The sequence below is a fragment of the Eleutherodactylus coqui genome, chromosome 11 (assembly GCF_035609145.1).
Source record: "Eleutherodactylus coqui strain aEleCoq1 chromosome 11, aEleCoq1.hap1, whole genome shotgun sequence".
NCBI classification, from domain to species: Eukaryota; Metazoa; Chordata; class Amphibia; order Anura; family Eleutherodactylidae; genus Eleutherodactylus; species Eleutherodactylus coqui.
The window spans coordinates 20673657-20962014 of NC_089847.1; the positions used below are offsets into that span (position 1 = coordinate 20673657).

General features: G+C 45.8%; 9 protein-coding genes, 1 long non-coding RNA gene and 1 pseudogene across 14 annotated transcripts; 6 read left to right on the forward strand and 5 right to left on the reverse strand.

Annotated features, from left to right (window-relative positions):
- Positions 1 to 2023: 2023 nt before the first annotated feature.
- TUBB3 (tubulin beta 3 class III) lies at positions 2024 to 17585 on the forward strand. The gene is made up of 4 exons (XM_066584010.1): positions 2024 to 2176; positions 9409 to 9517; positions 12287 to 12397; positions 15878 to 17585. The coding sequence occupies exons 1-4, from the start codon at positions 2120 to 2122 to the stop codon at positions 16948 to 16950; spliced, it is 1350 nt and encodes a 449-aa protein (XP_066440107.1). The 5' UTR covers positions 2024 to 2119; the 3' UTR covers positions 16951 to 17585.
- An 11501-nt stretch (positions 17586 to 29086) lies between these two features.
- On the forward strand, positions 29087 to 31026 carry LOC136581941 (E3 ubiquitin/ISG15 ligase TRIM25-like; annotated as a pseudogene).
- Positions 31027 to 38924: 7898 nt separating this feature from the next.
- Positions 38925 to 53733, forward strand: DEF8 (differentially expressed in FDCP 8 homolog). 2 transcript variants are annotated; one of them, XM_066582467.1, is made up of 12 exons: positions 38925 to 39074; positions 41737 to 41859; positions 43014 to 43111; positions 43431 to 43580; positions 44568 to 44709; positions 45599 to 45763; positions 46695 to 46822; positions 48963 to 49076; positions 49197 to 49306; positions 49408 to 49497; positions 50292 to 50401; positions 52915 to 53733. In XM_066582467.1, exons 2-12 carry the CDS (start codon positions 41748 to 41750, stop codon positions 52962 to 52964), a joined length of 1269 nt encoding a protein of 422 aa, XP_066438564.1. In that variant the 5' UTR covers positions 38925 to 39074; positions 41737 to 41747; the 3' UTR covers positions 52965 to 53733. The 2 variants fall into 2 exon arrangements, with proteins under 2 accessions (XP_066438564.1, XP_066438563.1); XM_066582466.1 differs by having other exon boundaries at positions 38927 to 39074; positions 49197 to 49277; positions 49357 to 49497.
- Positions 53734 to 60029: 6296 nt separating this feature from the next.
- On the reverse strand, positions 60030 to 63972 carry LOC136581875 (uncharacterized). Its single transcript, XR_010787095.1, has 3 exons — positions 63898 to 63972; positions 61089 to 61907; positions 60030 to 60626 (listed from the first exon to the last, which is right to left on the reverse strand). It is a non-coding gene; the product is annotated as an uncharacterized lncRNA (long non-coding RNA).
- A 325-nt stretch (positions 63973 to 64297) lies between these two features.
- On the forward strand, positions 64298 to 83244 carry LOC136582841 (mitochondrial inner membrane m-AAA protease component AFG3L1-like). Its single transcript, XM_066584106.1, has 16 exons — positions 64298 to 64437; positions 67900 to 67984; positions 68788 to 68885; positions 69613 to 69762; positions 71772 to 71840; positions 71954 to 72078; positions 73945 to 74215; positions 74834 to 74971; positions 75053 to 75206; positions 76412 to 76519; positions 76812 to 76937; positions 77023 to 77133; positions 77942 to 78057; positions 78380 to 78580; positions 78713 to 78907; positions 81270 to 83244. The coding sequence occupies exons 1-16, from the start codon at positions 64339 to 64341 to the stop codon at positions 81471 to 81473; spliced, it is 2250 nt and encodes a 749-aa protein (XP_066440203.1). The 5' UTR covers positions 64298 to 64338; the 3' UTR covers positions 81474 to 83244.
- A 21323-nt stretch (positions 83245 to 104567) lies between these two features.
- On the reverse strand, positions 104568 to 117818 carry DBNDD1 (dysbindin domain containing 1). 4 transcript variants are annotated; one of them, XM_066582924.1, is made up of 4 exons: positions 117554 to 117818; positions 108588 to 108735; positions 107556 to 107696; positions 104568 to 105738 (listed from the first exon to the last, which is right to left on the reverse strand). In XM_066582924.1, exons 1-4 carry the CDS (start codon positions 117650 to 117652, stop codon positions 105581 to 105583), a joined length of 546 nt encoding a protein of 181 aa, XP_066439021.1. In that variant the 5' UTR covers positions 117653 to 117818; the 3' UTR covers positions 104568 to 105580. The 4 variants fall into 4 exon arrangements, with proteins under 4 accessions (XP_066439021.1, XP_066439024.1, XP_066439022.1 ...); XM_066582927.1 differs by having other exon boundaries at positions 108588 to 108740; XM_066582925.1 differs by having other exon boundaries at positions 108588 to 108767.
- A 13514-nt stretch (positions 117819 to 131332) lies between these two features.
- Positions 131333 to 150521, forward strand: GAS8 (growth arrest specific 8). The gene is made up of 11 exons (XM_066582749.1): positions 131333 to 131436; positions 133061 to 133162; positions 133611 to 133808; positions 136834 to 137040; positions 139282 to 139336; positions 140533 to 140738; positions 144733 to 144900; positions 147217 to 147303; positions 147506 to 147715; positions 147804 to 147869; positions 150243 to 150521. The coding sequence occupies exons 1-11, from the start codon at positions 131434 to 131436 to the stop codon at positions 150390 to 150392; spliced, it is 1452 nt and encodes a 483-aa protein (XP_066438846.1). The 5' UTR covers positions 131333 to 131433; the 3' UTR covers positions 150393 to 150521.
- A 743-nt stretch (positions 150522 to 151264) lies between these two features.
- LOC136582138 (EP-cadherin-like) lies at positions 151265 to 165209 on the reverse strand. The gene is made up of 7 exons (XM_066582957.1): positions 165063 to 165209; positions 160090 to 160234; positions 159829 to 160001; positions 159624 to 159752; positions 153061 to 153197; positions 152508 to 152643; positions 151265 to 151416 (listed from the first exon to the last, which is right to left on the reverse strand). The coding sequence occupies exons 2-7, from the start codon at positions 160196 to 160198 to the stop codon at positions 151327 to 151329; spliced, it is 774 nt and encodes a 257-aa protein (XP_066439054.1). The 5' UTR covers positions 160199 to 160234; positions 165063 to 165209; the 3' UTR covers positions 151265 to 151326.
- Positions 164542 to 187972, reverse strand: LOC136581689 (EP-cadherin-like). The gene is made up of 6 exons (XM_066582313.1): positions 187836 to 187972; positions 186101 to 186206; positions 169324 to 169529; positions 169097 to 169240; positions 165063 to 165212; positions 164542 to 164607 (listed from the first exon to the last, which is right to left on the reverse strand). The coding sequence occupies exons 1-6, from the start codon at positions 187896 to 187898 to the stop codon at positions 164542 to 164544; spliced, it is 735 nt and encodes a 244-aa protein (XP_066438410.1). The 5' UTR covers positions 187899 to 187972.
- Positions 187973 to 192394: 4422 nt separating this feature from the next.
- LOC136581959 (blastomere cadherin-like) lies at positions 192395 to 199332 on the reverse strand. Its single transcript, XM_066582672.1, has 4 exons — positions 199195 to 199332; positions 198374 to 198488; positions 194162 to 194367; positions 192395 to 192501 (listed from the first exon to the last, which is right to left on the reverse strand). Exons 1-4 carry the CDS (start codon positions 199315 to 199317, stop codon positions 192472 to 192474), a joined length of 474 nt encoding a protein of 157 aa, XP_066438769.1. The 5' UTR covers positions 199318 to 199332; the 3' UTR covers positions 192395 to 192471.
- A 25141-nt stretch (positions 199333 to 224473) lies between these two features.
- LOC136582742 (blastomere cadherin-like) lies at positions 224474 to 254874 on the forward strand. The gene is made up of 16 exons (XM_066583974.1): positions 224474 to 224605; positions 225125 to 225230; positions 243449 to 243648; positions 243732 to 243875; positions 244374 to 244523; positions 245729 to 245873; positions 245962 to 246134; positions 246211 to 246339; positions 247785 to 247967; positions 250622 to 250866; positions 251364 to 251506; positions 252129 to 252353; positions 252543 to 252758; positions 253046 to 253176; positions 253259 to 253402; positions 253770 to 254874. The coding sequence occupies exons 1-16, from the start codon at positions 224543 to 224545 to the stop codon at positions 253974 to 253976; spliced, it is 2604 nt and encodes an 867-aa protein (XP_066440071.1). The 5' UTR covers positions 224474 to 224542; the 3' UTR covers positions 253977 to 254874.
- Positions 254875 to 288358: the final 33484 nt, after the last annotated feature.

Genomic DNA, 288358 nt, shown 5'->3' on the forward strand with positions numbered 1-288358 from the left:
GTATTAGGGAGCCCTAATGCGGGGGTCTTGGATCCATGTATAGCGTGTAGACGGAGATGATCCTCGCACAAAGCTCCAGTGTCCTATCAGACCCTTCAGGCTCTTTCCCTCTATGTCTGTCAGCACTGGCACCCACCACACTGCTCAGCTTTTATCGCCCTCTGGGCATATATATTACATACCATCTGTCTGCGTTGCAGTGACTTGAATCTATTGTAAGGATCTGCGATTAGACCCGCAGCCTTACATTCGCTGGCACCCTGCGCTGAATTTTTCGGCGCCCCTCTTCATAAGAAAAAAACAATTTATATTTGACTGCTTGTGTAGAAAACACCGAGATAGCTGCATACCCACACCAGAACTGCTCAGTGAAGAGATCTAGCACCAGAACCAAGCTCATCATATAAATACAGTACCAGAACTAAGCTCAGTACATAGATACAGCACCTGAACCAAGCTTATAACAAAATATAGAACCATAACACATCTCAGTACATGGATATAGCACCTGAACCAAGCTCATAATATACAGTACCAGAACAAAGCTCAGTACATACATACAGCAACAGAACCAAGCCTATAACAAAGTATAGAATCACAACATATCTCAGTACATGGATACAGCACATGAACCAAGCTCGCTACATTGATACAGCACCTAAACAAAGCTCAGTACATACATGCAGCAACAGAACCAAGCTGAGTACATACAGAACCAGAACTAAGCTCAGTACATAAATACAGCACCAGAAGCAAGCTCCGTATATACAAATAATACTAAAACCTAGCTCAGTACATAGATACAGCAACAGAACCAAGCTATGTACATACATACAGAACCAGAACCAAGCTCAGTACATAAACACAGCACCAAAACCAAGCTTATAACATAAATACAGTAGCAAAAATAAGTGATTGTGTTGCAGGAGTGCCGATGGCCGCAGTGTCACCTCGGAATATCAGAGGGGAGGAAACACAGCAAGGAGGAGGACGGAGGAATCCAACAGATGGAAGACCTAAGGTGCAATTGGCCCCAGCTTATATCCACCTGGTGCCCCCCTACAAGCCCATGGTTGGCATCCTATGCAACCCCACAGGTCCCACAATCTACAGCCGGTCATGGGCACAACCACACCAGGTCGGCAGATGGTTACGATAAAATGTGGCCCAATGACATTATGGCCACAGGACACTGCGCCACTTTATTTAACTCAGTCGATCCTTTGGTTGCTGGACAAGCAGCGCCCAGCGCCACTTATCCCAATGTAAATAAACCATAAACACTCAGGTACACCTTATAGAGGGGGTGCTTATATATGTTATATTTATATATGGGATATTTATATACGGGATACTGATAAAGACACCAACAGCGGGCGAGCGGCCGATAGTTCCATATCCCTCCCTGATGGCGAATGACCAATGTGCCACCTTGACCTGGCACAGGGAAGCGGGTGACCTTGTTCCCGACGGACGAGACATCTAGTCACACGGGCATAAAAAGTATAAAAATACGGCCGGAACCGACGAATCGTTGGCGAACAAATGACAGATCGAAATGTACCCAATCAAAAATGGCGCCAAACGCGAGGCAATTCTTCACCGCAACAAAACAATGTAGGTCATTTTATCGCCACCGACGCACCTGGAATCAACTTTACGCTACTTTTTGTGCTCATACTGCTATTATTATTCATTTCCACCTAAAAAAGGAGGCACTTTCTACACATTTCCTTCACATCAGCCCAGCAGCCATCCCTTATCGGGCTTAATCTGCAGAAATCCATTAGGTGAAGGCTGCTTGTTAGAGGAGACTATCAGAAGCACTATAAGTCCCAGCATGCTTCCCCCCTCCCTCCAGCCCTCTCAGGCACGTCCCGTCTCCAGTCATTATTACGGCGCGTTCCCGCATGAAGCGCGTTCCCGCCGCTGAGGAAGAGCTGGGCGTGTCCTGCGCGCTCCCGGCGCCGGTGCTGATGTTGCAGAGATGTTGCGGCGTGTCGCAGGCGGCTTGTGATTGGCTTCGGGGAAGGATGACGTCACGCAGCTGCGTTTATAAGCTGTCGTCTGCACGACCTCCGCCTCCAGTGCCCGCATCCCGAGCCAGACCCGAGCCACAATGAGGGAGATCGTGCACATCCAGGCCGGCCAGTGCGGCAATCAGATCGGGGCCAAGGTAGGTGCCCCATTAATGCCCTGCTGGCAGCAACATATATATATATAATCATTAGTATAGAACTGATATAATATATCTCCAATTATCTCTACCTGCATCTATTGCTCTGACTACCTGCTGATTGTTTCCTGCAAGCCATGCCAATATCACTGTGATATGCCCAGCTCTATGGCTTACTTGGCACACTACCCATAGACATGCCATGTGTCCTTGACCTATGGAATAACCTTGACCTTTGCCAGCAATCATTGATCTGGGACACCTTTATAATGTGTGTGTGTGTATATATAAAGCATCAGGGGGGGGGGTATCAGGGTTTAGAAATGTGGCGCAGTTGGCAGTAGCCTATTCCAGGTGTCAGTGCCATGTCACCAGATGGTGGGTGGGTGCAGCGGTTGAAGCAGCCCATTGCTGCAGGACCACACCCATCACTGCAGCACGGGAACAAAGGGTGAAGTGGGAATTGCAGCAGGATAGGGGGCACTACATGCAGCCTAGGAGGTACGAGCAGTGCACGCTGCAATTAGTGGCTCTAAATGTCAAATCCAATCATGCCATCCTTTATACCTACAGCATGGCTATGTCCTCCGTTGGCATCCCTGTCCGTAATGCAATGATGGTTGTATTCCATATGGCCGCCTGGAATCCCATTTCCTTCCCAGCAAAACCTAATAAAGCCCCCATTGTTCTGGGCGCCGCTGAGTCATTCATCACAGGCCTTGGCATTGATGGCAGTGCCAGCTTTGCCCACTTAATGTGCGAGAGAATAGGATATTTTAGATGTCTGGCAGGCATTTAAAGAGTTAACGCCGCTGCTGACTTCATTCCGGAGCATGTAAATCCTGTTTAATTAAAGGGATCTACGAACGAGGGAGGTGTGGGCAGGATGGGAGGGGATGGGATGCCGGCGATTAGGATGATGACTGGGCAGCAGGGATCATGCCAAAGCTGCAGCAATTTTCCATATGTTCCTGGCACTAAGCTCCTCCATCAGATCTGTCATTTAACATGTGCAGTGCTGGATGCTATTGTCCAGCTGGATGCTGCCACTCCCTCCTTGCAGCAGCTGCACCATTGCTGGTGTAGGGAGGTGATGTCATTGATGGGCCTTCATTGTAATGACATACGAGCAGACTGGGTACCGGCTGCCAGGAAGCCGAAGAGAAGAGAAAAAAATCTATGAAGTCGCCTGACAACTTTTTTTAAACTTTTGTCATTGCTCTTTACAATAGAGGTTTAGGATTGTGTGATGTCACCTGCAGTGATGTCATTCATGTCTCTGGTGCAGATACCTCCTGGTGTGGAGATGGACAGATGCTTTGATCGTCCCATAGATGACACCTGCAGACATCAAGCAGGAGTTACCTAGGTTATACCAGCATGCTCCATATCACTATATACAGGAGATGTATAACTTATACCAGCTGTACATATATAACTATATACAGGAAATACCCATGTTATACCAGCATGCTCCATATCACTATATACAGGAGATGTATAACTTATACCAGCTGTACGTATATAATTATATACAGGAAATGCCCAGGTTATACCAGCATGCTCCATATCACTATATACAGGAGATGTATAACTTATACCAGCTGTACGTATATAATTATATACAGGAAATACCCATGTTATACCAGCATGCTCCATATCACTATATACAGGAGATGTATAACTTATACCCCGTGTACATATATAATTATATACAGGAAATGCCCAGGTTATACCAGCATGGTCCATATCACTATATATAGCAGATGCACTATGTATATAGTGATATGGACCATGCTGGTATAACCTGGGCATCTCCTGTATATGATTGCACACTTTACACACAATGTCCTGGTGTATGTACAGTGTTTTCATAGGCACCCATAGAGAACAATAGATCTCTATCGCGCATAATAGGCGGTAAAATGGAACATACAGCGTTCTTTTTTACTTCAATTTACTTTAATTGACTCCATTCACTGTGTATTATGCGCACGTGGTCCAGGAAATTGATCAAGTTTGGAACGCTTATGCCAAGGGGCTAGGTCATACAGGTAAATTTGTATTACAGCTGTATGCAGTGCGGTTTAGGTACAGGTACAGGTGTGTGTGTGTGTGTGGGGGGGGGGTTACCTCTGCACGCGTGTCCCTGAGCCTTTAGTTGCACCCCTGAATTGAATTGTCCTCTTCTGACTCCTGGGACCTGCAAGATGTCTGTGGGGTGATCACATCTGCCCATCTCCACACCAGGAGGCGTCTGCCACCAGAGACGTGAATGACATCACTGCATCAGATGACTTTCCAGATGTTTTTTCTGCTTTTCAGCTTCCTGGCAGCCTGTACCCGGTCTGCTCGTATGTCATTATAATGAAGGCCCATTAATGACATCACCTCCCTACTCCAGCAATGGTGCAAGGAGGGAGTGGCAGCATATAGGGATATGGACCATTACAGTCCTTGGTATATACATCTTATGTATAAAGTGATATGGACCATACTGGTATATATATGTATATACACAGTCCTGGGTCTATAGATCTCCTGTATATAGTGATATGGAGCATTGCAGTATAACCTGGGTATCTCCTGCATATAATTATATATGTACAGTTGATATAACTTTTACCAGCTGTACATATATGATTACATATAGCATATAGCTCGGACATACTGCATGGCCGCCGCTCCCCAACTCCACTATCAGACACCACCAGCCTGACACTGCATGGCCGCCGCTCCCCAACTCCACTATCAGACACCACCAGCCTGACACTGCATGGCCGCCGCTCCCCAACTCCACTATCAGACACCACCAGCCTGACACTGCATGGCCGCCGCTCCCCAACTCCACTATCAGACACCACCAGCCTGACACTGCATGGCCGCCGCTCCCCAACTCCACTATCAGACACCGCCAGCCTGACCAATCACGAGGCAGCAGTGACGAATCACAACTGCAGTCTCTCAGAACCACGGGGTAGTCTGCAGCGTGGAATTGGCTGAAGGTTGCTCCAGGTAATGGCCCTCCCCTTCCTGAGCGTCACCTGGAGCCGGGCCACGGTGGTAAGACAGAATGTGGGGGGGCCCCGTGGGCCCCCTAGACAAGGGTCCAGGTTGCAATTGCGACCCCCTAGCAGTACGCCAGTGATTTAATTCCTCCAGCAGGTCTCTTATTGTCACAAGGGATTCAAGAAGGAGGATGGAGCAGCTGTCGGGAGACATCAGGGTTATTAGATTAATTAGACGGCGCAACAGTTAGTGCCGAGCATTACAATAGGCTGGCAACACAATGGCTGCACTACGGAGAACGTAATGGACGGTCGCCCAGCCGGCTGACTTCTGAGGTGTCAGAACGTATAGTGGGCACTGCAGGATTTAAATCTACCCAGTATGTATGAATGGGAATAGTATATTATACTGACCCAGTAGTATCACAAAGACTTAAAGGGCCAGTACACCCAAAGCCTGCAGCCGATAAAAGTGTAAATGGAGATGCGAAACAATAATGGGAGGAAACAGGATTTTGGTTGTTCTAGGCTTTCTATTAGTCGTTTCATTAAAAACACTTCAGTCAGCCACTCCCTGATTTGAAATGGCTGATAACAGGGAACAATAGTCAGCATGCAGCCCCACAGGAAAAAGATTGGATGGATAGAAAAGCAAAAAGATGGATTTTAAGTACGCGGTCCCTTTAAATTAGCTGACATAATATCTATTGCATTCTATATCATTTGTTGCTATTTCTGATGAAAAGAATGGTGTCCCTTTAAATTTGACCTTTAAATGTCATTGGGTAGAATTGATCAAAAATCCTAAAAAAGATTACATTTACCAAATCATAAGGCTCAGCGGGACCCTCAGCTTTGTGGTGGGATCTCTTTTTTTTTGCCGCACCGCCATCAGTATGATCACCCTTGTAGGTTGTATCCTCCACCTTCCCTTTTAATGTGAAGACATATTGTTGGTGGGGAGCCGGACCAGCAGTGGGTTTACACGTACCGTGGACAATTTCTGCATGTCATACAATAAGATTACGCCGCGTGGGAATCCACCGTGACGGCGCCGTTTGTCTCGCTGCAGCGTACCAACCCATCGGTGGATGCAGCCTTGTAGAGTTGGCCTCCTTTGTAGTTTATAATGACATATGATGGATTATTACGGCTTCCTGTAAGATAATTGGTGGGTATTTCTCTGCATTCCATAAACCTAATAGATTCAGTTCCGACTCCCCTCTCCTCATTGTCATCTCAGTTCCTTTCATCCTTCCTCTTTGTCATGGTTTAACCTCCTCCGCTGCCCGAGTGCCCCACCCTCTCCTCCTCGGCCCAGGGATGGATTGTGCCTGCTGGGTGTTGCCCGCTCACAGGCCCGGCTTATGGCTTTGTTGCTTTTTACCAGTGATTTCCCGGCAGACAAAGAACGCTGTCTGGTTTAGATGGTCACTTACCGCAGGGTCTGATGGGTCACTCTGGGTTAGGTGGCACATTCTGTATCTCAGGACTATAATGACTTTGTGTGCCATGCTTGCAAAATTGGTCTGAAAACTTAACGAGGTGTTCATCCAACATTAAAGAGACATTAAGCCCTTTTCCCCCTAACTTTACTGTGCAGTCTGTTGTTCGCTTCTGTTGGCTACGTCTGGGTGGGTAGAGGATGACCAATGTTCGGCAATAGGAGGACTGTCTAGAAAAATGCCACCAAAACCATTGTGACCCACTGACTAATGTCTGTGGGGAAGTTGAGTGCCCGCTGCAGTCTTAGTGGTGAGATCAGTACCTAGGACAGCTCCACCCGTGTCTACTGTCTGGAGAGCAATGGTCCAGTTTCCTATAAGATCAAAGATAACTATCCAGAGGTGGCTCCCGTCATGTATGATAGCTGGGGGACTACAAATCCCATTATTCTTTGTAGCTGTAGAACTACAAATCTCATCATGTTATGCAGTTGTGGATATACTATTGATATCTTTATTATCTATGATGGTTGATAGTATAGGACCTATTTTGGACCTACCCGTCCCGCCATGTCCGGTAGGTTTGAACATACCCGTCCCACCATGTCCGGTAGGTGTGGACCTGCCCGTCCCGCCATGTCCGGTAGGTGGGGACCTGCCCGTCCCGCCATGTCCGGTAGGTGTGGACCTGCCCGTCCCGCCATGTCCGGTAGGTGCGGACCTGCCCGTCCCGCCATGTCCGGTAGGTGCGGACCTGCCCGTCCCGCCATGTCCGGTAGGTGCGGACCTGCCCGTCCCGCCATGTCCGGTAGGTGCGGACCTGCCCGTCCCGCCATGTCCGGTAGGTGCGGACCTGCCCGTCCCGCCATGTCCGGTAGGTGCGGACCTGCCCGTCCCGCCATGTCCGGTAGGTGCGGACCTGCCCGTCCCGCCATGTCCAGTAGGTGCGGACCTGCCCGTCCCGCCATGTCCGGTAGGTGCGGACCTGCCCGTCCCGCCATGTCCGGTAGGTGCGGACCTGCCCGTCCCGCCATGTCCGGTAGGTGCGGACCTGCCCGTCCCGCCATGTCCGCTAGGTGCGGACCTGCCCGTCCCGCCATGTCCGGTAGGTGCGGACCTGCCCGTCCCGCCATGTCCGGTAGGTGCGGACCTGCCCGTCCCGCCATGTCCGGTAGGTGCGGACCTGCCCGTCCCGCCATGTCCGCTAGGTGCGGACCTGCCCGTCCCGCCATGTCCGCTAGGTGCGGACCTGCCCGTCCCGCCATGTCCGCTAGGTGCGGACCTGCCCGTCCCGCCATGTCCGCTAGGTGCGGACCTGCCCGTCCCGCCATGTCCGCTAGGTGCGGACCTGCCCGTCCCGCCATGTCCGCTAGGTGCGGACCTGCCCGTCCCGCCATGTCCGCTAGGTGCGGACCTGCCCGTCCCGCCATGTCCGCTAGGTGCGGACCTGCCCGTCCCGCCATGTCCGCTAGGTGCGGACCTGCCCGTCCCGCCATGTCCGCTAGGTGCGGACCTGCCCGTCCCGCCATGTCCGCTAGGTGCGGACCTGCCCGTCCCGCCATGTCCGCTAGGTGCGGACCTGCCCGTCCCGCCATGTCCGCTAGGTGCGGACCTGCCCGTCCCGCCATGTCCGGTAGGTGCGGACCTGCCCGTCCCGCCATGTCCGGTAGGTGCGGACCTGCCCGTTCCGCCATGTCCGGTAGGTGTGGACCTACCCGTCCCGCCATGTCCGGTATATTGGCTGTAGACCTACAAGTTCCATCATGTATGGTGGATGTGGGCCTGCCAGTCCCATCACACCTAGGAGCTGTGGACCAGCCAGTCCCATCATCACTCCATAGGTATCAGTATATGACTATCTGGTGTGGTTGTGACCAGTTGCAGTCGGTGCTGTCGGCCTATAGGCCATATGACACCACCCTGTTATAGATGAAGGATGTCTATCTTGACATATGGTCAAGGCTGGGACTGAACCATGAAGCACACATAGGACCATTTGCCTCACAGAAGGGGTCCCTGAGCTTCTTAGTCCTGATCATCTGTGAATTCACTACTGCCTGAGGCAGCAATTAACCCATTGTGCCCCTTGTCAAATCTCCCCTGCTGTCATGTGAATACCGGAATGGTGCAGATTGTAGAGATTAATGTAGCAGCTTGTTACTGGTGATATTGAAAGGAAAGTACAGGTTTGTTTTACGTTTATACAGGGAAATACACGGGCAATCTCCTTAAATGCCAGTTTCTTAATACAGCGGATTACCAGGATCACAGTAATTATCTGCAGGAACCAGTGAGGATCTAACATAATGCTGGATAATGCTTATTTCCCCTGTTATTGATCCTAGTCTACACATTGATTTAGTGCAATCTATCCCCTATAGATCTGCAGCAGGTTCAGACTTCCTCTACAGGTGAAGGAATCCGTTCCTATAATATATTAAGGAGTTGCTATTTGATCATTTCCCTGATCTAACCTGCAGAACATCTTCACGCTGCAGAGCTGTGAGGGTTGTGTATAACTTTCCGTTGGTTCTGGAAACTCTTTATATTCTTGTTCTCCCTATATAATGCATATGGGTACGTTCATATGAAGCAGATTTGGTGCAGTTTTTCCAAGCTGCATCAAAATCTGCACCATTGAGCAAATTTCACGCCTTCCGTTGAGAGTGAAATCTGCTGCGGATTGTAGTGCAGATCTGTGCAATCTGGCACGTGGGAATGCACCAACATACAGCTGTGACTTTTCTGAACTTTCTCCTTTGTTCTCTTTTCATCCCAGTTCTGGGAAGTGATCAGCGATGAACATGGAATCGACCCCTCTGGGAACTACGTTGGAGACTCCGACCTGCAGCTGGAGAGGATTAGTGTCTATTACAATGAGGCTTCATGTAAGTATTATGCATATCACTTTGTATTTCCCGTCATTCGTTCAAAATGCTATTCTCTAGGGCCGCTCCGGCCCTGGAAGTGAATAGGAATCTTAAAGGGGTTGTCCCGCGAAAGCAAGTGGGGGTATACACTTCTGTATGGCCATATTAATGCACTTTGTAATGTACATTGTGCATTAATTATGAGCCATACAGAAGTTATTCACTTACCTGCTCCGTTGCTAGCGTCCCCGTCTCCATGGTGCCGTCTAATTTCAGCGTCTAATCGCCCGATTAGACGCGCTTGCGCAGTCCGGTCTTCTCCCTGGTGAATGGGGCCGCTCGTGCCGGAGAGCTGGTCCTCGTAGCTCCGCCCCGTCGCTCCGCCCCGTCACGTGTGCCGATTCCAGCCAATCAGGAGGCTGGAATCGGCAATGGACCGCACCGAGCCCACGGTGCACCATGGGAGAAGACCCGCGGTGCATCGTGGGTGAAGATCCCGGCGGCCATCTTGCTAAGGTAAGGAAGAAGTCGCCGCAGCGCGGGGATTCGGGTAAGTACTAAACGGTTTTCTTTTTTTTAACACATGCATTGGGTTTGTCTCGCGCCGAACGGGGGGGCTATTGAATAAAAAAAAAAAACGTTTCGGCGCGGGACAACCCCTTTAAGTGGCGAATTTCCCACAGCGCCAAAATTTGCAACACATGTATTAATGCACATTTGCAACTGATTTTGCAGATTTATAATGCGCACCTCATGTCAATTTAAGCTGTGGGGTTTTTTGCACAGGTGGATGAGATGTGTGGAAGGGGTTTCCACATAAAATGCTATGGATTGCCTATGCTCAGGATAAGTTATAAATAGTTGATTGGTTGCGGTCTACCAATAAAGATCAGCAGATAGGGTGCTCACTGTCAGCACCACCTTACGTGAGGGTCAGAGTGGAAGTTGCTGCTCTGCTGCTCCGCCTTTTGTGTAGTGGCCGCCACTTGTAACTGCAGGCGCAGCTCCCATTGATTTTAATGAGAGCTGCGCTTGCAGTTACAAGCACCAGCCACTACACAGGGGATGGAACAGCGACTGCTCCTGAGGATAGGTTATTACTGTGTTTCCCTGAAAAAAAAAGCCCTACCTTGTTTTTTCAGGATTTTTGGAAAGGCTTGAAATATAAGCCCTGCCCCCACAATAAGCCCTAGCTGCATTGCATTAAAAAAAGGAATACATTACCTAGTGAGCTCGGTCTAGGTCCCTCCTGCTGCTCTCCAGAGCTCCTGCATAGTTCCCACACCCCTCGGCCACCCATACAAGATCACTTCCTGGTTACAAGATTCATAAATTGCACCTCCAGGAAGCGATGGCTCTGATTGGCTGAGCAGCACTCGAAGAACCAATCAATGCAGCGCTTGATGAACCAGTCACAGGCATTGCATTGGTTCATCGAGTGCTGCATTGATTGGTTGAGCAGCCAATCGGAACCATCGCTTCCTGGAGGCGGGATTTAGGAATCCTGTAACCAGGAAGTGATCTTGTATGGGCGGCCGAGGACTGCAGGAACTGTGCCAGAGCTCTGGAGAGCAGAAGGAGGTACCTGGACCGAGCCTGATAGGTAAGTATAATAAGACATCCCTGAAAATAAGACCTAGTGCCTCTTTTGGGGCAAAAATTAGTAAGCCAGGGTCTTATTTTCATGGAAACACAGTAGCACTTTGTGTGGAAAACTCCTTAAACGCCTCATCTACTTTGCTGTTACTTTAAAATGCTGCAGATTTTTCACATTGAAATCCATGGTGGAAAATCTGCAGCACCTCTGCCCTGTGTGAACATTCCGTAATGGAGGGAGGTGCAGTTCTAGCTACCAGAATTCATGTGGACTGTCATAGGCAATGCAAGTCTGCTTATCCTTTAATACAAATCCAAGTGACATACATAAGACACTGAAGGAACACCAAGAAAGAGTCTGCTCATGTATGCGTTTCGAGTGACAATAGGAAGAGCCGCAAATGCAAATTCTCTGCAGAACATGACCCTTTGTGGCCGCACATGCAAAGTTTTACTGTTTGGCTGAAGGGGGCTGGAAATTGGGCAGTGCACACAGTGATGTCATTGTGTCACTCCCCCTAGTGGAAGGAGCTAGCAATACATTAACATTTTTATTTCTCTCCAGTGTCAGACTAGAAAACTAATACAAAGTAAATGTTACAGAATACTAAACTCTAAAAAGTATTGCAAAAGTAACATTTTGCAATATTTCTGCTTTTCAAAGGTGATACCTTTTTAATGGCTAATACAGATGAGCGAGTATACTCACTAAGGCACATTACTCGAGCAAGTAGTGCCTTAGCCGAGTATCTGCCCGCTCGTCTCTAAAGATCGGGGGCCCGCGGGGGGCGGGGAGCGGCGGGGAGGAACGGAGGGGAGATCTCTGTCCCCCCCCCCCCCAGCTCCCCGCCGCAACTCACCTGTCACCCGCGCCGGCCCCCGCATCTTTAGAGACGAGCGGGGAGATACTCGGCTAAGGCACTACTCGCTCGAGTAATGTGCTTTAGCGAGTATACTCGCTCATCTCTAATGGCTAACAAAAAAGAAGTGATGTTACAACAAGCTTTCAAAACGTCTATATCCTGTTATAAGCAACCTAAGTGGTTGGGAAAGCTTGCTGTCACATGATTTCTTTTTGTTAGACATTAGAAGGTATCATATCTACAAGATACTTTGTTTCTCTTACCGAGAACAATCACATTTTGTTCTACTGGCTAACGTTGCCAAACTTTTCCTTTTTCTGCCTTTCAGCACACAAATACGTGCCTAGAGCCATCCTAGTAGATTTGGAACCAGGAACCATGGACAGCGTCCGCTCTGGAGCTTTTGGACACCTTTTCCGACCAGATAACTTCATTTTTGGTATACAACAATTCTTAATGACCTGCAGCGCTGCCTTAGAGCTTCTACATTTCACTGACACTTGTCATACGAGAATATATTTACAATCACTTCTATATAAAATAGAGATTTTATCATGTTTAACCCTTTCCAATCCACTGTCTGACGTCTGAAGACATTCTGATTGAAGGCTGTAGTGCTCCGATGTTGGAAGACGTCCGGCAGGGTATTCTTACTGTATATTACTGGCCGCTCTGTAGTCGGGGTCCTCTCCAGCACGTCCCATACCGCAGTACTGGCTCTAGCCAGCAGATGGCGACATTATATAATGGCAGAAAGAGAAAGCCCCCTAGGAAACCCTGAATCCAAAATTGGATTGCAAAGGGTTAAGATAGTCAATGCAGCCAACCAGATCATCCCTCATTGCCTCCTGGTGTCAACTATGCATCAAAAGCTGTTGGCATGTAGCACAGATGCAGTATGTAAAGTGCTGACTACATATCGTAGAACTCGGGAGCCAGTTGCATCACTCCAAAAACTTTCTTGGCTTTTCAAATGTGGTGGGAGAGGTCTGAGGAGGAACAGGGGACAAGGGGGGTCCTGTTCTACACATTGATGGGAGTCCCTCATTTATGGCATATCCTCTTTAAATACTGTAGAAACATTTTAACAATCTTCTAATGTGTGTAGATGCAGAAAATCTCCTTTTGGGTTAGGGCTGCATGAGGGCTCTGGCTATACAAGATGATCACAAGGTCACACTGGATCTAACAATTGCCAGTGTGGTCCCATTGCAGCACATGACATAACACAACTATGACAACACCGACACCAAGAATTAAAAACTTGCTAGATTTTTTTTTTGTTGCAAGGCACATGCAACTTTATCATCATTAGGCTGCTTTCACACAGGCGACAAAAATCGTGCAATTTTCTCGCAATGCGACAGTGCTACAAATCGCATGTATGTGAAGCCAATGCTTTCCAATGGGTTCTTTCACATGAGCGATGTTTTGTAGGCTGCTACATTGCAAGAATATAAAATCATGGCATGCTGTATGCAACTGTGATTTACTAGGCCTTCCTTTCTGTTGCATTGCACCAAAATGTGATTTTCGTGGGTGCGATGCAACTTTTACAGTTAAAAATCCTACTGTAAAGCCTTAAAATAAGCCCTACCTGCATGAAAAAACCCAAACAAACACAATACATCACCTAACAGACGCTGTCCTCTCCACTGCACTTCTCCTCGCAGGTCCCCTGGATTTGTTTGCAGTCTTCTGTCAGCGCTTCCTAGATTGGATGTTCAAAAGCCCCGCCTCTAGGAAGCGCTGGCTGTAATTGGTTCTCAAGTGCCACGGCTCAGTCAATCAGAGCCAGCACGCGATGATCCGATCGCAGCCATTCAATGCATTGAATGGCTGTGATTGGTTCACCGCGTGCTGGCTCTGATTGGCTGAGCCGCGGCGCTCGAGAACCAATCAGGCAGCGCTTCCTGGAGGTGTTTTTTTTAAAACTCCTGACCAGAAAGCGCTGAGGGAAAACTACAAGCAAGTGTGTCAGATCTGCGAGGGGAAGTGCGGAGGAGCAAACAGCGGCTGTTAGGTGATGTATTGTGGGGTTTTTTTGAGTGGGGGGGGGTTTATGCAGCCAGGGCTTATTTTCGGGGTAGGGCTTATATTTCAAGCACAACACACGACTTTGTATCAACACCAAATCGTATTATTGCTGCGAGAAAACGCAGTGATATCGTACAGAATATCAGGGCGATATTGCTGTCGCCCGTGTGATAGCGGCCTAAATTGTAACTTGCAACCTGACTGCTCAATAGTCCCGGAACTTCGAGTCACAGACAAGCCGCCCAGATTTTTTTACTGTGTGACCTGTCTAAGATTTGATACGGTGCACCCAAAGTCACAATGTAGCCCTGGCGTAACCCAGCTTTCAGTTGCCTAGCTGAGAGTTGTAGTTTTACAGCAGCTGGAGCTGCAGGCAGGGGCGTAACTATAGCGGATGCAGGGGATGCGGTTGCACCCGGGCCCAGGAGCCTTGGGGGGCCCATAAGGCCTCTCTTCTCCATATAGGGAGCCCAGTACTATGAATAAAGCATTATAGTTGGGGGCCCCGTTCCAGGTTTTGCATTGGGGCCCAGAAGCTTCAACTTACGCCTCTGGCTGCAGGTCAGACTACTGAGCGAGATATCATTACAGTCTGGCACTTGTCTCTGGCACCTGCGATTGTAGAATCTCGGGCCAAATCCTTTTGGCATCAGATGAAAGGAATTTTACAGCAGTTGGACATTTGCGTAGGTGTAATTTACATGTCATTTCACTTCGCATTCAAATTATGTAAATTCTGGGTATACATACAGTAGCTGGTGTCAGTGCAGAGGATAGACGTTTGATCATCAATCTCTAGCATCTCTCCGAGCTGCATCATTGCTAGCTTGGATTAAAGGTGCTTTGTACAGAGAGTTTCTGCCAGGAACGGAGCCTGATGAGCATTTTTGCAAGTTATTTGGTGCTCGTCCAGCTCCATTTGTCTGGAGCGATTATTTATTTTACATAGCGCATACTTATTCTGCAGCGTTGTACATAGATTATCATCCCTTCCATTGGCCCCTGTCCTCAAAGGGGGCTCACAATCTGTATTAAGCTGTTAATAGGCGGGAGGAAACCTAAACAAGAGCATGCAAACTCCATGCAGATATTGCCCTTGGTCAATATGAACCCAGACATCAGTGCTAACCACTGAGCCACCGTGCTGTCCACTGTATTTGGCCAAATTATCATTGGCACCATTGTTTGGAGACTCATGCAGTTTCACTTTTGGCAACACATCAGCCTTTACACAAAGGGATGTGCTGCTAACAGCCAATGACTTTTGGCGCCATATAGAAGATTTGATCAGCTGACAAACCGGTGATTACCGGTACCTACGGACGGGCGGATCATCAAGTGAATGAATGCGCATTCACGATCATCTGCTTATGTAAAAGGGGTTTGAAGGGGTTTTCCAAGAAGTTTTCTTTAAAATCAGGTCCCCATGTGAAAAAATAAAAATCCAGCTGATACTCACCTCTTCTAGCTCCCCGCAAGTCCCTTGTTCATGGCTTCATGTCTCAGCTGTGACATATTGTTTATAGGCTACAGCAGCCTGTTTATGGGATGTCACAGGCTGCAGCAGCCAATGACAGACCTCAGCGATCAATCACTGAGTTGTCATTGGCTTCTACAGCCTGTAAACAATACGCCAGCGAAGAGACCTAGAGCCGCCGGCAGGGAATATTGGGGAGCCCAGAGAGGTGAGTGTAAGCTATTCTGTTTCTTTTTTCACATGGGGGACCTCATCTTAAAGGGAATATTTATCTCAGAAAACCCCTTTTAAGTATAAACTGTCATGATGTTCTTGAAAGTAAATGGCCTCAAGTCTTGTATGTCCCCTTATATTATTATATTGGAAGACTTCTCATGCCTTTGTTATTCTCTTTTTTGTTTGCAGGACAAAGTGGTGCTGGTAACAACTGGGCAAAGGGTCACTACACAGAAGGGGCTGAGCTGGTGGACTCTGTGCTAGATGTGGTGAGGAAGGAATGTGAAAACTGTGATTGTCTGCAAGGCTTCCAGCTCACACACTCCTTGGGTGGGGGTACCGGCTCTGGCATGGGCACCCTCCTCATCAGTAAAGTCAGGGAGGAGTACCCTGATCGTATCATGAACACTTTTAGCGTCGTTCCCTCTCCAAAGGTGTCTGACACAGTGGTTGAACCATACAATGCAACATTGTCCATCCATCAACTGGTGGAGAACACCGACGAGACCTACTGTATTGACAATGAGGCTTTATATGACATCTGCTTCCGCACCCTTAAACTAGCCACTCCAACCTACGGAGACCTCAACCACCTTGTCAGTGCCACAATGAGTGGGGTAACCACTTCCCTGAGGTTCCCTGGACAGCTTAACGCTGATCTTCGCAAACTGGCGGTCAACATGGTCCCCTTCCCTCGTCTTCACTTCTTCATGCCAGGCTTTGCTCCTCTCACTGCCCGTGGTAGCCAACAATACCGGGCACTGACAGTACCTGAACTCACTCAACAGATGTTTGATGCCAAGAACATGATGGCAGCCTGCGATCCACGCCACGGGCGGTACCTTACAGTGGCTACCGTCTTCCGTGGCCGTATGTCAATGAAGGAAGTAGATGAGCAGATGCTGGCCATCCAGAGCAAGAACAGCAGCTACTTTGTAGAATGGATCCCCAACAATGTCAAAGTTGCCGTCTGCGACATCCCACCACGTGGCCTCAAGATGTCTTCCACCTTCATTGGCAACAGCACAGCCATCCAAGAGCTCTTTAAACGCATCTCCGAGCAATTCACTGCCATGTTCCGGCGTAAGGCTTTCTTGCACTGGTACACAGGAGAGGGTATGGACGAAATGGAGTTTACAGAGGCCGAGAGCAACATGAATGACCTGGTATCTGAGTACCAGCAGTACCAGGACGCCACGGCAGAGGAGGAGGGTGAGATGTACGAAGATGAAGAAGAAGAATCCGAAGCTCATGGAAAGTAAGAAGCTCATCCTAGAGATGTTGATTAGTGCCCCCCCAAGGTTTAGAAATCCCACTCATACTGCATCATGTGTCGCTTCTGAGTTAGGATTATAGTTCCAATCAGGATCCGAACCTGTACCCTCCATCTCCCTTATTTACGTAGCTCTCCGCTGCCAAAGTAACCTGCAGAATTGAATGCAACAGTATGTTATTTGCTGACGCAAACATGGAGCTTTCTGCTGGCAGAGTCCTGTAATATATTGTGCATGATGTACATCACCTTGCAGGCTTCTGCAGCAGGGAACAATGGGTTAAGGGTGTCGTAGCGCAGGAAGGAACAAATTGAATAAAGTTAAAAAAATAAATAAAAAAGTGACGGATTATGAAGTCTAGATAGTCGGGCAGTGGAATACGAGCGGCTGAAAGAAGTGAACGTGTCTCGATGAAGTGCATCTACAGTGGTAGGGAATTCCATCCACGGAGAGAGAATAGAAGTGTTGTGAGACTCTAGCAGCCGAGACGCGGGTTTTACTCTGTCTTTTCATCTTTCTCTTGTACCGTCTGATTTTATTAATATTATTTTTTAACGTGGTCTTTTATGTCCGTTTTACCGAATTTATTTTTAAATAACGAATAAACTTCCTGCTGTCCAACATGTGAGCGTGAGACTCCCACTTATTTACAGAACACGATGGCGTGCGTTCGCCTGTAATCGCCTGGCTTCTGTAAAATATCAGATGATCTGCCTCCAGGATCATTTATCCGGTCTGTGATCAGAGGCCAATGTCAGACCAGCAGGAATTAGAATCTGTGAAGAACCTTTGAGGAGCCGTCTGATGTGCGAGCGAGACAAAGGCGTCCTTGTAGGACGTGCATGATCCTGTGTGTATGCATAGAAATAGCTTTTCTTTTCCACGTGGCCTAAAACAACTGGATCTGAGTTGATTCTCTTTTATGGGTTTATGAAAAATGCAGTTTCTGTTAAAAAAAAAAAAAATATCTGCTTGCCCGAGGCCATTATATAGGCTAGCTGGTTCATAGTGTCTCTTTGTATAATCTAGCAGCTTTGGATATAGGGACAGGGAAATACATGTCACCATTACACACTAAATGGGGAGCACTAGGTAACACTGACATGGAAAAGGACTTGGGGGTTTTAGTTAATGAGCTACCAGTGTCAGGCAGCTGCTGCCAAGGCAAATAGGACTGTTTGGTGCATCAAAAGAGGTCTAGGGGTACATGATGAGAACATTGTTCTTCCTCTTTACAAGTCACTGGTCAGACCACACATGGAATATTGTGGACAGTTTTGGGCACCGGTACTCAGGAAGGACATATCGGAGCTTGAGCGGGTACAAAGGCGGGCAACTAAAGTAATAAATGGAATGGGCGGACTACAATAGAGAGGTTATCAAAATTGGGATTATTAGAAGGATAGTGTGTATCATATTATTTTCCTTCTGGTTTGTGAGGGAATGAAGCACATAAAATTGAGGAGTTAACAGTATGGATAGACCGCTAATTTTGTGCACCAACGATTGGACTTCTGTCCAAAGTGTTTTGATTTTGGGGCAGTGCCAGAAAATCGTTTTTCGGTTGGGAACATCTGGGCACGCCTGCAGTCTAGTTGGCTTTCCAGGATGCAGGGAGAATGCTGAAGCCACAGATCGCTCCATGTGTTATTTTCTCTCCATCTTTCGTTCGTTATAGCCTTTTCTCGGAAATCCACCCATCAGCCAATTTTTGGGATAGTTCCGGGTCTTGTAGATTACGTTCTCATTTTTTAAGCAGAGGTGTAATGACTGATGCAGCCCACCAGTCTCTAAAACGGCAATATAAATGGGATATAAAGTGTCTCTGGGATGATGATCGCGTAAGTGTGTCAATTGGGTTAGCTACCGTGTTTCCCCCCAAATAAGACAATCTCTTATATTAATTTTTGCCCCAAAAGAGGCACAGTATCTTATTTTCAGTGGGTGTATAATACTCACCTAGCAGCTGCATTTGGGTTCCTCGCTCTGGTCTCCGGCGCTGCTGCATGCTTCCATGTACTCCTGAACACCAACAGAGCATTTCTTCCTGGTAGCAGGGCTAGAATACCCCGCCTCCAGCAAGGGGTCGCTCTGATTGGTTCCTTGAGTACCGCGTCAGCCAACCAGAGCCGGAGCTCAATAACCAATCACAGCCATTCATTGAATGGCTGTGATTGCTTAATCGAGCCCCGTCTCTGATTGTCTGATGCCACGTTCGATGAACCAATCAGAGCAATCGCTTGCTGGAGGCGGGGTATTCAAGCCCAGCTACCAGGAAGGAATGCTCTGTCGGCGTTCAGAAGTACATGGAAGCCTGCACCAGCGCCGGAGACCAGCGCGAGTAACCTGAATGCCATCTATTAGGTGAGTTGTTTGGTTTTTTATGTAGTGTAGCAAGGGCTTATTTTCTGGGGAGGGCTTTGTGTAAGATCAGCCTATCAGAGTGAGGGGAAAAATGGTATTGTGGCCAATCGGCATACGTAACTGTTGCGAAAAAAGTGAAGTGTGGAATCTGATGGTCACCATGATCAAAAATATGCTATTTTTCCATGAGCCTAGGTAGAAATAATCATCCAGACAGAATATGGAGTCCGATTCCAGCGTACATTTTTCTATTACAGGTAATATGGCACTTTGCTCCACAAGGCTGAACATGCAAATCTGAATTAAGCACCAAAGTTGTTACCAGGAGACATATTGGCTTTCCTGTACGGATTGACTAATACCGCCCTCACTTACAGTCTATTTGAGGCTCAGTAATTGCCGAATCCAATTTGGTATAATTCCTTCAAATTGTTTCAGACTGCCTGACTTGTGGCGCTGCCAAAGCCGGTAATTGACACAAGATATGCGCCGAGGTTCACACATACTAAATCAGGTACCCGCTATGAAAACCGCATGTGCACAAATAGATTAAAATGTGGAACTCGTACGGAGTTCTATAAAGTGAGACAAAAGTAATTTATTGAGCTCTATGTGAAAACCAGAATCACAAGCCCGTCTATCCTTGGTTTATCCATCAATGCAATGGCGAGTATACAGTTATCCCCTTACAATCTATGCTGAGAGAAGAGCTTGAGATCCCCTTCACACGGGTGTATTTGTGCATGCAAACCCATTGGGATTTCACTGGGGTCGCTCACATGCCCTGATTTTCCTGTGCATTTTGGGCGCACAAAGTCCTAATAGAAGTCAATGGGGATGCGCAAATGTGCACGCAATATGCTAGATGTGTGAAACACAGCATAATTACAGGAAGAGGAACACATCTGGAACTCATTAAACTAATTACCCATTTAAATCGGTGTGTCTTTGATGGAATGTGCCTTGCGGGTTCAGGGCTTATTTAGACGACCGTATATCGGCTCGGTTTTCACGCCGAGCTGATATACGGTGTCCTTGTCTGCAGGGGGGGGGGGAGGATGAAAGTGCCAGGAGCAGGAACTGAGCTCCCGACCCCCTCTCCGCCCCTTGTCACTATTTGCAATAGGAGGGGGTGAGACGGGGGCGGAGCTATGTACTGCCGCTTAGCTCCGCCCCCACCCCTCCCATTGCAAATAGTGGCGGGGAAGCGGCGGGAGCTCAGTTTCTGCTCCTGGCTCTTTCATCCCCCCCCCCCCCCCCCGTGCAGACAAGGACACCGTATATCGGTGAAATCTGCTGTTCAGCCCAACATTTTCTAGGTAAAGTGGTTGACTTCTAGCAGCTTTCTGCAGGAAGCAGACAGCTCCGTACAGTGGCATCGGCCACACTGAAAATCTGCAGCATAAATTGGCAAACTGGGACACTTCAGCAATAAGGTATGGGCTGGCCAAAAAAAGGGGGTCATTAGCCCCTTTATTTTGTACGGCCAAATGCACACAGCCGGGTCGGATTCCGCATGCAGGATCCTGCAGTTGAATCAAACCTTGTGCCGGCTGGTGACTTCCCCAAATATCTCTCTCCGTATTCTTCCTCTCTGTGCTGCGGATGTGTTGGCGCACATGCACAGTGCAGAGAATGCCGCGTGGCGATGGCGCGGATCCGTGGCACTTTCGAAATTGACATTTCGGAATCGCCGCATGTTTGATGAATGGCAAGTGATTTCTGCTCGTGTGCATAGAAGAATCATTTTACATTGCACGCTATGGACGGGCATTGCCGCTGATTCTGCAGCAAAAAGCGGCAGGTGTGCATTGGGTGTAACCCAGATTTTGCTCATGCTATGGATGCTTCCAACTTCCTTGGTTGGTCAATAACAAATGACATTAGAATGTATCAGATTTTGAGAAATACGGGAGTACCAACATACGAGGTGTCATGGTTCTCATATATGCAATTAGTGCATTTCCTTAAAGCCAATTACTCAAATTTCACGACTCCGTTACTCCCTTGGAAACATTGTTTACCCCCGCCTAGATGTCTGTCTAACATCCAGGGCGCTTTCACACGGCCGTAGGCGTTTTTACATGCGCCTGCCAGCACCATAAAAATGCGTGTACGGGTACACAAATCTACCATTTGTGTGCCCATTCAGACAGCACAGCTCGGCGCATAAACGCTGAGGCCGCATTGCCGTTAGGTGTAGGAAGACAGCTTAGCTGTGTCGCCCTTCCCTCCCCCTCCCCAGCTCACCTCCTGTCTCCTCCCCCCCAGCTGTTTGCAATGGAAGGGGACGGGACAGAGCTAAGCTCACACCCCCTCTGCGCCCCTTGTCTGCAGCCAGGAATGAGATGGGCCGGGCAGAGGCGGAGCTTAGCCTTCCCCCATCCAGCCCCCTCCCATCGCAAACGACTGGAAGGGAGGAGAGAAGGGGGAGGGAGTTTAGCAGTCACGCTGCTAAACTTCTCCCACCTCCCTTCTCCGGCCGCTGTCATTGGCTACTATAGGAGTCTATGCAGTGGCCGACGTATTCCGCCCGGACTACCTTTCCGGTCCGGTGTAAAAGTACCCGGTCCTATATTAGCCCGGCCGGGCACTTTTACGCCTCAGGAATACGTCCATGTGATCTGATGCATTGGAATCCAATGCATCAGAATTGTAGCGTTTATCGGCCGGCCGTGAAAATGGCAGAAAAATAGGAAAAAAGGAACCATGCTGTGTATTTGGTGGAATCATCCTAATATTGCACCCTTTTGGGGAATGGTGTTCTCCACTTACAAGGGGATTACAAGATGCTCTATTACTCCCTCTCAGTAGATAGCGCTCTTGCCTATGCTACCTGGCTCAGGGTCTAGCATCAAAAAACATCTGCTGCATTTCTTTCTAACAGCCGGTCATACCTAGATATTGGAAAACACAAAAGATCCCGAGAATGGTTGCATGGACGCAGGAGGTAAACGAGGTCATAGCTATGGAGGAGTTGGTGGCGGAGGAGAGGGACGGTCGGGAGAAGTTTATACGCATTTGAAATCCATAGATACATTTCCAGAGATCCCCCGCATGTAGGAGATTAATTGGAAACTCGCAGGCAGTCGTTTAGGATTGGAACATTGTTGATTGAGTAGGGATAACTCTTCATGATCGTAGACTCATATCTTCTTCTCTGTTTATCTTCATATTATGTATCCTCCCTATCCCACTGACGTGTGTAAGGTGTATCATTGGGGTCTTTTTTTTTTCCTCACTGTTAGGATATTTTAATTTGAGTAGTTATACCGTGTTTCCCCAAAAATAAGACCCTGTCTTATATTCATTTTTGCCCCAAAAGAGGCAGTAGGTCTTATTTTACTTACCTACCAGGCTCGGTCTGCATCCTCCCGCTGCTTCCAGGGCCTTCAGCATGCGTCCTGCAGTCCTCGTTCGAACCCAAAAGATCACTTCCTGGTTATGGGATTAATAAATTCCGCCTCCAGGAAGCGATAGCTCTGATTGGCTGAGCAGGACTTTAGAACCGATCAATGCAGCGCTTAATGAACCAATGCGATGGCTGTGATTAGTTCATCCAGCACTGCACTGATTGGCTGAGCAGTGGTCGAAGAACAAATCACAGCTGTTGCGTTCTGGAGATGGGGAAATGAATTGGCTGAGCCATGGCATTGATTGGCCAATTCATAAATTACGCCTTCAATGCGATGGCTGTGATTGGCTGAGAAGCAGACGAAGAATCAATCACAGCCATCTCATTGGTTTATCGAGCACTGCACTGATTGTTTCTCGGGCGCTACTCAGGCAATCAGAGCGATTGCTTCCTGGAGGCAGGATTTATGAATCCTGTAACCAGGAAGTGATCTTCTGTGGGTGAACGAGAACTGCAGGACGCACAGCAAAGCTTCGGAAAGCAACGTGAGGATACAGACCGAGCATGCTAGGTTAATGTATTCCTTTTTTTTTAATGTAATGCAGCTAGGGTTTATTTTTGGGGTAGGGCTTATATTTCAAGCCTCCATAAAATCCCCCAAAATCAGGGTATGGCTTATTTTTGGGGAAACAGGGTACTAAGAGCCGTGATATATATGAAAGCTCAGAGTTAGGCCGTTTTCACGGCCAGCTGATATGCGCTGAGATCTGATGCATTGGATTCCAATGCATCAGATCACATGACCGTATTCCTGAGACGTAAAAGTGCCCAGCTAAGCCAATATAGCGCCGGACGGTTTAATGTCAGGCCCAAAAGATAGTTCTGGAACTATCTTTTGGGCCGGAATACGTCGGCCACTGTATGGGCTCCTATGGGAGCCCATGGCAGTGGTCGGAGGTGGGAGGGAGTTTAGCAGTGTGGCTGTTAAACTCCCTCCCTCTCCTCTCCCCCCCCCACTGGCTCTCTGCAATGGGAGGGGGTGGGATGGGGGTCGAGCTAAGCACCGTCCCATCCCTCCCCCTCTCATTGCTGACTGCAGACAAAGGGCGGGACGTGGACGGAGCTAAGCTCCCATCCTCTCCCTGCCCCTTGTCCATAGCAATCAATGGGAGGAGGCGGGACGTGACGGCACTTAGCTCCGACCCCGCCCTCTTTCATTGCAAACACCGAGCGGGGAGGAGAGCAGAGGTGAGCCTGCAATGGGGAGGGTGGGGAAATGGGCGACATCATGGTAGTTTCGGCGTATATGAGCCGGGACCCATGCCGTTTAAACGGGCGCACAAACGTTTGATTTGTGCGCCCGTTTACCAGTTTTATCTTTCCCGACATAGCGTATATCGGACGGCTGTGAAAATGGCGGCCGATATACGCTCATGGGAAAGAATAGATAAGTACAATTTTTGGGCTATTTAACACAGGTTGACTAAATCAGCAGTCTAATTAGGAATTCATTACTTCTGGTAGCTAATCACTAGTTCGGGTTGTGATGCAATACGTGATTGTTAGATGCTAGATATGTGAAATAACGATTGTCAGAAAAATTGTTTATTTCTGGTTTTGTTAAGAAAAATGTTTCCAATAAAAATTGATTAAGCATTAATTGGCAAACTGCAGATTTAAAACCCACATCACAGATCGCTTTACGCTGTCTGCCTTTTTTCCAGATGGTATGAATGGGATTTCTTGAAAGGTCACCCGCACTTCTGGTACTGGAAAATGATTTTTTGTAGTCAGCTGACTTTCATAATTTCCGTTGTTTCCTGCAGAAAGAGCCGCATACCTGCACAGCCAGGTGCCCTATACGAGGCGGCTGAAGGGGCCCCCACTACATTTTTTTTTTTGCTTATGGACCTCCCTAAACTGTAACCCAGCCAAGCTCCTGCATCAAGATCAGTGAAGCCGAGCTCCACTGTAATGACCTCAAACTGAGTGCATTGACTTCAGTGGTAGCGAGGCACTAGAGTAAAACCACACGTACAAACCACGTGTCTCAGATGTCTCTCAATCGTTAGTAGTTTTCTAGAAATGTCGCTTGTGATTTTCTTGCGGGATTTTCTCGGGGAAAAGAGAGACAAATGGATTTTCTAATGTTAAAAACGCATCGCATCGCACAAAAATTGCAAGTTCGTGCGTCGCGATCCAATAAAATGAAGGCTCTATAGGGAAGCATGGGCGATAAAAAACAACAAAACGCAGGAAGATACGACATGTAGCGATTTTTTTTCACGCAACATCGCACGAGTGCGTTTTCACGAGCTCTCGCGTTGCACATTTTTAATGCTTGGGGTGCCTTCCCACTTGCGAGAAAATTGCACTTTTTTGAGCAATGCGAGAGTGAGTGAAAACGCAGAATTATAAAACCAAGCATTTTTGATGGTTTCCTTCCTATTAGCGATGTTTTCACTCATGTGATGTGGAGTGGGAAAAAAATGCATCATGTCTAGAACCTACTCGGCCACGCCCCTTTTTCGCCCGAGCGCCGCGATTTTCGAGTACTTCTGTACTCGGGTGAAAAGATTCAGGGGGCGCCGTGAGTGAGTGGGGGGTTGCAGCGGGGAGTGGGGGGGAGAGGGAGAGGGCTCCCCTCTGTTCCCCGCTGCTACCCCCCGCCTCCCCTAGGCGCCCCCAGAATCTTTCACCCGAGTACAGAAGTACTCAAAAATCGCGGCGCTCGGGCAAGTAATTACTCGAAACGAGTATATTCGCTCATCTCTAAATCATGTCCTATCTTTCTGAGTTTTGCGATTCTTTAGTTCCCTATGGAGGCCTCCTTTTTATCTCAATACATGAACTTGCAATTTACGTGCGATGCGTTTTTAACATTAGAAACTTCTATTGACTGTCGCACGATTTTATTGCTCGTGAAAATGGCGGGCGATGGCGATGTGATGTGAGAACATTCTTAGGAAAAAAGCATCGCTGACGCTCAAAATTCTTTTAAATTCAATTGACAGAATGAAATCCGCACAAAATCAGCTACATCAGAACGCATCCTCAGGACTTATTCAGACGTCCATATATTGGACAGGTTTTCACCTGATATACGGTGTCCCTCTCTGCAGGGGGGGGAGGCGGGCCGGGTCGGGAGCAGTGCACTGAGCTCCTGCCCCCTCTCTACTGTTTGCAATGGGAGGGGTGGGATGGGGCGGAGCTAAATTCTGACCCGCCCCCTTCTATTGCAAATAGTGGCGAGGGGCGGAGAGATTTAAATTATATTATGCTGAAGCGACAGCAATCAGTGATCGCTATAAAATGTTAGGAATCTCAATTATTGATTAATTAGGGCAAGCTGTGTTCTTCTCCCAGCGTTGTACGCAGGGTTACTCCCTCTCCGTCCATTTTTTCCAGTTTCCATAAAAGTCTATGGGAGCTTGCTGCGTATTTCAGCAAAAGATAGGGCCAAGACCCATCTTTTCAAACGGCGTATAAAAAACGCAACCGAAGGCTGGATTTAGACGAACGTATATCGGCTGGGTTTTCACGCCCGGCCGATATACATCGTCTCTCTCTGCAGGGGGGGAGCCTGGAAGAGCCAGGAGCAGTGCCCTGAGCTCCCGCCCCCTCTCTGCCTCCTCTCCGCCCCTCTGCATTTTTTGCAATGGGGAGAGGCAGGATGGGGGGGGGGCTAATTTGCAAAACTTAGCCCCGCCCTGTCCCACCTCCTTTCATTGCAAATAGTGCAGAGGGGTGGAGAGGAGGCAGAGAGGGTGCGGGAGCTCAGTTCCTGCTCCTGGCTCTTCCATCCTCCACCTCCTGCAGATGAGGACACCGTATATTGGCTCGGCGTGAAAACCGAGCCGATATACGGTCGTCTGAGTCCACCCGAAAACTGTCACGAATGTCCTATTTCTCGAGGTGTTTTTTTTTTTCCGTGGCCAAAAAGCGGGTGTCTGAATGAACCCATTGGAATCTAATGCTGCGCATGGTCACGTTTTTTTTTTTACACAACGAAATACCTGTGTAAATACAGTCGTGTGAATAAGCCCTTACTGGGGGCAAATCAGAGACGGTGCTTTGAGATCAGGTAGAACTGACTTCTGAGTGCAAGAGTTTGTAAGGACTACATTTCCCATGGACCCTCAGTGTGTGTCAGGTGATTATAATTGAGTGTTCAGTGCTTGATGGTAGAGGCACAACTTACTGGCTAAACTGCTCCAGGTATCAATCCGTCATATGGGATTCTATCTGTCTAAAATACTGTATCTAATCCAATTGTATGCTGTATCTAATACTGCCATGTATGGTACTATCTGCTGAGCTACTACCAGTTTATCTACTCTTGCTGTGTGTGTCACTGTCTGCTCAGACCCACAGAAGCCAATCTACCCCTTATTTTTCATTCATTCCTAACTCCATAATGGCAGTCAGAATAATCCCTGGATCAGCATTTGAAAAGTTCCTACCTGACTCCAAGACTGTCAGAAGATACATGGGTCATCAACCTTTCTAGTTATTTAATGTCTATATACTGTAATGTCATAGTGCTCTAGAAAGGCGTCCAGCCCCCTCTTAAACGCCTCTATGGATTTTGCCATCACCACGTCCTCAGGCAGAGAGTTCCACAGTCTCACTGCTCTTACAGTAAAGAACCCCCTTTTATGTTGTTGTAGAAACCTTCTTTCCTCTAGACATAGAGGATGGCCTCTTGTTACCGTTGTGAGTTAATAATTCCAATTTTGATAGCTTCTCTGGGTATTCTGATCCTCCCATTCCACTTATTAATTTAGCTGCCCTTCTTTGAACCCCCTTAAAGCACTGCAATGTTTTTCCTGAGCACTGGTGTCCAGAACTGTACACAGTATTCCACGTGAGGTCGGACAAGTGTCTTATATAGTGGGAGGATAATGTTCCCGTCCTTCGCCCCTATACCTCTTTTAATGCACCCCAAATTTTATTTGCCTTTGCAGCAGCTGACTGGCATTGATTGCTCCAGTTGAGTCTAACGTCAACTAGTACCCGAAGGTCATATTCCACCTCACTTTTCCCTAGCAGTACTCCATTTAAAGTATATTGGTGACATCTGTTTCTCCTGCCCATGTGCAGAACCTTACATTTATCAACATTGAACTTCATTTGCCATTTTTCTGCCCAAGCCCCCAGCTTATCCAGGTCTGTTTGTAGCCGCACATTGTCCTCCGTTGTATTAATTATCTTGTATAATTTCGTATCATCTACAAATATCGATATATTTTACTGTGCAGCCCCTCTATCAGGTCATTGATTAAATATATTGAACAGAATGGGGCCTAATACTGAACCCTGTGGCACCCCGCTAGCGACTGTGGTCCAATCAGAGTACGAACCCTTTATTACCACCCTCTGTTTTTTATCTCTGAGCCAGTTCTTTACCCAGATACACGTTTTTGCCGAGACTGAGTTGTCTCATATTATATATCAACCTATTAACCGGCACAGTGTCAAGTGCTTTAGAAAAATACCAGATATATGAGATCAATAGACTCAGATCAAGCCTAAGGCCTCCTTCACACGGGCAACAAAGTCGCACGATTTTGTAGCGTTGCTACAATGCTTCAAATCTCATGTATGTGAAGCCCATGCTTTCCTATGGGTTACTTCACACATGTGATGTCTTGTAGCATGCAACAACCCGACACAAAAACCTCGCGGGTCCGGCGATATGCCCGCGACTCACGAGGTTTTGTAGCCCATGTTTCCCTTTGGAGCCTTCCTCTCTGTTGCATCGCATCGCACAAAAACGCGGTTTTCGTGTGATGCAATGCAACTTTGACAGTAGCAAATGTAGCAAAAATACAAATGCTACTGTCAAAGCTATAATCTAAGCCTTAACTGCAGAAAAAAAAGTACCAATCACAGCCATTCATCGAGCACTGGCTGTGATTGGCTAAGCATCAACCAATCACAGACAGCGCTTCCAGCAGTCAGGGATTTTTCAATCGCCGGCCAGAAGATGAAGAAGATGATCGGTGCCAGGACCCAGGGAGAAGCTGCATCGCAGCCCTGGACAGCACGGGAGAGGTGATGTATACTTTTTTTTCTCTTCAGATACAGCTTATTTTCGGGGTAGGGCTTATAATTAAAGCCGGCTCCATTGTAAACAATGGGCGATGTGAGGCATTCCCAAAACACACAGATATCACAGAATTTTTCTCGGCCATGTAAAAACGACCTAAGGTTGTCAGTCAGCTGTGATGGTATTTTGCATGTAGAATTGGCTTGGGGAGGGCTGCACTGTCTAATTAATCTAAGGCACAAATTACATGGTTACTGAATGCTTTAATTGTATTTTTACATCATATGTGTTGGCTTATTAGCGATTTGTTTTGTACTTTTATTTTGTTTCAATTCCGGCTCTTTCATACTAGGATGGCGTCTGCTGACCTGAGGGACGAGCTGAACTGCTCCATCTGCCTGAGCCTCTATACAGATCCCGTATCCCTGAGATGTGGACACAACTTCTGCCGCTCGTGTATTGTGAGTGCGCTGGATGCGGTTGGAGTGTATTCCTGCCCTGACTGCAAAGAAGAATACCTGCAGTGTCCAGCCCTGGAGAAGACAAGGCGTCTGGTTGATATAGTGGAGTGTTTCTTATCTAGTCAGCCTAATATGAAGAGCAGAATCTTCTGTACTTACTGCATAAAGTCTCCCGTACCGGCTGTGAGGACATGTCTGCAGTGTGAGAACTCTCTATGTGACGACCACCTGACAGCCCACAACAAGGCGGTGGATCATATAGTAACTGATCCCACCAGCTCCTTTGGAAACAAAAAGGTTCTGGAGTATTACTGCCTGCAGGACGGCAAGCACAGGGGCCACCAGGTGGAGCTTCAAGATGAGGCTTCTGAGAAGAAGAAGGAGAAACTGAGGAAGTATCTGGGTGAATTAAACCCTCAAAAAGCAGAACTTCAGACAAAAGTCAAGAATCTTCACGATCATCCAGGAAAAAGCCTCAGAGAAGAGGAAGAACCTCAAGAAGTTGTTTATGGATATTAACCCTTTCCAATCCACCGTCTGACATCTTAAGACATTATGATTTAAGGCTGTATATCTCCGATGTTGGAAGACATCTGTCAGGGGTTCTCTTACTGTATATTGCCAGCCTATCTGCTGTTGGAGCTTATCCAACATGCCACCTCACTCAGTACTGGCTTTAGCCAGCATATAGCACCGTTGTATAATGGCAGAAAAAGAGTCAGACCCCTAGGAAAACCAGGATACAAATTGGACTGGAAAGGGTTAATGAGCAACTGGAAATGGCAGAAAGGAAAGTGCAGAATGAGATTTCCAGACTGGAGGACAAGATTGTATCACAGATATCTCATCTGATCAAGGAGCTGGAAAAAGAGAACGAGCTGTCTGATAAGATGCTTCACGTGGATCAGATGTGTCATGTCACCAACCCAATAAGACTCTTACAGGAAATTGACATTCCATTTAGTAGTAATGGAGATGATGAGGACCTAGCGAGAGGTGGTGGAAATATCCATTCTGATGATAATCTGCATACAGGGTTGGTCTCAGGACAAGCTGATGTCCCCGTATCTGATACCAAAATGCAGGATAACAGGACTGACCCAATAAGTGTTTTACAAGAATTAGACCAAGGAACAGCCTGTAGTGGTAAGAGTGTGGCTGCGGAGAAAGGAGCTCCAGTCCATGAAGCAAGAAGGAACAGAAAGGGGAGAAGTTAAGGAAAGATCTGGATGAGGATCTGATCTGACTGACCTTACACCAATCTATGCAGGATATTGTCACCAGTGTGACATTGGAGCTCGGGTTCCAGGTTCCAGACATCTGGCTGGATAAGGAGACTGCAAATAAAGAAGTGGAGTTATCAGACGATCTAAAAACAGCAAAAGATGCAGAGGAAGAACAGCCAAGACCAGAATCACTGAGGTTTCTGAGTTACCGCCAGGTGTTAGGCAGATATGGCCTCCCTTCAGGGAGACATTATTGGGAGGTAGCATGGAACCAGATTGGAGGATGTAACATCGGGGTGTTCTATCCCAATATAGAGAGGGAAGAAAAGCAGTCTGGTATTGGAGACAATGATAATTCTTGGTGTTTGGATCTGTATAATGGAAGTTGCACAGCAGTAACATGACAACTCGGTCATGTTACACCTCTCTGTAAAGCCAACGTGTCCAACACTTGGAGTCTTTTTAGACTATGAGGCTGGGCGTCTGTCCTTCTATGAGCTGTGTGACCCCATCAGATACTTGCACACTTTCACCGTCTTCTTCACCAACCCCCTACATGTTGCCTTCTATGTGGAGGAAGGAGCCTCTGTTACAATCACAAGCTGAGTTTGATGTAGTCCACATAATTAATCTGATTTCTTGTAACATAATTGCCAAGACCCAAGCCCGTTTTGGCCACTAGGCAATGGAAATGTTATTGCCCTGTGACTAATAAATGTTGATCCCATCTGATATAGTGATGGTATAAAGCTATTGTAACATATCCCTTTCCCGACTTCTGGAACCTCCATTGATACTGATAATAAAGGGGCTGCAGCCCGAATTTAGGGCCCTTTTACATGGAACGATCATTGTTCAAAACATCGTTGTATCAGTGTAAACACAGCGAACGATTGAATGACGAACGAGAATTTGATTGTGTGCAAATGCGCAGGAAAATGCCTGCACAAAAAAGCTTGTGTACAAACCCATTCAATCCATGGGCTCTGTCCATTGTGTGTGGCGCACGTAATAGCTTTTGTGTGAATAGGCCCTTAAGATTCACACAAATGTATTTGCACATGCAAAATTTGCGCGCAAGACAGGGAAAAGAACCCATTGATTTTGCAAACAAATGCGCAGCATGCAAACAAATGCGCAGCATGCCCTATTCTTCTGCACGTGTGTGTATGAAAACACGCAATAAAAAGCGATCAAAAAGTCATATGTATTCCGAATTAGTACTAACGGAAACTACAGGACATCCCGCAAAAAATGAGCCATCGCTGAACTGTGGCGACGGAAAAATAAAAAAGCTATTGCGCGCAGAAGATAGCGGCAGAAAATGATTAAAAAAATTAAATGTCTGTGAAAAAAAAAAGTAGTAAAGTAAAAAAAAAAACTATACAAGTTTGGTATCGTAGTAATCGTACCGACCCATAGAATAAAGTTATTGTGTCGTTTTTGTTGCAGTTTGCGCGCCGTAGAAACAAGACGCACAGAAAGATGGATTTACGTCCTGGAGCGTCGGGGTATGTATGCAGAGAGGTCGCGGGGCAAAAAATTTTTTTTAAAAAGTTTTTTTAGTACATCATGTGGTACATTAAATAGCATCATTGAAAAATAAAACCGCAAAAACCAAGCCCTCATACAGCGACGTCGATGGATAAATAAAGGAGTTACGATTTTTTTAAGGGGGGGGGAGGAAAAAACGAAAATGGAAAAAAAAGGGCCGTGTCATGAAGGGGTAAAAAAGGTCTTCCAAGGGGAATACTATTGATGACCTATCCTTGATCTAGTGTCCGCTTGCGACCCCGAAAGATCAGCTCAGTGGGCGCGTGCTGTCAGCGGGGCAAATACACAGAGGTTGGAGCGGAAACAGCAAAAATCTCCCCGCCGACTTCTATGTGGTACCTGGCACTTGTAAGTACAAGCACAGCTCTCATTGAAATCACTTCTGTATTTGCAGTGCTGACAGCATGCTCCCGCTGAGCTGATCGGTCAGGGTCCCAAGCGACAGACCCCAGACAATCAACTATTGATGACCTATCCTAAGGAGCGATCTTCAATAGTATTCCCCCTGGAAAACCCCTTTAACTATATACCACCACTTTGTGAGATGGGAATAAACCTTTGAACGGAGTCCCCAGATGTCTATGGCAGCTTTGGGGGGCCTTATGTAGTGTGAATCAGCTGGTTTGTTACTATTGATTGGCGTTGGTAACGCTACAGGAGATGTTACCAGGTTGTGGCGCATGAGACGGTGCAGGACGGCCCTTGCAGTGATGTCTACACAGGGCAGGTGGGATATTTGGGGCCGTTCTCTGTAGTTCCTCCTGGATATAATCTGTTTTCAGATATACAAAGCAGAGCTGAGCTCTGCCATACAGAGGTGGGGGCTGATGATAGGGTCCCACGTCCTAAGGGACCTTACACATGGGACGGAATTACACTGCGAGACGCACCGCAAGCCACGGTAAACTCTGCACCAGAAGACACAGGATAGCGGCAGGTTTTGATGCAGAAATGAAAATGGCTTAAAACCTGCCTGCGTTTCCGCATCAAAATTCACAGTTAGATCTGCAGATTTTGGGTTGGAATTCTGCAGCTGCGGATTTGGCTGCGTCCGTGTGAAAGGTCCCTTTAAGAGCGCCAGGACTGTGTGGGATGATGGGACTTGTAGTCTCTGTTGTGTATTTTCCATTAGATCTTGTTGGAATAAATGCAATAAAGATATAACTTGCAGTAATTGATTTGGCGCCGTATTTCCTGCTACGTGTTGTGTATAGTGTTTATTCTCCCGTAGATGAAATGCGTGTAACGTTCAGAACACGGACAGATTTTTGCGTGCGTACTGGCGCATTTTACTGCACTTTTTCTGCGCAAAAAGTTAGAGCGTGTTCTATAGAGATGAGCGAACGTACTCGTTTAGGGCGATTTCGCACTCGATCACCGCTTTTTTCGAGTAACTGACTACTCAGGCGAAAAGATTCGGGGGGGGGCGGCATGGTGGAGCGGGGGGTAGCAGTGGGGAACAGGGGGGAGCTCTTGCTCACCTCCGGCGCCCCACGAATCTTTTTCGCCCGAGTAGTCAGTTACTCGAAAAAAGCGGTGCTCGAGTGCGAAATCGCCCTAAACGAGTACGTCCGCTCATCTCTAGTGTTTTATTTTTGTTTGCGAGGCCAAAAATGTGCACGCAAAACATGCTTATGTGATCGGATCCATTGAGATTAATAGGTTCTATTCACTGCGCCTTGCATGCACACATTTTGCTTGCGCAAATACATTCGTGTAAAGGAGCCCTTAAATACAAGTACCATGTGCTGTCTGAATGCGACCTGAAAGCACCACATTGTTGGGACGTACAAGGGGCTCCAGGGATGGTTTTCTACCTCCGAGTGTAAATGCTGAAGAGGGATTTGTTAGAACTAATGATAAATATGTCGGTCTTAATAGAATTCCCCCCTGAAGTAAGAGGTGTATAATGTACAGGGCGGCCATGGAAAGGTAGGCTGGCACCACACTTTGTTGCCCATGACAACCAATCACAGCGCAGCTTTCGTTTTACCTCAGCAGTATAAGAAATGAAAGCTGCGCTGTGATTGGTTGCTATGGCAACAAGGACAGATTTCCTTTTAGACTGCTTTCATAAGAGTGTGGTGTTAGGCTAATTTTCCAGGGCCCCCCCAGTATAAGCCGTCTGTGAGCCAAAACAGAAATTACACCGTTATAAGGGGGCACCTCCAGTAGAAAGGGAGGATGCAGGCACGCAGGAAATAGGGGGTGGGGGGATTGGGTCTTGCCTTAGGGTCCAGGGTCGGTGCTCCAGATTAGTTGCCCGCTTCCCACCTGAGTCAAATCCCACACCCGTAGGTCCTCATGTAATGGTGGTCACCGGCCTGTAATGGTGCTGCCATGGGCTTCAGACCAAACGGATGAGTAAGGCTGCTTTCACGTCTGTGGCGGGGGTTCCAGTTTGTTGCTCCGTTGGGGAGCAGCCAAACAGCGCTGAATGTACCCCATTGACTATAGTGGAGTGCGTTTGGTTTTCGCTCAGCTGCACTGCATACTGCAGTACTTTGTTCCGGATTTGTGACGGAACCTCTGAACGGAGGTTCCAGTAAAGATGTGAATGTAGTCTAAGACTGTTTTCAAATGGCCATGAAAATCGCGCCAAATTTGTGCGTTATGAAATCTTGCACGAAAATGAACCCTATTCCTTTGAAAGAGGTCATACACATGCGCAGGGTTTGTTTTGTTTTCTTTCCTCTCTCCCTCCCTCTCTCCCTCCCTCTCTCCCTCCCTCCCTCTCTCCCTCCCTCTCTCTTCTCCCTCCCTCTCTCTTCTCCCTCCCTCTCTCTTCTCCCTCCCTCTCTCTTCTCCCTCCCTCTCTCTTCTCCTCCCCTCTCTCTTCTCCTCCCCTCTCTCTTCTCCCTCCCTCTCTCTTCTCCTCCCCTCTCTCTTCTCCTCCCCTCTCTCTTCTCCCTCCCTCTCTCTTCTCCCTCCCTCTCTCTTCTCCCTCCCTCTCTCTTCTCCCTCTCTCCTCTCCCTCCCTCTCTCCTCTCCCTCCCTCTCTCCTCTCCCTCCCTCTCTCTTCTCCCTCCCTCTCTCTTCTCCCTCCCTCTCTCTTCTCCCTCCCTCTCTCTTCTCCCTCCCTCTCTCTTCTCCCTCCCTCTCTCTTCTCCCCCCCTCTCTCTTCTCCCCCCCTCTCTCTTCTCCCCCCCTCTCTCTTCTCCCCCCCTCTCTCTTCTCCCCCCCTCTCTCTTCTCCCTCCCTCTCTCTTCTCCCTCCCTCTCTCTTCTCCCTCCCTCTCTCTTCTCCCTCCCTCTCTCTTCTCCCTCCCTCTCTCTTCTCCCTCCCTCTCTCTTCTCCCTCCCTCTCTCTTCTCCCTCCCTCTCTCTTCTCCCTCCCTCTCTCTCTTTCTCCCTCCCTCGGCAGAGTATGTTCGCTCAACTCTAGACAACAACAACAAAATGACGTAAAATGCTGCTATATATACACAGCCTCGAAAGGGCTGTCCCGTCTAACTCCTACCCCACCCCCCTTCCCTCCCAGCACCCCTCGTTCTAGCGTGTAACACAAACACCATGTGGCGTTACAACATCAACACTAAACACATTACGGTATCATAATATATTACTAAGCAAAACATACAGAACAGTTACATGAAGCACGTGTCCCCCTCTTCACCTGTGGAGTGGCCCAGAGTTTGGGGTCCTCTCCAGCACCTCGGAATACATGTCTTATGTTTGTCTTGCATTACTGTCTTAAATGTGGTATGAATCAGGTTTGTCTGTATTGGATGTTTGCTGGCATGAAAGGGTTAAAGGGGAAAAGTATCATTTTGTCTAGTTGTCTATTGGTCTGTGTCCACATGATGTGATGTGTAGATGGACAGGTGTCTAAAGCTAGTGAGTCAGTCAATGTGAGTCTAAGGCCTCATGTCCACTAGGAAAATTTATTTAGCAAATCCGTGCCGGTGTCCCACACGTGTGATCTGTGCCCGTAGGGATGCATTGGACACCCACAGGTAAGTAAATACCCACAGCATCCGGACAGGTGAGTATTATCAATTTATAGACCTCATGTCTGCGGGAAAGGAGGGACCCGCTGCGGGATTCTACATGGAGAATCCACGCGGGCCCGAATTTCCTAGTGGACATGAGGCCTAAGGCTGCCTGTCCAAGGGCGGGCTTTCATTGCATTCCCCGCAGCGATAATCCCGGGGAACACAGTGAGAGCTTACCATAGCGTTGCTCTGGAGAGCGCTTCCCACCTGTCCACGAGCAGAGAATCATTGCGATTCTCCACTCGCGGGCAGCAAATCGCAGCATGCTGCGATTCTCCATGGTCAGCCTATCTGCCAAAGAATCGCGATCCTAACCTGAACGTTCCCGGTTCCCAAGAAAAGACTCTGTGTGTGTGTGTGGACTACTTTATTCGTCTCAAAATCCGCCGCAGAGGAAGGAACGTGACGTCACGAGTGACAAACAGGACTTTAAAGTAACCCCAGTTACTATCTATTGAGCCCCCTGCAGTAATGAAGGCGGGTTCTTACTTGGCCATCTTGATGGGATAGTACAGTGGTACTGGTGCAATATGTCGCCACTGGAAGCTAGGGGATGACCGGCCTTAGCTGGAGGTAACGCCCCAGTCATGCCCCTAGCTGTTGATTGGCTCCTGGTGTCTGCTGTCCCGTCTCAACTGTTACATGCCGGCCGACGTGGCTGAAGACTTCAGCTGACTTCCCCATGGACCCATCTACAAGAGGGAAAATGGGAGCGGAGACGGGACACTGACAGCGGGTTCCAGAGTGGAGATGGGAGCCTAACGGGGAAAGTGACAGCGTGCATCAGCCAATCGGCACCTGTGGGCTTCACCTGTACATCCCCTGTATCTCAACCTGGCTAAACCCATGTCTCCACCCATACTTCCAGTGGAGACATAATGCACCAGTACCCAGTAGAGTCACCCATCAGAAGGCTTATTGCTCGACCCCGCTGTCTCCTCTGCTGAGGGCCTGCTCCTCAGATGCTGCACCTGCCATAAGCAGGAGCAGATTTCTTGTGTAATTAAGCCAGTTTCAGGTTTAAATATAAAGGGATCTGTCGAGCCCAGGTGGCCATGCCCACAGCAAGCAAGACACACCCCTTTTTAAGGGCGCTTTTGTTTGTTTCGTTTTTTTTTGTTTTTTTTTTATGTGAAGATTTCTTTCCAGCGATAGACATGATTTGCCCTATCTCTTGATGTCACAATCTTGGCGGCTCCATAGATTCCTATGGGAGACTATGCAAGTTGGCCGGCAAAGGGACGCGGAGGGAGCTTAACACTGCGAAAATGAAGAGAATCCACGAGGACATGCGGGCACTCGCTTTATCCCAACAGTGTTAAGTCTCCTCCCTTTGCAGGACGGCTATTGGAGCGCTAAAATGGCCTAATAGTTACTGCCCAGATCCAGAGTTTCAGCTGGTAAGAACCAACCAGTTTTTTTTAAGGCCTCATGAACACGGGGCAAATGAAGCAGTGGATCCTGTGCTTGCCAGCGGGCGATCCGCTGCTCAATGTGCCCATTGATGTGTGTGGAGATTCCTCTCTCCACGCACACAAGTGCATTTTATTTGCTGCCATTACATGCCAACAATAAGGCTGGGTTCACATGGGACGGATTTGCCACGGAAATTCCGTCCGGAATTTTGCCGCGGCGAATCCGCCTGCGGCCGCTAATCATGGGATTGGCTGGCCATGTGGATGAGATTTCTCAGAAATCTCGTCCACACGGGACGGCGAATCCGCCGCGGCAAAGCCAGCAGAAGCCGGCACTGCTGCGGCGGCTTCGCCGGGCACAGCTTGTTCATTTTTTTACTTTTTCCGCTGCAGCCACGCTCTCCTCTATAGGAGCGCCGGTAGCAGTGGAAGAGCAAGCGGCCAGGCCACAGGTTTTGAAGCAGCGCTTCTCCCGGCGGAAATCTCGCGGTTTTTCGCTGCGGCCAACCCGCTAGATTTCCGCCGGGAATCCGGCATGTGAGAACCCTGGCTAAAATTGCAGCATGCTCTATCTTAGAGCAGATATGCAGTTACGTCTTCCGTTGAAGTTAACGGAAGCCGTCCCTGCGGCGGCACTTCTGCAATGAGCATTGCGGCTGTGTCGCAGATCCGCGTGATCGCCTAGGCGACAGCGCAGGGCAATCTGTACTGCGCATGTGAACCAGTGGCACATCCACAGTACAGAAGAATTCATCTGACAGGTACGCAGCGGGCACGAGAGGATTCCGTGCGTGCCCGTGTGCATGAGGCCTAAGGGCTCCTTCACACAAACGTCATTTTAGCACTCCAATAGCCGCCAAGAGATCACCAGGTTACAGCGGGGTCGGAACAGAAGAACCGCTCCGACTCGTGCAGCGGCCGGCGCTCATAATTGTGAGTCTCATTAAAATCAGAGGGAGCTTCCCCTGCAATTACAACCGCCGACAGCTACACGAGTCGGAGCAGTGCTTGCCTTCCAACCCTGCTGAGGTAAAGCTGTGCTGTGATTGGTTGCTATGGGCACTACACAATCTGTGTTGCCCATAGCAACCAATCAGAGCGTAGCTTTCAGTTTACTTCAACAGTATAAGAAATGAAAGCTGCGCTGTGATTGGTTGCTTGGGGCAACAGCTTTCCCTTCACACAGCTCTCAGTGCAGTCCGGCCTAGTGTTCCATGCCCACCCTGTAGGATTAAAAATTCAGTCTTCTGTGAACCCCCAAAATTGCCATTCACTATGACCCAGCTACCATTACTCGTGTTTTATAGACCGTGATAGGAGCAAAGAGGACTTCATATGCGTCCCAGCAGCCAGAATATGGCGGGAACGCCTGATAGCAGAAACTGCAGAGAAATGTTATTTCATGTCCCGCAGTACAGGGAGCGGCCTGCAGTAACCGGACCCTGCCGCCAGAGGGCAGCATGGCGCTCACAAAGAAAGAGCTATGAGCAGCCTGCAGTAATGGCATCCTGTCGGCAGAGGGCAGTGCGGACCTCAAGCAGGAGGAGCTCTGATCGTGTGATCCCGGGAGCCGGTGACAGCGGCGCCCCGCCCCGTCTGAGGACCGGAGAGACCAGGAAAGGGAGAGGGGACACCAGAGGAGGGCCGCTCCTGGACGGGGAGGCCTCAGAGGGACGGCCGGACATGCCGAGGTGAGCCATGGTGGTGCAGAGGGGGGTAGTATGTGGGCACCTGAGTGACCGGGCATCAGTGTGCCCGCTCTTACAGTGATGCCCCCCTACACCCTGCTGTGTATTCCGTGTGAGCAGAGCTGTACTACTCTCTGCTGGAAGGGGGTCTGTGTCATATTGTTACAATGTAGCACCTACTATTAACCCCTTCCTCCCTGCAGACCTTTATTGTCATTTTTATTTTTTTCTACCTACTATAAAAAATAAAAAAAAATCATAACTTTTTTCTATTTTTTCCAGTGCCACGAGGGCTTGTTTCCTGCGGGATGAGATGTATTTTATATTCGCACCATTTAACGTATAATATAATGTAGTGGAAAACTTTTAAAGTGAGGAGAAATGCGCCATTTTTGGGGGGTTTTGCTTTTGTGATGTTCAGAGTGCTGTTTAAAAAAAAAAAATTAATTAATATTAAACTTTATATGTGTGTGTGTTAATTTATATCTAGCACTACTTAAATAAAATACTTACATTTTGCTTTAAATCGCCATATTTTGACCCCGATTATTTTTTTTCTTTTCCCCCGTTAATATTATTTGAGAGTTCTTTTTTTTTTTTTTTTTTTTTTTTTTCTGCTGGTTTTTCGCTGTGCGGATGGTTTTACATTTGCGTTGGAACCTCCGCTCCGAGTTTCTGTCTCCGATCCGGCACAAGCTATCGGAATAAAAAGCGCACTGCGAGCAGCAGAGCGGAAAGCGAACGGTCCCCATTATAGTCAATGGGGTCCATCCGGCGCTGTTTGGATCCGTCATAAGACAGATCCGTTCGGCCAGGAGATTCCCCTTACCTGCTCCCCGAACAGAACAGGAAACCGGATCCCCCGAGCTCAGAGTGAAAACATCCTAAAAATATGATATTTCACTAAATTGAATATTTATGGACACAGCGACACCAATTTTAGATCTTTTTTCTTTTTATGTGATGACGGGGTTAATCTTTATTTTCTCTAACAATTACATAGTTTTTTTTACATTTTTCTTAGTCCCCACAACTTGCAATCATCTGATCGCTCGTACAGTAGAATGCAATCCCATAGTATTGCATTATACTGCATTCTGATAGCGGTCTATTAAGAAGAGCCACTGGCATGTCTTAATAGGCACTCGGGTCAGCCCAGTCTGCCATGACATCCAGGCGGCACCTTGTAATCTTATTGCAGTGTGTGTGACCCCCGAACACCGATTGGGGCATCTAAAGGGTTAATAGTCGTAATCTCTCCAGTCACGGCTGTTGTAGGCGGGTATCAGCTGATCAAGTCACCGCTATGTATGTGGCAGACTGGGCTCCCTCCATATACAGTTACTTGGCATGTGCCGTAGGTGTACCATGCCCTATAGATTCCACTGATCCAGCAGTGTTCTGGATTATTGGAAATTCCAAGCTGTAAAATTTCTACGGAGTCGGAAGGCCCAAATAATAAACCTTCGCTTATACTTAACCCTTTCCAATCCACTGCCTGACGTCTTCAGACATTCTGATTGAAGGCTGTACATCTTCGATGTCGGAAGACATCCGGCAGGGTATTCTTACTGTATATTACTGACCGCCCTGTTGTCGGGGGGCCTCTGAAGTATGTCCCATACCGCAGTACTGGCTCTAGCCAGCAGATGGCACCATTGTATAATGGCAGAAAGAGAAAGCCCCCTAGGAAAGTCTGAATCCAAAATTGGATTGCAAAGGGTTAAGGCCCTTTACTATCGAGTGATTGTAAACATTGATCTGCTCTTCTGTTGGTTTGTTACAATGTATCCGTGGAAGTAACCTGTATCAATTTTGAGTCCACACTGGATAGAACTCTCAGCTGTGAGGTGTTTGAGGTCTGTGTGGTTATTCAGTCACTAGAGGTAAACATGAATGTTTCTATTCAGTGACAGGAAACGCATCTGGATACCAGCGAGGGATTCCACAGAGAATCAGGAAGTTGCAGAACTTTTCATTTTAGGGTGATTCAATTTTTTTACGTAATCCTGGAAAACCTCTTCAAAGAGTTACTGCACTTTAAAAAACTTTTGACATTTCAAAGAAACATGTCAAAAGTTTGGATCAGTGGGGTCTCGGTCCTGAGACCTGAAAATGAAGGGGCTGCAGCACTCATATGAGCGCTGTGCCTTTGCAGCTGTCATCATTGCCTGTCAGCCCCCCTCAGCAGCTAAAGACAGTCGTATGGATGTCTATAGGAGTCTATGCTGCTGAGAAGAGCTGACAAGCAACGATGACAGCACCAGGACCCCTACTGATGAAAACTGTTGGCAAGCCGCTCCACAGTTGCTCTTTAAAGGGGTTTTCCAGGGAAATCCTATTGATTACTTCTCCTCAGGATAGGCCGTCAATAGTTGCAGAGGTCTGTTGAGGGATTATTATGCTGGGGGCTCAGGGGCAAGCAGCTATATGCAGTGGAGAATAATCTGCCGGGTTTAGCTGCTGACTCTGTATAATGATGTCCCACAACCTGCGGATACGTTATCGGATATCCTCTATTTATACGCGTTCTGCATAATATATTACTTGGGTTGATGTGCTTCGTAGTGATGCTGACTTTGTAGATCCCGGTCTCGCCCATTATGGGGGCTGTGGTCCATAATGTATACATGTCTATATGTCAGGCTTTGCTGCTGTCTTGCAGTGTGACTGGATATGGAATACAATGACAAGCTGGCCCGCTTCCGTCAGGGTCATCTCAACCCTTTCAATAAACCAAAAGAGGAGGAAAGTCCCCGGGAAGACGGCGAGCAGGAGCCTTCCAAGGGTTCGTATTTCAAGAATGACATGGTGTTGTTTTTAATTAGAGCCCAACCTTCCCAGAAGTAAACGAGCATCATCAGTCCTTGATTCTCCCCCTTGTTGCAGTTCAGCTGTTTCCTTGGCCTCATGTCCACGGGCATGCATGGTTTCCACCCGTGCCCGCAGCCATGGGGCCTAAAAAACATTTTCTTACCTGTCCGGGACTCCTCCGTCCACGGCCAGATCTCCTTTCTTCTGCGCTGTGGATGCACGCTGCACGCTTGCGCAGCACTTTTTTTTTTAACTCCTGCTTTTCCGTGGATCCACGGCACGTCCACAGTGTCCGCTGTGGGTGTGCTGCTGATTGGACGGCTCCCATTGAAGCCGTCCATGCGGGAATCCGCAGAAAATGGAGCATGCTGCAAAAAATCACATCCACATGCTTTTAATTGGTTTGCAGACACTAATGCATTGCTATGGGCGGCTTGATTTGCGGATCTTCCGCAAATTAAATACGCCCATGGACTTCGGGCCTTAGTCATATCTGTGTCGGGGAAAGTTGTGTTACAGCAGACTTGGCCACCATGATGACTCACAGAGTTTGTCAGCCAAACTTCCTACTAGAGTTCAGCGACGTGCTCGTTTAGGGCAATTACTCGAACGAGCATCGCTTTTTCGAGTAACTGCCTTCCCGGGCGAAAAGATTCGGGGGGCACTGGGGTGCAGGGCGGAACAGGGGGGAGCTCGCCAGTGCTCCACTCCATTTATGTAAGGTCTGTTGGGACCCCCGTTCTCGGGATCACTAGGGGTCGCTTCTGTTGGTCTCTTACCGATCATAAAGTTATCTCATCCTGTGGATAACTTTAGATTTTGGTACAACCTTTTCTTAAAGGGACATTGCAATCTACCAAGTTATTCCCTATTCATAGGAGAGGGGATAACTTGCTGATCAGAGGGGGTCCGACCGCTGGGGGCCCCCACCTATCCAGAGAAATCGCCGCTGGCTGTGGTGGTTGCATATATTCAACACCGCACCATTCACTTCAGTGGGACTTCCAGAGATTGCTGAGTTTGGGGCATTGCAGTGAATTGAACCACCAAAGATTGCTGATGTAGACTCTATAAAAGCTGGGTTACCAAATTTGTACCCCCAGAGATCTAACCCTTTTCTTTTTCCAGAATCCCCGCCAGGATCTCCTCTTCGTGTACCAGAATTCCAGTGTCTGGAGCGAGTGATGGATCTGGGCGTGTCAGAAGATCACTTCTCCCGGCCGGTGGTGAGCAGCGTTCTAGTAATACGTTCTGCAGGCGACGGTCTAGTAAATTGTTCCCGGGCGATGAGCCCCTTTACATTCTTACCAAAGCGTCATTGACACGAATGATCCTTTGCTCAGAATGTTGGGCCAGATTTTCAGTAACTGTAATCTCTCAGGTTATGAATTCTCCCCCCAAATCTGGTGGTTACCCCACAATCTATAATAGGAGTAGTAGTTCCATGCTGTGATATCGTGATGCGTTGCCTGGAATTACTGGGCTGTATGGGGTTGTATGGCCGACACACGGCAGGTAATATCCATCTCCTTGTTCTTATTTAAGGGCCTCTTTCTGGCGTCTGACATCCAGCAGCTGAGACAGGCGATCGAGGAGTGTAAGCAGGTGATCCTCGACCTGCCCGAACAGTCGGACAAGCAGAAGGACGCAGTGGTCAGACTCATTCATCTCCGGCTCAAGCTGCAGGAGCTGAAGGTAAGGCACATGAAAGATTCTTGCTTGCGTATCATTTCTTAAAGGGATTTTCTGGGACATGAATATTGGTGCTCTATCCTTAGGATAGGTCATCAGTATAAGATTGTGGGGTCTGACTCTGTTTGAAGGGGATGCAGCATTCAAGTGAGCTCTGTAGCCATTTCTTAACTTGTGACACAACTTTTATGGGTCTTTTGACTTTTCTGTAGCTCAGTCCCATTTAAGTGAGGGACTAAGTTGCTAGAAAAATGCACAGCCACCCCTAAATGTACAGCGCTGTGCCTGGTATACAACGAAGAAGCTTGAGTGTCGCAGCCCCTTCAAACAGCTGATCAGCGGTGGTGCCGTGAGTCAGACCCCCAATGATCTGATGGTAATAACTTATCCTTAGGGTAGGTCATCAATATTTAAAGGGGTTAGACTCGCTGTGGTGGACTCGCTGCATCCCTTGCAGTGAGGAGTTTGAATGGAGCGGTCACACATGCGCAGCAAACACTCCATTCATCTCACTGGTGCTGAAGGAAATGGTCAAGTACAAGTACTCAGCTATCTCTGGCAGCCCCAGTGAAGATGAATGAAGTGGCACCACACATGCATGACCGTAGTTCCGTTCAAATTCCTCCTCATTGCGCGGGGGTGGAGGGGTGCAATGAGCCCAAAGAGAAGAGGGGGGACACAAGACCCCTGTTCTTGGGATCAGTGGGGGTCTCTTCTGTGAGACCCTCACTGATCAGACTCTTATCACATATCCAATGGAAGAAGTTGATTTTGGAAATGCCCCTTTCAGTCCGGAATAACTTGTATAAGGAGAGGATTATATTATAAGACCTCCCTTGTACAACCCAGCGTGCCACATGAGCTGTAATGTGTGAATCAGCTGAGCCATCCCATGATTAGATACAGAGGTTGTCCTGATGGGTCTTCCCTGTTATGGCTGATCTCTGTACTCTGTGCTTAGAATCCTCACCCCTTTCTTTCATTCTGCAGGACCCACATGAGGATGAGCCTAATATGCGGATTATATTAGAACATCGATTCTACAAAGAGAAGAGTAAAAGTGTCAAACAAATGTGTGATAAGTGCAGCACATTTATTTGGGGCTTGATCCAGACTTGGTACACGTGTACAGGTGAGACCTTACATTATAAGGCTGCAGTCACTTGAGGCCGTCTTGCCTCCATTCAGACCAGTCTTGTGATCGCTTCTGGGACTCCTGGTTTTCAAACGTGCTCAAATTGAAATGATGGGTCTGGAAAAGCTCAGCATTCCCATTTGTGCAGAGCTTTTAATATAGAATGTCCTCCTTTATACAGCAGTCTGGCTTCCTTGAGATCATGAACTGACACTTACTGCTAAGTACACCTCTTAGCCTTAATGGCGCACTGGCAGTATTCATAAGAAGGTACTTCATCAACTAAAGCATAGACTCTAGCAACAAGGCAAGATGTTTCCTACCAGCCCCCAACAGTACATCTAAGCTGCCATGTCTGTAACATTAACCCCTTTCTAAACCCCTTCCTTTTTTATATACGGCAGGTGTCGGCTGTCTTTGACCTCCTCCCGCAACAGCCCTGATCAATTTTCTCACTGATCCCAGTTATTCAGTAGAAGGGGTGAATCCACACCAAACTCCACAAAAATGTTGCAAATTTTTAGTGTGAAAATCACATGGATTTTGATGCATTTTTTTTTCTGCTGTGGAAAATTTGCATAATTTCTGCTACATGTGAACATATACCGGGAAGTTGTATCTTGGGGTATCCGTTTCCTGATAACGGCCAACATACTTCTTTACTTCCCAGCTAACAGGGAGACTAAAATCACATTTCCAAATGGGGAATGATTCCTATCTGGTACTTTCTGGGGTGTTCCATTATACCTGGGAGTTTAGGCCATTGGTGCAGTAGTAGGCAATGACGTAACACAGAGCCTGCAGTATATTAGTACATGGTGAACTGATCCAATATCGTATCTTCTAGCCTACGTATCCTGACTGCATTTCACCCTTTTTCTTTCAGGTTGTTACTACCGTTGCCATAGCAAATGTCTGAATCTCATTACCAAACCCTGCGTGAGGTCGAAAGTTAGCCATCAGTCCGAGTACGAGTTAACCATATGTCCAGAGGCTGGACTGGACAGCCAGGACTACCGCTGTGCGGAGTGCAGGGCGCCAATCTCATTACGTAAGTAGAGAAAGAAAACGTATACAGGGCCAGAATTGTTTCTATGCTTCATACGTTCCATCAGTGACTGCGTTGCTTGGCACCTGATTGTAGTTCTAGTAGCTGGGGACCTCCTACTACTATCAGGAGGCTGAATGATTTAAATGGCCAGACCCTACAAAATGATGCAAATGCTTTTAATATGGTGTATGCATGTATTTCTGCACATGTACAGTACTGTGCAAAACTACCAGGCAGATATGCAAATTTCGAATGCTTTTAGAAATAAGTGTAAATAGTTAATTTTTGGGGGTCAATTAACAAAATGCAAAGTGAATGAACAAAAGAGAAATGTCAAGCAAATTAAAATTTGGCATGACCGCTAGAGATGAGCGAGCATACTCGGTAAGGCGATATACTCGAGAAAGCATAGCCTTTTTCGAGTATCTGCTGGCTCGTCCCTGAAGATTCGGGAGGGGGGGGGCAGCGAGGGGAAGCGGGGAGGAGAGTGAGAGAGATGTTGACAGCACTAACTACTCTCTGCACTGACAGCGGCCGTAGGATCCCGAATGGCGGACCTCCGCCAATGAACTATCCTGAAGACGGGTCTTCAATATTTAAAGTCCCAGAGAACCTCTTTAAGTGGAAATAAGTGGTACCACATGTATCTGGCATCTCCTGGAGTTTCCTAGAGAAGCTCCTAGCTATGTAAGTACGAGGAGTTTATTCTCCAATGGTCCCTTATGCCTACTTTGGGGTGTCACCATACATCTGTACACCATAAAAGGCAATGGGTAACTCCATTTAGGATAGCATTTAGTGCCTTTACACCTTCTCAGTGCAGTAGGGTGGTGATATTTCCATTATCTGTAGTAATATACATTAGGGCCCACAGCAGGTATCAATAGTCTTGCTTTCCATGTATTTTCCACTGATGATGGTCCTTTTACAGGTGCTGTTCCTGGCGAGGCCCGGCAGTGCGATTACACTGGCCAATACTACTGCAGCAATTGCCATTGGAATGATCTGGCTGTCGTTCCAGCCCGTGTTATTCACAACTGGGACTTTGAACCCCGCAAGGTAGGTGCAGAATGTAAATAAAGCTGCCTTAATCTGTGTTTATCTCTGTTATTGAGATGTGATGGAAGATAGACCATAGTATGCCAGCTGGGAACTCTTAAGGCGACCCTCCGGCCCTGGACAAGCAAAGACGGCCAACCTTTTGGTTGAACTTCCTGATGCACACTGTACATTAGTTCGCATCATTAGTCTGAAATCCCATGGGAAGGCAGTTGGCTAAACGTCTGCACAATCGGGTGATGTCATCGCTAGGTTGTTTGCGCCCGTGCAGAGCGTTTAGATGGGCAGATCACCGCTGGATTGTGGGCTTCTCGCTCAGCGCTTCACATTCAATGTGGAGCGGAAAGCGTTTACACGCAGTGAGAAGCCCGCGATCCAGCGATGATTTTTATGCTGGCTGAAAGTCAGTGATAACAGAAAGCAAACGATGGTAAACAATTTTTCTGCATTTACACGGAATGATTATCTCATTTTTGTTCTTTTGAACAACTTTTGAGTGACAATCGCCCTGTGTAAATGGCCCTGAAGACGCTGCGTTGATTGGCCCGCGCGGCTGACAACGGTCAGTTTACTTTCACAGAATTTGCTAAGCTTTCAGTCCTCCAGTCTGCAGTGCCTTGGAGAACCGTACAAGCATAGAAATCAGACCAATCAGAAATGTTTAATAGAAACCAATTAAGATAAAGGTTCACATCCAACAACACATAGATTAAAAAAGCGCAAAAGTGTAAATGGCTTTCATGGTAGTCCTATACACAACAGATAGCTGTCAAGCAAACAATGCACATTCAATGGTTGGCTTCTCCTACCAAAATTGGTGAGTGTTGCCAACCTTCATCTAAGCTGTATGGCCACCATTATTGTCCTGGGACGCACAAGTGACCTGCTCCTTTAGCTTTATCTCTATATGCATTTTCTGTGGTCATCAACAGAATGTGAAGATGAGCAAATACTGTACTGCTGACCCCATCTTTTTAGTGGGGAGGTTCCTTCTCATAGACCTCCATGGACTTGGTCTTCTGTCACGTCTCAATGGTGTGTGAGAGGATAGATAAAAGTAGGGGACACTTTACATAATCTTGTTTATTCATAAACTTGGCTCATCCCACTGATGACAAATGGCCTCTAATCTTATATGTATGAGGGACTTCCCAATTTTCCCCCTACGCCAGATGTCTTGGTAAAGAGGGGTTGGGCATGTTGGATTTCCACATACCAAATCCTTTGCTCCTGCATGAATTGAGCTGCTACGATAAATGCCTGGTAGCTGCTTATCCCCCATCCTTATAGTGATAAACCCACACAGACAGCCGAGCTGTATATGCATGCTTCCGATGGAGTCAGAAAAATAAAGGCCAATTTAAGGCTCATTTACATGCAACGATTATCGCTCAAAATTTGGTTGCATATAAACGCTGCCATGGCTTGCTTTTCGGCTGAACGATGATTTTAAGGTGAGCTTTAAAATCCATTGTTCAGCCGGAGAGAAGATAACGAGGACCGCACGCTGTGTTCTCCATGGAAGTCGGAGATTACATTGTATTCTGCCAACAGCCCATACAAGAATAAAGGAACTATGTGCAGAGCTGAGATCACATGCTGTGCTCTGCAAACAGCTCCCGGAGGCCATTTTACATGCAAATGAAGCTAATAAAGTGTTAATGGACATTAGTGTTCGTTAACACTTCATGCGAAACAATCGCTAAAACTGTCAATCTTTCAATCATTTGAAATATTGCTTTGCGTGTGAAAGGGCTTCCCGGAGCTGTTTACAGAGCACAGCATGTGGTCTGAGCTCTGCACGCAGCTCCTTTATTTTCGCATGGGCTGTCGTCAGGATATAATGTGATCTCCGACACCCGTGCAGAACACAGCGTGCTGTCCCTGTTATCTTCTCTCTGGCTGAACAGTGGATTTTAAGCTCACCTTAAAATCCTTGTTCAGCCGAAAAGTTAGTGATGGCAGCTTTTACATGTAACGATAACTGCTCGTCTTCAGTCGATAAATGGGCGTTTGGCTGGCCGCTATCGCCTGTTTGGCCGACTTAAAATTACTATACATGGATGTGGATTTATAAATGGGCCAATTTTTGTGTTCGAGATGAGTGAATTTAGGCCTAAAGTGTGATCTCCACCTCCAGGTGTCTCGCTGCAGTATGCGGTATCTCGCCCTGATGTTGGGACGTCCAGTGCTGAAGCTGCGGGAAATTAACCCCTTGCTCTTTAACTATGTGGAAGAGCTGGTAGAGATTCGGGTAAGAGCTGATCAGATCCTGATCACTGACTGAGAGTATCCAGATGTACAATGTATATCCGTGGAATTTATAGATCTCATTGGTCTTTTGGTCTTTTTTGCCGCCTTGTCTTTTCCATAGAAGTTACGTCAGGATATCCTCCTCATGAAACCGTACTTCATCACTTGTAAAGAGGCAATGGAGGCCCGATTGCTGCTGCAGGTCAGGATTGGATGTACCCTGCAAGTAACGTAAGACAAGTTGTGATTTCGTTCTGTTTAACGGTCTGTTCTGTGTACAGCTCCAGGATCGTCAGCATTTTGTGGAGAATGATGACATGTATTCCCTGCAGGATCTCTTGGACGTCAGCATCGGACGGCTGGGGGCCTCCCTCACAGACATACACACCATGTTCGCCAAGCACATTAAGTTGGACTGTGAGGTTGGTAGGCCAAGAAAGTGGGAGAGCAGCAGAAAATCTACTGGTGGGCTGCACATCTGCCTGGTTAGTTGACGAACGAGCGATTGCTTATTCTTCAGCTGATTGTGGGCAGATTTACACTGGACAGCAATCTGGCAAAAAGCCAAACCAGCCAGAGACCGCAGCAGCGCGAGTGTTCTTTTAAAGACCAGCAGGGACTGTTCATTCGTGAATCACTTGCAAGTATTTGGTTCTCGGGAACCAATGAGCATTAAGTGGGAGGGCAAAATGTTCAAAAATAGGCGGGAGCCAATCAGTATTTGGTGGGAGAGGGACGCCAAAGAAACGCACTCCTCCCTGCAAAGGGGGTTGGCTAGTTGTTGAAAGACATCAATTACCTGTTTACACCAGATGATGGTTACTCAACCAGGGACTATTTGTAGGTGAGTTGCAATGAAATGACTAGTGAACGAATTCTCGCTGGTTACCCGGTTGGTGGCCGGATTTACACAGAGCTGTCACTTACATTCTCTTTTTGCAAGCCACTAACCAGATGATAGTTGTCCCATGTAAAGCCACCATAAGCCATGTAATGTTAAGACCAAAATCTAATATTAACCCCTTAATACCAGTGCTTCAGCGGAGCTCTGTAAGCGTGCGAGTTCATATTAGTTTCTAAGTCCCTCATAGCCCTGTCTGCTGTTGGCAACACTGGTACAAAGCACAGGAAACCAATTTTTTAGTACAGGTGTAGATCTTCGAAAATGACCGGAGAGGCGGCCGTTGTGCTCATGATGTAATCTTTCTGTTTGCAGCGCTGCCAGGCTAAGGGCTTTGTGTGTGAACTCTGCAAGGAAGGAGACATATTATTCCCTTTCGATAGCCACACATCTGTGTGCCAGGACTGTGCCGCCGTGTTCCACAGGTGAGACCCTACCCAATACCACATGGGCACGGGAGGCGAAGCTGCTCCGTATTATTCTGTCATGTCACTTACAAAAAGAAGCCGGCAAATAGCAGGGAGATCAGCGCTGCGGACCAATGGAAAACCGCAGGTCCAAGCTTTGATAGAAGACAAGGCCTTATTACTGACGCCTTTCCAAATCACACCGACTCTTTCCTCAGGCTTAGGGCCCTTCTATATGGGCCGGTAATTGTTGGGATTCCTGCAATCCAGTGAGATAGATAGTGAAGTGCTGAGCGAGAAGCCAACGATCCAGCGGTGTTTACTGCCTGTCCAAAAGCTCTGCATGAGCGTCAACAACCTTAGCGGTGACGTCACGCTCGTACAGTCGTTTAGATGGCACTCGTTTCGTCTAAATGGGACTTTAAAGCACAAGAACAATTATCACTGAGATGTCCCGTGTAAAAGGGAACTAATAGAAATGCTCAATTTAAAGGTAACAAAGCCCTGGGCGGCATCTGACGTTGCCAGGGCGGGTTGTCAGGCACTTGTCATACCAGTAGACCATGGGGAGGAGCAACACATCAGTACGTTTTTTTTTGTTTTGTTTTGTTTTTTTTTTTTGCTCTTTAAAAGGAAACAAGTCCTTTTATTCATATTTTGTGCTAATTAATATTTTTAGAATTCATTAATTGATACTTTTTTTAATTTTTTTGCTTATATGTTGATAAGCTCCTCCCCATGGACTGCTGATATGAGAACCCCCTGGTGACCTCAGATGCTCCCCGGTGTCACCGGCTTTGTTACCTATAGGCTGCTTTCAGACAAGTGTGTTTTAACTCTGTTATACGGTCCATGTCCCGCAGACAGAGATACGGAACAAATGTAGATCTAGGTATATTGTGTTTAAAACGCAACATGACCTATTTTGTCCTTCTATCAAGCTTGGACCTGCGATTCCCTATTTGCCGCTTTCACACAAGTAAAATATTTCCGTAATATGCACCACGAGATGCAGCTTAAAGGAGATGTCCCGCGCCGAAACGGGTTTTTTTTTTTTTAAACCCCCCCCCCCCCGTTCGGCGCGAGACAACCCCGATGCAGGGGTTAAAAAAACCACCCGCACAGCGCTTACCTGAATCCCGGCGCTCCGGCGTCTTCATACTCACCTGCTGAAGATGGCCGCCGGGATCCTCTGTCTTCATGGACCGCAGGGCTTCTGTGCGGTCCATTGCCGATTCCAGCCTCCTGATTGGCTGGAATCGGCACGTGACGGGGCGGAGCTACACGGAGCCCCATAGAGAAGAGGAGAAGACCCGGACTGCGCAAGCGCGGCTAATTTGGCCATCGGAGGGCGAAAATTAGTCGGCACCATGGAGACGAGGACGCCAGCAACGGAGCAGGTAAGTATAAAACTTTTTATAACTTCTGTATGGCTCATAATTAATGCACAATGTACATTACAAAGTGCATTATTATGGCCATACAGAAGTGTATAGACCCACTTGCTGCCTCGGGACATCTCCTTTAACCCCTTCACCTCACACACACAGCTATAGACGTCTATAGCCATCCTCAGCATATCTGATCACAGCTGTTAACACTTTAAATGCTGCTGGCAGTTGTGGCACTAGAATATAAATGTTCTGATCGATCAGGATTTAAATGTCCCGCGCAGCCCTTGTCGGGGTGCCGTCCAGGTGTCATGGCAGCCTAGGCCCTCTAAAGGCCACCAGGACTGCCATGATCTTTTGCCTATTGGGGACATGCCTGTGTCACGTCTTTAATTGGCAGCCTGTTAAAATGAAACATAATGTAATAACTTAGTATTGTATTATACCATATAAGCGATCACAGCCTCGCAAGTTCAAGTCCCCTATGGGGACTAATTATTTAAAAAAAAAAAAAGGATAAAGATTTTCTTTTTCTTTTATTTATTAAATGTCTTAAATTTATATCCATAAAGGTCCAATTTATTGACCCAGCGTGCTTTATTCCTTTAAGAGGAAAAAAAAAAACCCCTATGCCGGAATTGCACTTTTTTGATCACTCTGCCTCCAAGAAAAAAATGTAATAAAAAGCGATCAAAAAGTCATATGTTCCCCAAATTGGAATTTCCCACATCTTGTGTGTGTATTACGGAGATATTCTGCTTGTGTGAAAGCGGCATAGTGCTGCATTACACAGCTGTCCTCCATCGCTCCGTCTGAAGAAGGCTGCAGCTGATTCCTCCCCTAGAATGTTGTTGTGCCACATGCAGACGAGCGGACACTGCGCTAATCATCCAGTTTTCCTACGCATGGAGTGCTGTCTTTAGGTTTTTCCCGTCTGTGTTAACAGAAAAACTAAGAAACTTTTCCATTAGCATCCCCATCGATTCAGCTTTTAGGATACCAAGTGCCATCCGTTGGCTTCATCTATCTTCTGCTCTGACATCCCATTTTGGCATCCACCTTGTATGTAGAGATGACCTATAAGAGAAGCCATGAAAACTAATGCCGAACTCCTTTTAATGATTGTGTTCTCTATACCAGGGACTGCTATTATGACAACTCAACAAGCTGCCCACGTTGTACCAGGCTGAATCTCCGGAAACAGGCACAGGAGCCTGGAGAAGAGAAATGGTAGCAGCGAGGAGGAGACCGCACATGTGGGCCAACTACGTGCTGGGAGCGAGACCCTTGTATAATGTGGGGCGGACGGAGTGGGCTGCTGCTGTGCCCCGGCGCAGAACCTTGGAATGAACCATCTAAAGACTGTGGATAAGAATATGTTAAGATGTTCAATTATATCTGAGTCTTGGAGACATTCCAGTATAATAGACACCGACCGTTCCTGCAGAGACCTTACATCTTGATGAGACTATGGTGACTCCTGTATGTAGATCTGACCGGTGACTTACTATTCTGCAGACCTTCCTGTATATGTAATGTACAGTCTCTGGCCTTTCTAATAGTACGTGCCTGCAGGAATACTCGGCGCCTCACTACGTCTCGACCCTCTAAGGCGCCGAGGTATTTCTACACCCTGGCGTTGGCTAATTCGTGGACTACCGATGCGAGAAGACAAGATTTTCTACTATGTGCAATTAGTGGTCAGATATGCCGATAGTCTAAGACTTCAGTCATACTGCCATATTGTTGCCATAGGTCCATGTGGTGCTCTCAGGCCGGTTCGGTAGAAGGACCGGATGTGACCTTGTTCGGAAACCACTCAATCATTGTAAATAATGGACACCCAGCGGGATACATAATGGGGGTGCCAGGGCGATTATTATTTATTGAGAGGACTATTGCTGTTATTTATCCCCTTGTACATTGTCACTTTGTCAATAAAATCAATGCTATTCAATACGATCGGTGGTTTTATTAAGAGAACCTCATTCAGACTGTAGCTGCGATGATCCGACCGTGAGCGAATAGATACATTGTTTCCAATGTATCTACAATAAAAAAGGAAGTAACTTCTGTAGCAATAGTTTTGATTGAAAATCTCCTCCTTGGCAGAGCTGTGTGTGCCCATGGTTAGAAACCACAAATGAACCTCCCGTAGTCTTATCTTGCACTCATGTTTTACGCCTACTTCATACAGGTGAGCGCGTTATGGGGCTGTGAATCCCGCCACCATATCTTGCTCACCAGCCATGTAAAACAGCCTTGCATTACTTGGGGATGCAGGGATCCTACGGCGCGGCTGTCAGCTGTGGCAGAGGATCGCGGGGTTCTCCTATTGCTTTCAATGGGGCCGGTGGCAACAGTGCTGACCCCGTTGAAAACTATGGGGCTGTGATGCAAGATCACGCAGCTAGATAGGACATGCAATTTGTATGACCCCATTCAAAGGAATTAGGTTCTTATATGTGTGATATTTGTGCATCACGCAACACACAAATCTCAATTTTCTCGGCCGTGTGGAGCCGGCCTTAGGGCGGCGTGTTGTTGGTGTACAGATGACTTTGTGCCTTTTACACAGAGTGACTTTTGTACACTTATTGAAGCGCACGCCTCCCTGTAAAGTTGTTGGTAAGTCACTGAAAGACAATAATTAGCAGTTTACACCAGAGGATAACTAATCAAGCAGTGACTACTTTTAGGTGAGCTCAAACAAGGCGACTAGCAAATAAAATCTGACTTGTCACCCAGTGGTTGGCCATTTTTATATAGAACAGCTACCACTCGTACATTAGCTGGAAATCCCCAGTGGCCTACCCCCACAATGATGCGGTTTTATAGTTGTTTTGTTGCCTATTTCCTTTTAATAGTCAGGGCAAAGATTCACTCCAGTGTAATATTACATTGAGGTAAATGTCTGGCAGCTTCCGCCGGCTGGTTGATGGGCTTCTTGCGGGGGGAGGCTTGAAAAATAACGACTTCCGAAGCTCCTCGGGACTTGTTTGAAGTTCTTTGGCATTGCTTCCTGGTCAGGAGTTTGAAAAAAAAAAAAACTCCACCTCCAGGAGGTGCTGCCTCGGATTCGCTGAGTGGCTCAGCCAATCGGCGGCCACAGTGCCTCTTAGGTGATATTTCTTTCCTTTTTTTTATGCAGCTAGGACTTATTTTAGGGCTTTTACAGTAGGATTTCCTACTGTAAAAGTTGCACCGCACTAGAATTGCGATGCATCAGAAAGGAAGGCTCCATAGGGAAACATGGGCTACAAAACCTCGCAAATCGCAGCAATATCTTTAGCAACCTGAAATCTCACAATGTCGCAGGCTACAAAACATCGCTAATGTGAAGGAACCCATTGGAGAGCATGGGCCTCACATACATGCGATTTGTAGCGCTGTCGCATCCCGAGAAAATCACGACTTCCATTTATAGAAATCTCTGTGGTGCAAAAAAAGAATTTCCAAATAATTTTACTCTTTAACTGAAGTTCCAAAATTAGAAAGTTCTATCATAGCTGTGGTTTTAGGAAGAAGGAAGTAATGCGTTACGGTCAGGAACTTGGAGGAGCTCTTGATATATAGTGCAGATGTTTTCAAAGGGGATCTCCAACATTAGTGATTTACTGGCCAGCAGCCTGAACTGTTGACACCTGACAGGAAGGGGTCAGCGATTCATGCTGCTTGCACCAAATTCTGACCTCCCATCAGCACGGAGCAACAGGAATCTGTTTTTTCCCCCAGTTTATATATAATATATATATATATATATATATATATATATATATATATATATATATATGACACAATAGCACTAGAACTGTTCGTCTGCTGGTACAGCCCATCTGTGCCAAGGAACAATGAGTTGTGTGTCGGAGCGCCAGTGTTGTATATGGCTACAATTTGCTTGACACTGCAGATTCCTTACATCCTCCTCTGACCCCTTTCGGTGATGAGCCGTTTACATCCACAGGATTTCCTTTTCCATCCTCTGTATACTCTCCACAGCGTTATATGAGAAAACACCTCGCAGTTGGCAGTGAGGCCGCGGCTGGTCTAGTACATGAATAATATCGCAGCATGTCCTGTTTTGGACCGAAATAACCCATTAAAGTCAATAGGATTGTGTAAATACGCAGTGATTATGCATGATACATGTGTTTTCAATGTATATTATTTACACATGAAATCAATGGACCTGCTTGTGTTTTTGCGACGCCCAGAGGTTATTGTATTTCATGAAAATAGTTCAAAGGAACTTATCCCCAGGATGGGACGCCTTTATGGAATTTTGCCGTTGACCTATCAACACTGAACTTATTTATGCTACGCACTTTACGAGGATGCCAGAAGATTACATTGAAACGGGACTTATTGTTGCTTTCTTTATAGGGCCGGGTAATTAATGGAATTACATTGAAAAGTTGTGACTTTTGTCACAATTGTGAAATTGATATTAGCCCTGCCCCTGTGGATGGGAAAGTGGGATGACTAAGGAATGTTGAATGGGGGGCAGGATATGGGGGAGTTATCATAAATAGCAAGTGCTCATATAGGGCTCCTACTTTCTAATTTACACTACTATCAGCAACACTTGAGAGAGGAGGCTGAAGAAAGAGGAAGGGAGACTTTACAGCCAAGGTCTTACTTGTGGCTATGAGAATAAAGATACTCAACCACTTCCTGTAGACGTATGGTGAATAATGGGTGTCATCATATCGAGTGGACGCCGGCGCAGAGCCTGCATCATGCACAATGGGTGTCAGTTGTCTTTAACAACCAACACCTGGCCGCAACTGCCGGGATCAGCGATAACCCCAATTGTGTCAGTAAGGCCCAATGGCCACGGGCGGATTTGAATTGCATAATCTGCGCGATGAAGATCCACAATTCAAGCCGCCCATAGGGAGGCATGGGCGTCCACACTGTAATTAAAGCTTGCAGATTTGTTTTGCAGACCCATAGAAGTCTATGGGAGCCGTCGCCATATTCCGGCCAGAAGATAGTTCCTGAACTGTCTTTTCTGGCCAGCGTAAAAACGTCAGACCGGAATGCGTACCATATGCACTATTTTGGCCGGCCAGGCGGGAATACGCCCATCTGAACTGATGCATTGTAAACCAATGCAACAGATGGGCAGCGTATATCGGCCGTCCGTGAAGGAGCAGCATATACGCTCATGTGAAAGAACCCTAAAGCTGTTGATCCAGATGATGGCAAAATCCGCAGTGTCACATTCAGCCAATTTGTGATGAAAGGGCAGCATAGTTGGTGCAAACAGACATCCACAGATGTAATTTATTCCTACAAGCCATACGAAAAAGCAGCGGCACAGCAACGTTTCAACTTCTCACAACTGTTTGTCAAGCTGATAACGCATACATATACATATATATATATATATATTCCGCGACTCCGGCTGTTTGATGTGTCGGCTGCCAGGCAGCCGGCGCATGTGCAGACCGGAGCCGGTGGCCGGGGAGTGAGATTTCTGTGCGGGGCTCCGCAAGATTTGTTTGCTGCGCGAGATTTCGCGCGGGCAAATCGCGGCCGTCTGCCTAGGATTGCGTTTGCTAGGATTGCGTCTGCCTAGGATTTGCGTTTCCTGGCTTCAAAAAGACCCTTTAAGATAAACTCTACAGGCTAAGGCTTCATTCCCACAAGCGTATATTGGCCCACCGTTTTCACAGCTGGCCGATATACGCTGTAATCTGATGCATTGGATTCCAATGCATCAGATCACATGGCCGTATTCTCGTGACATAAAAGTCCCCGCCCGACCAATATGGCGCCGGGCCCAAAAGATAGTCCTGGAACTATCTTTTGGGCCTGAATATGTCGGCCGCTGCATGGGCTCCTATGGGAGCCCATGACAGCGGCTGGAGGTGGGAGGGAGTTTAGCTGCGTGGCTGCTAAACTCCCTCCCTCTGCTATCCTCCCTGCTCGCTCTTTGTAATGGGAGGGGGCGGGATGGGGAGGAGCTAGGCTCCGCTCCCATTTCCGCCCTTGTCTACAGCCCCAATGGAAGGAGGCGGAATGGGCGGTGTTTAGCTCCTCCCCTGACCCACCCCCTACCATTACAAATAGCGAGCGGGGAGGATAGCAGAGGTGAGCCTGCGACGGGAAGGGAGGGAAAAAAGGCAACAGCATGGTAGCCTCTGCGTATATGTGCCGGGGCCCAATGCTGTGTGAACAGGCGCACAAACGTTAGATTTGTGTGCCCATTCACAAGCTTTTCGACCCAGATGGTAGTGTATATCAGCCGGCTGATAGAGGCCTAACTCTGTAATCAGATGTCTTGGATACCCCCCAGCTACAAATACTTCACACATTTGCACTAATTGAATGATTAACCGACTGCTCATTCACTATACGACAGACTCTCAAAAACTGATTCCATGGGAGGGAGTCTATCCTACTACGGGGGTGACAACTTCGATACAAGAAAAGATTATTTTTGTCCATATTCTTGACAAATAGGTCCCTATCTAAACGTCGTTGCATTCATGACGCAGGGAGAAAAAAATCCTTCTTGACACCGGAGAAAAGGCAAACTTTTCCTGTTACCTAATTAATATTATAGAGTCTATTTAGTTTCAACGGTTTTTATTGAAGGTTTTTTTTCTTCAAGAGTGAGACAGTAACATACATGCTCTTGTCCCCATGCAGGGGGCTTAAGTTAAGCTGTCTGGTATTATTTAGCTTATAATACAATCTTTTACTCTTGGCATATAATATTGGGAGTCTATTTAATTATTACTAGAATTATTTTAATCTAGTTTTTTTTGTTTCTGATCTTATTATGACTATTCTAACCCTAATATGATACTATTACTATACAACTGTTCCTTCTATACTATCACTATTACTACTATACCAGGCCTGCTGTGTTGATCCAGAAGGAGGCAAGAAACCCCGAGTCACTTTTAACCAGTTGGAGACGCAGGAAAAATTCCTTCTTGATCTCGGGAAAAAGCGGTCAGTCCTGGAACTCTGGATCAAAGTGGACTAGTAATACTATTATTATCACCCTTAGGGCTCACACTCAATAGCGTTTTTGCAAGGAAAAAAAAAAATCGCAGCGATATCGCAGGTGTGAACTTGCGTTTTTTGAACGATTGCGATGAGTTTTTGTTTTTTGAAAACTCGCATCGCTTGGTAGGAGTTTTTTTGGTCTTGCTTTTGTCCGAACTTCCTCCGCACTGCTGACGTACTGCTGTTTCCTAGTAAAAGCCTGCCCTTCCCATTAGTCACTATTCCACACAGAAAACATAGCAGCATCGCCTTCTCGCACGCGTCATGTGTTTTGCGATGTAATATTCCAGCACTCCATTGACTTATATGGGCGGGAAGAAAATAGCACATCGCAAAGAAATAGGACCATAGCACTCAAGAAAAAAAACTGCAACCTCGCGTACGTGAAAACATCGCAAATGAGCGCAGCTACATTAGACTCAATGCATTTCAATGTCATACAAAAAAAAGCAGCCTCGCAACATTGCAAAACGTGTGAGCCCTAAGTGCTATTATCCTCATTACTACATCTGTTACTAATTATAGCTTACCCTATAATTATTAGTGGTACTTCAGTAATCAGAGTTTTTTTGCTGGTGTTTTTATTACTATTATTACTTCTTATTACTATTATTATTCTTACCACTGTCCTGCTATCCTTATTATCCTACTCTTGGTATAAAGATCCCCACACCTAAAGTTGTTGATCCAGAAGAAGGCAAAAACCCCAATTCATGACACAGGGTGAAAAATTCCTTCTTGACCCCAGGGAAACGCCGATCAGTGCTAGAACCCTGAATCAAATCGAATCAAATCTCATGTTCATACTTTTATTACTATATTATTAGCACCTTATGATAATATTAGTATATCTATACCTACTAATTTGAGTATACTCGCTAAGGCACATTACTCGAGCGAGTAGTGCCTTAGCCGAGTATCTCCCCGCTCGTCTGTAAAGATGCGGGGGCCGGCGGGGGAGAGCGGTAAGGAACGGAGGGGAGATCTCTCTCTCCCTCTCTCCCCCCCGCAGCTCACCTGTCACCCACGCCGGCCCCCGAATCTTTAGAGACGAGCGGGGAGATACTCGGCTAAGGCACTACTCGCTCGAGTAATGTGCCTTAGCAAGTATACTCGCTCATCTCTACTACTAATACCATTCTGGTATATTATATTTACACCTCCTAATATTATTACACTACTACTATATTACTATTATTCTATCTATACCTACTAATATAATACTACGATATTGCTATTATTACACCTATACCTACTAATATATTACTATATGACAATTATGCTGCTAATATTACTAGCTGTGTTTTATGTCTTAACACTTGTCTTCCGGTATGGCGGTAGGATCTTATTGGCCGAGAGGATGGAGCCGGATTGTTCAGCTGATGTTCCGCTTCTCAAATACCGACTGACATAGCGACGGATGTAATGCCGCTGGTTCCTGCTTCTTCTGGCAGTGATCTTGGCTCTTCTCTTCACTTCTCCCTTCTTGCTCACCCCTTCTTCCAGGTCCTTGCACATCTCTTCCATCACCATTCTTCTTTCTCGCTGTATATAGTCTTCCATGGATGGTGGAGGCTGTGCTTTATAGGTTTTCAAAAAAGCCCTCTGGGTTCCAGATCAGTTGGCATGAGGCTCTATGAAGACGTTCAGTTAGTTGTGTAGTCCAAAATTCCTATAAATCCTTCTATGGACGGATGTTTAAAAAAAGATTTCAAAAACGCAGAAGAATCGGCAGTCTTATCACTGACCTCCATCCTAGAGGGGTGAACAGAGAAGTTTCATGCAGTAATTCAGTCTTCTTAGCGTTTTCTTTGGCATGATGCAAGCTGAAGTGAACAGATAATGGAATCATTCACACATATAATCACTCCCCTATCACAGAAATCATCCCTGCTATATTCAGCCCTATTTACGGAGCAGTCGTCCTGAAAAGGGCGACCCCGTGCAGCAGCCTCCTATAGAGAAATAATAAGCCCTTAAAGGCTGTATCACAATGTATCATATTAACTGGGTCTCAGATATATCAGAACCAACATACTCAGACTCCATAGCCTCAAATAAAGACTGCGGGAAAAGTTCAGCAGAGGTTTTAAAAATACGGCCATGTGAATAGATACATAAGTTTATGTTAGCTCCGTACTACGGACCGCAAAACACGGATCAATTACAGAGTTAAAATACGCTCGTCTGACAGCAACTTAAATCTTATGATTTGTCATTAAGATTCCCCGCAGAATGCCTTCTATGACCATGTGTGATGTCACGTGTATCCTATTACTGGATCTTACCTAAAATGTCGCAGTCCGCGCAGTTTTCTGTCTTCACTCTCGCTGAGATCCAACAGAAACAAAAGAACCCAACTTTTTTTTTTTATATATACCTTTTTCAAGTTCATATCCAGCAATTTAATCCTATTGGCTGTTGGGAAATGCTGTTACCATGGTGACAGATGTAACGGTAGATTTAAAGGGACAGTACGGTCATATTGGACGTCAGTGTAGGCTACTATATATTTCATATCATTCTGCATAATCCATGAGGCTGCAGATGTAATAGATGGGGAAGGATTAGATTTCTCTTGATTCTACATGGAGTCATTTGAAGGAGCGGCAGAGCTATTTCTGTGTACAGACAACGGCTGTTATTATATGTAAAGGCGCTAATATGGCGGTTTTATTTTCTGTACGGATGTAATATTATGCAGATGTCATTTTTTTCTATGTATCAGCGTTACAATGTAAGGTGTATTCCCATCATAGAAGGGTATTGCATATTACTAGGATGCGGTGTAGCATTGTGATCGGTGGTGGTCTGCTCTCTGGGACTGGATGGAGGTCACTTTAGTTTTTGTGCACAGTGGATAGTGGGCAGTGTGGTTGTGAAGGAAAGGTGGCCCCGTGTGCTAAGGATCGGTGCGGGTCCTGGCAGGTGGTCCTAGCAATATTCTATCACTTGCCATGTTGAGAAAACCGTTTCCACTATACAAGGTATTTGCTGTTAGTGGACTCTTTGTTTTCTTTATTCATGCAGGTTTCTGTCTATGTTGCAGAACAGAAGAGATGTTCTTCATCCGTACACTGCCAACACTTGGAGAAAGCTGGAGACTTCTGCAAAAAGAGGACATTGATGTTTTGTATGATTTGTGGTTCCTCTAAAAATTGGCTTCATATAAAAGGGGAAATGATATAGGTCTTATGGGCAGTTTCACAGTGAGAATAAAAGGGTTCACACTAGAGATGAGCGAGCGTCCTCGCTAAGGCAAACTACTTGAGCGAGTAGTGCCTTATGCGAGTACCTGCCCGCTCGTCCCTAAAGATTCGGGTGCTGGCGGGGGGCGAGGAGTGGCGGTGGAGAGCGGGGAGGAACGGGGGGGGGGGGGGGGGGAGATCTCTCTCTCACTTTCTCCCCCCCGCTCCTCCCTGTTCACTCCCGCAACTCACCGCTCTTCCCCGCCGGCACACGAATCTTTAGAGATGAGCGGGCAGGTACTCGCATAAGGCACTACTCGCTCGAGTAGTTTGCCTTAGCGAGGACGCTCGTTCATCTCTAGTTCACATACATACAGGCCAAATAATAATCAAATTTACTTAGGCCTCCTTCACAGGGACAGCATGGCATCGCCGCAAGAAAATCGTAGTGATATCGCATCGCTAGTACGTGCAATATCACTGCGTCATCTCGCGGCAATATTGCAATTTTGTAGCGCTACAAAGTCACATGTGGTGCTACAAATTCGCATAACTTTGTAGCATCATATGCGAGGATTTTCGGGAAGGAAGGGGGGTGGGCTTGACATATTAGCCCTACCCCGAAAATAAGCTGTAGCTGAAGAAAAAATAAAAAAAATAGTAAACATCACCTCTTCCGCGCTGTCCAGGGCGCCACTGCAGCTTCTTCCCGGTCCCCGGCACGGTTTTTCTTTATCATCTGGCCGGGGAAGCGCTAGCTGTGATTGGCTGACACTTAGCTAATCACAGCCAGCACTCGAAAGAAACATTGCTAGGATGCGGGGAGAAGCTGGGGCGGTGGCGGAGAGCACTTCAAAGGTGATGTATACAGTTTTTTCCCCCTGCAGCCGGGCCTTACATTATAGCTTTGATAGTAGTTTTTCCTACTGTCAAAGTTGCATCGCACCGCACAAAAAACGCGTTTTCGTGTGATGCGATAGAGAGAAAAGCTCCAAAGGGAAACATGGGCTACAAAACCTCACGAGTCGCGGGCATATCGCCGGACCTGTGAGGTTTTTGTGTCGGGTTGTCCCATGCTATAAAACATCACATGTGTGAAGGAACCCAGAGGAAAGCATGGGCTTCACATACATGAGATTTGTAGCAACGCGACAAAATCATGCGACTTTGTCGCCCGTGTGAGGAGGGGGATGTAACCAATGAGGGGAGGGGGAAGCATGGGGGGGGTGCAAGCAGTGAGAGGAGGGGGATGTAACCAATGAGGGGAGGGGGAAGCATGGGGGGGGTGCAAGCAGTGAGAGGAGGGGGATGTAACCAATGAGGGGAGGGGGAAGCATGGGGGGGGGTGCAAGCAGTGAGAGGAGGGGGATGTAACCAATGAGGGGAGGGGGAAGCATGGGGGGGGTGCAAGCAGTGAGAGGAGGGGGATGTAACCAATGAGGGGAGGGGGAAGCATGGGGGGGGGGTGCAAGCAGTGAGAGGAGGGGGATGTAACCAATGAGGGGAGGGGGATGCATGGGGAGGGGTGCAAGCGTTGAGAGGAGGGGGATGTAACCAATGAGGGGAGGGGGAAGCATGGGGGGGGGGGTGCAAGCAGTGAGAGGAGGGGAATGCATGGGGGGGGGGTGCAAGCAGTGAGAGGAGAGGGATGCATGGGGGGGTGCAAGCAGTGAGAGGAGGGGGATGCATGGGGCAGGGGGGCATATTAACATTTTCATCAACATTTGTGAATCAGCCAACCCAAACAACCAATCAGGTTGAATCGACCGATCCCAAGCAACCAATCATATGCTTTTCAGTTCACCTCCGACGCCCACCATTTGTCTATTGTTCCCCTCACCAGCTCATACAGCCCTACATGTACTTTAGAACAGAGCTTCCAGCCCCAGAAACTCCCCAATGCACCCACACTGCTTTCCACCAGCTGCACCTGTCACAGCTCTCTAGAAACACCAGTCTATCCAGGGCAGCGGCTAGAATGTATTATGTCATGAGAGGTGGGATGACACGTGACCATTTCATGCCGAAGCTAAAGTCATGTGACTAAAAAGTCACCTGACCTTCTGACGTCAGACCTCCTTTTATCCACTCCATTCTAGCATGCACTCATCACAGTCCACGCCTTCTCCTCATGTAACATAAATATCTAAGAACTAAACAACCAAGTCATATTTTCTCCCGTGCAACAATATCTGAGGGACACAGAAGGGCCCGTCATGAAGGACCCAACGGTGTGCCCTTACTGTGCCTGTCCGGAATGCCGCTCTTCTATTGGCTGAGAGTTGACAGGCGCAGTTTGGAGCCCAGTAGCTGCCAGTGTCAATGACATTGCCTCAGCACGTCCAGCGAGATGAGTCCGGGGCTCGGGCGGCTGCTCTCCTCTGGGCTTGTGAGATGTGTCCGGGGCGGCTGGTATCGGGGTCTGTCCTGCGGGGCGGGGGCGCGTCAGGTGAGGAGTGTGCGGCTCCTGTGCTGCCCCCTATGTGTTTGGGCTTCAGTTTCCCACTATCTCTGCTTCCTGTCAGTGAATGGAAACGTTCTTATTTACATCCTGAGGCAGAAAGGCCTCATTCACACCTGCGCTCGCAGTTCCGGAATGTTTCTGTTGTTCAGTGCTATCCTCAGAGTCGATCAATGCAAATTCCGGAACCGCGCAGATCCAACGCATGCCAGAACCAATGGACTAGAACGGGGTCCGTTTAGCTTCAGGTAGCCCGACCGGCATTTTTCCGCACAAGACAACGCAGCACGCCGCGCTATTCTGTGCCGGAGGTCCTAAACGAAGACTGAGGCAGATGTGAATATAATACAGATCTGAGGGCACACTCACATATATGTCGGCTCCGTCCAGAGCCGCCGGCGCAAAACCCCAGACACAATAGAGCAGCGTGCTGCGCCACTCTGTGCTAGTTGGAATACCGGAAGCTTCACAGACGCCATTACTGCTGATGTAATGTGACATTGGGCCCCGAGGATGGAGCCAAACAACTGAAATAGACGGAACCGCAGGTACAGATGTGGACGGGGGACCCGGACCCCGGAAAACACAAATCTCCATCCCTGGAATCCGCAGAGAGGTTCCAGTGGTATCCATGTTTTCCATATGTTACAAAATAGGTGGTGGCCTATTGGTATCCCGTTTCCCAAAAATAAGCCCTAGCATGATTTTTCGGTACTTTTGAGGATGCTTGAACTATAAGCCCTACTCCAAAATTGAGCCCTAGTTACATTCAATAAAAAAGACAATATAAATTAGTGTCCAGGCGGCTATAGATGTAAAACAGTAAAATCTTTTGGAGCAAAAATTAATATAAGACACTGTCTTATTTTGGGGGAAACAGGGTGTGTATATGTATGTGTGTGTGTATACACGCACGCACGCACGCACGCACGAGCCTCTCCTCACTTCCTGCCTCTTTCCTCCATGGCCCCCGTACTGCGGGCTCATTCACACAAGGCGTATGCCACTTTGATGTGTGAAAAGTGCACCACTTTTCCTGCACGTTTTTGGTGCGTTTGAGGTTTTTTAGGCCGGTTTCACACGGTTGAGAATCTCACACGGATATGAACCATATTCCTTCGAATGGGGTCATACACATAAGCTGCGATCTCGCGATGTGGGCAAAAAACATGGCGTGTCTCATCTTTGGCTGTGCCTTCACATCTCCCATTTTTCTTCAATGGGGTCAGCAGCGGCATCGCACCACGTGCTAGGTGCACACGATGCGGGGGAAGCAATGGGAAGCACTCCGCGATCCTCCGCCGCGGCTGATCGCTATTTCCCCAAAGTAATGCAAGGCGGTTTTGATACAAAAACGCCTTGCATCCGTAGCGAAATTGCATTTTGGTGAGCGCGATTTCCAGTTTCATGGCCCAATGTCGCACCCGCCCGTGTGTAATTAGCCTAAGCCACATGGTGCATTCACTGCATTTTTGATGCACACTAAAGAAAAACACAAGAAGACCAATTTGATGTCACTTTTTTCCCCATACGGTCTTCCTAGCAGCATGCATAAAAAAAAAACCGCACCGAATATCCATGTTGGAACCGTTTAAAATCAATGTGTTCTATTTCAGACCCTCTAACAGAGTAATAAGAAATAGCCCCCCTGGGAATAAGCCTTTATACTATTCACAACTGAGGGTTTGTTACATTGTATCCAATCTGGAACAGGGATAACGATACATTGTAACCAACTGTCAGGAGAAGGATTAGTGCTGCTGTGTGGCTCACTGAGGATTGCCTAGACCGGATACAATTGGTAATCACTAGAGATGAGCGAACGGACTCGTTAAGGGCGATTTCACAATCGAGCATCGCTATTTTCGAGTAACTGACTACTCGGGTGAAAAGATTCAGGGGACGCCGAGGGTGAGCGGGGGGTTGCAGAGGGGAGTGTGGGGGGGGGGGAGACAGAGAGAGAGCTCCCCCTGTTCCCCACTGCTCAACCACGCCTCCCCCAAATCTTTTCACCCAAGTAGCCAGGTACTTGAAAATAGCGATGCTCGATTGCAAAATCGCCCTTAACGAGTACGTTCGCTCATCTCTAGTAATCACCAATAAAGGCCGCCTGCACACAGACGGTCGGATTCCGCATGCGTATATAAAAAGAGAGGCGGTATCCGTATAGCTGCGTAACATGGACACAGTGCGTCACTTCATGATGACCTGCAACATAAACGGGGTCACATAGACCTCCATAATAAATCCACAATGTACGGAACACAGGTACACCTACCATTAGTTATCCGCCACCCTGTATGGGGCGCAACAAAAGGGTGGCGGAAAGGTACAAGTATCTCCATGTGTCCCAGATCGTCTGCGATCGGCGCTGTGAGTCCGTTCATCGCTGATCTCACATCCCCAAGGTTAGGAAAGTGGAGCCAATCACAGCCAAAGGAATACAGCGCTCAGCTCATTGTTTCTGCACCTTCATTTCAGTCATTGATTGGAGGTCTCGGTATCCGGACCCTACTGATTAGCGACGCATCAGAAGCTTATATACAGTACGGGGCAAAAGTTTTAGGCAAGTGTAGAAAAAATGCTTCAAAGTAGGAAATACTTTCAAATATAGAAGTTTTAATAGTTTCTTCTTGTCAATGAACATCAGAGAAATCTAAATCCAATCAGTATTCGGTGTGACCGTCCGTTACCATCAAAACAGCATTGGTTCTTCTAGGTACGCTTGCACACGGTTTTTGAAGGAAGTCAGAAGGGAGGTTGTTCCAAACATCTTGGAGAACTAACCACAAATCTTCTATGGATGTCGGCTCGCCCAAATCCTTCTGTCTGTTCATGTAATCCCAGACAGACTGGGTGATGATGAGATTAGGGCTCCGTGGGGCCATATTGGCACTTTCAGGACTCCTTGTTCTTCTTTACACTGAAGTTAGTTCTGAGGGCTCCTTCAGATGAGCGTAGGTGCAGAAACTCTCATGATAGCGCGACCTTCACAGCGCAAAAAGTCGCTATCCGGGCATGTATCTGCGCTGTTTACTGTACTTTCTGTGACGCTATAGACCATTCCCCCCCGCCGTGATTTAAAAGTCTGCGCAGCCTACTCAGTCCTCAGTTTCATCGATTTCTCCCTCAAATTTGCGCAATGCACAGCAAATGCATGTTACGGTTTTTTTTGCGTGCGCAAAATTGTTAAGGAACCCATTGAAAACAATAGGTTCTATTCTGTTCGCGAACGTGCTCGTGTGAGTAAGCCCTTAATGACATCGGCTGGGTGTTTACACAGTCCTGTAAGTCCAAAGTTTTCTGAAGTTGCGCTTTCAGAATTGAAAAGCAAAGCAGAGGAGGTGCTGGCTGCGGTTTTAGTTACTGAGCTAGCACAGATTGCAGACGGCTGCTCTAGGGGGGTCCCTTGTTTATGACTGACACTTGTGTGATGATTTTCCCTTGCAGTGTCTGAGAGGAAGCCCGGTGTTACATGAGAAGCTCCAGTGGAGACCATCATCCATGTTATTTATGGGCTCTAAGCCTTCTAGAGGTATGTAGTATCTGCGAGCATTGAGAACAGCGGTGAGGATGATAAATACTAATAAAAACATGGCTGCTTTCTTCCTGCCCATGGAGGTGTTTGGTGTTGCAGCTCAGCTTTGTTGAAGTGTATGGAGCTTATCTGTAATACCAGGCAAGACCTGTGGGCAGGTGTGGTGCCATTTCTGAAGGAAAGCCACAATGTATTTCTTATTTTGGATGACCCCTTTTAATATTAAAGGGAACGTGTCATTGGGGTCGTTCTGCCTGCGATATGCGCATTGCCCCTTTGTGTGTATGCTGCGGCATTTCAAAATATACACGCTGACTGGTTGTACGGCTCCACTTCTCTCTCTCTCTTGTTTTTACTCACTCTCAGTTTACTGCTAAAATCCATCTTCAATGAAGAGAGCAATAACAGCTCATTGAGAAATTGGGTTACAGCTGCTGCCTGTAGAACAGGAGGAGAGAGAGACAGAGACAGACAGGTGCTGCTAGTACTAGTAAGCGATTTACTCTTACACTAGTGCTGAGTTCACAACTACACTGCTCAGTACTGCTGTATAATGTCCTTCAAGAGGAGCAGGATCTCCTCCTCTCCATGTGCAGTGTATGGAGACCTACCAGAGCAGCTAGTCTACACCCATCAGCTCTGGGAAAACTAACAATTAGTGATGCAGCCTGCAGAGGGGAAAGCTGGTGATAAATGTAGGATACAAGTCATATAATGCCCAGATATAATGCTATTCCTCATGCACAGAGTTACTTTTTAATATTGGGCTCATGATAAAATCGTGTGCATTTCTATTACAGACAAACCACAAGAACCAGGTTCACAAGGTGATGGCGGGAACAACAGGAAAAAGGATGGAAATAGGAAAGAACCCAGCTGGTGGCAGCGAGTACAGAAGGTGCGTGACTAGAAGCCGCCTCTAAAGAGACCCAAACTGACAAAAGTTAGGCCTCATCTACACGACCGTGATTTTGGCACATATTACGCACACAATGTACGGCTGAGTGCGACTCGGTGAATGGAGTCAATGAAATGAAATGGACTTTCATTGATCCGTTCACATTAGCGTGTAAACGCTGCGTGTAAAAGATCGCACCAGGTTCTATTTTGCCGTTATCACGCAACATGAGCCCTATTCTTTTCTCTGGGTAGTGTATGCAACGCTATCCATACGCAATACATTACATATGGGTGACGATACATACACAACTCCGCTATGAGAGATTGCCACTTAGGGTCCCCTTCACAATCTTCCAGCATAAACCCAGAGACCCTAACAGTAAACCGCGACAGTGTAACCTAAGGATTCTGCACCTGGATAACTACAGTGGTAGTGCTGTCAGTCTGTGCTTTAGTGTCCGCTATGTTGTCCCCAGTCCTGTCCAAATCTCCCATATGCAGCATGCAACCAGGGAGCAGTACATATGCAGAGGAGGCAGACTGTTCTGCCCACGGTAAGGCTAAACTGTCTGTGCATGTGCCGATCCCTGAGCATAACCCAGGAGTGATGTCGGATGTTTAGTCTCCTGAATTATGTGAAAAGTCCCAATAATGGCTGCTTTCTATTGTAATCTGCATTTTCAAAGCAAATCTTAACATTTTTCGTTTGGATCCTGTCTCTTTAGGGCGAGTTCCCATGGGATGATAAAGATTTCCGCAGCCTTGTGATCCTTGCAGCCGGACTGTTAACCGGATTTTCAGTATTTTACTTCAGCGACTCGGGCAAGGAAATAAGTTGGAAAGAATTTGTCCATCTCTACCTGGAAAGGGGTCTGGTAGGTTATAATGAACACTGTAGGGGTGTTGATGTAGTCGGTTTTTTTTCTTGTACAAAGGATTTCGGCTTCAGCCTCTTGTGAGGATGAAGATAAAGTTGCTAGACACATATGGCACCACTTCTCTACCTTAAGGTGGCTTTACATGGGACAACTATTATCCGACTAGTTGCTCTATAGAGCCAATGTAAGTGACAGTTTGTAAACACGGCCACCGGGTGACGAGCACAAATTAGTTCACTGGTCGCTTCATTTCAGCTCAATCTACAAACAGTCGCTGGCTGATTAATTATCTAATGTAAGCAGGTAATTGCTGTCTTTTAACAGCTAGCCAATAACTTTACAGGGAGGTCTGCACTTGATTGGTGTACACCTCCCACTGAATGCTGATTGGCTCCCACCTTTTTTGGACATTTTACATATTGGACTTGATGCTCATTGGTTCCCGAAAAAAACATAAATATGTGAACGTGATCCTCGACTGAACAGTTTCTGCTTTGGCCTCTAGCTGGTTTTGGTCTCCAAAGATATACTTACTGCTGCGGTCTCTGGCTGGTTTGGCCTTTGACAGAACGTTCAGTGCTGCCGCCTCAAATTAGCAAGATCCACCAATAATTATCTGATGAGTATTTTCCACTCCATACCAAGGTAAAGGGTGTAATTATGAGATTTTACAAGAATTGAGATTTTAGGACAGCCCTGTCCAGGTAGTGGAAATGTCCATCAATACTGGTGCAACCGAAACATCTTAATTAGGGATGAGCGAGTATACTCGCTAAAGCACTACTCGTTAGAGTAATGTGCCTTAGCCGAGTATCTCCCCGCTCGTCCCTGAAGATTCGGGGGCCGGCGCGGGGTGGGGAGCTGCGGGGGAGAGCGGGGAGGAACGGAGGGGAGATCTCTCTCTCCCTCTCTCCCGCCCGCTCTCCCCTGCTCCCCGCCGCAACTCACCTGTCAGCAGCGGCGGCTCCCGAATCTTCAGGGACGAGCAGGGAGATACTCGGCTAAAGCACATTACTCGAGCGAGTAGTGCCTTAGCGACCTTGGCGGTCTTTGTTGCTTGTTGGCTGCTCTCAGCAGCTGAAGATGGATACATAGGTAGCTATAGAAGTCTATGCATCCGTCTACAGCTGCTAAGACAGCCAAAGGAGCACAGAGCACAGGTGAATTCTGCAGCCCATTCATTGCAGCGATTAGTGGAGGTCTCAGTGCCTGGACCCCCACTTATCAAAATTTTACTCTGACACATCAAAAGTTTTAAAAAAGTTTAGTTCCTTTTTTGAGGAAGTATAATAGGGGTCTGCCTCGGACTGAAGGAAGCAGATGTTTCAGGTGAGTAAATTTTGTTCTTCCTCTTCGTCCTCGACAGCATCCAGGGACTTAAGAAACTTAAGTAAGGGTACAGATGGGATCCACCCAATTTATTGAAGACCCTGGTGGTGAAGGCCGAATGCTGCTCTGCTATTCCAGCCTATAACGGCTAAGAACAGTTCTAGCCGAGACGCAGAAGGCAGGCTGACAGATAAAGTATAGAGGTACCTCTGCCAGTTCATCTCAGGAGGTTGCAGTCGTCCTGGTGGTGAGAGCATGGACACCCTCTGGGCTAGGCAGGTTCTTGAACTTATAATACTTTAGAATAACCCCCTTTGATCCATCTTGCGATAGTTGCCTTGCTGGTAGCTTGTCCCTATCCTGACCCGAGGAACTGAAGGAACAATCTATCAGATGCCCTTCATCCTCTGAACTTATAGTCCTATCACCTCCAGATGTAGTGAATGCTCCTCTTCTAACCATTATGTCAGTTGTCCCTCAGGGACAGAATGAAGGATCGCATTGGTCCTTGGCGCGGAGGCCTTTTTCAGCACTGGTGACAAGGGGTGTCTGGTACTCTCTGTTTGCTGCTTTTTGTACTGTTCTAAAGGTCTGGTAGACTGTAATACCCTGGGTGCTGCAGTAGACGTAGAGTATTATAGCTGTCATATTCTTTTTGGTCTTTCTATTCGCTGCAGGTTGATCGCCTAGAAATTGTCAATAAGCAGTATGTGAGAGTGATTCCTGCACGCGGGATGACTTCTGAGGTGAGTAACCTACCTGCATGGATCTCTGTGCATTGGGTGTCAATCATTTTGTCACTGTATATACATCATAGTAACATATCTGAAATGCCATGTAGTGTCTTTCTCCATTACAGGCACCAGCTTGGTTTTATATCGGCAGTGTGGACAGCTTTGAGCGCAACCTGGGGATAGTACAGCAGGACCTAGGGATCGAACCAGCTGATCATGTCACTGTTGTATATGCTTCTGAGAGTGATGGGTGAGCTCATACACTGCGTGAGAGAGTATATATGTATACAAGACAGCGATAACCACCAGACAGTTTGTTAAACACGTATCATGCATGTTCACACATAGCATTTTTTTGGAAAAAAACACTTCCAGTTTTTGAGCCAAAGCCAGAAGTCATCCAGCAGGAAGAAGTAGTACAAGTCCTTCCTTTATAGCGTTCATTCTATATATATATATTTTTTTTTATTCCACTTCTGACTTCGGCTCAAAAACTGCAAGAGCGTTTTCCAAAAAATGTTGTGTAAAGCAGGCCTTAGGCTGGGCTCACATGGGCTGCATGGATTCCACATGCGGGAGGCCCACAGAGTATTGTCTGTGAGCCCGGCCAGCGACCCTGTATACCTGATCTTTCCTTAATGCGAATAACCGCGGCGGCTCGCTGCCGGTCATGCGCAGTAGTTTTTTTTTCTTTCGATGTTTGTATTTCCTGCGCTGTCACTAAGCAATGACCCAGGTACCCGCAGCCCATGCACAATGTTAATTGTGTATGGGCTGCGGGTTAGACGGCCACCATTGACCTCAATGGAGGCTGTCCATGGCAAAATAAAACATGCTGCGATTTTTCTTCTGCTTCTCGGAATACGCAATTCGTATCTGCGAGTGTGAACAAAAAAACGAAAGTTCATGCTTTTGAATGCCTGCTTTTCAATTCTGCAATTGGAATCCGCCCGTGTGAGCCCAGTCTTCTGCTGATGACACTCAAATCTACCTCTGGCCCAAAATTACCTACTACTATCCAAAAGCCCAGAGTGTCTACCAGTTGTATCCTCCTCCTCCTTCTCTTCCTGCTTCCTAAAATGTAACATGGGAAATAAACCGAACTCCTCATCTTCCCCGCATCTCGCCCTTTCTTCAATTCGCACATACAGACAACTTTTGAATCCCTTTTTATTCAATCTTTATTGGGAGACGGAACGACTAAAAAACTGCAATTCTGGTTTTATGAATTTTTTGTTTTTACATTATTCATGTTGTGAGATAAATAACGTGATACTTAGATGGTTCGGGCCTTTTGGGACACAGTGATACCAGTTATGCTTATTTTATCTTTATTATGTTGGGGGGAAATGGGAACAGGTTTTAGAATGTTTAAATTTTTACAATTTTATTTGACTTTTACATTTTTTTTTAAAGTCCCCTTATGGAACTTCAGCCTTCAATCATTTGATCATTTCTACAATATACTGCAATACTTCAGTATTGTAGTATATTGTATGTTTAATATGCACATATTAAGCCCTGCCACAGGCAGGGCCTAATAAGTTTGGATGCATGGCAGCCCTGCAAGCCTTCATTAGGCCCATGGCAACCACCGCCACCTCTCAATCACATTCAGTCGTGAATCGCCAACACCCATCAGGCTGACAGCTTACATGCCTAGATCAGGAATCACAGCAGGGGCGTAACTATAGAGGATGCAGGGGATGCAGTTGCACCCGGGCCCAGGAGCCTTGGGGGGCCCATAAGGCCTCTCTTCTCCATATAGGGAGCCCAGTACTATGAATAAAGCATTATAGTTGAGGGCCCCATTCCAGGTTTTGCATTGGGGCCCGGGAGCTTCAAGTTATGCCTCTGAATCACAGTGCATGTAAGCTGTCAAGCTAGCTCCGATCGCGGCTGTCTGTTGCGGGGGTCAGCTGTTTCAGCTTCCAAGGCCACCTCATATCCAATCCACACCGCTGTGATGTACATTTGCATCACAGAGCAGGAAGAGGTTATAAATCCCCCTTTAGTGTTTTTTTTTTTTTTTATTTTTTACTGCTTCTGATTTCGAAGTGCATTATAATTAATAGTAATTTAGTTTTCACCAGACTTTGTCTTTTTGTTCTTGCAGGTATGCCCGCATGAACTTCGTTACCACACTTCTCATCACAGGATTTCTCATTTGGAGCCTACGGAGAGGTATTATGGGGTCTGTCCGAGGAGGCAAAAGTGGTGGAATTTTTGGCTTCAAGGAGTCAACTGCGAAGATGTTGAAAGGAAACATTGATGTCAAGTTCCGTGATGTGGCCGGGTGCGAGGAGGCAAAATTAGAAATAATGGAATTTGTGAATTTCCTCAAAAACCCCAAACAATACCATGATTTGGGGGCAAAGATACCTCGGGTAAGAGAACATGGAGAAGTGGAAATGCTGTGATATGGGGCACTGGGTTCACACTGGAATGTCGTTAATCTGTTTCACTGGGCGTAGCAGGATATTCTCTGCTGTGTTCTTGGTATTTAATGTGGGTTTCTAGTTTGTTGTTGCACATTTGTCTATCGGTGTGACATTCACTGTAAAGGCAGTGTGCCGTAATAGACTATAATTGCCTCTCCATTGGATAGGTGAAAAAAAGTCTGATTGGTGGGGGTCTTACTGTTGAGCACCCCATGGATCCCAAGAATGGGGGTCTCATGTCCCCCTCTGCTCCGCACTGCAGCCTCCCTGCGCCCCCCCACCCCCCCCATAGTGAGGAGATAATTGAATGGGGCCGAGGTCACATTTGTTTGTGGCTATTTTTGTCAGCCCCACTGATGTCACTGCGGGTGAGTGCAGCGAACCCAAAGTAACAAAAGGAGGTGGACACAGGACCCCTGATCTCAGGATCATTGGCGGTCTCAGCAGTGAGACCCCCACTGATGAGACGTTTATCATCTATCCTGTGGGGTGGTGATAAGTATTGCCGTACATCCCCTTTAAGCAGTCTTTTCCATCTATGTTTTTATTTGTTAACTTTAATAGGGAGCAATGCTCACTGGACCACCAGGGACCGGCAAGACCCTACTTGCAAAGGCAACTGCAGGAGAAGCCAATGTACCGTTTATAACTGTGAATGGATCAGAGTTCCTGGAAATGTTTGTTGGAGTTGGCCCAGCCAGGGTAAGTATGCCAGGGTGATGCCAGGTGCCTCTTGTTTTGCAGTGTACTTATATTGGCTTTTATCTCTATACTTTTCTGTAGGTGCGGGACATGTTTGCAATGGCTCGTACGAATGCTCCATGTATTCTCTTTATCGATGAGATCGACGCCGTTGGCAAGGAACGAGGACAAGGAAACTTTGGAGGACACAGTGAGCAGGAAAATACCTTAAACCAGCTGCTAGTAGAAATGGATGGTGAGTACTAATCACATAGAGCTGATGCAGTGGAGTCAATGAAACTACCAGGGTACTACTAGGGTTCGGTCCTGCAGCTTCAGCCTTAGAGCTCCTTTATAAACCCTTCATTCAATGGGTCCAGGAGTGAACCTGCCACCTGAAACTGACACCTTGGCAGCACTCTCAGGATCTACTGTATGATCAGACTTCCTGTCATACAGGAATTGACATGGTGGTGTCATATATCAGGCTTACAGTACAAATATGGATCTTTATGTATAGACTATCCATACAAAAGTAATCGGACGCCTGAGCTGGAATCAAAAGTAGTATTTATTTCCATATGTTAATACTTAGTGAGGCTCCTTTGGCCTAATGACATTGCATACTCTCTGTGCCCTACTTTCTACTAACATCTGATACCCTTCTGCTGGTATTTCCCTCCATTCATCCTGTAAACATCTAGCAAGTTCTCTAAAAGAAGATGGACGCTGTTCATATTTTTTGACCCGACGGTCCAGTTTGTCCTAGAGATGTTCAGGTCGGGACTCTGTGCAGTCAGTCCAATCGTGGAACATCCATATCCTCAAACCAATGTAAAACAGCGTTGGATTTGTGACAAGGCACATTGTCTTGTTGGAAGTATGGCCGACCATTCCCAGAGTATTGCCACATTGTTGGCAGCACATTATTGGCTCAGGACACGCAACATACTAATAAGACGCAATCGATTCTGTTGATAGGGGGGTCTAAATACTTTTGGTAGGATAGTGTATAGATATTTCCATATATATGTGTGTGTTTATCACCTGTGTATGTTTTCAGTTTTTTTTTCTGTATATTTGTGCTTTTGTTTTTTTAAAGGTATATCTATATTCATCTTCATGTGCTAAAGGCGCCCATCCAATTTTGCTGTAGCACCCTTTTCCTGATTTAAGCCATTTATCACCTAATCTCTTTGAACTGGCGACTACCCTGGAGCGTAGCGGATGTCAGGCTTCATTTAATCAACCGTCTCTCTGTTTTTAAGCCCTCCATGCTGTGAATGACTAAATGATGTAATATCTTTTACGAGAAATCTACAGCAGGGCATTTTAGACCAGCAGGGGGCACCATAGAGCCACTGCTAGAACTAACCTTCTGTACATTGTATTGGAGCCGGGATCCTTAACCTTGAGAGTTGTAGTTTGGACAACTGTAGTAGTTTTTGTCTTTTGTTCCAGGTTTTAATTCTGACACAAACGTGGTAGTCTTGGCGGGCACCAACCGCGCAGATGTACTGGATCCAGCGTTAATGAGACCAGGGCGCTTTGATCGGCAAATCTTCATTGGTAGGTCATAATGGGAGGAGGGATAATCTAGATGGTTATTAGCTTATGAGGAACTGATAGAACTATATCAGCCATTATTTTACTATAGTAACTATAGACATGAGATATTACATCACCCTTGTTAATAGATTCCACAACTGAATGGTTTCATATAACCAGTAGGGGGCGTACTTCAATAGTTTATCCTATACCGTAATATTGTAAATCTGCAGTAATGGGGATTTTTGTAATCTACTGGAACTGATACTTAACTTTTTTTATTAATTACTTTTTTTTCTTTTTATTCCTGTAGGTCCCCCTGATATAAAAGGAAGGGCTTCTATCTTTAAGGTTCACCTGCGTCCTTTGAAGTTGCCCGAAACCCTCAATAAGGATGACTTGGCTCGCAAGTTGGCTGCTCTGACGCCAGGCTTTACAGGTGAGGACATCCCCATATTGTGATAAAACAGACTATGATATAAAGTGATTGGCTCACGTCCTCGCTACGTTTTGTGTTATTTCAGGAGCTGATATCGCCAACGTGTGCAATGAGGCAGCGCTGATTGCAGCAAGATACCTGAATGAATTTGTGATAGAGAAGCACTTTGAGAAGGCCATTGAGCGCGTCATCGGAGGTGAGAACGTTGGAGGTTATTGTTTTATGTCACGTGCAACTTCTTAAAGCAAGCAGCGTTGTAGTTTGATATGCAGTAGGGATGCCAGCTCACCAAAGCTTTCTATAGACCACTTTACACAGGATGACTGTTGGGTGCATGAGCGTCTGACAGCCATCCCACTGACTGTCAGCTCTTGTGCTCTCATACAGGAGCCATAGTTGGCCATAGAATGGAGGCACAGCGGCCGGAAGAGATCTTCTGGCCACCTACCTCCATTCATTACAAACAGGCAGTCGTTCATAGATGAATGACTGCCTGTTGACACTGGCCTGATAACCGCTTGGTTTTTAGGAGAGCTACTTTCTAAGTGACTTGAAAAGTAAGAGATTGCTTGCTCAGTGCCCTTCCGGTGGCCACGTTCTAGATAGGACGACTATCACCCGAATTCACTGTTTCCAACGTTTTATTTTGGGGGGAGGGGGCGTGTTTGTTTGCACACACAAATACGCTGGACATGTTTGCGCAGATAATACAGTAAAACACACACATGCGGGCAAAAACGCAACCCCAATCGCATAAATATGGTTATGCCCGTGTGAAGCCGGCCTTGCACTGAACATTTTTGTAGCACCGGTGAGTGGGATCTGCTGGCCACAAGACTACATGCAAGTATTCATATGGATTGCAGCCGTAGCTTGGTTAAAATCAATCAGTAATGCTACAAAATGTCGCAGTGCAGCCTGGACCTTAGCCGCTCTCCGCAGAAGGCCGATACGTCAGGTGATACCGAAGACTCCCTTTTTTTTAAACATCCTTCTGCTTTTAGGTCTGGAGAAGAAGACTCAGGTCCTTCAGCCGGACGAGAAGAGGACTGTGGCATACCATGAGGCCGGACATGCAGTGGTTGGCTGGTTCTTAGAACATGCTGATCCTCTTCTCAAGGTGAGGTTTACATCTCTGTCAGATACTATTAAAGGGGTTTTCCACTGAATTAAAAACACATTTCATGTGGCTACAAGGTCACTCATAGCCTTTCATTATATCAGGGGGCTCTGTACTGAAGTCTACCCTATGGCACGTGCCATTGGTAGTTCAGAGGCTCATGTGACAACAGTACGTATCATCTCTGCCCCCTTGGACGGAATGAGTGATGTAGCCATCTGAGGGGTTAGGACGACACGTCACCCGCTCCTTCATCCAAGAGCCGAGTTGATAGATGGATATATGCACATGGTAGATTATCTCTCATTTCATCCCCATCCAGGTATCGATCATTCCTCGAGGGAAAGGCTTAGGTTACGCACAGTACCTTCCTAGGGAACAATATTTGTACACCAAGGAACAATTATTCGACCGCATGTGCATGATGCTGGGGGGCCGCGTGGCTGAGCAGATCTTCTTTGGTCGCATCACAACCGGAGCACAGGACGACCTGAAGAAGGTCACACAGACGGCGTATGCACAGGTCTGGACAAAACGATCGATTCTATAAAATGTCAGTTTTTTTTTTCCTTTTTATGCCTAAATAGCTTTTACTAGTTGTGAGTATTCTGGATTTTACAGATTCTACCAAATTTACAGATGTTTGTCCTTGCAGATCGTGACATTTGGAATGAGCAAGAAGTTGGGTCAGGTGTCCTTTGACTATGGAGGCCAGGGGAAAATGATTGCAGATAGACCCTATAGTGAAGCAACTGCAGAGCTGATCGACCAGGAAGCCAGAGACCTCATCAGTTCTGCTTACGACAGAACCATGGCGCTGATTACACAGTGCAGGGAGCAGGTGGAGAAGGTAACGCTGGTCCTCCTCTTGGGGTCTGTGCGCTCAGTATGACTGCATTTTGTTTGTAGTCTCTGTTCAAGTATGGATTGCGCTAACGTGTTCTAAGCTTATGGGTCACAAGGGGCGTAAACGCTGCGGATTTCCAACATGGCAAAACCACAGCATTTACAGTATGTGAATGAGACTCAAAGGGGTTGTACCTGAATAGAATTTTATGAACAATCCATATCGGGCCTAAGACCCCAACCAATACTAAGAATGGGGGTTCCATGTCCCCCTCTCCTCTTCACTTTGGGCACCCACTCTCAGTGACGTTAGATTAAATAGAGCATGTGCGGCCGCTGATCCATTAATTTCAATAGGGCTGACAGAAATACAGTAGAAGTGCTCAGCTATCTCCAGCAGTCCCATTGAAAATGAATGGAGTGGCAACCCACATGCACGACCGCTGCTCCATTCAATCCCCTCCTCACTGCAGGGCGACTTGGGACCCCTGTTTGCTGAAACCCCTACCGATGAGGTGAGACACAGAACAATCGGACTTTTATCCCCTATTCTATGTATAAATGATAAAAGTCTATTCTGGTACAACCCGCTTTAGGAAATGTCATTCGCATGATGTGGAAAAAAATCAGCACAACTGATGTAGGCTCCGGATTTTTAACCCACAACATGTCAGTTTATACTTTATATTATCTGTGAAAATTCCACCTTTTCAAATAAGGGTCAGAAATCTGCATGAATTTGGTGTAGATTTTTTTCTGCTGGGGCAAATCCATTATATGTGAACATATACCCTAAGACATGCACACTGGCGTCACTCGGGCCAAACTATCATTGATGATCGGAGATGCCTCCCTTGACAAGAAGGGATGACAGAAACTAGCAGGGATTATTGCAAGGTAGGTCACTGGGAGGAGAGTGGCTCAGACGTGGTCTGCACACAGCCTTTTCTTGGCAGTATACGCCGGCGTGTATTTCCAACATATACCTCCAACATATGCCACTGTATAGAAATACAATAACATCAGTCACCCACTAAATCCCATTGTGAAAAAATGACTGGTATGAGTCATGAATAGAGATGAGCGAACAGACTCGTTTAGGGCGATTTCGCAACCGAGCACCGCTTATTTCGACTAACTGACTACTCGGGCGAAAATATTCGGGGGGGGGGACGGCGTGGTGGAGTGGGGGGTAGCAGTGGGGAACAGGGGGGAGCTCTCTCTCTTTCCAACTCCCCCCCACTCCCCTCTGCATCCCCCCCTGCTCACCCCCGGCGCCCCCCGAAACTTTTCGCCTGAGTAGTCAGTTACTCGAAAAAAGCGGTGCTCGATTGCGAAATCGCCCTAAATGAGTAGGTTCGCTCATCTCTAGTCATGAATCCTTTTAAAGAATTTAACCCTGGGTGACTGGGAAGTATGAAACATCTATAGCACAGATAACACTGCTGACTTGATTATCTCTTAACTAGAGATGAGCGAACGTACTCGGTAAAGCACTACTCGTCCGAGTAATGTGCTTTATCCGAGTACCTCCCCGCTCGTCCTGAAAGATTCGGGGAGCGCCGCTGCTGACAGGTGAGTTGCGGCGGGGAGCGTGGCAGAGCGGGCGGGAGAGAAGGAGAGAGAGATCTCCCCTCCGTTCCTCCCCGCTCTGCCCTGCAGCTCCCCGCTCCGCGGCGCTCCCCGAATCTTTCAGGACGAGCGGGGAGGTACTCGGATAAAGCGCATTACTCGGACGAGTAGTGCTTTACCGAGTACGTTCGCTCATCTCTACTCTTAACCCTTTCCAAACCAATTTGTATCCTGGTTTTTCTCTTGCTGGGAACGATCACATTTTGTTTCTGTGAAACAGATGGCAACTAAGTGGCAGCCTGCAAAGTGGCATCTGCCATGAAAGTGCGACTAAAGCAAAAGTGTGGCATTGAATTCCTCCATACTGAAAAAAATTGCACCCACTGACATTCATAGACGAACGTTTTCGCAGCCCAAACAGTGAGGTGATGGGTGGCGGCGCGTTTCAAGAAAGGTCACAGCAATGTGATTGGCAAGCCAGAATCTGCATGCAGAGACATCACCCCACGACATGAAGAGCGTCTTGATCAGCTAATCTGCTCAAACTGGTGGATTGCGACTGCGAAACTGTGTAAGAAGCTGAATATCAATGCATCGGAAATGATGATCTAGCAGATTCGTGTATTCTCCGTATGGAGGAATTCTATTGCACCCCTCTTGCTTTATACGCACTTTCATGTCCGATGCCGATTTGTCAGACTGCCCCTCTGCTGCTATCTGTTGCATGGCAACAATATTTTTGGAGCGAGCCTTGTGGATTGACAAGCAGTGATTTGCATTATTTGCATCAACAGGTTGGAAAGCGTTTGTTGGAAAAGGAAGTTTTGGAAAAATCCGATATGATCGACCTCTTGGGTCCTAGGCCTTTCCCGGAGAAGTCCTCCTATGAAGAGTTTGTAGAAGGGACAGGTAGCTTTGAAGAGGATACATCTCTACCGGAAGGGTTAAAAGACTGGAACCAAGAGAAGCCTGCAGACAGCGACACGATGAAGCCATAAGCCAGCAGTTCCTGGACCTTTGAGTATATTTCTCAGCCAAAAAGGCGTAATCTCAGGGAAGTCTGCCAAGAAAACAACGGGCAGTTTTCTTCACTTTTCGACTATGTAGGACCATACCGTCAGTGCCTCAGCCATGGCCATAGCACTTCCATCAGGAAGTTGGTCTATGGCGGTTAGGAGACTTACTGTTACATGCAGTGTTTGCCTAATTCTTGCTCTTCTGTTGGTTAAGTTACTGCAGCGCCCTCAGTGTTGAGGCCCGAGGTGCACGTTTTTTGGGACTCGCATCCCTGTAGTGACTTCCAACATGGCTAAAGAAAGGCACAAAATTATACTACTTCTACACAGTAGATGGCGCTGCAGGCGTAGGGCTACTCAGTGCAACTGTGCAGTATCTTGATGCATATCATGCTGTTTATGGAGGTGCTGGGAACCAAAAACTATCATTTTCCACTTTTTTTAGTGGCGGTTTACGTAAGCACGAATGATGCCGTTGTGGAGCTGTTTCTATATTGTACAGTTTTTAGATGCTTATCTCATACTACAAAAGGTAGGTTATCCAGTAGATGAACCTGGGAATTGATAGCAGACCATAGAATGATCATTGTTGTAACTGAGCCATAACATAGCACTAACGTATGATGTAAAGAGTTAATAACCGCTTCCTTAAAGCAACCCTCTAAAAGCGCTGTATGAGACTACAAGAACATGGCTGCTTTCTTAGCAGCACCACACTTGTCCATAGTCTTTGCTTTTACAGCTCAGCCCCATTCACTTGCATGAGGCTGAGCTATAATAACTGGCACAGTCTATAGACCAGGGTGCAATCACTTCAAAGCGATCCTCCAGGCCTGGACAAACAAAGATGGCTGCACCTGCTTCTCTGCTCACCTGACATTAGTATGCATCGGTAGTCTAAGACACCACATGCTGCTTTGATTGGCCAGCACTGCCCGTGTGATCACCGATGCATGCCAATGTACATCAGGTGATCAGAGAAGCTGGCGCAGCCATCTTTGTTTGTCCAGGACCAGAGGATTCTTGGTCTTTAGACTGTGTCTGGTATTGAAGTGGATGGGGCTGAGCTCCCAAATCGAATCTTGCGGACAAGTATGGAAGAAAGCAGCCATGTTCTTGTAGTCTTATACAACCTGGTTAAGTACATTGGGAGCAGCGTTATATCAGATACTAATGGAATAGTAACAAATATACAGTATATATTTGAGAAGTAAAAAATTCTCCAAGTCAAAAAAGTTATTGCACCCCTTACCCGTCAGAGAAAGTACAGCTGCTGGCGACGGCAGAGGAGGCTGCGATTAGTCACAGAGGAAGGTTTTCCTTGTTCTGCGCTAGCGCTCGTCATCAGGGCCATTCGCAAAGCTAATACAAACTCCAAATGACTAAGCAGACGCCGAAATCTTTCTGTTCGTGCGAACCGTCATTCAGCTTTATAGGGCTGGTTGTATAAAGGGGTCCAGTTTGAGAGACACCAGATGATAATCATGCGTCTTAGAAGGGACCACCCACAGCGGCACACGTGACCCCTTCGACATAACAGCAATTACGTATTGGTGCCATGTGGTGCATGTGCCTAGACTGCAAAACTCCTAAGAACTTGTATGTTTCACTCCACATAGGGTTAATTAGGGTTGTGGGATGAAGAATAGTCAGTAATACAAACCAGGCTCCTTCTCCGTGCCAGGAGCTCCTCTCCACAACACTTTCCCAAGACGTGTCGATTATTGCAAATAAAGTATGAATTGACCCGAAATGTTCCTGATCCTTCATCCGGCTACGATTGTGGTTTGGGATGGGGGAGGTCTAGGATGCCACATGAAATAGACTCAAGTATGCAAGCTTTATTACTAATCATTCATAACGAGGGCAAAACTATCATAAATATCCTCTGAATAGCTGAGTCATTTTGTAAATACATTGTGTCTCATATGCTGTATTATACTCTAGAGCTGCACTCACTATTCTGCTGGTGGAATCACTGTGTACATACATTACTTATCCTGTACTGATCCTGGGTTACATCCTGTATTATACTCCAGAGCTGCACTCACTATTCTGCTGGTGGAGTCACTGTGTACATACATTACTTATCCTGTACTGATCCTGAGTTACATCCTGTATTATCCTCCAGAGCTGCGCTCACTATTCTGCTGGTGGAGTCACTGTGTACATACATTACTTATCCTGTACTGATCCTGAGTTACATCCTGTATTATACTCCAGAGCTGCACTCACTATTCTGCTGGTGGAGTCACTGTGTACATACATTACTTATCCTATACTGCTCCTGAGTTACATCCTGTATTATACTCCAGAGCTGCACTCACTATTCTGCTGGTGGAGTCACTGTGTACATACATTACTTATCCTGTCCTGATCCTGAGTTACATCCTGTATTATACTCCAGAGCTGCACTCACTATTCTGCTGGTGGAGTCACTGTGTACATACATTACTTATCCTGTACTGATCCTGAGTTACATCCTGTATTATACTACAGAGCTGCACTCACTATTCTGCTGGTGGAGTCGCTGTGTACATACATTACTTATCCTGTACTGATCCTGAGTTACATCCTGTATTATACTCCAGAGCTGCACTCACTATTCTGCTGGTGGAGTCACTGTGTACATACATTACTTATCCTGTACTGATCCTGAGTTACATCCTGTATTATACTCCAGAGCTGCACTCACTATTCTGCTGGTGGAGTCACTGTGTACATACATTACTTATCCTGTACTGATCCTGAGTTACATCCTGTATTATACTACAGAGCTGCACTCACTATTCTGCTGGTGGAGTCGCTGTGTACATACATTACTTATCCTGTACTGATCCTGAGTTACATCCTGTATTATACTCCAGAGCTGCACTCACTATTCTGCTGGTGGAGTCACTGTGTACATACATTACTTATCCTGTACTGATCCTGAGTTACATCCTGTATTATACTCCAGAGCTGCACTCACTATTCTGCTGGTGGAGTCACTGTGTACATACATTACTTATCCTGTACTGATCCTGAGTTACATCCTGTATTATACTACAGAGCTGCACTCACTATTCTGCTGGTGAAGTCACTGTGTACATACATTACTTATCCTGTACTGATCCTGAGTTACATCTTGTATTATACTCCAGAGCTGCACTCACTATTCTGCTGGTGGAGTCACTGTGTACATACATTACTTATCCTGTCCTGATCCTGAGTTACATCCTGTATTATACTCCAGAGCTGCACTCACTATTCTGCTGGTGGAGTCACTGTGTACATACATTACTTATCCTGTACTGATCCTGAGTTACATCCTGTATTATACTACAGAGCTGCACTCACTATTCTTCTGGTGGAGTCACTGTGTACTTACATTACTTATCCTGTACTGCTCCTGAGTTACATCCTGTATTATACTACAGAGCTGCACTCACTATTCTTCTGGTGGAGTCACTGTGTACATACATTACTTATTCTGAGTTATATCCTGCATTATACTCCAGAGCTGCACTCACTGTTCTGCTGGTGGAGTCACTGTGTACATACATTACTTATCCGGTATTGATCCCGAGCTACATCCTGCATTATACTCCAGAGCTGCACTCACTGTTTCAAATCTTATAACCTCCCATTTCCTATTGGCTACATGTCTGTATGGATTTTGCTTCAGTAATTTGCATTCTAATATTAGAAAAGCTAATGGTTCTATTACACTAGAGAAGCTCAGCTACGGTGTTGGAGGTCAACCTTGTTTACTGCTTGTCAATAACAACCAGCAGAATAATGAATGCAGCTCTGAAGTACAATGTTTATATCTAATTAGACCTTAAGTTCTTGTGGCCTGGGGGTTTCCAATGTACATTCACCGTTTTTCTTCCGGTTCTTAATGTATCTTTTAAGTACTTTTTCCTTTTCTTCCCCTATTGCAGCAGTTTTCTTCCAGATCTGGCCCATCCCTTTAATGAAGGGGGACGTTATAAGCCTCCTACAAGGCAGGAATATCTGGCACGTACATTACACGTCCCTTGAGCGCAGTCCTTCTCCCTCGCCTGTAGTGAATAATACATAACCGCGGTGTACGGCGAGCGGCTCCCTTCATCATAGCGTCACTCGGGCCCTTCCTCTCCTGTGGAGTCGTCCATCAATAAATCATCCCTTCCCCGTAGACGCGAGAATCCTCACAACACGGCCGCTAATTATTTATAAGACCCGATCGCTCTGCTTCTTCTCGTTTTTCCTAAATGGCTGAGCGGGAACAATGGAGAATATCCCAAGCTTCTACCGCGTCTCCGGCAATGGAGGGGGGGGGGGGGCACAACACATGCGTTGTACCAGGACCTAGCCGCATCTGTCGCCATCCAGCGCTCGCGATTTAGTCGCCGTTAATTATCAGATTGGGCAACGGCTTTTATGTAAATTGTCACTTCTTCTGTTTCGGAGATCATCTCTTTAGACTGATGCGCTGCTGGAAGGTTCTTAAAGAGATCTTCTGAGAGATCAAATCATCGCCAGTAAGTAGAAGTCTTGGAGACGCCCACTTCTACTAAAAAATGATTTTCGGTAATTTCTTAAAGGGATTGTCTGAGATCATTTTTTTTTTTAAAGGGGCGTGTTTATTTTCCACCTACAAATGTTGCAAGCTATGGCTCACGCTCGAATTTTCAACTTTTGGTCCTTTCTCACTCGTCTCCGCCACTTTGCTAAGTGTGGGCAGGGCTAGCCAAAAGGGGCGTGGCCTTGTAGACTTTTCAGATTTATTATAAATTACACCAGTAATTGCTGTAAATTATAGCTGAAAGCTTAGTTCACTCCTAGCTGGCATAGATTTCAGTCTGGTACATGGACATGCTGCCCGAATGCCTCTTAATACACTAGTTGCACAGACATTCCGTAGACCGGCGTGTGAAACCGACATTAGTTACAGATGAAGCCCTTGGCCGGTTTACACAACTGTATTATGGGTGCGTTTATCGATCCGTAATACGGATGAGTGTCCCGGCCTGACCGCGGGTCTCCTGCCCCAAACCCAGAGCTTCATAGATCCATCAGATGCTATACAATTGGGTCTAGAGGCCAGAGGTCAGGCCGGGACACACGTAGGTATCAAGGCGGCTTTCTATGGCCGTATTTGCATGCGCAATATGCAGAGAATAGAGCCCATTGAGTTTAGTGGGCTCAGCCTAATTTCGTGCTTGTGCGCACAAAACAGAAAACGCGGAATGCTCTATTTTAGTGCACATTTGTGCACCAAAGGTTCCATAGGAGTCTATGGGGGGTGCACAAATGTGCAGCCAATACCTGTGTAATTGTGCATTACGCTGCGCAATTTTGAAGGGAAGAAAAAATCCTCTGGAACTAATTGGGCTGCATAGCCTTTTAAATCACGGCATGGGCGTGTTCTGCGCCCATGTGAATTGTCCCCATCAGCACAAAAAAGTACAGTAAAATGTGCAAAAACTCATGCAAAAGCGCGATGTTCATAAGTTGCGCTAATGCGTGCATTTTTGCGTATACACCCTTGTGAAACCAGCCTTAGGACACTTAAGTGCCCCTGTAAAATAGGCCTCTGGCTCAGTTTTAGGGTGGATTCAGACGACCGTATATCGGCTCGGTTTTCACGCCGAGCCGATATACGATGTCCTCATCTGCGGGGGGGGGAGAGGATGGAAGAGCCAGGAGCAGGAACTGAGCTCCCGCCCCCTCTCCGCCCCTCTGCACTATTTGCAATGAAAGAAGGCGGGATGGGGGTGGGGCTAAGTGCCAATAATTAGCCCTGCCCCTGTCCCGCCTCTCCCCATTGCAAATAGTGCAGAGGGGCGGAGAGGAGGCAGAGAGGGGGGCGGGAGCTCAGAGCACTGCTCCTGGCTCTTCCAGCCTCCCTTCCCCCCCCTGCAGAGAGAGACGACGTATATTGGCTGGGCATGAAAACCCAGCCGATATACGCTCGTGTGAATCCAGCCTTAGGCTTGCAGCTCCACGTCAATTAATTGAACAAGACTGAGCTGCCGTAGTGTGTCCTCCTACTGAGGAAGGGGGCGCCACAGCCCTGAAATGTGGGCTGATAAAAGCGGAGGAGTTGAGCTAAACATAATGCCCTGAGCTTCTGTAAAAAAAAAGCTGTGCCTGCGTCCTTCCTCAAACTTATAACAGTTTTGGGGTCAGCTGAACTTTTCTTTTTTTTTTTTTAAATTACACTACCCAAATTAGCGTGTTTTGTTCCCATACAAAAAAGGAAGACGCTTGTTTATAGACTTCAGCCTCCGGGGTTGGGCTCCACCCCTTTTACTTTTTCCTCATTCTCCAATCACATTACTATAGTCCTGCTGCCCTCTTGAAGTTGTGACTTTTAAACGTGCGCCCCCTATAGCTACGCCACCTGTTAACACCCACTTTCCTGAATACAATAACATCGTCATCAATTGCTGCATTCTCACTGATCAGATCTCATTCTATAGAACCCTTGCTGGTCTTAACCCTTTAATTACACATGCCTCTGACACCCCATCATGGGCCGTGCCAGCAGTATGTAACCTATGGCTCTCTAGATGCTGCAAGACTACTCCTCCCAGTATGCTGGGTGTTCTAGTTCTACAACATCGGTCTGGCAACAGGTTAGAGATGGTCATTAGTGTAGCTATGGCAGGGGGGCAGAGCACTGGCAATGACACAATGGTTGGGAGCCCTGATTTTGCATTGGACTCCAGCAGCTTCAAGCTTATGAGAATAAAGGCATATGCCCAATTTTAAATGCATGGCACTTCTGTAATTACTAATATAGTTGAGTGGCATCAATACTGTGTCCTAAGCCATGCTATATATGTGATGCCATCTGGTGCCCTGCATATGGCGTTCTATTTTCTGCAGCACCACACCCTCCCCTGAAACAACTGCTGGGTACATCTGGCCCAATATTCTATATATATATCTAATATATACATAGATAGATATATATCCCAACAGCCATCTGTGTACTACGCTGCAGAATACGGCGGCGCTATCTAAGCAACAGGAAATAAATCCGTTTCCAGCAGACGTGCTAACATTTGCAGAAAATGCCAGGCATTCAGCTTATTAACGGGTCAAAGCGCTGACTCCAGCCGGCACCAGCCTCCGATCAATAGGAGCTCCATTATCCAACTGTGACTTTGCTGAGAAGGGAAAACAAATGCGAATTACACATGAATGTTATTGTCGCCTTAGGAAATGACCCCCTGTCGGCTCTGCAAGGGTTAAATGTCTGTTTTCCAGTCTGTCTTTTAGCTATGATTTGTCATTGTCCCCTTGGACGTTTATTGCATGAACACAACATCACTTCAGCTGCAGGCAAAAAAAAGGTCAGCCTGACGCAAGTTCATATTCCCTGCAGGGACGCCGGCATGAAATGCGTCACTGCCAGGATAATGGTATCGCACATGTGACACCTTAGATACACGCAGGCGGCAGCTGATGAACAATTACCTCCCAACATCTTGCTTACCCAATTAACCATCCTGACATTCTGCTTTATGGCTTAACTAAATCTACAGATTGCATGTGTTATATAAGTCTCATGAGTTATTAACCTCTGCTGGTGATTAAAGGGCAACTACTCCACTACAGACGGCTTGTTCAAAGGAGACTCATCAGGAAAGGTTCACTGAGGATTACGGAAGGTCTGCAAGAGAAGCTCAACCAGCGAGCAAAATTTTAAATGGATCTGTAATGCAGGGATGGGAAGATGTGAGTCGTCCCAATATGTAGGAAGTAAAGGCTGCAGGAAGTAAAGTGACGTGGCTTACAGGTATATATGGTGAGGCCAGGGCACTGCTGGAGGATGTATGTGCATTTGTGCCATATAGTTTAATATCGTTTGATCATGTAAATAAAAAAAGGGAAATCTGCAGCAAATTAGCAACATATAGGGCATGGCAGAGCTGTGAAGATCTGCAGTGCAACATAAAATCCATGAAGGGTTTTTGTAAAAGTCCATTTATTTGTATTGTACCACCAGAAGGTTCATGCTGTCTCGACCCCGCCACCATGAGATCTGGACAGACGCCCACATCTCATGGATGTATATTGTGTTCTGAAACTGAAAATTCTCACTCTCAGGCTTCATTCCAACGAGCGCATATACGTCCCGGCACATATACGCTACCCATGTGAAGCATTGGTTCCCAATTCGTTCACATGGGCGATTATACGGCGCGTAAAATACGTCCGCACCATGAAAGATGGAACATAAGCGGCTGAGATACGTCTGGCGTATATATGGTGGCCAAAAACATAGTTCTGGAACTGTCTTTTGGTTAATATACGCCAGCAGGTCCCATAGACCCCTATGGGAGCAGGGAAAAAGAAGCGAAAAGCCTATATGTGCCTCTATATAGGCACTGGAAGGCATCCTGAGGGTTTTTTTCGCTAAAAATGACGCCTGCGGTTGTGTGACTGGTCGAGAAAGCGCTGGCCGTTACGCCGTATATCCACTCGTGTGAAAGAGCCCTCAAGAAGCTGCTGGGAATGGAGTCATAGGGGCAACTTCCCACCTGGATCAATTCGATTATGTAGGTACAAATGCAATATTGGCTCTAGGTTTATGTGGACCCTTGGGCCACACCTTAAATATTTATAGGCCCCACTGTGATCCTTGAGTTATTCATAAGCCCCACTGTTTCCACCGAGTCATTAATAAGGCCCTGCTGTGCCCTGGCAACAAAATCAAACAAGCTCCCCTCCTCCATTACGCTCCCACGGTGTCCTCCATCCTCTGCCTTGGCCTCTTCTGGCCATGATTGTATGACAGGAGGTGCTGGACGTTGGAGCAGGAAGCGTGGTCAAACACGGATTATATTGATTATAAAGGACCAGGCCAACTCCTCCCCTGAGCATCTGCCCCAGGCACCTACCTGGGTTTGATGGATGCTGATGTTGGCCCAGTACAAACAGGCTGCACATAGCTGGTGCTAGTAAAGGGAGGTCCGTGTCATGAGCTAATGGTAGATATACAGGGGGTGGACAAAACTATGGAAACCCCAGATGAAATGCATGGGATTTTAATCATTAGAACTCAGCAGCCTTTTGACCCCTGCTTTGCTAAGAGCTTTCCCACCAAATTTATATTTACTCCACCTCTTGCCTTGCTCTGGCTGATTTTGGGAGCAGTAGGGCGGTAGGATTGGAAGCACTGAAGATTGTATCTAGAGTGTTCAGTGAAGATGGCCGCTCTCCTTACCAAGCGCTATAGGTATCCTAGATTGACCGGTCTTTTTCTATACACAAACAGGGAGAGATCTGACAGTCTAGTCGATCTAGACATCACGAAGCCGGCGTCCCCCGTGACTCTTCTCCACATCGTTGGGGGCTTTTTAAAGGATTTTGTTTTTAAATGCAGGAGCATAAAACCTAAATCCCTGTAATGTGGGTAGCTGCCCGGGAAGCATGACCGGTTCCCTTTAAGGCCTTATTCAGATAGCCGTATGCAAATTGCGCCAAGACAGTGTATACTGCGTGGGCTGTTCTCATCCAGAATAGGACAGGCAGCGATTTACTTTTTTCACATGTAACCTCTCACCCGTGTGCATTGCCTCCTGGGCTATAATGGGTCCATGTGCAGGCCATGAAATAACACTTATCTGAATAAAGCCCAAGGATTACCTGAGCATCTGAACATATCCTATCCCTCCTATACATCTTCCTGTCACTCTTCCTCTCCTCTGTGTCTCTTCCCTATCACGGTTTTCTCCTATTTCCCTCTCTGCCTTTTCCTTCTTTCACTCTTAACCCAACTGTCCTCTTCTTACTCACATCATCGCCTAGCGGCAGCGCAGGGCATGCTGATGTTTAGAAAAAGAATTACTTTGCATGACCGATGGCGAATGTCCGCTGTCATCCGCAGTACAGAAAAAGCAGGTACGCGGGGTTGCCAGCCGGGGTCATAGCCGGATTCTGCTGCGGGAACCCGCATGCGTAATCCGGATCGTTTGTGTGACATGGCTCCCATTACTCTCCCCTACTTTCCCCCTCCTGTCACTTTCCTCTCCCTCTTCTCCCTGTCCCCCCTCCCGCCCACCACCACCATCTTTCTTCTCTTCCTCCCTCTCCATCATTTTCCTTCACTCTCTCGCCCAGCTTTAATAATTTACTTCTGCGAATGTAACAGTTGATTCAATTAATGTATCCCAGAGGAATAAATGTAACCAGCTTTCTCTGCCGGGTGGTTTAATGACGACCATGTCGTCAGCCTCCTCCGTATTCGTGGCGTGGGGGTGGGGGTGGGGGGCAGAATACACCAGTACTAAATACATAACACAATGTGTATATGTATATATATATATATATATATATATATATATATATATATATATATACCCATCTATAAAAGGAACGTCATTGATTGGAACCTACTCCCGCCCGTCCTGATCTTGTGGATGCATCGGGAGTGAGAATTGTTCGGCAATGGGCTCTGCAAGTTAATAACTTCATCTGAAAAATAAGTAACTGTCAAGGGAGAGCAGGAATACGTGAGAGCCCTGCCAACGAGTCCCACGGCAGCCGAAAAATCATTAGCTGCCACATTACACAATTCAGATGATGCCCAGAAGAGAGAAGAACTATCCTACCACCACAATGGGAGCCGCCGTTGTGCTATGGCCCTGATGCTGAACACTCAGATTTACAGAGCTCACTATTTACATTATTTTTTCCTCTTTCCTCACTAACTCAGACACTTCAGAACAAGGTCACACAGGAGCTGCAGGACTTCTCATCCTGGGCTTCCTAGTGCATGAATAAAAAACTGGTTCTATGGTGAAGACTGATCTCTCAACTTCTGAATAAAGAGAGGAGGAACGGAATATTTTTTCTATTAGGCCATGACCATGATAAGCCATGTCCTTTGTGTCCCCTCACAGTAATAGTACCTCTCAGTGACCCCTCACAGTAATAGTATCTACCTCTCAGTGACCCCTCACAGTAATAGTACCTCTCAGTGACCCCCTCACAGTAATAGTACCTCTCAGTGACTCCCTCACAGTAATAGTATCTACCTTTCAGTGACCCCTCACAGTAAGAGTACCTCTCAGTGACCCCCTCACAGTAATAGTACCTCTCAGTTCCCCCCTCACAGTAATATTACCTCTCAGTGTCCCCCTCACAGTAATAGTACCTCTCAGTGCCCCCTTCACAGTAATAGTACCTCTCAGTGACCCCTCACAGTAATAGTACCTCTCAGTGCCCCCCTCACAGTAATATTACCTCTCAGTGTCCCCCTCACAGTAATAGTACCTCTCAGTGACCCACTCACAGTAATAGTATCTACCTTTCTGTGACCCCCTCACAGTAATAGTATCTACCTCTCCGTGACCCCCTCACAGTCATAGTACCGTACCACTCAGTGACCCCCTCACAGTAATATTACCTCACAGTGCCCCCTTCACAGTAATAGTACCTCTCAGTGACCCCCTCACAGTAATAGTATCTACCTCTCCGTAACCCCCTCACAATAATACTGCCCCTTTATGTCCCTCTCACAGTAATAGTGCCCACTAGTCTCCCTATCACAGTAATTGTGCCCCTTTGTGTCTTCTCACAGTAATAATATCCCTCAGTGACCCCCCCCCCCTCATAGTAATAGAGCTCCTTAGCACTTCTCTTACAGTGATAAAACCCTTTTGTGTCCCCTCACAGTAATAGTACCCCTCCACAACCGCCTCACATTATTAGTGCTAATTAGTATCCCTCTCACAGCAATAGTACCCCTCAGTCATCCCCTCGCAGCAATAGTACCCCTCAGTCATCCCCTCACAGTAATAGTACCCCTCAGTCATCCCCTCACAGTAATAGTACCCCTCAGTCATCCCCTCACAGTAATAGAGCTCCTTAGTATCCCTCTCACAGTAATAGTACCCCTTTGTGTCCCCTCACAGTAATAGTACCCCTTTGTGTCCCCTCACAGTAATAGTACCCCTTTGTGTCCCCTCACAGTAATAGTACCCCTTTGTGTCCCTCTCACAGTAATAGTACCCTTAAGTCACCCCCTCACAGTAATAGTACCCCTTTGTGTCCCTCTCACAGTAGTAGTACCCTTCAGTCACCCCCTCACAGTAATAGTACCCCTTTGTGTCCCCTCACAGTAATAGTACCCTTAAGTCACCCCCTCACAGTAATAGTACCCCTTTGTGTCCCTCTCACAGTAGTAGTACCCTTCAGTCACCCCCTCACAGTAATAGTACCCCTTTGTGTCCCCTCACAGTAATAGTACCCCTTAGTTCCCCCCTCACAGTAATAGAGCCCCTTAGTGACCTCACAGTAATGGTGCATCTTAGTGTCCACCTCACGATAAGGGCCCATTCAGATGGGTGTATTTCATTGACAGCACACAAACCCATTATAGCCAATTAAGGTATCACAGACAAGAATCAGACATGCAGTATCCATGTACGTTTATATGTTGTTCGATGTGAGTTGCGCCCGAAAATCTCCAGAGCAACTCACATATGCCATCTGAATGGGCCCTAATAATGCCCCTTAGCACCCCTCTCACAATAATAGTGCCTCATCAGTAGTAGTACCCCCATTCAGCACTAATGCCCCCACTCACTGATGGCCCCTTTTATGCAGTAAAGTAAAAAAAACTGTATACTCAGCTATTTTGCTCTCCCTGAAGCTCTCGTCTGCGCTGCTGCAGTCCCCCACTCACTTCTGGGGGTGACCACATGATCACTGCAGCCAACCCTCGGCCTCAATATTAGTACAGCTGAGGTAGTGATTGCACCCGGGGAGAGAGAAAGGGGTCAAGTTAGGATTGCCAACTTTGTCGCTAAAAAAATACTGGCTAAGGTAAAAGGGGGCGTGGTTTAGAGGAGTGGTTAGGGGCGTGGCTTATCACAATGTATGTTTTTACTTCCATTATTGCAGTGGCCCTAGTAATATTAGTGCCCCTTTAGTGGACCACAACAGTAATAGTGGCCCCCTTTAATGGCACCAGTAGCAATAGGATTCCCCCTAAGTGCCTTCTCCATCCTTGACCAGGATGGAGAAGTAAGCACTATAACTCACACTTAGAAGTTCTGGTCAGGCCCTCACTCCCTCTCCCAGCATCTGCATTCCTGCACATACTGTACACCGTGCAGGCAGCGGGGGGGGGAGGAGTGAGGGTCTTCTGTGAGCGGCACAGCCGTATCCTGACTGGAACTGGAGTGTGAGTTATAGCGCTTGCTGCTGTGGTTGCTGGCCAACTGGAAGTGCTCACACCAGGTGATTATTTTTCAATGGCCTCTACAGTAAATTTCCAGCTGGGCGGTCGAACTATACCTAAATGCAAATCAATGGAATTTACACATATAGTTGCCATCTTTGTCACAAAAGAATACTGGTTAAGGTAAAAGGGTGTGTGGATTAGGGGTGTGATTAGGGGGCCGGAATTATCATGACATATGTTTTTACCTCTGCTATTCTCATGGGCATAGTAATTGTGATCCCTCAGTGGCCACAATAGTAATAGTGCCCCCAGTAATCAACCTAATACTGGCCCCAATGCCCAGAGTAATGGTGCCAATAGTAATAGTGCGCCCAGTTGTTGCCCCAGTATTAATAATTCCCCCAATAGTGGCCCCAATAATAATTGTGCACTCAGTTGTGGCCCAAATTGTAACAGTGCTCCCAGTAGGGGCCCCAGTAGTAATAGTGCCCTCAGAAGCAATAATACCCCCAGTTGTGGCCCCAATAGGAATAGTGCTCTCAGTAGGGGCGCCTATAGTAACAGTGACCTCAGAAATAATAATGCCCCCAGTTGTGGCCCCAATAGTAATAGTGACTTCCTTAATGGCCTCAATGGTAATAGCACCCTCATAAGTAATAATGCCCTCAGTTATGGCCCCAATAGTAACAGTGACCTCATAAGTAATAATGCCCCCAGTTGTGGACCCAATAGTAATAGTGACTCCCTTAATGGCCTCAGTTATGGCCTCAATAGTAACAGTGCCCCCAGTAGTAATAATGACCCAGTTGTGACCCCCAATATTAATAGTGACTCCCTTAGTGGCCTTAATAGTAATAGGGCCCCATCTGTGCCCTTCATGCCCTTAAGCCTGCAGCCATGCAGCAACCACATAACATCTAGTATGTCACTCTCTCTCTCTTCTCAGCTTCTGTCAGGTCGGTCGCCATAATCAGAGCTGTAATCCCTGACCTTTCCTCCCAGCATCGCACATGCAGGAACACAGATGCCGGGAGGAGAGGTCACAGCTCTGATTATGGTGGCCTGACAGGAGCTAAAGAGAGAGAGTGGGTAACATACTGGATTCTGGGGGGTTGCTGCCTGGCCAAAGATGTCCTCAGCTGACAATTATTTTTGATCTGCCATTAATAAGACCGATAAAAAATAAATACCCGCCCCGACCTTTGGACGTAATTACCGGTTGGGCTGGTGAGAAACTGGCAGGTGGCAACCCTAAATACTCATGTACAAAATACACAGTAAAACACGCTCGTGTTGTGGGGGCCAACGGCGTCCCATAGGTAGACACCAGACATGCAGTGTATGGGGAGCTGGGAGGATATAGTGCTGACTTGTCATGGTGGCACTAACCTTGCTCCATCCCAGAGGGACACACGCAGCCAAGGCCAGGATAGGGATGCCCGCCAACCCGTATGACCGTGAGACACTTGTCACGCGTGACTCCACTGTTCCTGCATATGCCTGCATGACCCTGGGCAAATAAAAGATGCAGCTGCAGATGATTCTTCAGTACCATGGGTCTCTGGGAAGGGTCAAAGCCCGGAACAAACTCTACTTGTGATAATGAGTGTAACAATACAAGGCATTTCAATAAAAGACTTCACAGTGCATGCGATTAAGTACATTTCAGAGATTATTGACTCGGAGTACCTCCACCCAGCCTTAGCGACGCGTGGGTGTGACAGATATAAAGGGGGTACCTCTGCGCGGTGATCCAGACTTCAGATACCGCGTAGGAAAAACAACACATATGATAGTACCTCTGCACTGGGCCTTGTAGAGACAAGTCACACTTACTAGCGCTCTCTCTCTTCTTTGGGGCTCACTCCATTAGCATTTGCTCACATGCAGAGAGGGAAGTCTCTCCTTCTCCTCCATGCTTCAGCACATGAGGACTGATGGTGTTCCCATGTGTCCGGACCTCCTGCACCACCAAACTCCTGAAGACATGGGCTCTTTTCTCGCTCTCAATCACTCATATTTATATCCTCTCTCATACCACATGACATAACTGATACATTTACATGCAGACATTGGATTTTATTAGGAATTAACCTCTCAAGCGCTGCAGCTGTGCAACACTCATATTGGAAATAAGACGGTTTTGCACAGTGCATCCACATAAGACCAACATGTATGACATGGACCAGGATGATGTACTGGGTCACTAAAGTGTGGTGCGCCATAACAGCTCCTCTTGGAAGGTATCGTATGAAGTTCCCCTTACGGTATAAATCCTTTCCCACCGACTTACAGATGATTATTAATGGGACTCCATTATTTTGCATTTTGTAATTTAGCAGCTTGAAGGAACTTTCATCACCACCAACAAGATTGTGTTCTGCAGCCAAGATGTGTAAGGCGTGATGTTTCTAAGACGGCTCCCAGAGAGCAGAAGTGACCTGGATATTTTAATCTAAGAAAGCAGAAGGTGCGGCAGCTAAATCTGGAGCAGAACATGACAATCTAATTAAGAAACTGCAACCTGAGGTGGAAGCTGCCGATGCAAAAAGATGGCCGCTTCTCACTGTGTGGCGATAAATCCCGGCCGGCTATAATAAACCTCAGGTCACCAGATACTGCGATGCCATCTTCTTTATAACACAGCGCAAATTGTCAGGACGGGTGGGCAGTTCTCCACGCGGTGCCCCTTAACCCCTGAAGGACGCTGCCTTTTTAGTTCATTTTTTAGTGCCCATTTTCAAAAAAACGTAACTCTTTTATTTGGACATCAACGTCGCTGTGGGAGCGCTTGTTTTTTGCGGGACGAGTTGTATTTTTCACCGGTACTATTTAATGTACCGTACAATGTGCTGAAAATGGTAAAAAAGAATTCTAATTGCAGTGAAATGGAAAAACACGAAATTCCTCCATTTTTGTGGAGTCTTTTTTTTTTACGCTCTACGCACTGCAGCAGGAATGACCTAATAACTTTATTCTATGGGTCAGTATGATTACTACTAGAGATGAGCGAGTATACTCGCTAAGGCACATTACTCGAGCCAGTAGTGCCTTAGCCAAGTATCTCCCGGCTTGTCTCTAAAGATTCGGGGGCCGGCGGCGGGCGGGGGAGAGCGGGGGAAAGAGAGGGAGAGAGAGATCTCCCCTTTGTTCCTCCCCGCTCTCCCCCGCCGCTTTGATCGATCCTGCGATTAAACGTATGTATAATGTAAAACCACAGTATTACATTACCATGATCTGACAGACAGTCTATTAAGCCATGCCGCAAACATGATTTCATAGGCAATCTGTAATGGCAGTCCTGGGGGCCTTCAGAAGGTCCTCAGCTGCCACGGCAACCGAACGGCACCCCTTGATATCATCCAGGGAGGGTGGGCATTTGGGAACCCTGAACTCTGATCGGGTCATTTAAAGGGCTTGACCACCGATCCCGCTTCATACAAACCTCCAAGACGTAACTGTGCATCCTGGTGAGTTATGGAGTCTGTCTTTAACAAACTGTATTCATATGCTCTGTCAGGAAATATTTATGCCATGGGGGAGGTCACCTGCTTTGTGCCCCTTATTATCCAGAGTGGCCACAAAAAGTCTCTTAGTCTGGAGGACCTGGTATGTCCATGTGGTATATTGACTAGGGCTTTTGGACAGGAGCATGTATCGGCTGCCGTTTTCACGGCTGGCCCATATACACTACCATCTGAGCTGTCTTCCCCTTCCCTCCCCCTTACCATCTCTCTGTCCCTCTCTTCCTGTTTGCAATGGAAGGAGGTGGGGTGGTGGCGGAGATAATTTCCCGCCCCCTCCCTGCAGCCAGCAATGGGAAGGGGCGGGATGGGGGCTGAGATTAGTTCCTCCCCGCCCCCTCCCATTGCAAACAGCCGGAGGGGGGCAGAGAGGCAGAGTCGGGGAGGGAAAGTGGAAGACAGCTCAGATGGTAGCGTATATCGGCCGGCCATGAAAACGGCAGCCAATATACATTCCTGTGAATAAGCCCTTAGTGTCCCTCTCTGCAGGGGGAGGAGGCTGGAAGAGCCCGGAGCAGTGCACTCAGCTCCCGCCCCCTCTCCGCACCTCGCCACTGTTTGCAATGGGAGAGAGTGGGACGGGGCGGAGCTAAGTTCCGGAACTTAGCTCTGACCCTCCCATTGCACATAGTGGCGAGGGTCGGAGAGGGGGCGGCAGCTCAGTGCACTGCTCCTGGCATTTCCAGCCTCCTCCACCTGCAGAGAGGGACACCGTATATCGTCCGGGCGTGAAAACCCAGCCGATATACGGTCGTCTGAATAATCCCTTACAGTGAGAATGGTGTAATGCTTAATTTCTACTATGGTGGCGTTGCAGGAGAATTTAATACTTACTGCTGGTGGAACAACATGTTATCAGCTTATTATTCAAGAACCGTTGTAATAATTAGAGGTCATTTAAAGAAAACAACCCTTTTAATGGTTTCTCTGTAAGGGCTTCTTCACACGAGCATGTGCGTTTTTACATTCACACGTCTGCGCCATGAATTCCCCTGAATGGACGATTTCCCGCGATCCAGTCCCAAGCTAATTAGCGTTCTCCTGTCCATTCACATGGCTGGGCGCAACGTATTAGCGAACAAACGCATTGAAAACCAGATGGTTTAGTATATCAGCCGGGCGTGAAAACGTGGCTACATAACTGCGTATATACGTTCGTGTGAATAAAGCATAAGGCCGGATTCACAGATGTTTGTTTGCATGCGCAATATGCAGAGAATTGAACCCATTTATTTCAATGGGTTCGTTCACACGCACGTATTTTTCCTGAGCAATACAAAAAAAAATAAAATGTGGCATTCTCTATTTTCCTGTGCATACAAGTAAATTGGGATGCACAAACGCACACACAAGGGGGTCCCAGGAGCCCCCACAACACCGTCACACTTCTGTGGCCGCCCGGTCACCAGATTTATCGCCAATAGAACATCTATGGGACAATCTGGGATGCCAACTTCAACAGCCTACGAGTTTAGATGATCTAGAGCTGTGATGGGCAACCATTTGAGCTCGGTGTGCCAAAATTCGCCAAAAAAACAGGCATAACTCGGGTGGTGCGTCACTTTGAGAAAAAATCCATAAATTCGCAATATTTATAGTTTAAATAACAAAAATGTATAATTGTAATGTATAACTGTATTTAGTAAACCCAAAACACCCATAGCACAGGCCCTCGCCTCTCCCAGCCTCCCCCTCACTTATCTCAGTAATGATGAGCCCCCAGCAGTGACAGTGCCCCGCACAGCAGCCCCCAGCAGTGACAGCGGCCCCTACAGTGGCCCCCCACAGCGGCCCCCAGCAGCGACAGTGCCCCCCGCAGTGAGCCCCCAGCAGCAACAGCGGCCCCCAGCAGCGACAGCGGACCCCCAGCATTGACAATGTCCCCCAGCAGAGCAGCAACAGCGCCCCGTACAGCAACCCCCCAGCAGTGACAGTGCCCCCCACAACGGCCCCCAGCAGCGACAGCGGACCCCCAGCAGTGACAGTGCCCACCACAGCGGCCACCCAGCAGTGAGAGCGGCTCCCTACAGTGACAGTGGCCCCGCACAGTGACAGCGGACCCCCAGCAGTGACAGTGGCCCCCCAGCAGCGACTGTGCCCCCCACAGCGGCCCCCCAGCAGCAACAGTGCCCCCCCCAGCGCCCCCCCCCCCAGCAGTGACAGTGCCCCACGAGACCCACGTACTCACCCCATCCACATCCTGGAAGCTCTGCTCCTCCGCGCCGCTAGCAGAGATGATCTCCGGCGCACACTGACATCAGTGTGCTGCTGGACGCCTCCTCCCCCGGACGCTCTCGCAGAACTAAGTGGTAAGAGACGTTGGGGGAGTGGGGACGAGGATCCCGACTGCACACTGACATCACAGTGTGCACCAGGATCAGCGCTGCTACCAGTAGTAGAGCTGGTTAGTGAATACCAGCAGGGGAGCCACGGCCCCTGCTAGTATTCACCAACGGGGTGACCGGCCGACAGCGGCCGCGTGTCAGTGACTATGGCTACGCGTGTCAGTGCTGACACGAGTGTTATAGGTTCGCCATCACGGATCTAGAGGCTCAGTTACAGCAAATTTGGAGCAATATGCTACAGGATACCATACAGAGTCTCCATACCTGTCCGTATCACATCTTGTATCCAAACTATAGGTGTCCCAACAGGGTACTAGAGCCTCCATGCCTGTCTGTATCACATCTTGTATCCAAGCTAGAACCAGCGCAACAGGATACTAGAGCCTCCATGCCCGACCGTATCACATCTTGTATCTAAGCTAGAGGCAGTACAACAGGGTACTAGAGTCTCCATGCCTGCCCGTATCACATCTTGTATCCAAGCTAGAGGCGGTACAACAGGGTATTAGAGCCTCCATGTTTGCCTGTATCACATCTTGTATCCAAGCTAGAGACGGTACAACAGGGTACTAGAGCCTCCATGTTTGCCTGTATCACATCTTGTACCCAACCCAGACAAGAAGACGTAGAGGCATGAATATGGTAGATTGACAGGCATGGAGAGGTGGATGACCAGGTGACCAAAGTCAATTCTCCTTCACTTCCAAAATGTCTGGCTATGGCTGCAACTCCCAGCCTCCAGTGGCAGCAGGAAGAGCAGCACAAACTGCTAACAGGTAATATCTAATGCAGAATAGGAGAGCAGGACTGTTGATGAACACATGAAAGTTTTATTATATGGGGAGGCCCTTCCATGACTGCCTGCTGCAAGTTATGCAATGTTGGGTGTATTGGGCATGACTATAAACTGCAGTAGTCTCTCGGTGTGCCCTGGTTTATAAGGAAAGAATTATGTTTTGTGATTTCAGAATCATTTTAGAATAATAAAACTTTCATTACAAAAATCAATTGATGCAGATTGTAATTAGTGTTACATCAGTGTGGGCTTAAGGAAAGAAAGTGGACGTTGTATCTAATATCTATCTATCTATCTCATAACTATCTATCTATATATCTATCTATCTATCTCATATCCATCCATCCATCCATCTATCTATCTCATATCCATCCATCCATCCATCCATCTATCTATCTATCTCATATCCATCCATCCATCCATCCATCCATCTATCTATCTATCTCATATCCATCCATCTATCTATCTCATATCCATCCATCCATCCATCCATCCATCTATCTATCTATCTATCTCATATCCATCCATCCATCCATCTATCTATCTCATATCCATCCATCCATCCATCCATCCATCCATCCATCTATCTATCTATCTCATATCCATCCATCTATCTATCTCATATCCATCCATCCATCCATCCATCCATCTATCTATCTCATATCCATCCATCCATCCATCCATCTATCTAACTTATATCCATCTATCCATCCATCTATCTATCTATCCCTTATCCATCCATCCATCCATCTATCTATCTCATATCCATCCATCCATCTATCTACCTCATATCTATCTATCTATCTATCCATCCATCCATCCATCCATCCATCCATCCATCCATCCATCTATCTATCTCATATCCATCCATCTATCTATCTCATATCCATCCATCCATTCATCCATCTATCTCATATCCATCCATCCATCCATCTATCTCATATCCATCTATCCATCCATCCATCTATCTCATATCCATCCATCCATCCATCCCATATCCATCCATCCATCCATCCCATATCCATCCATCCATCCCATATCCATCCATCCATCTATCCATCTATCTCATATCTATCCATCTATCTCATATCTATCTATCTCATATCTATCTATCTCATATCTATCTATCCATCTATCTCATATCTATCCATCTATCTATCTATCTATCTCATATCTATCTATCTATCTATCTCATATCTATCTATCTATCTATCTATCTATCTATCTCATATCTATCTATCTATCTATCTATCTATCTATCTCCTATCTCCTATCTATCTCATATCTATCTATCTATCTATCTATCTCATATCTATCTATCCATCTATCTCATATCTATCCATCTATCTATCTATCTATCTCATATCTATCTATCTATCTATCTATCTCATATCTATCTATCTATCTCATATCTATCTCATATCTATCTATCTCATATCTATCTATCTATCTATCTATCTATCTATCTATCTATCTATCTATCTATCTATCTCATATCTATCTATCTATCTATCTATCTATCTATCTATCTATCTATCTATCTATCTATCTATCTATCTATCTATCTATCTATCTCCTATCTCCTATCTATCTCATATCTATCTATCTATCTATCTATCTATCTATCTATCTATCTATCTATCTATCTATCTATCTATCTATCTATCTCCTATCTATCTATCTATCTATCTATCTATCTATCTATCTATCTATCTATCTATCTCCTATCTCATATCTATCTATCTATCTATCTATCTATCTATCTATCTATCTATCTATCTATCTATCTATCTATCTATCTATCTATCTATCTATCTATCTATCTATCTATCATGATGCTAGAGTTAAACCACTTTGCAGTCACTCGTAATCTACCGCTGGTGGTTGCAGTCTATAGTCATGCCATCGGGTGAGTTTGTGCCGGACTTGTGCTCCTACACAGCAGCCAATTTGAATAAGCAGAGTAAAGCACTGGGGAAGAACAGCACAACCATTTAAGTTGGATGTGGATGTAAGGCTTCGTTCGCTGTGACGCTTCAGCCAATCAGAGACAACTCTTCCTGGAGGTGGGCATTTTTCAATCTCCGACCAGAAGAGATGCTGAAGACTAGTTGCAGTGAAGCCGGACAGCGCTTCTTAGGTGATGTATTCTTTTTTTAAAAATTTTTTCAGCTAGGGCTTATGTTTCAAGCTCCCCTTCCCCCGAAAATCCTCGCAAGTGGTGCTACAAAGTCGCAAGGCTTTGTAGCACCACAAAATCGCAGTATAACCGCAAGAAACCGCCGCGATATCTCCGGACCATCGCGGTGATAACGTGTTGCCCATGTGAAGGAGGCATTAAACTACTTCAGACTCCCTTTAGACGTGGAGGTAAGCTATAGTGTCAGTAATGATGCTGTGTCTGAAAAATGACTTAAAAGGCAGCCTGCACATCTTTTTCTTTCACTTCTGCAACATTTTTGGTATGTAAAATAACAAAAAAATTAGAAACTTACAAATAATGCCACCAATTTTGTTTATACAGCTCCTATGCAGATCTTTGTGTCTCCATGGTAACAGACTACAATCAAACCCTGTGTAGTCTGATCCTGCAGCCATACTCTCTCCATCTTTCTTGCACTTACTGCTCCCCCAAATTGTCAAAGTAATACTTAGGAATTGACAAGGCAGTGGGTGTGGAGGAGAAGAACGTGGTCTGCAACTCCCTTTCTATATGTTGGTTGATTGCAAGGCCTCTATATTTTGATAGCAGCCAACTTTATATATCTCAGCCATTTGCCTTGTGCTCATATTTAAAGGGGTTGGCAATCAAACAACATTTATCACCTATCCACGGGATAGGTGATCAATATACAGTATGATCACTAAAGGTACAAACACTGGAGCCCGCACAGTTCACAAGAAGGGGGTTCCCCAAGTGCCCTGTGGTTACATATGTCCACTTACACTCCATGCACCATCTATGGGACTGATAGAGATAGGCAAAAGCTCAGCGCTATCTCGGTCAGTCCCATATGGACATACGTGATCACCACTCCCTTCCAACAGAGGCATCGGGACCCTCGTACTTGTGATCGGTGGGGATCCCACTGGTTGGACCCCCAGTGATCATACATTTATCAGCTATCCTATTGATAGGTAATAAATGCTTTTCGTGAGCCAACTCCTTCCAGTAAGGCCGCTGGCACCACCGGTCTACTTTTTCTGAGGGCAATCAGAACGCATTGTACATGATCATGTGGTTCAGGAAAATTTTAATGTGTCATGTCGTAAGCAACAGAACTGTATATAACTACCATGACAAACCTTTCAAGTGCCAGAAAGCCCTCGCAGGGGCGAAATCCCAATGCTGTGGGTGCAGCCACATCATCATAAAGTGCAAAAGTGTCACCATACTAACAAAACAAAAAGTGGTCACCGGAACACACATAGTAACGCTGCGAGCTGATGGAACGCCGAACTGATATAAATAAGGACTTGTGCACTGCAAATCCCCATCAAAGTGCTCCACAGCAAGTGTTCGGTGGCAAGTCGGTGACCCACAGCCTCCCCGGTAAAAGGTATTTTAAAGTGTGGTGGATGGAGGTGTATTTTAAGGCGGTGGAGGAGGGAAATTCTGTGCTTATGAAAGACGTTATGTTAATTGAAGTCTGTCCCGAAAAGTCCTCCTCTCTGCTTATGGATGCTCATCCAGATCTTCATGCCATTCTACATTCATGGAGCGGGTCGTCATCCTATGGCAACCAATTAACATGTGCTGGTAACTGCCCAAGACAGTGTCCTAAATGACTAAGTGCAGGGTCCCTGCTTCTTATCCCCATCTCCGAGCACCAGGTAGGACCTCTATATGGGTTGTATGGCAGTCTGTCATGGCTACTACACTGGCGCTCTCCAATATACTATATTCATTCTACAGCTGGTAGTGTTATGGCGTCCCAGTAGAGTCTGTGGTTCTATCTCCAGTTTATCTTCTATCTCGTGTTACCTGCATCTCTTGTATGAGTAGATGATGTTCCACTACTAATAGGTTCCTACTATGGATAAGTCCTGACCTGGACCTCTAATGAGCTGCATGTGCTGAGTCGGCACTATCATCCCAGAGAGTAGTATTGAGATGGCCCCTAGAAAGTCTCCGTGGTTAATGCAGTTTTGAGAGCTATGGACTTGGCACTTTCCGTGGTCCAATCCCTGATATGAATGATCAAAGGGCAACAGGGACCAACTTCGGTGGGGTAAAGGCTTTCTTATTGTTAGTTCTCTTTGGATCTCTCTGCAGCGAGGAACGTGTCCAGCAGTCCTCCTTGCAGCTCTGAGTCGCTGAGATGTTTCTTTTCCCTTTCAGCTCTTGACCGGGTCCAAGACGGAGAACGCAGGTAGCCGGCTCTGGGGAGCGGAGGTAATTGCAGACCTATGTGTGAAATGGAGATGTCAGTGAGGAAGGAGTAATAAGGCCGAGTACATGATATCTACGTCCTTCTTACAGAACAAGGTCACGGTTTGCCGCTTAGAGCTGAAATAACACCTTAGACATTCAGGACACGCTCCACTCCAACTGGAATGGTGTAATGAAAGGCTGATTAGCCCAGGGTTATGTGCGGCGGGTCTGGAATAGGAGTCGTTAATCTTAGTCTGCTCAATCTTAAAGCTTTTTATTCTCTGACCATTCTTTGTTTCTGGACATCTTAAAGAAGTGGTTCAGGGTTACAAAAACATGGCTGACTACTTCCTAAAACAGAAGCAGAATTGTCCATGGGTGATATTGCACCTTAGCTCCATTCACTGCAATACCCGACACAGCCTATGGACAAGTGTGGCGCTGTTTTTGGAAGAAATCAGCCATGTTTTTGTAATCCTGGACAACCTCTGTAAAAAAAAAACATTCAGGAGGGACAGATAAAGGTGTAAAATAAAAAAAGCACAACCCTTATGGACCTTTCACACAAGACCGAATTACACCACAGAACACAGCCAAATCCGCAGCTGCAGAATTTAACACCAAAATCCGCAGGTTTTTAGCCATTTTTAATTCCGCATCAAAATTCACAGGTAGTATTTAGATTTTGGTGCAGAATTTACCGCGGCTTGCAATGCATCGTGCACCTATTCCATATTGCATGAAAGGTCCTTTACACAGGACAGATATTTGGCGCATGAGCGCCTCACTGTCATCCCAACGACTATCACTTCTATGCTTTCACACAGGAGTGTGCGGCTGCAACGATCTCCAGCCCACTCCGTCACCATTCATTAGCGATGATCATTCCTGTGTAACAGGAGAAGCTGTATGACTGTCGGCTCATTGCACCCCTGTCTATTCTCTCCATATGGTCACAATAATAAACAATGGAGGACATGCAGGTTCTTGTAGTACATCATACTTACTAAAATAATGTGCTTGTGATGTGTACAATTGGAACTCATCATCTAGTTTGTAATCGTTCTATAGTGGGGGGCATGCAAAAAGTTACCTTAGATTAACACATCATCACTAGTGATGAGCAAACTTTTGAAAAAGTTTGGCAGGTTCGACAAACTTTTGCAAAAAGTTCCGTTCAGTCTGAATTAGTTCAACCTGAAGCAGAAGCTCACCACAAAACTGTTGTATATCACTGTCTGAGAGCCATTTAAGTCATGCATAACACTCTGAAAGTGCTACATAGGGTTTCTGTGGCTCATAGACAGTGATATACAGGACTAGTGTTGAGCGAACCGAACCAGTAGAACCCTGCTTCAGATAGAATTTCACTAAAAGCTCAATTCGGGTTCTTACCGAACCAAACTTTTGCAAAGTTCGAACAGATACAGGGTTCTACACTTATCATCACATCCAAGTACCAAGGACAGGACTTTGTGCTTGTTTGCTTCCCATTTATTGAGTTTAGGGCTAATTCCCCAATTGATTATGTTATAAGGAGAAGGGACCAACCTGGGCAGGGCCCTCTATCTTCAGGGGCCCCCATGGCAGCTGCATAAGCTGCTTCTATGGTACTACACCCTTGGGGATGGGGGATCCAGTGCTTCCACACACTGAATAGAAGGGCTGGTAGATTACATATTATAGAGGCCACCGGCCACTCGGTCCTGGCTTTCATAAAGTGAAGAACCCAGTACTGGAGCATAGTGTTCAGGGTATCATTTTTTTATGGTTTTGGATGGGCCAGGAATACAAAAGTCTCTGCAACTTATTCTCTACATGCTTTTTGCTCTGTAATACGCGGTACACACCTGGAAGCGGCTCATTGTGTGGGTTTTCATCATCCGAGTCAGCAAACACTTCGGCCAGTTCCTGGTCAGACATATCTGTGAGTTCTGTCAGATCCAGCAGATCAAAGTGCACTTCAAGAGAGGAGACGCTGCTGAGCGGTTCTGCAAGAAGAGACCGCAGGCCATTATGTGTCAAATGCATAAATCTGACATTTGTAAGGAACTTGCAAAAAACTTACAAAAACTTTCCCTGAGCTTCATACCCATGGGGATCTGCATGAGCTGACGTTGTATTCTATGGAGTGACATTGATACCATAAGTTGTGAAGGCAGACATAGCAATGGTGTCAAAAAATATCCCATTTCTCGGAGAGGAGTAGGAGAGGACATGAGTTTTAGCACGCAGACCATTGGTCCTTGTGAAAAACCATCAATGAGCCTAGGTAGGGATGTAATGGGGCTTTGTGCAAGCTGTGGCTTAACACAAACAGCACACGGCCCAAAATACGGTAGTGTGCAGGGGTCCTAACAGATGAGAAAAGGCCAGTATGATAAATGGCACATCACAGGTGGACCTGTTATAGATTTTGCATTGTGGCCTAGGAGCTTCAGGCAAATGTGCAAACCCTGCAAATGTGCATCAACCATGGTGCCAAATTACAGGACCATAAAAAAGCATATAGAATCATCTGTGATGTCCTCTGGGTGGAATGATAAGTTGTCTAGTGGTCGTGGTCATTGGCATACATAGAAGAGATGGGGCATCAAAGTAAAAACTTAAATGGGCCTCCCATTATGATGTCTGGTTTTGCCACCCGGATAGGAGGGCCTGGCGTTTGTCTTCGGACCCCTGGGCCAATTCCCCACCTCCTTCTTTGCTAATAAAGTTCCACTTTGGAGGATGTCTTATAGATGTTCTCACTACCCAGTAGCAAAACGGATGGGCCAATCAAAGCTGCGGCGCCTACTCTTTAAGGGCCCGACATCAGTCGCATGGTCTGCCTCTATGGTATGTATGCCTTTTTTGTGGTGTACAGTGGTAGAGATACTCACGTCTTCTTTCTGTGACTTGTAGGAGCCCTGTTGTAGGAGCCATGACTCCAGATTCCACTTCTGCCACCAGGGGTTGTTGAGGTTCTTCTACAGTCACCTCAGCGGGGGCATTAGGGTGAGAGACAACTTCACCCTCTGCTTCTCTGGTCTGCACTGCACAGGAAACACAATAGGAGAAATCTTTTTTACATTAGTAGCCCTGATGTAATTACTAGAGGTAAACAACATGGTAGACCAGTTTTACATTGTAAAAATCTAAATTTCTGCAATCGTTCATCTTCTTGTTTGTGATACTATTTGTAGTGAAGCTCCATGGTGCAGGAGAGACACAATATTTGTCTCTCCTGCCTTTCCCTTCAGTTTAGTGATCTAGCACTATCTTGATGACAGCCAACATTGAAAGGAGATACCATGAGCATATGGCATGGCCCGACAAGCAAATAGGGCCCCTCGTCTGTGGTATAGAGGGCTCAGCTCTCATGTCCACACTCTCTTCTCATACTTTGAAGGGCAATATGCCCCTTTGGACTTTTCTTCCCTGTTTTTTTGCTAATGTTGCTGTTTTTGGAGAGGAGGGCACACATTTGGGAAATGCCTTCCTTCTACATGTGCCTATAGCAATAGCATAGCCTGCCTCACCAGTATTTATGCTAATATCATTCATTTATGACCATCACTGGTCCCAACAGACGTGTTCTCAAATGACCTACAATATCTGCCAATCACCAGTGATGGTAACTGGGATCTTATAACTGGTATCCACTATGACTAACCACTGAAAATGAGCATATACAAATACCAGGCCTACATTGCCAAGACCTCTCATGGCCATAAATGCTATAGGCAGAGGCGTAACTTGAAGCTCCTGGGCCCCAATGCAAAACCTGTAACGGGGCCCCCAACTATAATGCTTTATTCATAATGCTTGGCTCCCTATATGGAGAAGATAGACCTTATGGGCCCCCCAAGGCTCCTGGGCCCGGGTGCAACCGCATCCCCTGCATCCTCTATAGTTACGGCCCTGGCTATAGGGCATTCTAGTGGGCATTTTTTAGCCTACAGTTTTAAGACATTTTCATTTGTACAAGCAGCCATCATCACATGTGGGATAACTGTATATTACCTAGTGCAGGTCGGTGCTGACCTTAGACTACATGGCACCCTGTTCGGATTTTTTTTTGTTTACGACCCCCGACCGTGATAAATGTGAAAAACATACATATGTTGAGTAGTCACTGAAGCGGAAAGGCCCCAGGAGGGGGATTAAGTAATTACTGGGTGGGACCCCTAAAACGTAACCTTTATTGATTTATTTAATGATTAAAAGGTCCTATATATAGGGACCAACATGAAAAGACCACAAAACAAATATACTTCTTCAATTTAGGCTACAATCCAGTATGGAAGAAATGTCCAAAAAACCACAATGGGAATGCCCAGGGCAAAGCGGTCACTACGTGTGTCAATTTAAGTCACTATAGAGCGCAACCATACCCATCAGTGATAGTTATATGACGAAACGCATAGAACTTGTTATATAAAGCCAGGGGTGTAAGTAAAGGCTCAGGGGCCCTGATGCAAAAGGTGAGCTGGGGCCCCTCCTCTATCTGTATCTGTACCCGTACCCATACCTAAACCATGCTGCACAGAGGCATAACTTGAAGCTTCTGGGCCTCAATGCAAAACCTGTAACCGGGCCCCCACCTATAATGCTTTATTCATAGTACTGGGCTCCCTATATGGAGAGGAGAGGCCTTATGGGCCCCCTAAGGCTCCTGGGCCCGGGTGCTAAGAACAGAGCTACGTGTACAACAGCCGTTGTGCTAAGAGTATACACAATTTTACCCGAATATCAGTACCCTATCTATGTGGCAACCGGCATATTTCTATCGCAGCATCATAGATAGAGAACTATCACTGATGGGTGTTAGTCCGGTCGCGCTCTATAGTGACTTTCATTGACACACGTATATCACTCTAATACTAATCCAAATACACAGGACCGCTTTGCCCTGGGCGGTTGCATTGTGTATTTTTGGACATTTCTTCCATACTGGCTTGTAGCCTAAATTGGAGAAGTATATTTGTTTGTGGTCTTTTCATGTTGGTCCCAAATATAGGACCTTTTAATCATTAAATAAATCAATAAAGGTTATGTTTTAGGGGTCCCACCCAGTGATTACTAAAAAACATACATATATTGTACCAATAGGCAAACTGCTTGTATTCTGCTTGTGCAGAAAGCAGCATGATAGCAGCATAACCACACTAGAACAATTCAGTGAATAAATACTGTACCAGAACCAAGCTCAGTACATAGATACAATATCAGAATAAAGCTCATAACATAATTACTGCCCCTGATAAGTTCAGTGAATACATACTATACCAGAACCAAGCTCATAACATAAATACAGCATCAGAACCAATCTTAGTACATAGATAAAAAAACGGAACCAAGCTTCTAGCATAAATGCAATTTACAATATAAAGTAAAATATTTACAATAGGAGAACTAAGTGATTGTGTTGCGGGGGTACCATTGGGTGGACGGCCATGTCTTCGAACATCAGAGGGGAGGAGACAGAGACAGGAGGAGGGGGATGATTTATGTATCTCCACAAGATGTTGCCACATGCAGGAAGATGGACCTAAAGGGGACAATCGCCTCAAACCTACATCCTCTTGGTGCCACCCTACAAGCTGGTGGTTAGTGATCGCAGGGATTGCACATAGCTAGTGCTGGGTACTATCACTGGCATATTTAATAACTACAGCTATCAGGGCATATTTGGGGTTGTAGGTTGGCAACAGCTGGAGAGCCACAGGTTGGGGACTAGTAAGCTGCATACATAATGGTAGACATCAACCTTTTCATACTAGATGGGAATAGTCACATATTACATCTCAGTGGGTATTATAGTTGGCATTTTCCTTGCCAATTAATTCTCACTGCATGTAAAGAAAAATGTGTGCCCGTGGGTATCACTACTCAGCTCTTACTGGAAATTACCCCTGGCATATCTGATAGTGCTAGACATCATCAAAGGCATTTCAGAGCATCCTCACTGCGGCACTGGAGACTCGTTTATAGTGTTTCTTGCCCCTTAAGACAAGCTGTAAGAGAATTACTAGCTGGAGTCTATATTTTATCCTATAAATAATAAGAAAATGGAAAAAGTTTGAAGCGTCGGCTCCGCGGTTGGAAGAGACTTTTGCAGGGCAGTAGATGTTACATTATAAACTCGGCAGTGAATGTTGTAGACACGCAGAACACAATTACATGCCATTGGAAACAATGACTTCCTCATGGAACTTTCCACAACTCACCTCACCCGTGTGGCTGAGGCTGGTTCACACAAGCTACTGTGCCACTTTATGGCTTAGTCTTCTGCTCCCTTGTGTAACATTAACTTTCCAGGCTCTGTTCACATTGCATTTGACCTATATATCAGAAGTATACATGGGGAACAGGGCCGTAACTATAGGGGATGCAGGGGATGCGGTTGCACCCGGGCCCAGGAGCCTTAGGGGGCCCATAAGACCTCTCTTCTCAATATAGGGAACCCAATACTATGGGTAAAGCATTATAGTTGGGGGCCCTGTTACGAGTTTTGCATCGGGGCCCAAAAGCTTCAAGTTACGCCTCTGGGGAGTATAGCCTTTCGTATATGTTCAGTATATACCTCAGTGTACATCAGGTAGTCAGAGATGTGGCTCAACCGGCTTTGTTTGTCCAGGCCCATTGGGTCACTTTAAAGCCTCTTTCACACGAGCGCTGCGATTTTCATGCCCCAATTCCCTTACAATCTGCTCTTGAAGTTTTCCGGTGCTGTATTCTAATGAGCTGAAAAGAGTCCGATTTTGCAGAAAAGAGTCCGATTTCTAACTTCAGCGGTGCGCCTTGAGGATCGTTACTCCCATTGCGTCAGAGGTCAGATGACTGTAATAGCAACGATCCTCAAGATGCATGCGCAGTACGCCGCTCAAGTCTCAGCAAGTAAGGCAGACCTGACATGCGCAGGCGCAGGCAAGGTTTGCTTCAGTGCCAGCATGGGATTACAGCAAAGAAGAGCAATCAGTATGTATGCCAACCAAGAACAGTGGCGGCCTGGCGCTGCGCTGAGGGGAAAAAAAAGTCGGATTTTCCTCAATGCATTTTTATGCAGAGCAGGAAAACTTCAAAAGCAGATTGTAAAGGGAGCGGGGCACGGATTAGCGATAAGGAAATCTCTATTTACCAGCTCTATTAAAGGTTTATTGTAGATTACATTGTAAAAACTTGGTGACAGGTTCCCTTTAAAGGTATGCTGGGGCAGAACACCCTGATAGAGACTAAAAGGACACTTGTTTGTTAATTTGGGATGTGTAGATATGTCCGACTATGTTCATCCAATCATAGCGTTAACATTGGGGTTATAACTTTTTTTTTTACAATCTCAATACTCCTGTATCCTAATTTGATGCCCTGTTGCATAAAAGCAAACAATTCAATATTTTTTTCAGAAAAAGTCCCTGCAAAATCATATCATTGGATATATGGATGTATATAGATTTTATAGATTCGGGGTGACCTTTTCTGAAAAAATATTGAAACAATTCAATTCTTTGTTTTAACCCTTTCCAATCCACTGTCTGATCTCTGAAGACATTATGATTTAAGGCTGTACTGCTCCGATGTTGGAAGACGTCCGTCGGGGTTCTCTTACTGTATATTGCCAGCCTCTCTGCTGTCGAAGCCTATCCAACGTGTCACCTCATGCAGTACTGGCTTTAGCCAGCAGATAGCGCCGTTGTATAACAGCAGAAAAAGAGTAAGCCCCCTAGGAAAATCAGGATACAAATTGGATTGGAAAGGTTTAAAGGGGTTGTCCCGAGGCAGCAAGTGGGTCTGTACACTTCTGCATGGCCATAATAATGCACTTTGTAATGTACATTGTGCATTAATTATGAGCCATGCAGAAGTTATAAAAAGTTTTTTACTTACCTGTTCCGTTGCTGGCGTCCTCGTCTCCATGGTGCCGACTAATTTTCGCCCTCCGATGGCCAAATTAGCCGCGCTTGCGCAGTCCGGGTCTTCTGCAGTCTTCTATGGGGCTCCGTGTAGCTCCGTGTAGCTCCGCCCCGTCACGTGCCGATTCCAGCCAATCAGGAGGCTGGAATCGGCAGTGGACCGCACAGAAGAGCTGCGGTCCACGGAGGAAGAGGCCATCTTCAGCGGTGAGTAGAGAAGTCACCGGAGCGCGGGGATTCAGGTAAGCGCTCCGGTGAGCTTTCTTTACCTCCCTGCATCGGGGTTGTCTCGCGCCGAACGGGGGGGGGGTTGAAAAAAAAAAAAACCCGTTTCGGCGCGGGACAACCCCTTTAAGGCAAAAGTGTATCAAGCATACAGAAGTCTCATGAATGGATCTGTAGCATGAGTGCAGGCCATAGCTTCAAGAAAATATTCTACATGATTCCCGAGGACAGCTGCTCAGGAATAAGGGTCCTTTTAAATGGGCTGAAAAATCGTTCAAATTCCCGCGTTCAGCAAAAATCTGAACAATCATCGTTCAGTCTGAATGCATGCATGACTGGATAGCGAACAATACATTAGTTTGTCGCTCAGTCTCTGCATGCATAAAAACTAACAAGTAATCGTCCTATGTGAACAGGCAGTTGTTCATCTGTGAATGACTGCCTGTTTACTGTAAATGGAGGTTAGCAGGCGATCCCTGACCCACTCCGCTTCCCAATCACTGAGTGATGATTGTTCCTGTGTAAAAGCATCCGTTGTAAGGAAAAAAGTTGATCTATTTGATCTATTGGCATCTTTTTGGACTGGGGAGCAGCCTCAAATGATAATAAGATCCCACAATCCCCATTTGTGCATCGCTTTGTTTAAAGGGAACCTGTCGTCAACGATAGGTGCCACAAAATAAGTTATCATGTTTATAGTTTTGGTAATGTGGAGTCTGGGAGCTGCTTCTCATACTCACCCTGTCCCCCATTTTTGCAGTTGATGACAAGTTCCCTTTAAAGGGATTTCACCCTGTGCCCAAAACTATATAAAAGTAATATACGCACCATGGTCCTGGACCACAGTTTTAGTGGTCCAGTACTGCAGCATCTGATAGTCATCCAGCAGGCCTGGTGGTGTCCAGTAAACCTGCCACATAGGTATATAATGTAGAAGCCCCGAGGGAGGTTTGTGGGATATCACTGATGACCTCCCTGCCACCTCCCATTGGCTGCAGTGGTCACGTTGGAAAACAACCCACTTAACCACTGCAGCCAATGTAAATAGAATACCGGAGCAGCATCGAGAGGCAATAGGTGGAGGTACGAAGTGGGAGGTGAGCATTGGGGGGGGGGGGGGTACCCCCTTATGTGCTCCTCCCACCAGTCCTGAGAGGATGGAGAATCAGACATACACCCTACAGAGGGGAAAGTAGGATAAAATGTAGGATACAAGTCATCTACAGTAATAGCCAGACAGAGCGTTATTCCTCATGTACACACACATACCAGCTTACTCTGAAAAGTTTTCCAAAAACTCAGTGAGACTTTAATACAGAACACCTCAATTATAAACACAGCCCACCAGACATCCATATTACCCAAAGCCTTGCCCAACTTAACCCTTCAATAACTCAGGTCTCCTTACCATCCTGACCTCTGTGGGAAAGTCTACTTTTGCAGACCCAAAGGTCTGGTGGTTTCTGAACAATGCATGGTGCCATATTTGCATATCGTTGTAGAATACTTATGACATTGACTAGAACAATAGTGAGCAACCTGCCCCTCTCCTGCATACTAGGAGTTGTAGTTTCATAGCACATTATTGTGAATTGCACACTAAATGGTCAACCCCCATGTAGCCAGAATTATATCAGTCTATGAAGTACATCATTTAAGGCCCTAAAAAGTAAAGCGGTCCTAGAAAGTATGGTAATACTTGGAATATAAATAGTTAAATAATGCAAATAATGAAGAAAAAAATCCAGGAAGTCTTCAGGGAGAAGTCCTATGCACCAGAGGCGTAACTTGAAGCTCCCGGGCCCCGATGCAAAACTTGTAACAGGGCCCCCAACTATAATGCTTTACTCATAGTACTGGGTTCACTATATGGAGAAGAGAGGTCTTATGGGCCCCCTAAGGCTCCTGGGCCCGGGTGCAACCGCATCCCCTGCATCCTATATAGTTACGCCCCTGCTATGCACTAAATACACAGATGTGAGGGGCTAAATGTGTCCCTAGACTGAGAAATTTGTAGACTATCCATACATCATGTGAATGTTCCTTGCAGGAACTAACGGCATAGTAACCCCCCATTACTGGGAGAGAAAGCACTGAATATATGATGCATCCTATAGACTTAAGCTTGAACCCTATAATTGCCTACTAAATCTCTCTCTTTGTATTCAGCACCATGCTAACCTCCCTAAATTGTTCTAGGGCAGCCCACATCAAATGCTACACCATGATCGATACCCGTCCTTTAAATCTAATAACTCGCACCGATGCCGCACTTGGCACAGGTAGTTCCTCTGATTTATAGTTGCGGTGATGCTTTCCCCAGCGGCAGATGACACTTGGATGCAAAGCTGTGTGACTCTCAAAAGGCCCTTCTCCAGAGACACACACCACCACTGTGTTACCATTGGCTTCAGCAGACAGAGCTTCCTTTATAATGAAGCTTCCTCTGTTATTGTGATAGGGCTTAGTAATGCCTGCCAGTCCCAATCATTTAACATATGAAAAGCTGGGTAAAAGGAAGTGCATTTAAGGATTTGGGTTGAAGAGGTTGAAAACGTTAAAAAAAAGCAACAAACAAACAGAAAAGCAAATGCAAAAACAGAAATACAAATCAAACACAAAGTATAAAAAAACTACAAATAAAGAAATACAAAAATTGCAAAGAAAACATAATAAAAAAAGGTAAAAGTCAAAGCAGAAAAAGATACACAAAGAAATATGAAAACAAGTAACAAAAAAAGAAACAAAATACAAAACCACAAATTCTGGATTGAGGAAATGACCGTGATGAATAGAAAGCTTGGAATGAATTCATGTTTTATTATATTTCCGAGACTTCCATCTGCTTCTGACTCCACTTAATAAGCTGTTACAAGCAATTTTGTATTTAGATCCCTATGTGTTAACCACATCCAATCAAGGGAGGGGGGGTTCTTTATTACCAATGCACCCCATCCCTGCCCTCCTCGGTTACGCCTACCCTCAGCCTCACTGCTGTCTACCAGGCTCTTCTCTAGGGATTACAGCAATGGCTTTACAGCTTTGCAAACTTAAACTGAGCGGCTGGGCAGGAGGGGGTCTGTGTCTGGATGCCCCCTCCCATGTATGTAACCGTCTCCTAATCTCGCTACTGTATTACATTTTTCTGCAGCTGTCCTTCTGCTACTATAAAGCAAATACTTAGCATTCTCAGACCTTTTTTTTTGCTCCCTCCCTTACTCCCCTACTAACGCTGCAGCCTAAATTGTGGTTTTTAGAGAATGTCCAGTTTTACAGAATATTAGTGTCTCCCCGGCCTGCAGGATTTTAGTACTTGTGGGCTTTTATTTAAACTTTGTTGCAATATATCATACTTGCAAAGCCTCTGCAGTCATAGAACTGTACGTCATTCCTCACTTACATAATCATCAGGTGCAATGACTTTTGCAAATAATTCATTTTTCACTATATCGAGGCAGAGCAAGGGTGCTATATGGGATAATGTCCCCACTACTGTACATATAATGCACACTGTGATGCTGGCATGCCCTGGGTATTAATATCAGCAGTGCAATGCGGTACTGTCCATACAGTGCAAGTCACAGCATCCCAGCTCTAACTCCCTACTTTGCAAGCCCACCACCGACTTTGCCTACAAAGACACAATCATCACACCTCGTGCCACTTCAGATCCCAAAAGTAGGGACCATCCCAAGCTCCTTGTACATGTAGCCTTTCAAGTCACTCACCTGAGGGTCCAGGCCCTTGTTGGGGCTCCATCCAGATACTGAGTCAGGGGTTCCACCCTCCTTGAGCTGAGCAGGAAGAGATGGGGCATAGGGCAGCATCAGATACAGCCTCCTCCCTGCAGCAAGCAGCAGGCTGAGGGATCTGCAGCACAGACACACATCCCCAAGCTGCGAGCCTCACTGATAAGTGAGCCTTGCATTGCAAATGAGCAGACAGAAGGAGTGAGAGTCTGCGAGGGGAGGGTTGAGGATGTGTCTCAGGGTGTCAGAGCTGTGAGTGTGTGCATGCGTGTGTCTGTGAGTGTGTAATGTAGGAGACATTGGCGTGAAGCCCAGACTGGCGGTAGGCTGGGGATGTCAAGTCCATCTGATCTGATGGTCCTTGCGGAGAGAACACCTGACATAACTACAAGGAGTGCAAGCGTAAAAAGTATCATTGTTGCCCACCTACAATACAGTAACAAATGCATTTCCTAAAATCATATTGACTTGTTAATGAGTGACAACCAATAGGGCAGCCATTGCATGCAAGGCGTGTCATGTGTTGCTTCATAACATGGCATGCAATGTGCCAATCCTGGGCGTCTAAGGAAAGGTGGGTGACAACCAGTCAAGATACTGGCATTTACAGGGGTTGCCACCCAAGTTTCCCAGACCCCGCTTAGCTAATAATCACTATGGGAGCTGCAACGGCAACCATACTGGCTGTCATCTAACTTTCCGAAAAATGGATAAGAATAAGAAATGGTTGAAAGACACTTAAAAATGACAGAAGGATCCCCTACTACCTCTTCTAATTGCTTTAGAGGTTGCAGGGCACTGGGTTCGGTTTTGCATACTTGGTGGACATGCCCAGCGGTGAGGCAGGTAGCCAGTCTGGTCTTGAGAGTTTTGGGGAAGACATTCCCCCTAACCCCCTCGGCAGAGGCGTAACTTGAAGCTCCCGGGCCCCGATGCAAAACTTGTAACAGGGCCCCCAACTATAATGCTTTACTCATAGTACTGGGCTCCCAATATGGAGAAAAGAGGCCTTATGGGCCCCCTAAGGCTCCTGGGCCCAGGTGCAACCGCATCAACTGCACCCTCTATAGTTACGGCCCTGCCCCTCGGTTTGGGCAAACCCACCGGGTATAATAACAAAACAACACAAACTCTCCCAGTTTATATGTATGGCGCAAGGATCTACATAGCATCCCATTGGTTGAAACCATCCCTCATTGAGTACGCTTTGAACTTCACAAGTGCGCCAGAAGTTCCGCAGACCAGAACATACCCAGATGGGAACTACAAATCTGCCCACAATAGGGATATATATTTGTGCATGCACCCATCTGTGAAACTTTCAGCGCATGCGTGAAGTTCAAAGCACACTCAGAATGATGCAACTCAGCAGCAGCCAGTGTGGGTTGGTGTATTCTAAAACCTGTGACCAGAATAGATGGTCTGGGCCCGCCCACCGGACCGTTCCACGGTATTTGCATGCGGTGTGAGAGGGTTTTAAAAATGTTTTGTGCAGGTATGTTGATTAATGGGACAGTTACAAAAATATATTTGGAGAGGGCTGTTATTCAGTACCTGAGAAGTCAGAGAAACACATTTCATTTGCCTGTTGCTGACGGGTGGTGTCGCGATGCAGATCCAGGATATGATGCAGCGGAAGGAGTTACAAAAATACACAATATATATTTACAAACAAAGGAAGTAAAATAGATACCGTGATAATAACGAGCAAGCAATTAAAAGGATTACCGTAGGATCTCCTCTCACTACTGTAGCTACAGCTAACTAAATCCTAGGATCATACTCTGTGCACAATATGAAGTAATGCAGGCACAACCAACAGTACAGTTCAAGGAGCAATCCTGTAGAACAAACAGAAAGACAACCTATGTAACGCAATGCGCAGTTGGTATTTAAGGAAATAACACTTCACTTTTTGGCAGTTGGGCAATTCTGGAGCACAACTTAGGCAAACTCTAATAGCAATGTCTCTGAGATTTTAGGATCGCCTCCATTTAATGTCACTTCTTCAGTCTGCTCCTCAATACTTGAGCTTGGAATTGGTAACAGCTATTCAAATACCAAGTGTCCAATCGCTACTAAAGTTCTCCAGTTGCTTATTTCAGCAGGGCTGCTGACTATTTAGTTCCTAATATTGTGCACAACTAATGGCTTTACTGAGGCCAGCCTCACTTACAACTCGTTGACAACTAACTCTTTGGTGTCCTCTTTTGTCTTGGTCCATTGCTCTGCCACACGGTCCTGCACTCTCTCTATCCTCCAGCTACTCCCTAGATCCCATGGTTCACTCAGGCTTTACAGCAGCAACTCAAACAGCCCCTCTCACATCGAGGGGCTCTGGCTGCTTTTTCCTCTCTGTCAGCAGCAACTCCTCAGCAGGCTGTTACACGTCTCCAGCAACACCTTTACTCACTAACATAATCTCTGTCCGTGATGCAGCAGAAATTCCTTTTATGGTGCTGATATCATCTCACTAGAAAGTTCTCAGGGAGCATGCTCATTTCTGTTTGGAGTGGCCATCTTGGTTCTCCATTTGTGAAACCAAGTACATCCTAGGCTTTGCCTCACTTTCAGTCCTTTCAGAGGCAGCATTACATGCTCACCAGTAGTCAAAAACTAACTTGACAAAACTTGAAGGGGTTGACTGCGTTCTTCCAAAAACAGCCAAGAACTGTGCATGGGTTGTATGTGGTATTGAAGCTCAGTCATATTCACTTCAATGGAACTGAGCCACCATACTAGACACAACCATGGACCGATGTAGCTCTGAAAGAAAGTAGCCATGTTTTTTCTAATCCTGAGTCATTTCTCTAAAGGAAATCTGCCAAAAGGAAAGACTCTTTAACCCATTAAGGACCAAGCACCGTAAATTTACGGTGCTTGGTCCTGGGCTTTAAACCCAGCCGATAGTGAAAATATGGCCGGGGAAGGGGGGGGGGGGGTTTAAAGCCTCTGCTTCTGCAATCAGTCAGAAGAATGTCAGGTTGTCAACTGTTAGTTACAGCTGATAACCCATAGGAGAAGGTTGGGTTTTTTTTTAACCCGTTCTGCCTTCTCCTTTCCTGAGTACACAGCACTCAATGAGCTATGTACTAAAAAGTGAAAGTGGAAGTACAACTTCCACTACACAAGCCGGCAGTCATGTGACCGCCAGGATCCCCTGCTACAGTAGAGCTGCAGGGTCATAGCAGACCCTGATCAGCTCTGCCAGTGACTAATGTCACTACAGGGAGATGTTTTTCCTGTCACTGAGGCTCCTATGGATGCCCCAGCTACAGTGGGAAAGTGTAAAAAAAAAAACATGTGAATGTCCACCAGAGGGGACATCATGGGGGGCATAGATGGTAAAAAAAATTATTACGTAAATAAGTAAAACAAAATTACAGAATAAAATAAAAATATACACATAAAAAAGAAAATAACCCAAAACCAACCGCAGACAAGACCGTCGCCGTATGTAATTCAAAACCATACATATTATATGTCAAAACATCCGAAACAAAATGAGGAACCCATTGCTTTACTTTACTTTAGCGTAAATATACTAATTTAAAAAAAAAACTATAAATGTCAAAAAAAATCATTTTTTTAGCTTTTTACCCCCCAAAAATTAAAAAACGGGCAAAAACCTCAGTGAAAAAGATATTTAAAAAATAGCCCTATATGTCATGGAAAAAAAGATGCAGCAAAACTAATTTTGGTAGCTGAAGGCAAAAAAATAGGGCAGTTAAACCACCAAATGGGTAAAATCCCTAAAAAGTATCTGGTCCTTAAGGGGTTAAAACAACAAAGTAACGGATATTTACAATGTTACTGTGTTAGTCATTCCATTTCCCGCGCTGCATAAAGATTCCTGGCGAGTTGTCCGGTGGGCGGACTGGACCGTCCCCTGTGGACGGGCCATACTGTCTTCTGTGCGCTGTGGACCTCCTCTAACACCACCTCTCTCAATGCGGCGATGCATTGCCAGGAGCTCATGCACTGGCGCATGCACAGCTGAATCTACTCAATCTGCCCACGATAGGAAGAGATGAATTGTGCTGGTTCAACAGCTCCCAGCATTCATGACATGGAAAACATCTCAGGTGAGGCGGCATAAGGGGAGGCATATAGCCCACTAGAGTCGGTCCAACCAGCCAAAAGAGATAGTCCGGCCTGCCCACCGGACCGCTCGATGGGCATCCTCGTGTGAGCCTGCCCTAACACAGTAGTGTTGTAAATGTGCATTACTCTGTTGTTTTAATGGTGTAGGTGGTTCAATATCCACTAAACTAGCAACAGGTTCCCTTTAAATGAGGACGAGCCATTGGATGGCACTGCCAGTAATAGCAGGTGTGACTGGTCTACATCACTAGTGGATAAGAGTAGGTCTGTTCGCTACCATCCAATGCTGGTAAAGAGTCCTGGCACTCTTGGGTAGCTGCCGCACTGACAAAGGGCATTATTCATAGAAATGGTGACTCAACTTCCTTCCAACACAGAGGACTTTCTGTCATTAGTTGAGTGCTGATTCCAGGTAAGCTCTATCCTGGGCATCGTGCCCCCTGCTGCTGCCATGGTGTGGGAAACTTGCTCTTTCCGTAGTAAATGGGCTTCTCTGGAACTCCAATTTTTGCTTTCTATACAAAAACAGCGCCTATAATTCATAGAGTGGATTTCCATGCAAATTCGATCCCAAGTCGTTCAACTACGAACGACCGTGACTTTACACCAGATGACTTTTGAGAAACCAGCGACTATTTTTTGGTAACCTGTAACGCACCAACTAGTGACTTATTTCTTGTTAAAGCCGCCTCCACATGGGCGATTTTCTCACCCGATTTTGTTGCAATGCGAGAGTGCTACAAATCGCATGTATGTAGAGCCCATGCTTTCCTGTGGGGTCTTCCACATGAGCGATGTTTTGCAGCCTGCGACCTTGTGAGACTACAAAATCGTGGCATGCTCTATACAGCCATGAGTTGTGAGTTTTTTTGTTTTTTTGTAGCCCATGTTTTCCTATTAAGCCTTTCTATGTGTTGCATCGCATGAAAACTTGCTGTAGTGCGATGCAACTTTTGCAGTAGGAAATCCTACTGTAAAGGCAGTAAAATAAGCCCTAGCTGCATCAAAAAAAACAAAAAAACACATACATCACCTAAGAAGCGCTGTCGGCGCTGGTGCGTCTTTTCCCCGGTCTCGGGCAGTTTTCTTCAGGCATTTCTCCCTGGTCAGAAGTTTGTAAATCCCCGCCTCCAGGAAGCACTGCCTCTGATTGGCTGAACACCACGGCACTCAGCCAATCAGAGCCAGTGCTCGATAGACCAATCACAGCCATTCAATGAATCAATTCTGAAATGTGTTGCAGTATATTTAGGTTACCTCTTTGTATTGTTTTTGTTTTTTTGTAGTCATTTTTGTAATATTTTTGTCTATTTTTGCCCATAAATTAAATTTAAATATGCCTTAATACTGACCTACTAACCACTGCTGCTAATGGAGAGCCTCTGTTGATCCTGAGGGCTCCCCCAACTATGTAAGTCCGCTTTATCCATTCTTGCTTTATCTACTAAGTTAGCGCAGACTTTGGTAATTTTTTACCCCTCCAATAGTTTTTGTTTGAGATCATTCTTTACATATCTTGCTCTTGGATCCCTGTGGTTTGATTTCCAGTGTTAAGCCAGTCTTGCTGCGCTCTACTGATTAGTGGATATAGTATTATTTGTAGTTTCCCTGCTTTTGGGATATATAAGCGTATATAGATGGTGTGTTTTATGCACCATCTTTTCCTTTGGCCCTGTATTCTACCCAAGCGCTCTCCTTTCTTTTTCTTTCCTTATTCATCATGGCAGAGTCTTGAGAATTGTCACTCTGCATGTTGGCAAGCGCTCCAATTCCACGGCACCCTTGAATTTGTAGGCCTGTCCTACAGCTACCGAATATATGGTGGAAATGGCCCCTTTGTCAATTACGTCATTGCTTTCTATTCAGTGCCAACGTTAGCAACAGGCAAGCTTGGGCAGATGCCAGGTCCACTGTACTTTGGGGACCCATAGCAATTTGGATAAATGGGTAAATATGGTTCACTGTACAGTTTAAAGCCAATTGGAGTAGACAATGAACTCACTGTGACTCCGTCACCCAAAGGCCTCGTAAACCCGAAGTTGGCACTGAGCATTATTGTGCAAGCGGGTAATATGGGGCTAGTGCATTTATCATGCCACCCCTAAACATGGCACATCAAGGCTATGACAACAACCGCATACAAATGTGCCCCTATAGACTTGGTGGATGACAAGATAATGGGATCAGCAAACCATTCTAATGTGATGCCAGCGATCCGACAGCCGGGGCAGATGTTTCTCTATGGGAAGGAGGAATAATTGTGGGCTTTGCTGAGGGAGGGGTTCTCGGGCCTGAATTAGGAGTCTGATCACACATTGTCACAAGCGCCGGCTGTACGGGAAGAGGTGTGAGCTGACTATTCATCTTCACAGTCATCACCTGATTTTCCAGGGCCTTGCATGGTTTAACTCCTTCACCGCCAGACAGTGAAGGTCGCACATTATACCTCCGATCCTGGTGCCAAGGGGAAGACAGTACTATAAAGTATGAAATGTATATTTCTTTCTGCTTCCTATCTGTAACTCTTCATATCAGAGGCATATAACGAGGATGGAAGGTCCCAGAGAAGAACTCTATGCCTACTGTGCCCCACCTCATTAAGGAGCACATCAGGGTCTGTTTGGGCTTGCAGATTGGCAGCTCCAACCCAATCCATATCTCATCTCTGTAGATGAGCTCCTGACTGGTCATCCATAATCAGGGCAGTAGATATAGGGAGCACAGAGGTAGCAGTTGCACACAGATTCTAAAGTTTAATGTGGCCCAAAAAGCCCCTCTGCCACATGGGAAGACACTAGTACTATGGATGGTACATGGTGGAGGTTCGATTAGAGATTTTGTAGTGGGGCAACTTCAAGTTACACTTCTGTTCATAGCTGGCCTTAGCTAAATATGACCCACGTGGTTGCACAGGGCATCGGCCATGAGCTTGCAGGACAGCATTAGGCAGATATAGGCTGCGGGCAATCTCACCCACAATGGCCACCAAACCAAATGATCGTCTTGCTCTATGTCTTATATGGAGCTGCATATATGGACCTCCTCTTGACTCTGTTTCAGTTCTTCTGATGTACTGCTGTCAACCCATTGGCGCCCCCACAATGATCACTTTGTTCTGCCACTATATTTGTTATGAGTTTGGTTCTGGTGCTGTATTGATGCCATGAGCTTGGTTCTGGTGCTGTATCTATGTTATAAGCTTGGTTCTGATGCTGTATTTATTTACTGAGCTGTTCTGGTGTGGCTTTGCTGCTTTCTGCACAAGTAGACTGCCTATCAGTGCAATATATGATATTTCTTATGAGGAGGGGTTCACAAAAGAAATTCTGCACAGGGTGCCATCTAAGCTAAGGCCAGCACTGCCTCTGTCCAGATTTTTTTCTTTATTTAGGGGAGTGTGGTTTAGAGCCAGACTCTTATAGGAATCGTCCAGTTTGGACAGCTCTTACCAATTTTATTTCTACCTGTGTCTCAATGGATGTGTCCATATTGGGGTTCCCACACTATATGTATAGTGTAATTTCACAGAAACCCATCTGATGCAAGGAGTTCGAGAGAAGGTGGCAGAGCAATGCAGACCAGGGTGAAAGAGACGTCTACAACGTCAGGCGTTCCCGGTGAAATGACGCAGGATTAAGATCAGGACAAAATAGTCCGCACGGCTATGGTATGGTATGTGATAAAATTCTTACATAACCAGTACCCTCCTATGGAGTGATAGAAAACCAGTTTGTTCCGTAAAGTTATTTTTATAAAAAAGTGCTGCCTTCGCCTCCATCTGTCACTGCCGCGCCATTTACACCACCCACCCTACTTCACAGGCAGACTGCCTATCAGTGCAATATATACCAGTTTCTTCTTACAATGGGGGACTGCAAATAAATTCTGCACAAGGTGTCATTTAACGTAAGGCTGACACTACCCATTGTGCCCACCAGTTTAAGGCCGGGCTCACACGACTTTACGCTACGTAAAAATCGCAGCGTTTTACTGGTGTAGGGAATTGCGCATCCCTGCATATTGCCGCTTTTTTTGCACATGTATGCCTGCGCACGAACAGCGTATTTTACGCACGCTGTTATGCACTGGCTTCTTGGTTTCTTCTTTTTTTTCACTTTCTTCTCGTGGTTCCAAGCAACATGCCTAAAAAAAAAACGCTGTACGAATGCAGTGTAATTGCAGGGGTGCTGCTTTCCGAACACACCCATACAAAACAATAGGGCTGTTCGCCCGTAATACATGGTAAGATGGATCATGCTTTTTTTTTTTTTTTTCTGCGCAGACTACCCGCAATAAATGTACGCAAGTGTGAATGGAACAATGAAAATCAATGTACTATCATTGACACCATTCCCTCAAGGGTATGCTAAGGGTTAATAGAAAAGGAAAACTACTAGAATAATGCAGACTTAACCACAGAAGTCAGAAAAGTGGAATAATTGTCTATTCCGATTGTGTCCCTCCCCGACTGGGTCCCTGCCAGACTCAGAAGCCAGGAATCCTGCTATGTGTCTCTATTAATTAAAGGGGAAGTCGGGCGCTATAACTTATTCATCAGAAGAAGCAGTTAAAAATAGCGCAATCCCCTCCGGCCTGATGGCGCTCTGGTGTCACTTTCAGGGGAAGCTATGAAATTAGATGATCAGCTGTTACATCTAATGTCTGAAAATGCCCATAAAGTCCTCTGCAGATCTCAAATTAGATTTGCTGTTTTCTTCAAGGCAGACCGGCCCGATGTCAGTAACACAAGGAGACAATGAAGAACAATATGGCTGCCACTGGGGATGTCACCGTACTTTCCTAGACTCCAGAATGGTGAATCTGTCTAGTTATGCGTGATACATCTCCTATAAGAATATCATTTTATAACAAGACAGACGAATCATTCAGGAGCCTGGGACAGTTGGGTGACATCCTGTGTCGGAGCTGTAATACTGGTGTAGTGGCCCAGAGTTAGTGGGGCCCCTGCATAATGTTATGTGTTTGTCTCGTGCCATTGTCTTGTCAGTGTCTTATATGTAGTGTCCATTTGGTATGTGTATTGCAGCTTTGCGGCTCTGAATGGGTTAATGTCTGGGTTATGTCTGAGAAATGTATCATGTTGTATAACATGTGACCATGTTATATATATATATATATATATATATATATATGTTTGTGAGGATGCTAGGGAGAGACAACCAAGCACCGAGTCTTCTGAGAAGTCAGCCAGAGAAGTCAGTGCGTGGACCACACAGACACTACTCGGTCTGTGTGTGGTGAGAATGGAGGAAGCCGAGCGATTACTTTCCACTTGGCCTGGGATCAGTCTAACCAGGATGTGCCAGTGCTACCATTTAGTACTGAGTGTGAGAGAAGAACCGCTGCACGGCTAAAAGCACAAAGACAAGTAAATGTGAGTGTGGACCAGTAAAGAGTGAGAGAGAGTCGCTGGAAGCGGGATCACACAGATAACTGGGACTGTGGATAGTCCGGAATACCCCAAAAATCTTCCCTGTCACACCACTTTATTTTGTTGTATCTATGCTAGTCTGCTGATGTTATGGAAGTTTGACAAGTTACAGTAAACGGACATTACCGACAGTTCCGGGTTTATCCAGAAGGTTTCCCTGTGTTTTGACTAACTTATTGACATCATCCAGATTCACTGCAGAGGACGGAACAGTGGTGTCACGAGTGACAAGAAGATTACAGGTAACCTCCGGTTACATTTTCCCTGTGACCTCCCCCAGCAGTAACTTGGACAGGTCCATAACTACCCCCAGGGGAGGAGATGGTAGCGCCACCGTGAAAAGGCCCTTATCTACTCCGCCATCTCTTCGGCTATTGGCCAGCTTCTCGGACGCTGCACTGGCTACAGTGCAAAATTGAAGGGGTTGTACCAAAATTACAAGCTATCTACAGAAGATTTATGTGGTGCTCGACGATATGCTCATTGGATCTTTATTGGTTTCCAGCAAGTAGTCCGTGCTTTTTAGACTGGATTATATGGGTGAGCTGACAATACTTTGTATGTTTGAAGCTAACTTGCTGAATTCTGGATCACCGTATTGTGTGGAACAGTGATGTCACGAGCTGACAACTACTACACCCCTCATCCTGAGGACTACTGGTCCTATCCTTTCCTCCGGTACCTCCTTCTGGATAGTTACATTCTTTCTTCAGCACAGCGGATGTGCTCAGCACGCCGGCAGTGTCCCGCCTGCATGTGCCATGCACACTTTTTTTCGCGGGTCCGGATGGCTTCCATTGGCTACAATGGAAGCTGCAGTAGCCGTCCGTGCGGGAGATCCGCAGGAAGATGGAGCATGCTGCGATTCTTGTGACCTGAAAAAAAATCACATCCGCATACATTTATTCGACCTGCGGATGCTAATGCATCCCTATGGGCTTCTGGAGCTGCGGATCTCCCGTGGACTATGGGCCTTATTTATGTGGATCAGTAGATTACGATTAAATCAAATTTCTATAGTTTTTTAATTGTACAATTTAAAAAAAATGAAATTTGTTCATTGTCAAAAACCAATCCCTCCCCTAGAAGTTGTCGGATGGATGAAACTTTCTCTGTGTGATTGTAACGTTGGTATAAGTGATATCAGAGCAAAAGGGTCATTTATTGTGGAAAACTGACCCCTTGAAAAGAGGCCCTAGTACCCTGTTGTACCGCATCTAGCTTGGATACAAGATGTGATACAGGTGGGCATGGAGGCTCTAGTACCCTGTTGTACCGCCTCTAGCTTGGATACAAGATGTGATACGGGGGGCATGGAGGCTCTAGTACCCTGTTGTACTGCCTCTAGCTTGGATACAAGATGTGATACGGGCAGGCATGGAGGCTCTCGTACTGTGCTGTACCACATCTAGCTTGGATACAAGATATGATACGGGCAGGCATGGAGGCTCTAGTACCCTGTTGTACCGCATCTAGCTTGGATACAAGATGTGATACAGGTGGGCATGGAGGCTCTAGTACCCTGTTGTACCGCCTCTAGCTTGGATATAAGATGTGATACGGACTGGCATGGAGACTGTAGAACCCTGTTGTACCGCCTCTAGCTTGGATACAAGATGTGATACAGGCGGGCATGGAAGCTCTAGGACCCTGTTGTACCGCCTCTAGCTTGGATACAAGATGTGATACGGGCGAGTATGGAGGCTCTAGTACCCTGTTGTACTGCCTCTAGCTTGGATACAAGATGTGATACGGGCAGGCATGGAGGCTCTCGTACTGTGCTGTACCACATCTAGCTTGGATACAAGATGTGATACAGGCGGGCATGGAGGCTCTAGTACCCTGTTGTACCGCCTCTAGCTTGGATACAAGATGTGATACGGACTGGCATGGAGACTGTAGAACCCTGTTGTACCGCCTCTAGCTTGGATACAAGATGTGATACGGGCAGGCATGGAGGCTCTAGTACCCTGTTGTACCGCCTCTAGCTTGGATACAAGATGTGATACGGGCGAGTATGGAGGCTCTAGTACCCTGTTGTACTGCCTCTAGCTTGGATACAAGATGTGATACGGGCAGGCATGGAGGCTCTCGTACTGTGCTGTACCACATCTAGCTTGGATACAAGATATGATACAGGCAGGCATTGAGGCTCTAGTACCCTGTTGTACCGCCTCTAGCTTGGATACAAGATGTGATACAAGCAGGCATGGAGGCTCTAGTACCCTGTTGTACCGCCTCTAGCTTGGATACAAGATGTGATACAGGCGGTATACAGGTTCGGTATGGTATCCGGTGGCATATTGGTCCCCATTTACTGTAACTGAGCAGTAAAAAAATAAGTAATAAAACATGAAAAAAAGGGTGAACATTGTATCGCTATAATAACACTGACCCGTAGAATGCAGCTAACATGGCGTATGGCGTATTTACCGCACCCTGAAAGCCACAAATGTAAAAACTTCTGAAAAATGTTGCTCTTGTGTTTTTTTTTTATTTCACCCCACTTAAAAATCTGTAAAAGTTTCCCGATGCCTTATCTGCTACTCTAGGTGATGCCATTAAGAAATACAACTCGTTCCACGAAAAATAAGCATTCGTACCGCTACGCTGAGGGTAAAATAGCTTAGAAAGGCGAGGGTGACGAAAACAAAAACCTGAAAAGTGTCAGATAGCTAAAGAGTTAACCCACTCAGCGGCTTCTTTATCTCCCACGATCTACTAGGGCGCCTTCATACCTTATATGGCCGTGAAAATCACGTAGCGGGATGAAACAAAACCATTTAGCTAGCGGGATTCTCGCGCGTTAATACTGCGCACGAGAAAAGATAGGGCAGGACTCATCTCCACGCTTTTGTATTCAAACTCGCACACAATTGCGTGGAGTTTGAATTGTCAAAAAACCCCAAAACACTGGTTCACGAACTAATACGCTTTGTGGCGGCGCGTGTATTAGCGCACACTCCCATGTGTTCAAGGCCTCACACCAACATATTTGCACATGCAAATTTACGTGCGCAATAATCAGAGAATACAGCCCAACTGATTTCAATCATTACTCTTATTTTGCGTGCGCATTCGCACACAAAATTAAAAAACGCAGCATGCTGTATTTTGTGCGCATTTTTGCACCAAAGATCCCATAGACGTCTATAGGAGGTGCGCACTTCCACAGGGAAAAGAACACATCCGGGACTCATTAGGCTAAATAGCCTTTAAAATCACGGCGGGGGAGGGGTGTCCGGCACCCATGTGAACTGGCCCTGCATACGCAAAAACTATAGCAATTTGGGCAAAACGTCATGGAAGAGCACATAGTTTACTGTGCAAATGAACTGCGCTTACGCAGACACATAAACGATTTCATCCCCGTGTGTATTGAAGTGTATTTTTCTTGCTCATGCTGATTATTTTTCACGCTTTTTAAGGGTTTTTTTGCAAATAAAGCACCACCCCATAGACTTTAATGGATGATTTCGTGCCGCGATACGGACCAAAATAGGACACCATGCGAGGATTTTTATCTTGTGCGTCTCAATACCCCAATACAAATGAATGGGCTTTATGCGGTCCATATTAGGAGGCTTCACTCGTGCGTATACGTAATGGCATGTAACTCAGCGCAACGTATTTGCGCTATGAACAAAGCTTTTTTTGGCTTTCATGTCGGTTCGCTTCACTATAGCTTTTGCGCTTGCAGGGCAGGTTTGCGCACACGACACAACCACGCTCCGATTTGAACAGCTATTTAGCCTAATGAGTTCCAGATGTGTGCTTTTTCCCATAGAATTGCGCAGCGTATTGCTTATCTCCTTGCAAATTTTGCCTGGATTTGTGTAGCCCCTCCGTAGACATCTATGGGGACCTTTGTTGCGCAGAAAAATTAGAACATGTTGCGTTTTTTTCCGTGTGTGTGCGAAATGTGAACTGACCCATTAAAATCAATGGGTTCTATTCTGCACGCGCAAATACGCTTTCATGAATGACACGTAAAATATACTGGTGGAATATGGACCAAAAATACACCCGTGTGAACGAGCCATTCTAGAGAATAGCCCCCAAACATGGCCGCATTGTGCAGAGGATGTAATGTCCTCATTGAGGAGACATAGCAACACTGCAGTGCTGCCATCTGCAGGTAGCTGCAGGTATGACACGCATCAGCTGCGGCCAGCACGGTCTCCATAGCAACCGCCCAGAAACCGGAAGTGCTGCTGTAAAGTGAGATCTCGCGAGGCTCGGTTGCTAGGAGACGCTTACTGACAGCTACTGTTGTATCCGAGGGGCAGAAGAAGGGGCCAACATGGTGAGAAGGGGCCCCGTGTGGGCTCCCACAAGGGGCCTAATACTGACCATATAGCAGTCACCATTACATGGAGGCCGGTGGTCACCCAGCTTTCCCAGCAGCAGAGAATGTCTCTATATGTTTGGGGGGGGGGGGGGGGGCAGTCCTGGCTATTTAACCCCTTGTGGACCCAGACAAGTTTTGTTTTTCTACTGATCATCCTCGCCTTCGAAGAGCCGGAACGTTTTTGTATTTGGCGTTCGTTTATTGCGCGCCGAGCTGTACTTGTTAACGCATCCTGTAACGTGCGAAGAAAATGCTAAACATCGCAGCACAAATGGCGCACACGTTATTCTGCGGGTCGCTACGATTACGACAATGGGAAGTTTCTATAGTTTTTTGGTTTTTTTTAATAAAACATATTTAATTTTTTTTTTCATTTTTGTTTTCTCCTTTCATAACTTTTCTAATTTCCGGTCGGCGTCGCGGTCTGAGCGCTCGTACTCTGCGGGACGCGTTGTATTTTTCGGCGGTATTTTTTAGTGTATAATGTGCTGGAAAAGTTTTTATAATTTTCGGAGTGAAGAGAAATGGAAAAAATGCAGTTGTGCCATTTTTAGGGGGTCTTTCTTACGGGGTACACTCGGCAGCAAGAATGGCGTAATAACTGTATTCTGTGCGTCGCTACGATTATAGTAATGCCGAATTTGTACAGTTTTATTTGTGGTATTAATTTAAAAAAAATATAAAAGTTTTACAAAAAAAAAAATATTTTCTGCCGCCATATCTTTTTTTTTTAGTTTCCCCGTCGCCATAGTTGTGTGAGGACTTGTTTTTTGGGGGACTTGTAGTTTCTATTGGTACCATTTTGGGGTACATATGACTTTTTGATAGTTTTTAAATTTTTTTTATTTTTTCTTGGATTCAGGGCGACCAAAAAAGTGCAATTCTGGCGGTTTGTGTTTTTTTTTTTCTGTCCGCCTTCACTCTGCGATATAAATAATGCATTATTCTAATCGATCGGACTTTTCGGCCGGGCTCACACGGACGGCTCAGATTCTGCTTGTGGAGATCCGCAGCAGAAGACCTGCGAGCCATTGCGGAAACGAATTGCGAGCTGTCGCGTATGCGTACGTTTTTCCCCACGAATGTACACCTTATCACCCGCGTGGAAGAAAGCTTGCCAGGTGGAGTGACATCAGAACATCGCGCAGTGGGCGCCCAGGCGATAGTCTCTCTCACTGCGGATCGCCCGCATCCAAAGACATCAGTGGAGACGATAGAAGCGGAATCCGCGTTAAAATACAGCATGCTGCGATTTTTCTTTCAAATACGCAATTTCTACCCACATGTGAGCGAATCGACGAAAGTCCATGCCTTTCAATGCCCGGGTATTACCGCGGATCGTCCGGGTAACCCGCAATTGAAGTCGGGTTGCGTGAGACCGGCCTTACAGACACGGAGATGCCAAATGGGGTTCTGCCACAAATAGCTGACACCCGCCGTGTATGTAGTGCGCTCGGCTCATGTACGGCCCATGTCAGGACGGGTTAAACTCGTGAAACCTCTTTAAATGTACAGTCAGTCTCATTATATAGTTTCCTGCAGTTTTGTGCACTTTGTGACGTTTTGATCTGTTTTTCAGCCACCCAAAAAGACAACTTCGCCGAAGAAAAAGTCCGCCAAAGGCAAGAAGAGCCCTGGGGTGGTCGATGGATTGGCGACTGATGAGATGAGCAAAGAACAGGTAATGCATAGAAGGGGACAGGAGTATACTTTATTTTAGGGTGACTTACTTCGTCAGTGGGGTGTTTGGGGCATATCGCCCAGCGATGTCATATCCGCTTTTTGTCCCGGTTCTGCGTAGAACATGTACATGTGACTAGAGATGAGCGAGCATGCTCGGTAAGGCGATCTACTCGAGAGGGCATCGCCTTTTTAAGTACCTGCTGGCTCATCCCTGAAGATTCACAGGGGTCAGGGGCGGCGAGGGGGAGCGGGGAGGAGAGTGAGAGAGAGCCCTCTCTCTCTCCCTCCCGATCCCCTCTGCAACCCCCTGCGGCCCCCCCGAATCTTCAGGGACGAGCCAGCAGGTACTCGAAAAGGCGATGCCCTCTCGAGTATATCGCCTTACCGAATATGCTCGCTCATCTCTACATGTGACATATAATTGATAGTACGTTGTCTGCTCATAGCTGGAGGAGCACATAGTGCGTCTGAGGGAGGAGCTGGAGCGAGAACGGGAGGAAAGAAACTACTTCCAGTTGGAACGCGATAAGATCCACACTTTCTGGGAGATCACCTGCCGCCAGCTGGAAGAGAAGAAATCTGAACTCCGCAACAAGGACCATGAGATGGAGCAGGCAGAGGAAAGGCATCAGGTGGAAATCAAGGTATGTGTGACCGAGAAGTTAAAGAGCCTCTCACTCTATGCCGAGTAACGCTCCCTGTCCACGGCCGAGACGGAATATCGCTAGCGATATTCCGCCACGGGGGGGAGGAGGGATCCCTGACAGGTCTCTGAGATGAGCCTGTCTGATAGATAGACTCACCGCGGAGAATCGCGGCATGCCACGATTTAAATCCCGCGAGCAGAGACTTGCTATGATTCTCCGCTCATGGACACCGGCGCTGCGCTTTCCATAGCAACTCTATGGAAAGCTTTGCAGCATGTGAATCGCCCGCGGATCATCGCCCTTACACAGGCAGCCTTAGGGCATAGGGACACCAGAGAGCACATCCCGCCCCCTGGACCGCTATGTAGTAATCAGATACCACATGATCTCGCATATTACCTGGACTCTTAACTTTTATTGATTCTTTTTGGTAGGGGAAAGGTGGGTGAAAAAAAATGATCAGTTTTATTTATTTATTTTTTACGCGTTTCATATATGGTACGATGACATGATAACTTTTACATGGATCGGTACAATTAGGATGACCCCAAAATCACATTTTGCCGTGAGAGAGCATCGCCTTTTTCGAGTACCTGCTGGCTCGTCCCTGAAGATTAGGGGGGGGGAGGGCGGAGGGGAGGGGAGCGGGGTGGAGAGTGAGAGAGATCTCTCTGTCTCTCCCTCCCGATCCTCTCCGCAACCCCCCGCTTCCCCCCAAAATCTTCAGGGGCGAGCCAGCAGGTACTCAAAAAAGGCGATGTTCTCTCGAGTAAATCGCCTTAACGAGTGTGCTCGCTCATCTCTAGTGGTTTTCTGTTATTTTCTTAACATGGATTTTTTTGACTTTTTATTTATTTTACCTTTCGTTTATGTCATCTTAGGGGACTTGGACATGCAATCTTTTGATCACTCAGATAATACACTGCAGTACTTCTGTACTGCAGTGTATTGTCTGTATTCTTACACATTAGAAGCCATTGACACCCATTCAGTTGCGTTGGCGACCCCATGGCTCTATGCAATTGGATGGTGGAGGGCTGATATCGTTACAGAGGGAGCTACCTCCTGCTATTAACCTTGTACATGCCGTGATCAATAGTGATCGTGGGATGTCAGGGGTGAACGGCAGGGATTAGTGTTCTCTGTGATCACGGCTGGGCGCCAGCTGTCAGCTACAGTCATGTCATGGGGCAGGAACGGGTTAAAGCTGATCACACACTTATAAATGTATCCATGATCTATTTAAGAATGGTGCTCAACTGTACACTGCAAGAGATCTGCAGAGATGGGGGAGATTGGTAACATAACAGTAGCCCCCATGGATTGAGTTCTGTGGGGTTTGCTGACAGGACTCTGATGCCTGTGGCCAAATTTGATACGGATATGTTCTTGCAATAAATCAAGGGCCCGCTCTCATTGCATTTTCAGGTAGGTATTGGTGTGTACAATATTGGGGGGGTTGATTTTCCTTTATCCTTGTTCTTGCTTCCAGGTCCGAGTTAATGAAAGTCTTCCAGATGCTACTGGCTCTGTCTTTTAATAATGTCTCCTTCTGCCATCTCATCCAAGTTGTGCTGCTTACCTTGCTGACAGTTGTGCCGGGTCTTGGGAAACAGCAGGCACAGAGCGTGAATCTCCATTAAGTCAGCAGCTTCTTTGACACAAAGAAACTTCCCTGAGGCAGCGACTAATTCTGGGCTCACGAAGCCGGGAAATCATTTATCATCATCTCCTTCGTCCTCAGCACGATATTTGTTTCGCCAAACTCCTCATAATGAACAAAATTGTGTTTAATGCATCTTAGTACACAAAAGTGCCTAGCCCTAGCATTAATTTGAAGGGTATGGTTATAGCTGCATTGTCAAGGCTTAAAGCCACAACCTCCTGTGCTCTAGTCGGTGGCTCTCCCTATTGAGCCATCCAGACTTGGGCAGTTCCTCTGCATACCTTGACCTTTTTTCCAGATCCTACTATCCAGCCCCTGTTCTAGATTATACTTCCTGTAAAAGCCTGGCGCTGACACTCTTTCCTTGTGTGATTATTCTGCTCCACAGCATTGATCAAGCTCCACTTCTGCCTGCTCCTCTTATATTGCTACAAGACCTCCTGATACCAACTTCTGTCTTCCCTTCTGACTACGCTACCTGCCTCATCCATCTGTACTGCAAACTGAGACCTCCCATTGCTGACTCCTGGCTCTTCCCTGACTACTCTCCAGGCCTACAGCTACCAAACCTGAGGCTCCACCCTGGTGCCTGAAATCGCTACATGCAGTTACAATTGTGCTGGCTTCAGAGTGGAAATCTCTAAAGCATTTATTGCAAGCCCAAGGCTTGCACTTTCCTTGCTTTGGTGATTTCCATTCAGTGAGGTCTTTACACCAGCCTCCATACATGATTCAATGTGGACAAAACTAGCTGCCCTCTTCCATTATAGATGGGGATAAGCCTGTCAACAACTTGCTGACTGTTTCTATTGACAACTAGCTCTGGTTCCCCTCCTCACTGTATGCGGACTCGGAAATGACAGCCGGTCTTAGGCTACAAACACACGGGCGAGCAAGTTACCAGGCCTAGAATTTCTACCCAATATTGCGCTTGCTAACAAGCGTTTTCACAGCGATGCCCGCAAGCCTCCCATCGCTTCTGTGAAGTAGCGATCCTCTGGTGTGGCTTTCAGCCGTGTCGGAGGATCGGCAAGTGTTTCCCATTGTTTTCAATGGGAAACCTCAGATCACACTCGTGGCGTGCAAAGTGTTTTACTGTCCTAGTGAAAACAATGGGCAATGCCTTCCGAGGGATGCGAAAAGATAGGACATACAGGGGTGCGGGAAAACATTGCTCATGTATGTGTCTCCATTCAAAAGAATGGGGTTCATATTAGTGTGAGATTCGTACGTCTCACAATGCACAAATCCTGCGCAAGTTTCTTAGCCGTGTGAAAGCGGGCTAAGCCTGATTTTGTACTCGGGATAATGGTTGTCACTTGTTGCTGATCTCTGGTTTTCATTCTCCTGGTTTAGGTATACAAGCAGAAAGTTAAGCATCTGCTATACGAGCACCACAACAACACTTCAGAGCTGAAAGCAGAAGGCAGCGTCACTATGAAGCTGACACAGAAGGAGCATGACACACAGGAGAGCCTCTTACGCAAAGATATGCGCGGTCTGCAATTGGAAGCCAAGGAGCAGGAGCTGGCCAATGAGATGGTGGTGAAGAACCTCAAGATGGTAAGAAAACAAGTGCAATGATGAATTACGAGCTCCAGAATGTACCATGAATGTACAGTGAAAATCTCAAGTTAGACTTACAGTTATTAGGATTTATAAGCTGCTTTGACTATTGTATCAGTATATCGGAAAGTGTGGCCAAAGATCTACAAGGGCAGGTGCAAACACTGCTTCCCAACAGAACGCAGGCAACGGGCTGATTGCTATACGGAGAAGCATTGCACAAGTGCAAGATACTGATGAACAATCACTCGCACACCTACCACATATTGGAGAGAGGGGCTGCTTAGTATTATAAGGCATAAAAAGGCTGCCAGTCCCACGGATACGTGTAGTGCACCATGCAGACTTACAGCCTATTGATGACGCTACATACGGATTCAGCTGGCCGTTTGCCCTGCACCTCACAATTGAACCACACTGGACCAACACCCTGGAACCCCTCAGCAACTAACGCCAGACTGCGTACTTCCAAAATAATGTTAAATACGAGGTATTGGTTAATATTTTGTCCAAAATATGTGAGCTCACAAGCCACGTCATAAGCCCTTGTTATTTTGCAAGTCCTTACGCTAACATTTACAAACATATCACTGCACAGGGAGCTCACGTATTTTGGCCAGAATATTAACTCATACCTTGTATTTTTCATATTTTTTTGCAGTAAGCAGTCTGGCTTTAGTTGCTGGGGGAGTCCGGGGTGTCGGTCCAGTGTGGTCCACTTGTGAGGTGCAGGGAAACCTGTATGTTGTATGTGGCGTCATCAATAGGTTGGTGCACTACACATATCAGTAGACTGGCACTCTTTTTATGCCTTATCTATGTGCAAGTATAATACTAAGCAGCCCTCTCCCCAATATATGGTATGTGGTATAATATATGGTAAGTGATTGCTCATCAGTATCTTGCACTAGTGCAATGCTCTTCCGTATAGCAATCTGCCTGTGGTGTTTGTACCTGCCCTTGCACATCTTTATATTAGTAAGTAGGGCTTTGAGTTGATTTTTCCCTTTGCAGCGATATATTGTCACCATTGTAACTCTCACCAGTTATTAGGATTTATAGGCTGCGTTCACTTGCATCTGCTTCTAAAACAGGACTAAAGATAAAGTGTCCGGTCTGCTCTAGATACATCCAAGACCAGCAAAACCGTGTAGGTGTCAGTAATGCCTGACCTTGTGGTGCTGCATCGTACTTCAAAATATTCATCCAGTGGGCTGTGAAAGCCACGTACTGTCCATGGCCATAGTTGCTGTTCCATGTGTCGACGGTGGGGTGCACCTTGCTGCAAACCGACAATCACAAGAACCCCCCCCCCCCCCCCTCCATGTGATTGTGCAAGGCACCTTCTTGTCTGTATGGAATAATGTCAAGAAAAAGGAATTTCTGCGCTCATATGAAGAGAGTAAAACAGAAAAAGGAGTAAACAACTCCCATATGAGGAATGGCAAAAGAACACTTACTTGAAAAGGAGGGGGATATGATCAACAGAAGCCCCCTCCTCTGAGTGTCATCCACAAGTATCCAAGTACACAGACTTCCACGTGTACACTAAAGGAAAAGACTTTATTCGGTGGCAACGCGTTTCGGTGCATAAACACGCACCTTTCTCAAGCTCTCCTTGCATCAAGAAGGATCGATGAAGAATTGAGTACTAACCAAGGGTTTTTCTACAACTGCCCACGCTGACGGTTGCTTTACATATATTTTTTCGTCTGTCCAAAGAATTTATTTCCTGAGGCGCTCTCTATACACTTTTTATCTTGTCTGTATGGAGAATAGAAGAACGCAAAAGCAGAACGCGTTTAAGCCCATTTAGACAAACCAATTCATTGTTTGAAGAAGCGAATGACCTCCTCGTTAACTCGTTGGCTCTTGTGCAGCCCGTTTATACAGGCAGATGCATCGTTGGCTCGTTCAGATGAGAATCGTTCAGTCTTTCACATTCGCATTATAAGTGACTGAGAGCGACTGAACAAGCGCTGTGTAAACGGAGCAAGCCAACCATGATTTTTATGTCTGCATAAAATGAACGGCTTGTGAGAAGTGACTGATTCTCGTTTAGTCGTCGGCTGCATTTAGACTGAACGATTATCATTCACTTTTGCTCGTTTTGTAAATCATAATCGTTCCATCTTAAAGCGCCTTTATTTGGATTTACAATGGTGAACATCCTCTGTAAGGATTCCCCTTATCTCTCGCCTTATAAATCCCTTAGGTTTATATTTTGTTTTTCCTTAGAAACAAGATGAAGAGATCACACGTCAGAGGAATGATTTTAAAAGACAAGTAAAAGGTTAGTTATGGCTGGCGAAAGCTGCTGCGTATACAGCAAGAGGAACAAACCGAGAAGTCCTGAATCGTATAAGGCCCGATGTATCACTGGAGGGTAAGATGACCGGGCTCAGACTCACGTATTTTGGCCATGTAATCTGAGCAGAGTCGCTAGAAAAACCTATAATGCTTGGACAGATCAGTGGCAAATGGAAACAATGGCTGATACTGTCAAAGCTGATATGGCATGGATATCACACCACTGAAAGAAGCAGTGCAAAACCGAAAAACATGGAGGGAGCCGAGGGTCGTGAACAACATGGCTATTATACTGTGTCTGTCTGCCATTGCAGATTTCTTTATAAGGGTATATTCAGACAGGCAAGTGCGATATCAGTCTGAGAAACTTGTGCCGATATCGCACTCATAAACCTGTGATTTTTTTTTTGCAATGCCTTCTTTCAGAAAGACGCAGCGCATCACTGCACTTATGATTGTCACACGTGTTAAAATTGAAGGTTTTTTCAATAGTAAAAATAGAAAAATCGCATCGCACTCGCATAAAAATCACAGTGAGTGCGATTCAATTATTTTCAGGCTCTCATAGGAAATAATTGGCAATTCTGAAATAAGAATTGCCCAAAAATAGAACATGTTGTGATTTTTCAGAACATCAGTCCAAGAGAAAAATCGCTCGCGTGTCCATTTTTAATTGCAGCTCCACTACAGGGGAAATAAAGCATTACACAGCTTCTCATTTGAAATCATTGGGCGGATCATGATCTTCGGGGGCAGTTGGGTCCACCAGGCTGAGAGACGCTCTGTGTAGCTGCATTCTTCTCTAACTGATAGATTAGGGCCCCGAATAGGGGACCAACTTTTATAAAACAGGTTATCCAGGCTGCAGGAAGGATATTTTGAGACCTGCCTAGCGTGGTAGTAAAACATTATCTGCAGTTGTCAAATGTCTCTGTGTCAGAATGTCATCATTGCAGTAGGAAGTGGAAAGCAGTGCAGAATCAAGCACTGACAGAATGGGATCGGTGGGGGATCGTGTGAGAGGATTGTCTTTTTTTTTCACCTTATATTTGCCGCTACCTTGGGCACATTTAAAAAAAAATTGTCTGATTGCATAACTCAAAATTCTCCAATGGGGTACTTGAAAATGTTTTTTTCTAAACCAGACAACCATTTTGTCCTCTCTGATCCCACGTGCAGAAATTGAGTCCAAATACATTAAGAAGATGCAATTGCTGCGAGACGAGCTGGACCTCCGCAGAAAGACAGAAATCCACGAGATTGAGGAGCGGAAGAACGGACAGATCAATACGCTGATGAAGAACCATGAGAAGGCCTTCAGTGACATCAAGAACTATTACAATGACATCACACTCAATAACTTAGCTCTCATCAACTCACTTAAGGTATGTGAAGCAAGGAGGCCTCTGTAGTGGTGGGGCCAGGAGACGGGCATTTGTCAACTGATAGAACTGGGGACATTGCAGTATTCAGGAGAAACGTAGATTTGTAGAGCTCAGCTTGCTTGTATCCACCATTAGGATTTTGCAGGTAAAGAACCATCCAGGATTTAAATGACTAGTGTGAATATTTTGGATTTATACCTCAAATCTCCACAAAGGTAGTGTTACACTTTAAAAGGGTTGTCCTACTTCTAGCTGTTCTGCTGCGGGAAGCATACAGCCCTATACAATGTGCAGTGACCCGGATTTGTACTGCAGACTGAGTCTTAAAGTCATTTCCATAGCACTTCACCTGCAGTACCACTCTGGGCCTCTACACATTATATAGAGCTGTCTGTTTCCTGCAGCAAAGAAGCTAGAAATAGGGCAACCCCTTTAAAGCGACCCTCTGGTGCTGGAGAAAGATGGCTGCACCAGTTCCCTGACTACCTGATGCACGTTATGGATTAGTAGGCATCAGTAGTCTAAGACACTTCAGAGGTGATTTATATAATTGTCTTAAATTAAAGCTGTCTTTCTTTCTTATAGCAACCAATCAAAGCTCAGCTTTCATTTCAATATATGCCGTTGAAAAATGAAAGGAGCTCTGTGATTGGTTGCTATAGGCAACAAAGACATTTTTGATTTTAGACTGTTTTATAAATCTCCATTCCTGCTTGCTGCTCTGACTGGTCATTGCTTTTTATGTGGGCATCACTAGCCATTGAAAGCACCATATAGTGTCGTGGACTAATGATGCATACTAATTGTCAGAGAAGCGGTCCAGCCATCTTTGTTTGTCCAAGACCGGAGGGTAATTTTAAATAAATTTTCCTTTATGTATAGCTATGAAATATCCAGAGGATATGCCACGGATACTTGATTGGATTCCATCAGCTGCACTTGGCTTTTCTTGTGAAAAACGTGGTTGGCCCCAACATACATGTACTGAGAGCAGAAGGGACCAAAGTTGGATTTCATTAGTCCTTGTCTATTGTTTTTGCCAACATAAGCAGCACTACAGCAGGCCATGCACTTTAGGTAGCTGTTCGGCCGACACTACTTTCCGACCTGCCTTTCCCATACATATGCATGTACAGCTGAGCATGCATGTCTACTCAGTGGGGAGAAGGAAGTAAGCCGCTGTCAGACTCTGGGAGCAGCTATTCTCTTTTGACAGCAAAAGATCAGCATGTTGAAATTCCTCTTTCCCCAGCTTCAGCTGTCATAGTGGCTGCAGTAGTAGTGACCCCCACAGTGGCCGCAGTAGTAATAGTGACCCCCACAGTGGCCTCAGAAGTAATAGTGACCCCCACAGCGGCCTCAGTAATAATAGTGACGCTCACAGTGGCCTCAGTAGTAATAGTGACCCCCACAGTGGCCTGAGTAGTAATAGTGACCCCCACAGTGGCCTCAGTAATAATAGTGACCCCCACAGTGGCCTCAGCAGTAACAGAAGAGAGACCACAGTGGTCTCTTCATTAACAGTGACCCCCACAGTGGTCTCTGCAGTAATAGTGACCCCCACCGTGGTCTCTGTAGTAATAGTGACCCCCACCGTGGTCTCTGTAGTAATAGTGACCCCCACCGTGGTCTCTGTAGTAATAGTGACCCCCACAGTGGTCTCAGTAGTAATAGTGACCCCCACAGTGGCCTCAGCAGTAACAGAAGAGAGACCACATGGGTCTCTTCATTAACAGTGACCCACACAGTGGTCCCTGCAGTAACAGTGACCCCCACAGTGGTCTCTGCAGTAACAGTGACCCCCACCGTGGTCTCTGCATTAACAGTGATCCTCACAGTGGTCTCTGCATTAACAGTGATCCTCACAGTGGTCTCTGCAGTAACACTGACCCCCACAGTGGTCTCTGAAGTAACAGTGACCCCCACAGTGGTCTCTGAAGTAACAGTGACCCCCACAGTGGTCTCTGAAGTAACAGTGACCCCCACAGTGGTCTCTGAAGTAACAGTGACCCCCACAATGGTCTCTGCAGTAACAGTGACCCCCTACAATGGTCTCTGCAGTAACAGTGACCCCCACAATGGTCTCTGCAGTAACAGTGACCCCCCCCCAGTGGTCTCTGCAGTAACAGTGACCCCCACAGTGGTCTCTGCAGTAACAGTGACCCCCACAGTGGTCTCTGCAGTAACAGTGACCCCCGCAGTGGTCTCTGCAGTAACAGTGACCCCCGCAGTGGTCTCTGCAGTAACAGTGACCCCCACAGTGGTCTCTGCAGTAACAGTGACCCCCACAGTGGTCTCTGCAGTAACACTGACCCCCACAGTGGTCTCTGCAGTAACTCTGACCCCCACAGTGGTCTCTGCAGTAACACTGACCCCCACAGTGGTCTCTGCAGTAACACTGACCCCCACAGTGGTCTCTGCAGTAACACTGACCCCCACAGTGGTCTCTGCAGTAACACTGACCCCCACAGTGGTCTCTGCAGTAACACTGACCCCCACAGTGGTCTCTGCAGTAACACTGACCCCCACAGTGGTCTCTGCAGTAACACTGACCCCCACAGTGGTCTCTGCAGTAACACTGACCCCCACAGTGGTCTCTGCAGGAATATTGACTCCGACATTGGACTCAGTAATAATTGTGACCTCACAGTAGCCCTAGTAGTAATAGTGACCCCCACAGTGGCTCTGTAGTGGTAGTGACCCCCACAGTGGCTTCAGCGGTAATAATGACCCCCACAGCAGCCCCAGTATCAATAGTGACCCCCACATAGGCCCCAGTATCAATAGTGACCCCCACAGCGGCCCCAGTATCAATAGTGACCCCCACAACGGCCCTAGTATTAATAGTGACCCCCATAGCGGCCCCAGTAGTAATAGTGACCCCCACAGCGGCCCCAGTAGTAATAGTGTCTCCCACAGCGGCCCCAGTAGTAATAGTGTCTCCCACAGCGGCCCCAGTAGTAATAGTGTCTCCCACAGCGGCCCCAGTAGTAATAGTGTCTCCCACAGCGGCCTCAGTAGTAATAGTGACCACCACAGTGGCTCTGTAGTGGTAGTGACCCCCACAGTGGCTTCAGCGGTAATAGTGACCCCCACAGCAGCCCCAGTATCAATAGTGACCCCCACAACGGCCCTAGTATTAATAGTGACCCCCATAGCGGCCCCAGTAGTAATAGTGACCCCCACAGCGGCCCCAGTAGTAATAGTGTCTCCCACAGCGGCCCCAGTAGTAATAGTGTCTTCCACAGCGGCCCCAGTAGTAATAGTGTCTCCCACAGCGGCCCCAGTAGTAATAGTGTCTCCCACAGCGGCCTCAGTAGTAATAGTGTCCCCCACAGTGGGCCCAGCAGTAAGAGTGACCCCCACAATAGCCACAGCAGCCCTAGTGACGCCCCACAGCGGCCCCAGTAGTAATGCCATTATTGCTGGGGCCAATATAGGGTACACTATTACTAATAATATTCCCTATATCAGTAGTAATAGTGCCCCCTTGGGACCCATATACTTACCCACTCCTCGTTGAAGCGTCGCTGCTCCTCTGCTCAGCACTGTTGCTGGCGCTGATCCCAGGTGCACTCTGTGACGTCAGTGTGTGCGTCCGGACGCCTCCTCCCCTCTGCTCTCGCGGAACCAAGGATGGAGACATCAGGGGAGGAGGATCCCGGGTGCATACTGACGTCACAGTATGCACCTGGGATCAGCGCCGCTGAGTGAATACCGGCAGGGAAGCTGTGGCACCCCGGCCGGTATTTACTACAATGGTAAGCAGCCACTGGCGCATGTGCCAGCTGGGAGAGTTCTGCATGCCACAGGTTCGGCACCACTGGAATATAACATGCTCATTCACCCGAGCCATACGGGCATGTATATGCTGGAGATAGCTGCAGATTGAACGAAAAATATTTTGTTATTTCTGAGTGTCCCTCGGCATTTTACATTGTAGAGGAATAATAAAATTCCATTGTAGCAGCCCTTTTTATGCCTTCTATTACAGGAGCAGATGGAGGAGATGCGTAAAAAGGAAAACCGTTTAGAAAAAGAGATGGCAGACCTCCAGCTACAAAACCGTCGTCTCACTGAGCCATTGCAGAAGGCTCGCGAGGAAGTGGCCGAGTTCCAGCGACAACTAGCCAATTATGAAAAGGACAAGACATCTCTGGCAGTAAGTCCCTCCACCTGTCTGTGTAACCCGCTGTGGGGCGAGTATGTGTCCTCTCCAGTCTTCTCACTAGGATACATAATTTCACGCTGGAAGCCAGCGACACTTTTGTCCACATCCTCAGGAGCTTAATATCACTTTGATTGGCTCAATAGGGAGTCTGTCTTGAAGGAAATCCCGCTGGTAGTACATGCTGCGCTCTGGCCATTTATCTACTTCCTATGAAGTCTGTTTTTAATGGATTTTCATGGTATTTTGCATGCATTCATTCTCTTGGAATGAAGCATAGTTAATTGCTAGGATGTTGCAGCCGCTTATATTTGCAGTACAGCGGGGTACAATTGTGGTTTAAAGCAACCTCTCATTCCACTGTAGCCCATAGCAGTGCATTATATACAATGCAGGCTGCACAGGTAGAGCAAAACTCAGCAGTCGCCCAAAAGGGCCCCAGGATCACACTAAAACTACCCAGTATTATTTAAGGGCTAAAAGGGATATTATTTGCAAAGTGCAGTGTTATATGGACTTTAGTATAATACGGTGCGGTGTAATGTTTGGGCACTCAGTCATCTGATCAGCGGCGATCCCAAGCGATAGGCCCTTGTCAAACTATTGAGGATATATCCTCAGGATGGGTCTTCGATTGGTGGGGTCCACTGCTCAGGGCCTATGGTGATCAGCTGTTTGCAGGGCCGCTATCAGTGTGTATGGAGACAGAAGCTGACAACTCTGTACACTGGACAGCCACCCGGGTTGGTATAGTTAAGAAGTGGACAACGCCTTTAATGAGACTCTGTTACCATTTTATAGCACCCCTCTCTGTGGGCAGCATAATATAGTGACAATCACGCCGATAAGTCTGCTGTGAGTGTCTGTGCAGTACATTTTATCAGTAGCAGCACATGCATAGAGGACTACTTTAGGTAGTCCTGGATATTCATGAGCTGTGGGTAGCCCCGCTCACCAGCCACTGATTGGCTGCTGTCTGTCTATTATTGTGCATAGAGAGAGAGCTGCCAATCATTGGCTGGAGGGTTGAGTGGGCATGGCTAGCTTGCAGCTCATGAATATCGAGGACTACTTCTGTGTCTAACTGCTAATAATAAAATGCATGTTTCTCCCAAACTACTACACAGATACATACAGCAGACATATCACTGTAATCAGTGCGACAGACACCACCTTGTGCTGCTGTCAGTGAAGAGCTGCAAGGAACTGCAAATCCCCTGCTCATCCCTTAGCAGAATGTCCACTGCCACTTACAGCAGTCTGCGTAATGTCTAAGGAGCAGCAATCACAGACTTAAAGTACCTTTACAAGGGCCAATAGTCTCCCCAATAGTTACTCAAATGAGCAATTTCGGGCAACTGTCAGCCCATATACACGCGCACCCGAGAGGGCACTGAAACAGAACGACTACCAAGTGACTTCTTGCTCGCTGTAAACAGGAGTCATTCAATCTTTAAGTGACTCCTGGTTTCAGTGAATGAAACAAATGCAGTCATTAGCAGCACTCAATAGAACCCTCATCCGGGTGGAACCAGGCAACCACAATGATGCAACAGCTGCAGTGTGGGGAGCCCGAACCGTTACCCCCAAGTAGCAATATGTCCATAAATCGATCCGCAGCAGCATATACGATGCCAAACAGATGTAGAAAAAAAAACCTCCTTTATTCCTCCATAGATACGTATAGCAGTGATGTGTCGATCACCTGAGAAAGATCACATGGCGTGATCGAAACGTCGCTACTATACATATCATTGGAGGAATAAAGGAGTTTTTTTTCTACATCTGTTTGGCACTCGTATATGCTGCTGCGGATCGATTTATGGTTACAGTGAATGGATGCGGGTGGCTGGCAGAGATCTCCGGGCCGCTCTGCCCCATTCTCTGACAGTCTATCTCTGCTGGGTAAAAGCAAGGAGCAATGGTCACCGGAATGGCAGTCGGTACTTATGTGCCCAACAGTTTCTCCTTGTAGAGGTACCTTAGTGTGAAACAGTCAGCAAGCTCCTGCATGTGCATATAGATTAGGGAATTGTTATTCGTGCGAGTGCCTGGAGTAACTGTACAAGCAGAGTCTCAGGTAGTCCATGTGGAAGTCTACCTGGCCAACCATAGTCTCCATCTACAGCAGTTACACATGGATGCATCTGTATACATGTATGAGAGCAGCGGAAGGGGGGGGGGGGGGGGAATTACTGTTTATCCAGTTCTGATCACATCATCATCCAGCTTCCAAGAAAACCATCACCCGTGTGCAGCAAGGTGACAACTCGGAAAGCAATTCTTATAATCATTCATTTATATCTTTAGAGCACAAAATCACGTCTGAAATCAGCGGAGAAAGAGCTAAGTGACCTGAAATGGGAGCATGAAGTTTTAGTGCAAAGGTTCCAAAAGGTGAGCATTGGATGAGTGTGAGCTCCTGAGCCAAGGAATGGGATGTGGCATTCTATACACAGAGTGTATATGTAATGGTGTGCTGGGTAATGTAGTTCAGTGATGACGCCGTGGAGGGAGGTACAGCATGTAGAGTTTGTAGACTACTCCTGCTTGGTTTGTCTTACTTTTTGCACTCAGTTTGATTCTTCCTACTTCCTAGATCCAGAGCGAGCGAGATGAATTATACAATAAATTCACCGCCGCGATTCAGGAGATTCAGCAGAAGAACGGCTTTACGAACTTGTTGCTGGAAAGGAAGTTACAGGCTCTGGGAGACGCTCTAGAGAAGAAGGAAGCGCAACTCAATGAGGTTCTGGCAGCCTCTAACTTGGACCCCGTCTCAATGAGCAACGTGACCCGCAAGCTGGAGGTAGGAGACGCCTTCAGTGTAGAGCAGACCTTTTATGTGGCATGTATGTATGAGTAAACAACATTTGTATTTCACTTGTTCTGCGCAGGACGTGTTGGACTCCAAGAATAACGCCATTAAAGACCTGCAGTATGAACTGGCCAGAGTGTGCAAGGTAGGGCTTCATCCCAGTGGGAGTACTAGGGAAGCAGGTATTCATGCCTTACATTATAGTCATCCTCATCTATTACCCAGTAATACATGAGAAAAGGAGACGCGGTAGACCCTTTAAATTCATTTTACCCCAGATATTTTGATAGAAACCTTTAACGGGGTGCAACAGAGGACCTCATAAAAGTAAACTAGAGGGAGCAATTCAGCCCTCTAGACCTTGCCAACCAGAAAACTGCATTGCTTAGGAGTCCATGGGACAAGAAATGCTTCTTATGGCCAATTGACGAATACTTCCATGAGCCCAATTTCATCCACTAACTCAGATGTGAAAGTACAAAGAACCTCTGCTGGTTAAATAGGTCATAGTAGTATAGTAGGCGGGGCCTGAGTGCTGGGATCCTCAGCTTCAAGCCACTTTAAAGGGATTTTGTCACCAGGTTCATGAAGTTTGACTCATAGCTGAGCACTGAGTCATGGAGGCCGGCCATACTGACTTCTCCCTGCCCGTATCATGCAGACTGACACCTCTTTTTCCTCTTGTGTATAGGGAGAAAGCTGTCACTGCATGCTGTGGGTGGGAAGAGGCCGACACGGCCCACCACTGTGAATCGAAGTTAAGCTCCAAGTCAAACTTCATGAACTTGGTGACAGAATCCCTTTAAGACAAGCATATAATAGCTCTGTATTTGGACTTTGGCTTGCAAACTGTAATATAGGGCTAATGTAAGTCTATAGAGCTAGTCACATGGGCTCTTATTCTCGGATGTATGGAATATGCAGCATGACCTATTTATGTCAGTTTTTGCATCCATTGGGATTATTTTCTGTTTGGCAAGTACAGATCTGTATTTATGCTGTAGAAAATAAAACCAATGACCGGAAATACAGATCAAATACTGATGAAATATGGGTGCAATGTCATCTGTAACACATCTGATTACAGGTCTGTATTACGGACATGTGAAATTACATTTGGCCTTACTGGGAATGAGGGGCATCAAGTTCCTGGCTGGAAAGTTGGCCTCCTGTGTGCAACCACCCTCCATAGACATTTACCTCTTAACCTCTTTCAATCCACTGTCGGATGTCTTCTGACATTCTGATTGAAACGTGTACCGCTCCAATGTCGGAAGACATCCAACAGGGTATTCTTACTGTATATTGCCATCCGTTCCGCTGTCGAAGCCTGAATGGCGCATCACATACTGCAGTACTGGCTTTTAGCCAGCAGATGGTGCCGTTGTATTAAAGGCAGAAAGACAAAGCCCCTAGAAAACCCTGAATCCAAAATTGGATTGTAAAGGGTTTAAAACGATACTAAAGGATCAGACACCGCTTTGCGATTTTACCCATGTAGCGGTTTTACCCATGTAGCGGGGGCTGCAGGGATGAAGGAATTCTCTGCCACAGCTGTAGCAGAAGTCCGCGATGCTATCCCATTGCTTTCAATGGGGCCAGCACTGCTGTGACCCCATTGAAAGCAATGGGTTACAGGCAACTCCTGCAGTGAGGATTTTTGGGTGAAGGGCTTGAAATATAAACCCTTCCCTGAAAATCATCCTTAGCTGTAAAAAAAAATAAAAATTCCTCACCTAGAAGAGCTGTCCGGTTCGGCAGTCGTCTTCTGTCGGCTGGGGAGTAAAAAAATCCCTGCCCCCAGAAATCGCTGGTCTGATTGGCTGAGCGCTCAGCCAATTACAGGCAGCACTCCGCCATTGAATGACAGTTGAGCGCTGCCTGCGATTGGTCACAGCGCTCAGCCAATCACAAGCGGCGCTCAGCCATTCATTGAATTCAATGGTACCTGCGGGAATGAATGAATCCCCTGCCATAGCTGTCACAGAAGTCCGCAATGTACTCCCTATGTTTTCAATGGGGCTGGCGCTGCTGCCGCCGGCTCCATTAGAGACAATGAGTGATATCGCTGATTTTTCTTAGCGCTGCGAGGCTTGAATGAAAAATCGCAAAGGAGTATGAAACCATTAAAAAAGTCATTGGTTTCATAATCATGCGTTTTCACTCGCATCACAAGAAAACATATGGCTAGTGGGTAGGAGCCCTAATATGTAGCCTATAAGGCAAAAGCAGGTCTGTGTCTGATAGCTGAGGACTTGGCCTGCTGCTGCTAGATTGCATGAGCAGAGGCTTTAATCCTGCTCTGTATTTTTACTATGGCACAAGATTAAAGCCTAGGACCAAACACCATATATTTACGGTGATTGGTACTTAAGGGAAAAGTTCAAAATTGCCAGAAACTGCTTTTTGCGACTTAATATGATGTAGTACACAGAGGGAGGAGTAATTGCATCAGACTATCAATTTCTAGAATGCCACCCCTAATTTTCTGAACACTTTTATTGCGTCACCTTTCCAGGCACACAACGACCTGCTCCGCACATATGAAGCCAAGATGAAGGCGTTCAGCATCCCCGTAGAAGAGCTGGGGTTTAAACCTCTGGAGAGCCTGGTTCCTGGGCAGAGCTTTGGGCAAGGACCAGCGGGACTGGTGGCGTCCAGCCCTTAAAGCTGTACAGACCCTCTAATACACTCTACAACCTCCATCTGCAAATGTTTGTTTATATTTTTACACCCAACCTCAAAACTTTCTACTGTTGGAAATATTTAATATTCTATAAAGTATTTAGAAAAATGAGTGCTGTGCCTTTATTTCTAGAAAGTGGCAGCAGGGATGTCTCTCTGGGTAACGTGTCCTCAATGACAGGGCACACTGGACCAATATGTCATCTCCTGTTATGACTATCGTCTGAGACGGGGAAGATACATCACCTTCCTGTTCTGGTCCCTATTTTTATGGATAGGGGGCAGTATGAAGCTTAGTGCTTTTGATCTTCATAGGGACAGGGTTAGGGCTCAGTCCCAACTTCACCAGAATCTCAGAAGTTTTCCATGCAGTAGATTGCTGGATAGGATGACAGAACGTGAACGGACCCTGTTATAGTCAATGAGGTCCGTTTCGCGCCATTATAAAAAGTAACCATACGGACAGGGAATTCAGTTTTTCTGCTCTCATAACACAGCAGGAAAACAGAATCTCCAGTGCATATGGGAATAGGACCTAAAGAAAGAAAAAGGGTACAGAAAACTACGTCCTGCAGCGTTTATCCAGAAGAAGGAAAAAACAACCAGTCTAGTTTGTTGGGTCAATGGCTGAATGTGCATGAAAAGTAACAGCCAGAAGTGCAGCAAGAACAGTTGGCACATCCCTTCCTCTATTCTCCTTGGCAGCTCACAGAGTAAATTACTCCACAGGAGGCGCCAATGAGCATGGGGGACGGCATGTAGTGAAAAACATTAGCTCCACCTTGATGGGCATGATACACTGCAGTAAGTCATCACTCCTGGGCATTCATAAAGTAATATAGACACATACAAGTGTTTCATCCAAAAGTTGTCTTATCTGTTTATTGGACCCTTATCGGCGCCGTAAATTTATAGCACTAGCTCCCCCTGTAGGTGGTGTACGAGAATGGACTCAGCAAGAGCGGCACGTGGTACTTCTGTTTTGGGTCTGTGATGGTGAAAGCAATCTGTAAGATAAAAAGATACGTAAACCAATTAAGTTTATGAAATGTACAGATACAATCCTAATATGTTCTCGTGTGGAGATGTATAGAGGGGGCCCTGAGCTTAAGGGGTGCTCATATACTGTGTTCCCTGAAAATAGGTCCTTTCCCGATAGTAAGACCTACCGGGTTTTCGGGGAGGCTTGAAATATAAGGCCTCCCCAGAAAATAGAACCTAGCTATCATGCCCCCTCCCCACCCCAAAAAAATCAATACTCACCAGATCCTCGGTGTCTCGATGGTCTCCGGCGGCACTGCGGCAAACTGCTGAGTCCTTCCCGTCTGCTATCTCAGCTTCTGCTGTTGACGGGGCTTTGAATACCCCTCATCCAGCAAAGCGAGCGCTGTGATTGGCTCATCGAGCGCCAGCAGCCAATTACAGCCATTCAGTGAATGACATCACTGAATAGCTGTGATTGGCTCATCAAGCGCCTGCTGTGATTGGCTGCTGGCGCTCGATGAGCCAATCACAGCGCTCGCTTTGCTGGAGGCGGGGTACTCAAAGCCCCATCACCAGGAAGAAGCTCAGCTGTGAGACGAGGAGGACACAGTTTACAGCAGCGCTGCCGAAGACCATCGGGACACTGCGGACCAGGTGAGTATAAGCGCCCCCCTGAAAATAAGACACTGTGCCCTTTTTGTGGCAAAAAATAATATAAGATAGTGTCTTATTTTCGGGGAAACACAGTATGTTACAAGGTTCTTGAGATGTTTTGGACTTTTGCATGGAGGGATTCTCCAGGGATGTCACATTGGGACACTAATTTACATAACCCTGCTTCCAGGGGTATAGAAATAACAGTTGCACCCGGGCCTCTCTGTAACATAAGATGCCAGTATTATAAATGGCACATGGTAAGGAATGGTGGACCCCGAAATGCCAAGTTACATTTTTGCCAACTTTCCATGTCATTGCGGTAGATCATCCAATCACAAAGAAGCAATCTGCTATTACAGGAGTACATGCAAAAATAGTACAGTTCATGTGGTCTGCAAAACAAGGAGTTCTTAAAGGGCCCTCTGGGTTCTGGTGACTATATGGGTTAAGCAGGTACCTCCACAAAAGGGTAGAAGCTGTCCTGCTGCATCTGTTTCCAATAGTCCTTGGTATCAAAGCGTAACTGGAAAGTCCCGGCAGTAAGAGGTTCTCCCCGCAGGAGCCCCGGGCAGCGGCCGTCCTCATTAGTGACGCTAGAGAAGAGAGATTGCAGAAGTTTCCATTATCAAATAAAATAACATTGCCTGGTCAGATGAATCCAGACTTCTGCTGCACCGTGCTGGTGGGAGGTCAGAATTTGGCGCAAGCAGCATGAATCAATGACCCCTTTCAGCCATTTATTCAGATCATGTCAGCACCTCTATCTAATTTGCAGAAGCTTCCTGTCCGCAGGGGCCGATATTCCTGCAGAACGATTTCTAGAGAAATCTACACTATGGCGAATTACTGCAGTTCTGAAGGCCAAAGGAGGTCCAACGTGCTACTAGATGGGGTCTCTAATAAAGCATTCATTCAGTATATGTAATGTGGTCCACGCTGCTCCTATATAATCTGCCTATATACACATTGTACCTTCATGCAGGATATCCCAGGTACAGCCGATCACTCACCTTCTGCTCAGTTGTACCCATCTTGCTTGGCTGGCATCCAGCTTGGACAGGGTAATGGTCAGGCCTTTTGCCGGTATCCCTTGTGCTGAATTTAGGACATGTGTGCTCAGCAGGCTGTCATGGCCCCCCGACATTTCCTTTAAGACATGCAATTATGGAGGCAGAAGACGGATTATTTTTGCTTATTTATACCTAACATCCTACAAGACAACCGTCTGTGCCGTCTACGGAAAACTGCCATTCCCTAAACCTCCACACACAGAGCACTTCTGAGCACTACGGTCTAATAGAGAACAAATAGGGTCATATTAAGGCATTGCCTTTTATGCAATTCCAATCTGTGATTTCAGGTTTGCAGTAGCTGCTCTGTCCCCCTCCCATGTTTTGGAGGTTCTTGCTGCAGATTAGGACCACTCCTGCAGCAAAAAAGAGCGGCATCATTAATACAAGTCGATTAGGGAATTGCTATTTGGGCAAATTGTGAAGATATTCTGGAAAGTAGCTGCAAAGCAGAACTTCAGTGTCCTCCCTGCTCTGGAGCTGCTCTGTTTATACCTACTTGTGTCCTAGAAGTTCAGCCAAGCACTTCCTGCCGCCGGATGACACAGAGCTGCTGCAATGTATTGGCACAGGAGGGAGGCGCGCCGTTCAGTCATGCCCACAGAAATATCACAACATTCGACGAACGCCCAGATCGTTACCTGAGTGCCCTGCAGGTGCTGATGAATGAGCTGCAGCCGCAACCTGCTCATAGCGGAGAAACGTGCCCCGTCCTGAGCCCGGACCTTTGTACTGCAGATCTCACATGTCCCAGGAGGCCTTGGTTAACATTTACTAACCTGCAATGTGATTTTGTTTTCCTGTCTCGCTGCCCGCTGACCTGTACTTGGCTGTAAGGACGGATCAGTCACCCCAGGGGCAATGAGTTTCTTACCAATCAACCAGTTCCTGAGTTTAACCTTAGAGACCGCAATACCCCTTTTTAACTGATCTCACTATTGGGCTTTAAACCTGCACATGCATATTTAAAAGGCGGTGACTTGGCTCATTACTGACAGCGACACTCCTGCTCTAATAGCCAGTAGCAAAGAAACTTCAGATCCTGGCAGTTTAACCCCTTACATGCCACAATTAATGGAAACTGCGACATGTAAGCAGACGACAGGAAAAGGGGGTTCCTTCTGTCACCGTGCAATTTGATCGCAAAGTACTAATGAGTTCCCATGGCAGCTGGAAACTCGAAAAAGGCCTCCATGTCTGTCATGTAACTCCTCTCCTAACAGTCTGGTCAGAATGAATGATGTTGTAGTAATTCACCGATACGACCTTCCAGCTTCTCCCATCCCAATAATGCGCCCCTCTCAGACTCTGGTAACGGGGTGAAATATTCTCTCTCTCTCTCTCTATCTCTCTCTCTATCTCTCTCTATCTCTCTATCCCTCTCTCTCTCTATCTCTCTCTATCTCTCTATCTCTCTATCTCTATCTATCTCTATCTCTCTCTCTCTCTCTCTATCTCTCTCTCTCTCTATATATATATATATATATCCCACACATCATTATATATTTAATTTGTGGAATAAACTACTTTTTTGTGTGTGTATCTGAAACAACCAAGTGACCCTGGGCACCTGACTAACGTGAAGAGCTGGGAAGGATAGGTGCTGGCTTGTCACGGCGGCACTTACCAGGCTCTGGTCCTGGAGGGATGACACACAGCCAAGGCCAGAGCAGGATAGCAGGCCAGCTTCGACAACCCTAGGATAGGAAATGCCAATAAACAGGATGGGGGGAGTAGTAGTACAAATCACTCGTGACGCCACCGTGCGCACATACCGATATTCTATGCGGTGGAGAAATGAACACAGAGACCTGTGTGTAGTACCTCGGGTCCCTAGGAACGGTTTGGGCCCGGTATAACTTTTACTTGAATAATAACTTGTATAACAGGTAATGCAGGTACAATTCACTTTCAACAGTAACAGGCTATAGCTCAGAGGTAGGGAGGATAAATAGAATGAATACGGTCCTACAGTCCACGTTATCTGTATGTCACCGGTCCTGGATTAGGAGCACTCCAGAGTAGGAAGGGGGTAGGGGTCACTCCACAGACACTCTGGCAAAAAAGTATTCAGGAAGGCTTAGCCAATATATACTCCACACGGCAGATGCGTGGGTCTCAATAAAGTACCTCTGTGCGGTAATCCTAAGTACAGACGGACGCACAGGAAAGGCCTGTGATGTGAACGGGTACTTGTTTTAGAAATTGGGACGTGCACTCTCTCTCTGTCTGTTGCAGGGACTCACTCCTCTTACATCCACACTCCAAACGCTACAGGATGTCGCTCCTCTTCCTCCATCTTCACCTACATGGAAACTGAAAGTGCCTCCATGTGGCTCTGTGTTAGCACACTGTAGGGACTCCTGAAGATGAACTCCTTTCCCACTCTCAATCTCTCCCATTTATAACTTCACTTATACCACATGACATGACAGACTGATACATTTACAGGCATGCAATGATTTTACTACAGTTAACCTCTCAAGCGCCGCAGCTGTGCAACACACACACTGGATATGACAGGACAAGCTTTGCACAGTGCATCTACATAGGGCAAAACCGGTATGACATTAATAGAATGGACCAGGATGGTGTTCTGGGCCACTACATATCAATGTATTTTACTATCCTTTTTGCGATTGCACCGTGTAAAAGGGCCTTTATTTGCTTGGCAGGTGAGCGCTGTCACTTCTTGCTGTGTGCTCAGCAGTAAACTGTTGGGTGCTCCTGGGGATGTAAGTATGTCCACTTGATGGACTGTGTACAGATATAGTATTGGGGGTCGTGAAAGCATTTTTTTCTTTTTGTCTTTTAAGATATCTTGCTCAACAAAAATGGGGCAATTATCCATGCTTAGATTGTTCAAACTGTGGCAATTTGGTAGAGGGCACATCCTCATAAAAGAAAAATATACAATATTCGGTCATTCTTATCGCTGACCCCAAATATGGTAATTAGAATAAATCCCTGGATCATTGGAGCTCGAATCTGTATGGAGGTTAAGTGGTGGATACTCCATGGGATTGACAGTCCGGTTAAAGGGGTTGTCCTATTAATTAATGTACGTGAATAAGTGATAACTAGCTAATTGGTGGTCTCAAAGGACTCTATATGAATAGAACATTAGACATATGCACACCACAGCTCCATTCATTTCAGTAGGACTGCCAGAGGTAGCTGAGGACAAGTGCTTGTCCATATCCAGAGGTTCCAATGAAATGAATGCAGCAACAAGGTACCTCTGCTCCATTAATTTGGGGTATCTTCATTCTCATGATTAGTGGAAGACCCAGCAGTATAGTTATCTCCTGTGTATAAGGGATAACTATTGGTGGTACAAGTCCTATAACTTTTCCACTATGTGCTCTAGGTGTGTTGTGGATTTTGGATGTGGAATGAATCTTGTGGTGCATCTTCAGCCAACATGTGAATTCATCTTTCAATTCCTCAGAATGCTACATATTGTGATTAGGCATTCATCACATCTCAAGTGAATGCATACTTTTAAATCTGAGAGAGTGTGCATTTATACAAGTGATCCATGTAAACATAAACTATGCATATGGCCTAGAGCGTGATGTGAGCACTGGAGGTGATCGGGACAACTCCCACCTATCTTGCTAACTTGGTTCCTTTCCTGTGTTTTCTCTCTGCTGTGCCGGTTGCAATTTCTTGGAATGTGTAGGTGTGGTGGCCAGAAGTCTATGTTGCTGGCCCCTCCCTAAGTGTCATACATGTAGTGTTTTGTGTTGGTGCGCTGTGCAAAATTGTCTAATCTTTCTGTTATGCGTACTGAACAGCTGCAGCAAATGAGGAGTTAAGTGTTTGCAAGAGACTGGGAGACGCTTGCAATGTATCAATTTGTCTTGTCACGTGGTATGCTTGAACGTATAAATATGAGTGTTTTGGGTGTAGCAAAGGTCTCCCATTATAGAGTCTGTTCTTCTAGGTATCTGAGAGTGCCGGCCACATGGGGGTTCCTTCAACTCCCATGTGGTGAACAATGGAGGAAGAAGAGCAGTTTCGGATGATCTGTATGCCCGTAACCGCCGATGAGTGATAGCATGAGCGTGATTGTGGTGAGTCAAGGCTGAGATCACCGTGCAGAGGTACTCAAATCAAGTGTGTCTGTGGAGACCCCCTATCCTTCTACTCCTCTGGAGATTTGTCTCGTCCACGAGCGGTACCTGTCAGTTAACTTGGTCTGCAGGACCAGAGTCCTCCTGTATTTTCCTCCCTGACCTTCAGTCTACTGTTTTTGCCTGCATGGCCATCTTGTGTGAATTCTGCCTTGTATCAAGTTTAATTGCAAGTAAAGTTTTGCCAGGGCCTGACTGTTCCCAGGGACCTGAGGTACGTTATTCAAGTCTGCAGCTTATTTATTTACCACCGAGGGTCATTCCGGTAGGTAACGGAAAAGTGGCATCACCCGTGACAACCTCACTACCTGTTCACATGTTTATTGGCCATCGCTCTCCTAGGGGTGGAAGAGGCCCAGCGCTGCCCTGGCCGAAACTACATGTGGCCCTCCAGGAGGGAGCCTGGTAAGTGCCGCCATGACAAGCATCCACCTTACCCTCCCAGCTCCTCAATGTATGCCCTGTGTCCAGGGTCACCCTATGGGACGCTGAATAGGATATGGGGGTTAAAAATAAAAGATGTTCTGTTTTGTCATGCATTCAGCAATTTCAATCAGCTATTGTTTGTCTGTTAGAAACCCATTTAACAAAATTTACCAGGCACTTGCTTCACCATTCCTTATAGGCACATTCATTCCATTCTGTGTATTCAAGTTATTGCATTTATGTTAAGTTATGTATCATTGCACATAAGAATTATTTTTTTTGTGGCAATATATATCCCCCTCCATATTCCAGAGAATGTATTAAGAAGTTTATAATATTAATTAATTGTGGTAAATTTGTGGTTCTTCCCTTAGACCTTCTGACAGCAGATTTTCCATTAGAACGTACGGTAGTTAGAAGTCACAAATAATGAAGGAATTCAGATATTTTGGAGTTGTGGTATCTTCTAAGCCTCAAGACTATATTTCTGCCAAATTGCTTCCATTAGAACGAAAGTTGGAAGATAAGGTCAAGGTTTGGAATCATCTTCCCTTGCTAACAATTGGAAGGGGAAATCTTACTAAAATGGTTTTGATGCCATAAGTCCTTTACATACCTCAAAACTCTCCAGTTTGGATTCCATCACAATACTTTTTTAGATTTCATACAATATTTAGGAGCTTATTATGGAACAAGCAATCTTCTAGAATTATATTGGAGACCCTTCAAAGGGATAAACGGTTTGGGAATTCCAAATGTCTGGACATAGGTTTTTGAAATCTCAATTGCAATAATTGAAGGGGTGGAAGAAAGAAATGAGGTGGGGTTGAATGGCGGCTAAGTTTCTAATATAATAGGTTGTAGCCTCCCTATAACGGTATGTGAGAGAGGGATGAAAGGAAGAAAATGGGGATTGTATCTGACATTCACTTTAAGGATTCAATTATGTAATCATTTTAGGCAGCTTTTACAACTAGTTGGATTTACTATATACACCCCTTCTGGAGGAACCCTAACTTGTTAAAGTGTCTTAGGTTGGAGAGGTTTTCACCATGGGAGAAAAGGGTAATCTTGTTGGAACAGGTACATTCTGGGGTCTTTTTTTTTTTATAGCTTTGAACAATTTAGAGAGCTTTATGATATTCCCCATAGTTTCTTCCAGTTCCTTCAACTATGACATACGTTTGCAGCTCAGGTCCGGTCTGTATCTCTGCTTATGGTTAAACACTAGAGATGAGCGAACGTACTTGTTTAAGGTGATTTCGCAATCGAGCACCGCTTTTTTCGAGTAACTGACTACTCGGACGAAAAGATTCGGGGGGTGAAAGGGGGTTGCAGGGGGGGGGGGAGAGTACTCCATTAAAGTTGTTTAATATAGCTATTAGATTAAACTCAGACTGTCCCACATTTTATATGGATGGTGCAGATTTCGTTTGTCACTCATTTTCAATCGCCATAAAAATCGGCGCTGGTTCGCTCACTCCTCGCTGCACGTCAACACTCCCCACTCAGTGTTTCATAGAGTGAATGTGAAGCACTGAGTACATAATCAGCAGCAAGTGAGAGATTCTCAGCGCTGATCTGCCTGTCTAGAGACAACTAGCGGAGACGTCACCCGATCGTGCGCTCGTTTAGACTTTAACGTTTTCATTTTTTGTTTCAATAGGTTTCGTTGGGGATGGGGGAGGTTAAGATTTATTTAAATGTAGTTCTGTTTTTAAAGTATTGTTTGGGTAATGATATGGATATAAAAATAAAATAGAAATTCAATAAAAATGATCCGATTTAAAAAAAACTTTTTTTTTGAACTGTTCATTATAAAATATGAAAGGGTCCTGTTATGTTATCCACAAAATAGTTTTATGGGTAACTACTGCTGTATAAAAGTAATCTATTAACTTTTTTAGTAGGGGACCACTGTGAATAATAATAACTTACTTTCACTGAATCAAGAACTGGGGCTTTAGAATTTGCGTCCAAGATTTGGATAATTGCCTTTCCAGTGCAGGTAAGCCCGGAGCCCTCCATGTCAGCAGCCTGTAGGGTCAGTATATACTCTGGTACTTTCTACAGATACAAAACCAGGATTAGCCAGCTGACAAATATCAGTCATTGCACATGTACCCAACGGAGAGATGCCCACCTCCCGGTCCAGTCCGGTCCCCATCACACTGATAACACCGGTAACGCTATTGATGGTAAAGAGTCCAGCTGCTGGGTCTTCAGGCTCCTGCTTTACAATAGAATAACGGATGATGGCATTTGGCGTCTCCGGGTCATCAACATCTGTTGCAGTTACCTTCATTACGGGTATTCCTAAGAATGGATACATTTATAGCCAATGAGAAACAAATATGGAAGCACACAGAAGACAGAAGTCCGCAGACAGCGAAGTTCTCCTCACCTAGTGGAAGACTTTGCTCCACCGAACCTCTAAACACCTCTTCTATGAACTTGGGTCTGTTATCGTTCTGATCAAGAACGTGGAGGTTTATATCCAGGGGAGACTCCATGATCTGACCAGTATTCGATACCGCATGACACACGAGCTATGTTGGATATAAAATTAGTTAGAGACTCTTTGTTTTTTAAAGGGGGGTTCCGAGACCAAGATTTATGACCTATCCTCAGGCCAGGATTGGGAGAGATATCCCCAGCAGCTAGTAACAGCAGAATAGTGAGGGTTAGCAGATGGTTAGGAGATTTATGAGGATGACTGTTATTTTTGTTAGTGACATGAGGGGGTTTGAGGCTTAGCAAGAAGGTAAAGAGCGCATGTGAGCTGTGCATAGGTGAGGACAGGAGAGAGGGGCTAATGTGAATAGTGTGCCCCAGAGGTGGGCACTTGAAAGAAGTTCTGAAACTAAGAGCAAGGATGAGAACAGAGGTGACAGCATTAGCGATAGCTTTGAAGTGTAAAGCATTTAGACAGAGTTTGTGGCCTACCTGTCTCCTACCCTGTGGAACTGCCATGGTCAAACTGTATCATACTTTCTCCAGCCCATACTTTAATACAGCTCATAATCGCGTGGCAGCCACCCGCGTGGCATGCATGCTTACACTGATATTAAAGTGAAAGTTTAAGGTACGACTAGGAAACAGCTGGGAGTGGCTAATCAGGTTCCAATTGACTAGCCAGCTGACTTTAGCATTGCAAAGCTAATGACCAAAAGGGCGGGGGGGGGGGGGGGGGGGGAGTGAAATTTATTGCTCTCCTTAGATAAGGAAAGCATCTCCGCAAGGATGGGTGAAAGATGCCATTTGGGGGAGGTGGATGGCAGAATTGTCTAAAAGTAAAATTTCATTTACTGATGCAAACAGATGAAATGCAAAATACACAATTCACAGCAAGCAAGCAGCACAGAGGATTTAAGCAGAGGGAGATAGCAGGAGTTCAGCTCCACTGCTCCTAGCTATTACCCCCTACCGGGCTCACTAATAAAATCCACAAGCCCAACTGCTAGCCCATGCATACCCTCCCCTGACTCCTTTAAATGTGCGCTCTGGAACTGCCAGTCAGCATGTAATAAACGCCCCACCATCCACGACTTTTTTACTGCTAAATCTCTAAACCTGCTAGCTCTCACAGAAACGTGGATACAGCCGTCTGACACGGCCTCCCCTGCTGCACTGTCTTACAATGGCCTGCAGTTCTCCCATACCCCGAGACCAGATGACAGGCATGGCGGAGGAGTAGGTGCTCTTCTCTCCCTAAAATGCACCTACCAGGTCATCCCCCCTGTACCCTCACTCACTTTTCCATCATTTGAGGTACATATGCTACGGCTTTTCCGCCCGCTGTCCATGCGAGTAGGAGTTATCTATCGCCCCCCAGGTGCTGCTCGCCTGTTTTTGGACCACTTTGCTGCCTGGCTCCCCCACTTCCTATCCTGTGAAATTCCAACCCTCATCTTAGGTGATTTTAACATCCCACTAATGACCCCAACTCCCCATCTGCCTCTCAGCTTCTTTCGCTCACCTCCTCCCTTGGTCTCTCTCAACTCACAGCCTCTCCCACTCACAGGGATGGCAATACTCTTGATCTGGTCTTCCTCCGTCTTTGCTCTGCTTCCAACTTCACTAACTTCCCTCTCCCGCTCTCGGATCATAACCTCCTCTCTTTCTCTGTCACGCTCCCTAACATCTCTCCAGACCCACCTACCTACAATACCTACAGGAACCTTAAGGCCATTCACACCCAGAACTTTGCTGAATACCTACAGTCCTCTCTGTCCCCCATCACTCTCCTCGCCTGCCCCAACCTGGCTGCCGCTCACTACAACACCGCTGTCAAACATGCGCTGGATGAATCGGCGCCCCCCAGGACCCGAGCCATCCGATGTAGAATGCGGCAACCCTGGCTCACACCTCAAACACGCTTCATCCGTTGGTGCTCTAGAAGTGGTGAACGGCTGTGGAGGAAATCGGAAACGTCCGCAGACTTCCTCCACTACAAATTCATGCTCAGAACCTACAACCTCGCCCTCCACCATGCCAAACAAGTCTATTTCACCTCTCTAGTCTCCTCACTATCGCACAACCATAAACGGCTCTTTGATACTTTTCACTCCCTTCTCAGCCCCAAACCGCAGCCCCCGGTGTCGGATCTCAGTGCCGAAGAGCTGGCTGCTTACTTCAAAAAGAAAATTGATGACATCCATCAGGAAATAACTTCCCAATCCCAGACTAGCCCTGACCCTAGTCTTGTCAGCACTGCATCTAGCTCCTGCTCACTGTACTCAGACCAGCGACAGAGGAAGAAGTCTCCAAATTGCTCTTCTCTGCTCGCCCCACCACCTGCGCTAGCGACCCCCTCCCCTCTCACCTCCTCCGTTCCTTCTCCCCAGTGGTCATCTCCCATCTCACCACTATATTCAACCTCTCTCTGACCTCTGGCATCTTTCCCTCTTCCTTCAAACACGCCATCATATCCCCACTGCTAAAGAAGCCGACTCTGGACGCGACTGATGCTGCCAACTACCGACCCATCTCAAACCTCCCCTTCATCTCCAAACTACTAGAACGCCTGGTTTACTCCCGCCTTGTAAGCTACCTATCAGAGCACTCTCTCCTAGACCCCCTACAGTCTGGCTTTCGACCTCAACACTCGACAGAAACTGCCCTTACAAGGGTATCCAATGACCTACTGACAGCCAAATCGAGGGGTGATTACTCCCTACTGATCCTCCTCAACCTCTCCGCAGCATTTGACACTGTTGACCACAAACTCCTCCTCAGTATGCTATGCTCCATTGGCCTAGAGGACACTGCCCTCTCCTGGTTCTTCTCCTACCTATCTGACCGCTCTTTCAGTGTCTCCTTTGCTGGCTCTACCGCCCCTCCTCTTCCCCTTGCTGTTGGGGTCCCCCAGGGCTCGGTCCTCGGCCCCCTCCTTTTCTCTATCTACACAGCCCCTATTGGACAAACCATCAGGAGATTTGGCCTCTAATACCACCTGTATGCTGATGACACCCAGCTATACACCTCTTCCCGTGACATCTCTGCACCTTTCCTCCAAAACATCACCAACTGTCTGTCTGCTGTCTCTAACACCATGTCCTCTCTCTACCTAAAACTAAACCTCTCTAAAACTGACTTACTGGTATTTCCACCCTCCACTAACCGACCTCCTCCTGACATCTCCATCTTAGTGTATGGCGCTACCATAACTCCTAGACAACACGCCCGCTGCCTTGGGGTCATATTCGATTCTGATCTCTCTTTTACCCCCTACATCCAATCTCTGTCTCGAACATGTCAGCTGCACCCCAAGAACATCGCAAGAATCTGCTCTTTTCTCACTGTGGACACGTTAAAAACGCTTACTGTTGCTCTCATCCACTCCCGGCTCGATTATTGCAACTCGTTGCTGATCGGCCTCCCCTGCACCAGACTCTACCCTCTCCAATCCATCCTGAATGCGGCAGCCAGGCTCATCTTCCTGTCCAGCCGCTACTCGGACGCCTCTGCCCTGTGCCAGTCACTGCACTGGCTGCCTGTTAAATACAGAATTCAATTTAAACTCGCTACCTTCATCCACAAAGCCCTCCACAGCGCAGCGCCCCCTATATCGCCACCCTCATCTCAATCCATCACCCAGCCCGGGCTCTCCGCTCTGCTAACGAAACCAGACTGAGTGCCCCGTTAATTCGAACTTCTCATTCCCGCCTCCAAGACTTCTCCAGAGCAGCACCGATCCTCTGGAACGCACTACCAAAGGCTACCCGAGCAATCCAGGACTCGCAGAACTTCAGGCGTGCTCTAAAAACGCACCTCTCCAGAGAGGCATACCGCATTCCCTAAACAAACCCCTCTGTACTCCGCCTGATAACATGCTCCCTGACCTACTGACTGCAATCCCTGCTAGCCACCATAAACCACTCCTCCAGACATACCGATTCTGCCGTCACACGGCTAAATGTCTGACCATTGTCTATGTGTATAACATCGCTCACTCTCCACCTCGCCATACCGTGCACATCTCCAGCCCCTTTACCTTCTGTATCACCCCACTATTCATAGCATGTAAGCTCGTTGGAGCAGAACCCGCACCCCTATTGTTTCCATCAATTGATTACTATATAACCGTGGTTCTGTAATGTTTCTACTTTTGTCTTTCTGTATCCCCCCTGTCTATGTAAGAGCTGCGGAATATGTTGGCGCTGTACAAATAAAGTTTATTATTATTATCTGTTGGTGTCTGCTGCTCAAATACCCCGGTTTGAAGTGGCTGTGGCACTTGAGTGAGTACTGTGGCCGCTTCAGTGCATACCAGGCACAGTGTGGTACATTGTATGGCAGCTGTGTCTGGTATAGTAGTTCAAACCTATTGACTTGAAAAGGGACAAGCTGCTGATCATGTGACCGATAAACGTGACGTCAAATGCTTAAGAAGCATCTGTAGCCTCTTCAAACAGCTGACCTGAGGACAGGTCATCAATATCTTAGTTCAAGTCTCAAGTAGTGCAGGCAGAACATGCATATTTCAATAGAAGAGGAATAAGCAGCTGATCTTCAATGATAAAACATCGGATATATTGTGATACTGCATGCCTGATCCTTCTCTATCCCTCCTTCCATTAATCCACCATGATGGGAGAGTAGTATTAATTACGTACACATTAGATGATCACTGGGTTTGGCTTGGGTCTCATGCCTATGCAAGCTGATGCTTGCAGGACCACCTACTAACAGGGGGCATTACCTGTTCTTTGGTATTTAAATCAAAAAATGGCACTCAATTTAGTTCTTACAGCATCAGTGTGAAATGCAGAAAGCTCAGTGGGATCAGCAGTTATGCTGGCTGTTCCATGTCTATGGATGCACATTCACACATGGTTAGCCATCATAGAAAACAGACCAAGACCAGATACTTACAGCATATGATGCATATTGTTCACGGTCCAAAGGTCCGTTCACCAATAACCAGCCAGTCTCCCTCTCAATGCTGAACACTCCCACTGGGGGACTATCAACACCCTGCCCAGTAATACTATAATAAATATTTGGTCCTTTGGTGGATTTAATCTGAAATTAAAGAAATTATAAGATTACATAAAACAGCCAACTATTAGCATTGTAAAGCCATCATGTATAGTTTTATCATCATTTCCAGGTGGACATAAGTAATTGAGTTATTGTAAAATATTGTACAACAGATATTGTACTTCAGATATTTGTAGACAGCTATTAAGTTTTCTCTCAGCCTTTTTCTTTTTTGCAAGCTAAACATTCCCAGATCCTTTAACCGTTCCTCATAGCACATGATTTGCAGACCGCTCACCATCTTGGTAATTCCTCTCTGAATTTGCTCCGATTCATCAGTGCCTTTTATAAATTGGGGTGCCCAGAACTGGACACAGTATTCCAGATGAGGTCTGACTAAATAAGAGTAGAGGGGGATAATTACCTCACGTGATCTAGACTCTATGCTTCTCTTAATACATCCTAGAATTGTGTTTGCCTTTTTTTGCTGTTGCATCACTCTGTTGACTCATGTTCAGTCTGTGATCTATAAGTATACCCAAGTCTTTTCACATGTACTGCTGCTTAGCTCAATTCCTCTCAGTCTGTGTGTTCTTTTTTTCATTTTTCAGATGTCCTCTCTCTCTTTTCTAGTGTTAGCTACATATCTTATCTAAATCATTTAAAATATGTTCAACAATACTGGACCCAGGACAGAGCCTTGCGGTACCTCACTTGAGGCATTCTTCCAGTTGGATGAGCAGCGACTCTTCACTCCTCCCAGATTGCACTGGAAGTATGCCAATTATCTTCCTGGAGCTCCAATTCCTAGTCTGGCAATGTCCTCCAAGCAGCTAGACCTGGCTAAACCCAGCGATCATCCTACTCAAAGCGGCTCTTCACTAGTCCCAGAGAGCACAAGGAATAGGCAATTTATCTTCCTGGAGTTCCAATTTCTGTTCTGGTGATGTCCTCCAAGCAGCAAGACTCAGCTAAATCCATCAATTGTTTGACTCACAGTAACTCTTTACTCTTTCCAGAATGCATAGGTAATATGCAAATTATCTACCTGAAACTCCAATTCCTGGACTTCTGGAAGAATTTTCTTAGGACAGATGAGACAACAGTGCAGATGTTTAGCCATAATGCCCAATGCCATGATTGGTGAAAACCAAAACTCAGCAAATCAGCATAAACATCTCATACCAACTGTCAAGCACAGTGGTGGAGGGGCGATGTTTTGGCCTTGTTTTGCAGCCACAGGATCTGGGCACCTTGCAGTCATTGAGTTGACCATGAACTCCTCTATGTATCAAACTGTTCTAAAGTCACATGTGAGGGCATTTATCCAAAAGCTAAAGCTTGGGCAAAACTGGGTCATACAACAAAATAATGATCCCAAGCACACCAGTAAGTCTACATTAGAATGCTGAAAAAGAAAAGACTCAAGATGTTGTAATGGCCCAGTCAACGTCCAGACCTCAGCCCGATAAAAATGCTGTGGTGGGACCTTAAGACTGCTGTGCATAAACGAAAGCTCAATGAACTGAAGGAATGTTATACAGAAGAGTGGGCCACAATTCTTCCAGAACAATGCAATTCCTTTTTCCATAAATGTATTCACTACTGCTTAGGTTCCTTAGGCTTGAGAAAGGGGCCAGAGGGCACAGAAATGAATCGCTGATCTTCGTTATGTTTGCTGATTATTATTTTGTTATCGTGTTTGTCGCTACCTTTTTTCCATTTTCGTTTTTTCCTCCCGCATTTAAAAAAATCGTAACTCCTTTATTTATCCATCGATGTTGCTGTATGAGGGCTTGTTGTTTTTTGCGGGACGAGTTGTATTTTTCAATGGTGCTATTTAATGTACCACATAAAGTACTGAAAAACTTAAAAAAAATTCTAAGTGGAGTAAAATGAAAACAAAACGACATTCCGCCATCTTTCGGTGCGTCTTGTTTCTACGGCGCACAAACTGCAACAAAAATGACATGCTAACTTTATTCTATGGGTCAGTACGATCGCTATGATACCAAACTTGTAAAAAAAATTTTTTTGCTGCACAACTTTTATTTTTTTTCAAAGACATTTAATTTTTTAAAATTAGTTTCTGCCGCCATCTTCTCCGCGGAATAACTTTTTTATTTTTCCGCCCACGTAGTTGTGCAAGGGCTCGATATTTGCAGGACATCCAGTAGTTTACGTTAGTATCATTTTGGAATACATATAACTTTTTGATCGATTTTTGTTGCATTTTTTCTGGGCGACATGGTGACCAAAAAAGTGCATTTCTGACGTTCCTTATTTTTTTTTCCGGACTACGTTCACTGTGTAGGGTAAATATTGCATAGATCAGGCTTTTACAGACGCGGTGGTACCAAATATGCATTTTTGTTTTATGATTTAGATACTTTTATTATAAATATGGAAAAAGGGGGGTCATTTAAACTTTTATTAGTTTTTTTTTTTACAGTTAGTAAAACCTTAGTGATCTTTTTTTTAACTTTCTTTTTAAGCCCCCCTAGGGGACCACAACTAGCGATGCTTTGATCACTCCTGCAGTATGATGTAAGGCCATAGCAGTACATCATAATGCAATCTGCCTGGCAGTCTATCAAGCCACCCCATGGGGGAGGATTGATAGACAGTCTGCTAAGACAGCCCTGGGGCCTTTCAGACGGCCTTCGGCTGCCATGACACTCGCACAGCTCTTATCGTGGGGGGAGCCATACGGGATCCCTGAACATGGTTCGGGGGCTTTTAATGCCGTTGTCAAAATTGACGGTGGCATTTAAAGGGTTAATAGTGCCACTCAGCGATCTCTCTTCATATATACCCTCACACTTCATGACGTAAATGTCCGTCCTGGAGTGTTAAGAGGTTAAAGCAAAGAAAACTACCACTAAGGACTGGAGGTCCTTGCTTTTCTATCTAACTGAAAACGCTGATTATCTTCACTAGGAGAAGGCTTCTGTGATATCCATATTCCTGTTTCTTTGCTACGTTACTGTATTGGATATATCTATTCTTATCCTTCCTATGAGCAAAGGATTTTTTTTCTTAAGAAATTCCTTTTGTTTTGGTTCCAGAACAATGTGAGAAATTGATAAAGGCATAAAGAAGAGCGTGTACTTAGTTTTTTCTCATGACTGTACCATGCTTGCTGAGTGGTTCCATTGATAACCAATGGAACTGAATGTAACTCTATAATACAGGCTGTAACGCAGCATCAGTTCCAACTTAAAGTGGTTTTCTGGCCCTGGACAAACCAAGGTGGCCGCATGTCTTCTGGCTACCTGATGTACACAGTGCATTGGAAATGCATTAGTAGTAGAGATGAGCGAACGTACTCGTTTCGAGTAATTACTCGATCGAGCACCGCGATTTTCGAGAACTTCAGTACTCGGGTGAAAAGATTCGGGGGGCGCCGGGGGCGGGGGGAAGCGTGGCGGCGCGGGGGGTAGCAGCGGGGAAAAGGGGGGAGCCCTCCCTCTCTCCCTCCCCCCCCCACTCCCCGCTGCAACCCCCCACTCACCCAGGGCGCCCCCCGAATCTTTTCGCCCGAGTACGGAAGTACTTGAAAATCGCGGTACTCGGGCAAAAAAGGGGCGTGGCCGAGTACGCTCGCTCATTTCTAATTAGTAGTGTAAGGCTCAAGACATGACTGTAATTGGCCAGCGCTGCTCATGTGAGCAGTATTGGACAATCAGAGCAGCGTCTAGAGTCTTAGACTACCAATGCATGACTAGTGATCAGCATGCATTAGAAGTAGTGTGAAAATCTTGTTTTCTCCAGGACCAGAGGGTCGCTTTAAAGTTTGTGAACATTTTGTAGAGTACGAGTGGCTGTAAAATGGTGCTCAAATGTGAACACGAGCTGATGGACTGGTAATGTCATAGGTTGGATGTTCCCGTAGAGAAGGATCTCGTGGACGCTGCACTCCTTACCTGTAGTATCCTCTGGGGAAACGGGCCCCTGGCATTCTCAGTTGTTACTAAAGGTGGGATGGTCCAGTCTCTCTTCCTTCTCCTTAGGCCGCTCTGCTTCTCAGGAAAGGTCAGTACAGGTAGGTTACTTTTGCGGTGAGCCTTCTACAAAACAAGACACATTAGAGGTTAACACATAAGACTGACCAGTATATAGTCCATACAAGCTCACCACCCAACACATTTACCTCTCTAGACCGCTGCAGCCTTTTTATAGTGACCATTGTGGAATATTTTGTTCCCTGGGCATCCCACGTGTTGACCGGAAACGTGATATCCTGGCCATGAAGCTTCACGTGGCGTTTTGCAATCAGGCTGCCATCTGCAAGCACCAAAAACCGAGAATCTTGGACGTCATATTTAGGTTTTCTAGCCGTGCAGTCAACAAATGTTACTGAAAAATAAGAGGAGGGGAGGGGGTTATGTCTCGATTTCTCTGCAGGGAGAAAAGTGTTAAATAGTCTTGATAAGTAAGGCACTAGGATATGTCATAGTGATGGGGTGCAGAGTGCTAAGGCAGCAGAAATGCAGTTCTAAGCTCTTGCTCACAACCTGAAGGTTGTGGGTTCTATCTCAGCTTGGGTCAGGTAGCCCGCTCACGGCTGACGCACCCTTCCATCCTCCCGAGGTTGGTAAAATGACTACTCAGCAGAGAGGTGGGGACCAGGCATCACACCTGCAGTCCTGGTTTGTGTAATTAAATCCTCTTATACCAATCAGGGCATCCAGGGGGAAAGTTGGAGAGCCGCAGGGAAATCCAAAAAGGCTCCAAAGTATAAAAAAAAATTCTGCGCTCGTAAGAGGAAAAGAACAGTTTGCTCTCCAAGAACTTCGGAGATATAGAATAAATGACAATGAGGTGTCACTTACTCTGGAGGAGGAAGGTATGGATCCAACACACAAAGCCCGCTCCTCCTAGTGGTAACCAATAATGTTAAGTGGAATGTCAGGTCTGCAATAGGTGTTTATTCATGACATACAAACATACATATGGCAATGCGTCTCCGTGCTGCAAAAAAAGCTCCTTTTTCAAGACCAAATACATGGTGTCGTACAGATACATTTATAGAGGATACAACTAATTACCCTTCTATCAGTAGAGACCAGCATTCAATAGCCTATTATAGGAGCTAGCATAGGACCTGAACTTTGCAGTACCATGCCCATCACTAATTCACCTGTTCACTAGATTATTAGGGCATTAGATCATCTAGTGATATCTACTCCTCAGACAATTCATACACATTAGTGTCTTGTAACTCAGGTGGTGCCATCGCTTTTCTTGGCTGCCACTTTTTCTGTCAGATGTTTCCTTGAGAAGCTCACTCCATTCCTGATGATCTTTCGAGGTGAAACGCGTTGAATTTGAACACCTGAGCTTGAGAATTCTATTCTCAGATACTTGGCATCTGGGATTCATCTCACATGATCAGAACAATATCAAAAGAGCTGAGCCTGGGAATATTGTTCTCAGATACTTACCTTTTGAGAGATAAGCAAATGTTCTGAACATCAAATTCCAATTAGTTGGAAAAACATCTGAATTTGACGTATATGTCCCAGATAATAATTTCCTGGGAACTCATTCAAATGTGTTGAACACTAGGACCACAATTCTCTCTCATTAAGTCTAATTATCAGTTTTGAGTTAAGTATAGAGTTGAGCGAACATACTCTGGCGAGCTTGATGCTCGTTTGAGTATTAGCGTACTCGATGGTGCTCGTTACTCGAGCGAGCAACAAATCGCATTCAACCCCCGCCCCAGCTTTTGGCTCCTCCCCGCTGTGACGTGCCTGTTTTGGCCCCTCCCTGCTGTGACGCAGCACGCGCCATTTGGTCTGGAAGGAAGGGGGAGGGAGAGGAAGAGGGAGAGGGAGAGAGAGAAACACGAACCAAGAAAAATACCAAACAGAAGCTCAGGACCATGCATTCCACATACAAAAATGCTCGAGTCTCCCATTGTAGTCAATAGGGTTCGTTACTGGAGTAGAGCTCTCGCATTTTACGAAAAGCTCGACTCGAATAACGCGGACCCGAGCATTTGGGTGCTCGCTCATCTCTAGTTAAGTACCTATTTAGGCCTACTGAAGTAATAGTCCAGTTTGTTTGTCAGTATGTCTGAGTGTTGAGTGTTCTGTCTCGCCCAGCTCTAGAGTGGCCAGCGAGTCACCCATCTCTTATATGTGTGGCGATGGTGCCCTTATGTGTGATTGTTTTGAATCAAGTTAGAAATAAAAAAGTTTCGTTTTATTATAGTCTACTCTGTGAAGGGCGAATTTGCTAAAAGAGTACAAGAGGGGCCTGGACCCCTTTCTTGAGCGATACAATGTTACATGTTCTAATCATTAATAACTACAGAAGGGTCGGTGATCCGGGATTATTCCGATTGCTAGATTGGAGCCAGGAAGGAATGTTTTTTCCTTTAAATGGGTAAAATTGGCTTCTACCTCATTGAGGGGTAATACGCTGAACTAGATGGACATTTGTCTTTTATCGGCTACATACTCTGTACTATATTTGTTTTTCCGGCATTGATACAGGTCATCAGCACAAAGCCCCCGGTAGAAGAACAGTAAGTGGGTGCCATTTTTGACTATATAATACAGTTCTCCAAAAAAGCCCCTCTAACAATCCACCAGCAACTGAATGCAGCGTAATAGACAATAGGAAACCGATATAAGGAAGCCCTGCCAAGTCTACAGGACCCTTGTGCAACTGGACAGGTTGCACATATGGCTGTTCAGCCCCATGTTTTGGGTTGATGATGGCTAGAAGACCACAAATTCGCATAATCACTTGTTTTATATTAAAAACCTACACTACCCATGAGAGCAGTTCAGGCGGACACCCTCGCTGCTATATTAATCTGCTTTCCAAGGTGATATGAGCAGATCAGAGACGCCACAGGAAGCAGGAAAGGATTTTCTACCTGGATGAGTTTTCACTCACCCAAAACTTCCCGAAAGTGATTAATTGCTGATCCTATTAAAGCCAATGGATGGGGTGCAATGGCCCGAGGCTTAGGAGATATTACTTACACAACCGTGTGAACAAAGGAAGTTGCTGTTTGCACTACAAATATTGAGGGAGGGCTTTAACGAACTATCAATCATATCAAGTTGTGTGAAAGCCATTATGACCAGTCTCATGGGCATATTGGGTGTCACCCAGCTTATGTAGACGGATAACCAAGAAACAATTCTACTGATTGGTAAGACATGAATACTGGGAGTTGTAGACCAAAAACTCAGGGTTGCTCACCGCTCTAGAGTTCTGGAAGGTTGCATATTGTGAATTGTGTAAATAACACAGACCGCACAACCAAATGGTCTGGAAACTGTCTGACAGTTCCCAAGTTTGGCGCTATTTCAAGTAGATGACTCTGGATGTTTAGCAGCCTCCAGCAGGGTGTAGCTGATGTGCGTCCCACAATATTTTATTATGCAAGTGAGATGTAATGCCTCTGCAGCGCCACCTATTGGAAGATAGCTTCTCTATGGTGCTGCAGAGACATTATACAATCCTCTATTTGCATACTAGGTTTCCCAGTAGAGCATTGCAAGGCCTAGAAATCTCCCTCCAGCTACTTGGTGCTCTCTAAAAGGACAAGCAGTCCCTCTACCAAAACCATATTTTAAGCAGTGATGGAAGTTTCTGCTTTAGGATCAGGATTGGATGAAACTGCTGGAATATCCATCACACAAACACATTCCAGACCAGTAGAGACATGAGCCGATACCCAAGTACACACAGGAGGCCCAAAGAATATTTCCCTTAGGGGAATTTGAAATTTTTCATAATGCGCGATAACAGTAATATCTTCCAAAGTATAAGCAGCATGAAGGAGGTTACTGGCAGAGAGCATAACGGGTGCTGATGTACAGGCAGGACTAGGGTTAGAATCATAGGGTATTAGTGTATCTTGACACCACCAGGAAGCTAGGGGTTTGACAGGACTTGGATGCAGGCAAGGCCCTCCCACACCCCTAGCTCCTGATTGGCTAGTTATCAAAGGTCCTAGCAGTTAAGTGTTTACTACATGCTAGGCGTACAACATACAGTAATACCTGCATCCACCGCTGCTGTTCATAGGTTAAATGTGCGCACCAGCGGCTCAGTGCTTCCTCCTTACTGTCTGCTACAGGGGATCGGAGCCCATTATCTGAAAACTGCAGGCGGTGGGGACAGTCACACAGGCCCTGGCAAGGGGAGGGCAGAGTCAGTGCAGCGGTCCAGCCAGGAGGCCGTTGCCGCCGCCGGGGACAGTCACATCGGCAACAGTGACAGAGAGAAGCAGCCGGGAACACTGCCGCCGGACCAGCGCTGGCCACTGTCACTGTAGCGATGCTACTGTTAGGCCGCTGCCGCAGATGCTGCCGGGAACACTCACATTACGAAGAAGCCACCGCCAGTGCAGCGCTACCCACTACCACTGTAGTGCTGCTGCTGGGAGGCCGCAAGCGCCGCCGGGTACAGTGCTGGCAGGGAGAGTCTGAGGAAGAGCACGGTGGCGGGGGTAAACCACCGCCGCCGCCGAGGACACTGCTGCTGGTGCAGCACTGCTGGGTGGAGGCTGCTGCTGCCTACTGTCACAGTGGGGCCCGCAGCACACACGCTTAGTTCCAGGACCTGCTGTGAGGATAAGTAATAATAGCTTATCAGGAACAGGGGGCATCAACCCCCTGTCAAGCACCTAGTATCTTGACACCACCCACACTTGTGGTGGCGTCAAGATACACTAATACCGAAGCATAGAATGGTAGAGTTAGAAGGGACCTCCAGGGTCATCGAGTCCAACCCCCTGCTCAGTGCAGGATTCACTAAATCATCCCAGACAGATATTTGTCCAGCCTCTGTTGCTTATCAGTTATACCGATTGGCACCACATAACAGTTCTGAAGAGACTTAAAAGTTGCACACATTTAGAAAAATATAGCTGCTCTTTTAAGATCACCTTACCTGTCAACTGGCTGTGTGAGGTATTGCAGCTTAGTTCCACTGAAGCAACACTTCAGTTCCAGGATTTTGTCTTGGGACTGGAGGAGGAGGTGATGTTGTATTATGTGCCGTCCTCCTTTATTTCCATACAGCCCCCAACCCAGTTCTGTTGATCCAAGATGGCCACAATGCTTTCTAGACTGCACAATGCATATAAGCCACTGTCTTACATTAATTTTTGCCTCAAAAGAGGCACAGTGTCTTATTTAATGGTATGAGTCTTATACTTACCCAGCCGATGGCGTCCCGTTGCCTTGCGCTGGTCTGCAGTACTGCGGCAGGCTCTTCGTGGTAACGGGGCTTTGCATACCCCGCCTCTAGCAAGCGAGTGCTCTGATTGACTGAGCCAGTGGCGCTCGTGATCCAATCACAGCACTTGCTTGCTGGAGACAGGGTATTCAAAGCCCTGTTACCAGGAAAAGAATGCTGCCTGCTAGGTGAGTATTGTGATTTTATTTATTTTTTACTGTAGTGTAGCTAGGGCCTATTTTCAGGGGAAGACTTATATTTCAAAGCCCTCCCCCAAAAATCAGGGTAGGTTTTATTATCAGGGAACGCGGTATAATCCTCCTTTAGACCAGAGGGTTGCTTTCACTTCAGTAATATGCATAGTAATAAAGTATGCTAGGCTGAAAAAGACAAATGTCCATCCAGTTAAGCCCATTTACTCCCCCCCCCCCTTGTTGATCCAGAGTAAAGAAAAAAAAACTTGGAGGCAAAAGCCAACTTAGCCCCATTTTGGGGGGGGGGGAATTATTTCCAGACTCAAGAACGGCAGTTAGAATATTCCCTGGATCGACATTTAAGATCAACAACCCTTATGGTTATTTACATGTCTATATCCTGTAATATCATAGTCCTCTAAAAAGACATCTACATGGATTTTGCCATCACACCGTCCTCGGGCAGAGAGTTCCACAGTCTCACTGCTGGGTTTCAGGACATTTCGTCCAATCTTTTTCATCCAATTGCTTTCCTCATCCAGTAAGACATTTCGTCTAAGTTTTTTCATCCAATCTAAATTTCGTCGTCCCCCCCCCCCCCATCATTCCCAGGCAAAATGGCGGGCACATGCACTTGCGAAGTACCAGTGAAAAGACATTGGGGGCTGCGGTTTACAGTCCCCAGGAACGAGATCGCTATTATCAGCGATAATAGCGATCTCATGAAAAATGTACAAAAAGTGTCAAAGGTGCAAAGCTTCATCTCCCCTCACTGATCGGAATGATAAAGGGAGATGAAATGCATGCGGGGATCCCTCCCCTATGCCCCTCACTGCCAATGGCTAATAATCACTTTTGCGTTTCCAATGCTAAGTGGATAAAATCTAGGTTGGACATATTGATATATAGCACAAATTGAGATTGGACAATTGTCCACCCAGACGAGTTTTTTCTTGGACAAAATTATGGCAGGACAAGAAATCGTGGACCAACTGCCCTCAAACCCACTGCTCTTACAGTAAAGAACCACCTCTGTGTTGGTGCAAAAACTTGCTTTCCTCTAGACGTAGAGGATAGCCTCTTGTTATCGTCGCAGTCCTGGGTATAAACAGATCATGGGAGAGTTACTTGTATCGTCCCCTCATGTATTTATACAGTTATTTGGTCGCCCCCTAAACTGTCTTTTTTCTAGGGTGAATAATCCCAATTCTGTTTATTAATTTAGTTGGCCGTCTTTGAACCCCCTCCAGCACTGTGACATCTTTCCTGAGCACCGGTGACCAGAACTGTGCGCAGTATTCCATGTGAGGCCTGACTAGTGCCTTATATAGTGGGAGGATAATGTTCTCGTCCTTCGCCTCTATACCTCTTTTACTGCACCCCAAAACTTTATTTGGCTTTGCAGCAGCTGACTGACATTGGTTACTCCAGTTTAGTCTACAATCCACTAGTACCCCCAGGTCTTTTTCCATCTCACTTTTCCCTAGCAGTACCCCATTTAGTCTATATTGGTGACATCCGTTTCTCCTGCCCATGTGCATAACCTTACATTTATCCACATTGAACTTCATTTGCCATTTTCCTCCCCAAGCCCCCAGCTTATCCAGGTCCGTTTGTAGCCGCACACTGTCCTCCGTTACATTGATTATATTGTATAATTTTGTGTCATCTGCAAATATTGATATTTTACTGTGCAGCCCCTCTATCAGGTCATTGATAAATATATTGAACAGAATGAAGCTTGGCTGCACTACTACAGAATTTACTAACAGGTGTGTGACAGTTTCTAGAAATATTAAAACCAGTTCTGTACAATCCCTTTAATTGTAAGTCTCTGCCATTCCCTCCAGTCCAACATTTATAACTTCTAGAGCAGGGCCGGCTCCGGGTGCATGCGGGCCCTTGGGCAACAGAGTCTCAGTGGGCCCCTTTGCCGTGTGTAACGCATATGCAGCACTAAATCTGAAATCCTGTAATTACAGGTGACGCCCTCTCTGACTGGAGTCCTTTAATTCCCCTTTTATCCTGTATCTAGCCCAAACCACTGTGATAGACTTGATGATTATTTTGTATAAAATGTCTATCGATTTGTATAACGTAAATGTATTTTGCTATTGTAATGACTTTTAGCTCTGAGGAGTTTAAAGGACACACACACAATCTAATCATGGTATTTGCTAGACAATGGATGTGTGATGTAATGTTAGTTAAGTACATAGAAGTTACACAAGAAGCCTCTAAGAGTTAAGGGCCATAGTGTTGTGTATATCCTGTGTTCAATACTGAGTGTTTACCTAGGCCCCCTTCCACTCCTCACACAAGCTAGTTAAACAATGATTTGTCAACTAAGGTTGTCTGCATGCTAAAGCAGACAAAGTCCACACTATGGCGGACGTGAGGAAGGGTGGACAGAGAGGCGGGAGATTCTATATGATCCGACAAATGAGAATCTTATATGTTACTGATGTAACCTGTTACACGCCCATGTTATGCTGTACAATAAAAGGCCCTGTCTGGCTGTTTCTGGGCAGAGAGCCATTTTGGATATGAGGCTGATAGCTTGTGTCTAATTTGCTCCACGATGTGTGCACACGATACAATTCGGAAGCGACAAAATACCCTGAAGCCTGCTGGAGAAACCATAATCCAGAACAGTGGCGTCCCTGGGTGGGCGAGTGGATCTGTGAGGTCACAGCCTGGAACGTACAGAGATCGGCAGATGGCACGCAGAACTCAGGGGCCCGAAAATCTACAGAACACGGTAAGATTGCTTTATGTAAATCTACCGATGTGATCTGGGTTCTGACTGCTAAATCTGCCTGTATCTGATCCAGACTGGACCTTCACTGAAAGACAGGTCTGTCCACTCGAAAAATCACCATTTTACCTGTCTAGGGGTATTTTGTATGCTGTGACTGTTGTGTCTGAGACGGTTAAAAATTGTGTATACAAGACCAAGAGATAAATTCTGTGAGGGTTAATGTGTCGGAAGGGCGGACTCGGCTGTTTAGGTCTGAGGGAACACGCCAGTGACACTTGCTCCTAGGTAAACTAGTGTGAGGTTAGGAAGATTTATGATACGTACATTTACCTTTTATGATTGAGCGTGCTATGTTCTCATATGTGAAAAGGTATATACGTGTGAATATAGCCGTGGTGTGACGGCTGATGTCTCCAGAAAACTCTTGGTCATTTAAAATAATCGTCAGTCTCTGTGTATAGCTAAAATGTCCTGTCCAGACGGATTACTAGTAGGGTTGTTAAAAAAGGTAGATGAGATATATACCTTGAGCCGTTGTGGGTATTCTCCAGTAATCCCGTCTGTCTGGTATTATAGAAAGAATGTGCAGTGTTTATTATTGGGGGGAGGGCTGCTGATAAGAGTGAACTGAAAGCTTTTTCCAATTAACCCTTGTTTCCTTTGTCTAGTGTTGTGTAGAATTAATGTGCATTGTAATATGAGTGGGAAAGAGAGGTTATATTGGAAGGATTTGAAGAAAGCAGATTTTACAAGAGAAACACTACTGTGTCCAGAAACTTCGAATAGAATAGAGTTGAGCAGATTGAGAAGGTTAGGCATAGACGCAGGTTGTTTAGAGAATGGGGAGCAAAGTGAGCAAGGACAAAGGTCATAGAGCTTGTGATTTGGTTGCTGAAGGGAAGGGAGCAGAGTTTACTGAACATGTAGAAATGTTATACAAAGAGAAGGATCAGGAAAAGTTGCAGAAAGAAATGTCAGGTTATGGACAGATAAGCAGAAATGAATATGGATAGGTAAGATAGATTGTAGAAAGTTTTTAGAAGATGAGCAGAAAGCCTAGCAGAAAGAAAGGCGTTTTTAGCTAGTTTTTTGGTATAACGTAGTTAAGAGATTCAAGAGGGGAAAGCATGTAGGGGGGTATGTGTATTGCTTATGAACAATGTAATGCCTTTGTGTTGACTACAGCCCCTCCCTGTAATGGCGGCCGCGCTTGCAATGTTTACAACCCAACATAGTGTGACTCTGCAGTAAATGTAGTGAGGCCTGCCCCCACCCTGAAGTTACTTCCCCCCATGTGCTCACTTTCAGGGTGTGTGATGTTACTTCCGGTCCCTCCCCATCCGGGACAGGACCTGGCCCCGCCCCTTCCTCCTCCAGCGGCCATTTTGCCTCACCTGGAAGTGCTGCTGCCCCTGACCCCGCCCGTTCCTCCGGCAGCCATCTTGCCTCACCTGGGAGATTTGTAGCCCCGCCCCCTTCTGCCTCTGGCGGCCATTTTGTTGTATTTGGGAGGCCTACATTCCCCAATGCCACTGTGCTAACATCATGATTGTCTGAAGTAAGGTTTTGTTTGACCAGACTTTGTTACACTCCAAGATGTGGCCACTTTGGATGTGTCATAAGTTCAGGGAAACACACCTTTGTGAAGATGCAGCTTGGGACATAGTAGATGACTAAGCTGGTTTATAGTGCATGGAAGATTGGAGTTGATGCATGGGGGGCAGAGACCAGGAATACATGACAGGGGACGCTCTCTCATGTTCCCAGGGGCTCTGTTTTCCACTGCCCACTTATCCAATGGATACTCAGACAGATGATGTTATGGAAGGCTCCTACAGATGAAATAATTTCACTATAGTCACCCAGCAAACTTTTTCATGCAATTTGGTGAAGTAATTTTACTTTTTATGTGAAGAAAGAGGGACTGAATTGCCCAGAGTAGGATGTTAATTCATCCGTATTCTTTAGTTTTTCTTTAAGTCTTTGGTATATTCTAGTGTCAGTCTACACTGAAGCTATAATTATATTCCGACAGGAGAGTAAAAGCTAAACGTGGCCATTCCCTGAAATACTATTACACTGGGTGACGTAAAATTTGAATTGTGTGGCGCCCCCTTGTGTTAAAAAATGCTAACTGCAACCTGAAAAAAAAATCTAAAGGATATTTTCGCTCAGACTTCGCTGCATACAATGTCATCTTGACCTACAAAGTGCTTGTTTTTGTGCCTCTTGGTTTACTAGTTTGAACGCAATGACTCTTTTTCCATTGAGTATTCCGGTTCAAAAGGGGGGAGGCATAGGTGATCTGGGTCATAGATGATCTAGGTGTTGTAGATCAGCTATTGGGTTTGAAAAATAAATAAATAAATGATTTTGTGCTACAAGATTCCGAGCCATGTGAAATAGAACATCAACATGATTATTTAGTACTAATTCGGTAAGAAACTGCAGGTATGCAAACAGTTACCAGAACCCCTGTTGATAATGCATATGTTGAGCTTTTTGCAGATGGTACCAGGGTGAGGATTGATGACTCCACATCGGATATGCAGTGGTCACACAACAAGATGTCCTAGAAGCAGAAGTTCTGCCTCCGCATGTCTCAGTACAAGAAGCGGAATTAAAGGCCATCACTAAGGCGTGTAGAGTGGCGAGAGGTAAGACGGCAACCCTTTACACTGACTCCTGGTATGCATTTGGCATAGCTCATGATTACGGCCCAATATGGAAGGCCAGACAGTTTTTTTACCTTAGCAGGACAACCAATTGAGAATGGTGCAGCGGTACAGAGTGGCATGGAGGCCCTGCTTCTACCTGACAAAGTTGAGAGTTCACACCGATTCCTACACTGGAGAGGCGAGAGACGACACCCTCACTGACAGCATAGCAAAGGCAGCGGCCCTCAAGCCGTGGAAGAAAGAAGAAAAGATACTGACGGCATGAGCCAGTGGTAAAAACTTTGGACATTGACAAAAATTTGGACTTTGATATGCTAAAGACTTTTACAGTTACAAGCCAGCAAGGAAGGAAAGAATAAATGGACTAATATGGGAGCAGCAGAAACAGGACAGCGTGTGGTGAACAGTCAACAGCACTTACCCACCACAGTTCCTGTATCCCATGATGGCCCAGCTGATGGACGGAAAGACCCACCTAGTAAACCAGCAATAACGACGACGCTTGAAAGACGATGGGCGACTTCTGGGTTCTCTGTAGCTGCTGCATCATTTATCCGGTTTAGCATGATCTATGCCATGGGTGAGTCAGGGCAGAAGTAAATTTGCCACATCACACTTGCCGGGACCACTCTACCCATTTCAGGGATTGCAAATTGACTACGTTCAGCTCCCACTTGTTGGGAAGTATGAATACGTGCTTGTTGTTGTTGATGTCTTTGCAGGTTGGAGGCTGACCCTGTTACCAAGGCAAACAAGTAGGTAACCGCAAAGAAGCTCATGAACGAGGTAAACTGTGAATATGGGGTACCAGACGTGATTCAGAGTCAGACAGAGGTATAAACCTCGCAGGTGAATATAACATGTCATGTCTGCTCTGGGTGTATCCCAGGCCTTTTACATACTCTACCACCTTTAGTGTAGTGGAAAGGTGGAGAGACGTAGTGGCACGCTAAAAAGTAAGATACTTAAAAATGACGCCACTTTGGAAAGACTGTCATCCAATAGCCTTATACAGTGTTAGATATGAACCCAGGGGGGATCATACATTATCTCCCTACGAGATTGTTTGGGCCAGCCCCAAGGCTAGGTCGTTACTATCCTCAGTAGTTACAATTACAATCTGATGTGTTGACTGAGTATGTGATTTCCGTTGTTAAAGAACTAACCAAAGCCTATGCACAGGTGTTCTCTTCCAGACTCAGAGGCAGACACTGGGACACATCTTGCAGCCTGGGGATTGGGTGTGCGTCAAGAGGTTCCTCAGAAAGCACCCTCTTGAGCCCCGATTTGATGGCCCCTACCAGGTGCTTCTGACTACTGCCACAGCTGTGAAACTAGCCGAAAGACTTACATGGATCCATGCTTCATACTGTAAGAAAGCTTCAGATCCGGGAGACCAGTCTTAGTTGCGCCAAGGACATTACTCTGGTTAGGGCTAGTGAAAGAGGAGGGTGGCAACTGGAATCCTTAGTCGGAAGAATATGAGGGTATGGTTACCTTCTGGTATAACTCGTCCAATGCTCAAGTAGCCGCATATTCCTTCGACTATTGTACTGTGGTCCCGTGTCTAGGCGCAAGATCCCACCGCAGGCCAGATTTAGCTCAGTCCAGCTGGTTATATGACTTATATACCCGGGGATACAATATGTTTGCGCCACTGATAACGTCTGGGGAGAAGACTGCCGTTATTGGGGATTAGTGGGATGTAACACAGGAATAGACTGGTCCTATAAACCGCGAAGTGCCTTAAATAAGAAAGATAGGAGCGGGAAATCCCTAATTAGTCGTATAACCCTCCTTGAGAATAATAAGGACAGCAGGTATTGGAAGGCTGAACTTAGTATGTTGCTTGGTTTTAATGCGGTTTTTACATTAACCATGGGAGATCCAAGCCCGGGGGATGGAGGGACTTATAGTCTGGGGACATACCGGTACGGGAGGACAGATCCCTTAGGGAAGTTTAAAATAAGGGGTATGGTAGATGCAGCCGAATGGAAGCCTTCACTTAGTCCCGTGCCCATAATTAACCCCCTCCGCCGTAAGATAAAGACCTTGACGAACATGATGATCATAGCCGACCCTACCTTTTGAGGACACCTTGACAGTAGCGACTGGCTACTCTGACCAGAATCTCTGGTTGGAGTTGATGAGGTACAATGCTAACAGGAGCAACAAGTCTAACTGTTGCGTGTGCGGTAGTGCCCGACTACACTCGGGGATGGTCCCCCTAAATCTCCCTGTAGATGCTGAAGAGTGGTTTATTAGTCTCTTCACGAACATTTCCGCTAATTACACTGTCCGTGAGAAATGGAAGAAGGAATACTCTATAACTACTTAAGTGTTTTGCACCGGAGAGAGTATTACTGACTACCCTGGAAACTACACCTGCCAGGCAAATAGGCAGGGTGGAGGGAGATTTTTGGGGAACTCACAAACGGGTATTGCTCCTCCTACAGTACGATAGGAGGGGAATGGATGCAGAATCAGGTCCAGTCCTTAGGAGACGTTTACTGGCTTTGTGGAGACATGAGGTAGAGGACCCGCCTGGAGGGTAATTGGACAGGGGAGTGTGCCTTAGTAAAGCCCTTATGCTCCTCCACATCCTGTCAGACAGCATTGAGGATAATGAGGTTACCCCCAATAGTTAATTTATCTCGATCCAACTCAGTCTGTGTTTTGTGGTTATCCTGTCATGTTGGTCTATCCTTGTTTTCCGCATAGGTACGGCGGTTCCTTCCAGTCTTGTCACTAGGTAGTGTAGGGTCAGGGTGAGGCGACCTGGACGTGTTCACCATTAGGACTATCTCCAGGAGGGACATTGGTGTGGGTGAAGATTAGGGAGTCCCACGCCGTGCGTACCTGTGCACGCTACTAGTATTGTAACATTATACTAGAGCGAGAAGAGAGACCCCTGGTGGTAGTTTTGATCTACACGTGTACATTGACGTCATAGGATAGCCAAGGGGGGTACCTGACAGGTTTTAAAAATTAGAGACCAAGTTAAAACTAGAATCGAGTCCATTTTCCTGGTCATTATGGTAAATAAACGTTGATTGGATTAATTATGTTTATTATAGTTAGCAGTGGTTTATAAATTATACTAGAGACGCCTTATAGGGACTAGTCGACCAATAGGACCTACTTCGACTATGACTTTTTTAAAAATAGAATGACCTTAGATATGACTTTAGCTAAAAAGGGGAGTGTCTGTAAGATGATAGGGGAGACTTGTCGTACCTACATCCTAGACGACACGTGACCCGCGGGTAAAGATGCACTTGTCATTAAGAAGCTGACCGCACTAACTAAAAAGAGCTAACTTTTGGGACCAGCACTCGCCATGGATGAGCGGGTGGTAAAGGATCCTGGCACAGACGGGCGTCGCTGTTGTATGTGAACTGATGATTACATTTTCTGTTCTAGTCTGCTGTGTTATCCTCTGTGTCAGAGAGACCTGTGAAACTGATGCTGGAAAAGCCGCTCCCACCATGAGTTTGCTGAATGCATCCCCAGAAGGAGTGGACAAGTCCTACACCCCCTTGAAGACTCTAAAACGAACCTTCAACGCACTCCAGTTATAGGCTCATGCACAGAAAACTGTGAAAATCAGATTGAGAGTTAGAGGATAGACATTTTAAGGGGGGATTGTGATAGACATGATGATTATTTTGTATAAAATGTCTATCGATTTGTATAACGTAAATGTATTTTGCTATTGTAATGACGTTTAGCTCTGAGGAGTTTAAAGGACACACACACAATCTAATCATGGTATTTGCTAGACAATGGATGTGTGATGTAATGTTAGTTAAGTACATAGAAGTTACACAAGAAGCCTCTAAGAGTTAAGGGCCATAGTGTTGTGTATATCCTGTGTTCAATACTGAGTGTTTACCTAGGCCCCCTTCCACTCCTCACACAAGCTAGTTAAACAATGATTTGTCAACTAAGGTTGTCTGCATGCTAAAGCAGACAAAGTCCACACTATGGCGGACGTGAGGAAGGGTGGGCAGAGAGGCGGGAGATTCTATATGATCCGACAAATGAGAATCTTATATGTTACTGATATAACCTGTTACACGCCCATGTTATGCTGTACAATAAAAGGCCCTGTCTGGCTGTTTCTGGGCAGAGAGCCATTTTGGATATGAGGCTGATAGCTTGTGTCTAATTTGCTCCACGATGTGTGCACACGATACAATTCGGAAGCGACAAAATACCCTGAAGCCTGCTGGAGAAACCATAATCCAGAACACCACCATGACGACTTCTCCTGGACATAACATGTCACTGTGGAATTTAACACACAGATATCTTTGGCTCTTTGGTTATCCAACACCCTCCCTACCTTATCTACACCTCTACACAATCCCCCCTTCTATAATACCCAAGATAGTAATAATGCCACTACCTCACACAGTAGTACTGTCCCCTTTTTGTGCCCCCTGTAGACCTCAAACATTAAATGCTGCTTACACTGACCCTCACACAGTAAAAGTGTCCCCACTTAGCAATAATGCCTTCTTTATGTCCCCACTCAGAAATACTGCCAGTTTTGTTAAAATCAGGGGGTGTGACTGTTGTGTCTCACCCAGCCATCTCTGGTCTCCGAGGCTGAGGGGACCTCGACATCTGCCTTGGTTTCCCGGTTGCTGACATTGGGCCTGTTCCAGAGTATAGCCGATTATATTACAAATAGCACCTCCACTAGGCCTACACACAATGGAGAAGCTGTGGAAGGGGAACATATAGCTGTGTGCCTTGCCATGTGTTGCTTTTACTCAATAGGTATAGCATAAGCATGGGGGAGGTTGGTTGGGGTGGGACCTCTACTCTAGACTCAGATAGAGATCCCTGACTGGAAACCGGAAGAGTAGTAGAATTGGCGGGCTGAAGCAAAGAACAGAGATAGAGGAACAGTTAGCTGATCCCTACGGGACACCAGATGAATTGTTGCCCTACGGGTGATTTGGAAGCCGCACCAAAAGGAGATCTGCATTAGTGTTGAAGGCAGCGGTCACCTCCCGGGTGTCCTCCTATACAGACTTTGTCTTCTCACCGCAGGTAACAGACCGATAGTTGGACCAAAAAGGCTTTACAACTGGAACTAATGAGATGTATTGCAGGTTACGTGGCTGCGCCAAAGAACGTTTCCCAAGAGTTATTATTGTGGACTTTTTTCTCCAAACACTGCTGCGGTCCAATACGACCGTATCTTGTTAATTCGAGGGATTTGAGTTGTTTTACAGCCGGACCAGCTGAGTTTAAACATGTTAACAAACAAAGTTCTGGGCTTTGCACCGATATCTCAATACATGAGTTACCCACGCCGATCCCACTGGATGCCCCTTCTTACGGATGACTTTAATGCTGCACAGCACAGTCCGCTTCTGCTGTGGCTGGAGCCAGGCCAAGAAGGGTTAATGTTCTTGCTGTCGAAGACCGGCGATCAGAGTACAATGTCCCTGTCCCTGGCGCAGATACAAAAACAGACTAACATGAGCCTTCCATTGGTTGAGAGTCCACCGGTTCCTCCGAAAGCAGGGGCTAAAGGGAGTCCTGAGTCCACCTCTCAACCCGCCTCTACAGCTGCATGTAACCAGAAGTTACTGGAGGGCCGTCCATAGAATAAAGCCATTATTGTGGCACCAGCACAGAAATCCCCCTCTTGTACAGGTCACATCAGTCCACGTCACACAGGACACCTCAGGACTTGCGCTCCAAGTCATGAGCCGTGGACAGGAAAACTCATTAACCCCCTAAGGACCAGGGTGTTTTGGTCCTAAAGGACCAGAGCATTTGTATAGTTTTGGATTACAAGGCGCATACACCGTAATATGCAAAGAATTACAAAAGGAGAGTCTGCAAAGCGATATGTATAGCAAGTAAAGAGTTAACATGTTGCAACATCACTGAGAAGCGGCACCAAAATAAGACCATTAATTAACCATTGTGCTGCCAGGTAGTGTAAATGTAAATGTAGTTCCTTGGGCTTGGCTAAAAATTAACTCCTGAAGGGATCATAGGTGGTAAAAGGAAGTCCACTGAATGGACTGATGCAGTATGGGATGTACTTGGTGTTACCTGTTCCAAGTGTCTCATTCGTCTTCAATTCCTTGCTGTCTGTGGAGAAGACATACTCGTGCGAAGAAAAGCCAGGCTGACATGCTGAAGAGCTGGCACTCATGAGCTAAGGGGCAAAAATGATACAAAATTAACCTCATTGTCAAAACCAATCCCTCCCCTAGAAGTTGCTGGGACGGAATGAAACTTTCTCTGTGATTGTAAAGTTGATGTCAGTAAGTGATTACTGTAAGTGTATCAGAGCAAAAGCATCATTTATTGTGAAAAACTGGCCCAGATGGTCCCATACATTTTCTAATGGTGATAAATCTGGTGACCGGGCAGTCATAGAAGTGTGACAATGTTGTGGGGGCTCCTGTGACCCCCTTGTGTGTGTGGCGGAGCATTATCCTGCTGGAAGCCGCCATGAGAGGAACACATGTGGCTGCAGGATGTCCTGAACATATTGCTGAGTTGTCATTGTCCCTTGTACCACTACTAATGGTGACCAACTGCCCCCCAGACCATCACACCAGCAGGTGGCAGTGTGCCGCTCCACAGCAAAGACAACGAAGAAGTTGGAGCTACTCGTGCTGTTGGCCGATCAGACAATTCTCTGGTGGTCTATCAAGGGCTGTGTGCCCCCATCCACTGATCCCAACACCTCCTAACAGTCCGGTCAGAACGGCCGGTGGGGGACAATTCATCGATACGACCATCCAGCTTCTCACATCCCAATAATATGCCCCTCTCAGACTCTGGTAACGGGGTGAAATCTCTTCTCTGCGTCGTAGAGGCGTCTAGTGGTCAACAAGCTCTATACAAGCGGAAGAAGAGGTCACTACACACAAGGAGCCTCCGAGAGCCTCTTATAGGCCAAGGGGGGAAACCACTTTGAGGCAAGACTGCTCATCTAATTACGCAACTGCTCTAATCATTTGTATATCTGCCCGAGATGGAACTGCATGCCGGGTTTTGCAGCAAAACGACAATTTCTTATAAGGGCAGATTGTTTTTTTGACAAAGAGTATATATATATATACACACATCATAACAGTTTGGTTGGCTGCTTACATCTAGGTAGCAAAAGCCCATTGAAGTCTGTTGGGCTGCTCACACCTGCGTTTTTTCATGCATTTAACATGTGCGTAGAAAAAAAACACCCTTCATATCTTATTATGGTTTATTACTCAGGTATTACGCAGCAATATAGGCAATGGGAATTTAACTTATACAGCAAATATCCATATTATACATGCATATATGCTGTGTACTGCATAGTCTAGGCACATGAAAAACATGCGTAAAATGCCCCGTCATACACTGCTGTGAGTGAGCCCTTAGTTTGTGCTTTTTACATTTGTAGAGCACAGAGACATATAAGTGACATAAAAACAGGAGTTTTATCCTAATAGTTTATAAAAATATGTTATATGATTGTACCAACAGATTATATCACTAGTATGGAAGGTCTAACCACAAATTATACTCCCATCCTGCTGACCTAATGGGAGGACTACAAATGAAGTCCCCAAACCAGACACATCCTAAAAGTTACATCACAAAAAGACACCTGAATAGACAAAAAAAAGACTATAAATAGTAAAATAAAAAATAATAACATAGAATAAGCCAATGCACGACCCCAACAATGTGCATGAGAAATCTGTGCTCAAGGAGAAATCAGGAAGGGTAAACCAGCAAATACACCAAAAAATGCCCAAATTTATACAAAAGAGAAAAAGTAGTAACTTACCTGTAAACTACAAAGTAAAGCCCAAAGGCACCAGGCCAGGGAGGGTAACATGTATCGTCCCATGGTTCTGAGCTGCACACCCGATAGGTATCAACACCTACACTGCTCTCACTCAGAATGAAGTCCAAGTGAGCCCGGCCGACAGGGAAGTAAAGGCTAGGGTTGGGTATAGACAGGAGTAGATAAAAGGAGGTCCTCTCTCTAGTGTCAGTGATCTAGTCTGTTCTGTACTAGAGTAGTTTGGTGGAGGGCCTCCCTCTAGTGTCAGTGATCTAGTCTGCTCCGTACTACAGTAGTTTGGTGGAGGTCCTCCCTCTAGTATCAATGATCTAGTCTGTTCTGTACTAGAGTAGTTTGGTGGAGGTCCTCCCTCTAGTGTCAGTGATCTAGTCTGTTCTGTACTAGAGTAGTTTGATGGAGGTCCTCCCTCTAGTGTCAGTGATCTAGTCTGCTCTGTACTAGAGTAATTTGGTGGAGGTCCTCCCTCTAGTGTCAGTGATCTAGTCTGTTCTGTACTAGAGTAGTTTGGTGGAGGTCCTCCCTCTAGTGTCAGTGATCTAGTCTGTTCTGTACTACAGTAGTTTGATGGAGGTCCTCCCTCTAGTGTCAGTGATCTAGTCTGCTCTGTACTAGAGTAGTTTGGTGGAGGTCCTCCCTCTAGTGTCAGTGATCTAGTCTGCTCTGTACTACAGTAGTTTGGTGGAGGTCCTCCCTCTAGTGTCAATGATCTAGTCTGTTCTGTACTACAGTAGTTTGATGGAGGTCCTCCCTCTAGTGTCAGTGATCTAGTCTGTTCTGTACTACAGTAGTTTGGTGGAGGTCCTCCCTCTAGTGTCAATGATCTAGTCTGTTCTGTACTAGAGTAGTTTGGTGGAGGTCCTCCCTCTAGTGTCAGTGATCTAGTCTGTTCTGTACTACAGTAGTTTGATGGAGGTCCTCCCTCTAGTGTCAGTGATCTAGTCTGTTCTGTACTACAGTAGTTTGGTGTAGGTCCTCCCTCTAGTGTCAATGATCTAGTCTGTTCTGTACTAGAGTAGTTTGGTGGAGGTCCTCCCTCTAGTGTCAGTGATCTAGTCTGTTCTGTACTACAGTAGTTTGATGGAGGTCCTCCCTCTAGTGTCAGTGATCTAGTCTGTTCTGTACTACAGTAGTTTGGTGGAGGTCCTCCCTCTAGTGTCAGTGATCTAGTCTGCTCTGTACTACAGTAGTTTGGTGGAGGTCCTCCCTCTAGTGTCAGTGATCTAGTCTGTTCAGTGTAGAATGGAGTTGTTAGGGTGCATTCACATGACCAAGAGCGAACTGGGTGCAACTCGTATTGCACAGTACATGCAGACCCCATCCATGTGCTGTGCAATATGCGGGAGACCGTCCATACATCCGCATGTTCTATTTTTTTTGCGAGATCCTTATCCTTACTACCTTTTTTGGTGGGCTTGTTTTAATGTGGAAAACCTATTGCCTACATTGCCTTAATATTTCCCATAAACGGACCTCTTTAAATCTCTGCTTTCTTCCTCATTCGGTCTTTTCTCAACTGCGGGTCAGACAATGTAGTTTACCTCATTGATTGTACATGTGGGCTACAATAGGCAGGCAGGTATATACAGGCCCTACACAGTCAATGTAATCAACATAGGTCCAATCTACTATATGCTCTACATGGCATATCACGCTATTTTACCCTTGCACATAACTCTGATATTAAACAGCTGTCCTTCCACCTATGGAGCAGATCCCCTCCTTATCTCATACTACATCTTCATGTTTCAGACAACTTGAAGTCTTCTAGATTTTTAAGCTGTGCACTTTAGTCTCCGATGGCCTGAAGAAGATCATCAAATTTGGGTTTTACCATTTGTGTCATTTATTATCCCATTATTTGCTCTGGCTCCCTTTTTTCCCCTCTATCCTTTCCTTTTCTTCCGGTCATTCACTTTTTAATCGTTCTATTCTATTCATCCATTCATTTTTTACTCATTCCTATACCTTTGTCACATGGTTTATGTCCTTATACTTTGTTATACTATACACCTATATTCAATATTTCACTTGTAAGGCAGTTTCATATCTGTCCTCAGTCGCCCTCCGTCCATTTATCACTAGACCTGCTGGCATTCTCTCATCTGGACACGTTGCTTGTGATATCCCTATATTTAATAGTTCCTCATAAATGATATCACAATACATATCTGGATTACTTTTTAGCCTCTTCTACTCCTCCTCTGTTGCCCTCTTTTTCTTTAATGTATATATACTGTCACAATTATAGATTTCTACTTATACTATATTTTTACATTGATTATTCCCTTTTTTGCTCGCTGTCGCCCTCTATCTATTCATTAATAGAATTGTCGGCACTTTCTCATGTGAAATAAACAATATTCGTTTCCTATTATCTGTATAATCAGATTTGGCACATATTCCTTACGGATTTCACCTTTAATTTCTTTCATCTATTTATTTCTTCATTTAACTACTGAATTTGTGCCTTTACATCTCACGAAGTCCGCCTAGCCTTTGATCACGATGGATTAGATTGCCAGCAACATACTTGGTCTTGTCTTCATCGCAATACTTTTGCTTTTATCAGCCTTATGTTTATTATTTGAGTGGCTAATAACGGTTTTCATATATTGTTGTATACAACATATCTATGTGTTTCTCTTGATCTGATGTACCAACTCCGCCGATTACTGATCCAGCCGCCCTCCTACATTTATTCTAGCATTTCTAGCATTGTATGTATATTTAAACATAATGGGCACATGCTATTATTTTACATGTTATGCCGTTAATTTCACAATGATTCATTTGAATACCTTTATTGTGGATATGTGCCTATTGTGCTCATATGATCTGTTAGATGCCCAGCGTGGTCATATGTCCTCCATGACGTCACCCACCCTCTTATCAGCGTTTAAATATTTTTTTGGTTTTGTATTCTACAATAAAGGCCAGGTGAATATGTCACTGCGGCGCCGAAACTCGTAGCCTGTACTTCCCCCTGTGTCCTCAATCCGTGTGCCAATTGCCCCTTGTTTCTCTTCTTTCCTTGGATCTGCACGGACCCATGCTCATTCATTAGGGAGGCTGCTGCTCTTGGGACAGACCACTTGCCAGACACCATTTGTTTCCTTTTGTCAAATGGACCTTGTTATTACAGTACTTCACTATGGAGCGTGGTTTTCTTTGTCCTCATTAGTTCATCTATGAACCTCTATTTCCCTTCCACAGAGTGGTGGCTCAGCAGTTAGCACTGTTGCCTTGCAGTGCTCGAGTCCTAGGTTCAAATCTGACAAGGAGTTTGCATGTTCTCCCTGTGTTTGTGTGGGTTTCTTCTCACAAGTAGTGCATACATTTATTGAAGGAGTGAATATTGTCAAGTTTAAAACATAACCTTAGTAATAAGGGTGAGCTTCAAAGAGAACGGACAAACTGTGCCTGAATATCCCCAGGAAATAAATGCAGCAACATGCAAAGCGATCGCCCTAAAAACATTCAAGTTCACCCTAAAGAGTAAACTCCTGTGGACAGTCAGCAGCGTACACGGAAAATCGAACCTAGTTGTATGGACGGGTCTACAGGAGCAGTAAGATCCATCACTAATATCACCTTTATCGCCACTGAAGTTTGTTTTGCCATAGGTTATCATCTTATGGGCTTATTCAGACAGGCGTATATCGGTCAAGGTTTTCATGCCCAGCCGATATACGCTATCCCTCTCTGCAAGGGGAGGAGTCGGGCCTGGCCGGGAGCAGTGCACCAAGCTCCTGCGCCCTCTCCGCCATTCTCCACTGCTTGAAATGGGAGGGGGCGGAACTTATCTCCGCCCCCGTACCTCCCATTGCCGGCAGTGGCGAGGGGCGGAGAGGGCGTGGGAGCTTGGTGCACTGCTCCCCACCAGGCCCGCCTCCTCCCCTTGGAGAGAGGGGCAGCGTATATCAGCTGGGTATGAAAACCCGACTGATATATGCCTGACTGAATAAGCCCTATGGCTGTGCTTTAAATTACTTTTTTCATACAAGTGACAACTATCATCATCTATTTTTGACATGCTGGATTTTGATAAACTCCTTGTGAATTATTGAGGCATCATATATTTTAACCCTATCTTAGTAAAGGTTATATTTTAAACTTGACCTTTTCCCTATCTTGATGTATTTGGTGGATTCGTAGTATAGGATTCATACTACCCTGTAAGGATCCTTTGGAATCTTTTGCATACATTTATTGATGAAAAGGAGGAAGCATCATGTTGGCTCAGTGGTTAGCACTGCTGCCTTGCAGCACTGGGGTCCTAGGTTCAACCCTTCATGACAGATTAGGGGTGTTTAGGAAAATGTATGAACATATGGGAGGACAGATAACATGGACGTACCAGTCATGGAGCCTCTCACCTGACCACCACCAGCACAGGACATGACGGAGGTGAATAACGTTGCCAAGTCTATAACTACACAATACAAACCAGTTTCTTACTGTGACACAGATCCAGATACTGATTATGCAAAAGTGTTTTTGTTATTTTCACAGAAAAATGAAGATATCGCACACTGCGCTGTATCAAACCATTTATTTGTACATATAGGAATGGGTGCAGGGATCGTAGAAGAGGGTAACAGCCGATGCGGACACTTTAGGACCTTCCAAGAGACTGATCCACAGCCTAATGATTTAGAAGAAAAAGAGAGACATTACATCATACATTGTGTTTTCACGCCATAAATTCAGAAACCTTGTAAGACATTCAACCAGTTAGTGATCACCCCAAGCCAAGACCATTATTAAAGGGGTTTCCAGGGAAATACTATTGATGATCTATCATCAGGATAGGTCATCAATAGTTAATTGGCTGGGTTCCGTCGCTCGGGACCCCGACCAATCAGCTGAGCGGGCGCATGTTGTCAGCGTTGCAATAACACAGTGGTCGGAGCAGAAGCCTCCATGTAACGGCAGGCAAAGCTCTCATTGAAATCAAAGGGAGCCGAGCCTGCAGTTAGAAGCGCCGGCCACTGCGTGAGAGGTTGGCACGGAGACTTCCACTGGAAACTATTTAGATTTACAAATATAATAATAATAGTAATCTTTATTTGTATAGCGCCAACATATTCCGCAGCTCTTACATAGACAGGGGGAATACAGAAAGACAAAAGTACAAAAATTACAGAACCACGGTTACATAGTAATCAGTTGATGGAAACAGTAGGGGTGAGGGTCCTGCTCCAACGAGCTTACATGCTACAAGTAATGGGGTGATACAGAAGGTAAACGGACGGAGATGTGCACGGTATGGCGAGGTGAGGAGTGAGGGGTGATATACACATAGACAATGGTCAGACATTTGGCCGTGTGACGACAGAATCGTTATGACTGCAGGAGCGGTTTATGACGGCTAGCAGAAATTGCAGTCAATAGGTCAGGGAGCATGTTATCAGGCGGCGTATAGAGGAGTTTGTACGATGACAGGTAAACGTTACACGTGGTAAGACATTCTTATTGCTTGTAAAATTGTTCTTCAAATCATATTACAGCTCAAGGACCCTTTTACATGGGCTGATAATTGGGAATGAACATTCGTGTTGCTGGTCATTGCCTACTGTAGACATCCCAGCGATCAGCTAACAAACGCGTAAACATTGGATGTGCTGCTGACAATAATGGACGTGGGCACTGGAGCATTCATAAGTCATGAATGATTGTTTGTACAGCCGTTCATCCCCAACAACTGTCCAGTGTAAAAGTTGCTCAAACCAGCGCCAATCAACTTGCTAGATTGCTGATTGGCACTTGTTATGGGTAATTTATCTGCCCGTGTAAAAACAATAATAAATCAAACACTTTCTATAATCAGTCAAGCGAGTTTCAAATTGAATCTCAAATTCTCATTTGCAACAACTCTGTTGTCAGTGGACCTAATACTTTCCATAGCTGATGGACTTGTTATAAGTTATTTTAAGGGGTAACTATACTTTTGCAAACTTCCCAACATGTCATAGTGGTATATTAGAAGTTTTGATCAATGGGATCTGGGTGCTAAGACTCCTGACGATCTCTAAATTGAAGGGGCAGCAGCTTCTCTGCACACTGGCTGTGATCGGCATCCAGTGTTACGGGCTCATTGACTTTCTATTGAGCCTGTACACCATTGAAAGAAGTGGTGATCACGCATAGAACTCAGATAAGCACTTCTGCCTCTTGGACTTAGCGCTTGATGGAGGTCTCAGACCCAGACTTCCACTGATAAAACTTTTAACATGTCACTGTGACAGGTTAGAAGTTTGGTAAATGCTTAGTCATACGTTAAAAAAGATAAGGATTCACAATACCTGTTGTTCTCTTTCATTCCATACAAAAATGGGAACAGAGTGGCGCGTTCCTGTGGCATCCCATGCATTCAACACAAAACTGACAGATCCGTCGTGGAGGGTGAGCTGCCTCTTCACAGTTATCTTACCATCGGGGAACACGCGGAAGCGGGTGTCATCGGGGGAGTAGAGTGCCCGGTTATTTTCAGAGCAGGAAGTAAAAGTCACTAAAATGGATGATGAAAAATATACTGTAGGTTATCAACATTTATAATTTTGTAATGTATAATTATCAATTATCGTTCAAATTCACACGATTCAATGATTTTTAAATGATAATCGTTCCGTGTAAAAGGGCCCTCAGTTTCGTGATTCTTGGCTTTGACCCGATTCTTTTTATGCATCTAATATTTCCAACATACATTTTGTACTAAAATATTTTATAAATTGCATCCACAGAGAGGAGAGCAAGCCATTCCCTGACAGAAAGGGATCTTTTTTCACAACTGCATGACTACTCTGTCCATATCTAGTCCTGTAGATTGGATTTCTTTAAAAGAGTTTTATCAATACACCCAAAATTTTTTCAAACAGCTGGCCTCGGTTTAAAATAAAAGAAAACAGACTATACTTACCTCTCTTTGACCCCCCGGGACGCACCAGAGCAGCTGCTATTACCCCAGCCTCTAAATGTATGGCTGACAGAAGTCAGGTGACCTTTGAGACCGATCAGAAGCCACAGTGTCACAGTTCCAAACTCCCGACGTCATGGTGCCCAAGATATGAGCGCTAATGTCAGGAGTTTGGACAGTGATCCTGCAACCTCTGATTGGCTATAGTGGTCACCTGATTTTCACTGGCCATATACTCCTCAGATGGGTCTTGGGGGGCCGAAGAGAAGCAAGTATAGTCTGGGTTTTTATTTTATGCCATTCCCAGCTGCATGAAATTTTTTTTTAGTAATGGTAAAACCCCTCTAATCTATGCAGATGACACTTTTATAGAAATACTAGGCTTCTGAGATACTTTTTGATATGTGCTTATGTTGAACACTATTGGCTGGTGGATATTACTAATCCCACCTCTCACTATGCTCTGCACAGGCCATCATAGGATGTATAACCTACATCCCTGGAGATTTAGCATGACACTGCGGGGCCATAGCAGAGCTATTCCAAGGTCCACCACTTAACAATAACACTGTATGTTTAGTACATAGTGTAGTTGCCCAGCGGGTACTACAGAACACACGCAGCACACTTGTCCTGTCTCACCTGTCTGTATGACATCCCTGGATACAGAAGGTTTCATCTGTCGGAGAGACCCTTTGTCTCCCCTTCTGCTTTAAGCTAGAGCCCATCACTGAAGTCAGCTGGCCTCTCATTGGCTGACAGTCAGATTTAATCTCACTGGTGCAGAGCCCTAAGGGCGGGAAACAAACATACAAGTCCCTATGCCAGTGGGAGAGAGGGTAGAGAGAGAGAGATGATAAAAGGAAGTTACGTGGAGCAGTAAGCAGACTCAGCCAGGGGAACATAAGGAGAAGGTTGCAGTTCCGTGGTCAAAAAGGAGGAGTATTCAGCGAGTTATTCCTAGCGAAGGTAGAGTGTGGTGTACCACCCGCTCCCTTGTTATTTTACAGCACATTTCCAGAAGACCCTTTCAACGGCGCATCTTCATCAAACAGTGAGTTACAGCTACCCGGTGAAATCAAAGACAGGATCAGCATATAGTCACTGGTCTCCCTGCTTCACCAATAGACCTTCAGGTAAAGCAAACTTAAATCTGTACATCTAACTTCACTAGTGGGGAAAACTGTCTAATAAATCAGTCTTCAGCTAAATAATAGAGAGAGCGTTGAAAACCACTGAATCATCAAATCAATCTTACTGCATCTTGCCTGTCTTATATTGCATCCTTGTTCACCTGAGATAAAGACCTCCGCAGAAAGTTGTAACGTTAACCTGTTGTTTACCAATACCAAAGTTAGTAAAACTGCTCACTCTTAGTTTACTAAGCTATACTGGACTGGTCTCTGTTATTTCTGCATCATCATCATCCGGAGTGTCCAAATAGAGTGTAACGTCACCATGACAACAAAAGGCCTCCGGCCATACCAACTGCAGGTGCATTGGGGTGTTACACATAGAAATGAAGCTCTTGCTATTCTCTATATGGGAGGGGGGCCTGCAAATGCAATTGCTACGCTACTGCATATGACAAGAGCCGAGCTTCGGTCCTGGTGACATGGTGCATTCAAGGTAATCATCTACCTGGTGGTCAGTTTGAAGCCTCTAGCGCAGATCTGGCAAGAAATCCTAGATGTTATAGCACAAGATACTCTGCCATTTCATCCTTGAGAATTTCTTTCTGCATGCCAGAAGCTAAACAGACCCCAGAATATTCAATGGGGTCTGTTCTATGCCACCCGGGTATAACATATGCCGAATCCGGCATTTCAGGCTTTTCTATTGTTCGGGCCAGAGATGGAACAGAACAACACAAACCAATGACAGCAGCGTGAAACTAGTTGAGGGATTTAGCTTGACTCTTGATTAGGGCCAACTGGAAAAACAGCTGCTTTGCAGAGTAACAACCATCTATATGCAGCCATTTCTCCCCAGTAACAACCCAGTAAAAGGCTAATTTATAATTCCCTCTCCAGAAAGTGCTACATATTTACTAACCTATTTACTGCCCCATTATACCACTTCCCCCAGTGCCTGTAATGTACAGAAAAGCAGCAGACTATCAATCCTCAACGATCACTGAGATGTTTTCCATCCAGCTCCGGAAAACCTCGGAATGTGAGTCTGAATTCCTTTTGAGGTTTGTATGGAATTTATTACAGAGATGTCCAGATGTACAGTAATTAAAGGGGTACTCCCATTTTATAGCACCGGGATTTGCCATCACTCTATCATCATATGGGTTCAGCCTTTGAGACCCCCACCAATCCTGAGAATGAAGAGGCCACTGCACCGTGGCCCTTTCTATTATGTTTGCCTGCACAGCAGTGCCGCGGCCGCCTTCTGTGCCAGGGAGAAGGTTGCACAGATGATGGGGCAATGCTGTAGTTTTCTGTACAGATGTGTGGCGGAGGGGCTGCTGTGTGGGGAAAAACTTATATGCAGTACTGCAGCCCCTTCATTCTCAGTGAATGCCTAGATAGTTAGACTCTCATAATTATGAAGGGATGGCATGTCCTAGTCAGGATACCCCTTTATAAAGGATAATAAGTATGAGCTTATAAAGGTGCGTCTTATAAAAAGAGCTGTTTGTATCATATGTATGTATGTGATCCTGGAGGATCTCATCACTGGAGATATGTGAGGTAAATGGGGCAGGAGGGCTTTCTGGACTTTCTGTAACTCATCTAATTGGGATACATCATTGTTAGCCTGGAACGACTGATAAGAGGGGGCAACAGACAGCATTTAAAAAAGTTTTCAAGGACTATAATATGCGGTCACTCACTGGACCCTTCCGATCAGCAGAATTACTGTTTCCATAGGCACAGTGCCATGCATATGGTTGTGAAATAGTACCAGTTTGAAGGAACACTCTGAACAAAATGAGTGTACTGTGTTATGCCTAGAGCACGACCTCACGGGCATTCTTTAAAGCGTAACCAAAGTTTTTACAAACTTCTGACATGTTCGTTTTGATCAGTGGAGGACTGGGTGCTGAGGCCCCAACTGATCACTAAGAAGCTGAGCGCTGTGCCCATTTGTCTGTCACTGTGAACAGTGTACGGACCAGTGACGGAAACAGCCGAATAGACACAAACGCTCAGATGAGCGCTTCTACTAAATGCTACTAGTCTCAACACCCAGACCCCTACCAACCAAAACTTCAAACACGTCACTATAACATATCAGAAGTTTGCAAAAAAATAAGTTTAGTTGCCCTTTACATCCCTTTGTCATATACCATTTCTCAGGCCCTGCATAAATAAGTGTATTCTTCAAAGTTAGCATTAAAGTCCGCAGCTCGAAAAGAAAAATCTTTTATGCCTAGCTAAATTTGATAGCCAGAGTGCTGCAGCGAACATCTCCCAGATATCAGCTGATCACAGGCACCCAAAATGTGATAAATGGCTGTTCAAACCATAATCGCCCCTTTAAATGTCACTCATACCACAAAATTAGGTGATGAAATCTAAACATCTATGATGTCACTGGCTAGTCTTCACACAATACAATCTGTGATGGATTTGTACAACGTCTTTACCTCTACCGATGATGCGGTTTCTCTCCAGGACTTTACGGGTCACAGAAAAGGCGTAGCGCTGCTCGCTGAAGCCTGGCTCGCATTGTTCCTGGTTCTCTGAGACCGCTATGGACACCTACAACATCAAGACTCAGAACTAGAATATATAAACATGGTGATATTAACTTTTTCACTCAGGGTTGGATTTGCAAGAGTTAGGCTTCATGTCCACAGGCAGGTCGGATCCCGTGCAAGGAAATCCTGCACGGAATCCAGCCTTGCCTGCAGCCAGTGAGCCCTCTTATCTACATTTCTCCAGCACTGGTGTCCACACAGATCCCTCCACTTCCGGGTTCGCTGTATTGTGCATGGTCCTCACGGCTCGCCGTTGGACATGCGCAGTACAGGTTTTATTTTTTCTAATCTCCTGCTTTACCGCGGCATGTCTGCAGTGTCAGCTGTGCGAGTGCTGTGGGCCTGATGGCTTCCATTGACTTCCATAGAAGCCGTCAGTGCGGGAGGCCGCACAAAAATGGAGAATGCTGTGATTTTGTTTTTCCGGACGAAAAGGTCCGCAAAACAAACCCGCATGTTTTAATTGATTTGCGGACGTCCATGCATCTCTATGGGCGACTTGATTTAAGGATCTCCGCAAATCAAACCCGCCTGTGGATACTGGGCCTTATGAAACCTGTAGTCCCACCCTAGCTAGAAAGAGACAGGCTAGTCATATATATTGCACTTCGGACCTCATAACCACACATTTACAGTATGTACAAGAAACCCCCAATATAAATTCATAGTACCCTCTTCTACCCACATGAAGTATTTCTTGATTTTACCTTTATCAGGAGTAGAGAAAGTGCTAGGTGACTGAATCTCATTGTTCCGGAGCTTTCTGAGATGTCGCTCAGTCCTGCTTTTGGGTAGGAGTGAAATAAAGTCTGTCCATCCCTCCTCCTCATCGCACAGGGTGCGGTCACCATCCCCTCCAGCAGTTTGAGCATTTACAGATGTGCAGAAAAGCTGAGCCTGCAGTTTTTGCTTTTGAGGAGGATTCAGCGGCTCCGGGACTTTTCACATGAGCGGAATTTGCTGTCCTGCAGAAAACTCTGCACCAAAATCTGCATAGTAATAGCACCAGATCTTTGGTGCGGATTCCACCTCTTCAAATTAGGGAGTGAATTCTGTAACAATTTCTATGCGAAAATTGATGTGGATTTTGCGCTCTGGATCCGCGGCACGGATTTCTGTTGCGGTTTTACAGGTGGATTCCATACACAAAACACTATATCTCTACAGACACATATCCTGGTGTGTATATATAGAGTAGAAATATATCATATACACACAACACCAGAAAGAACCTGTAAAATCTAATAAATAAGTCAATCACGGCTTGACTCGAAGGGCCCATTCACATGAGTGTATTTTCCGTTCATGCGCTATCTGTGTTTTGACAGGCAGCACACGGGACCATCATAGCCAATTAGGCTGCAGACATTGGTGTTTGTTTTCACCAAGTGTGAAAATGCTGCAGATTTGCAAATTTCGCACAGAATTTCCACATCAAAGCTGCCCCTTCAAACCCCACCCACTTTCTCTGACAGCTATATGCGCCAAAAAATAGTGGCGCAAGAGACTCTTAAACATGGCGCACAACCGATTACCAAATGTTTTAACCACTTAAGTGATGCAATTTTTCGTTTTTTACGTGTTAAAAAAAGTCACTTTTTTAGTAGCAACTTGAATTCTATGATTTTTTCTGTACTTGGGAATGTAATGTTTTTAAAAATATTTAGTGTAGTTTATATGTAGATGTGGTGCAATGGGATGCAGGCAATCCCAGCTGTGATTTTTGGGGAAGGGCTTGAAATACAATACAAAATCATCTCTATTTGGTGTAAAAAATAAAAAAATCTATACTACCTCTCCAAATGGTACTCTAAAAATCATCCCTAGCTTGTGTTAAAAAAACTAAATAAAAAAAAAAATTTATATATATAAACTCTCCTCTCCGCCGCTGTCGGGGTCCGGTGGGTCTTGCCGCTTGGCTCCCACGGCATCCCCAGCTAGCTTGTGTAAAAAAAATATATGTATTTTCACACACATAGGCCGCCTGCAGACAGACGGAAATTCCGCAGCGGGATTTCCGCCCCTGGAAGCTGCCATAGGATTGCGTTAACAAACGCAATCCTATGTAGACGGCTGTGATTTGGCCGCGCAAAATCTCGCACGGCAAACAAATCGTGGCATGCTCTGCGAGCCCCGCACAGAAACGTCACTCACCGGCCGCCGGCTCCACTCTGCACATGCGCCGACATGAAAGAGCCGGGGCCGCGGGAGTAGGTGAGTGTCACGCTGCTCTCTGCAGACGCTCGGATCCGACCCGACCCATCTGCAGGTGGCCATACTCACCTCTCCTCATGCAGAGCTCAGCCAGTCACAAGCAGCACTTGGTCCATTCATTGAGTTCTATGAATGGAGCGAGCGTTGCCAGTGATTGGCTGAGCACTCAGCCAATCAGAGACAGAGCTTTCAGCCGGCGATTTTTAAATCCCCGCTGGCTGAAAGATCTTCAGTACAGAGCCGGGGAGACACGTGGCAAGACACGTTGGACCCCGACAGCGGAGGACAGGTGAGTATATATATATATATATATATATTTGTATTTTTTACACACGTTTGGGATGATTTTTGGGAAGGCTTATATTTCAAGGCCCCTCCCCCCAAAAATCATCACTGCAGGGTGATGTCACAGTTTTCAGCAATGTGGGGATGAAGGAATCCTCTGCCACTGCTGTTACAGCAGTGGCAGCGGATAACGATCATCGCCCATTAATTTCAATGGGGCCTGAGCCGCAGGATGCGCGGGGCCCCAAGGTGCACTTCCATAAACTCAAGGACATCTCTCAAATAATTTTGCAGAACATGGCATTCCCAAAACTCATTTGCCCGCACTCATCAAGCATCTCGGACAGTCTGCATTTGGAATTAGGCCCATGTGCAGGGGCGTAACTATAGGGGAAGCGGTTGGTTCAGGGCCCAGGACCGTTAGGGGGCCCATAAGGCCTCTCTTCTCCATATAGGGAGCCTAGTAGTATGAATCAAGCATTATAGTTGGAGGCCCTGTTACAGGTTTTGCATTGGATACCCCAAATCTTCAAGTTACACTTCTGGGTCTGGGTACAGATGGAGGGGGGCAGGCCCAGCTGAACTTTTGCACCTGGACCCCTGAGCCTTTAGTTACGCCCCTAGCCAATGCTACACAAGAGTATACGTTAGATTTGTGGACCCGTTCACGCGTTCTTATGGTGGTGGCGGGCGCACGTAAAAACGCTTACGCTCGTGGAAAAGACCCCTTAGATGTAGGGATCTTATTTATGCGAAGAGTAGGATAATGTGGATAGCATGATAATAATAATAGTCATAGCAGTATAATGTCAGCAAACAATATAAATACTAGAGTGTTAATAATAATTACAGAGTACAATATAATTAATAACATAATAGTAGTAGTAAGAATAATAGCGGTAACGATAATAAAAGGAAAAAGTTACGAGGGCCAAAAGATGGCGACAAAAAACGATGAAGTCTGTCTCATTATATTGTTGTCCTGCAGTTATGTGCACTTTGTGACATGTTTTGTCTTGTTTTTCAGCCACCCAAAAGGGAAACGTTATCTTTGGCAAAGTCCACCAAAGCCAAAAAGAGCCCTGTTCGGTAGTCCTGTTGGTGGTAGCCGACAGTGACTACCGATTTCTACTGGCTGATGTCGGGGCCTATGGAAGCGCTGCGGATGCTCACATCTTCAGGGCTTCCAGAATGGGTCAGCGGCTTCTTTCCAATCAGCTGGCCCTCCCAGAGCCACAGTTGCTTCCTGGTTCTTCAGTCATAATTGTCGCGGATTAAGGTATGTCCTTACAACCCATGCTCTGCGGCTATTTTCCCACAGAGGGTTGGACTGCAGACGATAAATCTTTAATTAACGACTCATGTGGGTTCGGCATTTCGTCGAATGTGCTTTGAAATTCTTACAAGGAAATGTTGAGTTTTCATGGGCACTATTCAGATGGCGACAGAAAACGGGGAAGTCTGTCTCATTATATTGTTGTCCTGCAGTTATCTGCACTTTGCGACATGTTTTCTCTGTTTTTCAGCCACCCAAAAAGGAAAAGTTATCTTTGACAAAGTCCACCAAAGCAAAAAAGAGCCCTGAAGAACAGGAAATACATAGAAGGGGACTGCATTTTATTTTAGGGGGACTCACTTCATCAGTTCGCTTTTCCCTTAGTTCTGTACGAATGTCTAAATAATTTTTTCTGTGTTGTCATTCCAGATTTCTTGCTACCGGGAAATCATTTGCATCCCTGATGTTTTAGTTCCTGCTGGGGCATATCACCACCAGTGGGACAGTCAAGAGGACCTACAACGTCATTTGGGTGCGTCAGAAGGGGTCCGTGATGTCGCCTCCATCTGTGCATCAATGGTTGGACATCGCTGCAGGTTTTGAAGCAGCGTCACAGTTCCCTAACTGCATCGTCACCCTGGATGGTAAGCACATCCATGTGAAGAAGCCACCACAGTCAGGATCCCGATATTTTAATTACAAACGGTACTGTTTGGTAGTTTTCTTGGCGGTAGCAAACAGTGACTACCAATTTGTACTGGTTGATATCGGGACCTATGGAAGCGCTGCGGATGCTCGCATCTTCAAGGCTTCCAGAATGAGTTAGCGGCTTCTTTCCAATCAGCTGGCCCTCCAAGAGCCACAGCTGCTTCGTAGTTCTTCAGGTTCAACAGTCCCATTCGTAATTGTCGTGGGCTTTAGCCTGTCAACCCATGTTCTGCACCCATTTTCCCGCAGAGGATTGGAAACCAGATGATGAGTCTTTAATGACCAACTGTGTCTTTGGAATTCTTACCAGTAAATGGCGAGTTTTCCTGGGGACTATTAAGATAGAACCCTAAAGCGTGTGCTCCGTAGTTAAAGCTGCCGTGGTTCTGCATAATTTTTGCCAGATCAATGATGCGGGTTGGACGCTTGCGGATGATCCACTGCCAACAACCGCAAGAGTTGCAGGTATGGATCTGAACCAAACGAATATGCCTGCATCTTCAGGACTTCAGGTTAGAAACCACTTCACGGACTACTTCCTGACGCCTCAGCGAGAAGTTCCGTCGCAGCTGGCCTCTATCTATGAAGCCTGAGTAGCGGGAGTTTCTAAACCACGTTTTGTTTTTTTTTTCCCGTCTTCCAAATTATTTTCCATTGGGCCTTATCCACCAAATATATTAATATGAGTCATACATTTGAAATGCACAATAAAGAAAAGAAAGAAGTTACATTTTCGGAAAGGTTTTTCTAATTTTAATGTGACTGTTAAATAATTATCCTGTGGTGGGGCACAGAACCAAGTGGCCCCCAACTCACCACTGACATTTACATCCTGCAGCTGCAGGGTATGTATGAAGGCAGATCACATAGTTATCTCCCATCATATACTGAGGGCACCAGCTGTTTATGACAGTCGATACCCAGCAGCAACAGCTCTGATTGAACGCACGGCCAATCAGAGCCGGTAACCTTTTAAATGCTGCTGTCAATTCTAACAGCAGGATTTTAAAGCCCCAGAATGATATTCAAGACCCATACAGCCATTCGCGATGAGATCGCAGGGAACCATGCGGGTGTCATGGCTTCTGGGGGCCTTCTGAAAGGCCTTAGGGCTGTCATGGCAGAATGCCTATCAGGCCAGCTAGCAGCTTTCCTAGAGTCCTGCTGAGTTATACAGTGGCAAGAAAGCATGGTAAGACTCATCACGAGATTAGGCAGCTGCGCTATAATGGTGACCATGCTGACTGTCACTTTGTTTTCCCAGAAACAATAATGACTGATTTTTAGTTTTTTTCTTATTTTAGAGACATATTTCTTTTTAAATCTGAAGATAACAATAGAGATGAGCGAACGTACTCGTTACGAGTACATACGCACCCGAGCACCGCCATTTTCGAGTACAGCAGTACTCGCGCGTAAAGATTCGGGGGGCGCCGTGGCGGCACGGGGGGTAGCAGTGGGGAGTGGGGGGGAGAGGGAGAGAGGGCTCCCCCCTGTTCCCCGCTGCTACCCCCCGCACCGCCGCGCCTCTCCCCGCCCCCCAGCGCCCCCCGAATCTTTGCGCGCGAGTACTGAAGTACTCGAAAATGGCGGTACTCGGGTGCGTAAGTACTCATTACGAGTACGTTCGCTCATCTCTAGATAACAACCAATCACATTTTCTTCTAACCTGCAGACAGTATTAAGGTTCCCGGGCTTCTTGTTTGGAAAAGTTGCAGTTTCATCAAAACACAAAGGACTGTTTCTCTTCCCAGACTATTCTGGAGCTCCAATCCATGCAGATATCCCAAGTATTCGGTGCTCTGATGGGGCAGGACACGGACATATGCTGGAAGGTTAATAATACTTTACCAATAGGTTGCGTACATAAAACACCACTACATCAGGTTGTGCATGTGTTGCAGTAGATGTGTAGGTTCAACTACTATGATCTACCTAATGCTGTACATACAAGTGGCCTCTAGATGGCAGCAAAGTTTAGCTGTGTGAAAACTTACACTTGTGGTTTCCCTGAACTTCTGAATGAGTTTCCTGACTGTTCCTGCACTCACTGGCTGCCTGCTTGGGGGTTCTTGACTGAAAGCCTCGGCCACCTCACTTGAACTGCTGTTATATCAGGATGGTCTGAATTCTGTCCTGGATTGTTAATGACATCTTATAGTACCTGAAAAGACATGCAAGTAGTGTTTTCCATATCACATAATTCAGCATAACAATTTTAGTAATATTCAACATGACATCATCCATAATTCAAAAATTGTTGCATGTATTGAAAAAAAATGACTGCACCTATCAGTTTCTGATTAAATTCTACCCTTATATCATCATGTATCCCATGACCCCCTTTTCCATTGAGGTTTCTGGGGCTGAATGAAAGATGGCAGACAGGCATCAGCATAGTGCCAAAAAGTTTTCCCCTACCTGTCTAAGTGTTCTAAAAAGTTTCCTACTTGTATCTCTTTTCGCTCCCGAGATATTCCACATGGCCCCGACTTTTGAATCACCCTGTATACTAATTTATGGCCGCTCATACTTCAATGACAACCTTTTATCTTGTCTCTATTTTCACAACAAGGGTGAATATTGCTTCCTGGTTTATTTTTTGACACAATGACTGTGTACCATTTTCACTGCAGGTCGGGAGGGTGAGCATGGCCTCTATTCAACCTGTCGACTTCATCCACATTGTATATTTCTCTATGTTTGTTGCAGTGGCCATCAGCTATGTCACGCACATTGATAGGTTGGAGTATACTGTACTCTGCGTTACTGACTCCATCTACCGTCCACGTCCCAGACATTCAGAATTCATTCATTTGGGCACTAAATCTTACATGCACGCTCCTCTTGCGATGCCTTAGTAGCCCACACATTGGCACATGAAGTGGGTCACATCAACTTTTGCTCTCTATTCAATGGAAATATGGCAGGGTGGAGAAATGCCACGTCTAATGCCAGGATGAGGGGATGTGGTGCTGTAAACAGGAATTCTAAGCAAAGATCCATTGATGTGAACGGCCCTTTCATTGAAATCTTTTGCCAGATTTCCAGTAACAGAAATCTCCAAGCAGTGTCAAAGGGGATAATCTCTCTCTGAAACCTATCATTCTGGGGTAACAGTGCTGGTCTAGAATCTCTGACTTCACCATTTGATCTTCTAACAGGTATCTATGCTAAAGAGGTTGTTCACTTGTAAACTATTGTTGGCTTTTCAAACGTTTGCAAGTTCAAGACCCCTGTGGGACTAAAAAAATTGGAGTTAAAAAAAAGTTTATTACTTATTAGAAAAAATAAAAGGTAATAAAAGTTTTTTAAAACCTACACCAGAATTGCGCATTTTTGTTTACGCCGTCTCCAAAAAGAGATGTAATAAAAAGCGATCAAAAAATTGTAGGTACTCCCAAAAAAAAACGATAGGACGTTCCGCAAAAAAGGAGCCCTCACAACAATATCGATTGAAAAAATAAAAAAAGTTATGGCTGTCAGAAGAGCACGGCAGGAAAATTGGATATATGTACATAACGAGCACCATCGAGAGCGCTAATACTCGAACGAACATCAAGCTCCGCAGAGTATGTCCACTCAACTCTAATTACCACCCATCGTGGACAGGCAGTGGACACTTAACAATCATGACTGGGTGCTGGTTAGCATTGTTAATGCATGTCAGTTTATATAATAAACTTCTCCAGTGCTTTGAATGAAAGTGTACAGAGGATGAAATCTTCTAATCACTCTCGTACCACTGCAACCACTAGTGCTGTGTTATTCAATGGAGGCCCCTGGAGGACAGGTCTGGCCCCACCATCAGCTGCCATGTTTCAAGCAGAGGCAATGGAGTAGGGTTTCTCACAGAAGCATCAACATTTGCTCCGCACTATTTGTAAGCGCCCCAGTACTATAAAGTGGCCAACTCATTTAATAGAACATTTACTAATGTATTGGTTAATAATAGTTAAAAATGAGGAAGTCATAATCAAAAATGATAGTTAAATGATGACAGTAACAAGCCACAGCTTCTCTCCGCTCAGTTTCTCCTGGGATCTTCTGTTTCTGATTTAATGGAAATTGTGAGTTTTCCACAAGAATCTTAATTCTAGGAAAGAGGTGAGGATCTGATGCGTGGTACCAGGTTATTGTCTCCTATAAGAAAAGGGAAAATGAAAATATGCCAGATCCTCCGGTCTTAGGGTGCATTCAGACGACCGTATATCGGCCGCGTATTCACGCCGGCTGATATACGGCGTCCCTCTCTGCAGGGGAAGGAGGCTGGAAGAGCCGGGAGCAGTGCTCTGAGCTCCCGCCCCTCTGCACTAATTGCAATGAGAGGAGGCAGGACGGGGGCGGGGCTAAGTTCCAGGAATTATCTCCGTCATCGTCCCGCCTCTCCTCATTGAAAATAGTGCAGGGGGGTGGAGAGGAGGCAGAGAGGGGGCGGAAGCTCAGAGCGCTGCTCCCGGCTCTTCCAGCCTCCTCGCCCTGCAGAGAGAGACACCATATATCGGCTGGCGTGAATACCCGGCCGATATACGGTCGTCTGAATGCACCCATAGGATGGGGTGTAGGGTTGCATGAATCAGCACTACGGATGGGGCTTAAAAGAGTATTTTGGGACTTTGCTAACTTTCTCTGATTGACAGGTCATCAGTGGAGAAAGTTAGTCATGCAATACCAACCCTGGCCGCTGCGCTATGCTCAGCGCTTTCTGCTTCTTCCACTGATCACAGTGACTGTGGAACCAGAAATCATCTGATCGTCGGGAATCCGAGCGTTAGATCCCCACCGATCATCTATTGATGATGTGACAATCATCAATAGAGAAAATTAGTGAAGTCCTGGAAATCTTTGTGCATGAAAAATCAATATACAAATATTTTACCAAACAGGAAAAACAATGCTGCACTTTTTTGCATTAAGTTTTCTTTCTCCTGCATTTATAAAGCATACTTTTATTGCAGTCTATCCTACATTTAAGTTTCTGGCGGATCAGCTGGTCTCTCTCAGGAAGGTACACAAGCTCAGCTTCCCCTTCCCTCTCTTTCAGAGGCTGTGTAGTATAACAACGCCCACTCAATACTACACAGCTGTCTCATCCTCTCTCTTAGGGGCTGCTGGTCTTCTCCTCCCTCAATGCTATTAAGAGCAGAAAATTCATCAAGACTAAATTATAGCCCTCTGTAATTGAAGCTTTCTCTGCTCTATGTCCTCCAGATCTCCTCCAACATCCCCCAGCACTGTCATACAGCCCTGTGTAGTAGGTCAGAGGAAAGTCAGTGAAAGCACGTTCACAGCAGGGTAGAAGGCTAGGGGAAAAAGCCAGTCAATTTACTTATTTTATTTACATAATTTGCTTAGATTTCAAGTGGTTGTCCAGTTTAAGGACAACTTCCCTTTAATTAGGCCTGTCTGTATTAACCCATTTAGGAGCAAGCACCAAAATTTACAGTACTTACTCCTGGGCTTTAATCCCAGCCAAAAGTAAAAATACAGCGGGGATTAAAGCTCCTGCTTCTGCAATCAATCAGAAGCATGTCGGGTTGTCAGCTGAGAACCCTCAAGGAGAAGGCAGGAGGAGTCTTTAACCCTTTTTTGTCTTCTCCTTTCTTTAGTACACAGCGCTCAATGAGCGCTATGTACTAACAAGCGAAAGTAGAAGTGTTTTATTTTCTGATATGGAAGCCGGCAGTCACGTAACCACCGTGATTCCCTGAACAGCACAGCTGCAGGGTCCTAGAAGACCCTGATTATGCTCTAACAGTGACTGTCACTACAGGGGATGTTTTGCCTGATAACTGGGGCTCCTATGGATGCTCCCAAAAAAGTGTGTAATAAAAAAAAACATGTGAATGCCCCCCAGAGGTCTTATATGATGTCATGGGGGACATAAGTAGTAAAAAAATAATTACATAAATAAGTAAAACAAAATTACAGCATAAAATAAAAATATATATAAACATAGAAAAGAAAATAACCCAAAGCTGACGCCAACCAAAACCATCGCCGTATGTGCCCTGTAATCCAAAACCATACATATGATATATAAACAAAATGAGGACCCTATTGCCATACTTTATTTTAGCGTAAATATACTAATTAAAAAAAAACTATAAATGTTAAAAAAATCATTTTATTAGCTTTTTACCCCCAATAAAAATAAAAAACAGAAAAAAATATAAAAAAAATAGCCCTATATGTCACAGGAAAAAAAACACAGCAAAAATAATTTTGGTAGCTGAAGGAAAAAAATAGGGCAGTTAAACCACCACATGGGTAAAATTGCTAAAAATTGTCTAGTCCTTATGGTATGTAACAGCCAGGTCCTTAAGGGGTTAAAAAAACAGAGTTATACTTACCCTACCGTCACCATCGGAATACAGCACTGCAGCCCCGCTCTGGTTTTGGCGTTTCTTATGACAGCAGCCATCACAGGAAGTCAGGTGACCGCGGCAGCCAATCAAAGGCAGCAGTGTCACGTTCCTGAACTCCTAGAATCATGCTGCTCAGGATGTGAACACCAATGCCAGGAGAAGGAGAGGTGATGCTGCAGCCAATCATGGCTGCAGTGGTCCCCTGACTTCCTGTGACAGCTGCTGTCGCAACAAATTCTGCTAACGCAATGGGACTGCGGCGCTAGATTTTGACGGTGGCAAAGAGGTAAGTATAGCTCTGTTTGTTATTTTAACCCCTTAGTGACCAAGCCTGTTTGCGCCTTACTGACGGAGCCAGATTTTGGAAATCTGACGTGTCAGTTTAAAATACAATAACTCCCTAAAGGTTTTGCATATCCAAGTGATTCTGACATTGTGTTTTCGCCACATGTTATACTTCATATAGGCGAAAAAAATAGATGATTGAATTTGTGAATATTTATTAAAAGTGCCAAAATTGGGAAACCTGTGAAAAAATTGTTATTTTTCACATTTTCAACTGTAATATATCAAATATGTGCAAACATACTGCACACATTTTTGATAAGACATATATTTTCATTTTATTTTCTGTTTACTTTATTCTGGATGAACATCTGAAATCCTTTTTTTTTTTAACCATTTAGGATACGTACAAATTTAACATTACTTATCAACATTTTGAGGAACACTTTGATTGCAAAGACTCCAATGAATAATGGCGATCAAGGGCCCGGGGATCTGTCACCGGAGTTCCCGGTGACATCTCCTGCCTCCTGGCTACCTTCAGTAGCCGGGAGCCAGGAGATTTCGAATCCCCCACGCCAGTCTGGTCTTCTGCGCAAGCGCCGCCATTTTTCTTGAGGCGCGCATGTGCAGAAGACGGACAATGGTCCTTTTCCGACCAGATCATCGTGGAACATCGCGGAGGATGGCGGTGAGTAGTTTCAGCGCCCCTCATGGATGTGATCCTTGAGGGGAGCTGAAACTAACTTTTTTTCACTTTTTATTTACTTTCATGCGATAGGCGCCACACACTGGATAGCCCAGATCGCATGCCTGGGGGTCGCATATGCTCACCTTGACAGCTCCAGCAGCCGTCAGCATGGAGCGGTCACGTCCTCAGCTCACGTGGCTTTAATCTTCAGAAGCATGTTTTTACATTCCTGAGGATTAAAGCCCACTTAGCTAGGATGTAAAAAGGCAATGGGGCCGTCATTATAGGGTTAATACAGACAAATCTATTAAAGGGAAGTTGTCCAGTAACAGGACAACCCCTTTCAGTCCTCCAGTCTGCAGTGCCTTGCAAAACAATCAGAAAATGTTAATGAAAACCAATTTTTAAAAAGTCTTACAATTTCCCAAAACACATTGATAAATAAAAGGAGTGCAAAGGTGTACATAGCCTTTAAGACTTGTTATGGTGCCAACTTCACCTCTATGTGTGCCCCTGGTTTGAAAGCTGAGAACCTGAAAAACAGGTCATAGTGAAACCTTTAAAGTAAGAAGATTAATTCCATCCATAGTCCTATTATACGGCTTTCTGTATACTATTATGCACAACTCATTTATACCCATACTGGTAGATAAAGTTACATTCTGTAGTAGTTTCTTCCAATGTCCCTATTCAGGTACAGCAGTGTCACATAACCGTTTCAGACAAAATGTCCTATGCAATAACTAACTACAGTACCCCCCATAACAGAGCTAGCCAAATGCCCTCATCCAGTAGCCAACTCATTGCTCCTGTAAGCCAAAAAGTAGGCTCATTGGATGGAGCAGGATGCTGCAGAGTGGCAACAACAGCAACATGAAGACGGTTTGGAATAATCTCAGGTGGTACAACTTTCATAAAAATGTACCATTCATGGCTGGTATTGCAGGAGACAGCGGGGTATAGTAATAGCAATATATCACAGGTGGCTCCACTATCTCCTCACAATAGCTGACTAGAACTAGAGATGAGCGAGCGTACTCGCTAAGGCATATTACTTGAGCAAGTATTGCCATTTTCGAGTACATGCCCGCTCGTCTCAAAAGATTCGGGGGGCGGAGTGGCGCGGCGGAGGAGAGCGGGGAGTAACAGGGGGGGAGATCCCTCCCCCCAGCTCCCCCATACTTACTCCTGCAACTCACCGCTCACCCCTGCCGGCCCCCGAATCTTTTGAGACGAGCGCGCATGTACTCGAAAATGGCAATACTCGCTCGAGTAATTTGCCTTAGCAAGTACGCTCGCTCATCTCTACTAAGAACCCATCCTCGTTACTACTGGGGGAGATCACATTAAGTAATCGGGTTACTTTGAGTTCCTGTTTTCTCACTGTGGCGTCAACGTTCCTCATTCCGCGGCGGTTTACCCAGCTTGGGTAAAACCAGTCCACACATAGAAAGTACTTTTTAATAAGAACTGGGAACGTACAGTCTTGCAACTTTACTTAGTTTCTTCTCCTTCCAGATAACAAGAAAACAAATTTTGCATGTAGAAAACATAACAGTAGTAGACAGATTGTAGGCTTACATTTCTCGCCTTTTCTGTACAGTTCAGGTTTCCCAAGGCACAGTTGTGATTTTTTTTACTGCAAAAATGACAAAACTGCAGCTTTGCTCATGCGGTCTTTACCACCTTGTGTGAAAACAGCCTAATAGAGTCAGCTGCTATGATCTCATACAACAGTACAGTAAAAGGCGCCCCCACACAGAGCGCCTACAACAGTGATGGCGAACCTTTTAGAGACCGAGTGCCCAAAACCCACTTATTTATAGCAAGGTGCCAATATGTCGGGGGGGGGGGGGCTTATCATAACAGATAATTTTCTACCTCCGTCGTTATAAAAAGGACAAGGCTGTTTCAAAATAGACAGGGTGCAATTTTTGACTGCTTTTTGGATGAGGAAATGCTGCGGAATGGAAATGGAAATGCCATGGAAATTTCCATCTGAGGACATTCTGTAGCATTTCCGCCCTGTGCAAACATACCCCAGCAGTAACAGTGACCCCCACAGCAGCCCCAGTAGTAATAGTGACCCCCACAGTGGCTTCAGTAGTAATAGTGACCCCCACAGTGGCCTCAGCACTAATATTAAAACGCATAGTGGCTTCAGCAGTCATAGTGACCCCCACAGTGGCCTCAGCAGTCATAGTGACCGCCACAGTGGCCTCAGCAGTCATAGTGACCGCCACAGTGGCCTTAGCCATCATAGTGACCCCCACAGTGGCCTCAGCCATCATAGTGACCCCCACAGTGGCCTCAGCCGTCATAGTGACCCCCACAGTAGCCTCAGCAGTAATAGTAACCCCCAAAGTGGCCTCAGTAGTGACACCCCACAGTGGCCTCAGTAGTAATAGTGGCCCCCCACAGTGGCCTCAGTAATAATAGTGACCCCCCCCCCCCCCCACAGTGGCCTTAGTAGTAATAGCGACCCCCCTCCCCAGTGACCTCAGTAGTAATAGTGACCCCCCACAGTCGCCTCAGCAGTAATAGTGAGCTCCTCAGTAGTAATAGTGACCTCCACACTAGCTCCAGTAGTAACAGCGACCCCACAGCGGCCGCAGTAGTAATAGTGTCCCTCGCAGTGGCCTCAGCAGTAATAGTGACCCCCCCACACACACAGTAGCCTGAGTATTAATAGTGACCCCCACAGCGGCCCCCAATAGTGTTCCCCACAGTGATCTCAGTAGTAATAGTGACCCTTACAGTAGTCTCCACAGTAATAGTGACCCCCACAGTCGTCTCAGCATTAATATTGAACCCAACAGTGGTCTTGGCAGTAATAGTGAACCCACAGTGGTCTCAGCAGTAATAGTGATAACCACAGTGACCCCCCTCAGTAGTAATAGTGACCTCCACAGTAGTCCTCGTAGTAATAGTGACCCCCACAGTGGTTTTAGTAGTAATAGTGTCCCCCACAGCGGCCCCAGTTGTTATAGTGTCCCCCTCAGTGACCCCAGCAGTAATAGTGACCCCCCACAGTAGCCCCAGTAGTAACAGAGACTCCCACAGTAGCCCTAGCAGTAATAATGACCTCCCCCAACAGCGGCCGCAGCAGTAATAGTCACCCCCCACAGTGGCCCCAGCAGTAATAGTGACCCTCACAGGACCTACAGTAGTGATAGTGACCCCCACAGCAGCCCTAGCAGTAATAGTGACTCCCTTACAGTGGCCCCAGTATTAATAGTGACCCCCTACAGCGGGGGTCTAATAGTATTACTATTACTAATAGTATCCCCTATATCAGGCCCAGTAGTAATAGCACCCTCACTTACCCCCTCCTACTTGTCGTAGCATTGCTGCTCCTCTGCTCGGCGCTGATCCCAGGTGCACACTGGATGCCTCCTCCCTTCTGCTCTTGCGGAACCAAGGAGGAGACGTCAGGGAAGGGGGGAGGAGGATCCTGCAGGCACATTGACATCACAGTGTGCACCTACAATCAGCGCCGCTGAGTGAATACCGACATGGGAGCTGCAGCACCCCGGCCAGTATTCACTACCGTGGTGAGTAGCCGCTAGGGCGCGTGCCAGCAAGGAGGGCTCTGCGTGCCGCCTCTGGCATGCGTGCCATATGTTCGCCACCACTGTTCTATAGCATAGAATGAAATCACAGAGCTAAGGAGGGACCTGACGTACCTTTTATTTAAACCAGTGAATATAATGCGTTTTGGGGATGAATCTTGTTACATCTCTGTCTATTGAGCACAATTAAAGCCACTCTCACGCATTCAGTTAAATGCTGTCCAAACTACGGCATTTTACCGCGATTTCGAGCAGCATTTTTTTAACGCATGGTACAGCGTTTGACAGCACTTTGTAACGCACCCCATCATTGTGATGGGGTGCATTAAAAAAACATGAAAATGCAGAAAAATAGGACAGACAGCGCTAAAAAAACACAGCGTTAGAAACACCGCATTCGAGCGGTGGTCTGCAAGGCCCTGTTAAAATCAATGGCGGAGTTGTACCGCAGCGCTCAGGACGCTGCGCTAATTGCCTTAAAAAGCAACTAGTGTGAGAGCGTCCTAAATGTTTGGTACCGCTACACCTTTATCTGATGAAAGGGTTTTGTTGCCTCGAAACATATTCTACTCACTAATTTACATAAAAGAGAAGTCAGGTCACGTCTTGATTCTGTGACTCATTCCACAATATTGAACGTGTGCGCCATATCCTGGTTTCCTTGCTTTTATCTACCCTGCGTCCTACCAAGCTCACTCACCTATAGTGTAGCCACTACCCAGGCTGGCAGAGCGGTTTTGTAGAATTATTGGAGAAGCCATTCGTTAGGATCACCACGACTGCACTACTTGCAGAGAACCCCCTGGGGCCTTTTAGTATCCATACTGTTTGCCAAGCTGCTTCCCCATAAACAGATATAACAGAGGTGAAAAGAATGTTTAACAACTGGAACGAAGAGGAGGATTTCAACTTGAATTTATGTTTTATATCTCTTTAATCAGATCACAAGGATTTCCATATGAAGTAAGCTCATTCACAAAGACAACAGGCAAGAACTATGGAAACAAGCTCCAGGACATTCACAACTGTCACGCATAGCAACGCTTATAAACACTGGCGGCACACTAATATTATAAACTGCAATGGAGGTGAGGACCGTAGCTGTGGACTCCTATTACCACCCTAAACCGCAACACTACAAAGTACTGCAGATCATTCAGGCAGAAGTGATCACACAGAGCTTATTAGCTGCGCTATTCTTTCCTGTAAGGTAAAGCAGGGATATGATGTACCCATTATAAGCCAATAGGATCTCGCAGTGTACATTATGTTCCACTACATAACAAATCCGTCATAGCTTCCGTTTATACCAGAAAGCATTGAGTTAATACTTTGGATAAAAAAATCTGAATTTTCAGATGCTGTTCAATATCATTCAGGGAAAAAAGGGCGCCATTACCTCCGACTCTCAAATCTAAGGCCACAGTACCCAAACCCCTATGAAGCTTAGATCTCATGAGACAAATGTCCCCAGCATTTTGTATAATCATATATTTAGAGCCAAAAGGAAACAGATTAAAATAGAGACTCCATCATGTCCTCCGCTATTCAGCCAGTATCATATCTATAGTAGAATTTTGGCTACGTTTGCTGGATTGCCTTTTAGGTTTGTAAATTCCTTGAAAATATATGTTACCTATTAAAAGGGTATTTCCATATCTGACATGCTGTATATGGTATATCCACAGAGTAAATGTCTGATAAATGCAGCTTCCAAATCTGGGACTCTGATTGGGTATCTTTGGAACTCCCATAGAAGTGAATGCAGAGAGTCTTTCCATTCACATTGGTTAGTTCGGCAGGCAGGATGGGGGTCTAGGGGCCCCCATTCTCAAGATAGGTGTGGGTGCTGTATCTATAGATATTTATTGCATATCCTGTGTATATGCTGTAAATGTCCAAGACAGAAATATCCCTTTAACTCCCAGTCTATTCTCTAAGACTGTCTTCACACGTAGCATAAATACTATGGACGGAAATTCCGCAGCACGTAAAGTACAAGCCATGTGGAAGGGATTTAACGCATCTCCTTCATGCGGCGTGGAAAATTTCTGCAACAAAACTGCATTTTAAAAAAACAACTCTAGATTCTAAATCCGCAACATCTCTATTTATGCTGCAGAATTCAACCCTCGAAACACAAGGGTTAAACGCTGCAGCAGATCCGCAATTAAAAACACGGCCAAATCCACACCACCTAAAGGCAGATTTATTTATTTTCTGCAACGAATCGGCAATATTTAAAAAAATCTGTCTATTTAGGCTGCCTGTCCACGGGCGTAGCGATAGGAGGGGAGCAGGAGCCAGCTAGGCTCACAGCGGAGAATCGCAGCATGCCACGATTTGCCTCCCGTGAGCGGAGAATCGCTATGATTCTCCGCTCCTGGACAGAGGGCTGCGCTTACTATAGCAACGCTATGGAAAGCGTTCACTGTGTTTTCCGCGGCCGGATTATTGCCGTGGGGAACGCAACGAAAGTACGCCCGTGGACAGGCAGCCTTATGCTACAGATTTCTGCTATGGAATTTAACCCTTCAAATACAAGGGTTAAATTCCAAAACTGTTCTGCAATTAAAAATGTAGCCAAATTTGCACAATGTAGGTGCGGCTTTGGCCACCGCAGATTTGCTACAGGTATTCTGTTGCAAAATGGCCGCAGCGGTTCCGCCCTGTGAGAAGGCAAGATGGCCCGGTCAGGGTGCGGTTTTGGTCACCAAGCTGCAATGCATTTTTAACTGTGCATTTAAAGACCCCATTGATAACACTAGTGTCTAGTATAATGTGTCAATGAGGCCGATTACAATCAGTTACATTCGGATTACATGTGTATAATTTGAGACACATGCTTCACAAAACACCAGACAAGACAGGCAGAGACAATTGTACAAACAATGAGGCTGCGTTCACTCATTAAACTGACCCTCCGGGCCTGGAGAAACAAAGATAGCCAAAATACTGACTACCTGATGAACACTATGTACAGTATACATCGGTAGTCTTAGGCCGGCTGTACACGACCGGGTCGGATTCCGCACGTGGGAGGCCACAGCAGAATCCAGCCCTGTCTGCAGCCGGCGTCCGCTCGTACCTGTCACTTTTTTTTCTTTATCTTTAAGACACTACATGCTGATCTGACTGGCTGGCACTGCTGACATGGGCAGCACTGGTCAATCAAAGCAGGTGTAGTGTCTTAGACTAATGATGTATACTAATGCACAGCTTGGATCAACTTGTCAGAGAAGCTGGTGTGGCCATCTTTGTTTCTTGAGGCTCGGAGGGTCACTTAAAGTCTTTGTTGCATTGTTTGTGTAACTGAAAAGTAGCAAAAAAAAAACACAACAAAAAACTCATGTAATGTTAAAAAGTACATACCGAGGGCGCTAGCCCCGCCACCTTTTTGAAGTGGGTAGGGCTTGTCGGGAGGGGGCACAGCCGGCCCGGACTAATAGAATTCTGTATAATTTACACCAGAAACTTCTCAGAAGGCACACTGAGCTGCTGTGATGAGCTTAATACAGAAGAGGTGTGTGCCTCTTCATGTATTCTGTGTACTGTGCACCAGGGGAAATCGTACTAAGATTGGCACAGGAAATGAGGGACTTTGAAAATGTCCCGCACGGTTCTTAAAAAGGCATGCCGTTTTGATAAGCCCATGCCTTTTTTTGCAGCAGGTTGAGAAACACAAAAAAGAAGCAACAAAAAACGTAGAGAGTGAATACAGCCTGAGGCCGGTCTCACACGGGCGATCAGGATTCTGCATGCGGAAGCCCACAGCGGAATCCGGCTCTGACCCCGCCTACCTTCTTATCCTGTGCTTTCAGTGATTCGCATCCAGGGGTTTCACATGGATTGCAAGGGCGATATCGGGCCGTGATTCACGGCCCCATATTCCCCTCAGCAGTGTGAAGAAGCCCATAGACATATGTAGGCACACTGTGTATACCTCTCCCAGGTTCATTGTACTGTGGTTTGGGCAGAATGAACCTGGTGACAGATTCCTCTTCCCCTGCTTTTGCTTTATGGGTTATTTTTGAGGTTCTCTAGAGATAAGCTTTTACACTGGATGATTCTCGTTTGCATGAGCAAACAAACCAGTGACTAGCTTGTTCACTCTCATGCATCCTGTTTAGGCAGGCAGATTCATCACTGACTCGTTCAACAAAAATGCTTCAGCATCATTCAGTGTTTCACATTCACTGTTCTCGTTCGGCGTTGGCTCATGTTTAGACCGAATGTTCATTGTTCAATTTCGCTCATTTGCACGATAATTGTTCCGTCTAAAAGCGCCGTTAGGCTGGGCTCACACTGAGTGGAATCGCCACGGAAATTCTGTTGCATTTTTAAAACTGAAACTAAGCAGCAAAGTGGATGAGATTTGCAAAATCTTGTTCACATGCAGCCGACAGTCCGCTGCTGACAAACCGCGCGGAAACTGATGAGCGGCACGGAATTCAAATCTGTGACATGGAGAGAGATTTCCGCAGGGGAATACAGGCTGAAAAGCCGCTTCAAAACCCGCGCTAAATGGTGCGTGTTTTGAAGCAGCCTTTCCACTGCGGAAATCTTGCTGAATTTCGGTGCGGTCCAACTGCTGACATTCCGCGAGATTTCCATACCGTGTGAACACAGTGTTAGACTTATATACTTTTCTATGACTGTCCAATAATCCATAAGACATCCAGCCCCAATGTCTGTGAAATGTCAGATAGAGGTAATTTTACTCTATTTTACTCTATTACCACAAAAATGGTAAAATAGCCGTTCAATAGAGCATATAAACCTCTATAGGGAAATGCAGGAAATCCCCACAGCTGTCCAATTTATGGTTCTTGCAGCATTCTCCAAATCATTGCTTTATGTTCCTCGCTTCCTTATTTGCTCAGATTTATTTATGCTTTCGTTTTCATTACTCCTGGATGTGAAACTGATGATTAATACACAAGTCTGTCATTAAGGGAGCAGCAGAAGACTGGAAATAAACAGGTCCTTTCTAGTTAAAAGGGCTATCTATATGCCTTATAAGGGTGCATTCACACATGGTGGATCTGCAGCAGACTTGACCCCTTCAGGTTATGTTCACACAGCGGAATTTACCATTTTCCGTGGTGAATTCCACCTCTACAGATCAGGTCAAAATCTTCAGATTTCTGCTACGATTTTTATCGTGGATCTGCATGCGGATTTTTCTCTATAAATGGGCAAAATCTGCACGTGAAATTTGACACGTTTCAGCGTCAGAATTTCACATGTGGATTTTGACCACTGACTGGGCAAAAACCTCAGCAGAAAGCCATAGATTTTTTAGGCAGAATTCGATGTGGAAAATTCTGCCGCGATTCCTCTGTGTGAACATACCCATACTTGAAAGGGAGAAATATGCTGTGGATTTTGGTGTGGATATACACCAAAATCTGCCAATATGTAAACATAGCCTTAGGCTAAAGGCTCATTTACATGGAGGGATGATCGCTCAATAGTGGAGAGGGGGCAGGAGCTCAGTGCACTGCTCCCGACTCTTCCAGCCTCCTCCCCCTGCAGAGAGGGACACCGTATATCGGCCGAGCGTGAAAACCCGGCCGATATACGGTCGCCTGAATAAGCCCTCAAACTGTCGTTTGAGCGATTTTTGAGCGATCGTCACTCCATGTAAATGGGCCTTAACTTCACACGGGAGAGCGTGGTATCTGTCTGAATCCCACCCCCATATTTCGCTGCCCACCATGTGAAATCCCCAGAGATGCGAGGTGGTTTCAAAGGAAAATAGCTTTGCATCACTTCAGGGATGAAGGACCTCCGCCACGGCTGTCGCCGGGGCAGCATTGAAAACAATGAGACTGCGATGTGAGAGCACACAGCTAGATAATAATAATAAACTTTATTTGTATAGCGCCAACATATTCCGCAGCGCTTACATAGACAGGGGGGAATACAGGAAGACAAAATATAAAAATTACAGAACCACGGTTACATATAGTAATCAGCTGATTGATACAATAGGGGTGAGGGTCCTGCTCCAACGAGCTTACATACTACGAATAGTGGGGTGATACAGAAGGTAGAGGGGCTGGAGATGTGCACGGTATGGCGAAGTGGAAGAGTGAGCGATGTTATACACATAGACAATGGTCAGACATTTAGCCGTGTGACGGCAGAAACGGTGTGACTGCAGGAGCGGTTTATGATGGCTAGCAGGGATTGCAGTCAGTAGGTCAGGGAGCATGTTATCAGGCGGAGTACAGAGGGGTTTGTTTAGGGAATGCGGTATGCCTCCCCGAAGAGGTGCATTTTTAGAGCACGCCTGAAGTTCTGCGAGTCCTGGATTGCTCGGGTAGCCTTTGGTAGTGCGTTCCAGATAGAACACGCTGCGATCTGTTTCCCGCATAGCATCACATGACGGTGCCATGAGGAGAAAAAAAAATTTCGCTCATGTGTATGACCCCATTCAAAAGAATTGGGTTCATATTTGTGCATCTCACAGGACACAAATCTCGCGCAATTTTCTCGTCCGTGTGAAGCCAACCTTAGGGTGACTACCCATTACAGTTTTTTTTCACTGCGAAATTCGCAGCGTTTTTTTCCTGCAGGGGTCTATGGGACTTGTAATGTTAAAATCGCAATCGCGCAAAATCGCAATTTACCACGAAATCACGATGTTGCACGATCGCGATTTTAACATTACAAGTACCATAGACCCCTGCAGGAAAAAAACGCTGCGAATTTCGCAGTGAAAAAAAAAACTGTAGTGAGTAGTCACTCTTAGGCCTTATGTCCACTAGGAAATTCAGGCCCGCGCGGATTCTCCATGCAGAATCCCACAGCGGGACCCTCCTTTCCCGGGGACATGAGGCCTGAAAATAGAATTTTCTTAGCTGTCCGGACGCTGCGGGTTCCTGTCCGTCGCGGCCGGATCTTCTTTCTCTTTGCCCGGCGGATGCACTCGGCACGCCGGCAGCGTGCCGCGCACATGCGCCGTGCACTCTTTTTTTTTTCCTCTCTGAACTCCTGCACTCCCGCGCTCCCGCGCCGGAGAGCAGAAATTCAGCTGCGGGTGTACCGCGGGACCAGACGGCTTCCATAGGCATCTATGGAAGCCTGTGGGAGCCGTCCATGTGGGAGACCAGCAGAAAATGGAGCATGCTGCGTTTTCTCTCACGTGCGGGAGAAAACATAAATCCATTAAAATGCCATCCGCGGGTGCAAATTACAATTTAATCCCTATGGGCAAAATCGAATGAGGATTCCGCAGAGGAAATCCGCAGCAGAATCCGCAATTCGATTTTGCTAGTGGACATGAGACCTTAGGGTATTTTCACACTGAGAATTCCAATACGGATGTTTCCATGTGGGTTTCTGCTCTGGCTATGCACAAATATACCCACCGATCTGAACAGAGATTTAGCACTTTTCCATGGGCAAGTACAGAAAAGCCAACAAAGAATCCATATGAGGAAGTGACATGTCACTTTTCTTCCTGCACACGGACATAAAATCCATATGAGGGGAAAACAAAATTGGCGCAGATTACTACTGCATCTCCCCATCACTGCAGCAGAGAAGGATGATGTTTTGGGAGCTGCGCACGCCAGCAAAGATGGCCTGCCAACCCACCAGACCGCTTGCCGATAATTTCCATGTCATGCAGTAGAAATAAAAACCTTCCCTTTTCAGGTATGCTTTAAATAAGATGACTACGGTAAAAAATCTACAACATTTCTGCAACCATTACGGCATGCTATCCACTGTGGGTTTTTTCAGCAAGCGAATGCGGTTTGTTAAGACCCCATTCACTTACATTGTACTGTACATGCCCCCCACCACACCGACACGCGCAGTGCGACATTTTATTTTTAATTCCCCGCTCTATTTCATAGCGTAGTTGTGTATGAAAAATGCCACCCACATGCAATGTATTGCGTGTGGACAGCGTTTTATACGTGGCCTATAACAATGTATAGGGCTCACGTTGCACGGTACGGCGAGAAATAAGAGTATGCTGCGATCTATTTTTCGTGCGTATTGATACGCAGCGTCTACACGGATATAGTAACATAGTATGGAAGGCCGAATGAAGACAATATCCATCTAGTTCAGCCTGTTTATCCTCCTGTGTTGTTGATCCAGAGGAAGGCAAAAAAAAACCAAGAGCAGAAGCCAATTAGCCCCTTTGGGTGAAAATTCCTTCCCGACTCCCTAATGGCAATATGTGTATGGTACATTGAAAGTCCATTGACTACGTTATCACACGGCCGTGCAACGCATGCGTAATACGTGGTGAGAACACGGTCGGGGACATGAGTCCTAAATCTGTGACTTGTGAACTCACCCTTATGTGGCAGGGATCCGAGTACGCCAACAACCTCCGCTTCCCTATAGCTGCATCACCCCACCTACCTGCTCAGAGTTCCACTACAGACGTCAGTCCGGCGTGCGTTTTGTGTGAGGTCACCTGAAGTTACAAAAAAAAATAGCGCATATGAAAATCAGTTTTTTGACAATTTTTGCTCAGCTCTATCCCCTTCTGGGAAAGCTGGGTAACATCATCGTCTTACTCCTTGGAGACTATTGTTCCTGTAAGGCTGCGGTCACACGGGGCGTAAATCCCACGGAAATCTTTCGGAAATACCGCGAGATTTCCGCGGCAAAAATGCAGCTTCAAAACTCGACGCCTGCATTCCGCAGCGGCCATCTCTTCCCATAGAAAGGAGAGATGGCCGCAGCAGAGACAGCGATTAAATTGACGTACCGCGGCTTTTTCGCAGCGAGCGGACAAGATTTTTGCTTTCTCACGGGATAAAAATTGCCGGCGGAATTTCCGCGGAGAAAGTCTGCATGGAAATTTGGCTGCAATTCCGCCCTCGCTGTGTAAAATTGGTGCGGCGAATCATCCGAACTCTGGGAAACCAATAATTATAGACCCGCGGTCGAGCGAAGATTTACAGCTATGAGCGTACCTTTCCACGGACGAGAAACCCGCCCTGATATCGCGCTTAGTGTGCATTTTCGCATAATGTCTCCGAAACTGCGATCCTCCGGCGCTTGTTTCATGGGACACATCACATCGCACTTAATGCAACGTGTTCGACTGCGAGACGGCGATTTTTTTTACCTCGCTGCAAGTGAAAAAAAACAAATTGCGCATGTGTATGACCGCATTCTGAAGCACGGAGTCCATATTAGCACGCGTTTTGCAAAGCACAAAGCTCACATGAGATTCTCGCTGGGGTGAGTCTAGCCCAAGGCTGGTTGCACGCGGCCGCACGATATCAAAAACGCCACCCAGCACGTCAGTCCAGCTGCGATCCTGAACGCTGAAACCGCGCCGGAGGATCAGCAAAGTGCTTTCCATAGGAAGCCTCAAGGGAACGCCCGAAGGCAGCACAGTCCGCAATTTTTACGCACACCGTGATGTATGTGACCCGTCGCACAAATCTTGCGTGATTTCCGTTACCGTTTGAACGCGGCGCAGGGCTGTATTTACACGTGGAGTGCGACGTTAGTCCGAAGATCTCGGCTCAATATAGCGCTTGTAAACCTGCGATATTCCCTGCAATCGTGATGCTCTGCGAAAAAAACGCACCGCGTCTCTGAACACGCGCATTTGTGAAAAAACACAGCGTTTCTGTAGGAAATAAAAAAATATATAAAAAATTGCACTTGCGTGAATTTGGCGCCTGCGTACGAGTCTAATGCAATTTTTGTTTCTCCGATAGAAAATCATGGGGTCTATTGACCCCCTCCAAAAAAAAACAAAAACGGACAAGCTGCGATTTTTTACCTCACAGCGATGGAGTCGGCCGTATAGATACACCCGGTGTAAATAACGGGCTATGGCGCGAGGTCTGCGTGTAAACTGAACTCGCACGTGTTCGTCGCCTGCCTAAGTACAGCCTCCGGGCCATTTAACACAAGTGCGCAGGTCTGGGCTCACACGGCCGCAGGGTTACCGCGTTTCGTGCGGGGCTTTATACGCAGTAACTCACAGCAATCGATCACATTGCCTTCGCAATTCGGCTCGTATTTGCGAATCTGAAGTGTGTAATACCGAGCGCAAAATAAACCGCCATGTATTCTATTTGCACGTTTATGCGCCATATAGCGCCCGCTGTTCTCTATCGTCCCCTATACACGCGTACGAAGATGGGGTTGTGTTCTAAAAATGGCCGCCTGACAAAACACCCAGCTTTCCCAGACTCCTGAAGAGATAATCAGTAAATTCCTGTCACAATACGCCTCCAGCCCCAATATTGCTGCTCAGGATGGAGATAAACGCTGACCACCCCGGGGCGGCCATTTACTTTCACCCAATTTTCCTCGAGGCAGGTTAACCAAGAAAAGAAAGACACGTAACCAAATGAATACTGGAGAATACGGACAAGCAGCCGTCTGCATCGCCGCAGACGGAGGCGCCGCTCCGCCTTACAAGAACCGACAACATCAAAATCACCTCAGGAGTTTTCCCGGCAATTCCCCGCCCAGGTCACGTGCTCCTTACACCCAGGGGCGGGACGAAGCTGAGCGGGGATGATTGACGTTCACCTCAGCCAATCCGCGCGTTCACCTGCCTACGTCACCCTCTGCCGGGCTCACCTGCGCTTCATTCGGAGTTGGAGCAGCAGGGAGTGAGAGAGTTTGCGGGTGCGCGCGGCAGGGACACACATGGGGCGACACAAGCTACTCCTCCCGGGCTGGTGCCTCTGGGCTGCGCTCTGTACTTTACAGGTAAGTTGTGGGTTTTTATTATTTTTGTCTAATTCCGGGTGTTTTGGGGTGTATTTGGTGGTTTACCCTTCCCTTGTTATTTCATTTGGGAATCTTGTCGGGGGCCGAGCTCAGGTCGTGCGTTGGGGTTTGATGGGTTTTTTTGTACTACTTTATAGGCTTGTTTTAGTTAGTTTTTATTTTTGGGGGGACTTTTGTGGCCCCCCTGGCATCAATCTAGTAGGATGAGTATAACTAGTTGTTACCCTTCCTGTACTCCTGTTTATAAGCTGTCTGTATAACTTTTATGGCAGTTTTTAAAGTATCAGGATCAAAGGTCTGTACTTATCTTTACTAGTTTTGTATTTTTATAAACTTTTTAGTTTTGTACCCTTTCACCCCCTCCCCTCCTACTTTAATGTGATTTTGAATGTGCTGAGCTGTAGGATCTCCTCTTTGGATACATTTTGCTACGTAGATCTAAACTGTTACATTGTGTGGGATATAGAATAGTAACAATGTATCACTTTTGCCCCTTAGCTCATGAGTGCCAGCTCCTCAGCATGTCAGCCTGGCTTTTCTTCGCCTGAGTACGTCTTCTCCACGGACCGGAGGGAACTGAGGAAGGATAAGACCCTGGGAAAAGGTAACCCCCCGCTACCAGTTGGTTTGGCCGACTCCCCCACCTTCTATCCTCTACAATTCCTTCAGGAGTTAATTTTTAGCCAAGCCCTGGGAACTACGTTTACTCGCTACCTGGCAGCACAATGGCTTATTAAGTCTTATTTTGGTGCTGGTTCTTTGATGTTGCAACCTATTAACTCTTTACTTGCTGCTTTGCAGACTCCTTTTTTGTAATGCTCTTGCGTATTGCGGTGTATTGTTTTAGTACAGATTTATTAACTACTTGTCGTCGTTAATAATTTAGTGGTGAACCTTGAAGGTCCAGTACTTATCTTTCTGCAGTCCCTTGTACTTGGATGAGTTTGGGTTGTGCGTGGATCCTCCTTTTTGGGTTTTCTGACTTCTAGGCATGGTTCTGTTTAGCGATTTTTATAGTTTGCTATGATACCAAAGGATGGAGTTGGATGTCCCTTTAATTAGACTCCAAGCCAGATGCAAATCAATAGTCTCCTATACAGGATGTAGTCAAAAAGCCTGATCCAGCGCTATATCTCGGTACTGGTTTCCTATATTGAAAGTGTACTTGAATAGTAAGGCGTTGATATGCTACATGATGGTATGGGCCCTGGAATGTAGATTTCTGTTATATTGTGGCCCTTGTAAGAGTGTGAAACCCAATTGCAAAGTGAGAAGCAGATATCAGCTTTCCATATTCAAATCCCGTGGGAGCGCTGCTATGACTGAAGTAAGTAAAAGGGAGGTGAAGTGTCATCCATCTGCTACAATACATGCATGCAGCCATTGGACAGTGCAGGCCGGACACTAATTGCCGGACTGTTGATGAACAGCAATGCGCTGTTTCGGTGCAGATGCAATGTAAACTACTACCGTAGTAGGAGCACATCCCAGGCCGAAGACGTTGCAAACTTCAGCGTGAATATATGGGTTATAATTTGGTGCAATCGCCTCGTTAGATCTATGGGTTATAGGGGATCTCTATGTGAATCAGTACCCGCAGACAGTGGATGACTTCCTGGGCGATCTCCACCTATTGTAGCAGGAGGAGGCTACTTCCGTCACAGCAAATCCCACGGGACAGAGCCACGCGGAAAGTGGATTTCTGCTTCTAGCATGCCACTCCGACTCTGCAATTGGGTTTTACACTCTTGCAGTGGCCAAATCCATGTCCTGGGGCCCTTATTGACCAGTGCACCATACTATAATGTAACGCATCTACGTCTTCCTATTCAAGTACACTATTTCAATATAGGACACCAGTATTGAGAGGTTTGATCAGTCTTTGACTACACCTTGTATATAGATCCATGTGTCTTGACTTCATCGTGTTTTTTTAACGTCTTCCATATTGCAAGCATTGACATCAAAATACTTAAATGTTTCTTGAAGTTTTTCTGTTCCAGGGATTCATGGGCTCCTTTTTTTTTAAATTTTTTTGGCAGTATAGTACGGTTTTACAGCACATGGTGGTGATGATTAATACACCTTGGCTTGTGTAACGTGCGTTAGGGGAATTTTTTGAAATATTGAAATAATGCATTGTGGGTTGTCTCTTAGCATTGCCTATAAGGCATCACAACCTGCATGGATCCTACCCATCCCCCTCCCCACTTCATTGCATACCAAGGCTCAGGTTACCTGCAAGGCCTTCTCTTCTTCCTTTATAAACAGATGTTTTGTCACCTAGTTTCTGTTGTGTCTCATTTCCCTGCCTGATACTTTATACCCGCTTGTGACGTGCAGATTGGGTTCTGGTGTGTTAATATAAATAGGATGGAATTCCTGAGGGTCCGGCTGCATTCCTCTGCTAGGTACGGGTCAGGTTAGGAGCTCCCGGCCTTGGGCGCTGTTTGCACAGGCTTTATCTTATCTCTATTTGGGAATGTAATACTTTATTTCAGCCGGCTGTTACATAGGACTAGTTTCTGCACACAATGGGCAGTTCTACATAATCCTGTGTATATAGTGGTGTTACAATATAGCAAATGAGGTAAAACTTATCACACTTCAAGTGGTTTTTAGCACATTTCAATGCAATGTTGACTAGGCATTTGAGTGCTTAGGTCTCTTATGTTCGGTTTACATGGGCGACAACTGCATGATTCTCACTTGCCCGATTTAGTGTTTAGTTCGTTTGAATGATAATCGTTCAGTCTAAACGCAGCGTAATACCCCAGCTCAAACTCTGTATGCCTAGATCTGCCTGTCTAGTGCATGTTGGTGGTTTAAAGGGGTCCTATCGTGAGCACACACTTGGCTGATACAAAATCTGTGATAGGACCTACTTAACTACAACGCTTAATTTACTGTAATGGCCTCCTTATATATGGAGGACAGATCTTATGGACACTTTAAAGGAGTTGTCTGAAGTTAAGTACAACTCCCTTCTGCATGCAGTAAAATAGGCTTGTACTCGGTGCTACTTTGTGTCACCCCTCTTTCATTGTCACTGGCTTCCCCAGCCTGTTTATGGGGTGTCAAGGTGCTCCAGCCAATGGAGCTCAACTCTCAATTGGCTGCAGTGCCTGTCATGTCCCATAAACCAGACAGGACTGCAGCCTATAAATGGGTGCAGAGGACTGGGCACCAGCATGGGACACAGCGGGGGAGAGGAATGTAAGCCTATTTGTTTTGCAAAGGGGGTTTTATCATTACTTGGACAACCTTTTTTTTTTTTTTTTTTTTTTTTAAGGCGATGTTCACATGGGGTAGATTGGCTACAGATCTGTGTGTAAAATCTGCTTTTCAAATCCATGGTTTGTTGCAGATTTTGCAGTGGATTATTTATTTTTTTCCATGGACAGTCTGCAGCTACTTCTACAGATTTGGTGCAGATTTGGGCTTCTCCATTGAAGTCACTTTGCCAAAATCTACAGTGTATCGAGTGCTACAATTGACATGCTGCAGATCCAAAGTATATCTGGTCAACTTATGCGCTGATTTGGGGTATCACGTTTTGGATTTAAAAAAAATAGAAAATCGCCTTTACTCTTCTGCTACTGTATATGTTGCAGATTTCTGCGCTGACAGTTTGTGCACAATCAGTGGCAAATCCACCCTGTGTGAACATGGCCTTAGGCTCCAGGGCCAGGGCGTGACTGCATTTTCTAAACCCATTATAGTTACACACCTGGTGGCACTTTAAAGGATTTGGCAAGACTATGTATGCCTTGGGTGCTGTGCTTTGCTCCACTAGTATTAATGAGTCCATGGTTTCCCTTACAATACATCGGTCACTGGTTCCCTGTGACTCAAATTCTGGTGGTCAACCGGTCCAGGGCGCTGCTTCAGAAAAGGGGGTCCTTCTCGCCTGAAGACTACTTGGTGACATTCTGCAGCTGTATCACCGGTTGGCAATATTTGTGCCATCAAGAATCTTCATGCAACAGTTGCATCCCAACGATGTAATTGTAGCAAAAGTGTAATGCAAACTGCATCCATGCTGTACAACCACAGCATTGCAAAAGTATTTGTCTGGCCCCCAAGAAGTAAAGCCTGTTGTCTCCCCCTCTGCTATGCATCTTGTTAATGACAGCGAAACTATAAATCCATATGAATGGTCTCCTCCTTTGAAGTGGTAATAGTAATTGGGCAATTCCAGGCGATCAGCAGGGGGTCATTGTCCTGGCTTCTGATAAGCCCTGTATAGGTCTTGCTCCCATCCCCCCTCCTCTTCTTGGATTCAGACCATCCTCTGTCAGTGTGATTATCTTATGGTGGTCATTACTCTGCCCTGTGAGCTGTCCCTTTGTCTGTCTGTACAGGACTTGTATGCAGCTAATGCATCAACTGTAACTGAAACTCCCAACTTTTTTTTTTCCAGTACTTGACTCTTCTCAAGGTTTAACAAAAGGGTTATTCTTCTTGCCCAGGTGCATGAGAAGTACAGCAACAAACACCAGCCGAACCCGCAGGCTGCTCATCTTAACTAGAACTGTCTGGCAAGGTTCTATTACTTGGGAACACCTTAGAAGAGGCGACTTATTTTTTTTTTTTTTTACAACTAGTAGCAAAGTTTTTAAAGGGTGACTCCACCCAAAGAACTGCTTGCCCTATTAATGTAATTGTAGTTTGCCATTGCTCCACCCAAAAGAATTGTAAAGATCTGTCTTCGTACATATAAAGAAAGGGTCTCTGCTCGTTTGTCTCCAAGTTCTTTGTCAAGGTCTGTAAACGGGAAAAGCAGGTTCGTTCTCTTATCTACACCCTGTGGGCTTGTCTGCTGTGGTGGTAGATGTGGTTGTGGTCAACTGAAGCCAGGCAGACTGAATGTCCTGATCTATATCAGTTTTACAGTAAACTCCTATGTGAGAAGGTCTAGTGTTAGACATTGTATGGCTGGTGGCCTAAAGGAGTCCCTTTTTTAGAAACTGTTGATTTCTGACCCTTTGATCTTCTTTAAACAATGCTATGGTTGTTTATGGCTGTCTCTAGACCTGTAGAGATGGCTGGTATATATAAACTAGTGGAAGTGACATTTGGAACTATGGGTTATCTGGTTGTGGATATTAACCGGAGGTGTTCTGTAGTGTAGGAGAACCTCTAACAAGTTGGGGTGAAGGTCCCTCAGTTTATAGAAGATGATTGGATTCCTACTGCTTCGGTGATATTGCTGAGGTCTTCTACTGTAACTAAGGTCCCTCTTATATGAAGCGGTCCTTGAAACATTGTAAACAAGTACCAATTGACAGAGCATGTTTGAGTCTTGCCTTCACAAGCAGCAGAGGATCGCTGGTTTGGGGACACTATTATATTCAGTATAGATGTACGTTTGCCATCAACCCTTCATTTAGAGATGCGCCACAGAGGTGCATGCATGTTTATGCCTGCACAAAGACTCAGCCGAAGCTTGCTCCTTCATCAGATTCTCTGCACTTTCACACGTTTAGGGTATAATTATACAAATCCTGTTCTCATGTGAGTTCAGAACTCACCAGAAAATTACCCTTCCTTTGAATGGACTCATTCACACTTTTTTTTTTTTTTTTTTTTCCCCTTTCAATGAGTCTGAGTTTGACAATCTCTAAGATATGCAGCATTTATTTTCAGATGCGCCTGAAAGCGTGCATCTCTAATGCAAAAATCATGCATGCAGGAAAAGGTCTGTTTTTCGCTGAACTAACTGCGATCGCCTGTGTGAATACAGCTTTTAGACAGACTGCCTGCCATCATCGGGCTGTGAGGGCCTCCAATCACCCAATGAACGAGCAAATCCTCAGTCACTGGGTCAAAGCAACTTTCATGCTGGCTGCACATCTCCCTGTAAATGGGACTTGTGGGGTTAGATGGTTGAGGGAATTGGCACAGCTAACTTGCATGCACAAAAAAAACACGATTAGAACCAATGGTTTCCTATGGAAACGTTCTTTTTTTCTCTTCTTTTTTTTTTTTTTTTTTTTTTTTTAAGCTGCGCGAAAATATAGGTCTCGGCTACTTTACACTGGAGGGAGAATCGCACGATTTTCTCACGGAGTGAAAACGCATGATTATAAAACCAATGGCTTCATCTTTGTTTGTGATGTCTTCACTCCTGCATTGGGGGGGGATGATTTATAGCATGTCCTTTTTGCAATATCACCCACTGATAATGGCGCAACATCGCTATCCCCTGCAGGTGGAATTGTGTTAATTGCCATGATAGAACGCTATACAAAGATTTTAATCTTGTCTCAAGCTTTTATGTGAAAACTTCAAATAAAAATAAGAATTTTTGCACGTTGAGTGGGATGAAGGAAACCCCCCCCCCCCCCCGCCCCCCCCCCCCCCCCACAGGGATGTGAGGCTGTGGGGTTTTTTTGCACGCAGTTGGCCATGATTTTTTTTTTTTAGTTTGTGCAGTTCTCAAGCCTGTGTGAAGGCCGGACAAATGAGTACTGAACCCTTTTACAATGTATTGATCACGAGGCTTCCTTCGATATTTGTATCAGACGTCTTCAGCTATAGCCGTAGACCATCGGCTTCTTGCGCTCTCGCAGTTTTTGCTTCCTCCTCACTGTTGTCTCTTAAAGGAGGCGCATTGATTGCTTGCAGATACGATGCTTGGTTAATGGTATGGTATGTTGTGGTTGTAGATCTGTCTGCCATCTAAGTGCTCTGCGCAGGTCCCAGGCTATTTATAATGGCCTGTAAACTCCTAATCCAATATAACTTGCTTATCGCAGTTGTGTGATAAGTTATTTGGCTCTGGCATACGATTAGTCACTTTGATCAGTGCGCACATCCAATATTGAGGTTATCGCCTGCTCAGTCTCCTGCAGTTTAGTTTTTCTTTCCGTTTTTTTTTCTTTCCTGTTTGCTCCATGTTTGTCACATGCAGTGTTTTGTGTAAGCAGAGCGGAGCTGTCCCCACCCCCGGCCCTGCGGCTTCACCTGTTCAAACACGTCCCGCTCCTCCCCTTGTGGTAACACCGGATCAGGTATCTCCTCGTTGCTATTCATTCGGCTGTGAATACAAGCGCAGCATGTCACCTGGGGTTACAGTCATCCATACATGTGCTGAACTGTAGACATGCATATTGTCCATGAGCTCCTCCACCTGGCCCAAACTTCAATTCGCAATCATTGTTTTATAGACTTTAAGGATCTGTCAACTTTTGAAGGAATGCTGCCATCCAATAGGTGGCGCTGCAGAGGTATTGGTCAATCTGTATGGCCAAATTGCTCAGATGGGTGAATTCCAATGATGGTGGTTCAGTGCAAACATGGAACACAAGTAGTTGCTTGTCACTTAGTTTCAGGTTTCCAAAATGGTCCTTGGCTGAGCAAGTCATCTGGTGTAAAGCTAGTCGTCCGTGCAAACTCACAAGTCCTTCAACATGGAGTGTCCTCTCCTCCCACCCCTCTCCATATAGTATCTGGACTAGAATCGGAGGCATAGCTATAGGGGGTGCAGGGATTGCAGCTATATCGGGCCCGGAGACCCCAGCATCAGACACCAGTATTATAAACGGCACATGGTGGGTAAGGGGCCTGTTGGGGATGTTGCATCAGGGCCCAAATGCTTCTAGTTGCACCTCAGCTTCAAGCTACAGCACAGCAAGCAGTCTTAAACCTAGATCGACTGCCTGAAAGTCATGTTAAAAATTGACCAGTCATAGATCATGTGCAATTAAGTTCCTGCACTTGAAGGGGGTTTACTTGGCATACTTGTATGCCATCTCCACGTGTAGCTCTGATTTAGTAAGTATTGGGTATCTTCTCTGGGAGAATGTTGGCTGGGTGCGGACATCCATGGTCTTCAGCAGGCTCCATGTGGCTGTGCAGCCTCGACATCTGCTACGTCACTTGTGTCTTCTCTTGCGCTGCCTAATGTGTTTTGACAGTTGTGGCTGTCCATAAACAATTATTTGGGTTATTACAACTGGTCACCCCCTAGTATATCCCACCAAGGAAGCTTGGGCTGGGGGGCAATGAAAAAACAGCTGCATGCCGTATTGCACTGTGTATATGATTGACTGAACACATGCAGTAGATGGGTCGTCTTGGTTGACACTGGGTATTGGTGTTGCAGAATCGCCAAAGCTCCATCTATGTATACTGCAGCAGAATGTATCTGAATGTGTTCAATATTTAATGTACAGAAATGGTCTTTTTGCAACTGGATTCATTTTTTTTTCCTCCCTCATATAATCAAGATCAAGTGCAAATCGATAGCTCTCAATAAAACTAAGTTATTAATGGACTGAATCATTCATGGAACTTGGGTGTAGAAGGCTATACGGAAGTCTATGAAGACTGCTAACAGTGACCACATGTAAGTTTTTGGTGGTCCTCATCACTGCATTAGGGATGACTTCCAGTTTGGGGTTCCTTTTGATAAAGTTTTCTTGACTTTCATAACTCGTGACAATAGACTGCATTCATTTAGCAGAGCGAACTGTTATATTGATGGCATTCTCTGTTTTCTGAATGCTTCAGCCAAAAAAAGCCAATGCATGAACACGCCCAAAGTCAAAACTACTGTAGCTCTAAGCCATCTGCATCATGTGCAAGAAATACAACAACTTTCCATCTGTGGATGTTCTGTTCTCACAAATAGAACTTTTAGTCCATATTTTTAATTCGGTCATATGATGAACTGACAAAAGTGCAGTAGGCATGAGACTAGATTACAGAATAGGTCATGTACTGGTAAAGAGGAACCACTCCGGTCATGTGAACTCTCTATCTTCCCCCAAAACTTTTCCATTTATGGTACATGAGGAAGTGTAGCAGCTCCACTCTGTCTAGGAACTCTGGAGGGGGCATGCTGATTGGGTTGTAGGACTTGACAATCATAATTGAGTTGGTCATTTTTATTAGTCTTTTAAATTAGATTTCCCCTTGTGGTCAGTGAGATGTTTGAGGAACTTGTCAAGTTGCTCTCTTCCCTTAAATTCAGGCTTAACCAATACACATTTTATTGGCTCTTTTGGGTTGGTGTCACTTCAATGGCTGGAATATCGGATGTGGAACTTCTTTACTTGGTCAGATGTAGATTGCACATTGTGGCAGGCTTCATATGGTCACAATGCCGAGAACCCCTACAGTTCTGATAAACCATATGTGGATCATAATGGGGTTCTGAACAACAATGGGTCTAGATTTTGCAATTATGTGTATTGCACCCATGGTAAACCACCTTAGTTCATCAGTTCTTGGACAAATCTGTTACACATTATCTAGCTATCTTGGGGTTCTTTTGAACCCCTCATATGGATGGGCTGGGCTTGGTGGTTTCCAACTTCTGATTTAATGGCTTTCCCAAAGTGCCATGCTTCATGCAGCATATGGCCCATGTGTTTCCCACCGGCAGAGCTGCTCAGTTGCCATTTGGTGATACCGAGAAGTTGTAAAACTGCAGTTTACACCACAGCATTGGCTTCTTCTTGTAATTGGCTTTCTGTGGAGACTTCATCTGCAACCTGGGGAATTGTTGCACAGTAACGAGTCGTGTATTAACCTCAATGTGGGAACGACTGTTACAGGAAGTGTTATCTAATAACCTTGTCTGCTTTTGCTAGCTGAAAGCACAATTATGGAATTTAATGAAATTGCTCAGTTCAACATAACATTTTTAATGGCCTCATAGCTGCTGAAACTAATCAGTAGTAATGGAGGTCTGCAAGGTTATGATGCTAATTGTGTGTGACCACCTGGGGTGTATGCATCACACTTGTTGCACATTTCTTTCTTCTCACGCCTTGATAAGCAAGGATTGGGGCTTTAAAATGCATCATTTGCCAAAGTTGGTACAAAGTACCTTTTTAATATGTAGTCTAAAATTGGATCATCAACTACAAGATGCTCCAAACACTCATCCAGCATGAGCAACTGATAAAATTGGTGTCTTTGGACTCTGGCCTAATGGGCCTCTACACAAGGTGGTTTTTTTTTTTTTTTTTCTCCAGACCACTCATTCCTCCAAACCTTTCGCCCTACGACTGAGCCATCACTTGTTTGTCGCCTGACCAGTTTGTTTATACAAGCATGAAGATGCTCGCTGATCAGAAGTGCATCTCCTTGTGACCGGCCTATGGGAACTAACAATTGTATTGGCAATCATTTGTCTTCCATAAGCAGAGTCTCAGCCCATGTAATAAGAAAATGTAAGCTGATTGACATGTGTGTGAATTGGTGCTCGTTGCATTGGGCCAAAGTTTGACCAGTGTAAAGGCATCATTTTCAAAGCCACTCGCACTTATGGAGGACGAGGGTGTTCTACATACACTGAATATCTCCTTGGGCTTTCCGAATCGCACCAATACACTGTGGCATTCATTCAAGTATCGGAAGACAAAGTAAAGACTTCTTACGTTACTCCACTAACCCAAATTGACACCTTATAAAGTCTGGATTCGTGCTGCTTGCACCAAATTCTGACCACACATTCAGATATTTTTTCAAACTTTATTTTTTTTCTCCCCCCTCCACTGCTCAGTGATCCAATCTTCCAGCTTTTGCCCACTGGGGTCGCCTTCCTGGTTCTCGAACACCAATAGTGCTTTAACTGGTTGTCGGTTGTTAGAGGCCACCCATAAGGAATGATGAGCTGTGCGTCAAAACGCGTTAGTGCAGTCAAACTGCAGCCAGATGCAACACCGCTGCTCCAACTGCCTGTTCTTTGCATCCTGTTCCTTCTTGTTAAATGGTTTCCATTCACAGGATCAGTTTTTCTCGATTCCCTCCATTCTCTGTATACTTGTATCACTAGAAAACACCAAGGTGGGCAGTGAAATCCTGGCCTTGGCTAGTCTAAAGGCTCTTTTATGCGATTATAGCTCAAAATTCACTCAAAGGCCATCTTCTGAGTGTTAATTTTTGCATGTAAATGCACATGTCGTCTATCGCTGACTTTAGGTTCACATGAAGTCTTCATCCCTTAAGATAAGAGGAACAGACAGCATTGATAACAGCTGATAACATTCTTTAACAGCTGTTAACAGTCACTGGTGAGCAATAGCAAAGTATTTAGAGAACAGCAGGTGGTCTGTTTTCTAAATACATACAAATAAAGTACTAAAGGGCTGATTTAGCCCATTAGTACCTATGCAAAATGATTGCTCAAAACTGTCAGTTTCTGACAAATTTTTGATTGGTCATCTGTGTGTAAATGCACCCATAACACTGATGACCAGATCTTGTTGGAATCCACAAGATCTCTTGCTTTTCTATGGATACACACAAACTGATCCACTTGCTCACTTTATTTTATACTACACTCCAGGGGTTGCAGGTTTAAGCTTCAGTCGTGACAGGGTCAGGTTCTCTAATAAAGGGCCATTCTATGTATGTAAGTCTCCTATAGAGTGCCAGCAATATGGTTGTAGGTTATTGGTTACAAGGTGCAGGGGTGTAACTACCCCACAAAGTACTGGCTCCCCAATACTTTAAGGTCAGGCTATAACTTTCAAAAATAAACATGAGGTGTTGATATTTAGGGTAGCCAAAATATTCAGACCACTGCAACAGATCATCCCGCGTGAGCATACCCGGACCATGTCGTACCTAGTGCAAGGCCCGCAGGGTAGAGCATGACAGGGGCTGCTTTGTTTAAATCCTCGAGTCCTCCCTGGTGTAACGTTTCTACATCTTCTCCCCTCTGTTATGGGATAGTTAACCGATGACCTGAAAGATGCATTGTTGCATAACCCCGGCACATTCCTTTCCATGCAGGCAGAGCTTCATTGTTCAGTGTCTTGTATCCTTCCTCTGCCATGCTCAAGTTCGGCTAGATGAGCGTCTCGCCACTTAGTGAAGCGTGCAAGTTATGTCGGAAGGCCTAAAGTCTGGCATTCTTCTGCAATGGCTAAATTAACACGCAGATCAGTCATCCTCCCGGATTATAATGGATTAAGGGACCTTCCAGAGTTCATACTGTGTCCGAGATCCAGAGGGTGATAAGTGACTAAGAAAATGGGTTCTGCCCAGCGTTGGGCTTCGCTATAGTGGGTATTGGGTGCAGCTATAGAGCACGTCCAATATTAACCCTTCTCTGATCGATCCATAATTGTTGGACCTGCCCTGAGGCTGCTGCCAGTGATCAGAAATGTTGACTTGCGTCTCTTCCCGTCAATGTATTTATAGCTGTAAAGACTCTGAATAACCCCTATACGATGTCATGGAGCTAATGGAACGGTTAAAGGCAGGTTATGAATATTTAACACATTTTCAGCTACCTTTTAACTATCTGTAGGTTCTTTCTGTATCCACCTGCCAGCCCTGCGGGTCTGTGAGGCTCCGGTTGACGGATTCAGAGTGTTTTCGTAAAGACTTTTTACGTTCGCAATAGAGATGAGCGAACGTACTCATTAAGGGCGATTTCGCAATTGAGCATGGCTATTCAAGTACCTGGCTACTTGGGTGAAAAGATTCGTGGGGGGGGCGTGGTGGAGCGGGGGGGGGGGGGGGTAGCAGTGGGGAACAAAGAGCTCTCCCGCCCCTCCACTCCTCTGCAACCCCTGGTGCCCCCCAAATCTTTGCACCCGAGTAGTCAGGTACTCAAATAGCGAAGCTCGATTGCCAAATCGCCCTTAACGAGTACGTTCGCTCATCTCTAGTTGGCAAGGGAATCTGTCAAAGGATAGGGGTGGTTTAAGTTTTTTTTTTTTTTTTTTTTTTTTTTTTTTTTTTTTACTTCATCCTAATGACTCTAACTGATGTAAATGGATCTCTCCCTACCCCAACTCATTCACATGGATGTGAGTAATTCGGTCGATGAATGTGTAGCATATTTAAAAACCAAAAAGCATTAATTTCCTGTGTTTTGGGCTTTCTGCAGGCTTTTTGCGCACGTGACTATACATCTTATATATGCATCTAGAGCATAGACTGCCCATTGTCTTGACGCACCCGTATGCATGTTTCTTGCACATTCACAACATACTTGCACTGGCCCATTCACTTCTATTGCCTTATTCAGCTCTTAATATACTCCAAAATGGTTTTTGTTATATACAGATGTGAGAACCAATTGAAATCTCTGTATCCTGTTCACCCCATAATACATGGCATAAGTGTCAGTGTGGATGAACCCCTATCCAATTCCATCTCGAACTGCTTGGTTGTATAAGACTTATTTACACTTGGGCTATGGCTTCTGGCTTCCTTAATTATGGGGACCTGAAAACTGAATTCCCTGGGCAAACAGATCTGTTATGATGGCGACCAATGGACATCACTGACTAGAAGTCTGTTCGGTTTCCATCCAGCTGTCTGGCATTTTCTTGGTAATTGTCCAGGATTTCGCAGAACTTGTCAATGGAAGATCCAAACAAACTGACACTGAACAGCGTCAAATATCTAGTTACTATTAAAGGGAATGTAGAGCCTTTATATAGTTTGCAACCAGATAGCAAAGCCTTTCACATATTTATATTTAATTTTAAGTTCTATGAGACTATTTGGGCAGCCATATTGCCTTTGCTGCACAGATGTGATTTTACAACAACCTTAGCCATTCGTGTGATGGGCAGCTGACAACTGACGTCTGCCTGTTCTAGACTCCAGTGACCTATACCCAAATCACTCACATCTCACCACCTCCACCTTCCTGCACAACCACCTATGGTAGATTGGGTTCTGATCATGCCTGATGTGTGGGGAAAACTGTACAGAACGGGAAGGGTCAGACTACTAGATTTAGTGGTTGGTATGAAAAAGAAGTCTGGTATTTTTTCTGTTTCCCTACCATATAGTGACCTTGTTAAAGAGATGGTGGTTTTTTTATATCTATTTTTTCAAACTTCATACAATAAATCACTTGCTGATGACCCTCTCATACAGTCACTGACTTACATTTCCATTATCTCCTTGTATACCTCCCCTCCCTCCTCCTCGGAGTCTCATGTCTTGGTTGACAATCCTAGAATTATTCCATACTCCTGAAGATGTGCTCTAGCTCTCCTCTCCTACAGTACTGAGTGGTGATCTCCCGGTCTATCATGGTTGAGTAGTGAGCTTCCTCTTGCATTCATGGAAATCTATGATTATCAACCAAAACCTCTTTAAATGGTAAGTAATGTTGCTGGGTGTTCAGGCCAATTTTTGCTGAATCAAATGGATCATCCAATCTGATTATTTTAAAAATATGCTAAAATATTTCCTGTTTGTGCACAGAATAGAACTCAATGACTTCAATGGGTTTATTCACATTTGTGTATTTCGGCGTGCGCACTTCAGGCACACAAAATATTTTGATGCACCAAAGATCTGGGAAAGTCAGATCCACAAGGAGATGCTCGGAATATTGTGTAACTCTGCTGGTATAAACTTATCTGGAACTCGTCTAAACTGGCAACTACAATCAGCGTTTGTCCTGTACACAAAAAATGCCCTGTGGGCAGCCATGTACAGTACACAATACGTACACTAAAAAGGCTTGTTCATGGCACACGTTGCGCTAAAGCGTGCGCTCCTGTGAAGCCGGGTTAAGGCAGAACTTATATGGCTTGGTTATTGGCTGCCTTGATTGGTTTTTGGATCCCTTTTAATGATTTTAATCTCTTGACTGAGGCCGTAGTTCCTGTGCAATGGTGGCCCTCTTATACCAAACAAGAACCTCATGACTCTGGTCTGCCCCAGCAAGTTGGTGATGCCACCATGTACAGGCCAATCATCAACTTCTCACTTTGTAGTAGGTCTCTCCGCTGTGGACACTTCAGTTATTTACTTGTCTTGTTACCTTCTACAGTTTCCTGGCTGCCATGTTTGTTTGTGTACTTAATCTGATGAAAGGAGCCGTCGGTGGGATGTGATCTCCGCCTGATCAATGATGTGTGATGTGACTGGTTGTGTACCCTGCTGACCTGCTCAGTGCAGTGTGGAGGCCGCTCTCCCTCCTTCCTGAACTCTGGGGGAGGGGATCCAAACTTCTGAGACTCGGAAACCTTTTAATTCTACAATAAAGCAAAACTTGTGTAAGGTGTCCAGCCCTGATCAATGCAGAATTAGTGAGGACATACAATACATGGGATTTAAACTTTTTTTTTTTTTTCTTTTTTTCTTTTTTAATTTAAACTTTAAGTTTTGTTTACTGATCTTCTTACTATTTGCTTATTTTTGTCCCTGGCCCAGTTGAATGAACTGCATTATTCCCTTACTTGGAGCCAACCCATCTTTATTCTGATCGTGACTAAAATGCCAGAGTGACAGTGAAGACTGACATATAGGCAGAGTAATCTAGTAAGATGCTTTTTGTTAGTCTATTCTAGTTCTGTTCATAAATGAGCTAAGATGCAAATCTAGCGCAAAGTCCTGGCTGAAATATGGCAGCGTACTGCAATATTCTGTCTGGCATCACAACGGAAGCCTAACGGACCCAATTCTAGTCAGTGGGGTTTATCTGGCACCGGTCAGGCCAGTTAAGCACTGGGTCCAGCATGTTTGATCTAGTCTCTAGCTATGACAGATGATGCACATGGAGCGCAGCCTTTCCCTGCAGACTAGATGGATGCATTGTGTATATACTCTACTTTGATTTTTAGATGTAATTCTAATCTAGAATCCACTAAATAACCCTTTAAGTGCCACAAGCTGCACCATGTGACCCCAGTAATTCCTCTGCTGTTCTCTAAAACAATGACTTACATCTGCTAACAAGCAGAGATCTTGAAAGTGGAATTAAAATACAAAGTGTTACAAAATGGCAACAACTTTATAAGTGTGTCTTCATGTCTACAAGTTACTTAAATTCTATCATTCTGGACGATCTTGTTCTGTTCCGTAAAACAAAACAAAAACTGAACTGCCGTTTCATGTTTGGCGCTCTCTACATGGCAGCGAAGGGGTAGAGCTGAAGATCTGTAGCACTTGGCACTCGCTGGTGATCCACCCTGTCTCAGGGCTTCAGAGAGACACCAGATAAAACCCTTCATTGTTGCCCTGTTTGCGCTGTACTTGGCCTTTTGTCACATGTCTGCCCGCAGGGAAGTGGTCAGCAGTTCTTGGCTAGAAATCTGGATATAGATCAGACGTCTTCCACTTAGTAGGGAACACTGCGATGTACAGACTTCTCAGCCCCGGGCCGTGCCTTTAAAGAAAACACGTAGAGCAAGAAGATGTATAATCTATGGTGTGGCTTGTGCTAATACTACACAAGGGCTTATGAATGGGTTGTTGGGTGTTGCAATGCATCTTCAGTATATCTGCAGCGTAGTTGAATGTCGTCCTACTCTTGTTCCCTGACATTGTGTACCCCTTGATGCCTGAGCTGGTTTGAAGGGCTCCGCCACCCCCCTCATTTTACAGGCATTGGAAGCACCAATACACAAGATGGCCCCAAAAAATCACTTGAACTCAGGGGCGTAGCTAAAGGCTCATGGGCCAGGGTGCAAAAGTTTATCTTGGGGCCCCAACTTCTCAACACCTTAACATAGAGGTGTAACTTGAAGCTCCTGGGCCCAAATGCAAAACTTGCAACAGGGCCCCCAACTATAATGCTTCATTCATAGTACTGGGCTCCTTATAGGAGGAAGAGAGGCCTTATGGGCCCCCTAAGGCTCCAGGGCCTGGGTGCAACCGCATCCCCTATAGCTGCACCAGTGTTTGAACTATTGAGACTTGTCTGAAGTGACAGTAATACTGCCCCGATGGTCCATAGTGGTTCCAGTAGGAATAGTGATCACCTGTGTCACCACCAATAGTAGTAAGGGCCCTCACAGTAGAGCTTGGGCAGAAACCCTACTTGCATTGAACTCTTGAGTTGTTGTAAGCAGTTTGTAAACCCCCCCCCCCCCCCTGCCGATCTCTTCCAATGCAGAAATGAGGGTACCCAGCAGAGGTCAGGTGTCAAACAGTAGGGAGCTGCAGCTAGACGGTTCAATGCTTGTTGGGTTGCTGTCCATCCGGCTAGCAGTTGTTTTTTGCTGGCCATCAATATGGTCAGTTAAAAAGGAAAAAAAAAATGCTGGCTGGGTGTCAATCAACAGCTGCCCCTCCTGAGCTCCTGCAGGCTGCCACCTTAGACGGCGGTCTCTGGTCACTTCATGGAAGGGGCGCCCCAGTCTGTCATCCAGGTCAGGCTGGGATAGTCTGACTACATTAGGCTCCATCCACATGGATGGCTTATACTGCGGCTTTTAGGTGGGGGAAACTGCAGAATTTTTTGCCCCATGTGAATGCAGCCGTAGCCTTCCACAGAATAATAGGCAACAGAGCCTGGAGACTCCCCGCTACCTATGATCTCCATCTCACATGGCTCCACTTGGAGACATTTAGCAGTTCTATAAACTCCAGACACTTAAGATTACTGGCACTTTCATCATAAGACACAAGTAAAGCTCTGGGTGTTGGGTGACTCTCGGTCTCCTCTTCACTCATGCTTTGTGCAGAATAAACCATGTTCACACTTCAAAGTCATTGCTGTGGGCTAATTATCTCATTTGCCTTTTTTCTCCATGAGACAGATGGGTTAGAAAGCCTCCATATTGAATGCTTCGGGATCTTGTCATGCGCCGGTCACAAAGTCCTAGTTGTAGTCAGGAATTAATAACTTAAACCTAAAGCCACACTCGCATCACCGCCTGGCTTTAGTTTGGGATTTGATCTTCCTGTTCTGTTGGGAAAGCAGAATTCCTGCATGAAGACACCTTTTTGTAGAATGGAAGCGGGATAGACCCCATTGGTCAACTTCATTGTCCTGGACAACTTGGCACAGCATGCTGCACAACTTCGAGGATCTTATGCTGGCCCTGAACCGGACCTCCATCGTAGATGTTAAGGGGGCCTTGCTCAGTGCGGTTTGTTGGTACCCCATTCCATAGAATGACCCCAATAAGGCCCAGGATGTCTAAGAATGTATGGTGGCTAAACCACCAGTTTCAGATTTGCCTTGTGACTTTGTCTTACCACAGAGCTAAGACTCCAACTATATATTCAGCTAAGTGCAGCCCACTACAGGGACACCCCCAGGACACCATGGACTGATGATGCTTAATGAGGTGGTGAGAGGACTGAAAACTCATTACTTAAGGCACAAGTTTGACTAATGGATATCCTGAAGTGTCCTGTGTGGCTTGGACTGATGTGACCTTTACAAGAGGGGCCTTTCTGTGCTGGTCCCACAATGGCTTTATTTTGCAGAGAGCCCTCGAGGAGATTCTAGTTCTTGGCCTTGTGTATCTAAATGGAGGTGCTAACCTTTATAACTTCCATAGTACAGTTAGACTTTCACTTAAAGAGCTAGTATGGAAATGGTCTTAATATTTCCAGGAACTGACGTACACTTGTTAGTAGGTTATCTGGCTGTAATGGCTTTCACAGAACTGGATATGACTAATAGTTCGTTAAAGTCCTCCCCAGTATTTGTAGTGCAAACAGCAACTTCCTTTGTTCACACGGTTGTGTAAGTAATGGCTCCTAAGCCTCGGGCCATTGCACCCCATACACTGGCTTTATTGGATCAGCAATGAATCACTTTCAGGAAGTTTGTGGAGTTGGATAACTCATCCAGGTAGAAAATCCTTTGCGGCTTCCGGTGTCTCTGATCTGCTCATGGCAAGTGCTTGGTGGTCTTCCACAGCTTTTAGCCTAAAACATGGGGCTGAACGGCTATAAGTGCAGCCTATATAGTTGCACAAGGGTCCTGTGGACTTGAGGGCACGCTACGTTCTATAAGCATCTCCCTACTGTTCATTATGTTGCATTCAGTTGCTGGTGGATTGTTAGAGGGGTTTTATTGGAGGGCTACATTGTATGGTCAAAAATCATTACCCCCCCCCCCCCCCCCCCCTTCTTATTTTTCAGTAACATTTGTTGACTGCACGGCTAGAAAACCTAAATATGACGTCCGAGATTCCCGGTTTATGGTGCTTGCTGATGGCAGCCTGATTGCAAAACGCCACGTGAAGCTTCATGGCCAGGACCTCACGTTTCCGGTCAACACGTGGGATGCCCAGGGAACAAAATATTCCACAATGGTCACTATTAAAAGGCGGTCTAGAGAGGTAAATGTGTTGGGTGGTGAGCTTGTATGGACTACATACTAGTCAGTCTTGTGTGTTAACCTCTAATGTGTCTTGTTTTGTAGAAGGCTCACCGCAAAAGTAACCTACCTGTACTGACCTTTCCTGACAAGCAGAGCGGCCTAAGGAGAAGGAAGAGAGACTGGGTCATCCCACCTGTCCAAACATCTGAGAATGCCAGGGGCCCATTTCCCAAGAAGATGGTACAGGTAAGGATATTGCATTTTGAGTTTACGGATTACTACAGCTACTGTGTAGAGAGGATTACTGGGAGATTGCAGCTCTGCAGTATAATAAAATATATAATACAATGGAACATATATCTATTGTACAGTATGCAAATCAGGAAGATGGAACAATACCTCTGCAGCGCCACCTATTGGATGGCAGCATTCCTTCAAATCAATGTGTGACTCTTTAACAAGTCTGTAAAATGATTGGGAATAGGAAACCAAGTGAGAATCCATTACGGCTATTTCGGGGTGTTTGCCAATCAGTGTGCAGTAGGTTTTTGGCTTGGCTGGTGGGAGGCCTGTAACATGAGTCAACTCCCCTCTTGACCCACTATTATACAGCACTTACAATAACTTTGTCAATGGACAGTAAACCTCAAAATTATGATAAAATACTTGGCAGGTTTACAATGCTAATAGTTGGCTGTTTTTTATATAATTTCTATAACTTTTCTATAACTTTTCTAATTCCAGATTAAATCCAACAAAGGACCGAACATTTATTATAGCATTACCGGGCAAGGTGCCGATAGCCCTCCAGAGGGAATCTTCAGTATTGAGAGGGAGACTGGCTGGTTATTGGTGAATGCACCTTTGGACCGCGAACAATATGCATCATATACTGTAAGTATCAGCCGTTAATGCCACCTTGTAGAAAATGGTCCAGCAAGGATCTGTGCCCAAAAGCATCAGACCCCAGCCAAACCCATTGATCCTCTAATATGCTATTCTCCCATCATGGTAGATTAATAGACGTGGAGAAAATATAAGGTGTCCACAAGTCTGATCCTTATTGAGGATTAGCAGCTGTCAAATGTCTTGCAGTAACTTGAGGCCCATTTACGTGCAACGATATTGCTCCAAATTCGTTCAAACGAGCTATAATCGTTACATGTAAATGCTGCTGTCGTGCGCTTTTCGTCTGAATGATTTTAAATATCTCACAACAGACCACATGCGTTCGGCACAGGAGCCGGAGATTACATTGTTTTCTGCCGGTAGCCCCGACGAGAACAATGCTGCTGTGTGCAGAGCACAGCCTGTGTTTAATCACGCGCTGGGCTCTGCCTACAGCTCCAGAAGGCCCTTTTACATGCAAATGAAGATAATAGTGTTAATGGACTGTGTCCATTAACTTTTTATGCAAAAAGATTGCTAAAACTTTCAATCGTTTGAAAAATTACCTTTGCATGTAAATGGGCCTTAATTCCCTCCCTATTGAAATGTGTTCTTTTAAATTTCAAGCACTGCAGGCAGAATGATTTTTTTTTTTAGGACTAAAGGCCTATTTACATGCAAAGAATCTTTGAAACAATTGAATGGTTGACAGCTTTAGCGATCATTTTGCATAAAGTGGTAATGGACACGAATGGCAGAAAACAATGTAAACTCTAATGCCTGTGCAGTCCCTGTGAGATCTCTCCAGCTAAACAATAACTTAAGTTCTCCTTAAAATCGTTCAGCCGAAGTTAATGATGGCAGCGTTTACACGCAATGATTATTGCTCACATGCCATTGCTTGAACTAACTTTGAGCAATATTATCGTTGCGTGTAAATGGACCTTAAGATCTTCTTGAGACCATAGCAGACTTCACATGGCCTAATAGCCACTCCAGTTAATGGGATTGAGTTACTATGCCAGGCACAACCACTATACAATGTATGCACTGAAGTGGCCTTGGCACTCACCAGCCACCTCAATCAGCTGGTCAGTGGGGTTCCTAAGCAGCACGCACCCACAGACCTGTTGATACTTCCTCCATAAATCTTGGTATTGAGAGAACCCCTTAAAGACTTTTTTTTCTTTTCTCCTTTATATCCAATACAGCTCCTGTCTCATGCTGTATCTATTAGTGGTCAGCCCGTGGAGGAACCCATGGAGATCATCATCAGAGTTCTTGATCAGAACGATAACAGACCCAAGTTCATAGAAGAGGTGTTTAGAGGTTCTGTGAAGGAAGGTGTTCCACCAGGTGAGGCGGACTTCGCTGTCTGCAGACTTCTGTCTTCTGTGTGCTTCCATATTCGTTTCTCATTGGCTATAAATGTATCCAATCTCAGGAACGCCTGTAATGAACGTAACTGCAACAGATGACGATGACCCGGAGACGGCAAATGCCATAATTGGTTATTCCATTCTAAAGCAGGAGCCTGAAGACCCAGCAGCTGGACTCTTCACCATCAATAGCGTTACCGGTGTTATCAGTGTGATTGGCACCGGACTGGACCGGGAGGTGGGCATCTCTCCGTTGGGTACATGTGCAATCACTGATATTTGTCAGCTGGCTAATCCTGGTTTTGTATCTGTAGAAAGTACCGGAGTATATACTGACCCTACAGGCTGCTGACATGGAGGGCAACGGGCTTTCCTGCACTGGAAAGGCAATTATCCAAATCCTGGACACCAATGATAATGCCCCAGTTTTCAATCCTTTGAGGGTAAGTTCCTGTTGGTTGTAATGTATAGCGGTTGCCTAATTAAAAAGCTTGATTATGCTTATACAGAGGTTATATAAACCAAATCTAAAACTACTTTGTGGGTAACCTAAGGGGACCTGCTTATATTTTATGAGCAGTCCAATTAGTTTGGGTTTACATGGATAACTTTAAAGGGGTTGTCCCGCGCCGAAACGGTGACCTGAATCCCCGCGCTCCGGTGACTTCTTACTTACCGGTTGAAGATGGCCGCCGGATCTTCTCCCTCGGTGGACCGCAGGGCTTCTGTGCGGTCCATTGCCGATTCCAGCCTCCTGATTGGCTGGAATCGGCACGGGGCGGAGCTACATGGAGCCGGCATCCTGCACGAGCGGCCCCATTGAGAAAAGAAGACCCGGACTGCGCAAGCGTGGCTAATTTGGCCATTAGAACTTCTGTATGGCTCATAATTAATGCACAATGTACATTACAAAGTGCATTAATATGGCCATACAGAAGTGTATAGACCCACTTGCCGCGGGACAACCCCTTTAAATGTACCCTCATTTAAGTGCATTTACTTGGGATGTGATGGATGCCTCGTTACAATGTAACATTCTGAAGAATTTTAAAGGAGTGTCTAGAAATGCACCACAATTGACACAATCTGTCAGTATAACTTTTAAAGACCTGCTTCTCAGCGTCTCTAGTTGCAGGCTTTGTGCTGGATCTGCAGTGCTTTCAAATGGCATTTAAGTTTGAGGGAGCTTCACATCCAAAATTCTGCAACATATACAAAGCACATAGTGGTGAAAAAGGACTAGTTATCCCTTATTTAAAAAGGGGATAACTAGCTTAGTGGATTACTTTGCTGGAGCTCCCATAGACTATGGGTACAAAGTTTCCTTGAACTAATGGGGCCTAGAGCACACTGCTGCACATTATTTCATTGAACTGGTAGAAGTGATCAACCATTTCTGGTAGTTCTACTGAAACGAATGGAGCTGTGGTGCATGTGTCATCGCTCTACTTCTGTGGGGACCTTTGAGATCCCACTGATCAGATCCTGTGGATAAGTGATGCCTTCTATTGGGATATCTCCCCCCCCCCCCCCCCCCCCCTTAAGGGGGTTAAAAGGGCCCAAACCTTGGGCTAGGTTGTCAATATCTGATCAGCAGGGGCCCTGAAGACCAACTCTTGGCACAGCGCCATACATTTTGTAGCGGTTTTGTCGGCTAGAAGTGCCTCAATCCTCACCTTACCTTTTGCATCAGGGCCCCTGAGCCTTTAGTTACGCCCCTGTCTATAACCCATTCTAAGGATTGGTTATCAATATTGGAGTCCCAGAAAGCCCCTTTAAGCACAGATGATGACTCCATGTAGGAGTTGCAGATTGTGGTGTTGTATTTCATCTGGTTCCCATTCTTGTGCCTAGAATTTCCTAATACACAGTTGTGACTTCTTTACAGTATGAAGCCCTTGTGCCAGAAAACGAAGTTGGCTTTGAAGTTAAGAGATTGACGGTAACGGATGACGACGAGATGAATTCTCCCGCGTGGCGTGCTGTTTACAAGATAAAGGGAAATGAAGGAGGCTTTTTCTCGATTACCACAGACCCAAACACAAATGAAGGAGTCCTGACTACTGCCAAGGTTGGTGCCAGCACTCCCCTATAGCTCTGCTAGGCTTCTGTGATAAGACTCATTGTTTGAGAAATGTAACCCAAAACAGTGAGTTGTTTGGAGTCTTAGTTAATCGCCTGCCTTAACCCTTAAGTGACGAGCCTATCTTGTGCCTTAAGGACCAACCTACATTCAGCCTCGCATTGCAAGAATCATAACTTGTTACCATAGCTGTATGAGAGCTTGTTGCACGAAATTGGTACTAGCGTGAGGTACATGTGACTGTTGGATTGCTTTTTGCATTTCTTTGGGAGACTAACAAGAGAAACTTTAGCATTACTTTTTCAAATTACTTAGTGTTCACCATGCAGGATAAATGACACAATATTCTCCTTGTCCTGCGTTCTTTTTTTGCCCCAGACGGGCACTTGAAGATGCAATCATTTGATCACTATGGTAGTGCACTGCAATATTTATGCAGTGTATTCCACTAGCCCTATGCTTGCAGCTTATTTGGCACTGCGTAAGGCAGGGTCTAATAGTGTGAGTTATATGACCGCTATTGAGGCTTTTGTCAGGCTTACGGCTGCCATGGGAGCCCATCGGTGCCTTGCAGTCATGCTGTGGGGTGTCGATGGGTGATAGATGGAGCTCCTCCCCCTGTAATCTGATTACATTCTGCAGCTGTTATAGATTGTGGCATGTAAAGGGTTAAATTGCAAGGATCTGAGATTTCTCTGCTACTGGCTGTTGGAGCAGGAGCCTGGCTGTCGGCGAACTGTCAGCCAATTCCCGACGTTACAAAGCTGTATGTGCAGCTTGAAAACCCACTAATGGGGTCAGTAAAAAGGTGAGTTGGCGATGATGAGAAGGCAAGGTTTTTTTTCTGTAGTGAAGAACACAGTTGCATAGTTTGTATCGTCTGACTCCCACCTGACCTTGCGCTACTCTCCCAGCTGATTAAAGTAAAATAAGTTTGTGACCTAGCCAAGAGTGGTGTTATCTCTGAGAACGCTGCCCCTAGTGGACAAAGTGACTCCATGCACTGTACACAAGCTACACTTTCACAGAACCCTTATGTCTGCTTGTGGTTAGCTGATTGCATTAGGTTATCGGCTATTTCTGGCAGGATGAGCAGCTGACTTGACTCTCAATACTTCTAATCCGTCAAGATAATTTAGTCTTGTGTTCTGGAACTGCTGAAGTTTATGCAAAGTTGCAATATTGTGTATGGAAATTTTATTATTGTGGTCACATTTAAAGAATGCTCCAAGGGACTTGTAATCTTATCACTGACCTCCGATAGGAAAAGGGCCAAAATGAAGGCAGGAAAGGAAATTCAAGTGTGCAAAGACAACAAGCCTCTTAAAGGAATAGTCCAATAAAACTGAAACTGGTATACGTGCAGAGAAATGTTTGCCATTGGGTGGGGGTGAAGAATAAGTCATGCCCATTTTGGGTCTGACACTAGGTGTGGATAAATATATAGTATCATTTTTTCCCAATTTGAGACCCTCAACTCCTGTTTAATGACACTGATACATCTTTCAATGGAAGCAAACTCTATGCTCTGCACAACATCAAAAGTCAAGTTCCTGCCATACACTATCTCATCACAATATGCATGATGGGCCACACTCCCTCCTTCTAACTCAATGGTGAATATGGTTCTCCGCCCAAATATTGTTCAAAAATGACTTTGCACACTAATAGACTGGTAGACACGAAAACAAAGCATACAAAATGCTTTTCTGTCTTCATTAGCAGCTATTTTGTCTGATATTCCCCTAGTGATGAGGGCAGAATAACTCGATGGGCCTCAATTAGCAGAATTGTCTTAACTGTAAGACAGTCCTAGTTGCCTAGTAAATCACAGCACAGCTTTCACTTTTTTACCTCAGCAGCTTGAGAAATAAAGGCCTGGGCTGTTGGTTATGGGCAATGAGGACGGTCTTTCGGTCTTGCCAAATGCAGTCTCTCTCCCCCCCCCCCCCCCCCCCTCCCCCCATTGATTTGTAAATGTATCATTAAACACGTAGTAGACGTGTCACAAGCTATGTATTGGTGCAAATTGGGTGCTTAGGATCAGCCACCAGTAGTAAAGTGGGGTCAGTCACCCATGGACCCCGCCAATCTGCTATTCGGCAGACAAATGCCACCAAGCCTGACCACTACAACGGCCATCTGCTTCCTGCAGAAATCTGTGTGAGCACATTGGCCTAGAGTCAGTGGGAAACCCAAGTAACGGATCCATTCCTTCTTGGTTTGTCCGGAGGATGGGCCATCAATGGGTTACAACTAGACAACTCCTTATGGTGGAACAGACAGGCTTTCCTTCATGTTAAGACACTAACCGTATTTGTAGTACAAATAACATACTTACGAAGGATTAGGCTAATATGAGTGACTTTAAATATTGTCAGCCACCTCATATGGGGGTAAATACATGGCCTGGTTGCCCCACTTGAGTACCCAGCAGTTCAGTTGGGCCAACCCTATCTACACATGTTGGACAACTGATCATATAATGCAGTCCAGCCTCCCATGTTAAGTGACTGTATAAGGTAACTCACCTGGAAGATAAATGCATAAGGAGCTCATGGCTTCTTGTGTTGAGCAGGTTCTGTAAAATCGCCATCTTCTAGTAGTCAGGTTTTACCTTCTAACTTGTCTCCTTCTGACAGGGTTTGGATTTTGAGACCAGAAAGCAGTTTATACTGCAAATCACGGTGGAGAATGAAGAACGTTTTGCCGTCATACTGCCAACCTCAACTGCTACGGTGACTGTCACCGTGGAGGATGTGAATGAGGCTCCAGTCTTCATCCCACAGATCAGTGTGGTTGAGGTGTCGGAGGACTTGCAACGTGGCCAGAAGATCACTGGTGTGGTGGCTCAGGATCCTGACAAGCAGCAGAACCAAAAGCTCAGGTAGGCCAGACTGTGGACAACATGAAGTGTTACTAATTGGTTAGAAGTGACGAGCTCTGGTTCTAGTCATGATTACTTGTCTAAACTTTGAGTTCTGAGATTATATAAAACAGGGGTCCCCAACTCAAGTCCTCAGGGACCACCAACAGGTTATGGTTTCAGGATAGTCTATGGTAAGAACACCTGTGGCAATGTCCGAGGCACCGACAATTACAATCACCTGTGTAACTGAGGAAATCCTGAAAACATGACCTGTTGGTGGTCCCTGAGGACTGGAGTTGGGGAACAATGATCTAAAAGGCTTGCTTTCCAAAAATGGCATTCTTGGGTAGGATGTGCCTGTTATTACACCCCACAATCACTTGAGTGGGTTCAAATACAAAATGCTGCCCCAGAACAGAAGCTACAACTTGGTCTATATAGTATGTCCCCTTATAGACATGTGGCATGGAAAGCTGGCTCTGTGTTCCTATATTGACTTCCGTCTTATCATTCAGGTACAGAATTGGTAATGACCCTGCCCAGTGGGTCTCTGTAAATGAGGACACTGGCATCGTTACCGGAAATGGCAACCTGGATAGAGAGTCTGAATTCGTCAAGAACAACAATTACACGATCATTGTGATGGTGGTTGATGACGGTAAGTGCGAGTTTGTGTCCCGGTGGAAAATCCAGCACTCCAAAAAAATAGACTCATGACTGAGTCCGACATGGCGCGCCCCCCCCCCCAAAGACCCCATGCTCGTCTCTCTGGATCTGCCATGCATGGTGCAGCCCACAGTGGGCAGAGACACGTAATTGCGCGATACTTCCGCTCTGCTCACAGCAGAAGTATCATGTGACGAACGGCTTCCATTGACTACAAAGGAAGCCAGCCGCATGTTTTCATTCACACTGCGTAATTCCACAGTAGAATTCCGCACCGTGAACCTTGAGCTGTTGGGTTCAATAGAACCTAATGGTAGCAGGATGACGCCATGGATTTCTGCCACATTTCACGCAACAGAATCTGTCCATGGGTATTGGCCCTTAAGGTGATGCGCTTTAAATAACCCTCAACCCAAAGCCGTGTAATGTGCTCCAAACCTGTTACGCGTATATCCATAAATATGTGAATCAACATTTGTCTGAATGTCACATCCCCCAAAAATATATACAAAGACAAAATAAACGTAACTTGTAATTGTGTGGGCAGTTTATTATAAATTTGTTTACTTGAGCTAGACTTCTTCTTTTATTCACTGCTACAAATGTCTCTCCAGGAATTCCATCGGCTACTGGCACCGGTACCCTTGTGCTGCAACTACTTGATGTCAACGATAATGGTCCTGTCCCCAGCCCTCGGGCCTTCACCATATGCAGCCGGAACCCTGAGCCATATGAGTTCACAATCTCTGATGCTGACCTTCCTCCAAACACCTACCCTTATGCTGTGGAGCTCACTCATGGCTCTGAAGTCACCTGGACTGCTGAGCTAAAGGGAACGAGTAAGTGGATGGAGTCTTGGTGTAACTACTTCTGAGTAGTACCTGCACCATCTGAAGCTCCTCCTGGGGTTTGCCTGAACTTAAACTGAATACCGCTAGTGTTATTACAGCTGCATGAAAGCAACTTTACTGAGTGATCTATACAATATGAGTAGAACAGACTTTGACATAACTTTTCTCTGTTCCCAGATTCACTGTTTCTCCAACCCAAAGAAGAGCTGAAGGCTGGAGACTACAGTCTGTACGTCCGCTTGTTTGATGCTCAGAAGAGGGCTCAGGTCACTGTTGTCAATGCTACCGTGTGCAACTGTGAAGGCAATACCGTCTCTTGTCAAGAGACTCGCGTTGCTGGTTTTGATCTGCCGCTTATTCTGGTCATTCTGGGATCCATTTTGGCTCTTCTAAGTAAGTTCAGCTTAAAGGTTTTACTGCTTCCTCCTCCACTCAAAACTACCAATGTCTTAGCCAAGGCCTTGTATAATCAAACTATCTTAAGGCTTTGTTTGGCCCACCAAGAATCAAGTGTATAGCAATTTAGCACTTGGCTGTATATTCACCAGTCAAAAAAAAACATTGAGGGTTGACTGGCTATGGTTGGTCTCTCCTAACTGCCCATTTAAGCTGTTTGTAGTGGACTGGTCTGTCACAAAGTTTTGAGTGACTTCATTAACTTTTTAACTTATCACTTACAGTCCTCATCCTGCTGCTATTGCTGTTCTTGAGAAGGAAGAAGGTAGTAAAGGAACCTCTGCTGCTTCCAGAGGATGAGACGAGGGACAATATCTTCTATTATGGTGAAGAGGGAGGAGGAGAGGAAGATCAGGTAATATAAAGTCCATTTCTCCCTTCTCTCCTCTCTTCTCCCTTCCTTCCCTAGAGTTGAGCTAAGTTTCTCCTATTTTTAGGATTATGACCTGAGTCAGCTCCACCGTGGACTGGATGCCCGACCTGATGTTATGAGGAACGATGTGGTCCCCACCCTAATGCCCGCTCCACAGTACAGACCCCGACCTTCAAACCCTGATGAAATTGGGAACTTTATTGACGAGGTATGTTCTCAAAAGGAAGAAGGCTCCAGAGGGTAACAAGTGAAGGGTTCTAGCAGCGCCTTAATGGAAATGCAGGTTGCAGAGAGATGTTGGTTCTACTTGCTTAGGGTTAAATTGCCTAGTCGTCAATTTCCTGAGTGGACATTAGTGAGCTTCCATGGCTGCTTATAACGGGAAGCTGCTTAATGGATTCTCGAGCTCATTAAAAGCAGAAATTGCCTCTAAACAAGCTGACGGAACATTCCCGGCCTGATGTCCTGGAGGGCTGGGCTATTTTTATAGTTTGCTACTAAATCTGCTGGATTGATATAAAAAAAATATGTATTTTAGAACTAGACTTAATCTTGTGTATTCCTTCCCCTTCTAGAACCTCCATGCAGCAGATAATGACCCCACTGCTCCACCATACGACTCCCTCCTTGTCTTTGACTATGAAGGTAGCGGGTCAGAAGCAGCTTCTCTTAGCTCCATAAACTCTTCTAGCTCGGATGCAGACCAGGATTACGACTGTCTCAACCAGTGGGGTCCGCGCTTCCGGAAACTAGCAGATATGTACGGAGGAGATGAAGACTAACTTGTTGAAGTAGATGGTCTGATACTGTGTCCAATCCAGAACTTCAACCGCAACACCTTAAACACTGGTCAATTAAAATTGTGGAGCTTTTTTGCTTTTCTAGAAAGATCTGAATATCCACCTTGTATTGTGCCTTGAACTACTACTCGCATGTTTTTGCGCCTTTTTTGTTTTTCTGGCTCTTGTGCTTGACAATCTACATGCATTATCAAACCAAAGTTTTTCCTAGAATGTCTATCAAGCTGTATTGCTTACAAACTGGGGGGAAAACCGGTATTGGTGCCTGAAACGGTACTCAAAAACTAGAATGTGCCTTCGTAATACGGCTTGGTTGTGCCTTCCTTCGGACGCTTTGGATGATGCAGTACTTGGTCACGGATGCCTTGTTTGAATTGGACCCTACTACGCTTTAAAGTAGCACCAATGATCTCTATCCCATCTCCTTCACTTTAACCATTGACTCTTGGATTCTGGCCACATGGGAATAAAAATGTAGAATGCCGGATTACAAAGACTTTCACCGCAGCACAAGTTGACTTCTGGGCATACTCTGGAGGGTCTGTGGAAGACCTAAACCACCTGATGGGTATAGTCGCTAGAAGAGCTCATGCGGAAACATTTTAGCACCAGAGACCCCTTAGTATCTCGTGTCTTCTGATCTGCCATTTATCTTGGTGCAGTAGATCTTTGATTTATTTTCTTCTTGAAGATCTGCCCTCTTGTGCCTTTTTTTTTTCCTTTTTCACAGTTTGGGTGATTTGCTGCAGGTTTTTATATAATTTTTCAATTGTGTTCTATTTATAGGAATAAATTGTTTTCTAACTTGTGTTAAACTTGCAAGAAAAGATTTGATGTAAAATACCCAAATACATTTTATTAAACATGCCTGTGTTTTTAATCTGCTGTGTATAGGTTTCTGTGAGATAGGCCAGCAAGGTGGGATTGCAGATCTTGAAAGGAGTTCATCTCTGGTCATGTGGGAGAAAGGTGTGAACTACTTAATCTTCCTGATGGCCCTTTTATATGGGCCGACAGTGTTTTAAACCAGTGTTTCTCAACGCCAATCCTCATTCCTTCCCCATCCCTCTAACAGGTTAGGTTTCAGGGTTTCCTCAGTGTTGCGCAGGTGGTGTCACTGTCAGTGCCTCAGACATTGCCACAGGTGGTGTTACTATAGGACAGTGATGGTGAACCTTCTAGAGACCGAGTGCCCAAACTGCAACCCAAAACGCACTTTATCGCAAAGTGCTAACATGTCAGGGGGCGGGGCTTATCACTACGTATGCTTTTACTCCCGTCGTTCTAAAAAAGAACAGGGCCGCTTCAAAATGGACGGTGCAGATTTTGACTGCTTTTTAGTGGCGGAAATACTGCAGAATGTCGTCAGCTGAAATGACTGGAAAATTCTGCAGCATTTCTGCATCCAAAACAGTCAAAATCTGCACGCTGCCTAGTTTGAAACAGTCCTGCCCATTTCCGCCATATGTAAACATCCCCCAGCGTACTAGCGACAAACCACAGCGGCCCCAGTGTGTGCTGTAGCTGCTCCGTGTCCTGCTCTCCAGCCTCTGCCGCCGCTCCCTCCAGCCTCTACTCAGTCCGCCTCTGCTCCGTTCGCTGCCGACGCTTCCCCCTGCTAAGGCCACACAAGCCCCAGCCTATTAGAAGCTGAGGGCTTTACAACAAGTAGAACACCTGTAGTATTTCTCCACTCCTAACTTCCGGTGGTGACATAATACAAGAATACCGGGGAGCTGCGGCCCCTGCCAGTATTCACAAGTGGTGAGCGGCCAATGGCAGCGCGTGCCAGCAGGGAGGGCTCTGCATGCTGCCTCTGGCACTCGTGCCATAGGTTTGCTACCACTGCTATAGAATATCCTGAAAACATGGCCTGTTTGGGGGGCGCTGAGGACTGGAGTTGAGAACGCTGGTTTAAACAACTGCAAGAGCACTGACGTCACTGCGAAGGTCGTCGACGCTCGTTCATAGTGTTTACACTGGAAGACTTATTGCAGGATCACGGGCTGCTCGCTCAGCACTTTACCTAATGTGAAGCGCTGAGTTGGGAGCATTTACACAAACGGGAAGCCAGCGATGGGCTTTTCAGTGACTGAGAATCAGTAATGACAAGTGAGCAAATTTTTTAATTTTTTTTAAACTTGCATGTAACTTGTGTTTTGTTTTTTTTTAATTTTGAGAGCTAAGTATATGGCCCTTTAGGGCTCACTCACATGGTCATGTTCATTCCCCATAGCCTACATTAATGTGTAGTATGCATGTATAATGCTCTTTCACACTTGTAATACGCATATGATAAAACAATGAGTGGCCTAAAACAAATCATGGGTCTCTTAGCACTGCGTAATTATTTAATACACCTGTGAGTGAGCTTGGGCGGCTCATGCAGTGTTGTGGGGCTTTACGCGGTTTTTAGTGCATACATCAGATGTTGTATTGGGTTTCTATGATCTATCTGGTAGCTTGCTGTGTATCGCTCATAGTATGGAGGTGCAGGCTCACTGAGGCTTGGGATAGTGTTCAAGACTACCACAGCAGTAGATGGATTAGGCTAAACTCGCACATAGTGAAAATGTGGTAGATTACTATATTAGCCATGTGGGTGAGACGGCAGCAAATCGCATCCCCATGTAGTGGAAGTTGACCCATAGTTCATTTTTTTGATTAATTCCACAACATGGTTTTGTTTCCCCATAATGGGAAGTCAATTCACACCAGTTGTGGCAGAACCCTGAAAAATCCAAGTACAGACCTCCATCAGTTTTTCCTCCTGTCCATCACGCCAATCCATGTGAGCCTACTATTAAGGATATGTTCAGAGGTTATGGAAATGCTGTAGGAAATCTTCAGCATTTTACAGTACTACCCTGGTTCCTGAAAATAAGACCCTGATTTATTGGGAGTTTTGGGGAGGCTTGAAATAGAAGCCCTAGCTGCATTACATAAAAATAATTTTAAAAATGCATTATTTAGTAGGCTCAGTCTACATCCCTCCTGCTGCTCTTTCCCTGGCCGCCCACAGAAGATCACATCCTGGTTGTGGGATTCAGAAATCCTGCCTCCAGGAAGTGATGGCTCTGGTTGGCTGAGCAGCACTCAATCAATGCAGCACTCAATGAGCCAATGCGATGGCTGTGATTGGTACATCCAGTGCTGCATTGATTGGCTGAGCAGCGCTCAAGAACTAATCGCAGCCATCGCATTGTAGAAGTAGAATTTATGAATTGGCTGAGAGGCAGCATTTATTGGCCAATTCATAAATCCCACCTCCACAATGTGATGGCTGTGATTGGCTGAGTAGCACTCAAGAACCAATCACACTGTGGAGGTTGGATTTATGAATTGGGCCAATAAATGCTGCCACTCAGCCAATTCATAAAGCCTACTTCTACAATGCAATGGCTGTGATTGGCTGAGCAGCGCTTGAGAACCAATCAATGCAGCGCTGGATAAACTAATCCCAGCCATCACATTGGTTCATCGAGCGCTGCATTGATTAGTGCTTGAGTGCTGTTCAGCCAATCAAAGCGATCTGCTTACTTGTTACGGGATTCATAAATCTCACCTCTAGGAATAATCTGTGGGGTTGCCGAGGACTGCAGGAAGCCTGTCAGAGGTCCTGAGCAGCAGGAGGGATGTGGACTGAGCCTGCTAGGTAAGTATAATAAGACATAGTGCCTCTTTTGTGGCAAAATTAATATAAGACGGTGTCTTATTTTCAAGGAAGCTCAGTAGTAGAGATCTCCAAAAACCGGATCCACAATGCAGCAAAAATTCAGTGTAAACTGACCTGCGCTGATCACTGATTGGGACTAGAAGCCATAATGACCAATAAAGGTTTATTAAAGAGTTATCCACTCAAAGTATTAGTGACCTAGCATTGGGATAGACCACTAGATTGACAGGGCTCTGTTACCCAGGACCCTTGCCAATAAGCTGTTTGAGGTCAGTAGGAAGCACAGTCAACTAGGCTGGCAAATGGCTCTGTTCCCACTGCAGTGGCCAGGGCTGGTATTACAGGCAGAATTTCCATAGAAGTAAATGAGAACTTCGCGTGTAATACCATTCCTGGACACTGCAGTGGGAACAGAGCTGTCTGCTTTCTGCGGAAATCAGCTCAGTGGTTAGCTGATGAGTAGGGGACTCGGGCAACAGACTCGTGCTGATCTGTAGTGTTCAGTGGGCAACCAATTTAAATATTGTCAGAGTACACACATTCTGGTTTTATTCAGCGGGAACCAGGAAGTTTTTTTTTTGTTTTTTTTCCATCTCCTAAGAATAAGTTACTGTATTTGCTTCTGGTTGTATCTTCATAACAAGGTTCCTAGAAGTGATTATAACAAATATTCAGACTAGGGGAATCTTATTTTCTTGCTGTTCTGACACACTGCTACATCACAGTTGGCTCACTCAAGAAGTCTAGAGCAGGGTCAATGATGGGCAAAGTTGCCCTTGCATATTTGGTATAGGTTGGGTAAACTACCAAACTTTTTTTTGCCTTCAGGATCAGCCAAGTAATGTGTATGAGGGTCACCAGCCTCTCCCCCTGCTGGCTGGCAGGTATATAGGCACTGGGTATGTTGGCTTTTACATTGTCTGGGCCTTTATTCCTATGGAAGATGAGCTGGAGGGATAGTTGTCAGCCGAACGGGTCAAATTCACCATGGCTACCTTTTTATCTACAACAGACTTGTAAAGAAATGTAATAGTGGGCTATATAATTATATCTTAAGGTCAGGCTCACCTGTTGTAAATGTTTGCCAAGTGTTCCACCAACCCATTCTACCATCTCAAAGCAGAAGCTATTTTTTTTTAAAATAGCTACCATGAAATTAGCGGATACCGGTGTGATCACAGTGTAGGTGGCATAGCTTTATCTCTGCCACTAGGTGGCTCTGTTCTGTTACCTTGTAGGTATGTGGTTACACCTCCACCATAATGACAACTTCCACCAACATGTGTTGGACTGCCTAAAGTAAAGCCTCATTCAGGCGGCCTATTACAACTGCTGATCCTTCGCTGACAGATCCCTATTAATGGTGTTATATCTGTGATCATGCCAGGATTTACAGCAGTAGCCCCCGTTGCAACTGTCTGAGGCCTTAGTCATCGATCCTTGGCATTACCCATGTGCTGTATGGCACTGCTGCACTTATACTGAAGAGTCTACAGGCCAAAGTTTCCAGCACCATCTGTGATAATGTCCATTGTAGTATATTGTTTTACGGCACAACTTTTTGTATCATGGAATATAAGGCCGAATGCCCACAAATGGATTATCGCTGCGGAAATCGCGGTCAGACACCAGCTACGCTTTCTGCAGCAATGTCCAGCAGACATGCTGTCAAACAATTCTCCCCTGTCCACCAGAGGAAATCAGCTTCCCTGGGTGAAATGCTGGCATCAGAGCTGCATCACTGCGGCTTATCTCCTTAGGCCATGGTCAGAGGCGTAACTTGAAGCTCCCGGGCCCCGATGCAAAACTTGTAACAGGGTCCCCAACTATAATGCTTTACTCATAGTACTGGGTTCCCTATATGGAGAAGAGAGGCCTTATGGGCCCCCTAAGGCTCCTGGCCCCGGGTGCAACCGCATCCCCTGCATCCTCTATAGTTACGCCCCCGGCCATGGTCAGATGGTGGCAGTTTGCTGCGTGCCCCCTGTGAGATACACGTACGCAATGAACACTGCCTGCTGCCAACCCTATGAACTATCTTGGCGTGTATACCCACCAAGATAAAACATGCTGCTGGTTATCTCTCGTGAATAGTTTGTGCAATATGTGAGCAGCACAATGTAAGGCTATGGCTGCGCAGTATAACGTATTACGCGTGTGATGTACGTAATTACCGTTGTGTGCAGAGCCTTTAAACACGAGTGCTCATATGTTTAGGGAAGCCAGAGGGCAGACAACCCTAATACAAGTGCTTGATTTCTGCACTAATCACAAACTAGTTATGTATCATTCTAAAACAGCATATTTTGTATAATTCCGAATGAACTCATGGGGTTGGTAACAAAATACATGAATATGAGAACAATGTATCGAATTCTGCTGGTTCTGTCTCTTCAGTGCAGTACTCTATCACAGGCTGTGCGGGATAGTTTGGATTTAGTGTTTTGCTCTCTTATCTTTTGACTATTATAAATAGTATCCCTTAAGCATATGTTATCTGCGGTCTGATGAAGGTCACAACGGACCATAAACATTCACATGCGTTGTCTGGATCTTCTAGCTCAAATAAAGAAAATTCGCATGAGAAACTTTTTTTTTTGTTGCAGATTGTCTTGGGAACCTACTCTTACCCCTCACCTGTTCTGGAGTGCCAGATTTAAAACGGACCCCCTAGTCATAGGACCTACTCCACAGAGCAATGTTCAAGTAGTGTTCTGCTATGATACGATACATTACAATGCATTAGTAGATCTCTTCTCCCATTGTCTTCTCTGGATGGTGAACCTACAAACCTATCAGGTCATCATCCCCCCAGGAGGATTCTTAGGAATTCAGGTGTGAGGAGGAGCTGTGGGGGTTGTTGTTCCTCTACTTGTTTGTGTATTTTGAGGGTTTTTAAGGACTTGTCTGACCAGTTTGGTGTCTGTTTTCCACTAAATCTGCTGATAAACTTGACAGCTTTATTGGTATTGATCCTGTGTGATATGGCCTTATCACACAGTAGTATTTGTGGACGGACTTCTAGTTCTCCTTCCTACTGAATCCACTTCTGGCTTTGGCTCAAAAAAACTGCCCCCTTTAAAGACCATCTCTGTCTACATGCCCTATCGCTGTTCTGGACCTCCTTTTGTGGCATAGAACAGTGCATCACTTTCGTGGACCTGGCTGGCTCATCTATACAGTACATGGACGGCTGTCCATTTGAATGGTTAACACATAATGCTACATTTCTGCTGCAGTAGTCACAAACAGACCTACAGTGATCAACCAATTTCTTTTTAAAATAGGGTTGTCTTGATGATCTAGTCAATTATCAAATACCCTAATTCTGCGTTAGAGGGGTTGGGTTCCCTGTTCAGGATATCACCAATAGTAAATTGGCTGGGGTCCATTGTCCCATACTACCCCTGATCAGCTGTGCTCACTCATGTAGTCAATGTAATTATTCAGGAAGCAGAGAGCTCCATTTTTATAGTAGTGGCCAGGCTTGGTATTACCTATTATACAAAGATGTAAGGCGGCACAACCTGAAAAATCACTATTGTGGTTCTCGTACATGCAATTAGTGCACTTTCTGAAATCCAATTAGATAAATTTCACAGCTTCGCTTACTACCTTCGAAACGCTATTTACCAAGGGTTCGCCCCCACCTAGATGTCAGTTGAGAATTTACCGGGAAATGGTGGGGAACACCCTGGATTGGGATTCATCCTTTATAAAGAAGTGGGAACATGAACTAGGCTGTTCAACAGAACCCGAGGATTGGGAGAGGACCTTCTTGCTGTCCATGGCCTATCGGACACAAGAAAGGAATTACAAAATAATACTGAGGTGCTACAGCTGTCCGTTTCTGCTGCATCACATTTTTTCTACAGTCACCCCAGACTGATGGAGATGTGGCGGAGACACAGGAACCATGCTGCATATTTTGTGGAATTGGCCTAGCATCGTGCCCTTTTGGGATATGGTGTTCTATACGTACAAGGGAATCACGAGCAGATCGATTACTCCCTCTCTGTAGATAGCGCTCCTATAGCGGCATAAAAAAAAATCCTCACTTCACAGGTGCTGTCAGTCCTCCACACTTCTCTTCCACAGCTCCGGCATGCTTACTTGTAGTTTTCAGCCTGCGCTTCCTGGATTGGAGGTTCAAAAACCCCGCCTCCAGGAAGTGTTGGCTCTGATTGGCTGCGCTGCGGCGCTCGAGAACCAATCAATGCAGCGCTCGATAAACCAATCACAGCCATTCAATGGCTGAAAACTACAAGCAAATGTGCCAGAGCTGTGAAAGAAAAGTGCGACAGAGCAGACATGGGCTAAAAAACATAGCAAATTGTGTCAATATTCAGCATGACGTGATTTTTTTTTTCCTGTGAAACATCGGAAATGTGAAGGAACTCATTGGAAAGCACGGGCTTCACAAACATGTGATTTGTAGCACTGCTACATCATGAGAAAACTGCACAATTTTGTCGCCCGTGTGAAAGCGGCCTGACTGATAACTCGCAGACAGCAGTGGAGGATTGGTTGTTCCTTTTATGTGTTAATAGAGGAGCAGTAACTAGGCACGGTCATAAACACATATTTTCCCTTTCATGTTTCCTTATACCAGGTGATCTGGATTATGATTTCTCCAGCAGGCTTTTGGGGTATTTTGTCGCTTTCCTAATTGTATCGTGTGCACACTTCGTGGAGCAAATTAGACACAAGCTATCAGCCTCATATCCAAAATGGCTCTCTGCCCAGAAACAGCCAGACAGGGCCTTTTATTGTACAGACACACAATGGGCGTGCAACAGGTTACATCAGTAACATATAGGATTCTCATTTGTCGGATCATATAGAATCCCCCGCCTCCCCTTCTCCCCACCTCTCTCAAGTAGAAGCCTTTGTCTTTAACATGTGTCCAAATCTGAAAGTGAAAGTAGATATCCCTTTGTTCAAGAAGATTCTGTGTGTGGGGGATGGGGAGGACTGGGAAAACACTCAAGCAATAACATATAACACTGTGATTTAACTCTTTCCTTATGCAGCAGAGTTCCACATTAGGCTGAAGTCATTACAATAGCATAATACATTTGGGTTATACAAATCGATAGACATTTTATAAATAATCATCATGTCTATCACAATCCCCCCTTAAAATGTCTATCCTCTAACTCTCTATCTAATTTTCACAGTTCTCTGCGCATGAGCCTATAACTGGAGCGCGTTGAAGGTTCGTTTTAGGGTCTTCAAGGGGGTGTAGGACTTGTCCACTCCTTCTGGGGATGCATCCAGCGAACTCATTGTGGGAGCGGCTTTTCCAGCATCAGTTTCGCAGGTCTCTCTGACACAGGGGATAACACAGCAGACTAGAACAGAAAAGATAACCATCAGTTCACATACAACAGCGACGCCCGTCTGTGCCAGGATCCTTTACCACCCGCTCATCCATGGCGAGTGCTGGTCCCAAAAGTTAGCTCTTTTTAGTTAGTGCGGTCAGCTTCTTAATGGCAACTGCGTCTTTACCCGCGGGTCACGTGTCGTCTAGGATGTAGGTACAACAAGTCTCCCCTATCATCTTACAGACACTCCCCTTTTTGAGCTAAAGTCATATCTGAGGTCACTCTATTTTAAAAAAAGTCATAGTCGAGGTAGGTCCTATTGGTCGACTAGTCCCTATAAGGCGTCTCTAGTATAATTTATAAACCACTGCTAATTATAATAAACATAATTAATCCAGTCAACATTTATTTACCCTAATGATCAGGAAAATGGACTCGAATCTAGTTTTAACTTGGTCTCTAATTTTTAAAACTTGTCAGGTACCCCCCTTGGCTATCCTATGACGTCAATGTACACGTGTAGATCAAAACTACCACCAGGGGTCTCTCTTCTCGCTCTAGCATAATGTTACAATACTAGTAGCGTGCACAGGTACGCACGGCGTGGGACTCCCTAATCTTCACCCACACCAATGTCCCTCCTGGAGATAGTCCTAATGGTGAACACGTCCAAGTCGCCTCACCCTTGCGTCAGGGTTTTCCCACTGCCCGTAAGTCCCTACTCCTAGGAGGGGGGGATCCCTACCTCACCTCAGAGGGAGGCCATGGATTCCCTGGGCTCATTTCCGGGCATCCATACCCTCTATCTGTACAAGTTAACACCCCACAGGGTGTGCCCTCGCCGGAACCTAAGGTTTTCTGCACTATCCCTAGGCAAATGGGAATTCCACTGACAATCCATCTTAGGAGATCGGGGCAGGCACAGTACTAGTACATTTCTCCTTTCCTTTGGTAGCGTATGTGGTTGGCATTATCGGAACTGGCTCTTCATCCTTTTTTAAACAAGGGAAATATTGGTGAGTTCCCCAAAAAATCTCCCTCTACCCTGCCTATTTGCCCGGCAGGTGTAGTTTCCAGGGTAGTCAGTAATACTCTCTCCGGTGCAAAACACTTAAGTAGTTATAGAGTATTCCTTCTTCCATTTCTCACGGACAGTGTAATTAGCGGAAATGTTCGTGAAGAGACTAATAAACCACTCTTCAGCATCTACAGGGAGATTTAGGGGGACCATCCCCGAGTGTAGTCGGGCACTACCGCACACGCAACAGTTAGGCTTGTTGCTCCTGTTAGCATTGTACCTCATCAACTCCAACCAGAGATTCTGGTCAGAGTAGCCAGTCGCTATTGTCAAGGTGTCCTCAAAAGGTAGGGTCGGCTATGATCATCATGTTCGTCAAGGTCTTTATCTTACGGCGGAGGGGGTTAATTATGGGCACGGGACTAAGTGAAGGCTTCCATTCGGCTGCATCTACCATACCCCTTATTTTAAACTTCCCTAAGGGATCTGTCCTCCCGTACCGGTATGTCCCCAGACTATAAGTCTCCCCGTCCCCCGGGCTTGGATCTCCCATGGTTAATGTAAAAACCGCATTAAAACCAAGCAACATACTAAGTTCAGCCTTCCAATACCTGCTGTCCTTATTATTCTTATTTAAGGCACTTCGTGGTTTATAGGACCAGTCTATTCCTGTGTTACATCCCACTAATCCCCAATAACGGCAGTCTTCTCCCCAGACGTTATCAGTGGCGCAAACATATTGTATTCCCCGGGTATATAAGTCATATAACCAGCTGGACTGAGCTAAATCTGGCCTGCGGTGGGATCTTGCGCCTAGACACGGGACCACAGTACAATAGTCGAAGGAATATGCGGCTACTTGAGCATTGGACGAGTTATACTAGAAGGTAACCATACCCCCATATTCTTCCGACTAAGGATTCCAGTTGCTACCCTCCTCTCTCACTAGCCCTAACCAGAGTAACGTCTTTGGCACAACTAAGACTGGTCTCCCGGATCTGAAGCTTTCTTACAGTATGAAGCATGGATCCATGTAAGTCTTTCGGCTAGTTTCACAGCTGTGGCAGTAGTCAGAAGCACCTGGTAGGGGCCATCAAATCGGGGCTCAGGAGGGTGCTTCCTGGGGAACTTCTTGAAGCACACCCAATCCCCAGGCTGCAAGATATGTGTCCCAGTGTCTGCCTCTGAGTCTGGAAGAGAACACCTGTGCATAGGCTTTGGTTAGTTCTTTAACAACGGAAATCACATACTCAGTCAACACATCAGATTGTAATTGTAACCACTGAGGATAGTAACGACCTAGCCTTGGGGCTAGCCCAAACAATCTCGTAGGGAGATAATGTATAATCCCCCCTGGGTTCATATCTAACACTGTATAAGGCTATTGGATGACAGTCTTTCCAAAGTGGCGTCATTTTTAAGTATCTTACTTTTTAGCGTGCCACTACGTCTCTCCACCTTTCCACTACACTAAAGGTGGTACAGTATGTAAAAGGCCTGGGATACACCCAGAGCAGACATGACATGTTACATTCACCTGCGAAGTTTATACCTCTGTCTGACTCTGAATCACCTCTGGTACCCCATATTCACAGTTTACCTCGTTCATGAGCTTCTTTGCGGTTACCTACTTGTTTACCTTGGTAACAGGGTCGGCCTCCAACCTGCAAAGACATCAACAACAACAAGCACGTAGTCATACTTCCCAACAAGTGGGAGCTGAACGTAGTCAATTTGCAATCCCTGAAATGGGTAGAGTGGTCTAGGCAAGTGTGGTGTGGCAAATTTACTTCTGCCCTGACTTACCCATGGCATAGATCATGCTAAACCGGACAAATGATGCAGCAGCTACAGAGAACCTAGAAGTCGCCCAACCTCTTTCAAGCGTCGTCGTCATTACTGCTTTACTAGGTGGGTCTTTGCGTCCATCAGCTGGGCCATCATGGGATACAGGAACTGTGGTGGGCAAGTGCTGTTGACTGTTCACCACACGCTGTCCTGTTTCTGCTGCTCCCATATTAGTCCATTTATTCTTTCCTTCCTTGCTGGCTGGTAACTGTAAAAGTCTTTAGCATATCAAAGTCCAAATTTTTGTCAATGTCCAAAGTTTTTTACCACTGACTCATGCTGTCAGTATCTTTCTTCTTTCTTCCACGGCTTGAGGGCCGCTGCCTTTGCTGCGCTGTCAGCGAGTGTGTCGTCTCTCGCCTCTCCAGTGTAGGAATCGGTGCGAACTCTCAACTTTGTCAGGTAGAAGTAGGGCCTCCATGCGACTCTGTACCGTTGCACCATTCTCAATTGGTTGTCCTGCTAAGGTAAAAAACTGTCTGGCCTTCCATATTGGGCCGTAATCATGAGCTATGCCAAATGCATACCAGGAGTCAGTGTAAAGGATTGCCGGTCTTACCTCTCGCCACTCTACACGCCTCAGTGAGGGCCTTCCATTCCGCTTATTGTACTGTGACATGCGGAGGCAGAGCTTCTGCTTCTAGGACATCTTGTTGTGTGACCACTGCATATCCGATGTGGAGTCATCAATCCTCACCCTGGTACCATCTGCAAAAAGCTCAACATATGCATTATCAACAGGGGTTCTGGTAACTGTTTGCATATCTGCAGTTTCTTACTGTATTAGTACTAAATAATCGTGCTGATGTTCTATTTCACATGGCTCAGAATCTTGTTATCTTATTCCATTTATTTATTTATTTTTATTTTTTTAAACCCAATAGCTGATCTACAACACCTAGATCATCTATGACCCAGATCACCTATGCCTCCCCCCTTTTGAACAGGAATACTCAATGGAAAAAGAGTCATTGCGTTCAAACTAGTAAACCAAGAGGCACAAAAACAAGCACTTTGTAGGTCAAGGTGACATTGTATGCAGCGAAGTCTGAGCGAAAATCTCCTTACAAAAAAATTTATTTTTTTTTCCTTTCAGGTCGCAGTTAGCATTTTTTAACACAAGGGGGCGCCACACGATTCAAATTTTACGTCACCCAGTGTAATAGTATTTCAGGGTATGGCCAGCGTTTAGCTTTTACTCTCCTGTCGGAATATAATTATAGCTTCAGTGTAAACTGACACTAGAATATACAAAAGACTTAAAGAAAAACTAAAGAATATGGATGAATTAACATCCTACTCTAGGCAATTCAGTCCCTCTTTCTTCACATAAAAAGTAAAATTACTTCACCAAATGGCATGAAAAAGTTTGCTGGGTGACTATAGTGAAATTATTCCATCTGTAGGAGCCTTCCATAACATCATCTGTCTGAGTATCCATTGGAGAAGCGGGCAGTGGAAAACAGAGCCCCTGGGAACATGAGAGAGCGTCCCCTGTCATGTATTCCCGGCCTCTGCCCCCCATGCATCAACTCCAATCTTCCATGCACTATAAACCAGCTTAGTCATCTACTATGTCCCAAGCTGCATCTCCACAAAGGTTTGTTTCCCTGAACTTATCACACATCCAAAGTGGCCACATCTTGGAGCGTAACAAAGTCTGGTCAAACAAAAACTTACTTCAGACAACCATGATGTTAGCACTGGATACAGTGGCATTGGGGGATATAGGCCTCCCAAATGCAGCAAAATGGCCGCCAGAGGCAGAAAGGGGCGGGGCTACAGATCTCCCAGGTGAGGCAAAATGGCCGCTGGAGGAATGGGCAGGCCCAGGAGTAGCAGCACTTCCAGGTGAGGCAAGATGGCCGCTGGAGGAGGAAGGGACGGGGCCTGGTCCTGTCCCGGATGGGGAGGGACCGGAAGTAACATCACACACCCTGAAAGTGAGCACATGGGGGGGAAGTAACTTCAGGGTGGGGGCAGGCCTCACTACATTTACTGCAGAGTCACACTATGTTGGATTGTAAACATTGCAAGCACGGCCGCCATTACAGGGAGGGGCCGCAGTCAACACAAAGACATTACATTGTTCATAAGCAATACACATACCCCCCTACATGCTTTCCCCTCTTCAATCTCTTAACTACATTATACCTCCTTCTAGCAATCTAAAAACACATTTCTTTCTGCTAGGCTTCCTGCTCATCTTCTGAAAACTTTCTACAACCTATCTTACCTGTCCATGACCTAACATTTCTTTCTGCAACTTTTCCTGGTCCTTCTCTTTGTATAACATTTCTACATGTTCAGTAAACTCTGCTGCCTTCAGCAACCAGATGACAAGCTCTATGACCTTTGTCCTTGTTCACTTTGCTCAACTCTATGCTACCTGCTTATTCTATTCTATTCAAAGTTTCTATTCATTCTATTCGAAGACACAGTAGTGTTTCTCTTGTAAAATCTGCTTTCTTCAAATCCTTCCCATATAACCTCTTTCCCACTCAGATTACAATACGCATTAATTCTATAAAACACAGGGAAAGACAAAGTAAACAGAAAGAGTTAATTGAGAAGTGCTCTTAGTGGCTTAACTTCAGTCCACTCTCTTACCAGCACCCCTCCCCCAATAATCAACACTGCACATTCTTTCTATAATAGCAGACAGACGGGATTACTGGAGAATACCCACAACGGCTCAAGGTATATATATATCTCATCTACCTTTATATCAGCCCACCGTATACTAGTAATCCCCAAGAGCACTCCTTGTACACGATCTAGACAGGACATTTAGCTATACACAGAGACTGATGATTATTTTCAATGACCAAAACCTCAATAATATTCTGGAGAAATCAGCCGTCACACCACGGCTATATTCACCCGTAAATACCTTTCCACATATGAGAACATAACACGCTCAATCATATGGTAAGTATACGTATCATAAATCTTCCTAACCTCACACTAGTTTTACCTAGGAGCACGTGTCACTGGCGTGTTCCCTCAGACTTAAACAGCCGAGTCCGCCCTCCCGACACATTAACCCTCACAGAATTTATCTCTTGGTCTTGCATAAACAATTTTTAACCGTCTCAGACATAACAGCCACAGCATACAAAATACCCCTTAAGCAGGTTAAAACGGTGGTCTTTTCCGAGTAAGAAAGAACTATATTACCTGCCTTTCATTGATTTATCACTCTGGACCAGGAACAGGCAGAAAAGCAGTCAGAACCCAGATCACATCGGTAGATTTACATAAAGCAATCTTACCGTGTTCTGTAGATTTTCGGGCCCCTGAGTTCTGCGTGCCATCCGCCGATCTCTGTATTTTTCCAGAATGAAAGAAATCAAAATCTCTTAACTCGGTCCACCCAGAGACGCCACTGATCTGGATTATGATTTCTCCAGCAGGCTTTTGGGGTATTTTGTCGCTTTCCTAATTGTATCGTGTGCACACTTCGTGGAGCAAATTAGACACAAGCTATCAGCCTCATATCCAAAATGGCTCTCTGCCCAGAAACAGCCAGACAGGGCCTTTTATTGTACAGACACACAATGGGCGTGCAACAGGTTACATCAGTAACATATAGGATTCTCATTTGTCGGATCATATAGAATCCCCCGCCTCCCCTTCTCCCCACCTCTCTCAAGTAGAAGCCTTTGTCTTTAACATGTGTCCAAATCTGAAAGTGAAAGTAGATATCCCTTTGTTCAAGAAGATTCTGTGTGTGGGGGATGGGGAGGACTGGGAAAACACTCAAGCAATAACATATAACACTGTGATTTAACTCTTTCCTTATGCAGCAGAGTTCCACATTAGGCTGAAGTCATTACAATAGCATAATACATTTGGGTTATACAAATCGATAGACATTTTATAAATAATCATCATGTCTATCACACAGGTATTCTTCCTTTCCCACTGACTTTTTTTTTTGAAGCTGTATTAAGAGCGACGATCTCCAGGAAAGCTTAGGAATAGGGCTTTGATAGGTGCAATTTTGGTTTATTTGATGGGCAGTGATACTGAATGAAGGTCATCAGCATAAGCAGGAATCACAGTTGTTGTTTAATTACATACCTTTAACCCTTTCCAATCCAATTTGTATTCTGGTTTTCCTAGGAGGCTTACTCTTTTTCTGCCATTATACAACGGCGCTATCTGCTGGCTAAAGCCAGTACTGCATGAGGTGACACATTGGATAGACTCCGACAGCAGAGAGGCTGGCAATATACAGTAAGAGAACCCCGACGGACGTCTTCCAACATCGGAGCTGTACAGCCTTAAATCATAATGTGTTTAGACGTCAGACAGTGGATTGGAAAGGGTTAATGTTAAATATTTGTAACAGCGATGATTGAAAAATGTTTATTTTCGGTTATGTAAAAACTAAATCTTTTCACTAAAAATTGATTATGCATAACAATACCATCCCAGATGTCAAGATGAAATATTCATCCTTGTTTATTTTGCATACATTAGAGCACCCTGCATGGTTCCCTAATGTGTTACTATAGAAATATTTGTCCACACCCTTCTATTAACTTGTTCCTTTGTTATCAGCTGGCATACGCTAATGTCAGGCAGGTTATGGACGCCTGGACGAAAGCTGTCTGTACAGATTAGATTGTGGGCTGAACTGGATGTGTAGGCGGCTTTTGGATATTTGAGTTAAGCACACCCCATACATTTTTGCTGTAGGGCTCAGCGTGCTTATCTAATGCCAGTGACGCACCACCGGTTTTTTGGCCATGTTTTAGAATCTCTAATATGGAAGTGTGTCTTGGCCTGACCGTTGGTTTCCTGACCTGAACTCAGAACATAAGAATCTATGATGCTCGGAGTTTGGTTCAGGAGACCTACAGTCAGACATGTCCCTATAATGGATGCAAAAACGCGTCCGAAATATGGACATTGGAGCTCTGTCCTGCATACTGTAACATACATATACAGAACAGCCTCCACACATCGGAGCGCTGTCCTGCATAATGTAACATATATATAGAACGGCCTCCACACATCGGAGCGCTGTCCTGCATAATGTAACATATATATAGAACGGCCTCCACACATTGGAGCGCTGTCCTGCATACTGTAACATACATATAGAACAGCTTCCACACACCAGAGCACTGTCCTGCATACTGTAACATACATATAGAACAGCCTCCACACATTGGAGCGCTGTCCTGCATACTGTAACATACATATACAGAACAGCCTCCACACATCGGAGCTCTGTCCTGCATACTGTAACATACATATACAGAACAGCCTCCACACATCAGAGCTCTGTCCTGCATACTGTAATATAGATATACAGAACAGCCTTCACACATCGGAGCTCTGTCCTGCATACTGTAACATACATATACAGAACAGCCTCCACACATCGGAGCTCTGTCCTGCATACTGTAACATACATATAGAACAGCCTCCACACATTGGAGCACTGTCCTGCATACTGTAACATACATATACAGAACAGCCTCCACACATCGGAGCTCTGTCCTGCATACTGTAACATACATATACAGAACAGCCCCAAACATCGGAGCGCTGTCCTGCATACTGTAATATACATATACAGAACAGCCTTCACACATCGGAGCTCTGTCCTGTATACTGTAACATACATATACAGAACAGCCTCTACACATCGGAGCGCTGTCCTGCATACTGTAACATACATATAGAACAGCCTCCACACATTGAAGCGCTGTTCTGCATACTGTAACATACATATAGAACAGCCCCCCACACATCGGAGCGCTGTCCTGCATACTGTAACATACATATAGAACAGCCTCCACACATCGGAGCGCTGTTCTGCATACTGTAACATACATATAGAACAGCCCCCACACATCGGAGCGCTGTCCTGCATACTGTAACATACACATAGAACAGCCTCCACACATCAGAGAGTTGTCCTGCATACTGTAACATACATATACAGAACAGCCTCTACACATCAGAGCGCTGTCCTGCATACTATAATATACATATACAAAACAGCCTCCACACATTGGAGCGCTGTCCTGCATACTGTAACATACATATAGAACAGCTTCCACACACCAGAGCACTGTCCTGCATACTGTAACATACATATAGAACAGCCTCCACACATCGGAGCTCTGTCCTGCATACTGTAACATACATATACAGAACAGCCTCCACACATCAGAGCTCTGTCCTGCATACTGTAATATAGATATACAGAACAGCCTTCACACATCGGAGCTCTGTCCTGTATACTGTAACATACATATACAGAACAGCCTCTACACATCGGAGCGCTGTCCTGCATACTGTAACATACATATAGAACAGCCTCCACACATTGAAGCGCTGTTCTGCATACTGTAACATACATATAGAACAGCCCCCCACACATCGGAGCGCTGTCCTGCATACTGTAACATACATATAGAACAGCCTCCACACATCGGAGCGCTGTTCTGCATACTGTAACATACATATAGAACAGCCCCCACACATCGGAGCGCTGTCCTGCATACTGTAACATACACATAGAACAGCCTCCACACATCAGAGAGTTGTCCTGCATACTGTAACATACATATACAGAACAGCCTCTACACATCAGAGCGCTGTCCTGCATACTATAATATACATATACAAAACAGCCTCCACACATTGGAGCGCTGTCCTGCATACTGTAACATACATATAGAACAGCTTCCACACACCAGAGCACTGTCCTGCATACTGTAACATACATATAGAACAGCCTCCACACATCGGAGCTCTGTCCTGCATACTGTAACATACATATACAGAACAGCCTCCACACATCAGAGCTCTGTCCTGCATACTGTAATATAGATATACAGAACAGCCTTCACACATCGGAGCTCTGTCCTGCATACTGTAACATACATATACAGAACAGCCTCCACACATCGGAGCTCTGTCCTGCATACTGTAACATACATATAGAACAGCCTCCACACATCAGAGCTCTGTCCTGCATACTGTAATATAGATATACAGAACAGCCTTCACACATCGGAGCTCTGTCCTGTATACTGTAACATACATATACAGAACAGCCTCTACACATCGGAGCGCTGTCCTGCATACTGTAACATATATATAGAACAGCCTCCACACATTGAAGCGCTGTTCTGCATACTGTAACATACATATAGAACAGCCCCCCACACATCGGAGCGCTGTCCTGCATACTGTAACATACATATAGAACAGCCTCCACACATCGGAGCGCTGTTCTGCATACTGTAACATACATATAGAACAGCCCCCACACATCGGAGCGCTGTCCTGCATACTGTAACATACACATAGAACAGCCTCCACACATCAGAGAGTTGTCCTGCATACTGTAACATACATATACAGAACAGCCTCTACACATCAGAGCGCTGTCCTGCATACTATAATATACATATACAAAACAGCCTCCACACATTGGAGCGCTGTCCTGCATACTGTAACATACATATAGAACAGCTTCCACACACCAGAGCACTGTCCTGCATACTGTAACATACATATAGAACAGCCTCCACACATCGGAGCTCTGTCCTGCATACTGTAACATACATATACAGAACAGCCTCCACACATCAGAGCTCTGTCCTGCATACTGTAATATAGATATACAGAACAGCCTTCACACATCGGAGCTCTGTCCTGCATACTGTAACATACATATACAGAACAGCCTCCACACATCGGAGCTCTGTCCTGCATACTGTAACATACATATAGAACAGCCTCCACACATTGGAGCACTGTCCTGCATACTGTAACATACATATACAGAACAGCCTCCACACATCGGAGCTCTGTCCTGCATACTGTAACATACATATACAGAACAGCCCCACACATCGGAGCGCTGTCCTGCATACTGTAATATACATATACAGAACAGCCTTCACACATCGGAGCTCTGTCCTGTATACTGTAACATACATATACAGAACAGCCTCTACACATCGGAGCGCTGTCCTGCATACTGTAACATACATATAGAACAGCCTCCACACATTGAAGCGCTGTTCTGCATACTGTAACATACATATAGAACAGCCCCCCACACATCGGAGCGCTGTCCTGCATACTGTAACATACATATAGAACAGCCTCCACACATCGGAGCGCTGTTCTGCATACTGTAACATACATATAGAACAGCCCCCACACATCGGAGCGCTGTCCTGCATACTGTAACATATACATAGAACAGCCTCCACACATCAGAGAGTTGTCCTGCATACTGTAACATACATATACAGAACAGCCTCTACACATCAGAGCGCTGTCCTGCATACTATAATATACATATACAAAACAGCCTCCACACATTGGAGCGCTGTCCTGCATACTGTAACATACATATAGAACAGCTTCCACACACCAGAGCACTGTCCTGCATACTGTAACATACATATAGAACAGCCTCCACACATCGAAGCTCTGTCCTGCATACTGTTAGAAACATGTATCTGTCCTCATCCAACATCAGAGCTATGCAGGGAGATTTTTATGTCTGATAGGGGGTGACACTGGATTGGAAACGGTTAACATTCACACAGGAAAGTTTTCTCTCAGACCGATAGTCCAAGTTAGAAAAATTGGTATATGTCTTGTTCAAGAATCACCCATTATTGTCTATGAAAATATGGGGGGAAAAAACAATCACACTCACATGCCATGCAATTTTTTTCAAGTGGTTGCGATGTGTTTTTAATACAGATTACTATGGGAACCAGGAAGTACAGAGAAGAGAAAAGCGTGCAATAAAAATGGTGCATTCGTGTGAGTTGAACTTCACCAATGGCCGGTCTGAGGCGGCGCATAAGTAGAGGGAATATACATGGAAGGAATGGATTAAAGGGATTCTGTCATCAGGTTCATGCTGCTCGAACCAAGAGAGACAGTTGCCACCGTGGGTGTTTTATACCAGCCCTCCTCAACTCCAGTCCTCAGGGACCGCCAACAAGTCATGTTTTCAGGATTTCCTCAGTGCTGCACAGGTGATGTAATTATTGTCGGTGCCTCAGACATTGCCACAGGTCTTCTTACCATAGGATATCCTGAAAACATGACCTGTTGGTGGTCCCTGAGGACTGGAGTTGGGGAACCCTATTTTATATGGAAACGCTGCGGCGTTTTGGAATAAATACACTTTGGCCTTTGACTCAAAGCTGAGCCCCGAGTCATGGAGGCCGGCCACACCAACTTCTCCCCACTGAATAAAGACTGACAGCCCCTCTTCCGGAGCTCGGACTCGGATCGTTGTGGCATGTCGGAAACATTATGCTTCAGAAACTGATTGGAAGTATTAGACCCGTGCTTATATACAATATTCTGCTATGTAGACTTGGCTTGTTCTCCCTACAGATTGTAAATGACAAGGACATTCTAACAGGTATATGACGAATTCCGAAGACATAAGATTGTATTTGGAAGATTTCTTTGTGGCGCTACTTTTGAAGTTTGTTTAGTCCTAAAGATTTGCGTTTTATTGTATCTAAAATGTCCTATGCTCCTCAGATTGGTTCCCTTACGTCCTACAGCAGCACAACCATGGGGGTTAATTCTGCCCCTGTGTACTATCAGGACAAATAGAATTATTTAATGAATTAAATTAAACACTAATTAACCCCGATCCTATAAGAAGGATGTCTAGCTCCCCCTACCCCGTGTTTTCTTCTATCCTGTGTGGACTAGGACAGGTGGTATCTTAAGCCGGCTGCTTACTGTTATGATTCTGTTTTACTTTGCTATGACAGACTTTCTGGATTGTGTTGAGAGACGCATGAACACTATACCGAGTTCTCAGTAGGTTAAGCTGCTCCTTGCAGCCTGTTTTTGTGTGTTTAGCTTGTTTGCACTAATGTACTTAATTTTTTCAAAGCCCATACTACTAGTGTAGAGTCCACCTTTTAGCCTAAGTAAAGTTTAATCCGGCTGAAATCAGATTTGCCTTGCAGCTTGGAGCTCACACTATATATTTGCAGTGTCCCGTAGAGTGACCCCAGACACAGGGAGTACGTTGAGGAGCTGGGAGGGCAAGATGCTGGCTTGTCACGATGGCACTTACCATGCTCCCTCCCGGAGGGACGCACGTAGCCTCGGCCAGGGCAGCGCCTGGCCTCTTCCAGGCACCTCTCAGAGAGGAATGCCCAATAACATGAGAACAGGGATAGGGGGTTGTTGCGGGTGTCGCCACCGTTCCATTACCCACCGGTATGACCCTCGTCGGTAAATATATGAAGCCGCAGACAGAATTGGTGTATCTCAGGTCCCTGGGAATAGTCAGGGCCTGAAAGAACTTTACTTGAATAACTTCAGAATAACACAAGGCACAATTGACAGTTCTTGAAGTGCAGGTATTAAACAGACTTGAGTAATAGTACCTCCATAGGGTGATCCCAGACTTCAGGACGGCCGTGTGTAAACAGGCTTAGGAGTACCTCCACTTGGTGAGCCCTGACTTCAGGACGGCCAGGTGTGACGAATGAAGAAGAGTACCTCTACGCGGTGATCCAATAACTCCAGACGGCCGCATAGGAAAAGAGGTCAGAAAGTACCTCTGCACTAGACCTTGGAAATTGCACTTACTTCTGGCTCACTCTCTCTCCGCTTAGGGCTCAGTCTTCTCTCATCACTGGTAAATGCACTCTAGGGAATCTCTCTTCCTCTTCCATTCTTCACCACATGACGGTTGAAGGTACTCCTATGCAGCTGGCCCTCTGAAGAATAGACTTTGTAGAATGGGCTGCCTCTAAGATGGACTGACTTCATTTCCTGCTCTCACACACTCCTATGTATACTCTCACTCATACCATGTGACAGGACATAAATTGATACATTTACAGGCAATCCCCAGACTTGTATGACATTATGGAGGGGGCCAGGAAAGTATGTACTGGGCTTCTACATATTCATCAACCATTATAGGTTGAAATTATGGTTCCCAGACGAGACAGTTCTTGGGTGGTCAATTTCGAGTTCCATCATATATCTGGACCCTCTCTACAGGGTGACTTCTTGCTAAATCCCCATAGTTGTGCTGCTGTAGGACATAAGGGAAGAATTGATTTCTAATGTAAATCTGTTTTCCCTTCATACTAACAGCAGCACAAGCTTCCTGTCCTAATAAGATACTATTATTTTATAATAAACACAGGGTTGGAGGGATTATACATCTTTCTTATGGGGTCAGGGGGCTGGAGTTAATTAATGCTTAATTTGATCATTAAAAATTCCATCTGCCCTGATAGTACATAGGGGCAGAATTAACCCCATGGTTGTGCTGCTGTTAGGACAAAGGGAAAACAGATTTACATTAGCAATAAACACTTGTGTGGGAGGAAGCTTTGCTTTCCTAAGTTTACTTGGAGCTAGTGAGTTTTTAGGGTGTGAGCTCTTCTAAAAGTGATTTTTGGTTTTTGGTGGATGTCTTTCGCTAGGTACGGGTCTTGGAGTAAGATGCGCCACTGCTTTTCAAGAACTGTTCTAATGACGACATGGGTCATAGGTGAGGGTGAGTTATAGGTATTGGCATTGTTGGTATTTTTGCTGTTGTTTTGGTTGGAGGGGGAATAGGTTTTGGCCCACTGAAATGCTGGTGTTACTAAGCTGTGCGGTAGCCCTTTTGCTTAAGTCTGTTTTTGATTAAGTTGCTTTGTGGAGTAAAGTCTTTTAGCTTAGTGCAGTTGCGTTTGAGCCGTCTGAATTGACCATATGGGATATTGTTTTTCCATTTCTTCTAATGGGCACTTCTGTAATCCAGAAGGCTGTTACTGTCTACTGGCTTGAAGTCTGTATTAGTTATAATTCTATTGTTTGTGTGATTTAAGTTCACATCTAAATATTCTATTGAGGAGGCCGAACTCTTCCCAGAGATATACAAGTTCCAGTTATTTTAGTTCGATAATGCAGTAAAAGATTCAAAATCCTCCTTGGACCCCTTCCATATAAATAAAAGATAATCAATATAACTTTTATAAAGGACTATTCTTTCAAAATTTTTTCCAGTTGCCTTAAAGTGACCTTCTGGTTTTGGGACAAAACTTTGTCTTGGGACTAAAGGAGGCAGTTATACTACCTACTGTTGGTTTTCTGTGCCAATGTTCTTCTGATCGTCTGGTTCTGGGTCCTGTTTTCAGCCATCCAAGATGTACAAAGCAATCTTTGGCTATGGAATCCCCATAGTGCTTTGGTAGCGTTAGACTACCAATGCACTCACTATACCTGCTCTCTTATGGGCCAGCACTGGTCATGTGATCGGAGATGGCCAATCAGAGTGCACAGTGTTCATTAGGTAGCTGGAAAATTGCAGATGCCATTTTGGATAGGTGAAAGCAGGATCCCAAACCAGCAGCTCAAAGGGACATGGACATAGAAGAACAGCAGCAGGTACTATCACCCCGATCTCCCCTGATTCTGAGACAGAAATTTGTCCCGAAACCGAAAGGTTTCTTTAATCTGTCCTTTGGTTGGTGGCCACTTTTTATGTTCAGGAACATCAGTTGAGTAGGAACATACATCAAGACAATACCATGACAGATGTCAGATACATCCGTGTTTGCATTGCATAAATTGTTGCACCCTGCACAGCACACTAATGTCTGTCCACACCCTTCCATTAACTTGTTCCTTTGTTATCTCCTGGCATACAATGTCCTGGAGGTGAGCAGGTTTCTGGACTTCTGGAGGAATGCTACTTAAAGTTGTCCATACAGATTAAGGCTGGTTTAGACACAACGATTTTCACTCAAAAGTCACTCAAAGCCGTCTTTTGAGCGAGAATCGTTGTGTCTTTTTACTGAACTGACATCGTGCAGTGTTCGTTAACGAGTCGCTGATCATTCTCTTTCAGCATGCTGAAAGAAAACGATGAGCCTTATCAGGAGTTCACAGTGAGATACAGCTGATACTATTGTTTCAGCTGTATCCCACTCCGTGAACACAGCCGGGGTATGAAGAACACAGCGCTCCAGCGGTGTTCTCCATACCCTGCTCAGAGCACTCAGTTGTATAACAGCTGAGCGCTCCAAGAAGAGAACAGTTGGATGCAGAAGACAAGCAACCCCGCTCGGAGCGCAAAGTGATCGCTCAAAACTGTCAATCAAACTGATGTTTGAGCGATCACCTTGTCCTGTTTGAGCAAATATGTTTTTGTGTCCCCCCCCACCTCTGTGGTTTTAATTTACTTTACAGTTAGATAGTGTAGGTTCTGACGGACGTGGTGTGGCCTTGCCGTTGGCCCGTCAGCTTATGAGTCTTGGCCAAAATGCTAAACTAAAACCCGCATTTTATTATTGTGTATCAATATTTCCTTTATGCAGTTTGCTATAGACTTCTGTGAGAGCCCAAGATGTCAGCCAGTGCGGCCCACTGTTGAGATACAGGGCAACCCACTGCCATGTCAGTGTAAGTTGTAATCCTGTATTGTGGGGCGCACCCATCTATTGGCTGGCTTCTGTGGTATGGTTCACATTGCAGATTTAGTTTCATGCAGTCGCTCCTCCCCAAACAGGGCTGGGTTGAGTGGGTGGCTGCATATAGGTCTGCAGTGGACAATTTAGCTCCTCCGATTTACAGTTTGGCTTGCTCCATAATGTTAGGTCCTATGGCCATTGTGCCGGTCTTATGGCGATCGTGCCTGCTCTGCACCTTATCAGGTATTGCATTTTTGGCTCTTTTCCAGTGAAATATTGTGGACGGACGATGCATCTTCCTTGAGAGAAATTGTGAGACGTTTACAGGATAAATGATGGAAATACCAGCTGAAGTGTATGAGATGTTAGTAGAAAGTATGCCATGGAGAGTTATCTAATGTCATTAGGGCCAAAGGAGCCCCACTAAGTATTAACATATGGAAATAAATACCACTTTTGCTCGTGTCAGATTACCTTTGGTAGGAGAGTGTAGATATGAATGTAGTGTTAAAATACTTTGTACTTTCTATATGATATTAATGCTATGATGCTATAGAATGTCACACAGTGTACCTAAAAGTTCCGTTTTATCAACCCATAGTCACTGTATGTGTCACCACATGGTGCCCTATTTATAATGCTTTTAGGGGACAATACCTCCATGATACTATAAAGCATGTGACAGAGAAAGCCATGGCGGCAGAGATACAGTATTAGTAAAGTGGCCCAGAACACCATCCTGGTCCCCTCCACATATGTCATACATGTTTTGTCGTATGTGGATGCGCTGTGCAAAACTTGTCCTGTCATATCCAGTGTGTGTGTTGCACAGCTGCGGCGTTTGAGAGGTTAAGGCCTCATGTCCACTAGGTAAATCAATTTAGCAAATCCGCGCGGGTGTCCCGCACACGTGATCCACGCCCATAGGGATGCATTAGACACCTGCAGGTAATTAAATACCTGCGGATGTCATTTTTCCCTGCCGTGCGGATCGCTCGTGCGGGAAACCACCCGCAGCATGCTCCATTTCATGCGGGTCTCCTGCGGCTTCACTGAAGCCTATGGAGGCAGGCCGCTCCCGCGGCACACCCGCAGCTGTATTTCTGCTATACCGCGGGAGAGCAGGAGTTTAAAAAAGAAAGAGATGTGCCCAGCGCATGCGCGTGGCACGCTGCCGGCATGCCGAACACATCCGCCGGGCCGAAGAAAGAAGATCCGGCCGTGACGGAGGGCAGATCCGCAGCATCCGGACAGGTAAGTAAATCTTATTTTTAGGCCTCATGTCTGTGGGAAAGGAGGGACCCGCTGCGGGATTCTGCATGGAGGACATGAGGCCTAACTCTAATAAAATCATTGCCTGCATGTAAATGTAGCAGTTTGTCTTGTCACATGGTATGAGTGAAGGTATAAATAGGAGTGCTTCAGAGCGGGAATGAGAGTTCTATCTTCAATCTGTGAGTGCCATCTTGTTCAGAGACCCAAGAGAGTGCCTACACAGAGTCGCATGGAAGTACCTTCAGTTTCCATGTAGGTGAAGATGGAAGAGGAGGAGAGATATACCATAGCATTTGGAGTGTGGATGTGAATGGATTAAGTCCCAAGATCCTACAGAGAGAGAGCCATACCAAAAGTTCTAAACAAGTACCAGTTCACACTACAGGCTTTTTCTGTGCGGCCGTCCGAAGTCAGGATCACCGCACAGAGGTACGCGACTGAGTCATCTGAGTGTCTGCTGTGTGGGGTGTTTATAGTCTAAGGCTTCTTGTCAATAGTTGTCTGCCAGAGAGTCTGCAGAGTGACCCCTACCCCCTTCCTACTCTGGAGTGCTCCCAATCCAGGACCGGTGACATACAGATAACATGGACTGTAGGACCGTATTCATCCTGTGTATCCTCCCTAACACTGAGCTATATCCTGCTGTTACTTAAAGTGAATTGTACCTGCCTCACCTGTTGTAAGAGTTTATTAATCCAGTAAAAGTTATACCGGGCCCTAACCGTTCCTGAGACCCGAGGTACTATCCACAAATCTCTATGTTCATTTCCCTGCTGCGTAGCATACCAGTATGTGGAAACGGTGGCGTCACGAGTGATTAGTACCACTACTTCCCCCATCCTGTTTATTGGCATTCCCTATCACAGGGGTGTCGAAGCTGGCCTGCGATACTACACTGGCCTTGGCTACGTGTCATCCCTCTGGGACCAACGTCTAGTAAGTGCCGCCATGACAAGCTAGCACTTATCCCTCCCAGCTCTTCATGTTAGCCTGGTGCCCAGGGTGACCCCTCTGGGGTGTTGCATTAGCCTAAAACAAGCATATTACGGATCCATACAACATGGATTTATAATACGACGGGCATGGGACTTTTGGTCCATTGGTCACATAACCTGGAACCATGGTGGGTTATCCCATCGGTCAAACAGCCTACCGGTGAAGTGTAGTTGTCCTTGTGGCCTTTCAGACTATTGTTTCCCAGCCATAGATGAAATCACGTGACTATAAACTAGAAAGTACCTCACCGTTTCCGATCTCCATGAATGGATATTTAATTTTCTCATTCCTGTAAATGATAAGAAAACTTTCTGCCCTGCCTCTCTTCCTGTCTCTCGCTCTCTGATCGCTTTTGGCTGTTCCATGTAACATCACCTAGGATCTTAGTCACTGGTATTTTCAGTTTCAGCTATGTAGAGCAGAGGTCTCCAAACGGTGACGTTCTACAAGTTGCAAAACAACAACTCCCAACAAGCCCTGGAGCCAGTAGTTACCCGAACATGCCGGGATTTGTACCTTTGTAACAGGTTGGAGACTATGATATCAGGATGGTGCCAGTATGTGCTATGTCTTCATGGACACCATAGCAGTTGCATGGTATGGTATACCTGCCCTTATCTTGGCTTTGAGGCCAGGGGTAAATGACATTTCTCAGAGGCATAACTTGAGGCTCTTGGGCACCAATGCAAAATCCGTACCAGCCCCCTCGCCCTATTCCCCTGCACTGCCATAATAATAATAGTAATCTTAATTTGCATAGCGCCAACATATTCCACAGAGTTTACAACACAGGGGGAACAGAAACAAAACCACGGTACATGTAGTAATCAATTATTGGAGACAGTACGGGTGAGGATCCTGCTCCAACGAGCTTACTACAAATAATGGGGTGATACGGAAGGTAAATGGCGGCTAGCAGGGATTGCAGTCAGTAGGTCAGGGAGCATGTTATTAGGGGGGGGGGGTACAGAGGGGTTTAGTTTAGGAGATATGGTATGCCTCCCTGAAGAGGTGCGTTTTTAGAGCACACCTGAAGTTTTGTGTGTTGGGGATTGCCTGGATAGTTTTGGCTAGCGCGTTCCAGAGGACTGGTGCTGCTCTGGAGAAGTTTTGGAGGTGGGAATGAGAGGTTCGAGTTAAAGGGGTGCTTAATCTCATTTCGTTGGCGGAGCAGAGGGCGCGGGCTGGGTGGTGGATTGAGATGAGGGAAGAAATTTAGGGTGGCATTGCGCTGTGGAGGGCTTTATGGATGAGGGTAATGGGTTTAAATTGTACTCTGTATTCAACAGGCAGCCAGTGCAATGACTGGATGGATTGGAGAGGGTAGAGTCTGGCGCGGGGGAGGCCAATCAGCAGCGATTTGCAACAATCGAGCCGGGAGTGGATGAGGGCAACAGTGAGCATTTTTAGCGTGTCCACGGTGAGGAAAGGGTGGATTCTTGCAATGTTCTTGAGGTGCAGCTGACATGTTCGGGCCAGAGATTGGATGTAGGGGGTGAAGGAGAGATAGGAGTCGAATATAACCCCAAGGCAGCGGGCGTGCTGGGAGTTATGGTGCCACACACTGAGCTGGAGATGTCAGGATGAGGTCGGTTAGTAGAGGGTGGAAACAGGAGAAGGTCAGTTTTTGAGAGGTTCAGTTTTAGGTAGAGAGAGGACATGGTGTTGTTAGAGACAGCAGAGAGATAGTCAGTGGCATTCTGGAGGAATGTTGCTGTGATGTCACGGGAGGAGGTGTATAGCTGGGTGTCGTCAGCATAGAGATGTACTGAAAGCCAAATCTCCTAATGGGGGCTGTGTAGATGGAGAAGAAGAGGGGGCTGAGGACCGAGCCCTGGGGAACCCTAACGGCAAGGGGAAGAGGAGGAGGCAAAGGACCGAGCCCTGGGGGACCCCAACAGCAAGGGGAAGAGGAGGTGGCTGAGGACTGAGCCCTGGGGGACCCCAACAGCAAGGGGAAGAGGAGAGGGCCGAGGACTGAGCCCTGGGGGACCCCATGTGCTCTTTATATAATACTGTTGTCTTCTTAGAAAGTAGGAAAATAGGTCCCTTGCTCATAGGGCTTAGTACAATAAGTGTAGTATGAGAAACTTACCAATGTGAGAGATCTCTGTCCTCGAGACCTCCCAAACAGATTCCAAGCAACAAGTTGACCTCGTCCAGGTGCTTCAGTCAGAGAGTTTATTATTCCAGAGTCATAGGTCGATACATAGAGCTGAGGTTGATATATATTTAAGTTGTCTTAATTTTTCCTCCGCGAGCGGAAATCGCAATTGATTTCCACTCGTGTATAGGAAGCATCGGATCTCTGTAGGAAGCAACGGGCAGTATATGCTGCAGATTCGCGGTGCGTACGCCAACTGCAGATTCTGCCGCGAACATCCGCCTGCGTGCAGGTGGCCTTAATGTGCATAGACAGACAGCCACCAATCAGCAACCATAAGACCTGGTGGGCGAGGCTAGCTTTCAGCTCATGAATATGGAGGACTACTTCTGTTGTCTGGCCACTACTAATAAAATGCAAGTTTCTCCCAAACTACTGCACAGATACATACAGCTGACGTATTACTACACTCAGTACAACTCTCAGAGAGGACTGTGAAATAATGCTACGTGAAGCCAAGCTTACAGTAACTTTAGCAGTAGAATCTGTATAGGAAACTGCGTAGATAAAGTTGTTTCGTCAGATTCTATTCCGTTTCTAGGAAATCTGGGTGACTCCCAATATGGCCGACACTACAAGAAGACACTTGACCCAACACAAGGCCATTTCCCGTTTCCCATCTTCGGCCCCTGTATTCAGTAACATGACGTCATCCTCTCCGTAGGACTCGGCCTGGTATGTGTTTGTCGCATATTTACAACCCACATCATAAAAAATGTGTAGAGAACTCGCAGCCAGTAAATGGGAGTTGTTGTCTTGTGTGGAGTCGGGCCCGGAGGAATGGGGGGAGGAAGGAGTCAGCCATGGCTGATCAGTTATCTCTACCACTTCATATGACAGCAATCTTCTATCTTCTCCAGACTTGGATCCAGCAGAGATAAGCAGGAAAGTCCGCACCATGGGAGTCCCTGGAGACAATTACTGGTAAGAGGTCATTCATGTGTGTAATTGGATATATTATAGACCCGTCCTCATCGCCAATTTAAAAATTAGGGAGTCACTCTTTGGGCGATTTCCTGATATGATGATATTTAATAGGACGTAATATTACCATTGCAGAACTTCATTAAATTACCGATTCTCTATAAATAATGTGTGTGCTACGCATGCCGGTGGATATACTGTGAATGGACTACCCAGGGGCGTAGCTAAAGGTGCGAGTGCAAAAGTTCAGCTTGGCCCCCTCCCACCTGTACCTGTACCCATACCTAAACAGCGCTGCATACAGCTGTAAAACGAATTTACATACATGATCTAGCCCCTTGGCATAAGCTTTCCAAACATGACTCACTTCCAGGACTGCGTGAAAATTTGTTTGTAGCCCCTAAGGCCGGCTTCACACGTCCGAGAAACTCGTGTGAGTTTTGTGCTTCGTGAGATAGAATATGAACCCATTGTTTTGAATGGGGTCATACACATGAGCAAAGTTTTTAGAGCGTGCTCTCGCATTGCATCCCCCATTGTTTTCAATATGGCCGGCGGTAGCATCACATCCCGTGCTGGGTGCATGCAGTGCGATGAGAAGTTTCGCCAATGAAAACGAAGAAAGAAACTCTGCGATAATTTGCCGCGGCAGAGGATCGCTACTTCCCCAAAGTGATGTGCGGCAGTTTTATTACAAATTGCATTTTGGCGAGCGTGATATCGGGCCGTGATTCACGCCCTGAAATCGCTTCGCTCCTGTGAAGTTAGCCTAAGGCTTTATTTACACGGGTGCATGCACTTTAACCATTTCCAGTCCAATTTGTATCCTGGTTTTCCTAGGGGGCTTACTCTTTTTATGCCGTTATACAATGGCGCTATCTGCTGGCTAAAGCCAGTACTGCATGAGGTGACACGTTGGATAGGCTCTGACAGCAGAGAGGCTGGCAATATACAGTAAGAGAACCCCGACGGACGTCTACCAACATCGGAGCTGTACAGCCTTAAATCATGATGTCTTCAGAGGTCAGACAGTGGGTTGGAAAGGGTTAATGCTTGCTGCATCATGCGCAAAAAATCACGTGAATGAAAAATAGCTGCTATCAAGTCCTGATTTGAATTAGCGTTTTCTCGTCCATTGACATGGGCGTATAAGCAAAAAAATACGCTACTGCGTGGAAATCACTCGGTTAGCAGAAATCCTATTCAATGCTTAAATAGGGACACCTGTCGTCTTTTTCAAGCGTTGGGCGCAGCTAAACTCCCTCCCTTTACCTTTTTTTCAGCTCCTATAGAAGTCTATGGGAGCCTCCAGCGTATCTCAGCAAAAAATACTTCAAGACCTATCTTTGGACGCAGCGTATAAAATCGGAGATGTATAACTTATACCAGCTGTACATTATAATTATATACACGACATACCCAGGTTATATCAGCACGTTCCATATCACTATATACAGGAGATGTATAACTTATACCAGCTGTACATGTATAATTATATACACGACATACCCAGGTTATACCAGCATGTCACTATATGCAGGATTTATAACTTATACCAGCTGTACATATATAATTATATACAGGAGATACCCAGGTTATACCGGCATGGTTCATATCACTATATACAGGAGATCTATAGACCCAGGACTGTGTATATACATATATATACCAGCATGGTCCATATCACTATATACAGGAGATGTATAACTTATACCAGCTGTACATACATAATTATATACACGACATACCCAGGTTATATCCGCACATTCCATATCACTATATACAGGAGATGTATAACTTATACCAGCTGTACATACATAATTATATACACGACATACCCAGGTTATACCAGCATGTCACTATATGCAGGATTTATAACTTATACCAGCTGTACATATCTAAGTATATTCAGAAGATACTCAGTTTATACCAGCATAGCCCATATCACTATATATACCAGATGCACATCCCCCTGTATATAGTAATATGGACCATACTGATGTAAAGCCGGTTTCACATCTGCGTCGGAACCTCCGGTCGGAGTTCCATCACGGATCCGGCACTGCATTCAGTTCTTTTTCTTCCGCTCAAAGTCCGTCCAGCTGGGCAGAAAGCGGACGGACCCCATTATAGTCAATAGGGCTCGTCCCACGCTGTTCGGTTCCGTCCAGAGACTGAGCCAATCGGCCATGAGGATTCCTCTCATCTGCTGCTGAATGGTGGGACTGCCCACAGAGGTTGCTGCCATGTGCTGATACCATCCTCACGGTGCCCACATATACGTATACCATCGTGGGTTTCTTATTGGGATCAGTACTACCTCATCAAATTTGAGCCACATATATTTTATTTCAGGGCTGTTCTGCGGAGAGGAGGTTGTGGCACAAGTGCCCACCACCCAATGACAAGTGAGTTGGGACCAGTCCAAGTTGGGGTTCCTTCTCGATTGGCCCCATATCAGTTGCATGGGTTGGCTGTATGGTAAATGAGCAACTTGTTTGCAGGAGTGTAAAATGATCATCTCTATAGCCAAATCTTCATTGGCGGACATTCAGCATCAGATCGGCAGTGGAAAGTCGGCTGCACTATTTGGTTTTGACACGGCGTTTATCACACATTTTTGCGCAAAATTCCGCATGCGGAAACGGCGATACAATTGACATGCTGTAGGATTCAATTCCGTACGGCATGTCAATTTCCGCACAGGTTTTGTGCAGTTTTTTTCGGCACGATGTGGACGAGATTTTCAAAATCGTATCCACTTTGCTGCTACTGTAAATGGCGCAGAATTTGCGTGCGGGGGATCCGTACTGAAATTCTGCAGCATTTCCACTCTGTGTAAACCCGGCCAAACTCTGTGCCAAACAAAGCCGCAGTATAAAGCTGTCTCCTATCCTGCCGACTGATAAGTCTTTAAGTCGGCTTCACACATGCATATGCTCAAAAACGCTCGCCTCGCCGCAACGTATTTGTGCATGAATTAGGTTGATGAGGTTAATTTGCCTGCGTATCTGCGCACAGTACTGTACTTTTTGTGCACACAGCGCCAGCTTGTATTTCCACTGTTCCAGGTTGAAACTGGATTTTGTTCCTATTCACTGACAGCAAGCAGAATTTGTGAAAATAATGAAGAATTGATGTACAAAGTATATTGGATTGTTTCATTATTACAATGAATAAAGTGTAAGTACGTTTTTCCAAGCCTTTTGACTAGAGATGAGCGAGCGTACTCGGCCACGCCCCTTTTTCGCCCGAGCACCGCGATTTTCGAGTACTTCCGTATTCGGGCGAAAAGATTCGGGGGGCGCCGTGGGTGAGTGGGGGGTTGCAGCGGGGAGAGGGGGGGGAGGGAGAGAGAGAGGGCTCCCGCCTGTTCCCCGCTGCTACCCCCCGCGCCGCCACGGCTCCCCCTGCCACCGACGCCCCCCGAATCTTTTCACCCGAGTACTGAAGTACTTGAAAATCGCGGTGCTCGATCGAGTAAATACTTGAAATGAGTAGATTCGCTCATCTCTACTTTTGACATAATCGAAAGTTTTGATCACTGGAGGTGCCAGGGGCTGAGACCCCCGCCGATCGCTGAAGTGCTTATCTAGCTGAAGACGGGCCCATAGACTTCCTAGTAAGCCTGTCTTCAGCTGGTGTGCAGTGGCAGCACTCGGACGAGCACTTCAGCTGCTGC

What these genes read in the sequence shown, in the direction of transcription:
- TUBB3 (XM_066584010.1), top strand. Translation starts at nt 2,120, where the DNA reads ATGAGGGAGATCGTGCACATCCAGGCCGGCCAGTGCGGCAATCAGATC. An exon ending in CTATTACAATGAGGCTTCAT is followed by an intron (nt 9,518 to 12,286) that starts GTAAGTATTATG and finishes TCTGCCTTTCAG; the next exon opens with CACACAAATACGTGCCTAGA. An exon ending in ACCAGATAACTTCATTTTTG is followed by an intron (nt 12,398 to 15,877) that starts GTATACAACAAT and finishes TTTTGTTTGCAG; the next exon opens with GACAAAGTGGTGCTGGTAAC.
- DEF8 (XM_066582466.1), top strand. Translation starts at nt 41,748, where the DNA reads ATGGAATACAATGACAAGCTGGCCCGCTTCCGTCAGGGTCATCTCAAC. An exon ending in TCAAGCTGCAGGAGCTGAAG is followed by an intron (nt 43,581 to 44,567) that starts GTAAGGCACATG and finishes TTCATTCTGCAG; the next exon opens with GACCCACATGAGGATGAGCC. An exon ending in GGGACTTTGAACCCCGCAAG is followed by an intron (nt 46,823 to 48,962) that starts GTAGGTGCAGAA and finishes CTCCACCTCCAG; the next exon opens with GTGTCTCGCTGCAGTATGCG.
- LOC136582841 (XM_066584106.1), top strand. Translation starts at nt 64,339, where the DNA reads ATGAGTCCGGGGCTCGGGCGGCTGCTCTCCTCTGGGCTTGTGAGATGT. An exon ending in CACGCGGGATGACTTCTGAG is followed by an intron (nt 71,841 to 71,953) that starts GTGAGTAACCTA and finishes TCTCCATTACAG; the next exon opens with GCACCAGCTTGGTTTTATAT. An exon ending in GCAGGGAGCAGGTGGAGAAG is followed by an intron (nt 78,908 to 81,269) that starts GTAACGCTGGTC and finishes TTGCATCAACAG; the next exon opens with GTTGGAAAGCGTTTGTTGGA.
- DBNDD1 (XM_066582924.1), bottom strand. Translation starts at nt 117,652, where the DNA reads ATGCTGCCCTATGCCCCATCTCTTCCTGCTCAGCTCAAGGAGGGTGGA. An exon ending in ACAAGGGCCTGGACCCTCAG is followed by an intron (nt 108,736 to 117,553) that starts GTGAGTGACTTG and finishes TGTGCAGTGCAG; the next exon opens with ACCAGAGAAGCAGAGGGTGA. An exon ending in ACAAGTCACAGAAAGAAGAC is followed by an intron (nt 107,697 to 108,587) that starts GTGAGTATCTCT and finishes CTCTTCTTGCAG; the next exon opens with AACCGCTCAGCAGCGTCTCC.
- GAS8 (XM_066582749.1), top strand. An exon ending in CTCTCATCAACTCACTTAAG is followed by an intron (nt 140,739 to 144,732) that starts GTATGTGAAGCA and finishes CTTCTATTACAG; the next exon opens with GAGCAGATGGAGGAGATGCG. An exon ending in AACTGGCCAGAGTGTGCAAG is followed by an intron (nt 147,870 to 150,242) that starts GTAGGGCTTCAT and finishes TCACCTTTCCAG; the next exon opens with GCACACAACGACCTGCTCCG.
- LOC136582138 (XM_066582957.1), bottom strand. Translation starts at nt 160,198, where the DNA reads ATGGAGTCTCCCCTGGATATAAACCTCCACGTTCTTGATCAGAACGAT. An exon ending in GGACCGGACTGGACCGGGAG is followed by an intron (nt 159,753 to 159,828) that starts GTGGGCATCTCT and finishes TTGTATCTGTAG; the next exon opens with AAAGTACCAGAGTATATACT. An exon ending in GCTTCTACCCTTTTGTGGAG is followed by an intron (nt 151,417 to 152,507) that starts GTACCTGCTTAA and finishes TTTATCTTACAG; the next exon opens with ATTGCTTTCACCATCACAGA.
- LOC136581689 (XM_066582313.1), bottom strand. Translation starts at nt 187,898, where the DNA reads ATGGGACGATACATGTTACCCTCCCTGGCCTGGTGCCTTTGGGCTTTA. An exon ending in GAATGAGACACTTGGAACAG is followed by an intron (nt 169,530 to 186,100) that starts GTAACACCAAGT and finishes CTTATTTTTCAG; the next exon opens with TAACATTTGTTGACTGCACG. An exon ending in GGCTGCAGCGGTCTAGAGAG is followed by an intron (nt 169,241 to 169,323) that starts GTAAATGTGTTG and finishes CTTGTTTTGTAG; the next exon opens with AAGGCTCACCGCAAAAGTAA.
- LOC136581959 (XM_066582672.1), bottom strand. Translation starts at nt 199,317, where the DNA reads ATGAGGAGGAGGGATGGACAGACTTTATTTCACTCCTACCCAAAAGCA. An exon ending in AAACCGCATCATCGGTAGAG is followed by an intron (nt 194,368 to 198,373) that starts GTAAAGACGTTG and finishes CATCCATTTTAG; the next exon opens with TGACTTTTACTTCCTGCTCT. An exon ending in GGAATGAAAGAGAACAACAG is followed by an intron (nt 192,502 to 194,161) that starts GTATTGTGAATC and finishes CTAAATCATTAG; the next exon opens with GCTGTGGATCAGTCTCTTGG.
- LOC136582742 (XM_066583974.1), top strand. Translation starts at nt 224,543, where the DNA reads ATGGGGCGACACAAGCTACTCCTCCCGGGCTGGTGCCTCTGGGCTGCG. An exon ending in TTCCCAAGAAGATGGTACAG is followed by an intron (nt 243,876 to 244,373) that starts GTAAGGATATTG and finishes TTCTAATTCCAG; the next exon opens with ATTAAATCCAACAAAGGACC. An exon ending in TGCTGAGCTAAAGGGAACGA is followed by an intron (nt 252,354 to 252,542) that starts GTAAGTGGATGG and finishes CTCTGTTCCCAG; the next exon opens with ATTCACTGTTTCTCCAACCC.